At 48.9% G+C, this 282,407-nt stretch overlaps 8 protein-coding genes, 1 long non-coding RNA gene and 2 other non-coding genes across 37 annotated transcripts; 4 read left to right on the plus strand and 7 right to left on the minus strand.

The window, feature by feature from the left end:
• Positions 1-7,644: 7,644 nt before the first annotated feature.
• LOC118894980 (dehydrodolichyl diphosphate synthase complex subunit NUS1-like) lies at positions 7,645-8,542 on the minus strand. The gene is given in 1 exon segment (XM_036851817.1): positions 7,645-8,542. A coding segment is annotated over 1 exon segment (840 nt). The 5' UTR covers positions 8,485-8,542.
• Positions 8,543-30,665: 22,123 nt separating this feature from the next.
• Positions 30,666-37,483, minus strand: LOC118894985. Its single transcript, XR_005019803.1, has 3 exons — positions 37,120-37,483; positions 35,401-35,472; positions 30,666-30,721 (listed from the first exon to the last, which is right to left on the minus strand). It is a non-coding gene; the product is annotated as an uncharacterized LOC118894985 (long non-coding RNA).
• Positions 36,634-119,434, plus strand: SPEN (spen family transcriptional repressor). 5 transcript variants are annotated; one of them, XM_036851615.1, is made up of 15 exons: positions 36,634-37,162; positions 62,714-63,034; positions 66,135-66,611; positions 91,070-91,230; positions 93,210-93,410; positions 96,673-96,824; positions 99,894-100,019; positions 100,368-100,481; positions 101,602-101,715; positions 102,693-102,793; positions 107,900-116,012; positions 116,436-116,909; positions 117,076-117,270; positions 117,609-117,767; positions 118,245-119,434. In XM_036851615.1, exons 1-15 carry the CDS (start codon positions 37,080-37,082, stop codon positions 118,374-118,376), a joined length of 10,923 nt encoding a protein of 3,640 aa, XP_036707510.1. In that variant the 5' UTR covers positions 36,634-37,079; the 3' UTR covers positions 118,377-119,434. The 5 variants fall into 5 exon arrangements, with proteins under 5 accessions (XP_036707510.1, XP_036707519.1, XP_036707544.1 ...); XM_036851624.1 differs by lacking the exon at positions 100,368-100,481; XM_036851649.1 differs by lacking the exon at positions 66,135-66,611.
• TRNAW-CCA lies at positions 76,227-76,299 on the minus strand. Its single transcript has one exon. It is a non-coding gene; the product is annotated as a tRNA-Trp (tRNA).
• TRNAK-UUU lies at positions 106,072-106,144 on the plus strand. Its single transcript has one exon. It is a non-coding gene; the product is annotated as a tRNA-Lys (tRNA).
• A 119-nt stretch (positions 119,435-119,553) lies between the features above and the next one.
• Positions 119,554-151,043, minus strand: ZBTB17 (zinc finger and BTB domain containing 17). 7 transcript variants are annotated; one of them, XM_036851671.1, is made up of 16 exons: positions 150,913-151,031; positions 148,681-148,767; positions 126,975-127,181; positions 125,916-126,104; positions 125,136-125,276; positions 124,683-124,802; positions 123,839-124,077; positions 123,617-123,759; positions 123,223-123,523; positions 122,819-122,906; positions 122,620-122,736; positions 122,410-122,530; positions 122,055-122,185; positions 121,518-121,727; positions 121,310-121,399; positions 119,554-121,233 (listed from the first exon to the last, which is right to left on the minus strand). In XM_036851671.1, the coding sequence occupies exons 3-16, from the start codon at positions 127,177-127,179 to the stop codon at positions 120,950-120,952; spliced, it is 2,379 nt and encodes a 792-aa protein (XP_036707566.1). In that variant the 5' UTR covers positions 127,180-127,181; positions 148,681-148,767; positions 150,913-151,031; the 3' UTR covers positions 119,554-120,949. The 7 variants fall into 7 exon arrangements, with proteins under 7 accessions (XP_036707566.1, XP_036707557.1, XP_036707605.1 ...); XM_036851662.1 differs by lacking the exon at positions 148,681-148,767 and having other exon boundaries at positions 150,913-151,043; XM_036851710.1 differs by lacking the exon at positions 126,975-127,181.
• A 10,965-nt stretch (positions 151,044-162,008) lies between these two features.
• Positions 162,009-165,599, plus strand: LOC118881719 (steroid receptor associated and regulated protein). Its single transcript, XM_036826896.1, has 3 exons — positions 162,009-162,019; positions 162,229-162,515; positions 163,828-165,599. The coding sequence occupies exons 1-3, from the start codon at positions 162,009-162,011 to the stop codon at positions 164,256-164,258; spliced, it is 729 nt and encodes a 242-aa protein (XP_036682791.1). The 3' UTR covers positions 164,259-165,599.
• A 3,119-nt stretch (positions 165,600-168,718) lies between these two features.
• Positions 168,719-192,093, plus strand: CLCNKA (chloride voltage-gated channel Ka). 9 transcript variants are annotated; one of them, XM_036856973.1, is made up of 24 exons: positions 168,719-171,119; positions 176,361-176,474; positions 177,107-177,329; positions 177,632-177,787; positions 179,360-179,497; positions 180,046-180,152; positions 180,811-180,939; positions 181,670-181,798; positions 182,811-182,950; positions 183,291-183,368; positions 183,460-183,538; positions 184,087-184,212; positions 184,589-184,673; positions 184,789-184,890; positions 185,448-185,532; positions 185,789-185,962; positions 186,427-186,496; positions 186,666-186,776; positions 187,140-187,353; positions 188,244-188,377; positions 190,024-190,112; positions 190,260-190,343; positions 191,105-191,191; positions 191,674-192,093. In XM_036856973.1, the coding sequence occupies exons 6-24, from the start codon at positions 180,053-180,055 to the stop codon at positions 191,719-191,721; spliced, it is 2,064 nt and encodes a 687-aa protein (XP_036712868.1). In that variant the 5' UTR covers positions 168,719-171,119; positions 176,361-176,474; positions 177,107-177,329; positions 177,632-177,787; positions 179,360-179,497; positions 180,046-180,052; the 3' UTR covers positions 191,722-192,093. The 9 variants fall into 9 exon arrangements, with proteins under 9 accessions (XP_036712868.1, XP_036712863.1, XP_036712886.1 ...); XM_036856968.1 differs by having other exon boundaries at positions 179,360-179,436; XM_036856991.1 differs by having other exon boundaries at positions 179,360-179,436; positions 190,263-190,343.
• HSPB7 (heat shock protein family B (small) member 7) lies at positions 171,199-175,046 on the minus strand. The gene is made up of 3 exons (XM_036857055.1): positions 174,773-175,046; positions 174,170-174,303; positions 171,199-172,993 (listed from the first exon to the last, which is right to left on the minus strand). Exons 1-3 carry the CDS (start codon positions 174,954-174,956, stop codon positions 172,814-172,816), a joined length of 498 nt encoding a protein of 165 aa, XP_036712950.1. The 5' UTR covers positions 174,957-175,046; the 3' UTR covers positions 171,199-172,813.
• A 621-nt stretch (positions 192,094-192,714) lies between the features above and the next one.
• FAM131C (family with sequence similarity 131 member C) lies at positions 192,715-212,725 on the minus strand. Of its 2 annotated transcripts, XR_005020543.1 has the most exons (8): positions 212,525-212,725; positions 199,112-199,227; positions 198,185-198,220; positions 197,816-197,909; positions 194,770-194,952; positions 194,392-194,502; positions 193,253-193,576; positions 192,715-193,080 (listed from the first exon to the last, which is right to left on the minus strand). XR_005020543.1 is itself a non-coding variant. In XM_036857041.1 (7 exons), the coding sequence occupies exons 1-7, from the start codon at positions 212,544-212,546 to the stop codon at positions 193,305-193,307; spliced, it is 834 nt and encodes a 277-aa protein (XP_036712936.1). In that variant the 5' UTR covers positions 212,547-212,725; the 3' UTR covers positions 192,715-193,304. The 2 variants fall into 2 exon arrangements, 1 of the variants encoding a protein (XP_036712936.1); XM_036857041.1 differs by having other exon boundaries at positions 192,715-193,576.
• A 34,038-nt stretch (positions 212,726-246,763) lies between these two features.
• Positions 246,764-274,425, minus strand: EPHA2 (EPH receptor A2). 8 transcript variants are annotated; one of them, XM_036848763.1, is made up of 17 exons: positions 274,110-274,391; positions 269,370-269,437; positions 266,945-267,614; positions 258,484-258,639; positions 258,046-258,378; positions 257,393-257,508; positions 256,768-256,921; positions 256,189-256,288; positions 255,650-255,705; positions 255,278-255,403; positions 254,997-255,182; positions 254,764-254,903; positions 254,454-254,663; positions 254,100-254,249; positions 253,150-253,343; positions 252,391-252,546; positions 246,764-247,705 (listed from the first exon to the last, which is right to left on the minus strand). In XM_036848763.1, the coding sequence occupies exons 1-17, from the start codon at positions 274,192-274,194 to the stop codon at positions 247,600-247,602; spliced, it is 3,006 nt and encodes a 1,001-aa protein (XP_036704658.1). In that variant the 5' UTR covers positions 274,195-274,391; the 3' UTR covers positions 246,764-247,599. The 8 variants fall into 8 exon arrangements, with proteins under 8 accessions (XP_036704658.1, XP_036704678.1, XP_036704649.1 ...); XM_036848783.1 differs by having other exon boundaries at positions 254,764-254,825; positions 274,110-274,390; XM_036848754.1 differs by having other exon boundaries at positions 254,764-255,182; positions 274,110-274,399.
• Between the last annotated feature and the right edge of the window lie 7,982 nt (positions 274,426-282,407).

Below are 282,407 nucleotides of genomic sequence, written 5' to 3' on the forward strand. Positions count from 1 at the left end.
TTGCTCCACAGCATGTGGGGTCTTCCCGGACCGGAGATCGAACCATGTCCCCTGCACTGGCAGGCAGATTCTTAACCACTGCACCACCAGGGAAGTCCCACATGTATTCTTTTCAGCCCTGAGCTTCCTCAGGGCTCACCGGCTCACATTGGAGGGCTGCAATCATTGATGACTGTGAATCCTTTGTTTAAATATTCCATTTATCACTGACCCGGGCCCCCTGCAGTGGAAGCGTGGAGTCCTAACCACTGGACCACCAGCAAATTCCCAACCTCTCTTTGATAATGATCTCCCAGACAAATATTAACTCAGCCGTGGATAGAATGTTAGGAATACTTCTTGCCTTCAAGGACCTGACAATGTATAATTACAAGTTCAAAAGAGATAAGTACCTGCAATTTAGGGTTCTGTAGAGACCAAGAGGGCCCTAGAATGCTTCCATTCTGGGTGGCTCCCAGTTCATTACCCAATGAAGGGATGCTGAAATAGGTTTACAAAAATTATAGTACGTTCTAAATGTTTACATTAAACAAACTTTTTAAAAAAATTTTTATTTTATTTTTGGCTGCCTTGGGTCTTCATTGCTGCGTGCAGACTTTCTGTAGTTGTGGTGAGCGGGGGCTACTCTTCGTTGCGGTGCACAGGCTTCTCATTGTGGTGGCTTCTCTTGTTGCGGAGCACGGGCTCTAGGTGCGTGGGCTTCAGTAGTTGTGGCACACGGGCTCAGTAGCTGTGGCTCGCGGGCTCTAGAGCACAGGCTCAGTAGTTGCGGCATGCAGGCCCTAAAGTGCTCGGGCTTCAGTAGTTGTGGCGCATGGGCTTAATTGCTCCGCGGCATGTGGGATCCTCCTGGACCAGGGATCAAACTGTGTCCCCTGCATTGGCAGGTGGATTCTTAACCACTGTGCCACCAGGGAAGTCCTAAACAAACTCTTTTAAAACACACATGTATCACAATGCAATTATGCTAGTCACAAGATGATGGGAATTATAAAAATATTCACGCACAAGAGGCCACAGGCTGCATGGCCAGGTAATGGGACACAAGTTCATAGTTGTCTGATGGATATCTTGTTTCACTCCTGCCTGGGAATATCAGCCACAGTAGAGAATGTTTGGTGCCTCCCCCTGAATGGCCGTTCTCTGTCACATCACACACCTGGTTTTCATCTCCACACTTACCTCCATCAGAAATAGTCTTATTGGCAAAACAAACAAACAAACAAACAAAAAAACATGAGGGACTTTCCTGGTGGTCCAGCAGTTAAGACTCTGCGCTCCCAATACAGGGGACTCAGGTTCGATCCCTGGTCGGGGAACTAGGATCCTGCAAGTCCCCGGGATGGCCAAAAAAAAAAAAAAAAAAAAAGTCTCATTTGTTTCCTGATTTGCTGAATGCCCCCTTTAGAATAAGAGTGCCACAAGACAGAGATCTCTGTCCACTTCACCCCTGACTGGCACATGGTAGGCACTCTGTAAATTTTGGTTAAATGAATGGGTATATGATATCCTCATTTATAAGAACTCATTTATGTTCACATAAATGAGGCTACCCACCACATACACACACACAGTTGGATTTAGTGATAAGAGACTAAATTCCCTAGGGCATGATATTTCCCAGGACAGATTAGTAGATCAATGGTGTCCCTGGCCCCTGGCCCCCTGTGAATTCAGGGAGGTGATATTTGAGCTGGATTTAGGGAGATGAGTGGGGTGGGGATTTGTGGGGAAATCCATCTGCCCTTCTCTCTGAAGGACATTATGAGGGAAAAGGCTGTTCAAGAGACTATCGCTAAGTGAAAAAGCAAGGTTCAGAAGAGTTTCTCTAAAATGATCCCATTTTTGCAAAAATCAATAATGTTACTACTTATAGAAAAGGTTGAGGAGTACACACCATATTGTTGATGGTCTTGACTCTGCAGAAAAGAGCATTTTAGGGAGATTTTACTTCTCTTGCTTTGGGTTTATATAGTGCTTAAATTTTATGTATTATGTCATGCATATTTGTAATCAGTAAAAAAAAGATAAAAAATAACCTTACATTGAATTGTCTTACAATGTTCCGTGTGCTTTCCTTTTTCCTTTCTTCATAGAGAGTTGTTTTGTTTCCGAATGAGTCAAGATGATCAATTACAGGAATGCTCCCAGGAGCATTTGAAATATGCAGCATTAATTTGTCTTTAAGCAGAATGCCCCCAGACTGCAGGACTTTGAGTTGATTTTAGGATGTACAAAAGAAAACATGTATCAAGAAGCATAATAAACTGTGAACTTGCTGCTCAATTTAGGAATTAGAACATTACTGATAATGTGTCTTTCTCTGTCCCATCCCCTGAGTCCCCACCAGAGGAAACCACTATTCTAAATTTTGTGTTCAGGGAATTCTCTGGCAGTCCAGTGGTTAGGACTGTGCGTTTCCGCTGCTGGGGCCCTGGGTCCAATCCCTGATCAGGGAACTAATTCCCACAAGCTGCAGCGTGGCCAATAAATAAATAAATAAATTTTGTGTTCAATATTCTTTTCTTTTTATCGTTACTCCCTTTTAAAAAATAATTTTTGGCCTCTCCCCTTCTGAGATGGCCCAAACTCTGTCTGTGGAGTGTGTTTTTCCCAAGGCTGTTCTCGCCTTTTGAGATGGACCAAATTCTGTCTATGGGGTGTGTATCTCTCTAAATAAATCCACCTCTTACCTAAAAAAATTTTTTTAAATATAAAATAAAACATAATTTTTATGATAAATGCATACATCCTTGATCAATATATTTGTGAAAATTCATCAAGCTGTATACCTACAACTTGTGTACTTTCCTATCTGTATGTATGAACATCCATCAAAAGTTAACAACAAAAAGAGGACAGGTGTTCAGATAATTCTGCCCTAAGACCAGTGTAGGAGGAACCCCTGCCCTGGGCTCTGCTTTAGAAGACCCTGCTTAGTGGCAAGTCCCCAGAGCCCAGGGGATGAGCCCACCCAAAGCCCGTGGCCCAACCTCTCCACCTTGTTCCAGGGACCGGGGACTCTGGAATTTCTGGCCCCTATACTCTGAGTCAACTTCCCAGGCCTTCCCCGGACTCTTCCTGAGTCCATTCTTCTGAATATTGACTGTCTTGCTGGTGTGTGGGCCCCTAAGCCAGAGGAGCGGTCAAGGGCTCTTTTTTATTTTTTTTCTTTTAAAGAATGTCACAGATGATCTCTCCAGAGGGTTCTTCCTTTTCTTTTCTTTTTAAAATATTTTTAATTTATTTTTTGGCTGCGTTGGGTCTTCGTTGCTGCGCACAGGCTTCTCTAGTTGTGGCGAGCGGGGGCTATTCTTCATTGTGGTGCGCGGGCTTCTCATTGCGGTGGCTTCTCTTGTTGTGGAGCAGGGGCTCTAGGCACACGGGCTTCAGTAGTTGTGGCGCGTTGGCAGGCTGATTCTTAACCACTGCGCCCACCAGGGAAGTCCAGGGCTCTTTTTGTAGGAAGCATGACTGGCTCCTAGACGCGGAGGCTGGGGTGCCCACACCTGTGTGCATGAGGCTCTAGGTGCGGAAGAGCAGTAGAGGTGGGAAGAGGAGAAAGGGGGAAAGGCTGCAGGCCAAGAGCCGACTCTCCTCCAGCTGTCATCTCTAGTTTGGAACTCCAAAGAGTCTAAGAACTGTACATTTGAACCTGGACTTCCAAGCTGTTATGACGTTGTATTTGTCAAGATGGGAGAATAGAAAAATATTTGACTTAACAGTTTGTTTGCTTGAATTTTAAGTCTTTAGACTCAGGTATATGAATCTCCAGTGGTACTCTAGTTCCAGGTCCTGCAAACGTTAGGGATGAGGCTGTGCCCGGGAACCACTCCCAGAGGGCATGTGGCCCGAGGATTTTTAAAAAGCTCCTCAGGTGATTCTCATGTGCAGCCAGAGTTGAGAACGTCTGTTTTAAGATATCTTTTGATTAGTTTTTTTTTTTAATTTTATTTATTTTTGGCTGCGTTGGGTCTTTGTTGCTGTGCACGGGCTTTCTCTAGTTGCTGTGAGCGGGGGCTACTCTTTGTTGCGGTGTGCGGCCTCTCATCGCGGTGGTTTCTCTTGTTGCGGAGCATGGGCTCTAGGTACGCGGGCTTCAGTAGTTGTGGCACGCGGGCTCAGTAGTTGTGGCTCGTGGGCTCTAGAGCGCAGGCTCAGTAGTTGTGGCACACGGGCTTAGTTGCTCTGCGGCATGTGAGATCTTCCTGGACCAGGAATCAAACCTGTGTCCCCTGCATTGGCAGGCGGATTCTTAACCACTGCGCCAGCAGAGAAGTCCCCTGATCCTTTCTCTAGGGCCAAATTCAGCCTTTGCACAAAAATGAACTCTACTTAGAGTGGCAGGTGTTTTTACATGAACAATTGTCTACTTTATTGAAAACAGACAGAACACTAGACTTTTAGTGTAATCATTTTATTTCAAGTGTATTTTTTTAAAATAAATTTATTTATTTTGTTTATTTATTTTTGGCTGTGTTGGGTCTTGCTGCGCGCGGACTTTCTCTAGTTGCGGCGAGCAGGGGCTACTCTTCGTTGCGGTGCGAGGGCTTCTCATTGTGGTGGCTTCTCTTGTTGCGGAGCACGGGCTCTAGGTGCACAGGCTTCAGTGTGTGGCACACGGGCTCAGTAGTTGTGGCTCACAGGCTTAGTTGCTCCGCGGCACGTGGGATCTTCTCTGACCAGGGCTGGAACCCATGTCCCCTGCACTGGCAGGCAGATTCTTAACCACTGCGCCACCAGGGAAGCCCAAGTGTATTTTTTTTTTTTTTTTAAAGATAGTAGTCATCTTTTCTTTTTTTTAAAATTTATTTATTTATTTATTTATTTATGGCTGCGTTGGGTCCTCGTTTCTGTGCGAGGGCTTTCTCTAGTTGCGGCAAGCGGGGGCCACCCTTCATCGCGGTGCGCGGGCCTCTCACTATCGTGGCCTCTCTTGTTGCGGGGCACAGGCTCCAGATGCGCAGGCTCAGTAGTTGTGGCTCACGGCCCAGTTGCTCCATGGCATGTAGGATCCTCCCAGACCAGGACTCGAACCCATGTCCCCTGCATTGGCAGGCGGACTCTCAACCACTGCACCACCAGGGAAGCCCCCAAGTGTATTTTTAAAATCATAAATGGGGCTTGGTAATCCAAAGTCAAAACATTTATTCTTCATATCTTCAGAATTTGACAAGCTATTCCAGACCTTGCTTCTTTGTTATTTTTCATACTCTGAGATCTAATATTTAAACTACTCCATTCTATTTTTTTTTTTTGGCTGCATCACCCAGCTTTCGGGATCTTAGTTCCTAACCGCCAGGGAATTCCCTAAACTACTCCATTCTAAATGTACACTTTTGGGGGGAGTTCCCTGGTGATCCAGTGGTTAGGACTTGGCACTTTCACTGCAGTGGGCCTAGGTTCGATCCCTGGTCAGGGAACTAAGATCCTGCAAGCCGCAATGAGGGAAGAAATATTAAACACCTATCAAAAAATCATTTATTCATTTAAAAAACAACAGAATCCGTGAACATGCAAAATTAAATTACTTTTGTAGACTTTGGTAATATTTTATTGCCTACACAGACCTCAATCTTACTTAAAGATCTTTTTATGCAAAGTCACCATCAGGATTTACTGAGTAAAAATCGTGGGTATCCACATGGCCCTAAATGTTCTATTCCAAAGAGGAACAGGTGACTTTTGAGGAAAAGAACTGCCTTGGTAACCTCCCTCAAATACTTATTTTAAATAAACATAGTTAAGGGAAATATTTTGTAAACCAACTTTGGGTATTACAGAGCACAAGGCCCACCAAACAAAAGGAAATCAAAACTTTCTTTCCTTATTCAGGAAACTTTCCACCTTTACTTTTAAGATTACAAGCTTTTCACCTTTTTTTGACTGCTTCATGCAATTTTTAAATTTTTTAAAATACTGCATTTCGATGTTGTAAGAGTTCTTTTTCAAATTATATTCAGAACACAGACAACAGAGCAACACTTTCGAGTCATATTGTTTGACAGCAGTGAAGAGATGAAAATGGACGGATGTCTGAAAAGAGGTATTTCCTCCTCTCCAAAGGTGAGCAAACTTTTAACATGTGAGCAACACAGAACTCCATTCCTCTGGCGATCCCTCAAACTCAGAATGCTTCCATTTAATAAGTCAATATATTATTCTTTCTTAAAAATTTATTTATTTATTTATTTATTTTTGGTTGGGTCTTCGTTGCGTGCGGGTTTTCTCTAGTTGTGGCGAGTGGGGGCTACTCTTCATTGCAGTGCGCGGGCTTCTCATTGTGATGGCTTCTCTTGTTGCGGAGCACGGGCTCTAGGCGCACGGGCTTCAGTAGTTGTGGCTTGAGGGCTCTAGAGCGCAGGCTCAGTAGTTGTGGCTCACATGCTTAGTTGCTCCGCAGCATGTGGGATCTTCCCGGAACAGGGCTCGAACCCGTGTCTCCCGCACTGGCAGGCAGATTCTTAACCACTGCGCCACCAGGGAAGTCCCTGATATATTATTCTTAAAAATTAAAGTTGGATCACTAGGAAAGACTGAACAAAAATTATTCCCCTTCCCCCCCAAACAACAACAAAAGAGCTTTAATCACCTCCTTCTCTCCCCACAAAAACAGGGAGGTAGTTGGGGTTGAAATCTGAAATTTCAGCTCCTAAAACATTGCTGCTCTTTGCTCAAAAGTGCAAATCCACATATTTTCTTCTCCAATACTTCCCCCACTTATAAGTTTATTTCCATACATGCATGCATGCACACACCCACACATACTCACTCACACGTGCTCTTAGTCTCAAGTGAGACACTTTTCTTGTGTCTGTTGATAAATTATGAGGATTATGAACTAGATGTGTACAGGGTTTCAGAGGTGCTTTGTCAACATGAGTCACTTGAGTCCTTTTCTCCAAAAGCCTGAAATCAAATTACACAGCTGAAACTGTCAGGTGTCCTTTTGGGGGGCTCCGAAGAGCTCTGGTCCTTTATGTCTCAGCACAGAAAGAATTCAGTGAGAGGCAAAGTGATAGATAAGAAGTGATTTATTAGAATAGGATGCTATGAGGCTTACAAGTGGGCAAGCGAGAGGGTGGTGCCCGGGAGAACTTAGTGGGCTACACTTTTCTAATCAAAGGAAAAGTGGGGAGGAGGAAAAGACCACCTTCTGCCTCATTCTTGGGTAGATGTCATGCTTCCATCATTAGCTCCTTCTCCAGGTTGGGCAAGGGAGTTTTCTTGTCCCTACATGGTCAAGCTAGGGCTGTCATGGCACTACGGAAAAATTATTTTAGGTCTTAGTATAATGAGGGTCTTTCACTTTGAAATGTCACCTTTCCATAAATTATTGTTTTTTATGTGTGCAGAGAGCATGTCCTAGGGGTCATTAACTTACTGAGCTCACTGGGCAGGATGTGGGTCTCATGCCACCATTGTTTTATTGTTTTGGGGCATGTCTCGTGCTTCTGTTGCATGGTTTTGTTGCTAAGCAAGCCTGCTTGGTTTCGTGGATAAGTAAACCTGCTTTCTTGAGTGATCATTAACTTAGGCAGGGTCTCCCATACTTTTTTCTTTACTTACAATCCCCTAGTGGGATTGACTATTTAATTACCTAAATTTGTCCCTTTATTCTGTCTCTATCACAACCAAGGATCACTACTTTCCCAGATGCTGTTCACAGGCTGCATATTGACGAAGGGCAGAGAAAAAGTCCTCATAACTGAAGTTTAGGTGGGAAGGCAAAGAGACAATCTCTGTCAGGCTGATGTGCCAGGGCAGAAAGCCTAATGTGCTGTCCTCAGGACCAAACTTCAGTACTAAATCAGGACCACGGGCACCATTCGAACTAAGTAAACGGTCCGATATATCTACATCCAAATCTGTGGATTTCTTTTGCTGCTGGGCTACTAACTGGCAAAAGTCTTGAGCAGCTCTCACAATATCTGCTTTTTCATCTTCTGGGGACAGCACCTTCACTGCCGAATGGCAATCTTCGTCATTACGATTTGCAAATTCTGGTGAGTATTTGGAACCATCTATGTCCAGAAGTTCCTGCTGTTGTTTTAAAATTTCATCCATCAATCCGGAGTTATTTCTTTTGAAAATTCCTTTGTGGTCGTAGACGCTAATGTAAGAAGTGCCCATTGCCATACATCACACCACGAGGCTTGCGATGTCGGAGAAGCTGGGCTCCTGCTCCTCGGTGATCACCAAGTCTACGTGCACAGGCAGCTTCTTCAAGGAACGGGCGTCCTCGTGCCATTGCAGCCGCGGGTGGGCGGCGACCGGGGCGGGCCCACTGCGCGGATGCCTGTGGTCAAGGCTGTTCCCGCCGACAGCCGGGGGCTGGCGGAGCGCGAAGCCGAGCGGCGCTAGGACCGCGGCGGAGGCGGCGCAGCAGTAGCTCCGCCAGGCCCAGTTCCAGGTGCCGAACCGCAAGCGGAGCCGGGAGGTGAGCGTGCGGTGCAGGCCGAGCAGAGCCTGTAGCCCCGTCATACTCTCGTGGCGCCCGGGCGTCCTCTCCTCCCCCTCCCACACCCGCGGCCAGACCGCTTCTTATCCGGCCATCGCCCCGCGTTCCCCGCCCCCGAACCCCTTTTTATACACTTTTTTTCCCCGAACCCCTTTCTGCTGCCAGCACTTCACCTCGCCCCCGCCGCTAGCTCCCTCCAACACCAGACTCTTTGAACCACGCAGACCTGAGTTTGCACACTGGCTCTGCCAGCCTAAGGGTTTAATTTGAGTCCCAGTTTCCTCCTTTATAAAGTTAGGATAATGCTGCCTCCGTCAAACAGTTCTAATGAGCCGAAGTATTGGAAAGGGCTTTGTAAACTTTAAAGCTCCTACCAAATGTTAGCCAGATGGGTAAGATGTCCGTCTAACCTCTGGATGAACGTCATCCCAAAAGATTACTCTCCATAGTCTTTCCTAAGCAAGAAAAAAGAGATTTTTGAGAGTAAGTTTTGTAATTCACTTACCCTAATACCATTGGGCAAGAGCTGAATCACAACACGTGAATTACAGCCTGGACGAACCCTTGCTAGAGACATTCTCCAACATTTTTATCTAAAAAGTTGTTCATTCCTCAGTGTTCTCCCTCTTTTGCATCCCGCACCCATCCAAGGACTGACTCAGTCGTAAGGCAGAAGTAGCATGAATTCAGCAGCAACTTTGTATTTAGCATCTTCTTATATTCTTACACTGAGCCAGACTTCTTCAGGTAAGAAGAGCCCGGGAACTGGAGGTCTTCAAGAAACCGAATCAGAAGTTGCCAGAGATGTCGGGGATTCAGACATTAGGTGAGAGGTTGGACCAGATAAACACTAAGATCTCTTCCAACTGTAAAGGTCTACATGGAAGAGTTCCTGCCTCTAGAAGCATACAATCTAATTAGGGAGATAAGACGTGAAGAACATGAACGTGTTGTAGAAAAAAGGCCAAAATGAGTGACAATGAAGAAAATGCTATACGACCTCAGAGACCAGTGGGAGCTGGAGAGGGGTGCATTCTTTTTTTTTTTTTTTTAATTTATTTAATTAATTAATTTATTTTTGGCTGCATTGGGTCTTCGTTGTGGTGAGCAGGCTTCTCACTGTGGTGGCTTCTCTTGCTGCAGAAAGCGGGCTCTGGGCGTGTGGGCTTCAGTAGTTGTGTCATGTGGGCTCAGTAGTTGTGGCTCGCTGGCTCTAGAGCACAGGCTCAGTAGTTGTGGCACACGGGCTTAGTTGCTCCGTGGCATGTGGGGTCTTCCGGGACCAGGGATCAAACCCATGTCCCCGGCATTGGCAGGCGGATTCTCAACCACTGCACCACCAGGGAAGCCAAGGGTGCATTCTTGGAGGTGAATCTTGAGGTGAAGCTGGAGGGGTTTGTTGGATTGGGAAGGGGAAAGGGAAGAGAAAAATACATTTGTAGCAAGTGGCAATGGATGATATTATCCAAGGTTGGAATTCAATTCAACAACCATTTACTGAGTGCATCTGTGGGGCAGATACAAACATAAATCAGTATTTTAGTCCTGAAGAAATTCTGAAATATCATCTTGGTGTCAGGTGAGTGACTTCCTCTTCAAACTGGTTGGTTCTGTGGACAACAGGGTAGGCTGTTCTTTGATCCAGGGCAGTGATCCACTGGAGTATGTGGAAACCTGACCCAAGGATGGTCCATCAGCATCATGACAAGAGTGGGCTTCTGGGCTCCTTCCTCCATTTGCTCCTCCAGGCCTCTCAACCCTTTTGCTATCAGTTGCCTACATAAAATTCACTTCTATTTGAACTACTTAGACTATTTTTTGTTTTTCCTAACTGTTCTGATATAGCATTTGACAAATTGATAATTTAAAAAAACACAATATGGGAATTCCCTGGCAGTCCAGTGGTTAGGACTCCAAGCTCTCATTGCTGAGGGCCCTGTTTAGGTCCCTGGTCGGGGAACTAGGATCCCGCAAGCCGTGTGGTGTGGCCAAAAAATTAAAAAATAAAAAATAAATTAAAAAACGCATTGTATGGTGATAGAAGTAGTCACTGGGCACCCAGAAGAGGCCCTGGACCCAAGTAAGGCACAAACACTCATTGGGATAGCACTGAGATTGGTCCGGCTGGGGCAGGGATACTCTGGGAGGTGGCTAAGTCGAGAAGGAGAAGGCTGGAGAGATTCACTTTACTGAGTGCTTATTGCCAGACTTTCTTCTAGGCACTGGAGCTTACATTTCAGTGGGAGAGGTAGACAAAAACAAGTAAACAAGAGATCGCAGATAGAAATAAGCACAAAGAACAATAACATAAGGGAAAGATATAGGGCAATGGTGTGGGAGTGTTCTTGATGGTCACAAAGGGCCTAAGGAAGTGCTAGCTGAGATCTGATTGATGTCAAGGAGACTTGTGTGTGCAAATCTAGACGAAGAGACAGCAAAGAGAACGTCCTGAGGCGGGAATAAGCATTGCGTATTTGAATTACCACTGCAAGGAATGGTGGCAATTTTTCAGCTGGGTGAGGCGTGAGGATTTAACCCCTTGAGGCACTCCTTGGAACTGACAGGTATGGTTTAATAAGTCAGCGAATGTGACTTGGGACAACTAAAGTTGGCAGGCTTGGATTAGCTGTCACTCAAGGAAGGGTGGATCCTTGGTCTGTAACTGCCAATCAGGTTGTGGAGATTTTAGGGCAGCCGCAGCAGCAGCACTGCAGTTGAAGGAAGAGTACAGCCTGCTAGTCAGTGGGAGGCTAGAGGCAGCTACCTGTCATTGCTACTTGCTTTCTGGACACTGTCGGGATATCGTAGAGCTCACAAACTCTCACATGTGTTCCTAGTTCTGTGGGGTACAGAGGATCGTTTTTATTCTCATATTGTAGATGAGGAAACTTAGTGAAATGCCTTACCCTTTACCCAGTGAGCTACAGGTTAGGCTGAGACCCATTTATCCTGACCTCCAGATGAGTGCTTGTTCCTTAAAGAAGACTGTCATGTGAACTCCAAGATATTAGGGTCAGGACTTTAAAAAGCGGATGTGTGGGGAGAAGCTTACTTCTGTCTCACCCCAACTTTATGTTTTCAGTTGTATCTTGACTCCCCACCTTCCATTTCCAGACCCACACAATGATGATGATAGTTAAATGTATTACTGCAAATGCAAGAATATTGCATTTGAATGTGAAACAAATCTTAAATCAATGAAACAGGTAACCTTCTGGAGCAGCGCTGTTCAGTAGAAATATGTCAGCCACGTATGTTAAATTTTCTAGTAGCTACATTTTATAAATAAAAAGGGACAGATTAAATTAATATATTTAATTTAATTCAATATATCAAAAATATTTTTAAAACGATCAATATAAAATATTAATGAGACAGTTTAAATTCTAAGTCTTCAGAATCTGCTGTGCGTATTACACTTAAGGACATCTCAGTTTGGACTAGCCATATTTCAAGTACTCAGTTCGACTTGTAGCTTGGACAGTCTTGGTCAGTGCAGTTCTAGAAGTAGAATTGCTAGTATTTGAGGCTGACCAGTGTGAAGTTGGCAGACATCGTTTTGGGGACAAGATGTCTTCTAACATCCCTCATGTCACAAGAAATAAGCATGTACTAGGCCATCCTTCAAGAAAAGGAAATGGAAAGGAACTATAGCTAAGTCAACTTTTTAAACTGTAAAAGATTGTATTGGAAGGGCTCTCTGAGATGACCTAGTCCAGAAGTTGGCAAACTTCAGCCCTGGGCCATATCTGGCTCACTGCCTGTTTTGTTTTTTAAATTTAATTAATTAATAATTAATTAATTAGGCTGCGTTGGTTCTTCATTGCTGTGCGTGGGCTTTCTCTAGTTGTGGCGAGCGGAGCTACTCTTCGTTGTCGTGGGCGGGCTTCTCATTGCGGTGGCTTCTCTTGTTGCAGAGCACAGGCTCTAGGTGCACAGGTGTCAGTAGTTGCGGCACGTGGGCTCAGTAGTTGCGGCTTATGGGCTCTAGAGCGCAGGTTCAGTAGTTGTGACGCACGGGCTTAGTTGCTCTACGGTATGTGGGATCTTCCCGGAGCAGGGCTCGAACCCGTGTCCCCTGCATCGGCAGGCGGATTCTTAACCACTGTGCCACCAGGGAAGTCCCTGCCTGTTTTTTTTCTGCGGCCTGAGAGCTAAAAAATGGTTTCTACATTTTAAAATGGTTAACAAAAACTAAAAGAAGAATAATGCTTCATGACGTGAATATTATATGAAATTCAAAATTCAGTGTCCATAAAATAGTTTTTTCAGAACACCTCCACCCTCATTTGCGTACATTTTGTCTATGGCTGCTTTTAAGCTACAACGACAGAGTTGCCACAATGACAAAATGACCCACCAAGCTCTTTTACAGGAAATGTTGGCTGACTCCTGCACTGACCAGTCGTTCCCATTCTATTGGTAGGGAATTGAGGCACAAAGAAATGACAGGCCTGAGATCACACAGTCCGCCAGTGGCTTAAATGAGAACTCAGCGGTGCCCTGTTAGTGTTCTTTTCACTACACCATCACATAAAAGCAAAAGCTTCTCAGTTTATCATGACAATGTCTGCTTGGTCCTTTTACTTGAGTATCTGCTCCTTCTCACCCGCAGGCCTAACCTAGGTTTCAGTAGGGGCGGCTGCATCTGTAACCTCGAGAGGGCAGCACTGGTTAAGGTGACTCCAGAGTGCAACCTCTTATCCAAGAAATAACCAAAATAGAGTACATTGTCCCGACTTTAAAAAAAAAAAAAGGAAAAAAGAAAGCAGGTCAAAAAGGGCCTGGGTTGCTTTTGATGATGACATGCATACATACTAGTGCAAATGTAAGACATTTTCAATTTTTTTAAAAATTAATTAATTAATTAATTTATTTATGGCTGTGTTGGGTCTTCGTTTCTGTGCGAGGGCTTTCTCTAGTTGCGGCAAGTGGGAGCCACTCCTCATCGCGGTGCGCGGGCCCCTCACTATCGCGGCCTCTCTTGTTGCGGAGCACAGGCTCCAGGCGCGCAGGCTCAGCAACTGTGGCTCACGGGCCCAGCTGCTCCGCGGCATGCGGGATCCTCCCAGACCAGGGCTCGAACCCGTGTCCCCTGCACTGGCAGGCAGATTCTCAACCACTGCGCCACCAGGGAAGCCCTTTATTTTATTTTATTTTATTTTTTGGACAAATTGGCAAAGGTGAGTTCAAGCTCAGAAAATCTCCACATCTAGCTGGAATTGAAAGAACAAAAGCCAAATCGGCAGCGAAACAAAGGTAGGCATTTCAGAGAAAAGCACCCACACATTAAAAAAAAAAAATCTATTTTCTGAGTATTGGGGGAACATGGAGAGGAAATTAGTTCTCCTCGAGCCCTAGGGACAGTTTTAAGTAGGAGAGTGGAGCTGTGCTCATGACCCAGATTTGTCCTTGTTCTGAGTGGGCTGAAGAAGGGGTTCCATCTCTTCATTTGGGGGATGTCTAATCATAAAATGTGTCTAGTGAGGCTTACAGCCTAGTATCTATGAGGTATTTATGAAGTATCATTAATATTTGCAGTGGGCTGTAAGATCCTTCAGATTAAAAGGTGCCCTGTGCAAGATGCAAGATGGACTGGTGTTACTGTGAGGGCAGATCTATTTTGTGGATGTCACCACTGTTGTTGTTTACTGAGGTGTCAGGGGAAAAAAAAGTAGGTTAAGACCAGGTGGCACAGTCTTTCAACGTGACCCAGACCTGGGCCACAGGAACCTGTATAGGCAGACTATCACGTCAGATGGTGTAGAGAAATTTCCCCAAGAATGCATAAATTCTCAGAGGCAGAATGGTTAGTTTCATGACACATAATCATGCCTGGAAGAAATCTGGTGGGGCTAATTAGAAAAACACATATGGCACTTCCAACTTTACAAGGAAGGGGACTGAATTGTATTACTCAGCAAATATTTTCCTCAGCCTGAGCTTGACTTCTGAGATTTTCTGAGAACTGAGCATTTTTTCTAAGTAATCCTAAAAGGCCTGGTGCTGGGTAACAGCAGGAACTAGGCTGGTAGCCTAATTAAGCATCCCAATACTGCAATACTTAAAAACACTTATGGGAATCCCAATGAGTTCCTAATGTCTAATTCCTAAATTTAATCCTAAAGTGCTCCACTGAATCCTCTTGTATGACCTTGGTTAATTATGTAATATCTAATCACCAGAGATAATGATGAGAAATTGAAAATGATGGCATGAGCTGATTCACTCTCCTTGCAGGTATTCCATCAGGACCAAAGATTAGGGCTTCTCCTAGGAATAAAACTTCAGCATATAGGAAATTGCTTTCAAACTCTAGCAATTAAGTGTATTACTTACTTTAGTCCCTGGAATGATAAGAAAATGGAAATGAACTGAACGGGATTTTTTTTTTTTTCAGTCACAACTCTGTTCCAAATCAGTCCTATAACGTGGGAAGACCATACAGAATTATCATGAAAATAGTCTGGTGTACTTGGAGTATGTTAAGAAATCCTCAGCAGAAATATCATTATGTTTAAACCTTTTTTCTTTTACCTAGAAAAGTAAATCCACAACTCCAATACTGTATTTACTTTGGAAATTATAAATTACCAGAAAATAAAACAGACAGGAAGAAAGAAAAGAAAAAGAGAGGTATTATACCACTCATGTGCCCAGTATTGTAAATATAACTTGGAACTTAATTTACGACATTGCATAAAGCTAATTGACTTAGATGGTTTTGGTTTTCTGGCCTTTGTATATTTTTGTCAGTTCTGTAATGTTATGTGGTTTATAGGATCAAATCCTATTTTACAAATTCAAATACAAAGGTTGTATTCCACCTTTGAATTTCAAACCAGTTGACAGAATCTTTAGGTCTTGGTATATCCCTCAAAGGAAAAAAAATCCAACTTAACAATGACTCTGTTTCCATATTTATATTGTATTTCTCATTTAAGGAGTCAAAAACTCAGTGGACTTTACTCCAACTCTTTCTAACATAATACCTTGGATTTCAATAGCATTTCTCAGATTATAAAGTACTTTTACATCCACTCTCTCATTTCATTGGGTCTTCAGAACAACCCTGTGGGGTAGGTATGGCATACAGAGTACAGTTCTTTTTTTTATTTTTTTTATTTATTTTTATTTATTTATTTATTTATTTATTTATTTATTTATTTATTTATTATTTATGGCTGTGTTGGGTCTTCGTTTCTGTGCGAGGGCTTTCTCTAGTTGCGGCAAGTGGGGGCCACTCTTCATCGCGGTGCGCGGACCTCTCACTATCGCGGCCTCTCTTGTTGTGGAGCACAGGCTCCAGACGCGCAGGCTCAGTAATTGTGGCTCACGGGCTTAGTCGCTCCGTGGCATGTGGGATCTTCCCAGACCAGGGCTCGAAGCCGTGTCCTCTGCATTAGCAGGCAGATTCTCAACCACTGCGCCACCAGGGAAGCCCCAGAGTACAGTTCTTTAATAGATTAATTTCCAAAAATTAATTCAATGAATATTTATTGAATGGCTACTGTTTACCAGACACTCTTTTAGATAATGACTATTCAGTGGAAAATAAAACACACCAAGAGCCTGCAAAAAATGTTTGTGATTTGCCCAAGACCATAGAAAGTAAATCCAAAACCTTTTGACTGTTCCCATCCTCAGTTGGAAAAACGGAGCATGGAAAAACTTTCTTGGGCTTCCTTGGTGGCGCAGTGGTTAAGAATCCGCCTGCCAATGCAGGGGACACGGGTTCGAGCCCTGGTCTGGGAAGATCCCACATGCCGCGGAGCAACTAAGCCCGTGCACCACAGCTGCTAAGCCTGCGCTCTAGAGCCCGCGTGCCACGGCTGCTGAAACCCGTGTGCCTAGAGCCTGTGCTCCGCAACAAGAGAAGCCACCGCAATGAGAAGCCCGTGCACCGCAACGGAGAGTAGCCCCCGCTCGCCGCAACTACAGAAAGCCCGCGCCCAGTAACGAAGACCCAACACAGCCAAAAATAAATAAATAAAATAAATAAATTTATAAAAAAAAAAAGAAAACTTACTTATCTCGACTCTGTCTCTTAGTACAGTAGTGGCATTTCTTGTATAGACTTGCTCACCAGCATTTACTCCCATACATTCCAGCTTCTGGTCTTTTACTAGATCAACTATTTTATACTCCCAGCTAAAGTCAATACCTTGGGACTTCCCTGGTGGTCCAGTGGTTGAGAATCCGCCTTCCAATGGAGAAAAGTGGGTTCGATCCCTAGTCAGGGAACTAAGATCCCACATACCGCTGGGCAACTAAGCCCGAGTGCCACAACTACTGAGCTCACGTGCCTCAACTAGAGAGCCCGAGTGCCGCAAACTACAGAGCCCACGTGCTCTGGAACCCGCACGCCACAACTAGACAGAGAAAAAACCTGCATGCCACAACTAGAGAGAAGCCCGCATGCCGCAACGAAAGACCTGCATGCTGCAACTAAGACTCGACGCAGCCAAAAATAAATAAATAAATAAAATAAGTCTTAAAAAAAAAAAGCATTGTAATTTCTTCCCCCTTAAAAACAAACTTCTGGGGAATTCCCTGGCGGTCCAGTGGTTAGGACTCCGCACATTCACTGCCGAGGGCGTGGGTTCAATCCCTGGTTGGGGAACTAAGATCTGCAAGCCACGCAGTGAGGCCAAAAATAAAAAGAATAAATAAAATAAAAACAAACTTCTCTCAATCCTATTTCCCCCAGCCACTCTCCCCTTACCAGTGACCATTCCATTTTTCTTCTCTTCTCTCACAGCAAACTGCTCCCATTCTCTAATTTATAAGTCAAATAAGTATTTATGGAACAGATGCAGAATAAATGAACTAGGAATGTTTCACATGAAGATAAGTAAGTTTGAATATTCAGAGAACTTGTAACAACAACAAAAACAAAACTGGTTTTATATTTCTCCAAAAGGGAGAGCTGTAACCATTGGTTAGAAACATCCAGCATAATATTTGCACATATAGTTTCAATTTCTCCAATACAATGGATGCTACACTTTTTCAAAGTAAGAAATGAGATATCTTTTTTTAAAAAAATAGTATTCTTGGACCTTCCAAGGAAGTCGATTTTTCATGACATATCCTCCACACCAGCAATTGATGCACTCATACCATCAGAAATACATCTCAAGTCAACTAACTGGTTTGTTAAGGAAGTGGTCTTTTGTTCCTCAGTTATATTTTAAGTTTCACATCAGGGATTCTCAGGAGGTATGAGAAAAGCCCTACAAAGCAGACATATCAGAATTCCTGGAATTCTGATATTCCATTCTGGGGAGACAGTCTCCCCTTAACCCCTGAATGAATCACTTACCAGTACAAATCAGTATGAATTGATGGAAGTATATAGTCTGTGCTAGTACAAGAGAGTAATTAGAAAAATATACAGTACATAATGAGCTAGGCTTCATAAGTAGAAACTGTTTCAACAATTATTAAGCATAAATGTTTCAGGATAAAATATACATAATACTTTATATTTTATCACAAGCTCCAATAAGGAATGATAAAGTAATACAGTTGAAGGTAAAAATTTTAACGTCTGTATTTATCAGAACACAAGATTCTGAAGGTGGAGCTTGAGTCCAGGATGATAGACACATTTTCAAATGAAGCACGTAGCAAAACTAGTTAACTGTTGTTCATTGGGGAACTACAGCAGGCTCCAATATGACAGGTGGAGAAAACCTGTTAAAAGGAAACTTCTGGGCACTTAACTTCTAGGGCATTACCATTCTTGTGATGGAGTCAGTTTGTTGTCATTGTTCTAATACTTTTACAGGAAGTCCAACAAAAGTTGCAAGGTCATCAACAATTATTGAAGTATACGCTTGAGAAAGCAGGGTGAAGTCTGCCTTGTTGCATCCCTAAGCACTGCGTGACTGGCTGGCTGAATCAGACCACTGGTGAGCACCAATACTTGTATAAATTCCAGGAAAATCTCTCTGCTATATTCTTCGTCCTGCTAACCAAATTCTTCTAAGTACTGACCAAATTCCAAGTTCAGAATTTTCAGATTTTATAAGATCGTATTCTTTCCCAAAGAAATCGTGTATTATTCAGATCATTATGGAACAGATACAAGGCTAGCAGCAGGCATATCTTGAGAGTGTAATAATTCTTCCAAAAGCCTAAAGGTTTTGAGTTTCTGATTCTTGCACGGATCCAGGAACTTTTGAAACTGACAGTACTTTATATCATCATAGTCCCTGGCATCTTTCTCTCCAAGTCCACTGTAGTACTTTTCCAAAGGTCAGACTTCATATACTCATTTTTTTTCTTCAACCCAGTCCAATCAAGCTTTTGTCCCCTCTGCTCCATTAGAACTGCTCTTGCCAAGATCACCAGTGACCTCCACGTTGCTCCAAGAGTCAATTCTCAGGCCTCACCTTAACCTCTCAGCAGCATTCCACAGTTGATCACTTCCTCCTCCTTCAGATATTTTCTTCACCTGAATTCCACGACACTACTCATCTCTTGGTTTTCCTCCTGCCTAACTGGTTTGTTCCTACTCAGTTGCTCTGCAAGTTCCTTTCTTCTGAGACCTCTTAAGTGAGAAATGCCTCAGGGCTTTCCTGGTTCTCTTTCCTTCTGTATCTACACTTACTCTCTTGGTGATGTCATTCAGTTTCAGACTATAAATGCCATTTATATGCTGACAACTCCCAAATACACACGCACACACGATTATGCATTCTATATATATATATGTAAAACATATCTTCAGAACTTCATCCTGAACTAGACTCATATCCAACAGCCTACCTAATGTCTCCATTTGAATATTTAATAAATATCTCAAATTGAACATGTCCAAAACTGAACTCTTAATATTCCCCTGGATAATTGTTCTGTCTAGTGTTTCCTATTTCAGATGATTGCAGCTTGATCTTTCTAGTTGCCCAGGTGAAAAACCTCAGGCTCATCCTTGACTCCTCCTTTTATGAACTCTGTATTCAATCCATCAAAAAGTCCTCTTAGATTTACCTTCAAAATATATCCAGGATCCCTTAGTCATTAAAACTCTCTTATTTTTCATTTGGGTTACTGAAAGAGCCTCCTTTCTAGGTTCCTGCTTCTATCCTTGATCTTTTTTATTTTTTAAAATTTATTTTATCTTTGGCTGCACTGGGTCTTCGTTCCTGTGCATGGGCTTCCTCTAGTTGCGGTGAGCGGGGGCTACTCTTCGTTGCGGTGCGAGGGATTCTCATTGCGGTGGCTTCTCTTGTTGCGGAGCAGGGGCTCTAGGTGCGTGGGCTCAGTAGTTGTGGCGCACGGCCTTAGTTGCTCTGCGGCATGTGGGATCTTCCCGGACCAGGGCTCGAACAAGTGTCCCCTTCATTGGCAGGCGGACTCTTAACCACTGCGCCACCAGGGAAGCCCCTATCCTTGATCTCTTATTCTCAATACTTCTCAAAACCTAAGTCATATCATGCAACACCTCACCAATTAAAAGCCAAAGCGTTCCTGCTATGGCCTACCAAGTAGTATAGATCTGCCTCTCACTCCCTTTACCTCTTTGACATCCATCATATCTTATACTCTCTCCCTTGCTCATTCTGTTTCAGCCACACTGGTTTACCTTGCTGTTTTTCATGTGCCAGTCATGCTTCTACCTCAGGGTCTTTGGACTTGCTGTTCCCTCTCCCTGGAACCTCTTCCCTAGATATCCATAGTTTGCTCCCTTAGCTCTTTCAAGTCTCAGTATTTTCTTGAGGCCTACCCTGGTTGCCCCATTCGAAATGACAACACATGCTTCCTCTCTCTTATCTTTGTATTTCACCATCTTACTGCTATTATTTAATTTCCTTTTTATTATATTTATTGCCTCTTCTTCCCCTCTCCCCCACAATAAACTTCATGAGAACAGGTATTTGTTTGATTCAGCAATGTATCTTTATTTTTTTTAAATTTTATTTATTTATTCATTTATTTATGGCTGTGTTGGGTCTTCGTTTCTGTGCGAGGGCTTTCTCTAGTTGCGGCAAGCGGGGCCACTCTTCATCGTAGTGAGCGGGCCTCTCACCGTCGCGGCCTCTCTTGTTGCGGAGCACAGGCTCCAGATGCGCAGGCTCAGCAGTTGTGGCTCACGGGCCCAGCTGCTCCGCGGCATGTGGGATCTTCCCAGACCAGGGCTCGAACCCGTGTCCCCTGCATTGGCAGGCAGATTCTCAACCACTGCGCCACCAGGGAAGCCCTCAGCAATGTATCTTACGTATTTAGAATAGGATCTGGCACAAGGGTGATGCTCAAAAATTATTTGTTGAGTGAAGACCCTGATTTTAGAAGTCTTTTTGATGTATTGTCTAACTAGGCCATTTAAACTGTGATGCCAAAATGATAAGCCTACAGGTTTCATATAATCTGCACAATTGTCTTGTTTTAGGGATGACCATATATACTCTGGCAGGACAAACAAATGTTGGGTTGTTCAGGAGTATTTTTAATTTGTAGAGATATATTTCTATTTTTCTAAAAAATATACTGTGGGCTGCAAGGATTTGTTCTTTGAACTCCAGTACTTCTGAAGTGCTGAACTTCTCAGTTTTGCCTCAGAAGGGAAGAGACTATTACAGCATGTGGGAGTGCTTAACTACGGCCAAAAATATTTTGAAAAACTTCTCATATTACTAAAGTCTTTAAAGAAGATCATTTATCTTTTCTAGGAAAAGGTTATTATTGTTTTAAATTTGCTTCTATGCCAGAGTTTGACATGAAAAGCTATCCTTTCCTGGAACAATGAATAGAGATATTCAATATTTCTATATGTTGTTTAGAAAAGTTGCACACAAGCTTCACCAAATGCCAAAAAATAAAATCAAAGGCATGAGCCAAAGGGGCCTAGCGCATACCACTTCAATTCTACACCGGCTGTCTTAAGGATCTGGGTATAATTAAAGGTTTTGGTTAACACCTAATTTCTTTCAGGGAACACAAACTGCTACAAATTAATTCAAAACCTGTTTTAGAATACGAAAGAAAAACTAAAGGAACAATGGATTGGTAATCCTGGAATTCACTAGTCCTGCCTGCTTTGACAAAGTGAAGAGACCCAGGACTACATATACAAAAGTATTTTCACTCCTGAGGCAGATCATGAGACTATGAAAAGTTGGAAAGTGTTTTGAGGCCAACAATAGGAGAAGGGGAGAATGGGGAGGAGAGTTATTCCTAAATTTCTGTTCGACTGTTTTGCAAATGTATGGCATTGGTCATAAGGGAGAAGTGAACAGTGCAAGACACTACCTACTTTTTTTTTTTTAAGTGATATCACTTTTTAAGTTAACTATTTTTTAGAGCAGTTTTAGGTTCACAGCAAAATAGAGCGAAAAGTACAGAGTTCCTATATACCCCGTGCCCTGAACACACACAGCCTCTCCAACTACCAACATCCCACATCAGAGCAGTAAATTTGTTACATTTGATGAGCGTACACTGACACATCATCACCCAAAGTCCACAGTTTACATTAGGGTTCATTCTTGGTATTGTAAGTCTATGGGTTTTGACAAACATATAATGACACATATCCATTATTGTATCACTGCCCTAAAAAGCCCCTGTGCTCTGCCTATTCATTCATCCCTCCCCACTAACCCTTGGCAACCACTAATCTTTTTACTGTCTTCGTAGTTTTGCCTTTTCTAGGACACAGTTGGAATCATATAGTACATACATAGATACTACCTACTCTTAAGAATATACAAATTGCAGGACTTCCCTGGTGGCACAGTGGTTGAGAATCCGCCTGCAAATGCAGGCGACACGGGTTTGAGCCCTGGTCCGGGAAGATCCCACATGCCGCAGAGCAACTAAGCCCGTGCGCCACAACTATTGAGCCTGAGCTCTAGAGCCCACGAGCCACAACTACTGAGCCTGCGTGCCTAGAGCCCAAGCTCTGCAACAAGAGAAGCCACGACAATGAGAAGCCCGCGCACCACAACGAAGAGTAGCCCCCGCTCGCCGCAACTAGAGAAAGCCCACGTGTAGCAACTAAGACTCAACAACGAAGACCCAATGCAGCCAAAAATAAATAAATAAAATAAAATGAATCGGATTAGTGCAAAAAAAAAAATACGAATTGCAAACATTTTTGTGTAAAAAAGGATGTGCTTTTGTGTTAAATGTAATAGCTAAAGATGTGAAATAAGTACTCGTTTTATAAATTAAAAAAATTCGAATTAGAATTGTTTAAACAGATACTTCTATGTCTGTACAAAGTGAAAGAAGTGCAATCATTCTCTGAATTTCAACTGCTTGGCTAATTAGGGGCATGATATTTTGTTTGCATTATTAGGATACCATATTCTAATTTCCCAATAAAACTAATAGTTTCATACTATTTAATTTTGGTTGTGTAGGCAAAAAGTAACAGCATTTAAAAATAACACATTTCAGGGACCTCCCTGGTGGCGCAGTGGTTAAGAATCCACCTGCCAATGTAGGGGACACGGGTTCAAACCCTGGTCCAAGCCCTGCTCTGGGAAGATCCCACATGCCCTGGAGCAACTAAGCCTGTGTGCCACAACTACTGAGCCTGCGCTCTAGAGCCCAGGAGCCACAACTACTGAGCCCACGTGCCGCAACTACTGAAGCCTGCGTGCCTAGAGCCCGTGCACCGCAATAAGAGAAGCCACCGCAATGAGAAGCCTGCGCACCACAACGAAGACTAGCCCCCACTCGCTGCAACTAGAGAAAGCCCGTGTGCAGCAACGAAGACCCAGCACAACCAAAAATAAATAATTAAAAAATATGCATTTCAGTAAATCAACTATACCCCAATATAAAATAAAAATTAAATTTAAAAACGAAAAAAAATGTTTCATAAACTCTCACAACCAAAAGAATGTACAGTATTCTGCTTTACAGAAATCTTGGGTACAAAAAATCAAAACTCTATGCAGTGCTTTTAGTCATACCGGAACTGAAATAAAATTTGGAATCTAACATCCACTCCTCAGACACTTCTTTCATCTGGAAGCCATCAAATCCTGATCTGTTCCCTCAACAACAAATATATTTTTTACATTTCCATCCTATCATTATAGCTTAGCCCCCTATTACTGAAACAGATAACCGCCTATAATTAAACTTAGTAAGAAGAAGAAGAAGGAAAAAAAAACTACTGTAGCTGTGACACCAAAAAACTTGAGCCAGAAAAGCCTGGCTAAATTATGAACTCAGGCTATTGTGGAAAAAAAAAAAAAAGTTAAACAAAAATACCTTGTACACAAAGCAAGTCTAGAAGACAAATTCAGCAGCATTACTGTTGAATTTCCTGGCTTTGTTGATTCGAGTCGCAAAGTTAAGATTAACAATGCCAAGATTCATATTTAAATATGTCCCTTGAAATCAGGAAAATAACTCTTTCAGGATTTCAAATGATACTGTAAGGCACAACGGAGATTTTATTGTCAATTTGTTATTCACATACTCACAAAGGATTTTAAAAAGAAATTAAATGGAAGATATTCTCAACAGACAGAAATAAGACATTCCAATCTATTGTTCCAGTTTATAGTTCAGATATAAATGGGCTATAAAACCTGATCTGAAAATAGTTGCGCAGTGCGTGCTTCAAAGCCAGCCAATGAAAAGCAACGTCTCGCTTCTCCTACAGCTGACAGCCCTCCAAAGACACTATTTTTTTTTTTTTTTTAAAGAGACCAACCTCTCGGTTACACTGGCGTTTAGCACCTTTGTTGGGTCTCCCAGCTCTGCAGTTTTAACTTCTATTTGCGGAACGCCACTGTGATTCAAGGCATGGCATTCCAGCGGGCTTAGTACCCCGGGCAGCAAGAAAGCGCCTTCACTCTCAGGGTGAAATTACAGCTTCCCACGCTCCAGTTCTGAGCACTGCCTTGTAAAATCGATCCCTTTCACACTGCAAGGGTGGGGGTGAGCAATCCCACTTTTCAAGGGCTTAGAGAGCAGCAAGAATTCGGGACTCCGTGCACGCCTCTCGGAGCTTTCCAGAGGTTCACACGCCGCGCGCACCCGGCGCGTGTCCGGGGCGGGTAGCGGCACAGCCCGAGCCGAGCCCCGAGCCCAGAGGCGAAGAACAAAGGGGACTCGCCCGCCTTCGCTGCCGGAGGCAGCCCGCGCGCTGTCGCCGGCCCCGCCCCTCCTCCCCGCCCCTGCGGCTGCGCGAAATGGCGGCCACACCACAAAATGGCAGCCCGAGCGGGCCCAGGCGGAGAAATGAAAGGCGCCGCGGACCCCTCCCCCACAGCGCAGCAATGCCAGGCCGAGCTTTCTCCTGATGGTAGTCGGGGGCCTCGGCGCGCCTCCGTGGCCGCACGGAGACACCACGGCCTTCCCACGGCGCCCCGCCAGGCAGCACCGTCCGCCACCCCGCCTCGAGTCCAAACGACGCAGCGGCTTTATGCCTGGACTGCCTCTGCTCTTCCAAACGGGCCCCTCTTCAGGAGGCTCTTACTTAAGGGGGTACAAACTGGAAAGAACTGACCGTGGCACACCTGCCGGGCGACCCTTGCCCGCCCAGGACGCCCCTCGGGCCGGGCGCGGGGAGGGAGCAACCTTTCCTAGGGTCTCCACACTCGCAACTTTAGCTCCAGGTCACCAAAGTAAAGAGAGCAAAGGGGTGATCAAAAAGGCCCCCAAATGAGGGGGAACTAAGGAACCAGGGGCCAAAGCCCCAGACCACTCCTTCAGCATCCACGTCGAACCCCAACGCACTGAGCCCACACCCGAGAGCGCAGCGAAGAGCCGCTGGTGGCCCACCGTGCGCGGGCAGCTCCAGAGCGCGGATGTCGGCTTTCCCTCCACCACGCAAACATCCAGTGAGCGTTTTAGGTTTTTCATCGTTCCCCGCTGCCCTCTCCCTTCTCCCTGTGGTGAGGGGCCTCGGGGGCTGGGCACAGGTACAGGAAGGAGCGGCTGCTGTGGTCCCCATGCTTTTTCCCCTGGCGTGAGGGTCTCGGTGGGCTATGGGGTTTGCTTTGGTCGTGGCTTGATGGAGGCAGGGTGGAGGCGGTGTGCTTTGGATTTTTCGCTTTTCCTTCTCTCAAACGCTCGGTTCCCTGCGCTCCCCATCCCCCAGTTTCTCCTGAGCTCCGTCTTTCCAGAAACTTCTCAGGGACACTCAGCAAAAAGCCGTAGGCTCCGACACCACCTTCCTCCCGGAGCATGCGCGACGCACTGGGCGGCAAGCTCAACGCCCGAGTGTACGAGTGTGAGAGTCGTAGGTGTGCGCGCGCGCGCTCGCCTTGCGGGGCGGGGCGGTTCTCTCACAATGAAGGGAATAGGTTTTCCTCCCCTCCCCCAACGTTCCGTCGTTGCGCAAGCGCGTTGAGCCAACTCCCCTGGCCTTTTGAGAGTAGTGGGGGAGGGGCAGGCCCAAAGCTCTCGAGTCGCTGCTCCGCGCGCCTGCGCACTGGGTTGTCTTGGCCGCGATTTTTCCGCGCAGCTTGTGGTAGTGTCTTTGATGTGAGGTGTGTCTGAACACCTCGGTTGTGCCCTACTCACTGTGTCCTCTATTCCCCCTCGCGGAAACTGTAGCCTCTTGAGGGGTTATTAATTACGTCCCGCGGGTTTCCTGGAGATTGGCCTTCCCTTTGTGTCTCAGGGCTAAGGTTGCACCGTGTCTCGTTGGGCCCCTTCCACTCCTGCCTGTGCCAGGACCCCAGACTGGAATCGGTGACTGGAGTGTGTTGGAGCCTTCTCCCAAGTGGGGGAAACAGCCCTGGCCGAAGGACTGGGTGATGGCCGCGCTGGCTTCCATCAGGAACTGCCTGCAGTTCTTGCTTACTAAGCCAAAATAAAGGTGTTCTTTATTTGTTACGCTGCCCTTGGTCCTCGACACCAGCCTCTGCTCGGGCTGGCGGGGCTGGCTGCTGGGTTGGTTCTCCGTGTGTGGATGCAGACAAAGAAAGGGCCTTGGCGTACTGCTCTGTCTCCATTTGCAGAATTGAGCTTGGAGGGTGGTAACCATAGTAACCGCATTTACTCTCTTAAGGTGCCTATTGTTTTGTTCTCCTTTCCTCTTCCTTTAGGAGTGTGATGGAAATTACTGCCAGAGTTGAAGGTTCTTAACCCGCCCCCCCCTCCCGCCCCAAGCTCTTTACCTTGCCATGTAATCCACTTCCACCCAACCCCGTTTTTGAAATCCAGAAGGTTAAGTAAGGCCGTCTTGGCAGAGCATGGAGGCTTGCCACTTTTCCAGTCTGAGCTTTTTGTTTCCTTGCCACTCTTCCTTTTGAAGTACCTTCGTTTCCCCAGTGGAGTAATTGTCTTCCTATATTCGTTAGCCGTGTAACGTACCTTCAAAGCCTCAGAGATGTAAGGTTTAAAAGAGGGAGCTTGTTTGCGAAAAAGGCACCTCTCGGGGCTCCTAAAGACTGACGTGGCATTTTATCGTCGCGAGCACCTGCTAACTCGCCACGCCGAGTCCGAGGTCAGTCCAGGTCATCACTATGGGCGGAGCCACTCAGTGGGTCCTACCTCAGGGAGATCTTTCTTCCTGGTGGGAATTTTGAGTTGGTGCCAGATTACTAACAGGAACTCTTAGCTATCTCGAGGCTGTTGAAGTTCTAGCTAGCAAGCAATAGAATTCTATTCTTGCTAACAAGGCTATACTGTCATTTGAGGCTTGGAAATGACCAGATCAAGAGTCCCTTGAATTTGCAGAACTTCTGTTAGAGATTCTGCCTTAACAAATTATGGTTAATGAGAGTATTTAAAGACAAAGTTCCTACAATAAGGATAATGCTACAAAAAAAGGGGGAGAAAAATTTGAGTATGTACGTTTTGCAATTTTAGATAGGCATAAAATCAAAGTTCTTATGTGCTGTCTAATAATTAGAATCTTGGGAAACTGATCTGGAGGGAAACAATGTATTTAAGTTGAAAACTATGGAGAACAAAAGTAACCTGGTTTAAAGCCACTTTTTCGGGTGAATGTTTTTTAAGTAAAGGGTTTAGGCTTGGGTGTGTGTTTAAATTATCTTGTGGGGGTGGGCAAAACACAAACCCCTTTTATTAGTTCGTCTCACCGCGCCCCTCCCACCAGCTAACAGTATACAGTGAAATCTTTAGTTGTGACTCTTGCTGGTTCTGTTTTCTTAGAAAAAAACATTTTAAGTTAATCTCCTATCTTCAAAGAGAGTTATCTTGGGACTTCCTTGGTGGCTCAGTGGTTAAGAATCCTCCTGCCAAAGCAGGGGACACGGGTTCGAGCCCTGTCTGGGAAGATACCACATGCCGCGGAGAAGCTAAGCCCGTGAGCCACGACTGCTGAGCCTGCGCTCTAGAGCCCGCGAGCCACAACTACTGAGCCCGCGTGCCACAACTAACTGAAGCCCACGCGCCTAGAGCCCGTGTTTCACAAGAAAGTCACTGCGATGAGAAGCCCGCGCACTGCAACGAAGAGTGGCCCCCACTCAACGCAACTAGAGAAAGCCCGGGCGCAACAACGAAGATCCAACGCAGCCAAAAATAAATAAATAAGAGAGAATTATCTTGAGGCGAATGCTTTTCAACCCAAGAATTTTCCAAATAAAACTGTAAGGGATGGTTCCTAGGACTTTTGTAGTATATAGCCTGAAAAAATTCTATTACTTCCTTTATCAAAATACTGAAATTTAACTTTTAAATATACATTTAACAATAATTCCAGCATTTAACTCAGAAATGCATCATGTCCTACCTAGCCTTTAAACAGAATGTGGTTTTATTTTAAGCCAAAGGTTTCAAGTGTCTAATTATGGAATATTATGTAAAATTAGCAATCATTACCATCCTGAAGATTAATAGCAAAATATTGAAGCAGTTACGTGATTTAAAGAAGCATTACTGGGACTTGCCTGGTGGCACAGTGGTTAAGAATCTGCCTACCAATGCAGGGGACACAGGTTCGAGCCCTGGTCCGGGAAGATCCCACATGCCGCGGAGCAAGTAAGCCTGTACGCCACAACTACTGAGCCTGCGCTCTAGAGCCTGCGAGCCACAACTACTGAGCCCACGTGCCACAACTACTGAAGCCCGTGTGCCTAGAGTCCGTGCTCTGCAATAAGAGAAGCCGCTCATTCACTGCAATGAAGAGTAGCCCCTGCTCGCCACAACTAGAGAAAGCCCGCATGCAGCAAGGAAGACCCAACACAGCCAAAAATAAATAAAGGGCATTACTATTAAATAGCAATAATTTAATTAAAATGGAAACAGCTTTTTTTTTTTTTAATTTATTTATTTTTATTTTTGGCTGCGTTGGGTCTTCGTTGCTGCACGCGGGCTTTCTTTAGTTGTGGCGACCGGCGGCTACTCTTCATTGCTGTGCCCGGTCTTCTCATTGGGTGGCTTCTCTTGTTGCAGAGCATGGGCTCTAGGCGCATGGGCTTCAGTAGACGTGGCACTCAGGCTCAGTAGTTGTTGCTCGCGGGCTCTAGAGAGCAGGCTCAGTAGTTGTGGTGCACAGGCTTAGTTGCTCTGTGGCATGTAGGATCTTCCCGGACCAGGGCTCGAACCTGTGTCCCCTGCATGGCAGGCAGATTCTTAACCACTGCGCCACCAGGGAAGCCCAGAAACAGTTTTAAAACATATTTGGAACAAGTTCATGATGTTTTGAATTCTCTACTTCAAACTAGAGCAAGGCTTTCAGAGGAGCAGTAGCGGCGCTTAACACCCTAAGTCTGAAAATGTCAAGACACATGTAATACGTTACTAAATATATTTTATTTGGTATTATTGTTTTTGAGATTCCATCAAGTACACTTTGATAGTCTTCTCTGAATTAAATAGTAGCCTTGATTTGCATTATGTGTATTCTGCTGACTTCCTGATGTTTAAGTGACAATCTCTTAGACCTGGGGTGTTTTTGCTATTGTATATCACTTATAATGAAGAGGTTAAGTTTTTTCTCACATGAGGATTAGTAGTAGAATTTTAAAAGGTTGAATGAACTCTCTGAATTAACATAGAGAATAATAACGTGTTGTTCATGTGGGATCTGTTAACATAAATATGTTGATTTAATGTAATGAAGTATCAGCATTTCAGAGGAGCCCTAAACTAAAGTAACCCAGATGCTGACTTCCAGCTCATTTTACTGTAACTTTTTCTAATTATAAGAGCAATATATGTTAACCAAAGAAAAGTTTAGAAAATATAGATGAATAAGAACTTAGAAAAAATTGAATTCTACCACATAGGCACAACAATCATTAATATTTGCAAGTATCCTTCCAGTCTATCTTTTATTCAGTGCCATAAACGTTAGTAAATTGTATTCAGAATTCTATTAGGTATAATCTACTGTATAGCACAGGGAACTCTGCTCAAAGTTATGTGGCAGCCTGGATGGGAGGGGAGTTTGAGGGAGAATGGATACATGTATATGTATGGCTGAGTCCCTTTGCTATGTACCTGAAACTATCACAACATTGTTATAATTTATTTATTTAAAAAATTTTATTTATTTATTTTTTTGGCTGCGTTGGGTCTTCGTTGCTGCACGCAGGCTTTCTCTAGTCCTGGCGAGCAGGGGCTACTCTTCGTTGCGGTGCGCGGGCTTCTCATTGCAGTGGCTTCTCTTGTTGCGGAGCACAGGCTCTAGGCACGCGGGCTTCAGTAGTTGTGGCTTGCGGGCTCTAGAGCACAGGCTCAGTAGTTGTGGCGCACAGGCTTAGTTGTTCTGCAGCATGTGGGATCTTCCCGGACCAGGGCTCGAACCCGTGTCCCCTGCACTGGCGGGTGGATTCTTAACCACTGCTCCACCAGGGAAGTCCCTATCACAACATTGTTAATCGGCTATACTCCAATATAAAATAGAAAGTTAAAAAAAAATAAAAAATAAATGTTAGGTATATTAGCAGTATTTCCTCATAGAAGGAAGAAAGTTACCTTTAGCAAATTTCCAAGGAAATGGTGGAAATATAAAAATTGATTTTTTTAAAAATTTTTTTTTAATAGCTACTTTTATTTTATTTATTTATTTATTTATTTATTTTTTGGCTGTGCTGGGTCTTCGGTTCGTGCGAGGGCTTTCTCTAGTTGCCGCAAGTGGGGGCCACTCTTCATCGCGGTGCGGGGACCGCTCTTCATCGCGGTGCGCGAGCCTTTCACTATCGCGGCCCCTCCCGTTGCGGGGCACAGGCTCCATACGCGCAGGCTCAGTAGTTGTGGCTCACGGGTCCAGCTGCTCCACGGCATGTGGGATCTTCCCAGACCAGGGCTCGAACCCGTGTCCCCTGCATTGGCAGGCAGATTCTCAACCACTGCGCCACCAGGGAAGCCCTAAAAATTGATTTTTTAAAAAAGAAAATATCAGCCATTATATTCATTTCTGGAAAACCAAAAACAATGTGGAATAAATTATTTAGCTTTCTTAGAGAATTGAACAGTAAAGTAGATTATGAAGTGTTATGCTGAAAGAATGATTTCGAGAAGGACTAGCTAGCTAATACTATTCAACTGATTGAAGTTTTGATCATTTATGTATGCATAATTTCACTACAGTGAGCCTGCTGTATCAAAATAAATCCATCAATAGACTGGTCTGTCTTTTTCACTAGTTGACCCTCAGAACTAGCAAGATGTCAAACACTCTTTGACAATAATATATTAGTGTTGTCTGTTTTATTTTCTACTGTTTAGGAAAAAGCAAAAAGCAAAAAACAAAAAACAAACCCTGATTCTAATAATAGGAGCTTGTTAGTATTGACAAGTTCTCATATGGTTGGGTCTTTGATCATTTTAGAGCTAGTTAATATATTTTTATATGATGCCTTTAGGAACAGTGTTTATATTTTAAATATATGTTTTCTCATGAAACAGTTCAATTTTAATAGTGTGGAACTCGATTGGTAACAAAATTTTTGTTAAATATCTGGTAACTATTCTGTTCTCCTGTTTAAGTGGTGATAGTAATTTATCTGCTCTATTGGCTAGGTTAGCATTCAGAGCCTGAGTTTGAGGCTCAGATGCTTTCCCCAACTGGGCTTCCATTATGCATGACTGAACTCTTTGAGCACATCTAGCATGCTAAATACAGGTGCTCTTCACAGTGTGAAAGTAAGACCTGATTAAAAACACATCTGTTTTAATTCCACTTTGCAAATGCCTCTGCTTTAATGTCACCTTTCTGAATTATCTTTCACACTCAAATGGGGAAATTCACTTCACCATCCATTTATCATAGATGAGAGAAGAGATCACACCCTACTTTTTGATCGTTTTCAGTGAGCGTCAATTATTAATTGTTAAACTAAATTAAAAAAATCAAAATAAGAGTGGGTTGTATTTCTATTGAAAACATACAAAAATAAATGCTTATGAAAAAAATTTGTAAATATTTGTAACAAGGACAGAAACAGAAAAAAGCTTTCCCAGTGTTTTCTGTTACGTTGCCAATAAACATGAAAGCACTGAGAAAACCCAACACTTGATTTGGGGCTGTGCAATGGGCATGTAGTTATCAGTTTTGTTGTTATTAAGAGTTTTGCAATAGAAAAAGTCAGCAAAAGAGTGCAAGGAACTTCGTACTTGATATGCAATCACTGCATGTTGATTTGATTATAAGACCTGGCTATAATCCTGAAAATGTTATAAATTGATCATGGTATGTTTTTAACTTCAACTGATGCTTACTTTTTTTTTTTTTTTTTGATGCTTACTTTTGATATTCATATGAAATTAGCAGTCAACTTAATAGTATTCATGATACTTTTATGCTGTGTTACTTCCAAATACTTTTACATATATTATCTCATTTGATACTTCTAGCAACCTTACCAGGTAGAGAAAACAGATATTTTTATCCTCATTTTGCAGATAAGGGTATTGAGACTTTGAGGATTTAATTGATTTTACCTAGGCCATATAGCCAGTGACAAAATTGGAACTGGAATTTTTGACTCTTTATTTATTTATTTAAAAAAATTTATTTATTCATTTTTGGCTGCATTGGGTCTTTGTTGCTGTGCACGGGCTTTCTCAGAGTGGGGGGCTACTCTTCGTTGCGGTGCGCAGGCTTCTCATTGCGGTGGCTTCTCTTGTTGTGGAGCATGGGGTCTAGAGTGCAGGCTCAGTAGTTGTGGCACATGGGCTCAGTAGTTGTGGCTCATGGGCTCTAGAGCGCAGGCTCAGTAGTTGTGGCGCACAGGCTTAGTTGCTCCGCGGCATGTGGGATCTTCCTGGACCAGGGCTCGAACCCATGTCCCCTGCATTGGCAGGCCGATTCTTAACCACTGCGCCACCAGGGAAGCCCCTGGAATTTTTGACTCTTAACCCAGAGGTACTTCCATTATACTATAATGTCTCTCATTCATACCATCAGTGTTTTTCAGTATCCCCCAAAGTTCAAGGTCAAGTAGCATTATGCTGAAAGAATCTGTAAGGAGCATGGACATTACTTTTAACCTGCAAATATTAACTTTTATAGAGATGGATAGAATTCCCACCTGAATTGCTCATTTGAACTTAGCATCTATAATGTGAACTATTTTTCCTTCAAATGAATCTGCCTTATTGAAATTAGAATAATATTTTTGGGGGCATCATAGGAACACATTAAAAATTTGAACAGAAATGAAATTTGTTTTACACATTAAATAATCTGCATGTCTATTTAAGCTGATGTATTGACATTTTATAAACTGAGAATTCTCTTTTGAGAAGTGTGTATCAGATTTTTTAAAACCCAAGAAACTAAAATGAACACCTTGCATGCTATTTTTGGTGCCTGTAATTCTGAAAACAAGTATTTTGATGAAAGTAACACTTCAAGAGAATCTGACTATGAGGTGCTATCAAATGATGTTTAATGGAATTCTGCTAGCATATATATATATATATATATATATATATATATATAGTGTGTGGTGTGTGTTTGTGTGTGTGTGCGTGCAGGCACGTGCCTCGCTGCTTGTGGGATCTTAGTTCCCTCACCAGGGATTGAATCTGGGCCCTTGGCAGTGAAAGTGTGGAGTCCTAACCACTGGACTGCCAGGGAATTCCCTAGCCTTTATATTGTTAAACAGAGACGGTTTCTCAGTTGTTTGATAAATCTCTGGTAAAATGAGAAATGATAATTAACTTAATTTGGCATTTGCTAATCGTCTTTTTGATATCCTGTGATCTCTAAAGGTCTTTGGGAGAACTTTAACTCAACTTTGTTTAACAATTTGTATGTTAGTAATTTTCCACCACAATTTCTCTTCTGTTACCTCCCAAAGGTGGGGAGCTTGAAAGTATTTGCAAACAACTTTGTCCATTTCAAATTAAATTTTATATAAAAATTATGTATCGGGCTTCCCTGGTGGCGCAGTGGTTGAGAGTCTGCCTGCCAATGCAGGAGACACGGGTTCGGGCCCTGGTCTGGGAGGATCCCACATGCCACGGAGCAACTAAGCCCGTGAGCCACTATTACTGATAAATAAATTAAAAAAAAAAAAAAAAAAACAAAAAAAAAAAAAAAAATTATGTATCTACTCTGCTTTTTACATGGGGAAACAGCACTGCTGTAACAAGACCTTTAGGATAATCTAAGAGAACTACATTAAAAAAAAATTTAGCTGGCAAACATGTTGCTTTTAATTTTCATTTAATGTCTCCTTATTCTTGTGCCATGGAGAAAGTATAAATACCTCTTAATTGGTTCTTTGTTTTAGCGTATCTTTTTACTGTTCTGTGGGAGTCATAGATGGATACAAAATACCACATTTAATAATGACTCTAACTAGGCTCTCTTCTAATGATTTTGCTCTAAAAGCCCCACCACCCCCTTTTTTCAGCCCTTGAATTTTCTTCAGCATGATTTTAACTGAAGGCTGCATTCAAGGTGAGATATGCCCTTTATTTCTCTAATTGCAAGGTAGTGTTTTCTGAATCCTCTTCTTTGTCTGTTGCCCCTTTTAATGTGATTGAGCTCAGCCTTTTCTCTTCTTCCTGGTGACACCAAGAAGATGCAGCTAATTCAGGGCCTATCTGGTTTTATTTATTTTATTTTTATTTTTTAAAATTTATTTTATTTATTTATTTATTTTTGGCTGCGTTGGGTCTTCGTTGCTGCACGCGGGCTTTCTCTAGTTGTGGCGAGCGGGGGCTACTCTTTGTTGCGGTGTGCGGGCTTCTCATTGCGGTGGCTTCTCTTGTTGAGCACGGGCTCTAGGTGTGTGGGCTTCAGTAGTTGTGACTCATGGGCTCAGTAGTTGTGGCTCGAGGGCTCTAGAGCACAGGCTCAGTAGTTGTGGTGCAAGGGCTTAGTTGGTCCGCGGCACGTGGGATCTTCCCGAACGAGGGCTCGAACCCGTGTCCCCTGCTTTGGCAGGCGGATTCTTAACCACTGCGCCCCCAGGGAAGCCCCGCCTATCAGGTTTTAAATGAGTAATTTACATAATATTTTAAAATGTGTTTCAAATTGTGGTTGCTAATATTGAAATTTATGCTTCGTGGAAAAATGCCCATTGGTTCAACACTAACTGCAGCCACATATACAGAACTATGAAGTTCATGAGTTTAGTTAACAGTGTGCTGGCCTGACACTCCTTATGTGATAGTTGTGGCAAATGTAAATGGCTAATCCTACATCTGAATGTAGGTTGATTTGCTTTCACTTTTACTGAGGAATCAATTCCATAATATTTTCAAGAACAAAAATTTCCATATAATTTAATGACTGATTTGCATGAAGACAAGGTCAACCTCTGTGGTGGCATTAAAGGCCTTAACTGAATTATGAATGAGTGCCACTATTGTGGTGGTGCTTTTTCTAACTTTTCTAAACAACCTCTTTTCGTTTCTGCCTGTTACTGGCCGCCCCCCCATCAAAAAAAGTGTGTTGAAATAGAAAATGTAAACATAAGCCAGAAAAATAGCATAGAAAAAAATTAAATTACCTGGCTCAGAATCTAGAATTTTTAGAAGTAACTTGTCAAAATTCCAAAAATTATTTCAATGGATGGTAAGGTTATTACCTGAGCTAGCACATCTTGTTCTGTAATTGTTGCAACTGTGTAAGACAGGGGCTTGCTTAGCCTTCTAACATCCTGAGAGAGGAAGGAAGAGAGATGATTTCAGTTGAGCAGACCTGCTGAGATCAAGCTTAAGTATAGTATAGACTATTAAACCAAATACAAGAAAAGTTGATGTGACTCTCTGACACATCATTAAGAAGCTTATGTTAAACTATATGGCAAACAAAAAAACTACTTGGAGCTTTACCATCTGTGGAATTAAAGAAACAATTTATGCACAGGTGACCCCATATATTAGTGCTATTTATTATGGTGACCATATTTTCCAATTCAAAATAGCACAGTTTGATAATAAGTTGGCTTGTATCAATATTTATGGAGAAAGTGAATGAGATCGAATATTTAAAATCTGGTCTGTACCTAAAGCACTACACCTGTGATATTTTATTTCTGTAGATAGAAAATGTAAAAGAAAGCTGAGTTGCTGACTGTTCTAAAAAAGTCCATTTTTCTGGACTCAGTACTGTTGCCTTAATTTTGTGGGTTTTCCCCGGGGTTCTGTAAACTGAAAAGTTCAACAGTAGCCTTTAAAATTTAAAAGCTTTTAGGCCTGGAAAGGCTGGAGTTCTAATCCCCTCCTCGGCTTAGATATTAAATTATAGCAAATCCTCTGAGGGGAACACCATCAGACATGTAACCGTCTCACTTCATTCAGTTCTATTCCTGGTATGCCATAACGATCAGCAAAGAGAACGTGCAAACGGTTTCGCAAGATTCTATATAAAATAAAGTTGCTTAATGTTACAAGCTAATGATTCTTGGGAGGGATGTGTTTCTGAAGCCGTCACAGCTTAGCTGGGCCGTGAGAAGGGCGGCCTTGTTCTGACACTTTCCCAAGCAGGCGCGGCTCTAAGTGCCCGGAAACGCCAGAAGCTGGCCAAAGGTGAGCAGGGAAAGAGGTGCTGGCTTCTAGGAGAGAAGCCTTGGCAGCCGCTTTGACACGCAGCCCTGTGAATACCAACCCCCTTTCTCTCTTTTATTCCCCCAGGCCAGTGCCTGGGACCCCTACTCGAGGGGCTGGAGGCTATGCCTGCCTCTGCAAGCGCTGAACCCTAGGCCTGACAGGGCGCCCGCCCTAACAGAGTGCTGCGCGCCTGCGCACCGGGACCGAGCGCGCGAGCGTTCCTTCCAGGCCCTGCGTTCCTCCCTCCCCCGCGCGCCTGCGCATCGGCTGGGAGGAACTCGGCGTCTCAGCCTCGGCGGGCTGTCGGGTGGCTGCGCGCGCGCCCGCGGTGAGGGAGGCGGGTCGCGCGCGCCGGTGGGAAGCGTCCGGCTGCCACAGCGCCAGCTCCGTCGTAGTCGCTGCCGCCCGGGTGTCGCTCGCCCCTCCTACCCGCTCCCCCTCCCGCCGCCGCCCGGGCGCATGCGCCGCCGGAGCGCGGGGGTCGGCTTCGGGTGTGTGGTGGCGGCAGAGCGGAGCTGCGAGGCCCGAGAGTCAGAACCTGGGGGAGAGGGATGGTCTCTGCACGGGGAGGAGCCGGAGGAGCCGCCGCCGCTGCCGACGCCACCGCCGCAGCCGCCGCCGCCGCCGCCTCGGCGCCCGCCTCCCAGCGCTGACGGGCTCGTACGAAGCCGGCGAGGGGGAACCCGCACCAGCGGTCGCCGGCACACCGCCCAGCATGGTCCGGGAAACCAGGCACCTCTGGGTGGGCAACTTACCGGAGAATGTGCGGGAAGAGAAGATCATCGAGCATTTCAAACGGTGAGTGACACGAGGCCCGGGGCCGCGCTCTGTTCTCGGGCGCCGCTGCCCCCTCCGGCCCGTTGCCGGCCCCTCCCCGTGCGCGGAACTGGTGAGGAGACCCGGGCCAGACCCACGGACGGGTGCGGGGGGCGCGCGGCTGCCTGGCCGCTGCTCGGGCCGTGTCGCAGCGTTGGGCCTCGGGCCTCGGCGGAGCGGGCCCGGCTGCCGCCCTCTCCGTTCCCAATAAGGAGGCGGCTGTCGCTCGGCCTCCGCGAAGCCGGCGCCGGGAGGGTGCCCTCAGGCTGGCCAGCCGGCGGTGGGGTCGCGTCCTAGCGCGCCGCTGCCCCGGCTCCGAGCAGCCGCCCCCGCCGGCCCGGCAGATGCGGCGGAACCGAGCCGCCGCCGGGCCGGGACCCGAACCCCTACCCCGCCCCGACAGCCCCCGGCCCGGCCAACTCCAGAGTCCCGCAGCAACTCGCGCTCCTCGCCCTGCGGACGCGTGGACGTGTCTGACCTAGAGAGGGTTTTGTGGGAAAGGAAAGGTTATACAAAAACAAAAAGTCTTGGTAGGTATCGTAGGGATGTCTCGGAACTGGGAAGACCCTGCTGGATTCTAGGGACCTCTCACGGAGGGTTCACAGACCTAGAAACTAAATGGAAATGGCAAACGCAAATGTTTTGGTTTCTTCTCCTTGTTTATGTGGGGTTGGGTGGAGGGTGGTGTCTGAAAATAAGTTGGTGCGTCTGTTTCGGCTCTTTTCGCCTTCCTCCCTTCAGCGCTCTGGGGTCCCTGGGTGAGGAGGATGGTGGGGACCGAGTGCTCGCAGAGGAGGAGCCACCTCATGTAGCAGAGTCCCCACCGCGCTGTGCTCCCAGCCTCGGGAATCTCCGCTGCTGCGGCCGCGCCGGCGTTAACACTGCAGAGCCTTTTTTAAAAGGATGGTGTTTCCCTCCCACCCAGAATTCCTAAATCAGTGGTTAAAAAATGCATGCCTTTTCAGATTAGAAGATGTAGCTCTTTTAAAAAAAGATGTAGCTTTTAAAAAGGTTCTTCCCAGAATATTTTTTTTTTGTTCATGGCGTAGTAGGAATGAATGTTCTTGATACATTTTACTTATTTAGTAGCTTTTACCGTTTGTTTTTGTTTTGTGAAATCTATGTGGGTCATAGCTGATAGAGCCCTCCATGTGAAATACTGAAAATGACGGTTTACTTACACTGGTGTAAATTGAGAAGGACTGTAGCAGATATGTGGTTGTCCTCGAAAATTACTGTTTCTTGCGATATTAAAGACTTCGGAAGGTTTTAAGTTTGGTATACTCTAAATTCCTCTTACTATCTAGTGAGTGAAGGGGAAATTATGGAGCGCCCTTATTAGTGAGCCACCATGGGAAAAATAGATTGCGTCGCTTGCTCTTGAGCAGCTTGCATAAGGAAATGGAAGAAGAGGCAGCGGAGCTCCGCTCTTTCAAATGGAGGATCATTGATTCTGTTGGTGGTTGCTGTTACTGGGGTATTAAATCTTCACCGCTGGAGCGCGCGTCTGCGCGTGTCCGCGTGTGAAAAGGAGCCTGGAATAGTGAGGCCATTCATAACCCACTAAAGCTGTCCTCGGCAGGACTGGGGGAGGCGCGCTTCCAGGGACTCCCGGTGTTTACTACGTTGTGCTGAGAAATCAGGCAGCGGGAAGGCAGGAGCAAAAACTCGCCTCTGTCGCCTGTGACAAAGGGGAGATCTCGGGCTCAGTGGGGAAACAGATGGGAACTCTCCGTGGCGCTGCTCCACCCCTTACCCCATATGGAGGCCCCATATCTTCAGTGTTTTGGTGGAAAAATCATTTAGATGCAGATTACTGGACTGGAAAAGCCACTTAGATGTGCTCACTTTTATCTCCTTGTGGACCTTCTCTGTAGGTGTCTGCCTGGGAAATTCGTATGCACCGACGTGCAAACACGTGCATTGCAGCATTTGCTTTGCCCCCTCCGTATCATGTGGTTAGACGTGTCATTTCGCATTATGCAGATTCTAGAGACACTGTATGCCTATCGCGGGGAGTTTGACCCCTCTGCAAGATGAGGGGTTCGAGAGGAAAGAGGAAATCGTCCGAGGGAGTTTTGGAAGGTTTTTTAAGTGGATGGTGCTGCCGGCCGGCTTGTGTGAATGACTTTCTAAAATGGCGGCCAGGACCCACTTTAAGTGGGAATCAGCAGAGCAGATCTCAGAATGCACAGAGGGAGGAGCGGGCAGAGGATGCGAGCTGCCTTGGAAAGCGGCGGTCTGGAGGAACGTTGCTGTATTAAAGAGGGCTTAGCTGGCACATTGCTCACGACTGCATTTAAAGGAGTGTGTTACCTATTGCAGAGCAAAAGCAGATGCTATTGATAAGATTATCTTAAAACTAAGTAGACCTAGTGTCCCTGAAATTCCTTTATTTTAAAAGCGACTTTTGAAAATTTTAAACAAGTTTGCTTAGTTCTTTGGGTAGATAGTGCATTCTTAGTGGGTTTAAAGAGTGTAAAAAGGTTTACAGAGAAAAATCTCCTCTTTACCCCGACCCTGGGAATTCCAGTTCCCACTCTCCCCTTCCCATCTCCACCCGCTAACAGGTAATCTCTATTTCTGGCTTCTTGTGTATCCTTAAAACGGGTACAAGAAGTGTTCTTGCTGATCCAGCTGTGAAGCTAAATGGACTTTGTTTGGAGAAATTCAAGGTCTTTTATCCTTATTGTAGAAAATGTTTTGTAAAGTGTGTGGTTGTTACCGGGAGGAAAACTAAATGTGAATAATTTAAGTAAAAGGGGTAAAACGGTGCTTGTACCAGAATGAGAGTTCTGCAAGAAAATTTAAGAACGTTCAATTCTGCTGTCTTCTAGAAATCATAATGAGAAAAACCATGCAATACCTATACTAAAACTGAGGTTAAAGTGCCTACTTTTACCGTTTTCCCTCGCTGATTTCAACATTAACTAATAACTGTTTTACAGGATTAAGAGGTGTACACTGGGAATACATCATATAAAATGTTTTCAAAATGAATGTTCTCGTAACGGTGATTAGGCTTTTGTAGTAAGTATTTGGATTAAAAAATGATTAAATGAGCCAGCTTTGGGAGCAGGGCAGTTTAAGAGGCATTTTGGGATGGGGGAGGGTCAGAGCCAATTCTTTTATTTATATTTTGATCAGTGTTTTTGGTAGAAAATAGGTTGAGGGAAGGTTGCTGATTTGGCTTTTTTTCCCTCTGCCAAAGAAAGAGCAAACCTTTAAAATGTAATCAGAACATTTTCAAAATTTGGCTTTACCTTCTTGCAATAAGAGTAATCTATTGTGCTCATGATTTTAACAGCATTCAATATGCTGATTGAAAAGAATTAAATGAGTATTTCTGAATCAGATTTAGTTAACAAAGATCCATTGCAGGGGCTGAATTTGCACAATAGAGAAAGTCCTTTCCTTTGTATGGTATGTTAGCTGGATTGAAGGGGGAAGGGGGGAGTTATACAACAATTGGTCGCTGTCTTAGTTGTTAGAGGGAGAGAGGTGTGTGCAAAGGCGACTCCCTGAATTAGAATGAGCAAATGAATAGAACCCTTTATAGGACATAAAAGTCTCTGTATCTTATTTTCAGGTTTGAAGTAAATCACATATTCAGGTTCTTCCCATCCATTCTCCAGTTCTAGAGAATAAGTTAAAGATCATGCAGAGGTTGAGCAAGGTAGCAGCTCATGTAACAATTTTGTCAAAGAATGAAACTCATTTAAAAGTGTTTTGTTTTGTTAACTTTATTTTATCTTGCTGCAGTCACTTTATTTTTTTTAACATCTTTATTGGAGTATAATTGCTTTACAATGGTGTGTTAGTTTGTGCTTTATAACAAAGTGAATCAGCTATACATATACATATATCCACATATATTCTCCCTCATTTTGCTAACTTTACATGTCCAATCATAATGGTTTTCCTGCGTTTAAATAGCTGGAATATATGTTATGTTACATGAATTTGGTTTACTTCTGGGACACAATATAAAGTATTGTGGTAAAGTTTCCTTGTCCTTACATACTCCTATAACTAGAGATACTTTTAGACTTAAACAAATTTGACTCCCTAGCCTGCATCACTGCTACATGGTTTATTCTTTTGAGCTGAGCCAGTTTCTTTGAAGAAACACCTCTGTTTTTGAATGTTATAATTTTGAATACCTATTTTCATGACAGGCTTTTTGAACATTAAAAAAAAGTAAAGTAAAATAATTTTATACTTATCTTGAGAAATAGCATTAGAAACTAATACAGAATGCTTGCGATGTTGTATTTTATTTCCTGAGTTAGAATGCTTCTGGCAGATTGGAGGAAAACATACGGCTCAGTGCCAAGAAGAATGATGGTGTTTGACTTGTGTAGAGGGCACCTTTTCCCAACTACCTTTCTTGTGGACTCTTTTTTTTTTTTTTTTTAATTAATTAATTAATTAATTAATTTATGGCTGTGTTGGGTCTTCGCCTCTGCACGAGGGCTTTCTCCAGTTGTGGCAAGTGGGGGCCACTCTTCATCGCAGTGCGCGGGCCTCTCACTATCGCGGCCTCCCTTGTTGCGGAGCACAGGCTCCAGACACGCAGGCTCAGCAATTGTGGCTCACGGGCCCAGCTGCTCCATGGCATGTGGGATCTTCCCAGACCGGGGATCGAACCCGTGTCCCCTGCACTGGCAGGCGGATTCCCAACCACTGCACCACCAGGGAAGCCCTCTTGTGGACTCTTGATTGCTCAGGCGTTGTATTGTTTGGTATGCTTATGAAGAGATTTCGGGCTTGATTTAGGAGACATTTTTAATCCTGTAAACACTAATGGTTTGGAAAGATTTGTATAGAAGTTATAGAGATAGTGGTAATGTGGAAGTTTTTCCAAATAGTCTTCCAGGTCTCATTTTTCTCTTAGTTTGAAATTTTGACTAAATTAAAAAAAAAATTGAAATATTTTATGAAAACTAGCATATTCCAGTTGGGGACTATATGTTTTTTTGCTTTTACTTTTAAGACTCCCTAGTGTTTGAGCTGTATTTAACTAGTCACAGTATTTAGAGTAAACACTGCAGGCTGAAAAATACCTTGAGTATGTATATTCATTCAGATTGTGCTCCTGAATGTTGATATTGGATGATTTGAAATAAATAGTTGTTCGTCAACTTTAAACTGACATATTAGTCTGCTGAACAAGGACACTAAATAAAGTAACACTTTTCTTTTTTCTTCTTTTTTTTTTTTTGGCTGCGTTGGGTCTTCGTTTCTGTGCGAGGGCTTTCTCTAGTTGTGGCGAGCGGGGGCCACTCTTCATCGCGGTGCGCGGGCCTCTCACTATCGCGGCCTCTCTTGTTGCGGAGCACAGGCTCCAGACGCGCAGGCTCAGTAATCGTGGCTCACGGGCCCAGTTGCTCCGCAGCATGTGGGATCTTCCCAGACCAGGAGCTCGAACCCATGTCCCCTGCATTGGCAGGCAGATTCTCAACCACTGCGCCACCAGGGAAGCCCAAAGGAACACTTTTCTGTAGTTCAATTTCTAACCTTTACTGGTTTGTTTTGTTTAATGTTTTCTTTATTATTATATGTCTTACAGCTACTCAAATTTTTTTTTAAATTTTCTTTCTTTCTTTTATTTTAAATTTTGGCTGCGTTGGGTCTTCGTTGCTGCGCCCGGGCTTTCTCTAGTTGCGGCAGGCAGGGGCTACTCTTTGTTGCGGTGCGTGGGCTTCTCATCGTAGTGGTTTCTCTTGTTGTGGAGCATGGACTCTAGGCGCGCGGGCTCAGTAGTTGTGGTTCGCGGGCTCTAGAGCCCAGGCTCAGTAGTTGTGGTGCACGGGCTTAGTTGGTCCGCGGCATGTGGGATCTTTCTGGACAAGGGCTCGAACCCGTGTCCCCTGTATTGGCAGGCGGATTCCTAACCACTGTGCCACCAGGGAAGCCCGCTACTCATATTTTGAATGAAAATAGCATACTGTATTTTGGAAACCAATTAGGATGTTTAATCAATTTATTAGAAATCATATAATTTTGTGTGCTATCTAGCTGGTTTTTAGTGTGTGGAAATACGCTTTGCAGTGAAAAGATGTTCTTGGTATAATGTTAAAGTATTGCAGTATTCCGATTTTTCCCCCTACATGTGTCACTGTCTGCCAAGTTGAAAATTATAAACATCTAAAAAAAAACCCACAAAAAAACCCCCCAAAAAAACCCACAACGGGATATCTCTATAAAACCCTAACTTAAATTTAGTGAATTTTTGGATTTAATTACTTAGGATTTCATTTTGAGTATAGGGATGAATTGAAATCTAGCATGTTTAAAGTTTTTTATTATATAAGAACTGATCCACCTCTTACAGCTAAGGAATATTTCTGGGAAAATTCAAATGGAAGACACCTATTATTGCTTGTGTTATGTACTTGGTGCTAGATTTTTAGTCCAGCATTAAACTCTGGGGGTATGTGTATGTCTTTGTATCTTTGTATTAGGTGCTGAGTTTGGGTTACATTGACAAATGAAATGATTTTTCTGTTTATGTCTTGTATTGACTTTGTAACATTCTTATGTTTACACACAGTATATGTACTTTTACATGTAATACATTTATAGTTTCTTTGATTCTTAAAGTTGACTCTGATTTTTAAAAAAATACCCCATTTTATTCCTTTGATTAAAAAACTAGGATATTTTTACTCTACTTAAAAACACTTTGTATTTTACAAACTACATTTGATGTATAGTGATTTGCATCTTTTGTAAGTCAATAAATTAGTAGGTGGTGGATTTTTGTTTCAACCATTAATTTTTAAAATTTATGCTGTCTGCAATAAAGGCTCTTTTTCACTCAAGATTTTTTTATTCTTTATTTTTTTAATTTTTTAATTTTAATTTTTTGGCCACGTGGCACAGCATGCAGGATCTTAGTTCCCCGACCAGAGATCGAACCCATGCCCCCTGCAGTGGAAGCAAGGAACCCTAACTACTGGATTGCCAGGGAATTCCCCACTTAAGATTATTTAAGTAACCTCGGATGAAAAGAAAAAAGATTTTAAAAGTTTATCACTTTATTATATCAAAAGGATGTTAGAATGAAAACTATTACTATTTACACCAGAACTTAGGAGGAGGTACTTAAATTTGGATAGGAAAATAGTATATCTTTATTTTCACTAACTTCTTAATCAGAATTCAGCATTTCCATCAATTATAACTATAGTGTGGTGTAGTACCAACATGATAGTATTAGTAGTACCTGTGATGATTTCACCACCAACACCAGTCAGATGTATTTTCATATTTTACATTACAGTTGTTGCAGATATTTCATTTATGCTCATCACAACTTGGAAATGACAGTAGCTATTAGACCTGCTGCTAAATACTTAATGCATCAGTAAAGATGCATATATATATTACTGTATGATCAATCTGTGTTGTGGATATACTTTTAAAACTTTACCTTGGAGAATTTTGAACATACACAAAAGTAGAAAAATAGTAAATAAATCTTATGTACCCATCGTTCAGCCCCAGTGACCATCAACCATGACGTATTCTGCCTTATGAGGAAAAATAAAGCAGAGGAGGGGATGGAGAGTAATGTGGGTGGGAGTGACAAGGAAGGCCTCTGAAAATATGGCATTTGATACACAGGAATGAAGGCCTATCCATACACCTAGATCCACTTCTCGCCTTCCTGTGTGTTTGTTTGTTGTTGTTGTTGTTTTTCATTTAAAATTTATTTTGAAATAGTTCAGGAAAAGTGCAAAGAATTCCCACATTCCCTTCACACAAATTCCTCAGTTGTTAGCATTTTGCCACATTTGCTCCATTATCTTCTCTTGTCTTTTCCTGGCATGACATCCTTAAATTCTCCAGTGTATATCTCCCCAAAACTGCATTGCACTATACAGTATTTTCGGCAAGGAAATCAGCGTTGGTATAGCACTATTACTCAATCCACAGACCTCATGCAAATGATGCCAGCCATCCCAACAATGTCCCTCTTTCCTTTTTGGTCCAGGATCCTAGCCAGTACCATGTATTGCCTTTGGTTGTCATGTGTCGTCTGTCTGGAACAGTTTCTTACCCTAATTCTCATGTGCCTGATAGTCTTTTTTTTATGTATTTTTTTTTTAAACGCATTGTTTACTTTATTTATTTATTTATTTATTATTTTTGGCTGTGTTGGGTCTTCATTTCTGTGCGAGGGCTTTCTCTAGTTGTGGCAAGCGAGGGCCACTCTTTATCGCGGTGCGCGGGCCTCTCACTATCGCGGCCTCTCTTGTTGCGGAGCACAGGCTCCTGACGCGCAGGCTCAGTAATTGTGGCTCATGGGCCCAGTTGCTCTGCGGCATGTGGGATCTTCCCAGACCAGGGCTCGAACCCGTGTCCCCTGCATTGGCAGGCAGATTCTCAACCACTGTGCCATCCTGATAGTCTTAAAGAGCTCAATTCTTTTTTTATTTTTAATTAATTTATTTATTTTTGACGCGTTGGGTCTTCGTTGCTGCGTGCGGGCTTTCTCTAGTTGTGGTGAGTGGGGGCTACTCTTCTTTGCGGTGTGCGGGCTTCTCACTGCAGTGGCTTCTCTTGTTGTGGAGCACGGACTCTAGGCACGCGGGCTTCAGTAGTTGTGGCACACGGGCTTAGTTGCTCCGCGGCATGTGGGATCTTCCCAGACCAGGGCTCGAACCCGTGTCCCCTGCATTGGCAGGCGGATTCTTAACCACTGAGCCATCAGGGAAGCCCAAGAGCATAATTCTTTCATTCTGCAGGCTGACCCTCTACCCAGGTCTGTCCAGTATTACCTCATGACCAGATCAGGTCTTGCAATCTTGGCAGGAAGACCAGAGAAGTGATTCTGTGCTTTTTTCAGAATATGGAGACAGTACTGGATCCATCCCACCACTGGTGATGTTAACTTTGATCACCTAGTAAAGTTAGTGTCTTCACCATTTTCCCCCCTTTATTTGATTAGCATTTTATGGGGAGATATTCCAGTATTACACTGTTAGTCTTTTCCATCATCAACCCTAAACCCAGTAGCCTTAGCATCTATTGATAACTTTTGTTTTAATATTTATTTATTCATTTATTTATTTTTGGCTGCATTGTGTCTTAGTTGTGGCATGCGGAATCTTTTGTTGCAGCATGCGGGCTTCTCTCTCTAGTTTTGGTGCACGGGCTCAGTAGTTGTGGCGCACGGGCTTAGTTGCCCCGTGGCATGTGGGATCTTAGTTCCCCGACCAGGGATCAAACCCACATCCCCTGCATTGGAAGGCAGACTCTTAACCACTGGACCCCCAGGGTAGTCCCCCATTGATAACTCTTGACTGTATTATATACTGCTGTGATTGTTGCCAAATGAGAATCTATTACTGTGATTTCTTATACATTTATTCTGCTGTAGGTAAGAATTTTCCATAATTATATTTGGAAATATATATACACACACTCATATATATGATTTCCAGTTTTTTCAATGGGTTTTAATTCAGGACTTGCTTATTTTGATACTGAAATCATTCTAGATTTGACCAGTGGGAGCTCCTTCAAACTGGCTACCGTGTCCTTTTGATATTGCCCCACTACTCTTTTAAGCATTTCTTTATTTCTGGCAACAACAAAGGCTCATCGTGTATTTTCCCTTTCCCAGTCCTGTAATCAGCCATTCTCCAAGAGATTCCGGTTCCTTTTAGGGAGGAATGGTATTTAGAAACGCAAGATCTGGGTGCACAGTTTACCCACTGCTGCAGAGCTAAGAGGATATGTGTTGTGTGTGTACACATGTATATATGTTTACATGTATATATAATACATGTATCTCTATATAATATATTTTGAAACTGTGTTCACACATGTTTCAGTACCTGAGGATTCTTTCTAACCTCCCCATTTCCATGTTTATAAATCCCTTCTCAGTGAGAAACCTCTCATTATTCTCAATATATTTACTTACTTGCCCAGTATGTTCTCAGTGTAACTAATAGACCAACCACTCTGCCTCCCCCACCTCTGCCTGCCACCTCTGGGCACCTCGCCCCTGCTGCCTCTGCGTCAAATCACCTCCCTCTTGCCTTTTCTCTTTGGAAACCAACATTGTGGGGGAGGTGGAAGGCAAGGCAAGAAAAGGAAGGTGGGGCTGGAAATGACTTGCATGTTTTTATCTTCAGTTTTTTCTCTCATAGGAGACAACTTGTGGATGAATGAATTACCTGCCTCTGGTGCCATTTGTAAGCAGATTTAGAGCTACCCCACTTTTAAAATTTTACTTTTGGTTTTACTTCCACCACTGACTTTATGACATGAGGTTAATCACAGGATCAGTATGAGCTGTATTATATGCTGAGTCATTCAGAAGAGGGGCTAGTAAGAAGGGAGTTTGTTTTTTAGGTATCATCATTGCTCCATTTATTTGGGCGTCAGTCACTCACTTTGTGTGGTATCTCGGCAAAATCTTGCCCTCGCCCTACTTCCCCCCAAGCTTATTGACCTCAACCTTATTTCTTTTTTTGTTTGTTTTAACTTAAAAATTTTAATACTAATTTTAAATTAATAAGTTTTAATTAATTTAATTCTTAACTGAAGTATAACTGACATATAACATTATATTGGTTTCAGGTGTACAACATAATGATCTGATATTTGTATATATTGCAAAATGATCACCACAATAAGTCTAGTTAACATTCCTCACCATACATAGTTACAAAAAACGTTTTTTTTCCTTGTGATAAGTACTTTCAAGATTTACTCTCTTAGGAACTTTCACATATGCAATACAATATTAACTGTAGTCACTGTGCTGTACATTATATCCCCATGACTTATTCATTTTATAATTGGAAGTTTATATCTTTTGAGCCCTTTCATTCCACCCATCACCCCAACCCCCAACCACCAATCTGTTTTCTGTATCAATGACTTTTTTTTTTAAGATTGCACATATAAGTGAGTTCATATGGTATTTGTCTTTCTCTGACTTATTTCACTTAGCATAATGCCCTCAAGGTTTATCCATGTTGTTGCAAATGGCAAGATTTCCTTTTTTATGGCTGAATAGTATTCCATTGTGTGTGTGCGTGCGTGTGTGTGTGCGCGCGTGTGTGTGTGTGTGTGCGCGCGCATATGCGCACACCACATATGCCACATGTTCTTTATCCATCCATCAATCCCTGGACACAGGTTGTTTCTGTATCTTGGCTTTGGTAAATAAAATGCTGCAGTGAACATGGAGATGCATATCTTTTCAAATTGGTGTTTTCCGTGTCCTTGGTTATATACCCAGAAGTGGAATTGCTGTGTCATATGGTAATTCTATTTTTAACTTTTTCAGGCACCTCCATACTGCTTTCCATAGTGGCTGCATCAACTTTTTTTTTCTGTTCCCTCTACACTACTCTTCACCCCTGTCCAAAGAGTTCCTTAATGAATTAAGAATCTTATTCCTTTGCACAAGCCCTACAATGTGTATAGTTGGTATTATTTTGAAGTAGATCCCAGACATCTTATTTAATCCACAAGTATTTCAGTGTTTATCTCTAGAAGATAAGAACTTTTTAAAGATATTCAGCAATACTGTGGTATATCCTTATTTCAAATACCCAGTCAGTATTTTCAAATATCCAGCCAGTACTCGAGTTTGTAATTGTTTTAAGAATCTTTTTTTTTTTCCACTCAGGCTCTAAATAAGGTACATAAGATATATTTTAAAAATTTTATTGAGGTATAATTTGCATACAGTAAAATGTACCTATTTCAAGTGTTGAATTTGTTGATTTTTGAGAAATGTAGGCATCCTTGTAATCACCACCACCACAGTCAGGATACCACAGTTTATTTACTTACTGATGGACATGGGACTATTTAAACCTTTTTTAATCCATAGGTTTTAATATCTCTCTCTGCTTACAACTAATTTGTTGGAAACCAAGTTGTAGAGTTTCTCAGTGTGTGTTTTGCTGATTACATGCCTGTCCTGTGGTATACATTAACATCACCTTTTGTCCTCTGTATTTCCTGTATGTTCAAAAGTTGATAATCGTATTTCAATATAATTGGTTTCTTTGTAATTCGTGCATTTTACTTGATTAATTTAATAATAGTCCGAGAAAGGGTTTATAGGTTTCACTGGCTGTCAAAGCAGTCCGTGGAAAAAAGTGTAAGAAATATTGGTTTAGGCAAACCATTATGTTAAGAATAGAATGCTAGCAGTATATTTAAGTACTTACTTTAGCTTTGACATAAAAAGGTTGAGGTTAGAAAGTTAAAAGAATCACTGAAAAACTTTAAGACTAGTAAACAAAACAAAGTTAGTGTCCTGTGAATAGCTTTATTTTTCCCCTCCTCTTTTTCCTCTTTGTAAACTTATAGGATTAGAATTGCTGTTTTTCTTGTGGGAATTTTTTTCTGTTTTTTCATCCACCACCCCCCTCCCCCAGTTTTATCATATAAATCATGGAATCCTTAGATTTTTAAAGGTTGTTCCTTTTAGTCAGCTTGAATTCTTTCAATGAAATGAATTTCAAGCACATCCAATGTTAGAATTAAATGCCATAATAGATATTAATTTCTATTCTATGGGTGGGTTCAGCCTTAGTCAAAGAAAACAAGATTTGCAAAAATCTCAATTTATAGAGAGTATCTAAAATTCAGTTAGTATGTGATGCTGTATATAAAAAAGACAGGGAATTCCCTGGCAGTCCAGTGGTTGGGACTCTGTGCTCTCACTGCCTAAGGCCCAGGTTCAATCCCTGGTCCGGGAGCTAAGATCCTGCAAGCTGTGCGGCGCGGCCAAAAAAACAAAAACAAAAACAAAATAAGACACCTTAACTCTTCAGTAACACATTTATTTGTTTATTTATTTAAATATTTATTTTGGCTGTGCTGGATCTTCGTTGTTGCACTCGGGATCTTCATTGTGGCACGTGGGATCTTTGTTGCAGCATGTGGACTCTTAGTTGCGGCATGCATGTGGAATCTAGTTCCCTGATCAGGGATTGAACACGGGGTCCCTGCATTGGGAGCGTGGAGTTTTACCCACTGGACTACCAGGGAAGTTCCCAGTAACACATTTATTATCTAAAGTAGGTACATTTATTTTCTCCCATAAATTGAATGGGTCAGATTATAAGATTTATAAGGGGACTTCCCTGGTGGTGCAGTGGTTAAGAATCCGCCTGCCAATGCAGGGGACATGGGTTCGATCCCTGGTCTGGGAAGATCCCACATGCCGCGGAGCAACTAAGCCCGTGCACCACAACTACTGAGCCTGTACTCTAGGGCCCGCGTGCTGCAACTGCTGAAACCCATGCGCCTAGAGCTCCGCAACAAGAGAAGCCACCGCAACAAGAAGCCCGAGCACCACGATGAAGAGTAGCTTCCGCTCGCTGCAACTAGAGAAAACCCGCGCACAGCAACGAAGACCCAATGCAGCCAAAAAATGAATTAAAAAAAAAAAAAAAGATTTCTAAGGTCTTTTTGGTTTAGAAAATCTTGTTCTAGGGCACACCGTGTTAGAACTGGTAAAGGGTCTTTATTGGCATGGAAAAATACTAAATGACAAAGCAAGGTGTAAAATAGAACATGTAACATCTCTATGGGATCAGTGAAAATCTATACGTGACTCTCCTTTGTATATGTTCACTGTGTCAGCTTTTGATACAAATGGTGTTTCCATTGATAACTGAAAATCTAAAGTGAGAGATGAATAAGTATAATATTAAAAGCTCTCTCATGCAAAAAAAAAAAGAAAATCTCATTCTACCCATTCTTCATAGTGCATAAAGGTCATTGGAATGCTGTGAAGATTTAAAAAAAGTATATTTTGATGATTAGTTGGATTATAAAAGAGCTTAATATCTAGAAATACTGTGTAGCCATCATACAAAACATTGGTGTGCCAGTTCCTTTCAGATGAATCATTCTCCTAACCAGCTATGCTCATCAATCAAAAATAGTCTTTCTTGGGTTCAGACTTAAGTGGCATTTGTAAAGTTTCAAATAGTTTTAAATTATATTGCAGTTAATTAAAAAAAATGGTGTCTGTGCTTTGTTATACTAATCTAAGGTGTATAAGGATATACTCTAGTTTTTCTTGTCACTTATACCTCTCTGTTATTTTTTTTTTATGAAATAGCCCTTTCCACGGTGGTTTTTGACACAGATTATTCCTTTTCAGCATTAAGTTTGCTGTGCCAGTCTAAAAGTAGATGTATGAAAGGAACTTTCATCACAGCTTGGGGTTTCACAGGGTTATGACATTTGATTTCCTTTGTGTTGATCTTATTGGAAATTTGTATAAAGTTTTTGCTTGTAAAGAAAAGCTTTTTAGTTCTAGAGATTATAATTAATGAATAAAGTGTTGACTGGAGAAGTTTGCATATTTAATAAGTTTCAGGAATGATTGGCATAGAGACTGGTGACTTATTTCTTAATTTAATAGGCTTAATTTCATGTAGAGTTTTTACTGGGAAGCATGATTATTTAAAAGTTTATAAACCATTGGAATTGAGTAGAAAAGCCCAAAGACCTTTTAAGATTAAAGAGTGATAAAGAAGACCCATTTCCTTAATCTGGAAATATAGGTAGTCTTTAAAGATTTACAGAAATAGAGTGGTGGATGAAAAGAATATGGAATTTATGTATATTACAAAAAAGATCACATTTGTCCTGATTCTATTCTAAGTAACCATATATTGTGAAATAAGGATAGAAGTCTAATCAAGTGAAATATTAGAGGGAATTTATAAATTTCTCAAAGTCTTTTTTTAAACTGTTGTTTAACTAAGAAGTAAGCCATAGGTTAGAAGTTAATTTCCTTCTCAGCAGTTGTACTGTAATAGTCCTATTAAGCCAGGTAGGAAGCACATTTTCAGAGTCCTTTGCATTTACACCCCGGACTCTTGATGTGGATTTTTGTTAGTTTCTTGGCTTCTGCTACTTCAACTTTGTTTTCTCCAGCCTTCCCCTTTTGATCAACTTGCCTTGCTCCTTTTTTTCTTCATCTAACTATTTTATTTACTGCCATTACTTTAAGAAATGGTTAATCATGGTCATTTGCATTCTCTTTACAATTATACTTGAGCTTTTCTCAGTACTGTGTAAATCAGACACATTTATGAAGTTGTTCATGAATTATTGTGAGAAGAAATGTCCAAATGTTAACTTAGTGGCCACCATTGTTGTCTGTATCCCTGCACTGTGTGTGTGTGTGTGTGTGTGTGTGTGTGTGTGTGTGTGTGTATATATATATATTTATTTATTTATTTATTTGGCTACACCGGGTTTTAGTTGTGGCACGTGGGATTTTGCGGCGTGTGGGATCTTTAGTTGCGGCATGTGGGATCTTTTAGTTGCGGCATGCGGGATATAGTTCCCTGACCAGGGATCGAACTCAGGCCCTCTGCATTGGGAACATAGAGTCTTAACTGCTGGACTGCCAGAGAAGTCCCCTGCACTATATATTTTGACTTTTAGAGTGTAAACTCTTCCCTCCTATTCTCTGAAGAAGTACCTTATGAATTCTTTCTAAGATTGTCTAAAAGATTCAGGCTTCCTATTTTATGTAACCAGTAACATCTAAAGATCATAGAATCTTTGGGATTTTTTTCTCCTTATAATTGGATAATCTTTCAGAGGTTTACATATCAGTTGCGCACTATCTTTTTGTTAACAATTAATTTTACTTAGTAAATAGTTATTTTGCACCATTAGATTGGTGCAAAATAATGCATATACGTATTTTTTCACTGAAGTAATGGTGCCGGTAATAGTTCTGAAGAATTTTGTCATTCAAAGCTTTACTGAAAACATTGCCTTTTCCCAAGAGTTGTAGTCATAAAGTTTTCATGTACAGGAATCTAGGCACTAACCATGGATTTGATAAACAGCTGACTATAGTTTTGTTGGTTGAATTAAGCTTATCTTCAGTCTTCAAGTTTTCTTAAACCTTTTCTAATTAGAATCAATAAATCGTTTTTCATTTTTAAAAAGTAATGTATTATGTTCATAGAAGCATTTACAATAGCCAAAAGGTAGAAGCAATCTAAGTGTTCATGACCCATGAAAGGATAAACAGAATGTGTGACAACAAAATATGTATCATGGAGGAGTATTCAGCCTTAGAAAGGAAGGAAATTCTTCTTTTTTAAATTGAAGTATTGTTGATTTACAATATTATGTTAGGAAAGGAAATTCTGACACATGCTTCAACATGGATGAACCTTGAAGACTTTATGCTAAGTGAAATAAGGCTGTCACAAAAGGACAAATATTGTATGAGTCTACTTACATTAGTTTCCCGGAGCAGTCAAATTCATAGAGAAAGTGGAATGATGCGTTGCTTTTTTTTTCTTCTTTTTTTTTTCTCTTTCTTTTTTTTTTTTTAGCTGTTATAAACAGTGTTGCTTACTAAGCAGTCTATCAAATTGTCTTCCTAAGAGGTTTCTCTAATTTATACTCCTGCAGACAGTGTTATGAAAGTATCTATTTTCTTAGACTCTAGCTAATATCTAGGTATTATTAAAATTTAGGTCTTTGTGTTGCATGGCACTTTTTTTTTTAAATTTGGATTTTTGAAATTTTGAGTGGAAATTGAGCAGCTTTTTTAAATGTGTTTGTTCTGTTTACCATTTTGTGTGTATGGGTGTATTTTTAAAGAATTTCCTGGAACTTCCCTGGTAGCGCAGTGGTTAAGACTCCGTGCTCCCAATGCAGGGGGCCTGGGTTCGATCCTTGGTCCGCGAACTAGATCCCACATGCATGCCTCAACTAAGAGTTCGCATGCCACAACTAAGGAGCCTGCCTGCTGCAACTAAGACCCGATGCAACCAAATAAATAAATAAAATAAATATTAAAAAAAAAATTTCCTATTTGGGTATTTTGCCTCTGTTTTGTTTGGACCTCTGTCTCCCTTGATTTGGAAGAAGTTTGTATATTTAGGAAATCACTTATTTCTCATGTGCAAGTATTTTTCCCCATTTGTCTTTTGACTGTATTTTGCTATTTAGGAGCTGTAATTTTTATATGGTTTAATTTATATGGTCTTTTCCTTTATGACATAGGGCTTTTATCTCAGGCTGAGTGTCTTTTCCAGACCGAAGACTACAACAAACTAATATATATATATATATATATATATATATTTTGGCAGAGAGAGAACACAAATCAGCAAAATATTACAAATCATTCTCCCCCCCCCCCTTCTTTTTCCACCTCTCCCCCATTCCTCCAAGTAGAGAAACATTTTAGGATATTAGCTTTTTCTAAAATGAGGCTAGGGGCCTGTGTTTGACTGCCCTTTGCTGGCTTTAGGGATTCTGAGTCTGTTTTTTTCATCTTTAGTAATCATTTGTACTTACTCCAAAGATAAAGTGATTAAAGGGGAATATATTAATTATTTAAGAATAGTTTTTAAATCTTTTATACATAAATTTATTTCACAGTAGATTTCCTGAAAGAATTCTATATCTCCATGAAATGAAGATAGGTTTTGGCTGTCATCTAATGGGTTACTTACCTTCCCGGGCAGGCATGCTTGAAATAGAAAATGTCTTCCTTAAATGTGCCCATTTACAGGAAACATGGCAGACAGTTGATTTGTATTGAGATAACGCAGACACTTGTGACTAAAGGAGATGTAAAATCTGTTGTATTAAAAGATGGTGACAGGGACTTCCCTGGTGGTCCAGTGGCTAAGGCTCTGTGCTCCCAGTGCAGGGGGCCCAGGTTCAGTCCCTGGTCAGGGAACTAGATCCACATGCCGCAACTAAAGATCCCGCGTGCCACAACTAAGACCCGGTGCAGCCAAATAAATAAATATAAAAGACAGTGACAGGTACTATTTTTTGTCTTTTTTCTTTTAATAACAGTTTTAACGAGATATAATTCACATGGCATAAAATTTTTCCTTTGAAAAGTGTACAGTTGTTTTTAGTATATTTGCAGAGTTACACAGCCATCACCACTAATTTCAGAACATTTTCATCACTCCAGTATGAAACCCCCATACCCATTAGCAGTCATTCCCCATTCTTCCTTCTCCCCATCTCCTGGAATCCACTAATCTATTTTCTATTTCTGTGTATTTGCCTGTTTTGGACCTTTCACATATATATGGAATCATAAAATATGTGATTGGCTTCTTTCCCTTATAGTGTTCTCGAGGTTCATCCATGTTGTAGCATGTATAAGAACTTCATTCCTTTTTATTGCCAAATGACATTCCATTGTATGGACATAATACCACATTTTAAAAAATCCACTCAGCAGTTGAACATTTGGTTTGTTTCCATTTTTTTGGCTATTATGAATAATGATACTGTGAACATTTCTGTATGTGTTTTTTTTTTTTTTAATTATTTATTTTTATTTATTTATTTATTTATGGCTATGCTGGGTCTTCGTTTCTGTGCGAGGGCTTTCTCCAGTTGCGGCAAGTGGGGGCCACTCTTCATCGTGATGCGCGAGCCTCTCACTATCACGGCTTCTCTTGTTGCGGAGCACAGGCTCCAGACGCGCAGGCTCAGTAATTGTGGCTCACGGGCCTAGCTGCTCTGCGGCATGTGGGATCTTCCCAGACCAGGGCTCGAACCCGTGTCCCCTGCATTGGCAGGCAGATTCTCAACCACTGCGCCACCAGGGAAGCCCTCCCTCTGTATGTGTTTTTTTTTTTTAATTTTATTTACTTATTTACTTATTTACTTACTTACTTACTTACTTATTTATTTATTTATTTATTTATTTATTTATTTATGGCTGTGTTGGGTCTTCGTTTCTGTGCGAGGGCTTTCTCTAGTTGTGGCAAGTGGGGGCCACTCTTCATCACGGTGCGCGGGCCTCTCACTATCACGGCTTCTCTTGTTGTGGAGCACAGTCTCCAGACGCGCAGGCTCAGTAGTTGTGGCTCTAGTTGCTCCGCGGCATGTGGGATCTTCCCAGACCAGGGCTCGAACCCGTGTCCCCTGCATTGGCAGGCAGATTCTCAACCACTGCGCCACCAGGGAAGCCCCTGTATGTGTTTTTATGTGGACTTCTCTTTTCAGTTCATACCTAGGAGTAGAATTGCTGGATTATACGGTAATTCTAAGTTTAACATTTTGAGGAACTGCCAAATTGAATTCCAAAGTGGCTGTACCATTTTACAATCTCACCAGCAATTTATTAGGGTTTAGATTTCTCCTTATACTTGTTATTGTCTGTCGCTTTTATCAATATTCTAGCCATCCTGTTGCGTGTGAAGTGGTATCTCATTGTGGTTTTGGTTTTTATTTTCCTAAAGTCTAATGTTGTTAAGCAAATTTTTGTGTGTTTATTGGCTGTTTGTATATATTTTTAGAGAAATTGTCTATTTATATCCTTTGCCTATTTTTAAATTGCATTATGTCTTTTTCATTGTTGAGTTGTAAGAGCTCCTATCAGATAAATAATTTGCAAATATTTTCTATTTCTGGATTTATATCAATTTTTGATCATTGTCTTTGGATAGAGTAAAACTGTTAACTTGTAGTTTATCATTGTCATGCTAACAATTTAAATTTATCTTTGTCATTCTAGATAATTGTTAAAACAAGTTCTTCTTTTGGATTTTAACTTATTTTAACTGATTTAATGAGACATATGACATATTAAAAATATTATCATCTTATTTGGGTATGTCCAAACCGCAGGAGTTTTGCCATCTAAGTATATGATTCTGAGCTACTTACTACATTTAATGGTTTGAAGTATGGGGGGTATCAGTAATTGTGAATGAGGTAGCTTTAATGTCTACCTCTACTATGTTGATGACAAGAAATAGCTGTGATTAATTTGAAAAGATTGGGATTGTACACTTAAAAATGGTTAAAATAGCTAATTTTATGTTATATTTTATCACAATAAAAAATTTGACCTGTGATTATGTAGGAAAAATGTGGCCAGATCCAATTTAAATGCTGTTATGATGCATTATTTAAGTTTCTAGGGGATTCTGCCTTTTGGCATTCTTGAAGTATTTGTAGTCACTGGTATAGGAAATAAAATAAAGGTCTAACACATAGGGGAAACCATTCTTTTGATCTAAATATAGGATCAAGTGGTTGATTTATAAATTAGTAATTCCTTCATAAAAATTTTTTACTATAAAAGGGTTATATAAGTAAGTGTTGATGTTACTGCATTATTGGAGATAATTTGGTGGTTGTAACGGATATATTTATGACCCAACTGTCTGAGTTTGGAAGAGGAATGATTTTGAATATTTTCATAATATAAAAAATAAGAAAACACAAATATTTGTTGTTTCTACTATTAAAGGTCACCCAACCAGACTGTAATACTCATCTCTTAGGCCCTTTTTTTTTTTTTAGGCTGTGTTGGGTCTTCGTTGCTGCACGCAGACTTTCTCTAGTGGTGGCGAGCGGGCTTCTCATTGCGGTGGCTTCTCTTGCTGCAGAGCATGGGCTCTAGGTGCGCAGGCTGCAGTAGTTGTGGCACGCGGGCTCAGTTGCTCCACGGCACGTGGGATCTTCCCAGACCAGGGCTTGAACCCATGTCCCCTGCATTGGCAGGTGGACTCACAACCACTGCGCCACCAGGGAAGCCCTTCTTAGGCCTTTTTATCCCTTACAGCATGCTCATTTGCTTTTCGCTTTCTGTCTATTCATACTTATTGATCATTTTCTTTTGAATAAGGAACAGCTTAGCCATGATGGGGTGGAAGGGTGGAAAAGTGGGCAATACACAAAGAATTGATAGTTTGATAAAATATGTAATCTTTGGAAAGTGATGTGTTGGGTTTTAGATGAATGGGTGTTTTAGGTTAATTGCACGCGTCTTCAAAGAGGCTGATATTCTCCTCATTACAATTCTGTAAGTCTATCCTGAATAACAGGTAGATGTTTCAAGAATGACTTGGGGAGGATTGTTTTCTGTAGTAGGAGGACTTGTGTGAAAACGAATAGTGGCTATTCTTTGCTATTGCTTATTATTAGTAGGGTCTCTTGCAAAAAAAGGTAGGATTAAAATTAATAATTGCATTCTTATTGATAAACCAGCTAATAATGGATGAATGTAGTAACTTTTAGAAAGAAAGGGTATTGAGAGAATTCATTGGGTTTTAGCATACTAATGATCTTTAGCTTTATGTATTTGGTGTTGCTTTGGAAATTAACAAAGTAAGTTTCTTGTAGAGTTGAGGAAAAGTTTAGAATAGGAGGAATCTTCTTTTCACATATCAAGGAGCTGAAAATTGTAAATAAATCAATTCCATGAGACTAGGGATCTTTGTTTTATTCCCTGATATGCATCAAGTGCCTACAACAGTGCCTGTTAAGAACCATAAAATTAAAAATAATTGATTCAGGATTAGAACCCTACTCTTTTCTCATAGTGGAGGAAAAACATTAGAGTATATCATCATGCTCTCAAATGTAAAATGTGAGGCCATTAATACACTGCAATTATATTCTTCAAGGAAATGCTAAGGACTATATAAATTTGACTATATAAATAGTCACATGTTGAAAGACCAGACATCTCAGCAAATCTGGCATTGTTTTGGGTTATTTTAAAATTCTCTCTTAAAAACGTAGAAGAATTATAGTGTATGTTGATCAATTTAATATTTTTTGATGGTGAATATTTTTGACCAAACGGAAGCCAATTTAATGTTGTTTTTTGATTGTGTTTTTGAAGACAAACCCATTAGATTGCTATATACTGCAGCTTGTAGCAATCAAGCACACTTTCTTAATTTTATGTTCTCATTTAAAAAAAAAATTTAGGTTTTCTTGATTCTTTAAAAATTACAAATGAGTTAACTTATTACTACAACCTTTGACTATGTAATTTAAGAAAATATTTTGTGCATATTACTGGAGACTGTTCCATAGGTTCTCTGAAAACCTGTAACTAAGGCTTGATGTTTAAAAAAAAGAAATACTATTTAACTGTGGTTTTATTATTTTTGCTCTTTTTTCTTTTTTAATTAATAGATGTCAGTAAATGTTTCATTTGAATACTTAAATACTATAGGAACTGTGTTGTTTTGGAAAGAGTAGATAAAATCAGGACATCACATTTACATTTACCAGCTGAGTTCTCATGGCTGTGAGGAGTTAAGCAGGTTTTTTTTTTTTAATTTGGGAGTTTCCAGTCTTCTCAGTATAGAAGAGTAATGTAATACCTGATAAAGTTCTCTTATGTTAAATTTGGAGATAAATTCATATTTTGTTTCCAGAGTGTACTCTCCTTATGTAAAAATTATGGGAACCGTGAGCCCACCCTTTTGAGGACGGAGGGCCATTTGACTTTGTTCTACACGCATAATCTATGCATTAAGTATTTGGTCCTTCTTTTCAGTATTGCATTTAGCTCTTTGTTATTAAGAATTTAAGTTTAAATATTTGTTTTCCCTGTATTATGCTTTGGCTGACTGACTTTTTTGATGGGGAATTGGCTGATGCTTCCCTCTTTTTTCTTTTTTCTTTTTTCTCCTTTCTAATAGAGAAACCTATGTGGTCTTGGGCTTAGTGATAAGTTGTGTGTGTGTGTTAAAATATACAAAATTTATTATCTTAACTATTTTTAAGTGTTCAATTCAGTGGCATTAAGTGCATTCACAGGGAATTCTCTGGCGGTCCAGCAGTTAGGACTCGGCGCTTTCACTGCCAGGGCCCAGGTTTGATCCCTGGTCGGGGAACTAAGATCCTACAAGCTGCTTGGCGCGGCCAAAAAAAGTGCGTTCACAATGTTATGTAACCATCAGCACTATCTACTTCTAGAATTTTTTTCATCCCACACAAAAACTCTGTGTCATTAAGCAATGTCTCCCCAGCCCCTGTTAACCTCTGTTCTACTTTCTGTCTCCATGAATTTGTCTATTCCAGATACTTCATGTAAGTGGAATCATAAACTGATTGTCCTTTTGTGTCTGGCTTATTTCATTTAGTATGATGTTTTCAAGGTTTATCCATGTTGTAGTGTGTATCGAAACTTCATTTCTTTTTATGTTTTAATATAATATTCCATTGTTTGTATATACCACATTTTGTTTATCCATTCATCCATTGATGGACAGTCAGGTTGTTTCCATCTTTTAGTTTTTGTGAATAATGATGCAGTGAACATTTGTGCAATGTATCTTTTTGAGCCCCAGTTTTCAGTTCTCTTGGGTATATACCTAGGAATGGAATTGCTGGGTCATATGGTAATTCTATGCTTAACTTTTGGAGAAAAATGCCACTTTCCATAGTGGCTGCACCATTTTACAGTTCTACCAGCTATGCAGGAGGTTTCAAATTTCTCCATATCCTTGCCAATACTTGTTTTGTTCTGTTCTGTTCTCTTTTCTAATAGCAATCCTAGTGGGTGTGAAGTGGTATTTTATTGTGGTTTTGATTTGTATTTCCCTGTGACTACTGATTTTGAGCATCTTTTTCTGTGCTTATCTGCCATCTGTATTTCTTCTTTGGTGAAGTGTTTTCCCTATTTTTTATTTTTATTTTTTTTTACGAATCTGTCTGTCTGTCTGCCTGTCTATCTATCTATCTATCTATCTATCTATCTGTCTATCTATATTGGGTCCTCGCTGCTGCGCGTGGGCTTTCTCCAGCTGTGGCGAGCGCGGGCCACTCTTCGCTGCGGTGCGCAGGCTTCTTATTGCGGTTGCTTCTCCTGTCGCGGAGCATGGGCTCTAGGCACGTGGGTCTCAGTAGTTGTGGCTCGCAGATTCCAGAGCGCAGACTCAGCAGCTGCTGCTCCGAGGCATGTGGGATCTTCCCAGATCAGGGCTTGAACCCATGCCCCCTGCATTGGCTGGCGGATTATTAACCACTGTGCCACCAGGGAAGCCCATCTTCCCTATTTTTTAAAAATGGGTTCAGTTGTAAGATTTCTTATATTCTAGATACAAGTCCTTTGTCAGATACATTGGAAGGTAATTTTTTTTAATGTTTGTATGGAAAGAACTATTTCAGTTTCTATCATTTTCCCCCCAAATTTAAGAGATCCTTTCATCAGTTAATTTACCCCAAGTAATTTCGTTACATCTAGTTCAGTTGCCTGATGAAACTGGATTTTAAGATTATGTTTCCCTTGTGAGAGGTAATAACTTAAATCATACTGGAGGATATAAAAGGAAAGTTCGGCTTTCTGATAATGTTGTCAGCTTCTTCAGGGGAAGTGTAAAATTATGATCTTGGGGACTTCCCTGTTGGCACAGTGGTTAAGAATCTGCCTGCCAGTGCAGGGGACACAGGTTCGAGCCCTGGTCCGGGAAGATCCCACATGCCGCGGAGCAGCTAAGCCCGTGTGCCACAACTACTGAGCCTGTGTGCCACAACTACTGAAGCCTGTGTGCCCAGAGCCTGTGCTCCACAGCAAGAGAAGCCACCGCAATGAGAAGCCCATGCACTGCAGCAAAGAGTAGCCCCCATTCACCACAACTAGAGAAAGCCTGTGCACAGCAACGAAGACCCAATGCAGCCATAAATTAAAAAAAAAAAAAAAAATTTATGATCTTGGATTGCCAGCATATAAGAGTGCTATATTTAAAAGTGCTGTGCCCTTCTTTCTAAAATGCCAAATTATAAGTATACATAAGAGTCTGTCAAAAGATTTTCTGATTTATTAATTTATATAAATAACAATTATACATAAATTATAAATTTTTACACTTTTTCTTTTAATCCCCTGGAAAAGAGAATTAAATGGTAAAAGATTATGTTAAAAACTAGACTGACACTTGCAAATGCACAAAATATTTGAATTTATTTTGCCTCCCAGTAAGGAGTGTTTGAAGTCATCTCATTTTTTCACTAAGATCATTTTCACTTAATGAATTAAATTAAAATGAGATCTATAAAATAGCTATTTTTAGCTACAGTTTTTACTTTAATGAAAATCTCTTAAGATTGGTAAGTTACTTTGATTATCTTAGGTATAATATCCTTTTTTAGAATGTAAAAATTCCTAAAAACTTCTGAGAGTCATTTCAGCTAAGTGTTCCAGAAAGGTAAAAGGCAGTTTATAGTAAATACTATATTTAAAAAATGAGAGCAATAAAATAATGTGGTAAAAATGTTTGTAAATATTTGCCTCAAAAAAGAAAAATGTGAGTTTAAAAGCCATTTTTTAAAAAAAATAATTAATTAATTAATTTATTTATGGCTGTGTTGGGTCTTCGTTTCTGTGCGAGGGCTTTCTCCAGTTGCGGCAAGCGGGGGCCACTCTTCATCGCGGTGCGTGGGCCTCTCACTATCGCGGCCTCTCTTGTTGCAGAGCACAGGCTCCAGACGCGCAGGCTCAGTAATTGTGGCTCATGGGCCCACTTGCTCCATGGCATGTGGGATCTTCCCAGACCAGGGCTCGAACCCGTGTCCCCTGCATTGGCAAGCGGATTCTCAACCACTGCGCCACCAGGGAAGCCCTAAAAGCCATTTTAAGTTAACTCGCAACCCCTCCCCCGTACATGCATAATGTAAATTGTTTAAAAATAACAAACAGTTTATAAAACTATTTTTGGAAAATTATTACTATGCAACAATAACATTGACTTTATTTTTTTTCAGATATGGCCGCGTGGAAAGTGTCAAAATTCTCCCCAAGAGGGGTTCTGAAGGAGGAGTGGCTGCCTTTGTGGATTTTGTGGACATCAAAAGTGCACAGAAGGCTCACAACTCAGTCAACAAAATGGGAGATAGAGACCTACGCACGGATTATAATGAACCAGGCACCATTCCGAGCGCTGCTCGGGGATTGGATGATACAGTTTCCATAGCATCTCGTAGTAGAGAGGTTTCTGGGTTCAGAGGAGGTGGTGGAGGGCCTGCTTATGGCCCCCCACCATCACTTCATGCACGAGAAGGACGTTATGAGCGGAGACTTGATGGGTAAGTTCCAAGGTTTCTGTAGGCAGGTATTTTGTATTTGATATGGTGAAACAGAAACTCATATTTAGGGGCCCCAGATGGATTTAAAGTTTTGGGCATTCTCAATGTTTCCTAATTTGGGTTGGAAACGGAAGTGATTTCTATCCCAGTGGCTGGTATCTTATGGAATCGTAGAGGATATTTCCTGCAGCTGGTTGGATATCTACTCCTGAGTTATAAAGTGGTGGAAGATTTTGTATGGCAGCATCATTTTTGGAGTTACCTGTCTTCTAGAATTAATTATTCCTTCTCTTGGATAATGTTAAGTCTTTCCTTGGATATATCCCTTCTACCTGATGGAGCTACTTGGCTACAGATTTTGTGGTTGTACTATATGGAATATTTCTGGAATATTAGAGCCTACAGATTCTTTTAGAATTTGATATCTGCTCTCAATTTTCACTACACAAAGTGTACAAACGAATTGGATTGTCACCAAAAAACCTAGCAGACCATATGATTCAACCTCTTGGATTCTACAAACAATACTTTAACCTGGAAATGTGTACTTGGATGAAGAAGAGTGAAGGCAGTGCTTCATTTTCCCATTTTGGATCTACACAGTTTCCATGTTGGAATTATACTCCTTGATGGAATGGGGAAAAATTGAGATGATGGACGTTCCTAAATTCTGGAATATAGCCATTCTTTTCTATTTGCTGGAATGTATGGGATGTCATGCCGTCAAGATCCCATTAGCCCAGGAGAAGAGGATTACTATCTTGTTTCTTAAGCAAATTGCTGTCCAGTTGAAGGTACTTTAGCTTTGAACACATGGTGACGATCAGTTGTGGATACAGCAATCAAAATTGACTGTGCTGGATGGCTACAAAGGTGAACTGTTGGCCAGCAACTGTGCCTTCCTCATTTGGTGGAATCGTAGAGGATATTTCCTCTTCTGTCAGCTGCCTGATTCATACTTAGGGCTGGACATTTTTGTGAATGTGGATCAATTTATAATTTTCTGCTATCTCAAGAAAGAAGTCTGGGGGTTTGAGAGTTACAGTTTGTCTGGGACTGCTTGCTTCCAGTGGAATTATTTTATCTGGTCATTAAGATTTTTTTTTTCCTTGTGGTTCATCTAAATATCATTTGACACCCTTACCCATTAAGAAGGTGGATTACCCCCATAAGAGGGGCCAAAATTGGGGAAGTTATGTTCACAATTCTCTCCCTAGATTTAATTGGGATTATAGGTCGTGTTTCCACACTTGGAAAAGGTTGGTATGTCCTGACCTGTGTATATTAGCCCCTCTCCTAACCCAAGTCAAACTTTCTTTTTTTCCCACTAACTCTAGAATCATTTAGTACTAATAGATGAATCAAAGAATAGCTATTAGATTTCAGCTCTGCTAGCTCTTGTGCCTGCCTTCTATATCTTCCTAATGGATAAGAACTTTGCATATTTATAAAATATCAGCTGTAGCAGTAATTCTTCTAGAACTATTGCCTGTTGCTTCTGTTATATCATTAATAACAGCTCTTACTGATTAACATTTGATAGGGTACTAATGGAATTATTTATGAAATTTTCTCTTGTCTCAAAGGAACACCTCTTGTTTGTTAGACGTTGAAATATCTATTAAAATTCCAGAAATAGTGAATAAAAAAGGAGAAAGTCATTTAACATATTTAAGTAGGAAAGATAATACTGAATTTTTGCCATGCCAGTTGCTTTTAATAATAGCAGTAAAAAAAAACAGCCTAGGAGAAGGTATGGTTGCTAAGTGAAATGGTGGGTGAAAATGAAGGTTAGTGGAGAGATTTGGAATCTAAGCACGTACTGGGGACATAGTATTAGTTGTAAGATTTTGCCACATATTCTTCATTGGAGAGATTCTAATTCTTCTATGTCTTTCATGATTCCTTAATCACTTTTGATAGAAGATAGACCCAAAGGTAAGGTTGAGAAGAGACTCAACCTCATGTTTGAGATTCAAGTGAAATTGTCTTTTAGGAACTCTCTTAAGTAGAGAACTTAAGATTTCTTTGTAGGATTGGAATCGGTTTTTAATATTAACACATAATTGCATGTGTGTAATTGTACATGCAACAGTTTTGTACTCTTAGATTGACAAGTATTCATGCCCTACAGGAAGATTTTTTAAAGTTAAACCATTGCTAATAGCAGTCTTTAGCGTATCTTACGGTTTCCCAAGTTGACTTATTTCATCAGAGGCAATTTGAATATAGCTGAACCCTAAGAGAATATATTTCCTGTAACCATTAAGTAATACATTAACACGTTGAATCATGGAATAGGCATTTTAAAAATTATGTGGAATTTGATAGCACAAGAAGATAAAATAACCATTATTCTTTAATTAGTTAAGTTTATCATAGAATAGCATGTGGCAGCCCAATATTTTTATATCCCAAGTGGTTTTTTGGTTTGATTTTCTTTTTAAGATTCCATTTTTATTATTAAATGTGATTGTTTGGGCACAACAATTTACATAATTTAGTAATTTTTATAATTACCCAAGAAGTTGAAAGTTAATGAGAAAAAGTTACACTTAACATTTTTTTCTGTATTTCTTTGAAAATGCCCTCCTATTGCTGGGACATGGGCATGCATTGCAATGGGGCTTTCATGTCTGTGTGAAAAATCTATCATGGAAATTTTGCATGAACTACACTTGCAAAGTAAATAAAGTTTGGTATATATTTTAATCAGATGAAAGTATAGAAAACTTTCATATTAAAATGAAAGTCTCTTCTTGTTCCATTAAATTTAAAATAAAAAGGAGATGGCATATGTATATTTCTGTATATAAGCCAGAAAATCCCTAATAAAAAGAACAACTGACTTGCAGAACACTAGTCATGAAAGTCCAATGTACAATTACAACAGTGATTTCTCAGCTGTGAAAATAAGTTTTGGAGTCAAGTAAAATGTTAAGCTTATTAGTGTTTGCTTACTAAGTAGGTTAATGCTGTTTAGAAAATGACCAGTTGCAAAGACAAAGACAATGCTCAAGTGAATGTTTGCATGACTTGCTTTTAGTTTTGCTTTCCCCTTTCTGATTGATTAAATATTTTTCCCCCCTCCTAAATGCAGGGCTTCAGATAACAGGGAGCGTGCTTATGAACATAGTGCCTATGGACACCATGAACGGGGGACGGGAGGATTTGATCGGACAAGACATTACGATCAGGATTACTATAGAGATCCTCGCGAGCGGACTTTACAACATGGGCTCTATTATACTTCTCGGAGTCGAAGTCCAAACCGTTTTGATGCTCATGACCCCCGATACGAACCTAGGGCTCGGGAGCAGTTTACACTGCCCAGTGTGGTACACAGGGATATCTACAGGGATGATATTACCCGGGAGGTACGAGGCAGAAGGCCAGAGCGGAATTACCAGCACAGCAGAAGTCGCTCACCACATTCATCCCAGTCTAGAAATCAGTCTCCTCAGAGGCTGGCTAGCCAAGCGTCTAGACCCACAAGGTCCCCTAGCGGCAGCGGCTCTAGGAGTAGATCCTCCAGTAGTGATTCAATCAGCAGCAGCAGTAGTACCAGCAGTGACAGGTAGGTTAACAGCCTTTTGTTGTAACAGATGAGCTGTTGAATAAATTGTTACAAATTTGCTACTGTCAGTGGTACTGGTTTTTAGTATAGTAATATTTTTAAAAGAAAGTAATCTTGGATCATGTATATAATGAATGAAGAAACTTTGATTAGCATTGTGGCCATTGAATTAACCATTCTCCCAAGTACTTAAAGCTAAATGATGATTTGCAAATACTGTTTCATCCTCCAGTTGCTCAATATTAAAATTGCCAAAAAGGAAGAAAAGTGGTAACGTTAGTTGTATGAAGCAAATCTTGTGCCACATAATGAACTTTTAAAAGTTCTTAATTTCTTAGGTATATAATACTATTTCTATTATTTGGTTGAAAATTTGTAAAAGTGCTGTTTGGGTAAGGATGTATTGGTGAAATATATTGTTGACACGTTTATTATCAATGTATAAATTAACTTATGTACATTTTAACTAATTTTAACATCAAGCTGGTAGTCAGTTTATAAGCTCAAGTAGGAAAGCTTTCTTTAAATTCAGGTTGTAACTTTGCTGTTCACTAAGGCTGAGTAAGCTCATTTCATTAGTTGGGAATTTTTTTACAAAGGAGTTTTATTCCAAAGATGAAAATAATAAATTGAAAATAATCTTAACAAGAAACAGCTTAGAAGTTAGGTATATGGGTTTTGAAATAATAGATCAAGGTAGACAGTATACTACTTTTATAATCTTTGGACAAGTTACTTAAGCGCTCTAGGACTCAGCTTTCTCATCTTTTATAAGAACCATGCTTCATAAAGTTATTTTGAATATTAAAATGAAAAAAATACGTAAAATGCTTAGCTTGATACCCATATATGTTAAATAAATACAACCTTTAATAACTGCTAGCTATAATTACTACTATTCAGTACTTCACATGTTGATAGTCTTTTGAGTATTTCCCATTTCTAGTGATTGTTATTCAATCTGTTAATCTCAGATATTCTAGTTTTAAATTTAGGTGGTGTGTATATTATTTATTTATTTTTTATTTTTTTGTCTGCGTCGGGTTGTAGTTTCGGCACGCGGGATCTTTCTTTCGTTGCGGCGTGCCGGCTTCTCTCTAGTTGTGTTGCGAAGACTCCAGAGTGCGCAGGCTCAGTAGTTGGGGCGTGTGAGGACTTAGTTGCCCCAAGGCATGTGGGATCCTAGTTCCCTGACCAGGGATCCAACTGGCATCCCCTGCATTGCAAGGCCGATTCTTAACCACTGGACCACCAGGGAAGTCCCAGGTGGTGTGTGTTTTAAATTTACAAGATACAGATTCTTCAACCTGATTAAAAATGCCCAGATTATTTTTCCTTTAGTATTGCCTGTTTAGAATTAATTTAAGAAAAGTAAATGATCATGGAATTGATAAATGGCTCCTTTTAGGCCTCCTAAATTTTCAAATTCAAAATAATAAATGGAAACATTTTATATATCTATCTGTCTATCTAGACATAATTCAAACATTCTAGAAGATGTAGCATATTATAATGAAACAAGCACTTAGTTTAGGAAGTCAGGAGAGTTAGGAAGTCAGGACAGTTAGTTTCTGGCTCCAGCTTTGCAGCTCTGTGACATGGGTAAAACCCATAACTTCTTTTGATTTCATTTGGTATATTATTGAGTTAAGTGATTGACAGTATTCATTTTAATTTTATAAACTGATTATAAAATCTTGTCATGATTCACTTTCTTCTACGTAGAATTGTCTAAGATACTCAAGTTTTTAGTCATTTTCCCCAGACCTACATCATTAAAGGGATGGCACTGCATTCCACTGGATCAAACCTTTTTTTTTAAAAATAAATTTATTTATTTATTTTTGGCTTTCTCTAGTTGCGGCGAGTGGGGGCCACTCTTCATTGCGGTGCGCGGGCCTCTCACTGTCGCGGCCTCTCTTGTTGCGGAGCACAGGCTCCAGACGCGCAGGCTCAGCAGTTGTGGCTCACGGGCCCAGTTGCTCCACGGTATGTGGGATCTTCCCAGACCAGGGCTCGAACCTGTGTCCCCTGCATTGGCAGGCAGATTGCCAACCACTGCGCCACCAGGGAAGCCCTGGATCAAACCTTTTTGAGAAGCCAACCAATTGTGGAAGTGTGGAAGTTAGAGGTGAAACATAATTCACAGCTTTCAGGATGGCATTGTACTTTTGGTGGGAGTTACAGTGGTTTGAGATCTGGCCCTTGGCATTGTGGGCTCAGAAGCTTGAACCCAGAGATGATCTGATGAATTTGATGGAGCTAATTCCCTATTTACATAATCAAAAGAAACAGTTATATGCTTCTGAATATTTACATTTAGAAAGATAACTGCCACAAAGGCAGGATGAGCTTGGAAAATCTACATGGGGACTAAATTACAACCGTAGAGGATATTTTCTCTTCTGTCAGCTGCCTGATCCATACTTAGGGCTGGCAGTTTTTATGATTTAGGGCTGTGAAGGATATGTATTCTTCTCTTCAACAAGAAGAGACGAATTTTAGGCTAGACAGGGAACATTGTGAGCAGAAGGAACAACTTGAAGAGACACGAGTGGGTGGAAGAATGTTTTGAGAACAGCAAATAATTTAGTATGACTTAACCATGCTCATGTTTTTGGGTTTTTTTCTTTATGCAGAGATGAGCCGTTGAAGGATTGAGAAGGGAAATATCTTGTTGAGATCTGCTTTAGAAAGGCATCTGGGGACTGAGAATAGGAAAGACAGAGATTCCAGTTAGGAGACTCTTTCAGTATTTTGGAGAAGGCAAATTTGGACTATGAGAGTGCCTAACTTGGGAAAAGTGGAAGGGACATTGTATTAAGAATCAGATTATGTTGATTTATGAAGAACAGCATCAACTTTTTTTGAAGATATGACCAAATGATGAGCCTTTTGGTGTCATCCTGTAAGAATAGGGCCAGGTCTTCCTTTGTGCACACTGCAGAGCCAACCAAGTGTTTTTATTGCCCTTCTCTGAGTACATGTTCAAATAGTTGAAATACTTAGATATAATTCTTAGCTAATAGGAAGGTAAAAGCAAAATTGATGTAAATAGTTAAAAGATTTGGTCATTATATTGTGATTGATGCAAGTACAGAGAAATAAAATCCTTTAGGGTTCAGAGTATATCCATTATCCCTGGGTTCATCCCCCCTTTTATCAGATGTTCTCTTTTCCTCTATAATTATATTGATTTCAGAATGTAATATTTTGAGGTGTTATGTCAACTCAGAATATTTAATGCCCTTTTGGAAGAACTAAGATCTTTTTTGTAATCTTTAAAACATGATTGTGAAATGGTGACATTCCAAGTCCTTTAAAAATGTTTAAAAGCAACATGTTATAGTAGACAAAATATAGCTTGTTTTATCTATAAAAACAAGTTGCTATTCTTTCTGTATGACTGACTGGGAAATTAATCATCCTCCATCCCCCTTAATTGTTACAGCTTTGGTGAACAGATTCCTAGCAGTGCATTTCAAATGACTAAACGTGGGATTTATGACAGTCTAGTTGTGAAGTCCTTATAAGTGATACACTTAATGTTTCTGCCAAACTATTCACAGTATTTCGCTGGTGAGAAGTTTGGGGGAGGAGGGGGGCTTAATGTTACACACTTTCCTGTGTGCAGCCCTGTGCTGCTGTATGTCTATTTCTTTCTCTGCCTTGGTCATTTAGGGAGTCTCTTTGCTTTTCAACATAAAAATTTAAATACATAAATTCCACAAAAGCATTTATTTTAAAAGTCCTTGATTGAAGTTGAACGTATTTTATTTCTGTAGTTCCCTATCAGTTTTTTTTTTCTATCATCTTGTAAGAATTTGCTTTAATTCAGGCTAAAGGAGTTGAAGAATTTATTGAAATTAAATTAGTTCATAATATCCTTTCGTACTATCTTAAAGTAATTTTAACTGAGATTTGTTTCTCCATTGTTTACTTTGATCACAACCAAAGATGATTAGGCTGGCTCAGGGTCCCTGAACCTTTTTTTTTTCCGGCTGTGCTGCGCAGCTTGTGGTGGGATCTTAGTTCCCTGACCAGGTATTGAACGCAGACCCTCAGCAGTGAGAGTGCGGAGTCCTAACCACTGGACTGCCAAGGAATTCCCGTTTTAAATTTTATTATTATTATTTTTTTGGTCCCTGAATTTAGATGCAGGGGAAAAAATTACATCTTTTCACTAACCTGAAAGTGAATTAAGCATTGCCTCCCATTATATGAAAGTAGCCAACAAAAAAACAGTAGATTAACAGTATATGACTGACTTTGTTCTCAGTATAAATACACAGGTAATTTATGATTATTATAGTTGCAGAGATCTCAAAATTGGGCTTATATTAATCATTACTGGGAAATAGTTATTAAACTCAAGTGTTAGGTATTGTTATTTAATGTTAATAAAGACATTACTATATCACAAAAATTTAAAACATTTTAATAACTATGTCAGTATAATTTGTTTCCATTTAATTCCTATTTTATTTTATGCATTTAGAAACATTATTCTGAAAAGGAGTCCATAGACTTCACCAGATTGCTGAAAAAGGGTCCTGGCTCCTTTGGAGCTGCAGTTAGCCCTTGATTCTATATCCTATAAAGGTTTACAGAATGAATGAGGGGAAATGGATGAAAAAGTAATGGGAGGGAGTTGAGATTTGGATAATCCAAAACCTTTTCTTATTTTATCCCTTCCCCCTCAGTAGATTACTTCCCTAAATCTTCTTTCAGGCTAAAGTTAACTTTTTTTGGGGGGGGGGACCCCTGCTGTGAGTCATGTGGCATCTTAGCTCCCCTACCAGGGATTGAACCTGCGCCCACTACATTGGAAGTGTGGAGTCTTAACCACTGGATCGTCAGGGAAGTCCTAAAGTTAACTTTTGAGTTTATATTCATCCATCTATTTGTTTAACATATATTGCTTATTTTTTGCACCAAATTTATGAAATAAAATAGCTGGTTGTATGGAGTCCCAAGAATAGAGCCATTTTGGATTAAACATTGGCTGTGGCTAATCCAAAACAAAATCTACATATGTCTAATTAAGAGTTAACATGTAATTAAATTAACCTGGGTGTCTATGACTAGGTGCATCTTTACAGTTTTATCAAAGGCAACCCCGTCTTCTGCCCCCTTAAAAATTTTGGAGGTGTCTTGTTAGCCTTTTTCTTTTTGTTCCTCTGAATCCTTTTGGTTTGTCTAAAGAAGAATATGTCAAGTAACCTACAGACTTTTATTCTTTCTAATCACAGAAATAGGCATTTAGATGGAAACGCTTAAAATAAATGTAGTAGGAGTAAGCACAGAAAACTACATGAAAATAACTGTAGTGGGTGACATCTCATTGTCTCTTGTCTCTGTGGCTTTCAGTAAGCCCTGTGGCCTTAAATTGTGCTTAGTTTACCTGTTTGAAAAAATCAGAATTTTAGAGCAAGCTTTCTTCTTAAGTAGATTTTAAGAATTGAAATAAGTTGATTTAAAAACTGTATGTAGGGAATTCCCTGGTGGTCCAGTGGTTAGGACTCCATGCTTTCACTGCCCAGGGCCTGGGTTCATAAGTTGGAATATATAAGGAAGACGCTTGGAGACAGGAAGTGGGAGAAAAAGACACACATACAATATCAGTTCCAGGACAGGAAAACTAGCATGTGAAATAGTCTTTGTGGTGTTTGTTTAATGTAATAAGAAAAGCCTATAGACCTGCAGGCAATCAGACTTTTCAACTCTGATGCCATATTAAGATAACGGCATGCTTTATGCCCATCTCTTGTCCAGTATATTAGCTTTGCATTAGAATATTACTTTTTATTGAAAGGGAAATAAAAAGTCTTTCTTATTGCTGGTATTATTTGTAGAACTTGTTTGTATATTTCTTTTATATGTTTTGAATAAAATATATCAAAAGTTGTCTACAACCATATTAATTTTTTTCTGTTAGACAATATAAGAATATTTTACCTGAATTATAGTTAAATAGTAATTAGAATATTGACCAAATTCTGGATTTTTACAACAGTTAAAGTTAAAAGAAATGTGACCCTTTTAACTAAATAAGTATTAACACGACGACAGTCCCTAATTTTTTTTTTTTTTTTAATAAAGACCAGTTCTGCTAATCATCTTGTGAATGATCTAGACGTTTTATTTTTATTTATTTACTTTTGGCTGCATTGGGTCTTTGTTGCTGCGCGCAGGCTTTCTCTAGTTGTGGTGAGCAGGGGCTGCTCTTCGTTGTGGTGTGCAGCCTCTCATTGCGGTGGCTTCTCTTGTTGCAGAGCACGGGCTCTAGGGTGCGTGGGCTTCAGTAGTTCTGGCGTGTGGGCTCAGTAGTTGTGGTGCACGGGTTTAGTTGTTCTGCGGCATGTGGGATCTTCCCCGACCAGGGATCGAACCCGTGTCCCCTGCATTGGCAGGCGGATTCTTAACCACTGCGCCACCAGGGAAGTCCTGATCTAGATGTTTTAGATTACAGTTTCTTAGAGGGGGAATTGGTATTCAAATATCCTTTTGTCTGATTTCATGAGGAAGTTTTGCAGTTCATTTAGTTTATGTGAGAGAACTTCCTTTCAAATTCATGTAGAAAAATTTTCAAAATTGCTGTCATTCTGAAGCTTTGTGGAAGAACATGGATGAAGCTGAAAATGTAGTTCCCAGTGGTTATTGGATATGGTGGCAATGCATGTATCAGAGTGATAGTGACAGTGTACTTTCCATTTCTCTTAAAGTATGCTTATTTAGAATGTTGATTGGGGGAAGGAATGCTCATTTTATTACCTGGCTATATAATTTGTTATGATACGTATTACGTGCTAGAACCTGTCAGATACGGCACCAGTTTTAACAAGTACATATATGAAGTAAGAGTCAGTTTCTTAAAGTTGTTAAAGGAATTAATAATTAGTGGGTTTTTTGGTGATCATTGAAATGCTTATAAAAACACATTTGTCTGAAGTTTTATCATCAAAGGTGATCTTATCTATAATAATGAATAGTAGATAATTTCTGTTTAGCCGTGTGTGCTTTGAAGAGAAATACACCCCCCATATATATTAATGTATACATAAATTTTTATTTTTATTTATTTATTTGGCTGCACCGCACGGCGTATGGGATCTTAGCTCCCCAACTGGGGATCGAACCCGCGCCTCCTGCATTGGAAGCACGAGTCTTAACCACTGGACCTCCAGGGAAGTCCCTATTTTTATTTTTATTTTTATTTTATTGGTAGTATTTTTTTCCATTCTCATCAGTGGCAGGCAAAATGAAGAGCCCATATTTTGGAAACAACATTCCTTTGTAGGCTATTGTGTAGTTTGTTACTGGGCAGTAAGCTATACACTTCTGTCTTTTGGGGTCATGTTAGCCAGCCAAGCCTTTTTTTGTGCTAAATATGGAAAATGGACGTGTTTGCTTTCTAATTGCTCTGGTGGGCTTAACTTTCATTATGGAGATTTATAAATCAGACTAGTTCCTTTCTGTTTTTCCTTTTTTGTCAAGTACAGCATTTCAGTAAGGCTTTTGAGAGGTGTAGTTGTTGCCAGTTTTAGCGTTCTGTGCGGAATGGGCAGTTGGCTTCGGAAACAAGTGCGGGACTGACCCATATTTGCTGTATTGGGAACCTTGCTTTCATTTCGAGCCTCTGCTGCTAGGGAAATGAGAATGAGGTAGGCTTAGATCTGAGAATAAATGAGGAGAGTTCATTGTGCGCAGCCTGAGCAGCCAGTGCCTCTGAATATGGTGGGGAAAGCTAGGAACTGCTTGTTTGTGACTCAAACCAGACTAAACTGGAATCATCCAGTTTGAGTTGGCTGCTTGCCACCTCCCAGAGGCTTCCTTATTTTGCCGGAGTTTTTGCCTGGCCCTCAGCCCAGGGGGCGGGGCTTGCGCACTGTGACCGGCTGCTTAGGGGAGGAGAGGCTGTGAAGTGGGTGCCAGTTAACCCAGGTTTGTTCATGCGAAGGAGGCGGCACTTCAAATAAAGGATTGAGGAGCCGAAGACTGGAAGCTGGTGTGAATGCTACTATTTTCAGTGCATCTTTCCGTTATTACTCCCTTGCTTTAACTGTAACTTTCTGTCTTATGCCCCTTAGAAACTAAGGCTTGAAAAACAGCTTCTGCCATGCTGCTGCTTGGGTACATCACAGCATGGTCTGCGTTTAGTATTAAAGAATTTATTACCAAAAAATTAATTACCAAAGTTCCCCAGGAACTTGCTTTTAGTTGTTAGTCTGTTTGCAGTAAAGAACTCTCTCCCATGCCCCTTTTCATTCTTTCCACTGGGGTTGTGCTGGAGTTTATTTTGGTTTGATTGATTGTTAGGTGGAAGGAATGAAAATAGGTTTCTGGGGTAAACTTGTGACTTGGTATCTTGTTAGTTTTAATTTAACCTTGAAGTAAATTTTTTAAATGTTGCCTTAAAAATTAACAAAAAGTAATTCACATTAAAGTCCTAAACAACAAACTTTAAAATTAAAAATGCTATGCTAGATTGTATTTGTTTGATTTAGAAGCAAACTCTTACAAAGAAATGCTTAAATTGCATATTTTTAGTGTCATGACTGCTTTGTGCATAGCCTCTATGTCAGCTTTCCTCTTTGACAAGGGAGTTAAACATGGCCTAATTCCTGATCAGAGAACACTCGGAAGTCACTAAGAAATATTAAAGCCACAAATAAAGGGGTACATTTATTTTTGTCTTTATCAGCACCAGGGCTATATAGAAAATGTAAGTTCCTATAACCTTGCTTATGTTTTAAACTTTTGGAATGACATCAAAACCTCTGTTAGTCTTTTTTACTTATGGTGAAAGTTTACTCAGAGCAGTTTCAGAGACCTTGTTATTCTCTTTTATCCTTTTTGGGTTGTTTTCACTTGGAGGCCTTCTATGGTCATTCTCAGAAGTCATGGTATAATTTTACCCTGCCCTGAACAAAGGGATCATCCATGCACAGAACTAAAGGAAAATGTGGTGTTCTCATTTTAAAATAAACATTAGCATTTTCTGAAGCTCAGAATTAGGCAAGATTTCATTACCCACACCCTCTCCTTAATTTTTTAAAAAAAATCTGTGTCTTAGACTACAAACTAAGTGCTTGCCTTTATCTATAAAGGGTAGTTTTGTGATTGTTTCTCCTATGAGAAAATGGAAAGAGCACCCTCTGATAATTTATTTACTTAAATTATTAGTCATTACTTAATCTAAATGCCGTTAGGGTTTCCTGCTGCTACAAATTGTATAAAGTCACTTCTGTGGAACATCTTCCTAAAAGTCTACTTTGTAGGATGAATGAACTTCCTCTTTCCAGGTAGACAAGATAGTGAAATATATTTTAAAATTAACTTTGCAAAAACAGAGTTGGTTTTTCCTAAGAATCTGAGTTACACTCTTTTTAATTTAATTTAATTTATTTATTTATTAATATTTATTTGGCTGCGTTGGGTCTTAGTTGCGGCACATGGGATCTTTCGTTGTGGCTTGTGGGCTTCTCTCTAGTTGTGATGCATGGGCTCCAGAGTGCATGGACTCAGTAGTTGTGGCATGAGGGCTCTCTAGTTGTGGCACATGGGCTCAGTAGTTGTGGCACCTGAGCTTAGTTGCGGTATGTGGGATCTTATTTCCCCAACCAGGGATCGAACCTGGGCCCCCTGCATTGGGAGCTTGGAGTCCTAACCACTGGACCACCAGGGAAGTTCCTAACATGGTCTCTTATTTAAGGCTGATATGCTTGTTTATTGGGCAGTTTTCTGGTTCTAGAACTAGGTTGTCCAGTACTGTATCCACTAGCCACATGTGGCTATTGAGCACTTGAAATTTGGCTAGTCTGTGCACCAATACTGATTCACACTATAAAATGGATGAACCTCAAAAAAATGCTTAGTGAAAGAAGATGGTACAAATCATATGATTCTCTTTATGTAAAATGTCCAGAATAGGTAATTACAGAGACAGAAAGTAGATTAGTGGTTACCTAGGGCTGAGGATGGAAGAGAATGGAGAATGCTGCTAATAGGTATGAGGTTTCTTTCTGGGGCAGTGAAATGTACCAGAGTTACATAATGGTGATGATTGCATAATTCCATAAATATACTAAAAACTATTGTATACCTTTATTTATTTTTTATATTTTTATTTTTTAAAATTTTATTTATTTTTGGCTGCGTCAGGTCTTTGTTGCTGTGTGCGGGCTTTCTCTAGTTGCAGCGAGCAGGGGCTACTCTTCATTGTGGTGCATGGGCTTCTCATTGCGGTAGCTTTTCTTGTTGTGGAGCATGGGCTCTAGGCGCATGGGCTTCAGTAGTTGTGGCACGCAGGCTCAGTAGTTGTGGCTCGCGGGCTCTAGAGCGTGTGGGCTTCAGTAGTTGTGGCACTTGGGCTTAGTTGCTCCGCGGTGTGTGGGATCTTCCTGGACCAGGGATTGAACCTGTCTGCCCTACATTGGCAGGATTCTTAATAACCACTGCGCCACCAGGGAAGCCCCAGTAGAACTATTTTTAAAAATACAGAATTTTGATGATATAGCACAAAAAAAAGTATTACTGGTTTTTATGTTGACCGCATGTTGAGATAATATTTCAAGTATATTACATTAAATAAAATACATTAAATTTCACCTGTTCTTACTTTTTAAATTTTATTTATTTATTTATTTATTTTGGCTGTGCCGGATCTTAGTGCAGCACTTAGGATCTTCGTTGCGGCATGTTTAGTTGCAGCACGTATATGGGATCTAGTTCCCCAACCAGGGATTGAACCCTGGCCCCTGCATTGGGAGTGCAGAGTCTTACCCACTGGACCACCAGTGGGTAAAAGTCCCTTACTTTTTAAAGTGTGGCTATTTAAACATTTTAAATTACATTTTTGACTTCTATTAAATTTCTGTTGGACAGCACAGAATAGAAATGAGCTCTATCAAGATAGAATGTCATGGAATAATTTATGCGTTGATTTACTGCTTTTCATTTTGTTTAAAGAATAGAGTCCACTATTTTTATTCTCAAGACCCTTCTATTCTTTTGAAATTATGGATTAATGGAAAAGGCTCTTGGGACTTATAAGCTTAAAATATATATTGAACTGTTTTGCAGATTCTGTCTTTAACAAATTTAGGATTGGTCAGGCTAAAATATTAAAATGCATGTTGATTTCCAGGGTGGCCAAGGGAATGTCTCAGCTGTTGAAAAACTTTAATATGTAAGTCCCCAAATAAATTAGTTTAATCCCCCAAGAAGAAAATTAAGTCATCGTAACCAGAATAATTTTTTTTAATTAAAAAAGAAACACACACACACAAACCCTTAATCTGAAGGTAATTTTGAAGCGATGGCTAATACTTTTGATAGAGGTTTAAAATGTGTCTATTAACAGGCATGGAGTTCCGGTGTTGGAATTAGAATAAGACACACATTTTATAGATGCTCGTCTTGCTTCTAGATATGATTTATGTAACCACACCTGGGGAGTTCCATGGTTCTTTGAATGTTATTTTTGATTGTGTGGGGAGGGGCACAGTAGCTTCCTGAATGTGCTGTGTCATGGTGGTTGGAGCCATTTGGAGTGTAGCTTTGTGTTTGTTTCCACTGGAAGAAACTGCAGAGGAGTTGTTTAAGTAGAAGGACTTTAGGCTGGAGTTTCTTAGTGAGTAATTTGAAGTCATTTGTAAATAATTAAAACAAGTGCATCAAACAGTGGGTGGCTTTAGGCTTCCTAGTGGGGAGTTAGGTGCCCTTCTAACCTCTTGAGTATGGAGCTGCCTTAATAAAGAGTTCAGAAGTGGGAAATAGCAAACTTTTTTATTCTGGATAGTAAGGAGATGTAATTAGCACCAAAGTTAAATTGGAAAAAGGCAAAACCCGAAGTTCAAATTTACTTGCAGGTGTGGTAAAGGCTACGGCATTTGTACATAACCATTTGGAACTTAAAAACAACAACAACAACAACAAAACGGTTTCATGTGATCTGTATGCTTTCTTGGTTTATGCCTTTTAAACCATTTAGTTGTTCATATAAGAAATATATCTAGTTTTTATACTGCATGTGGTTAAGGAAGTAAGAAATCCCACTGTTACAGTTAACAGTTTAGATTTCTCCTGAGTTTGTCCCTTCAGTGAGGCATCCATCCCATGGATGTTCTAAGGGCTTTGCTGCCGTACAGAAAGATTTCTTGTTCCTTAGGCAGGTGTGTTTATCTGCTTATTACTTCCAGGGCGCCTGCATGTTTGATGGTTTTTGCTTCGAGTTACCTGAGTAGCAGGTTTTGTGAGTCTTAAGGGATTGCCAAGAATGTAATGACACTGCAGGCCTAGGCTCTTTGGAATTTAAGACAGAAGTACTCTTGGCCCTAGAGTAAGGGCTGTGTTTTGGACACAGAATATGTAGAAAAATAATTTTTTCACTTTATCCTCTGTGAATTTTGTACTTAGCAGAATCTGTCTGAAGCAGAATCTGATCACATATCTGCCCCCAAAAAATCTGTTTTAAAAAAAAAATGGTAAGCTGCACTTTGTGACCAGATCTCTGCTAACCCATCATCTTATAATTCTTAAAGTTAACTAGGGAATTTTTTAGGGTCCCATAAAGCCCATCAGCAAATATGCCACGCGATTCTTAGTAATAGATTTATAAGAGCATAACCGCTTTCCATTTTTGCTATTGTTATTAGAACACTTAGATTTGAAACCACGAAATTATGGTTTTAATGCCAAAACTTGTAAGCCTTCAATTTTTAAAAAATTGTGGTAAAAATATACATAATGTGAAATTACCATTTTAACTTTTTTTTTCTTTGAAATTAGATCTAAGTTGTTTTTGGTTTTTTTTTTTTTATAATTTATTTTATTTATTTATTTATTTTTGGCTGCATTGGGTCTTCGTTGCTGCCTGTGGGCTTTCTCTAGTTGCGGCGAGCGGGGGCTACTCTTCATTGCGGTGCGTGGGCTTCTCATTGCAGTGGCTTCTCTTGTTGTGGAGCACGGGCTATAGGCATGTGGGCTCAGTAGTTGTGGTGCACAGGCTTAGTTGCTGTACGGCATGTGGGATCCTCCCGGACCAGGGCTCGAACCCGTGTGCCCTGCACTGGCAGGCGGATTCTTAACCACTTCACCACCAGGGAAGTCCTGTCTTCCTTTTTAAGACTGAAAAATATTCCTTCAGGCTTTTTTTGGGGTAACCTTTAATTATGCAGCAGTCATCCTATAGATTAACTATTTCCATATTCCTTTTGTTTAATTCTACTAAAAATAGTAGTAAGCTTAAAAACATTAACTTGTAGCTGTAATTGCATCCCAAAGAGTTACTTGTGCATAACCACACATAGCATATTTAAGCTCAATTTTAAACAGTATTTTCCACCAAAATAAGGTGCTCTTTAAAAATCTGTCTTTAATGATTTTGTTTTTTCCTTCATTTATGTAAACTGTTGGACTTTAGAATAGGAAGATAAATACAACCATTTATTTTAATTACTGTGGTTGAATTTACCACCACTTTAGTGACCATGAACACGAAACATGTTTAATCTTATCTACCTATAAAATGGAGCCAGTACCTGTCCAAGGTTTAGGCATGCTTGATATTTATAAATGCTCACAGGGGAAGGCTAGGTGGAAACTAGAACTCAAGAAAAGTTAATTTTTGAGGTCTTAGATTTTCTGTTATACTTAGAAATCCTTAGGAAATAAATTATTTTTTTATATCAGCAATAAAAACTGATTGCAGTGAAAGGAAAAAGTACTGCTGGTGGATTATGGCTCTCTTTCTGCTTCTACCTGTTTCTATTAAGAGAAGACTTACACACACACACACACACACACACACACACACACACAGGGATATTACTCAGCCATAAAAAAGAATGAAATAATGCCACTTGCAGCAACGTGGATGGACCTAGAGATTACTATACTAAGCGAAGTAAGTCGGAGAGAGAAAGACAAATATCTTATGATATCACTTATGTGTAGCATCTAAAAAGATGATACAAGTGAACTTACTTACAAAACAGAAATAGACTCACAGACATAGAAACAAGCTTATGGCTACCAAAGGGTAAAGAAGGGGGGAGGGATAAATTAGGAGTTTGGGATTAACAGATACACACTACTATATATAAAATAGATAAACAATAGGACCTACTGTATAGCACAGGGAACTATATTCAATGTCTTGTAGTAACCTATAGTGGAAGAGAATCTGAAAAAGAGAATATAAATAACTGAGTCACTTTGCTGTACACCTGAATCTAACACAACATTGTAAATCAATTATACTTCAATTAGAAAAAAACAAATGATGAAAAAAACAAGGAGGAAAAAACTTCCTCTGTTGTCAGTTTTACTCTATTAATTTATTTAGTCATAATTTTTTAAATCAAGTCTTTTCCCATTAGAAGTCTTTGTGGTTTCTAATGATAGAAGAAGAAATATGTGGACCAAAACAAAATTGAAGTTAAAATATTGGTTCCATAATTTAAAAATGCATTTTCACTGTTTAATATATTAATACAGTTTTTCTCAATAGGTATCCTAAATACCAAGAATTTAGACAACTTTTCATTAACTTTGGCTCTAAAGAGTTTAATTTATCATTTATACAGTCAAGTCCTAAAGTGCTTTCCCCGTTTCTTTTGCAGTAGTTGCAGAATCACCAGTTAGAGCTGACTCATTTCTCTGAAATCATTTCTGAGGAACTTTTAACCTTGATAAGCCAGGTTGTGAGACCTCTTGATTCAGCAGAGCCTTACTGACAAAACCCAGCAGGTAGCCTGTTACATTGACTGGTTTGGAAGCTCATTTTTTTCTAAGGCGCAAAGAGAAGAACAGTTCATTTTTGTTTTTGTTTTTTTAAATATTTAATTAATTAATTAATTAATTCATTTATTTGTTACTTGGTTGAGCCGGGTCTTAGTTGTGGCACATGGGCTCGTTCGTCGCAGCACGTGAACTGTCAGTCGTGGCATGCATGCGGGATCTAGCTCCCCCACCAGGGATTGAACCCTGGCCCCCTGCATTGGGAGTGCGGAGTCTTATCCACTGCGCCACTAGGGAAGTCCCAAGAAGAACAGTTCATTTTGTACTTTACTTCTTAGGTCATGTTTGTATGTGTGTGTGTTTGTGTGTGTTAAAATAACATAAAATTTACCATTTTAACCATTTTTAAGTGTACCATTCAGTGGTATTAAGTACATTCACCTTGTGGTGCAGCAGTCACCACTATTCATCTCTAGAACCCTTTCATCTTTCCGTTAAACAACTCCCATTCTCCTCTTCCCCAGCCCCAGGCTATGCCACCATTCCTTCTGTCTTTATGAATTTGACTGCTCTAGTTGCCTCAAAAAAACTGAATCATACAGCATTTGTCCTTTTGTGACTGGCTTATTTCACTTAGCATAATGTCCTCAGGGTTCATACAAGTTTTAGCATATGGCCGAATTTTCTTTCCCTTTTAAGGCTGAATAATATTGCATTGTATATAGATACCACATTTTGTTTATCCAGTCATCTGTCGCTATATACTTGGGTTGCTTCTACCTTTTGGCTGCTAAACATGCTATGAATGTGGGTAAACAAATATCTATTCAAGTACCTGCTTTCAATTCTTTTTGTTATATATCCAGAAGTGGAATTGCTGAATGATTGTGGCAATTGTAAGTTTTTAAGGAACTACCATACTGTTTTCTATAGTGTCTACACCATTTTACTTTTCCACCAGCAGTGCACAGGGGTTCCAATTTCTTTACATCCTAGCCAACATTGTTATATTCTGTTTTTTGATAATAGCCATCCTAATGAGTGTGAAATGGTATCTTGCTGTTGTTTTGATTTGAATTTCCCTAACAGTCATGTTGAGCATCTTTTCATGTGTGCCTTGGCCATTTATGTCTTCTTTGGAGAAATGTCTGTTCAGGTTCAAAGATGCCCATTTTTGCACCTGGTTGGTTGATTGGTTTTTTTTTTTTTTTTTTTGCTGTTGAGTTATGTTGTCATTCTTAAAGGCAAATTTTAAAATGTCTTAAAGTTATAAGACAAAATACCCCCTTAAGCTCTTTATGCAGAATAGAAGTTTTATTCATTCTCTGACCATGGTACTTGATGAGAAAAAATCTAGTTGTGATACTAAACTACCATCTTAAGTCCCTAGTTTGAGGGTAAACAAAGCTATTGAGCTGAGAAACAATTTTAACATGAATTGGAATAGTTATCATTGATGTAAGCCTTACTAGAGTAGGGGTAGCAGTACTATATATTTCACCCGTTATTTGTTCAAAATTATAAAATAGTTTTGTCTACAAATACTTTGACCCTGCTATTGACATGGCAAAACACATACTGTAAAAATCTATTTGCAGTTTCTCTTTCTGTCATGTTTGCCAGAATCGAGTGACATCAGAACATTTTGGATCCCAGCTTCTTCTCAGTCTAATCTTTAGAAGTTGACCTTTTTTTTTTCCCCCTGTAAGTTTTGGACTTATTCAAAGATTTTTATGAAGTGATGTATTAGTAATAAGGAAGAACAGTGACTGTAAGGATCCTGCATTTGAATTGCAGCTTAAAATTAGCATGTTGGATTTTCAAAAGAAGGGAAAGCGGTCAAAGAAGGTAATGTAGGCTGGGGTTTCTCAACCTTGGTACTATTCACTTTTTAAAAAAAAATAAATTTATTTATTTTTGGCTGTGTTGGGTCTTAGTTACTACGTGCAGGCTTTCTCTAGTTGCGGCAGGGGGAGGCTACTCTTCGTTGCGGTGCGCGGGCTTCTCATTGCCGTGGCTTCGCTTGTTGCGGAGCACAGGCTCTAGGCACGCGGGCTCAGTAGTTGTGGCGCACGGGCTTATTTGTTCCGCGGCATGTGGGATCTTCCCGGACCAGGGATCGAACCCGTGTCCCCTGCATTGGCAGGCGGATTCTCAACCTCTGTGCCACCAGGGGAGCCCCCACTATTCACTTTTTTTTTTTTTTTAAATTTTATTTATTTATTTATGGCTGTCTTGGGTCTTCGTTTCTGTGCGAGGGCTTTCTCTAGCTGCGGCAAGCGGGGACCACTCTTCATCGCAGTGCGCGGGCCTCTCACTATCGCGGCCTCTCTTGTTGCGGAGCACAGGCTCCAGACGCGCAGGCTCAGCAATTGTGGCTCACGGGCCCAGCTGCTCCGCGGCATGTGGGATCTTCCCAGACCAGGGCTCAAACCCGTGTCCCCTGCATTGGCAGGCAGATTCTCAACCACTGCGCCACCAGGGAAGCCCCACTATTCACTTTTGGGGCCAGATAATTCCTTGTTGAGGGGCTGTCCTGTGCTCCGTAGGATGTTTAGCAGCATCCCTGGCTTCTACTCACTAAATGGCAGTCAGCTTCCCCACCCACCCACGGTTGGACAACCAGAAATGTCCCTTGGGGCGCAAAATGGCCCCAGTTGAGAGCCACTGATGCAGGTATTCACAATTATAGGATTTATGAATGAAATAGAATAGTGCAAAATCCACACTCTGGACTTTGTCAGATATTTAAAGCACTGTTTTATGTGTTATAATTGTGCTTTTGCTTTCATCCCAGAAAAATGTCTATTTAAAAAAATCATCTTCTACAAAGTTCTAGATGACAGGCTCCATGAAGTGTTTTTGTTTTTACAGTTACCAGTGATTTTTCAGTCAGGTTATTAATATATGTCAAAGTCCTAGAGTCTTGGCTAGAACAGCCATTACTTTTCTTGAATAATTAATCAAACGTTAAAGAAGAAAGACATACTTTGCAGTTTCCAACAAAGTAATATTTTCTCAGAAATTTTCATTTCACTCTTAGATACTGAATGTAGTTAATACCTTCATTTTATCGAGCTTGGTGTACTTTCCTAGGCATTAATTTCAGTTGCTTGGGTAATTCAAATCAATAATTTTCTGGAGTCACACATCCATTACATATTGGGCACCATGCTAGGCTCTGTTTACAAAGATGAATCTAGTCTTGGACTTTTAAGAGGCTGGTAAATGAATAGTTATAATACAGAGTGAAAGGGTTTGAGATAGACATTGTAGTAAAAGAGGCTTAGAAATAAATACACAACTAAGAAATCAGTGAATGCTATGGGGTGGGGTGGGGATGTCAAGAACAGCTGCAGAGCAGGAGGTTAACATTGGAGCTAGCTAATCCTTGAAGGCAGGGCAAGCAGGGAGGGACAGAAAGGTGTCTTCAATAGGAATAGGTATGGACAAGAGCTCTCATGTTCTTGCTGTATGCTAGGCAGAGTGCTAAGTACCTTACAGTCACAAACTCATTAAATTTTCACCATAGCCCCTCGCAAGTGATAGGTATTATCACCATTTACATACAAGAAAGTGAAGTATTAGAGAGGAAGTAATTTAACCAAGGACTTATATCTAATAAGAAAAAAAGGGGGGTGCCCATGATTAGAAACTGGTATACTCTTTTTTTGTTTGTTTTGGCCACGCTGTGCAGCATGCAGGATCTTAGTTCCCCGACCAGGGATCGAACCCGTGCCCCCTGCTGTGGAAGCGCAGAGCCCTAACCACTTGGTGGCCATTCCTGGGCCACCAAGGAATTCCCAAAACTGGTATACTCTTATGTGGATAGATCATTAGTGGGTAGGATAAAGAGTGACAAGGGAATGAGAATAAGCGACTAGAAAATTAGTTTGGGGCCAAGTTGTAAAGGGTCCCCTCTCTCCCTTGTTGAACAATGTGGAGCTGTCAGAGCTGGAAGGTTTGGAGGTAGGTGGAGAGTCATAGAACCCTAGAGTTAGCAGGACCTTTGAAGGTCATGAGGTCTGGTATAACCCACTAGGGAAATTAAAGTTTAGAGAGGCAAAATGTGGTACCTTACCAGACTGAACAGTTGAGTATTTCCTTCCTGATTTTCTTATAAAACAAAAAAGACAGAGACTTAATTCAGGTTGTATCAGAAGTGGTAGAGTTGAAAATGGAATTAAGATAACATCAGAATGCCTACTAAGCTAGTGGGGTTTTTGTTTTTAGTTTAAACTTTCTGGGCTCAGGACCCTTTTACATTCTTAAATTATTGAGCTTTTGTTTACTTTGTAATATCTATTGACATTTACCATATTAGAAATTTAAACTTTAATTTGAAAATTTTATTAATTCTCCATAACTTTTTTCTTTCCTTTTAAATTTTAATAGTTTATTTGAGCAAATATCTATTTGAATTGGGCAGCGCCAAACTGGAAATGGTTAGGAGTGCTCCATCAACAGGAGCTGGGGGAAAAGCTTTTAGAGAGAAAAGCAAAGCAGAAAAATTAGTTGATCAGTTACAGCTTTAGGGTTTGCCTTATTTGGAAAAGCCTAATTGGCTGTTTGTTATTGGTTGTCCTTAGGTGTGATTTCTTAGCCTTGAGGCAGTTACAGGCTTAGGTTTTTGTTTGCTTATGTAGGGTTGCTAAGGTATTAGAACCACCTCAGTCTAATGGTCTCCTTGTTTAATTAATTTAACACATTAACCCCTCCTTTTGGCCCTCTTCTCATATCGGAGAGTTTAACCAAAAATTTGGTGATAGTGCCACTCTTGGTCACCATCAGGTTGTTGTTTTTGTCTCGTCGTGAAACTCATAGGTTGTGAGTCTGGTCTGTGGAAGAATTGTTTTTGCTGTTCATCTCATTGTTTATCTTATTTCTCTGCAAGTGCAGTGAGACCATCTGATGTGTTGGTGATGGCTACAGACATGAATTTAAGACCCTTGAGAGAACATAGCCTACCAGGGAGATTATAATGATGACGGTCAGTCGGATAATACCAAGAGACTAAGTATGCTCCTTACGGCTCCCTATGAACCAAACAAGTTCTTATCAAATGAAGCAAAGAATGTACCCGAAGGGCCATCAACCTGTTTTAAGTCAAGAGGCTTCTTTGTTAATTTCCTGTATTTGCTATAGTATCGGAGGGTGTGATCCAGTTATAGCAGGAGATATTTGCTATGGCACAGACTTATGGCTTGTTTTGCCAGTAAGTAATCGAAAGCAATGCTATTATCCAAAACCACCTTAGCAAGAAATTCTAGGGACTTTTGTTGTGGAGCTATGGCCTTAGTGGTAGATTTAGAGGCAGTTGCCAGAGTTAAGGAACATTGTCTTTCTGTGCATTTACAGAGAGCAAAAGCAAGAGGCAAAAAGGCAAACGGAATAAAGGTTTCATATTGGAGACAAAGATCTTCATCCATGATATTGGGAGAGCCAGATACCTCAAGATGTTGTCTGCTTCTGGAGAGGAAGCTCCAAAGTCTATTTTATTTTATTTTATTTATTTATTTTTAAAATTTATTTATTTTTATTTTGGGCGGCACTGGGTCGTCATTGCCGCACGCAGGCTTTCTCTAGTTGTGGCGAGTGGGGGCTACTCTTCGTTGTGTTGCACGGGCTTCTCATTGTGGTGGCTTCTCTCTTTGCAGAGCACGGGCTCTAGGCACGTGGGCTCAGTAGTTGTGGCGCACGGGCTTAGTTGCTCCGCAGCATGTGGAATCTTCCTGGACCAGGGCTCGAACCCATGTCCCCTGTATTGGCAGGCGGATTCTTAACCACTGCGCCACCAGGGAAGTCCCTATAAATTTTTTATTGAAGTGAAGCTGATTTACAATGTTGTGTTAGTTTCAGGTGTACAGCAAAGTGATTGAGTTATACATACATATATATCTTTTTTTTCAAATTCTTTTCTCTTATAGGTTATTACAAAATATTGAATATAGATCACTGTGTTATACAGTAGGTCCTTTTGGTTGTCTGTTTTATATATAGTAGTGTGTATATGTTAATCCCAAACTGCTAATTAACCCTCCACTCCCTTTCCCCTTTGGTAACCATAAGTTTGTTTTCTGTGTCTGTGGGTCTATTTCTGTTTTGTATATAAATTCATTTGTATCATATTTTTTTTAGATTCCACATATAAGTGATGTCATATATTTGTTTTTCTCTGTCTGGCTTACTTCAGTTAGTATGATAATCTCTAGGTCCATCCATGTTGCTGCAAATGGCATTATTTCATTCTTTTTTATGGCTGAGTAGTATCCCATTGTATAAATATACCACATCTTCTTTATCCATTCATCTGTCAATGGACATTTAGGTTGCTTTCATATCTTGGCTATTGTAAATAGTGCTTCAATGAATATTGGGGTGCATGTATTTTTTCAAATTATGGTTTTCTCCACATATATGCCCAGGAATGGGATTGTAGAATCATATGGTAGCTCTCTTTTTAGTTTTTTAAGGAACCTCCACACTGTTCTCCATAGTGGCTGCACCAATCAACATTCCCACCAACAGTGTAGAAGGGTTCCTTTTTCTCCACACCCTCTTCAGCATTTATTATTTGTTGACTTTTTGATGTTGGCCATTCTGATCAGTGTGAGGTGATACCTCATTGTAGTTTTGATTTGCATTTCTCTGATAATTAGCGATGTTGGAGATATTTTCATGTGCCTCTTGTGGTCAGGTAAATTTAAAGTTCACTTTCTTAAAACTATTAGTTGATGCACCATCATTGCCACTACTTTAGACAATTTAGATTGAAAAGCTTCTTATTAACTACTTCTGGCTTTTAAGAAACAACTAAAATACTATATATCATAAGTTTTGGTGAATTCTTGTGATTCTTCAGTTTTAACAAGATTCTGAAAATAAGAATTTTTTAAAGTTAAAATTGACACATATTCTGGGCATTTGGATTTTCTTTCAGTTTATAGTACTAAAAGGTATTTAGGGGTCTAAATTTGTGCCCCTGTTTTGATTCAGGACCTTAAAATCCATAGTACATTTAATAGACTACACTGGAAATATACATTGCAGTTTTGGGTTAGCATATTAAAATGTGAACTCAAAAGTTGTATCGTTTTATCATTTCATAATTTATTTAAAAACCTTTCCTTCTTTTTAGTTATAACTTCAAATTGGTCAACAGATATTTCTGCCAGTTAAATTTTACATCTTGTTTCAAAATTGGTGTGGTAGCAGGGAATTCACCAAAATTGTGATGACATTTATAACAAAACTAATTTCTGTCACTATTTTATACTTTAAAATCATTGCTCCCATTGATTCCTTTGCATTTTTATAATATGGACTTAAACAGTACTTTGTTGGCTCACTATTTTAGTACCCAGAAATTCTGCTCTTGCCCATATTTGTTTACTTCTTTTTTTAAAAATTAAATTTAATTAATTAATTAATTAATCTGGCTGCATTGGGTCTTCATTACTGCGCGCGGGCTTTCTCTAGTTGTGGCGAGTGGGGGCTACGTTTCGTTGTGGTGCGCAGGCTTCTCATTGCAGTGGCTTCTCTTGTTGCGGAGCATGGGCTCTAGGCGCGCGGGCGTCAGTAGTTGTGGCTCTTGGGCTCTAGAGCGCAGGCTCAGTAGTTGTGGCGCACGGGCTTAGTTGCTCTGTGGCATGTGGGATCTTCCCAGACCAGGGATCGAACCCGTGTCTCCTGCATTGGCAGGCAGATTCTTAACCATTGTGCCACCAGGGCAGCCCCTATTTGTTTACTTCTTTACCCACTACTGCCATTGATTCCTCTACATTTTTATAATATGGACTTAAACAGAACTTTGTTGGCTCATTATTTTAGTACCCAGAAATTCTGCTCTTGCCCGTATTTGTTTACTTCTTTACCCACTACTGCTAAGGAATTTTGGTGTATATATTATTGGTGGTATTGTAATTATAGTGTTTTCCTTAATGGTTATTTTATGATTCCTTGGAATTAAGTTGATAAGTCACATACATATTCTATACTGTAGTCATCTGGTGGCCTTATGAATAATCTTGTATTGCTTGGAGTATGTTACACATGTAGAACATTTTTTTCTTTCTGTGCTAAAAACAGAAGATAAATTAATTTTGTTAACCCTTAATTTCAGAAAGTACAATGTCCTGTTCACTTAGTACTAGTAATACTACTTTTGCTTAATGATACGGAAAAAAATTTATTTTTATTGTTGGGAAAATTGAAACCCAGTCATTTCTAGGAGACCTGGCAATGATGACTTGTGGTTCTACCTTGAGGCTTTTATCCATAGTCGTTTGTATTTTGTAACTCAGGTATCTCCTTTTGGCTCTTACTGGCATAGGTTTATTTCTTTATGTTTCAAACTGCAGAAAGTTCTGGTAACTTCATAAAGTTTTTATCTTTTGCCTTATCATGTGAGAGCTAAATAAAAATGCTATGTAAATTCTATTTTCTTATGGTATTTCTTTTTTTAAAAAGCAATAGCAAATTTGTCTCAGATCCTGGAGTTAGACTTATTCATCTGGCTGGTTTAGAGTTTGTGTTGGATGTGAGAGCTGTAGTCTGGACGCAAATGACAAAAACTGTTGAACCTGTCCTCTATGGAGTGTGCCTAAAGTGGATTAACTGCCTGCACTCCCCGCCCCCCACCCCGAGTTATTTGCTTTTAGAATTAAGTCTTCTGCAGCAAGGAGGGGAGAGTATGAAGCAAAATTTCAGAAACCTGTAAATAGCTTTTTATTAATGTATTTGAGAATGCTATAAAAGAACTTAAAACCATAGCAGTCTTGCACATGCAGTACTGAAATACTTTAATATTTCTCACATGGTTCTTGTGCATAATAAACTTGTTCTGACCATGTTGGTAATATTTTCTCCTTGTCTTTCAACTGTGACTGTCTCTCCCTTTGAGGTTTGTATTAAACTGAAGAGAGAAATTAAATTTCATTGCCTCTCATTTCCCACATTATTCGCAGAGAAAAGAGCCTAAACTAACAAGACTCAAGTAACTTATATAATATTTCTTTATTAGTCCTTCAAAAATTTAAAAATTAAAATTACCTGGGTAATTATTTTGGATGTCTGTTTTTTCCTAAAGATTAATTTACCCATGAGGCGGTGGTGGTAGTAGTAGTAACAGTAATAGTAACAGAGCATTGCCACTTCATTTATGGATTACTGTCATATTCCAAACTCTGTTAGCCTGTGTGTTATTTTATTAAACTCTTAACCTTGTGAGATAGGTGCTGTTATTATTTCCATTTTACAGATGTAGAAACTGAGGCTTAGCAAGAGGTTAAGTGACTTGTCCAAGGATACATGCTGTATGTCTGAGCCAAGATTTGAATCGAGATCTCTGAATCCAAAACCCATATATCCACTATTCTATTGATACTACCCTTAAGTCAGTTGTGTTTACTAGTCATATTTCATTTGGAAAAAATTGTTCACATTTTGCACAGAACGAAACGTTTGTCTTTCGGTGGCATGTGGTGGTAAAAGATTGTTACGTTTACTTCCACATTCCCAGGCTGGTATTTGCTGTCTTCTGCCATCTCTGAAGGTAGAGTATGAAATAGATGTGGAGAAGGTAGGGTATCTAGAAATCCCAGACCTGAAATTTAGACCTTTTAATTATTGCCATTTGTTAATTTTAAGAAGTTTTATATGCGACTCATTTTCTGTTTGATTTTTCACGTAAGTTTTTTTCCCCCCTTTTGTAGCACTGATTCCAGCAGTAGTTCAAGTGATGACTCTCCAGCCCGATCAGTTCAATCTGCAGCAGTCCCAGCCCCCACTTCCCAGTTGCTTTCATCCCTGGAAAAAGATGAGCCCCGTAAAAGTTTTGGGATCAAGGTCCAGAATCTTCCAGTACGCTCTACAGGTAAAATTTTGTGTTACTCTCCTTTCCTCTCTTCTACTATTGGGGAATGAGAGATTGAGCAACTTAAATTCTATACTTTGTATAGAATTTGTTTAAATAGCTCTCTTTCTTATCTGACTGTGTTGGTAATATTTTCTATTTGTCTTTCAATTTGACTCTCTCCCGCTTTTTCTTTTTGTGGTTCATTGATATTTAATGCCATGTAATAAAAAGCAAGTGATTATAACTGTATGTAGTTTCTAGATTGTTATATATGTAAAGATTTCATGTTACTTGTACTTAATTATATACACATACATATATAAATACACATTACGCATATTATATGCATATACATATACACACATAAAGACTTTATGGTGCGTGTTATGTAAAGAAAGCATGGTTCATTTTTTATTATGAATGTACCTTTTTTTTTTTTTTAATTCTTTTTGGCTGCGTTGGGTCTTCATTGCTGCGCGTGGGCTTTCTCTAGTTGAAGCGAGTGGGACCAACTCTTCGTTGCAGTGCGCGGGCTTCTCATTGCGGTGGCTTCTCTTGTTGTGGAGCATGGGCTCTAGGCATGTGGGCTTCAGTAGTTGTGGCTCGCAGGCTGTAGAGTGCAGGCACAGTAGTTGTGGTGCATGGGCTTAGTTGCTCCGTGGCATGTGGGATCTTCCTGAACCTGTGTCCCCTGCATTGGCAGGAGGATTCTTAACCACTGCGCTACCAGGAAAGTCCCAAAGCATGGTTCATTTTTGAATAAAAATGCTTTCTGGATTAAATATTTTGATATTAGGGAAAATTTGGTATGATGAAATTGTAGAAATACTATTTTCAGTTAGATTTATATTGGTCTGGAGTCCTGTGTGAAATAACTTGGATATAAAAAAATTATGATAGGAAATCCATTTCAAAATATTAACATTTTAAATGAGGAAAGTCATGAATAATGACTTTATACAGTTAAAAGCTATACCGTTGTTTTTTATTCCTAATATTTTTGATTGACATTTGGCCATAATATATTTTTATTTCTATGTCAGGCATATTGAGTATGTAAACAACTGTTAGTAGATGGTCTAAACAACAGTTAGTAGATGGTCAAACCAACAAAGACCAAACTAAGCATTTCTTAGCTAAGTGCATTTTAATGATTACTTAAATTATTTATTAAAACAGCCTATAAAACCTACATACCAGGTTTATGAATAGAGATATTGAGACACAAATGTTGGTGAACTTTTGATTTAGATTACTTTGTAATTTAGGAATGGACAGGGGTTATAATTGGCTTGTCTTTCTCTACCATTTAATTTTTATAAGGAAGCAAATTAACACAAGACCTCCAGGTAGTATAATTCATCTGTAAAAGGCCTTAACATTGTTTAGCATATTACATGCCATTTCCCACACAATTTTATCATCAACATGATGCTTGGAAAACTAGAAATATGGCTTTCTTTCTAAGTCTTTAAAGTTTTATATATGCATATATATGTGTGTTTGTATAGTTTTTATCATGAAAATTTTAAACATACCCACAGTAGAAGGAGTAGCAAAATGAACTCCCCTTATACCATACTGCAGATTAAAAAATCATCAATATTTTGCCACATTTGCTTTGTCTGTCTCCATCTTCCTTCTTTCCTGTTCTTTGTTACCTTTTTATCCTGAAGTAAATCCCTGATGTTAGATCATTTCACACTTGACTTAAAAGATCTATACTTTTGTATTTATTTGTAAAATATAAGGGTATTTTCCTGCATAAGCATGATATCATTCTTACCTAACAAATAACTAGTAATATCTTCTAACCCCCAGTTTATTTTCAGAATTGTACGGTTGTCTCTAAAATGCATTTTTAGAGTTACTTTATTTGAAAAAGTAAAGTTTTAATGCTAATTAGGTCAAAAATCAGGCTAAAGATTTAGTAGCTTACACTTTGAGTTGTAACTAAATTAGAAAAATAAGCAACTTGTTTTTGTTTGGGGATTTAGATACAAGCCTTAAAGATGGCCTTTTCCATGAATTTAAGAAATTTGGAAAGGTGACTTCAGTGCAGATACATGGAACTTCAGAAGAGAGGTATGGTCTGGTATTCTTTCGGCAGCAGGAGGACCAAGAAAAAGCATTGACTGCATCAAAAGGAAAACTTTTCTTTGGCATGCAGATTGAAGTAACAGCATGGATAGGGCCAGGTAAGAGACAAAGAAGCTGAGTTTTAGTGTAATTTTTATTCCATTATATGAAAGGGCCACATGTTATCCTGAATGTGGACACTATTCCAGCTCTGTTTATTAAAACATACTTTCAGTGTCTTCTGTTTTAAAGAGTGGTTACATTTTGTCATTCAACTTAATAAAATAGGTTGTTTTGGCTAGGAAGGGTTAAAGATTGTTCTGTTTCTGTTAGAGAGCATGCTAACTTTTAAGAGTTGTGAAAGGCAAAGTATAGTCCCTTGTTGAATCCTGCTTTCCCAAAAGGATTGAGTTGATTGAGATAAGGTGATAGTTCCGAGGAGAATGACAACAGAATTATTCTGAATTAGAAAACAGACTATATCAATTTGGGGGACTAGTTAGACCAGTTTTCTTTCCATTATGCCCAGCACAAATTGGATCTGTTATTCTAGCTTCCATGACCTTGAAAGATAGTGACAGAGTGGCAGGACTAAGTCTTTTGAGTGCAACCCGTTGAAAATTTCAAGGGGACATTTTATTGCTTGAACCTACCTGTAAGACCTATCTATTCTAAGGCAGGAAGTCTTGTCAGGCATGACTTGGGTCAGTGTTTTTCCTGTTTCAGAACCACCTGCAGTGCTTGTTTAGAATACAGACTCTTTGATCATACCCCAGCTTACTGGTTCAGAATTTGCATACTCAAGTTTAAAAAACCCCTGATTTACTTGTGAGTAAATCTGTAGAAGAATGAATAGAAATGTTAAAATTATGCATTCACATTATGTGTGTGGGACAGTTGAACTTTAAGACTAAAACTTTGAGTGGAATTTATAGGGTAAACATAGCCCATTTTCTTGGAATATTCATTTTATGTGACAATTAAGAGGAAAAAAATAGAATTTCCCTGATAAGAATGTGTCATTTGTATATTAAAACAGCTACAGTCAGGGTTTTTAGAGTGAAGACTATAAAGTGTGCATAATTTTATGATAAAACACAGGAATTCAAAGACATACTATCTTTTCAAAGGAATTATAAGTTATGCCTTCACATTCCCTCCTCTACAAAGTTTGAGATGTACTGCCCTAACTTGTACTGGGCTAAGAGCAACTCAGGAGTTCTTATTTAACACAATTGGAACAGGTCAGAACTGACTTTGTGGAATAATATTTAGAATGTCATATCATCTATATAAGTTTTTAGAGCCATATATAATTATTAACTAGTGAGGATCTAACTCAGGGGCATTATCAATAGGTGACTTTCTAATCTCCAAGTAGTGGGCTTAGCTTGAGATATTTATTGTAAAAAAAAAATCATTTTACCTAATTAGTTAGCACCCAGGATGTTAATTGGGCTTTTTAACCACCTGCCACTGAAGATGTTGAGAAGTTTGATTGGTTCAAGCACCGGAAAGCTGAAGGTACTTTTTCCAGATGGGACAGCACTGAAACACCAGTTTAAATGGGATATTTGAAAGCTGAGTAGGGACACTTGGTTGGAATTATGCTGTTGGATGGTTGTCATAAATGTTTTATATTGAAATGTATGGAGCTGATTGCTTCCTTAGGTCAAGGATGTCTTGGAATTAAAAAGATCCAAATCCAAGAAACCTAACTCTGTAGACAGACCTCTGGTGGCTTCTAAGATTGTGCTTTTCTACTCCTATGCACAGCATTACAATCCCCTAAACATGAAATTGCAGGATAAAACAGTCTTTTCAATGATGTGTAGACAGTAAGACTTAAAACTGGTCATGAAGGTTGAATAGATTACATGTGGAAAAGACACTCCCTCCCTGCCCCCAACTGAATTTCTGATTTTGAAATTTTAAGTGAGCTATTTGGTAGAAATGAAGTCATTACAGATTTTAATGGCTGCAAATCATGCTTTATCCTTCTGATTCTGCCTTTTTTTTTTTTTTTTTTTAATTCTACGCCACGTGGCTTGCAGGATGTCAGTTTCCCAACCAGGGATTGAACGTGGGCCATGGCAGTGAAAGCCCAGAATCCTAACCACTAGGCCACCAGGGAACTCCCCTGATTCTGCCTTTTGAAGTACAAACCTCAAAATGTGCCTGAATTATTTTTTTCTTTTTCTCCTTTTAAATGAAATATTCCTAAGTATGTGCCCTCTATTAGTTACATAATTTTAGGAAGACCTAGTTGAGCTTAAAATGAGATATACCCCTGTGAAATAAGATGAAAATGTAGAGATAGGTGTATGAGCGCTGGGCAGTTTCTGGGTCCACCTGACTGAAAAAGTATGTACTCTCTGATGACACAGGTAAGATTAAGCTGAGCTGCCATTAGAACTATCAAACTGGAATCAGGAGTGAGATGTATTCTGGCTGAGTTCACCCAACATCTCAGAAGTTGAGTCTTTTTAATACCGGTGTTGTCATTGACATCATCAGTAATGTTTCAGTGGCTGGCACTAAACACTTTGTTTTAGTCAGGTTGATCAAATATTAACTTTTTGGGATGGGTTTGTTTTACATTAAAAAAGAGAGCAAGAACATACAGGCTGTTATAATTACTATCCAGAAAACGTTGAATGTCCCTGCCCTAGACGAAGTTAATAAATGGAGCTTCAGAGAAAGCCTGTGATTGAATTAGACGTTGAACCAGGGCTTTTGATCATAAGAAATAGAAACCTTAAGAGTCATTTAGTCTCTTTCTGTTTGTCATTGGGTACCATGCAACACCAAAAGAAGGTATTTCATAAGCGTTACTTCAGTCAGTTTTCATACAAGTATTATTCTTGTATTTAAAAATTGCTGCATTTAGACAATTGGGTATGACAAACATAAAATGCTAACTATTTTATAAAATATTGAAATGTAAATTAAATAATGAAGCTGGACTATTTTTAGCTGAATTTTATGTTTATTTCAGATTGTAGTTTTATACTCCAGATTCAGAGCCTGCCACATAATTTTGGAACCTAAGATTAGGCTCAAATAATTACTATTTTTTGCTGGGGATTAAAACCTATTTCTGTATTAGTGATTATTTTTTAAAACAAATCAACTTAGATTGAAATTCAGTCTTCTTTTCTATTTTAAAGATCAGGGTGTTAACTTTCTCTTAATTTTTTGGACAAGTTTCTCTAGCCTCTGTATTTCTCTTTTGATTTGGAGCTATTTCTGATGGTGTGTATAATTTTTCAGATTATATGAGAATTAATCCCAGTATTTCAGAGATTTAATTTTTTAAAGTAGATTTTCCCATGATATATGAATACATTAAAACACTCTCTGTCCCCATCCCACTTACAGAAACAGAAAGTGAAAATGAATTTCGCCCTTTGGATGAAAGGATAGATGAATTTCACCCCAAAGCAACAAGAACCCTCTTTATTGGTAACCTTGAAAAAACCACTACTTATCATGATCTTCGCAACATCTTCCAGCGCTTTGGAGAAATTGTGGTATGTTTTGTTTTGTTTTGTTTTTTTACAATAAAAACAGTGTTAGATCTTTGTCATAAAACATAAAGCATAGCAGAGATTATATTTGGAAAAACGATACTTAGATCGTGTAATGAATGTTTTTCCCATTTGCCCTATGTGTTTTTTTTTTTAACTTTTTTTTATTGGAGTATAATTGCTTTACAATGATGTGTTAGTTTCTGCTTTATAACAAAGTGAATCAGTTATACATATACATATATCCCCATATCTCTTCCCTCTTGCATCTCCCACCCTATGTGTTTTTAACTGCTGCTAAAAGATGATCTGGCAAAACCCAGCAGGGACTGCTTTATGTGTGTATGTAAAAATATATAATATATAATTGTCTGTATTTTGTTTACATATATATTTTCCTTTCCACTTTTCTTATCTTTGTCCATCTGGTGCTGTTTTAATGCCATCTCTAGTCCTGTGGGTTGAAAGGAAAATCTGGAAGAGAAAACGTGTTTGGAAGAAAGAAGCAGCAGATTAGTGTATGATTATTTTTATCACAATGCACATCAGAAGTACCTTGGGGATTACTAGAATGTGGATAGCATGCTGGAAACTCAGTTCTATTTTGAAATTCTAATTAGAATCATTTTTTAAATTATGCAAGTCATTGTTAGATTTAGGGTTAGAAGGATTTTTCTATTCCCCATGACTTAAAACTTGAGTCAAATTATAGTGAAAATAGTTTGGTTGCAGCTTTGTACCCTTAGGATATACTATTTTGTTTTGTGTTTGAAAAAACAGGGAAATACTTCTGTTTTCCTAGATTTTCTCTATATTAATAACAGTGAAGAAAGTACTCTAGTATATTTGGACTTTGGAGAGTAAAAAAATGTTTTGGATAGAAACAGCTATTGTTAATCTTTTAGGGGTGTGTGTGATGTCCATTTGTCCATCTGTATTTATACACTAATGCTCTAAACAAAAGATTCTTAATTTTTTTAATGACATAATCTAGTCCTGTGAATAAAACATTACTTGTGCTTGTGGCTGAGCTAAACCTCATCTTTAGGGGCTTGAGGCAAGAGATTGAAGTGGTTGGTAGAAGTGAAGAAAAAACAGAGAAGCTGTATATTTAGATATACCAGCAAAACATTCATCTTTCTTTTTCAATTATTTCGACTTTTCTCAGTTTCTTATTTTTGTGAAGGTAGTGTATACTCTTTTTTTAATTTAAAGTAATTTATTTTATTTATTTTATTTTTGGCTGCATTGGGTCTTTGTTGCTGCACGTGGGCTTTCTCTAGTTGCGGCGAGTGGGGGCTGCTCTTCGTTGTGGTGTGCGGGCTTCTCATTGCGGTGGCTTCTCTTGTGGAATACAGGCTCTAGGCGCGCAGGCTTCAGTAGTTGTGGCTTGCGGGCTCTAGAGTGCAGGCTCAGTAGTTGTGGCGCACGGGCTTAGTTGTTCCACGGCATGTGGGATCTTTGCGGACCAGGGCTCGAACCCGTGTCCCCTGCATTGGCAGGCAGATTCTTAGCCACTGCACCACTAGGGAAGCCCAGAGGGTAGTGTATACTCTTAATTCCAGCTCTACTGCCTACCTGGATGAGTGACTAGATGCTCAGTTACCTATCTGGGCTCCAGCTGCTTCTGTCTTTAGACCACGATCTGTTATTTAATTTGCTGTTTGGCATTCATGGGGCTTAGAATTGATAAAACTTTCAAACATACTTTTATTGAATGCAGCTGCTACTATAAATTTTGGAGGAGTATAAAAGTTGTATTTGGTCACATGGATACATTTTCATCACCAGGGTTGCTAAAAATGGGATGATTATTGTGTTTTAAGAGCTATGCTTCTCAATAAGGTAGACATGTCAGTACTCTGTTTGAAAACTGTTATCTTACCATGTTTGCAATTGCTCATGATTGTCACTGTTTTAATGACATACGAACTTTGAGAACATGGTCTTCTGCTTATCGATAACGGATTATGCTATAGCCGGAAGCACCTATTTAGTGAGTCTACCCACCAATATTCCTTTGAAACATTTCTCTTAAGTAGACCTATCCTGGGTTATTACATTCTACATAATGATGAAAACAGCTTCTGTTTACCATTACTTAGAAAAATTTTGAGTGTAAATTATTGCTTTTTTTTTTTTAAAGACCCATCAAACAGCTCTTTAAATGCATTACTCATTTTGCTCTGTTTCGGGTTTTGATTATTGGCTTGTGACCCTTAAGGAGGCTTAGATAATCACAATACATGATCTGCACTATATGGCCCAGCTCATTATTGTTTAAGTACAAGTTTTGCCATCCAAGTGTCTGGTTTCTCTGGACCATTTTCCTGTGTAAGCCAGGTTTTTTCACTACCTCCTTTTAGTAGGCAGGACCGGAGTGTCAGATGTGACTACAGGTTTTGAGCATTCCAAAGAGTTGGGGGGTATTCCTTTATAGAGTGTTTCTTTAATCCAGGGATGGTGTTCTAATGCATCTTCACGGAGTAGTTCAGGTATTTATATAATCCATTCATTCTGGTTATGAGAGATTATTACCACATTTATCATCACCAGGTTTGATTCAGTTAGATATACTGATAGAATGAGTCTTCTAATTTAGGATTGCGTATTATAAATCACTTTTTGAAAACTTGATTTCTTTATCATTCTTACTCTTCCCAGATACTATATTTTAAATGGCTTACCCCTAATAAGAATTTTAGATACTGCAGAAGGGAATTATTTCTTAGATTTTCATTAAATAGGCTGCCTTTTTTTCTTATCATAAATTTCTCTTAACACAGGTGTTGTGGATTTAAAATTTTGAGTTTTGAGTTGCACTGCAGTTGCTCTTCTGCAAAGAGCTTCACGTGAGAAGGATTTCATGGTTTGTGACTACAAATGCTGTGTTGAGTAGTTTTTTAGGCTGTTAATTTACAGTTGCATTAAGATGTATAATTGTAACTAAGAAAATGATTTTGGGGAATATGACTATTTTGAGAAATACGTAGCTCATATGGACTTGGTTTATTCTGATTTATTTTTTTATTGGCATATCACTAAGTGGTATCCATCCATTGGCTTTTTCAGGATATTGATATTAAGAAAGTAAATGGAGTTCCTCAGTATGCGTTCTTGCAATACTGTGATATTGCCAGCGTTTGTAAGGCTATTAAGAAGATGGATGGGGAATACCTTGGAAATAATCGTCTCAAGGTAAAGGAATTTACATAAGTTATTGTGCTGTTAATAGCTGCTGCGGTTTTTTAAGATTTGGAGTTTTTTGTTCATATGTCTGATTATTTAAAATTGTAGTAGTACAGTTAGATAACCATAAAGATGATAAACTTCTTTGCATCCTTATCCTGTTATACTGTAATCTGAGTTAATCCTTGCTTAGCCAGGCAGGATAATTTTTGTGTCAGTTTCTGTTTGATTTTAACCTGATGGTTCCCACTTGAGGTGTTGGTTTGATAAGATTCCTATAGAAGACAAGTTTTCTCAGAATTTTGTTGTTGAATAATTGGTGACTTAACTAATAGAAATTTTGCCTTTTGTATTCAGCTGGGTTTTGGAAAGAGCATGCCTACAAACTGTGTGTGGTTAGATGGGCTTTCTTCAAACGTATCGGATCAATATTTAACACGACATTTCTGCCGATATGGGCCTGTGGTGAAGGTAGGTGGGAGGTTTGGTTGTGTGGTTTAAAGTTACTTCTGACTCCCTTTTTTTGGTATTCTGTCCTTTCAGTCCCAGTTTCTAGTACTGACTTTTTCTTTTCTTTAGTAACTCATACATTAAAATTCTCTTTTCCAAAATTGGGTTTAGAAGAGCATTTGCATCTATTAGCTTATGATATGAGTATTTTGAGAAACTATCTAGAACCCGCCAAAATGATTAATTTTGGAACTAATCTGCATAATACTGTTAAATAGAATGTTTCTTAGGGATTTCTGTAACTTTATCTCACATTAAAATTAGACAGTCTAATTATATAATTACATTCACACTAATATGTAATTAGACTTGATTTTTTTTAAAACCATGATGACTTTAAAGGGACACAACAACAGAATACTCATCTAACCAATGTTTGTTATGTAACACATTCACAAACATAACAGGAAAAGGGTCTCTGGACCCCAGTCCATTATGTGAAGGTAAAGATTTTAACTTCTTGAAAGCAGATTTACACTGTGGTAGGTATGTTGCATAACTTTGACATTTCTTTAAATGTAGCTTTTGTTGTTTGGAGAAGCACATCTTAAAGACTATTAGTATAAATAAAAAATCTAGAAGCTTTAAGACAGTAGTGCTGCTTATGACCAAAATTCATTGCAACTTACTATTTTTTTCTTATTTTTCCTTTGCTATAGTGTAGTTTTTTCTTCTTTTTCTTTTTTTTGCTGAAGTACAGTGGATGTACAATATGAAATTTATGTTGATTCAGTACTCTTTACTTTTTTCCCCCTTTTTCAGGGGTGTTGTGTTTTTGAGCCAAAATGAGTCAGTCAACATAAAATAAAGAAATACAGTAAAATAAAGTAAATACAGAAAAACAAAGTAAAGGCATAATATACCTCAAGCCACAATTTCCATGGTTCTAAATGGTCCCTACGACATTTTGTTGTGTTTTCAGTATAACATGCATCATCGGAAAAGCCTGAAATTTTTTCTAGAATAAAAATATATATATATTTTTTCTTAGCAGTGTCTTTGTGATTTAGGATTTTGTTGGGACTGACACTAAGTCTAGTGGATGAGCCTCTTGTTTTTTTTTGTTGTCTTTTTTTTACAGGTGGTGTTTGACCGCTTAAAAGGCATGGCCCTGGTTCTCTACAATGAAATTGAATATGCACAAGCAGCTGTAAAAGAGACCAAGGGGAGGAAAATCGGTGGGAATAAAATTAAGGTGTGCAGAATAACTTCAAACAGAAGCAAAACAAAATCGTGTTCAGATCCCAACCTCTTAATAATTGGCATTTTGTTGGTTTACCGGACATGCAGTATATATGGCCTCAGTTTCTAAGGGCGATATTACATTTTTTATATTTGGCTAGCTACTTAAGGGCACAGTGTCTTTTAAACCATTAGCCATGGAACCCTCCCTAAAAATCCTCCCATTCAAGGACGTGTGCTTCTCTACGCCCCAGGTACCTGCTGCTCACTTGTGTGCTCTTAGTGCAGGCTGGCCCACAGTCACCTGTGGGTATCTGCACACCCAGGAGCTCCAAGTGTCAGTCCAGCTTCTTGAATGATCCTCTCTTCATCTTCTTTCCTCCTCTCCTAAAGAGTGGGTAACCACTGAAAGCACGATATTTGTCTGGTGTTTTTGTTTAGAAACTTTTGTTTATGATAATTTGAAGGAATTTATGCACTTAATAACTATGACAGTTAGATTGAAATCAGTTTTTTTGAAATAAGATATTGATAGATGGTGGGTATCATGCTTTAGTGACTCTGAGGCCTGGCTGTGAGTAAAGTTCAAATGTTCTTCCATATTTTATTTTATGTTCTAACTGTGGTTCCAGCAAATTATGCACAATAGATTACTGGATTTAGTTGGTCTGATTATTTAATTGACAACCTAGAATCATGATAGGTATGTTTCAGTTTTCCATATTGCTTTTTCCACTCCTCAGGATTGGGTTCTAGAACTTTAAATTGTAATTCTTTATCAAGATTTGTGTAGAATTTGAGAGAGATTTCAGGTTAACAAAATACAGTTTTAGTTATGAGGACTGTTTCACTTAAATGAGATAAGTTACTTTTTCTTGAAATTTATCCAGAAGGCTATGTTGGGAAGAATTTTTCAAATTTGGTAACACTTTCCATCATTAAAATCTGAAACTTGCATTAATAAGCACGCAGTATTTTTTTTTTTTTAAGGTGGATTTTGCAAATCGGGAAAGTCAGCTGGCATTTTATCACTGTATGGAAAAATCTGGTCAAGATATCAGAGACTTTTATGAAATGTTAGCAGAAAGAAGGTATGTATTTTAAACCTATCAGCGTAGCTTGAATTTTAAAATTTCTAATACATAAAATTTAGATGGGATTAAATTCTATTTTTTACCCCTTATTGCTACTCTCATTCCCCCCAAACTTATCCCTTTTATCCCCACATACAGAAAGAAACACATAAAAAACACATAAAGGGACTTCCCTGGTGGTCCAGTGGGTAAGAATCCGCCTTCCAACGCAGGGGACACCGGTTCGATCCCTGGTCTGGGAACTAAGATCCCACATGCCGTGGGACAGCTAAGCCTGCGTGCCGCAACTACTGAGCCTGCATCCTCTGGAGCCCGCGTGCCACAATGAAAGATCCCGCATGCCGCAACTAAGACCTGACGCAGCTGAATAAATAAATATTTTAAAAAAACAAAACAAAAACAAACACACATAAAAACTGATTTTTATGGCTCCAGCTCATGGGAGTTGGGGTATTTTCTCCCTGAGAATACTCATTAAAAGAGTTACTGTTTTCCAGATTATAACTATGTACAAATCATTTTGCCTTACAGTTTTAAATTAAATATAATATGTTGAAATGCATTGCAAACTTTTTTTTTTTAATTTATTTTTGGCTTTGTTGGGTCTTCATTGCTGCGCGGGCTTTCTCTAGTTGCGGCGAGTAGGGGCTACTCTTCGTTGCGGTGCACAGGCGTCTCATTGCGGTGGCTTCTCTTGTTCCAGAGCACGGGCTCTAGGCGCGTGGGCTTCAGTAGTTGTGGCACGTGGGCTCAGTAGTTGTGGCTCGTGGGCTCTAGAGCGCAGGCTCAGTAGTTGTGGCACACAGGCTTAGTTGCTCCGCGGCATGTGGGATCTTCCCGGACCAGGGCTCGAACTCGTGTCCCCTGCATTGGCAGGCGGATTCTTAACCACTGCGCCACCAGGGAAGCCCCACGTTGTAAACTATTAAATGCCCTGTGAATTTAGTAGTGACAACATCCAGGTTGTCACCATGCATGAGCTCATGGAATTAATTTAAAAAAACAAAAACAAACTTTCAAAAGACTGTCAAGAGCTTTGTTTTAAATTCAGATCTCTTAAATTTGTATCAGTACAAATATTTGAATCAGTAAGCCAAAGCTGATATAAATTGGTAAGTTTAGCTGTGTAAAAAGTAAACCTTGGGAATTTCTTGGTGGTCCAGTGGTTAGGACTGGGTGATTTCACTGCCGTGGGCCTGGGTTCAATCCCTGGTCAGGGAACTAAGATCCCGCAAGCCATGAGGTGCGACCAAAAAAAAGAAAAGAAGAGTAAACCTTACTTCTCCTTGTTAATGTTTTCAGTCATGGGACTGTAGTATTTTTTTCTGCAGCTTGTGGGAACATTTCACAATCGTTTAAGGTCTCACAGTCTGAATCAGGCTGTCTCCGTTAGCTTAAAAATTGCCCCAGAACTGATGATTGATTCTTTTTTAGACTAAATATATTAAAACTCCTAACAGTGTCACCAGGTTCTTCAGTAGCTGATCACGTTTGAAAATGGAAACTATCATCCATATGAAGAACCTGTTTGTCCAAACATGCCTCTGATTAAGTCTCCTGGAATGTTACTATTAGTTCTCCACCCCTGTAGGTGTGTGTTAGACACAAGACCGTTTGACAGATGCCTTTAGACACTCAAGTTCAAGTATAAAAGTGCTTTATGACAAGGATGAGGCAAATCCTGATCGTGCTACCAGAAACCTGTTGAATGCATTCCCTTTTTACTGCCTCTTCTTGCCACTTCATTTTTGTTTAAAATCATAGAAGGTATATATTTCTTTTTCATTTCCTCATGGAGTATAGTGTAATGGTCATTGAATACTTGAGAGGTTTTTTAATGAAAAATGTCCCCTACAGCCAAATTTCCAAAAGGTTGAACTTCTAAGGTTTCGATGGTTTTTCACTAGTGGATTGGAATCCACATTCTAAATTTCTCTCTCTCTGTGTGTGTGTTTGTGTGTGTGTGTGTGTGAGACAGAGAGAATGAACATATGTAAGAGAACATATGTGTCTGTAGGGAGGGTTCTCCATCTTGGCGGCCCTCATCCCCCACCCCAGCAGTCTGAAGTCATTGTTAATACTTTAAGTGCTTATAGGAATTCTTACCTATAAGTGAGTGAAAAGTGTGTTGATGGTCTAGTGGCACTTAAGACATAAAAATTCCATTAAAATTCTCTGTGTGCACATTAAATATTTTTCAAAGAACGGTATCTTGTGAGGGTTGGATAATATTGTGTGGGTGTTAATTTTTGTATATTATCACTTAAATTCACTCACTTTACTGATGATCTGGCTCTGGCTTTGTTCTTTGGTTCTTACCTGCGGTTATTTATCTCTGTTGAATGGAGTTTATCTCCTACTAAAGTGGGAAGCAGGAGGGTGTGGGACTTCACTGTGACCCAGTTTTGCCCCATTTGGTTTCAGATGTCAGTGCTTCTGGAATGCATTCCTTGCAGTAGAACTTGAGAATCTTTGCCCTTTCCATAGAGTGGAAGGAAGTCATCCCACTGAATAGTTGATGAATAAGTGGGGAAGAAAAAAGCTTTACCCCTAATGACAGTTCAGCTCAGGAATGCAAATGATGACCCACTTACATAGGGCCCTGCAGTTTAAAAGTAGTATTTCTTTTATTCCTTTAAATACAGTGTCAGGGAAATAGGGCCGTGGCTCTTGTCATATATTACTTATGGTGGGAACTGAAGATCAGATGACTTTGCTGATAAGGTCACAGGCTAGTAAGTGGTTGGGCTGGGGGTAAACCCAGGGCTCCTACCTGCTAGTGCATTGAGCCTTACAGTTTACCAAAGTGATTCTCAAGACATTTATAGGGTCACATTATGCTTTAGATGAATTTCCCACCTACTTACGGTAGTTTGGATATTGTGCAGTCATGGGAACAGAGTTCTCTGAAAACCTGACATTTCAAAGTTCCTCAGGGTCCTGCCAGAGCCTTTTGTATATAGTACCAGTGTGCAGTTGTATTGTCTCATGCATAAGTTGAGTTCCTTGGTGGCAGGAATGCTCATTTCTTTTGGTACAGCCCAGAAAAATATGTACAAAATCATCATCTGTTAAACTGAACAGTGCAGCACTAATGTTTACACGTATACCTTTTGACTTCTGTAACTTTTTTTTTTTCATATTTTGGATACAGTTTTAGTTTGCTTATTTTAGAAAATATCTGGAAACCATTTTTAAATGTACTTTTAATGCAGGCAGCAAACTAGTGGCCATTCTAGGTGTCTTAACCACTTTATATTAGAAAGTTAGGGAATTCCCTGGCGGTCCAGTGGTTAGGACTCGGCACTTTTATTGCCAGGGGCCCAGGTTCAACCCCTGGTCAGGGAACTAAGATCCCACAAGCAATGCTGTGGCGAAAGAAGAAAAGAAAGCTTGTAGTGTGTTCACCTTTACATATGAAAGTGATGCTTCCTTGGAGTTTGTATTTATGATGGTAATGAGTTAAATTAGCCTAATTTCATTCCTAGTAACATCTATTTGCAAGATGGCTGGCCAGTATTGAGGCAAAGAATCTGATTCCTGTGGAACTGTAGAAGGATCATCTTGAATCCAATTAAGTCAGATATCATAGATATGTCATAAACTATTCTCTTTGAAATGAGAAAGCTCAGTATAAATGCATATAATAATGTGTTATTGATGCTTCCAGTGTTTGAATGGTAAGTCTAGATGCTTCATTTGCTATTGAAAATGGGTTAGAACATTGCCCAATAGCAACTTTGACATATTTTTCTAAGGTTCATTTTTTCAACAAATGAGTACCTGCTGTGAGCCAAGAAGACAAAAGCTCATGCTTTCAGAGGTGTAAGTTCTAGGTTCGTTATGTTTCATTGAGCCGTCATTGACAGTACTATGTAGACTGAGTAAGCCATACCTGCTTGAAAGACAAAAATGGAAAGTGAACAAGAGTAAAGGAATTGGCCTCTCTTACAGGTGAATTTCATTTTATACACCATACATGTTCTTGCATGTAAATTTAATCCTATTTTGAATGCACTGGGACGTGTCACTGTGGGAGGAAATCTGAGGTGAATTCTTTTACAATTAAGGAATTATCTCACACAGTTTGTAATCACCTAATTTGTTAGTTGGCAGGTTGGGGAAAAGTAACATTTACTGAAGGCCAAGTATGTGCCTTGTATTACGTTAGGAAAGTTTTTACAAATGTTATCTTATTTAATCTTCTTAAGAGCTTTGTGAAGAAGAGTTATCATTTTGTAAGTGAGGAGACTGAGCCCAGGGAGACTGGCCCCCAGTGTATGTGGGGATTTTTTCCTGTTTTGTTTTTTTAATATTTATTTGGCTGCGCCGGGTCTTAGTTGCGGCACATGGGATCTAGTTCCCTGACCAGGGATTGAACCCGGGCCCCCTGTATTGTGAGCGTGGACTCTTAGCCACTTGACCACCAGGGAAGTCCCCAGTGTGTTTTTTTAAATTGTGAATTGAGGTAGAGGTGTTACCGATATACAGGTTGCATAGGTGGGAAGATTTTAGTTAAATTGTTATCTGTCTTTTCAAACAGTACATTTGTTTCCCAAGTTGTGGTAAGAATATCTTTCAGCAGGAAAGTAATTATGAAAAACTTAGAAATGTGGGATGTGATACTGTTCAATACTAGTGCTCATCATAAGTCACAACAACTGATACCAAAAGAATAAAAAGGGGCTGAAGCACTGCTGTCCAAGTCCAATAGAAATGTAATGCAAGCTGTATATGTGGTTTTACATTTTCTAGTAAAACTAAAGGTAAAATTAATTTTATTTAACCCAATATGTCTGAAATACTGTTTCAACATATACTCAATCTGAATAAATTATTGAAGTGTTTTTTTTGTTTTTTTTTTGAAACTAAGTCTACCAAATCCAGTCTATATTTTACACTCACACCTCAACTGAGACTAGCCAAATTTCACGTTCTCAGTAGCCACATGTGGCTTGTGGTTATGGTATTGGACAGTGCAGTTCTAATGATTAAAAAATGGAAAAGATTTTTGGAAGCAGGACTTTGTAATCTCATATGTATGATTAATGTGTAAGTGACGAGGAAACAGAAAACTAATACATTCTTTTTTGTCTCTGGCAGAGAAGAACGAAGGGGATCGTATGACTATAGCCAAGATCGTACATATTATGAGAATGTTCGTACTCCAGGCACATACGCTGAGGATTCCAGACGGGACTATCCAGCTCGAGGGAGAGAATTTTATTCAGAATGGGAAACTTACCAAGGAGACTACTATGAATCACGATATTACGATGATCCCCGGGAATATAGGGATTACAGAAATGATCCTTATGAACAAGATATTCGGGAATACAGTTACAGGCAAAGGGAACGAGAAAGAGAACGTGAAAGGTTTGAGTCTGAGCGGGACAGAGACCACGAGAGGAGGCCGATTGAACGCAGTCAGAGTCCAGTTCACTTGCGACGCCCGCAGAGTCCCGGAGCGTCACCCTCACAGTCCGAGAGGCTGCCCAGTGACTCCGAGAGGAGGATTTACAGCCGGTCCTCAGACCGGAGTGGAAGCTGTAGCTCACTTTCCCCTCCAAGATACGATAAACTTGACAAACCTCGTTTGGAACGCTATACAAAAAATGAAAAGACAGATAAAGAACGAACTTTTGATCCTGAGAGAGTGGAAAGAGAGAGGCGTTTAATAAGGAAGGAAAAGGTGGAGAAGGACAAAACTGACAAGCAGAAACGGAAAGGAAAAGTTCATTCCCCTAGTTCTCAGTCTTCAGAAACAGACCAAGAAAATGAGAGAGAACAAAGCCCTGAAAAATCAAGGAGTTCTAATAAACTGAGCAGAGAGAAAGCTGACAAAGAAGGAGTAGCAAAAAACCGCTTGGAACTCATGCCTTGCGTGGTTTTGACTCGAGTGAAAGAAAAAGAGGGGAAGGTTATTGACCACACTCCTTTGGAAAAGCTGAAAGCCAAGCTTGATAATGACACTGTCAAGTCTTCTGCCTTAGATCAGAAACTTCAGGTCTCTCAGACAGAGCCTGCAAAATCTGAGTTGTCTAAACTAGAATCTGTTAGAATGAAAGCGCCAAAGGAAAGGGGGCTTTCAAGCCACGTAGAAGTGGTAGATAAGGAAGGCAGGCCTAAACCCAGGAAGCACCTAAAACCAGAGCAAACTGTTGATGGGGTAAGTGCTGTGGATCTGGAGAAGCTGGAAGCGAGGAAAAGGCGTTTTGCAGATTCCAATTTGAAAGCAGAAAGGCAAAAATCAGATGTTAAGAAAAGTAGCCCAGAGATGGAAGATGCTCGGGTGCTTTTAAAGAAACAGCCTGACATATCATCTAGAGATGTCATTCTACTGAGGGAAGGAGAGTCTGAAAAAAAGACGGTGAGGAAAGAAATTCTTAAAAGAGAATCTAAAAAAATCAAACTAGACAGACTTAATGCTGTTCCCAGCCCCAAAGACTGTCAGGAGCTTGCCAGTATTTCTGTTGGGCCTGTATCAAGGCCCAACTCAGATCTGCAAGCAAGGCTGAGAGAACCAGTAGGTGAATCTGTGGAAAATCAAGAAATCCAGTCAAAAAAACCCACTCCTTCAAAACCACCACTCAAACAGCTGGAGCTATTAGATGATCAAGGACCAGAGAGAGAAGATAATAGGAAAAACTATTGCAGTCTTCGTGATGAACCACTTGAATGTAAATCAGGCCAAGATAAACCACATTCAGTAAATACTGAAGAAAAAATTGGCATTGATATTGATCACACGCAGAGTTACCGAAAACAAATGGAGCAGAGTCGTAGAAAACAGCAGATGGAGATGGAAATAGCCAAGTCCGAAAAGTTTGGCAGTCCTAAAAAAGATGTGGATGAATATGAAAGACGTAGTCTTGTTCACGAGGTCGGCAAACCCCCTCAGGATGTCACTGACGACTCTCCTCCCAGCAAAAAGAAAAGGATGGACCATGTTGATTTTGACATCTGCACCAAGAGAGAACGGAACTACAGAAGTTCACGCCAAATCAGTGAAGATTCTGAAAGGACTGGTGGCTCCCCCAGTATCCGACATGGTTCCTTCCATGAGGAAGATGACCCTGTTGGTTCCCCTAGGGTAATGTCAATAAAAGGGTCTCCTAAAGTAGATGAAAAAGGTCTCCCCTATTCTAATATAACAGTCAGAGAAGAGTCCTTAAAATTTAATCCTTATGATTCTAGCAGGAGAGAACAGATGGCAGACATGGCCAAAATAAAGCTATCTGTCTTGAATCCTGAAGATGAACTAAGTCGGTGGGACTCTCAAATGAAACAAGATGCCAGCAGATTTGATGTGAGTTTCCCAAACAGCATAATTAAGAGAGACAGCCTTCGAAAGAGGTCTGTACGTGACTTGGAACCTGGTGAGGTGCCTTCTGATTCTGATGAAGATGGTGAACACAAATCTCACTCACCCAGAGCCTCTGCGTTATTTGAAAGTTCTCGGTTGTCTTTTTTATTGAGGGACAGAGAAGACAAACTACGTGAGAGAGATGAAAGACTCTCCAGTTCTTTAGAAAGGAACAAATTTTATTCTTTTGCATTGGATAAGACAATCACACCAGACACTAAGGCTTTGCTTGAAAGAGCTAAATCCCTGTCTTCATCTCGAGAAGAAAATTGGTCTTTTCTTGATTGGGACTCCCGATTTGCTAATTTTCGAAACAACAAAGATAAAGAAAAGGTTGACTCTGCTCCAAGACCTATTCCATCCTGGTACATGAAAAAGAAGAAAATTCGGACTGATTCAGAAGGAAAAATGGATGATAAGAAAGATGACCATAAAGAAGAAGAACAGGAAAGGCAAGAATTATTTGCTTCTCGTTTTTTACACAGCTCAATCTTTGAACAAGATTCCAAGCGATTGCAGCATCTAGAGAGAAAAGATGAAGAATCTGACTTCGTTTCTGGCAGGTTATATGGGAGGCAGACATCTGATGGAGTGAATAGCACAACTGATTTGATTCAAGAGCCAGTAGTTCTTTTCCATAGCAGATTTATGGAACTCACACGAATGCAACAGAAAGAAAAAGAAAAAGACCAAAAACCCAAAGAGGTCGAGAAACAGGAGGATACAGAGGATCACCCCAAGACCCCAGAATCTGCTTCTGAAAATAAAGAGTCAGAACTGAAAACTCCACCTTCGATTGGGCCTCCTTGTGTCACAGTTGTAGCTCCAGAGTCTGCAGCATCATCACTGGAGAAGACAGCTGGTGAAAAAACAGGAGAGGTGCCTTTGGTGACAGAAGAGAAGACCACTGAGCCAGCCTCTGTCTCAGAAGAAGCAAAACCTGTATCTGATCTGACTCCCATCGCTGTGGAACAACCTGAACAAGTAGACTTGCCCCCAGGAGTGGACACCAGGAAAGACGTTGCTGAGACTCCTTTAGTTGTTGAAGAAAGTTCATCAGTCGATCAGCTGCCTTATTTGGATGCCAAGCCTCCAACTCCTGGGGCCTCATTTTCCCAGGTAGAGATCAGTGTAGATCCAGAGCCTGCCAGTACCCAGACACTTTCAAAACCGACTCAGAAGCCTGAGGAAGCCGATGAGCCAGAAGTGGAGAAGCCAGACTCAGCTGCTAATGTGGAACCTAATGCAAGTCAAAAAGCTGAAGATGTTCACGAGGTCCCGCCTCCAGCTACTGAAGGCGTAGAGGTTGATCCTCCAGTTGCTGCAAAAGATAAAAAGCCGAACAAAAGTAAACGTTCCAAGACCCCCATTCAGGCAGCTGCAGCAAGTATCGTGGAGAAGCCTGTCACAAGGAAGAGTGAGAGGATAGACCGGGAAAAGCTCAAGCGGTCCAGTTCTCCTCGGGGAGAAGCACAGAAGCTTTTAGAATTGAAGATGGAGGCAGAGAAGATTACAAGGGCTGCCTCTAAAAACTCATCCGCGGACCCTGAACACCCTGAGCCAAGCTTGCCCCTCAGCCGAACCAGGCGCCGGAATGTAAGGAGTGTCTACGCAACCATGGGTGACCATGAGAGCCGCTCTCCAGTCAAGGAGCCCGTTGAGCAACCACGAGTGACCAGGAAGAGACTGGAGCGGGAGCTTCAGGAGGCCGCAGTGGTTCCTACAACCCCTAGGAGGGGGAGGCCTCCAAAAACACGCCGTCGAGCTGACGAAGATGATGAGACCGAGGCAAAAGAGCCAGTGGAGACAGTCAGACCAGCTGAGGGATGGAGATCCCCACGATCCCAAAAAGTAGCTGCTGGTGTCCAGCAAGGGAAAAAGGGGAAAAATGAACCAAAAGTTGATGCTGAACGTCCTGAGGCCACCACTGAGGTGAGTCCCCAATTAAACGTGAAAGAAAACAGCACAAAATCCAAGGCTGATAAAGAAGAAGCAGGAAGTGAACAAAAACGTGATAGAAAAGAAATTAGCACAGACAGAAATCCACCCGAAACCCCCCCAGTTGAAGTGATGGAGAGAAAAACAGCCCCTGAGAAAAACTCCAAGTCCAAGAGAGGAAGATCTCGAAACTCTAGGTCAGTGGTGGACAAATCTGCAAATCTGAGAAATGTGGAAGCCGCTGTAAGTCCCAGCGTGGCTGCAGGCCCTGCAGCACTGCCAGCGGAGGAGGCGGCTGCGGTCGTGGCAGTTTCCCCCGAGAAGAGCGAGAGTCCCCAAGAGGAGGGTAGTTTATCGTTGCGTTTGAACAGTGAGCCAGCTGATCTGGACAAGGAACCAGAGAAGGAAGATGGGTCTGCCTCTAAGCCGTCCCCAGAAGCAAATCAGTTAGCCAAGCAGATGGAGCTGGAGCAGGCCGTGGAGAACATCGAGAAGCTCGCGGAAACCTCCACCCCCGCGGCTTTCAAGGCGGCAGCTGCAGATGCCCCAGAGGGCCTCTCCACAGAGGACCGGAGCAAGCCCGCACACCAAGCCAGCGAGACAGAGCTGGCTGCGGCCATCGGTTCCATCATCAGTGACGTTTCTGGGGAGCCAGAAAACTTCCCAGCGCCTCCGCCTTACCCTGCGGAGTCTCCGACAGGTCTGCAGTCTCCTGAGGAAGGAATGGAGCCTGAGACCGACGAGGCTGTGTCTGGCATCTTGGAGACTGAGGCTGCTACAGAATCTTCTAGGCCACCAGGCAGTGCACCTGACCCCTCAGCAGGCCCAGCAGATACCAAGGAAGCCAGAGAGAACAGCAGCGAAACCTCCCACCCTGTGCCGGAAGTCAAAGGATCAAAAGAAGCAGAAGTTACTCTTGCTCGGAAAGACAAAGGGCGCCAGAAGACCACTCGATCACGCCGCAAACGGAATACAAACAAGAAAACTGGGGGCGCTACAGAGACCCATGTCTCTGAACCTGACCAAGTTCAAAGCGAGAGCCTTGCTACGAGTGAGGGGGCCACGGTACAGCCCCCAGAAACTCCACAGGAAGAAAAGCAGAGTGACAAGCCCCAGTCCACTCCCCCTGAGTCATGTGCTTCTGACCCAAGCAAGACTACATCCCAGGGAAATTTGTCCCAAGAAAGCAGCGTTGAAGAAAAGACTCCAACCAAAGCATCTGCACTCCCAGACCTTCCCCCGGCCTCGCAGCCAGCCCCCGCGGATGACGAGCCTCGAGCCAGATTCAAGGTGCATTCCATCATTGAAAGTGACCCGGTGACCCCGCCCAGTGACTCAAGCATGCCCACCCCCCCAATTCCTTCTGTAACGATAGCAAAGCTCCCACCCCCTGTCGCTGCTGGGGGGATCCCACACCAGAGTCCCCCGACGAAGGTGACAGAGTGGATCACGAGGCAGGAGGAGCCACGGGCGCAATCCACCCCATCTCCGGCCCTTCCCCCAGACACGAAGGCCTCTGACATAGACACCAGCTCCAGTACGCTGAGGAAGATCCTCATGGACCCTAAATACGTATCTGCCACGGGCGTCACTTCCACAAGTGTCACAACTGCCATTGCAGAGCCTGTCAGTGCTGCCCCTTGCCTGCATGAGGCACTGCCTCCTCCAGTGGAATCTAAAAAGCCTCTTTTAGAAGAAAAAGCAGCAGCTCCAGTAACTAACACCGCCGACACACAGGCCTCAGAGGTTCCAGTGGCCACTGACAAAGAAAAGGTGACTCCAGTCATTGCTCCAAAAATTACTTCTGTTATTAGCCGGATGCCTGTCAGCATTGACTTGGAGAATTCGCAAAAGATAACTCTGGCAAAACCAGCTCCCCAGACCCTGACTGGCCTGGTGAGCGCCCTGACCGGCCTGGTGAATGTCTCCTTGGTTCCAGTGAATGCGCTGGCCGGCCCAGTGAATGCCCTGAAAGGCCCTGTGAAGGGCTCAGTGGCCACGCTGAAAGGCTTGGTGAACACTCCCGCTGGCCCCGTGAACGTCTTAAAGGGGCCAGTGAATGTTCTGACGGGGCCCGTGAATGTTCTCACGGCTCCAGTGAATGCCGCCACAGGCACAGTGAACACTGCCACGGGTGCGGTGACAGTTTCCGCGGGTGCGGTGACTGCTGCATCTGGGGTTGTGACTGCCACGACAACAGGTGCAGTGACTGTGGCAGGTGCGGTGATTGCACCATCCGCAAAGTGCCGACAGAGATCCGGCACTAATGACAACAGTCGGTTCCACCCAGGGTCCATGTCTGTGATTGACGACCGTCCGGCAGACACGGGCTCTGGCGCTGGGCTGCGTGTGAACACTTCAGAAGGGGTTGTGCTGCTGAGCTATTCGGGGCAGAAGACTGAAGGCCCACAGCGGATCAGTGCCAAGATTAGCCAGATCCCCCCAGCAAGTGCGATGGACATTGAGTTTCAACAGTCGGTGTCCAAGTCCCAGGTCAAACCCGATTCTGTCGCGCCATCTCAGCCTCCGCCCAAAGGCCCTCAAGCTCCTTCAGGCTATGCAAACGTGGCCACCCATTCTACTCTGGTACTAACTGCCCAGACATATAACGCATCTCCTGTGATTTCATCGGTTAAGGCCGACCGTCCGTCTTTGGAGAAGCCTGAGCCCATTCACCTCTCTGTGTCCACACCCGTCACCCAGGGTGGCACAGTAAAGGTCCTCACCCAGGGCATAAACACACCCCCGGTGCTGGTTCACAACCAGCTGGTCCTCACCCCAAGCATAGTCACCACTAACAAAAAGCTTGCTGACCCCGTCACCCTCAAAATAGAGACCAAGGTCCTTCAGCCAGCAAACCTGGGGTCCACTCTTACACCCCACCACCCTCCTGCTCTGCCCAGCAAACTGCCTGCAGAAGTGAACCACGTCACCTCGGGGCCCAGCACCCCGACAGATCGGACTGTCTCCCATTTGGCAGCCACCAAGCCCGATGTGCATTCCCCTCGACCTAGCGGGCCGGCTCCGTCCCCGTTCCCGAGGGCATGCCACCCCAGCAGCACCACGTCCGCCGCGCTCTCCACTAATGCCACGGTCATGCTGGCTGCGGGCATCCCTGTGCCGCAGTTCATCTCTAGCATCCACCCAGAGCAGTCCGTCATCATGCCACCCCACAGCATCACCCAGACCGTGTCGCTCAGCCACCTGTCACAGGGCGAGGTGAGGATGAACACGCCCACGTTGCCCAGCATCACCTACAGCATCCGGCCGGAGACACTTCACTCTCCTCGGGCCCCCCTGCAGCCCCAGCAAATAGAGGTCCGGGCCCCGCAGCGTGCGGGCACCCCGCAGCCAGCCGCAGCTGGTGTGCCCGCCCTGGCCTCCCAGCACCCTCCAGAGGAAGAAGTGCATTATCACCTCCCCGTTGCTCGAGCCGCAGCCCCTGTGCAGTCGGAGGTGCTGGTCATGCAGTCTGAGTACCGACTACACCCGTACACTGTGCCCCGGGATGTGAGGATCATGGTGCATCCTCACGTGACGGCCGTCAGCGAGCAGCCCCGGGCAGCGGACGGGGTGGTGAAAGTGCCACCGGCCAGCAAGGCCCCTCAGCAGCCAGGGAAAGAAGCCACCAAGATGGCAGATGCCAAAGCCGCCCCCGCCCCCACCCCCGCCCCCCACGGTGAGGCCCGCATCCTCACAGTCACCCCCAGCAACCAGCTGCAGGGGCTGCCTCTGACCCCGCCTGTGGTGGTGACCCACGGGGTGCAGATCGTGCACTCCAGCGGGGAGCTCTTTCAGGAGTACAGGTATGGGGACATCCGCACCTACCACGGCCCAGCTCAGCTCGCGCACACGCAGTTTCCTGCTGCTGCCTCCATTGGCCTGCCTTCCCGGACCAAGGCTCCTGCTCAGGTGAGAGCACCAGAAATCTGCCTTCTGGTCCGAATAGTGGTGGAGGTGCCAGTAAGGTCCCTAAAATATGTTGTCCTTTTTGTGGATGTAAAGAGGCGCTTCCTAAATTTCAGGATGGAGGAGTGAATCACAGCACGGAGAGCCCAGGGACATGGAGGGAGCTCATTGTGGGAGCGGGTGGCGTGGCGGCTCTTGCCTGCTGGGGGTGAGGAGGTAGGGAACGGGTGACCTTTTACCGGAACCCTCAATCCTGAACGCCCGAGAGCATGGCCGTCTGGTTAAAGCCCCTTCCGGGGGCCTGGCCTACGGGAGATGCCCTGCAGCTGACCTGCCCAGGGGCTCACGGCTGCTTGGTTGGGGCAGGATGTTGGTGGTGCGTAACAGACTCTGACTCTGCTCCTTCCTCTTCCCGCCCAACTCCAGGGCCTCCCTCCTGAAGGCGAGCCCTCGCAGCCTCTGCAGCCTGCGCAGTCCGCACAGCCGGCCCAGTCCACGCAGCCCTCCCAGCTCAGCCAGCCAGGCCAGCCACCAAGCAGCAAGATGCCTCCGGTCTCCCAGGAGGCAAAGGGCACCCAGACAGGAGTAGAGCAGCCGCGCCTCCCAAACGTACCTGGAAACAGGCCGGCTGAGCCTCATGCCCAGGTCCACAGGGCGCAGGCGGAAACAAGCCAGACCTCGTATCCCTCCCCTGTGTCTGTCTCGATGAAGCCTGACCTCCCGGCCCCTCTTCCTGCTCAGGCTGCCCCAAAGCAGCCGTTGTTTGTCCCTACACCCTCAGGCCCCAGCCCCCCTCCAGGACTGGCTCTGCCGCATACTGAAGCCCAGCCCGCCCCCAAACAAGATTCCTCTCCACATTTGACTTCCCAGAGACCTGTGGATATGGTCCAGCTTCTGAAGGTAAGCCTGGGCAGGGCCTTCCCTACCACCCTCCGAGCTTTGTGCTATTGTCAGTGTCCCGAGAGCCCCACTTGACTTAGATCAGCAAGCTGCTGCCTGGGGCCATGGCCAGCACAGCTGTGTTCTCCAGCCGTGAGCTCACTTCTGTTTGTTTCCCTGTGAGCAGAAGTACCCCATCGTGTGGCAGGGCCTACTGGCCCTCAAGAACGACACGGCTGCTGTGCAGCTCCACTTCGTCTCTGGCAACAATGTCCTGGCCCATCGGTCCCTGCCGCTCTCTGAAGGAGGGCCCCCCCTGAGGATCGCCCAGAGGATGCGGCTGGAGGCCTCACAGCTGGAGGGGGTTGCCCGAAGGATGACGGTAAGACTCAGGGCCCAGGTGAGCAAGTGCCCCGCCCACAGCAAGGGAAGGCACGGGTGGCCCCCACTGCCTGTCTCCGTGGCTTGTCACGGGGTGCAATAATGGCTTTCTTGGAGTGGATGATGAAGGGCATGTTCTGTCTCCACTAGGAGTGTAAGGTGCCTCTAGATCCAGAGATGAGGCTTTTTTTCATTCAGCAAATACATGGATGGCCCTCAGGGTCATCGTAGAGGTGGGGATTTAGGAGCCCAATCACCTGGGTTGGACAGGCCTCTTCTTGGGCTGTTTTGTGAGGTGCCCCCCGCCACCACGATCACTGACAGCTTCCTCTTCCCCAGGTGGAGACAGATTACTGTCTGCTGTTGGCTCTGCCCTGTGGCCGTGACCAAGAGGACGTCGTGAGCCAGACCGAGTCCCTCAAGGCTGCCTTCATCACGTATCTGCAGGCCAAGCAGGCGGCAGGCATCATCAACGTTCCCAACCCCGGCTCCAATCAGGTCAGCCCAGTGTCCCGCCTCGGTGCACACATACATGGGGCTGGTCTCGGCTGGTCAGGCGGTCTGACTGACCTGGTGGCATGGGCTGCCCGTGCCAGCTAGAGTAGTCAGGACAGTTTCCCAGAGGAGCTGGACAAAGGGGCATTCTGGATAGAGGAAACCAGCGGAGTGCATGGGCCGGACTACTGCTGCCCATCCTGGAGACAGTCAATGGACGGCTGAGGCAGCAGAGGGTTTTCTTTAGCTTAATAATAGAGAAGAAGTTCTCAGGAGTTAGTTTCATGTTAGTTTTCTGATACCTAGTTTTCTTCTGGTGGACAGAGTCTTGGAGACCTTAGCTGGTTGGGAAATTAACTCAGCCTGGCTCTCTGTTGGGCCTTTGCGCCCCCAGTTGGAAATGTTTTAGGGAAGAGTGGTAGTGGGGTGGGTGATGTGAAGACAGGAGGTCCCATTTTTCTCTCTTGTCCCTTTCTCCAGCCCGCCTATGTGCTGCAGATCTTCCCGCCCTGCGAGTTCTCTGAGAGTCACCTGTCCCGTCTGGCCCCCGACCTCCTGGCCAGCATCTCCAACATTTCTCCCCACCTCATGATCGTCATTGCCTCTGTGTGAGCCACTGAATGGTCACCACTCGGCATATCTTCCTGAGGCTCTGCAGCAAAAAATAAAACACAGGACAACCCAGCCAAGGGGAGGAAGAAGCTGCCGAGGGGGACAGACTCCACTGCCAGACGGCCAGCCTCGCTCTCCTACCCACCCGCCCGCCCGCCCGCCCGGCTCAGTCAGACAGACCCCCTGGGCAGTGGTGCTGCTACTCGTATGTTTACATGACATTTAGCCCAAGGACAGACCACCAACCAATGGACTTGCAGACACCTTGAGGCTGGGTTTCTCTCTCCTCTTTTTGGAGAAAAGGAACAGGGCAGTGGAATTTTTTTGTTTTTGTTTTTAAGAAACAAAACAGAACTGCCTTTGCACTAAATTAGTGACTTGGACTTTTGCACAGTGAAGACAGGCTGTGACACTCTGGATGTCTTGGTGTACGTGAACACACATGGCACACACATCGCAGACTCTCACGCAGGACTTCAAACTTCTGCTGAAACCTTGGGGTCAAGGAACATTTCATTGGGCTGTGTTGTCCCCACCCGTCCCTTCCCCTTGCTCATTTGGATGTCACCTCTCTTTAATTCTCCTGCACCACCGTCTTTGATTCACCCAGGATGTACAGTTTACAATCAGAAAAGAGCAAACGGAAGGATTTTCTCTCTCGGTGGAATATGCAGAACTTGGGATGTGTGTATATATAAATATATAATATATATAAATATATATAATACTGACTTAAAAATCAAATTCCCCGACATACATTTTTTTTAATCTGTGCCAAAAATGTGTTTTCAGAGAAAATCTTATTTTCATACTCAGACTTTGTATTGTCACTCATTTGTATAAGTGCGCTTCGTTACAGCACGGGCCCTGCTCCCGCAACTTGGAAGTGTCACACACACAAAAAGACTGTACAAAAGACTGGCTTCCCTTCTTCCTGTGACCTTGACCTCTCCCCCAACTTCCTAACACTTATTAATTTATGAAAACTGTTTTTCTCAGCGCAGTTTTGTTTTATGTGTCCATTGGATTACAAACTTTATTAAAAAATACAGAACATGTCAAGTGTGGATGTGATTGTCACTTGGATGGGAGGACCAGGGGTCCTTGGCTTATGGGAACAGCTAGCCTTCGTCCCACTTTTGCTTTCAACCCCCCACCAAGTCTGTATATGGAACCTATTATTTCCTTTCTGCCACTGATCCTCCCCAAGGATCATTTTATCTTGTACAAAAGAAGATTTTCATCACAGACTGAACTTGAACTGTTTGTTTGTTTTTCAGTGCTGTGGTGTTTATCTGACACTTCAAGGTCCCAGTTGGCTCCTGCATAATGTCGAAGGCACTTCAAATTTGATTGATTAAAGAATAAAGCCACCTCCCACTCAAACTCAGAAACATCTTAAGGAAGCTTTGGGGTCTTGCCTCTTCTCCCTTCCTCCTCCGGGCATGGTGCAGGCTGGCCCTGCAGCAGCTGCCTCCCAGTAGGAGGATGGCACTGGTGGGCCAAGCTTCCCCAGCAGCTGGACCCACCACAAGCTGGGGAGTTGGGTGTGGGGGACGGGAACACAAGGACCACAAAGTTGCTGGTCTCACTTGTAGTTCCCCGGGGCTCTTCCAAATAGAGCTATGCTTTCGGTGCGAGATGGTACCATCTCTGGGTGAGGAATTAACAGCTGCTGGGGACAAGCTGTATGGAAAAGCGGCAGAGAAGGCATCTCATGCCTCCCTGCTGACAGAGGTAAGAATGAGCTGCTTCACCGTCCGCACTGCTGCTCCTAGTTTTAGCAGTGCTGCCATCTCCCACCTCCCCATCACAGCTCCTGGCCGCTCATTCCTGTCCCTCCAGGCTCTCAGCCTTGTAGAGACGCCGCTGATTCAGGGCAAGTAAATGTTCTCAAAAGATGACACTGGCTTGGCCCTGATCTTGCGGCCAGGGTTACCGTGAAGCGAGTGTGGAGCTCTCCCTCTTCCCTAGGCCCAACAGAAGCAGGCCTGCGGCCTGTTGGGTCTGGTGCTCTGCCTACCTTGCTGCTCTGGCTGAATGGGCCCCCGAGCTGGGCTCTGTACGGGTGGCCTGGATCCTGGTAAGCAGTTGTGGCCAAGCCCTGTGGGCCCAGTTCCCAACACAAGGGCGCAGGGTCACAGCCGTGGCTCCACAGCGGAGAGAGGTGGAGAGGGGAGGTCCGATCCTCACGCCGAGCCGAGGAGAAGCCTCCAAAGAGGAGGCCAGATGGGGCTCGTGGAGCCGCAGTTTCTCTGGCCTGAGTGTGCTGCCCACACCCCAACTCGGGCAAAGCAACCAGCTTGCTTCTAGATGGGTCCCGCGGCTCCAGTCCCATTCTGCAAAGGGACAGCCTGGCTTTCCCCACAAGCAAGTCTCTGCCGACTGGTCGCTGGGTGGAGCAACCCTTCCCCGGCATCAGCCACAGCTGCCAGCTCCCCGCCCCAGCCCCACAGGGAGCTATAGGCAGCGTTAGAAAATAATCAGATTTATTCTCTCTAGGGAATGGGCTCACCCCTCTCAGTTCTAGGGTGCCGTCCAACCTTAAATAAACAGGAGGAAGGGGTGCCTGCTCACTCAGCAGATGGTGGACATTCAGGGGCTGTGGGAGGTGTCTCTGCCAGGGCCGGCTGCCCATCAGCCCCATCCCGAGGGCGGAAGACCAGCTCCCCGGCCTGCAGCACCTGCCCGGCCGGCCACGTGCTGCCTGGCCCGTACTGCTGGTAGAAGTCCGCATCCGTCTGGAACATGACCAGTGCCTGGGCCGTGTGGATCCGCACGTGCTGGGCCAGGCTGTTGGCATCCAGGAACTTATCTCCACAGGAGTCACAGGCGTAGAGGATGTGAGTGTTGGGATCTGTGGGAGTGGGGCTGCAGTTAGGACAGGGAGGGCCCCTGGGTCCGGCAGCTTTCCCCCAGGCGGCCCCTCTCACCTTCTTCCTGCACTTGCTTCACAGCTTTGCTGATCTCGGCTTTAAGTACTTCTGTCTCATCAGCGGTCACCGCCGCCCCCACTGGCACCACTGTGGGGGCATCGGCAGAGCCTGAGACCAGACTCACCTGCCCCTTTGCTGCCACCCCAGAGGCAACCCCTGCTGTGACCACCCCCTGCTGCCCTGGGAGCTGAGTGATGGTCCGCACCTGTGAGCTGAGTGACGGCCGTTGCCGCCAGTGCCTCAGTGGCCAGCGTGACCATGTCATCGACAGTGACCACGCTGACCTCACCGCCCTCCTCTGGCTCCAGGATTTTGATGCCTGCCTTGCCCTGGTGCACAGTCTTCACATGGGAACGAAGGTTGTCCACCCGGTTGAAGCCGCGACCGCACTTGTCACACAGGTAAGGCTTCTCTCCTGGGGGGGGAGGCAAGGTTCTCTCCTGCCATTGGGGGGGGGGGGTGCAGGGGGGGAGGACCTCAGTGGCCTCCAGCTTCCCCCGCAGCCCTGTCTTTTCCAGCAGGAAGAGCTCTGGGGCGGCCACCTGAGGCACAGGGAAGCTTCCAGTGGCCCCTGCACCTTCCAGAAGCTCTGAGAAAATGGGGCCCTCCTTGGAGTTAAACTGCTTTCAAGGCCGCCTTCAGCAAGTGCCGGCACCGAAGGCTGGGGTCCGGAGCACCTCCCACCCCACCATGTGCCCCAGAGTCAGGGCTTGGGACAGAGAGGCGGGTGGCACGCACTCACCAGTGTGGATGATGATATGCTTGGACAGGTCCCCCACGTTCACGAAGGCCTTGCTGCACACGCTGCACTTGTGAGGGCGGATGTTGTCATGGTGGCGGATGTGATTGGCCAACTGGCTGGATTGGACGAATCTGCAGGGCCAGAAGGAAAGGCTTGCACAGAACCGCCCAGGCCTGGGCCGGGGTGCTGGGCTGGGGCCTCCCACCTCAGGGTCTAGACCCGAGAGGACCCCGGGACCTGCGCTGGAGCAGTCTGCCCGGCTACCAACCGAGCCCCGGGCTTCTTCTCTGACCCCCTCCACCCGCCGACTGCTGGGACCCCACAGGGCGCCGGCTGGGGGCCGGAAGGGCAGGACCTCTTTCCGCAGCGCTCGCAGACGTAGGGCTTCTCCCCGGTGTGCTGGCGCACGTGGGCGATGAGGGAGCTGGCCTGGGTGAAGGCTTTGCCGCACATCACGCACTGGCATGGCTTCTCACCTGGGGATGGAGGCAGGGGACGGGAAGGTGTTGGCGCCTGCTCTCCTCCCTTGTGCCCGCACCCGGGCGCCGCCGGGCCGCTCACCCACCCGTGTGGATGCGGACGTGCCGCTGCAGGGCGCCGGGGTCAGCGAACTGCCGCTGGCAGTGGACGCACACGTAGGGCTTCTCACCGCTGTGAATCCGAAGGTGCCGCTTCAGGTTCCCTGTGGCGAGACCGAAGGGTGGGCCTGGCACGGGCGCCCGGGGCCGGGGGCGGGGCCGGGGGCGGGGCCAGCCGGGCCCTACCTGAGGTGGTGAACTGCTTCCCACACTCCCGGCACTTGAGGGGCCCGTCGGCGATGTGGATCTTCAGGTGGGCCTTCAGGTTCCCCACCTGCGCCCAGGCAGGGGATCAGACGGCAGGGAACCACCGATCCTCGGTCCTCCCGGGGGCCTGTGCGGGGCTCCCCCTTTCCTCAAGGCCGGGGGAAATGGGAAAACCACCCCCCTCAGTTCTTCCTGGCCCGCGCCCGTCCCCCCAGCCTGCCTTCCCACTTTGCTCGGCAGAGCAGTCAGGCAGAGCAGTCAAGAGCTCCACCCGGCAGGGTCATTTTCTGCTCAGCCAACACCACCTACTTCCCCGCTAGGCCCCCCGGGCCCCCGAGACGGAAGCCGCCGGAGCACAGGGGCCCAGGGCCGGCTCCCCCCACCTGGTTGAACTTCTTGTCGCAGTGAGGGCACTTGTGCTCCTTGTCGGTGTCGTGCGTCTCCAGGTGGCGCATCTTGGACGTGGGGTCGGAGAATGAGCGGCCGCAGTAGTCGCACTGGTAGGGCTTCTCGCCGCTGTGCACCAGCTGGTGCCGCTTGAGGTTGCCGGACGTGGTGAAGAGCTTGCCGCAGTCCTCGCAGCGGTAGCGCGCCTCGCCCGAGTGCCGCTTCTTGTGCAGGTTCAGCAGGCTGATGAGCCGGTAGCTCTTGCCGCACTCCTCGCAGCCGTATGGCTTCAGCGGGCTGGCGGCAGAACGCGGGGACAGGATGCTCCCGGGGCTCGCGGGGCTCGCGGGGCCGGGGCGGGCGGGCATGGGGGGCGGCCGCGGGGCCTACCTGTGGGTCTTCTCGTGGGCCTTGCAGGCTGCCGGGTCAGAGAAGGCCTTGCTGCACTCCCGGCACGAGAAGGGCTTCTCGCCCGTGTGGATGCGGATGTGCCGCTTGAAGTTGCCCGTGTGCGTGAACTCCTTCCCACAGTCCTGCGGGCGCAGGGGGCTGGGTGTCAGGGGCGGCGCCGGGCGGGGGGCCGGGGCGGGGCCGCCACCGCCCGCGGCGCACCTCGCACTTGTGGATGACGGAGCCGTAGGCCTTGGACTCCGTGCGGTCGCCATAGGTGCCCGAGCGCAGGCCCCGCGCCTCCGCGCCGAGCTCCTGGCCCGAGTCCGTGCTGGCCGACTCCTCGCTCTCCTCGGGAGCCTCGCCCTTCTCCAGCGGCGGCCCCTCTTCCTTGACCACCGCGGGCACGGCGCCCTCCTCCTCTCGTTCTTCTCCCTTCCTGGCTGGCTCCACCTCCATTTCTGCCACAAGAAGGGCAAGTACTGAGGAAACCGACCTGGCAACTGGCCAAGTGAGGCCTGGGCACGGCTCATCTCTGCACACACCCTCTCTCTGCGTGGGCGCCTCGCAGGGGCAGGGCAGTGTCTGGGAGCCGCAGATAAATGGTCCCCAGCACCGCCAGGGCAAGCCCAGGGGAGACCAATGACCGGGACAGCTGCCGCTTGGAGGATGCAGATGGGCCTCAGTCCAACGGGGGCCCCGTATTTGGGGACACAGGTGGGAAGGGTGCTGTCAGCCAACAAGCACTGGGGGCGGGGGCTGGGGTGGGTGCCATGGGCGGCCAAGTTCCGCCACGGTGCTCAGCCCAGGGAAAAACAGCAGGGCCAGTACTACGACAAGGACACTTCTGTGCTAAAGGGAAGCATGGCCAGGGTGTACAACCAAGAAACTGATGTCAAAATTCAAGAATGAGGAAAGATGTCGGCCCAAAAGCTGATGTGAGTGACTCACAGTGAGATCAGCTAAGGGAGGAAGAGAGGGCCCCTGGCGGGGGGCGGGGGGGGGGGAAGACGTGTGAGTGGGGGATGCCTGCGTGAGGGCGGGCGCCCCGGCTGGCGGAGGGTACCTTGCTCTGAGCTCTCTGACAAGGCAGCCTCGGCCTCAGCAGCAGCCATGCCACTTGTGGGGTCCGGCTTGAGCTCCACAGGCTCCCGGGGGGCATCGGCCTTCTCCGTCTGCTCTGCACCTGGGGTAGAGGTGTGGGGGCATCCGGGGCTGGACTGGCACCCTCTGTCCAGGGGCCGGTCGGCTCTCCTGGACCAGACCCCTGGAAGCGGCTATGGCCCCGGGGGTGGGGGGAGCACATCCAAGCTCGGGCCGCTTGAGCCTCTGCTCTGGCTTTAACAGATGCCCCAGAAAAAATAAGCGGTGGTTTTGGGTAACCTGAGCTCAAGGGATGCAGTTGCCTGTGCCTCCCTCCCTCCCTCCCCCAGGAGCCTCCTGAGAAAGCTGCTCACTGCGCTGGGGCCCACGCCGCCGGCAGGTGATGGACAGCCAGGTCCTCAGCAGCACAACTCACCGCTGGCCGTGCTCTCGGCCTGGCCGCCCCGCTCCTCTTTGGGCTCCCGGCCCAGGCCCGTGGGCGGACTGCTCCTGGCCACGTCCAGCTCGCTCAGTGTAGTGGCAGCAGCCTTCTCTTCTTTGGCTCTCTTGTCCCCCACTGGAGATGGAACAGGACAGACCTGCCATTTCCCATCAAGTGTCCACCACTTGGCGGGGTGAGGTAGCCCAGAGCGTGCCAGCTCTTCCAGACCTCCCTGGGGATACATCTAAGTAGCGGTTTGTTGGTTTGCTCATTCAACAGATTATTCATAGGCACCGACATCACACCAGGCTGCCGCTGGGCCTGGGGTACAACAGTCATGGTTGCTGCTCCCATGGGGCTCGCAGACTGGTCGGGGAGACAGTCGTCACACGTGAAATGACGCTCATCAGAGATCGGTGCTTACAAGGAGAGGAGCGTGGTTCTCTGAAAGTGTGCCACGAGGAATCTGGCCCACACTGGGCCTCAGGGGGCTTTCCTGAGGCACTAAGAGGAGCAGGAGGAAGGGTGTGGGAGAGGAGACCTGCCGGAAGAGGGAAGTCCTGTGCAAAGGCCTTGAGCCAGGCGTGGCTGCCGGTGCCCTCAGGCAGGGAGGGCAGCCGGGGGCCCCTCTGAGAGGCGTTCTCAGACTTTGCTGCGGCTCCTCCCCACGAGCTCCCCACAACACAGGCGAGGCCAAAGAGGTGACAGAGAGAGGCGGGGGCAGAGCTCCCATCAAAAGCCACCTGCTCAGGAACAGCCTGCCAAGAATCTTACCTCCCAAGGCCGAGGCCTCCATAGTCTCCCCAGGGCTGGCAGCCGGCTCAGCCAGTGACTTGAGGGCATGGCAGGCCGTGATGATGTCCTGCATCTGCAGGAAGCTGGCCACAGCCAGCACATCGTCCACGTTCTCAGAGCTCAGGCTCAGCTTGGCCGTGTACATAAACTCCAGCACCTGCCCCAGGCCTGCCAAGGACACAGACAGCCATGACGGACCCACCTCGAGGCCTGGCACCAGCAGCCTGTCCAGCTGCTCCACTCCGTGGCAGGATCCAGGGATTTGTGAAAAGCAGAGTGGCGGTGGCAGGCCCACTGTCTCCCCATCTCCTGCGCCGGTGGAGAGGCGGGCAACCTGGGGATTCTCAACCCAGACAACAGCCTCCAAAAAGAAGCACACCCATAGAGGGCGGAGGGTGTGAGTGCCCACCCTGAACACTCTCTGCCCATCCACTGCACTTCAGCACCAGAGGACAGAGTCTCTCACCACTGGCTTTCATCAGGGCTCTGCCACAAACTCTCTACCTGACCTCCAGGCCAGTCACCTGACCTCTCTGGGCCTCAGTTTCCGCATGTGTAAAATGGGGGAACGACACCTTGCCCAAACTTCTGGTGGCATGGCACGCCATTCTGGGTTGGGAACCTGAATCTAGGACCAGTTAGCTCCTTCCTCAATCCCAAGACCTTCCTGACACCCCTCCCGATCCCAACCCTTGCCATTCCCATCAAGGTGAGCACTGGGGTAGGGGGTTGAGGACTGACTCAGCAATGGAAAGGGACCAGGGCTCAGAGCCCTCCCGCTCTCTGTCCCTCCTGATGAGCTTGTCCTGTGTTCCCTCCGGAGCTTATCATGAGCCCTTCCTGCCAGCTCTCCCCTTCCACCCCGCTCCCAGTCAAAAGAGGCCCCGCAAACGTGGTAAGAACTTGGTACCCACGCACTCATGGCCGAGTCTTGTGTGGGAGGTCTGGCGCACCCCACAGCTGGAAGGTGCTGCTCAAAGGAGGGCCTCGCGTGGCACGGGGCCCGCCACAAGCTCGGCCCTGGACCCAGTGGGGTACCTGCCGCGTTACTGATGTCCAGGTGCACCACATCCTTCTGGTCCACGAAGAGCATCTTGAAGTACTCGCTGCAGGCCGCCAGCACTGCTTTGTGAGCCTTAAAGTCAACACCATCCACCACAAAAGTGCAGTCACACAAAAGCCCCAGTTGCCGCTGCTGGTTCAGCTGCTCCAAGACATGCTGGCTGTGCTGGGGAAAATCCATGGCTGGGGAAAGCCACAGAGCCCTCGAGTTAGCACGAGGGAGGACACCAACCAGCCCCAGCAGCAATCCCAGCACCCCCAGGTGAGAAGCAGGGGGATGGGTGGGAGGGTGGAACCAAATCCGCAAAGGGCAGGTGCCTCTGCAGGCCCAGACCGACCAGGGGCTGGCTTCTAGATTCCTGGGCTAACTGGTCAGGAAAGTTCCAAAACCCAAAAAGCATGGAGGGACCAACACAAAACAGCCACCTTTGTGCCTTGCCAGGTAATGACATTAAAATATCAAAAACCAAGCACACACAAAACACTGATTACTGTCAGCATTTCAAAAAAAAAAAAAAAAAAAAGACATGGTCGCTTAACTTTTTGTTTTACAAAAAGAATGCATGACATAATCTTAGACTAAAAGATCTTTCGATTGGATACATGTGGCTTCATGAAAACCTTTCTATTTTGTTTCTATTTTTCTCAGTTTGTCATGTACAGGTGAAATATGCGCTTGGGAAGGCAGACGTTTCATCATCCAGCATTTCAGGAATCAGCCCCTCTCCCGCTGCACCCACAGGGGTCTGTGCAGGTTGCCTTGTCCTCGGCAAAGCCTGGCCCTCGGGGGTGAGGATCCATCTCTCCCCCACTTCCCCCACCTCTGATTTATGGGCTCAGGGAACTACCCAAGAGCTGGTGAGTCTTCTGCCTCCAGAAACCTCTCTAGGCTGTCCCTGGGGAAAGAATGAACTCTGATCCTGAGCCCAGGAGCTGCTGGCCTGCTGCAGTTTCTCTGTCAAAGGCCTCACTTGCTGCTTGGAAATTCCACAACTGTCTCAAGTAAAAATGCTCACAAAAACGCCAAGGCCTGGTGCCAAATCGTCCTGAACTGCACAAGCCAGGACTAAGTAAGTATCTAAAACGGCTCTCCCCTCCCCCTCAACACCACACCAGAGTCAGTCTCAGGATCGGCATTTTCTAGGGAAAAGAAGCAGACTCTCCTTTCAAGAAAGAACCCATTTCTAAGTAAACGTCAGTGCCCACTCCTGGGACCACATTACATAGATCCAACCGGGCTGGGCTGTCACACCCTGGCCTGGAATCTGATAAGTGGCAGGGGGTTCTCTTCCAGTTCTTCTAGAACCTTTCTTCTGAGGCCTGGGTCTGCTCAGAGCTGCCCCAGGTGGTTTCTGGCCAGGTGAGCATGACCCTGGGAGGCTCTCGGCCTCCAGGTTTCAGCAGCCACTCACTGGCTCCGGCTGTTCCCGTTACATCAGCCTCTCGGGGCTGAGTCACCGCGCTGCAGCTCTGGAGCTGCAGTGACCATGTATGGCTGTCTGGCTGTGATGAGACATAACGAAAGCCACGCCCCCGCGCACGTGGCTTAGCCAGCACAGATCGGCTTTGAAGGATGCAAAGCCCACCCACCCATGGTGTCTGGAAACTTTTCACAAGTGGAAGGGTGTATTTGCTGAACTGGGAGAAGTCACCGAGTAGGTGGGTAGGGCTCCATCAAGTAAGGGGGGACAGGCAGTGGCAACAGGCCGTGTGCCATGGGGTGCCAGCCCCTGAGTCATGAGTTCAGAGTTGCTGCTGCTGGAGACTTGAAAATACCCTTTGTCTCCCTCCAGCGTCCCCAGGACTGTCCTTTGGTCCCAGCCTCCACACACAAGCTCCCAGCCAGAGGCACAGCTTCTTGGACCGCTCAGATCATAAGTGGCTGAGGCTCAAGCTCGTAGGTATAAGCAGGGGAGAGCCGGAAGCCAGCCCTGGAGTCAAGAGGTCAGGCGCAAGGTGGCTGGGCCCTCTGCGTCTGCTGAACAACCTGCTCGGTGACAAACCAGCCGGCACAGCACGGAGCCGCCGGAGCAAAGGCTACTTCTTACCAAGACACCCCATAAAGGCATCCTTCTCTAGGTCTTCAGTCCCTAGAAAAAGCAAGTTCTCATTCGTGACCTCAAGGGATGCAAGGGAGAAGTTCGGCTGTTCTGTTCCTGAGCAGGTCAAAGCTAAAACAGAGAAGTTTTGGAGGACATGGAAAAGAACCAGTGTCCAACCTGTAGGGTTAAACAGGCGGGCGGGGCACTTAGGCCTAGGACCTAAAGGGGGTACACACAGGCAAGGTGTAAATGGAACCAAAGGCAGGTGGCAAGGAGAGGCCTGGGCCAAACCGACCTGAGCTGTCTTCTCTCTGCTGTGGAAAAAGCCACGTGAGCAGACAAATGTGTGCACATGTGCACGGGCAGCCCCTGAGTTCCAAGCACCAGTTCACCCTCTTTGTCCTCAGGTGAAATACCCGCCAAGTGCAGAAAGGGAGGGACCACCAGGGCCCACAGGTGCCTTCTCAATCAGCTGCAGAATAATCCCCTTCAGAACTTTCCAATCAGATCCAAACTCTTCCCTCCTGGCAGTGGGCCTGGCTCCCTCACCTTCACCAGGAGCCAACCCAAGAAGTGAACTGGGAGGAAGTACCTCCCAGGCTCAGAAACAACTGGGGAGCACTGGCTGAACACCCATGCCCTGCGCCCCCTCCCCCCCCGCCCCCCCCCCCAGAGGTACAGAGTTGTTCCCAGGCCCCTGGGCTGGAGCCTGCTGAGAGCAGAACCCTCCAGCCAGAAAGCAATCTGACTTGCTGGGAAGATAAACATGAGAAAAGACTCCTGGCCAACAGGGTGGAAGGGACCTGCCAGCTCCAAGGTCAGGTGGTTACTGGCCTTGCCTGGGACCAAGGCCGAGACGAGCCCTCGGCGGGGACACGTCGGGGCGGGGTGCACTCACTTCCAGAGGCCTTGGGAGAAGGCTGGTACAGGTCCCTGTGAGGGGGTGGGTGGTGGCCCAGCACTCCAGCCCCTCCCCGCCCCACACGGGGGAGCAGCTGCGCGCCACGAGTAATGTTTTCCACCCAAAGCTAACTGCAGTGTTCTGATGCGAGAACCCCGCCCAGAGGTGGGCTCCTCCCCAAATGTGGGTGTCGGGAGAACACCAGAGGCTTCTGGAATCCCTCTGAAGCCTCCAAAGCTGTTCCAACAAGAGAAACAGTCCTAAAAGAGCATCTGTTCTGACAAAATCAAAGAAAGAAATGGACGAGAGAGAAAACACACAAGGATAAAAGGGAAGGAGGAAGCAGGGAAGGATAGGGGAAGTAGGGAGAGGAACTAGAAGAAAGGAAAAAGGAAAAAAAAGGCCATCCCCACAAACAGATAAACAGCGCTTAAACATGCACTCACAAGCCCCATCTTGTGATCGGCACCCCCAGGGGGTGTGAGGGCCCTTGGGGGGCTTGCCGAATGCTAAATGGTGTCACTTGTCAGCAGCACCGTGGATTTTATAACCGCACAGCCCCCAGGGGCAGTGGAGCTCAGAGCCTCCAGGCTGTCGTCCAGTGCTCACCCACTCACCTCCCCCAGCTGCCTGCCTCTACAAAGCTCCAACAGCCCCTCTCTTCTCCCCAAGACGGTGCGGTGAGCCGGTGAGAGGCCAGCCGGCTCGGTCCTCCCCTCAGAGGGGCTGAGCTAGAAGCAGGCCGTGCCCCACCTCCAAACCTAGGTGAACTGTTGTTCTAGAATGAGCATGCAGTCCTCTGACTGTCTCCTGTCTCCTCTTTTATACCCTACAGTGAAAGGAACCCACCAGGATCTGGCCAAGCTTAGAGGGGACCAGGAAAAGAGGTGAGCGCGTGGGGCAGGATGCACCTGCCTGGGCCACACAGAGGGACGTGGGGGCCCCAGGGGCGGGCGGCGAAGTGCACGCAAGGAGGGGGCATTGTCTGAGGGGACTTGAACACAGCAACAAGATCAGCAGCCAGCCCGCTGCTCATTACCCACGGTGGGGATCGAGTGCGGTTCCGCCGGCCCACCCGTGGTGTGCGGTGCCCTCCGCTAAGCACGAGAGTGGGGTCCCTTCCTGCTCGTTTCATCTTGCTTCAAGGGTGCTACGTGTGGGCCTTAGTTAAAGCTGCTTCTAAGAAAGACCCCCTAAACTTAGCACAACAGAAAACTCACACAGAACTAGACCGCAGAGCCCATCGAGCCCAAAGCCCTCATGTTTCCGACCAACTCCGGCCTCCGAGCGGGCACCTTCCATGACACTGCTGTCTGCTCGATCCATATCCCTGATTGACGGGGCAGACCTCGGTGTCAGAGGTGGGATGCTCCCCTGAGGACAAGCAGCCTAGCTGGACACAAGCCCTGGCCAGCCTCACAAGGAATTCATTTGGGCACGAAAACGTGAGGGACCTGGGGAAGCCCCGCAGTGTGGATACAAACAGGCAACACGGACATGGATGTGTATGTGTGGGCACCGTGGGCGCAGTCTCTGAGGACGGCCGCCAACAATCCCTCCCATCCGACCACACCTGCCGTGAGACTCCAGCTGAACCGGGGTGGCCCTGGGATGACTCTGACCAACAGGATGCAGTGACTCTGTGCCAGTTCCAGGCCTGGCCCTTAAGAGGTCTGGAAGATTCTGCTTTGCTTTCTTGGAACCCAGCCACCCCACTGCAGGGATGCCCGGGCGCTCCTGCTGGGGGGAGAGGACACATGGAGGGGCCCTGGAGGAGACACCAATGTGCACGGGCCCCTGAAGAAGAGCTGAGATGCCCCAGCTGACAGCACCAGGGCTCCAGCCCAGCCACCGGCTGAATGCTGGCACACGAGTGACCTCAACACCTTGTAGAACAAAAACAACTGCCCAGTCGACCCACATAATGGGGAGAAATAATAAACTGCTGATGGTTAAAGACACTAAGTTTTGAGGTGGTTTGCTTACAGCAAGAGATAACTGATACAGATGGTAAAACTGTAAAGAAAAAGGGATGATTAACAAAAAATTTCAGGGTAACAATTCTCTCTGGATGGGAGGAGGAGCAATTAGGGTCTTCTGAGATACTGGGGGTGCTCTATTTCTTTATTTGGATACACCTAAATTTATTATTTAAACTAAATATGTGCATTTCATATACTTTTATATGGGAACATTTTTCAAAATTTAACAAAATTTGTAATAAGAAAAAAGTGAGGTAAAAGTGCCACACTCAATCCGTGCAGAGATGGGGTGTTTCCAACCATGTTCCCAGACGCTCTGGCCAGGGCTGCCCTGAGGAGGGGAAAGAGCCACAAAGGTGGACAGGAGTGCGGGGCGGGGGGCGGGGGAGCGCCGGAGAAAACACAGTCCCTCTCATTTGCCTTTCGGATCCAAGACATCCACACACAGACTGCTGCCATGAGAAAAGTTTCTCCCTGGGTCGTGAAATCCACTCTGCTCAATTCAACAAAACCTGAATCCCAGATCCCCACAGTAAGAACAAAATGGCATTTATGGCGGGTCTTCAACACACCAGGCGGCACGGCACCACGTGTGGCACAGTCCAACCACCTAAAATCTAAGAGCATGGCTACACCAGGCCCCAAGCTCCGCCCTGCTGCCTCCAACAGTTAGGACTTGAGAGGCAGCACGGCACCGCGGAGGCAGCAGAGCCTCTGGGGCCAAAGCCAAGTAGGCTCACCTCCAGGTCCTGCCACCTACCACACCCGCAGGTGACCTACAGCAAAGCTCTCCTCTGGCATAGTGGAGCCAGTGGGACTACTTCCCACGTTCTTTACAGGATTAAGCTAGGTAACATAAGCAGAGGGCCTGCCCAGTGCCTGGCATGTGGTAAGCACTCAGCAAACGACTGTTACCAGGAAGCAGAGATGCTGACTCTATTTTTTTAGGCCAAAGACCACATCAGATGGTTTCTACGTATCCTTTTATGCTGGGCACCTCGGGTATACTCAAAAACTACTTGGTGACTTGAACCTTGTTTAGATGTTGTAATCACAACCCATTATTCCTTCTAAATGCAGTCTGGAAAAATCCCGGAGCCCAATTAACATGAAGAGACAGGGGGCACTGGGCAAGAACCACTCAGAGCGATTTTCTCTGTCAGGGAAGCACTTCATATTGAACAACTGTTCCATAAACCCCAAGGGTGCTCCTGGCTGAAGGCTGGAGCACCTGCCCAGAGCTCTAAGTGGGTCCACAGAGCAACGCTCCATCTCAGAGTCAAATGGGCACCTGTCAAACATGAAATATTGCCCAGGTTATTAGCAAGCGCTGAATTGCATGCATTTCCAAACTGCTGCACAGAGGGAAACCATTAGCCAGGAAACAACTGGCCTACCACCAGGAGACGCCCGCCAATCTTGACGAACAACAGTCCCCAGCTCCCGGGACAGGCTGTGCCAGCTGCAGGCCTGGACAGGAGACAGCCACCCAAGGGCCTCGAGGCACCTGAGAGCGGGTGACAGGGATCAGCGTTCCTGATTTTCCAGAAATACTGGTGGCTCGTGTACACAGCCTGGCATACACCAACTCAGGCCAAGGGAACGGAGTTCCCAGCAGGCCAGCCCTGCAAACATGACAGCTGCCTGCTCAACTCCACCAACCCACCTGCTGTGACAACCCGTCCCTTTTCAGCGCAACGTCGCAGAGAAGCAAATATCAACAAAACCAACCATACTGGAACTTTCCTCCTCGCCCAGCAAACACAGCTCTTCTATTAAGCTTGTGTTTCTCAAACTTTTAAAGTCCATTTCCACTTTGTAGAGACACACAAACCTGACTCAGCCCTTCCCAACAGCCCCAAACGCTTCATCTTCTCCTGAATAGTGGCCCCCACCCTGAAAAGCACTGCTTCCTTCTACAGAATGCACCCTGCCAAGATTCAGTACCGTTTGCTTTGCTGAAGTTTGTGTTATAAAAAACACTGACTTTTTTCTAAATCTAAAAGTAATGTCTGAATATAAAATTAAACTGTGCTACTGACTTTGCTTTTCAAACTATACAACTTGTACTATCTCTAAATTTAACCACACTTCTGAAGAGGGAGTGGACATCCCTTTCCCTGACCCCCGATGGACCCCACTGCTCTAGGAACGTGGCTGAGCGGGAAGGCTGGCTGGCCCTGAAGAAAGTGTGTCCTGTATCCCAGCACCTGTGCCAGTTTATTTATTTTTATATTTTATTTTTGGCTGTGTTGGGTCTTCGTTTCTGTGCGAGGGCTTTCGCTAGTTGCAACGAGCGGGGGCCACTCTTCATCGCAGTGCGCGGGCCTCTCACTATCGCGGCCTCTCTTGTTGCGGAGCACAAGCTCCAGACGCGCAGGCCCAGTAGTTGTGGCTCACGGGCCCAGTCGCTCCGCGGCATGTGGGATCCTCCCAGACCAGGGCTCGAACCTGTGTCCCCTGCATTGGCAGGCGGATTCTCAACCACTGCGCCACCAGGGAAGCCCCCCTGTGCCAGTTTAGAACCCATCATGCTAGTACTTGCTCTGGGGACTCTTGAAGCTTGACGCGGGATAAATCAAGGGCCTTGCTACCAAAAAGACAAAATCAGAACATGTGGGACTGGCATGGGGTCTGATCATTCTCCCAACGTCCCCCCTGCTCCCCTCTGCCCAGTACTCCCTGAGTGGTGGTGGTACATGGACACAGCCTGAAATTATACTGGTAGGTGGACTCCCCTACCAAGTTCAATAAACTCATTGCTGGGTACGCCGACTTCTTGCTTCTTCCTTACAGCTGTTTATAGCACCTACCCTAGGACTTCGCCCTCAAATCAAGTTGGGGAACAGGCCTGGTATAGAATGAATTCCTGGCCTTGTTGAATATGACCAACTCAAGGTCAAAATATTCTGTGGACCCTCATGAAATGATCATTGTACTTTTGGTGCTTGTTAACTGAAAAACTATAGACAAAAACCACTATGAAAAATGAATCTCCAGTCTATTAATCACAACAGCATTAATATGTATTTGAGAAACAGTTCTATGTAAGTGAGTGATAAATCTCCCCTAATCTACAGAAGATCTGTGGTGTGATACAGCTGCACAACTACTCATACTTACTGCATTCCCCCTAGGGGTCCTCCGTCCATAAATTAAGAAACAGATATAAACAAAGACCAAAGAATTTCTCAAACATTTAATGAGTGCCTACTCTGTGCTCACCTTAGGGACAGTGTTCTCACTTTGAGCCTAGCGGGGAAGACAGGTAATAAATCAATATAATACATAATGTCACATACTAAGTGCTGTGAAGAAAACCAAAGCAAGCCAAGGCAGAGGCTGTTAACTATCTAAGAGGAGGGTCAAGGAGGACCTCTCTTGAGGAGGTGACATTTAAGCAAAGACCAGAATGAAGAGTGAGCCATGCTACCATAAGCCCAGGGACCATTACAGTAGGTACAAGGTAGAGCAAATGCAAAGGTCCTAAGACGGGTGTGACCTTGGCAAAAGGGGCCGGCGTGCCTGAAAAGGAGGAAGCGAGTGGGAGGATGAGAAGCGCTGAGGTGGGCAGCAGGAGAGGCTGAGATCCCTCAGGGTTTTAGAGGCCAGTGGGGCGCCCTAGGAGGGTTGAGAGCAGAAGGGTGACTGCAAGCGGGCAGGCGTGGACACAGGAACACCAGGAAAGAAGCAAGAGAGGGAGGTGGCCTCCACCAAGGCGGAGGTGGAGAGAAGTAGTCAGATTAGGGGTACGTTTTGGTGGAGCCAACATAATGGCTAATCAAGTAGATGTGGGTTGTGAGAAAAGAAAGGAGTCAAGGATGACACCAAAATTTTTAGCCTGAGAAACCTGGCCAAGGTTTTAGCCTGGCCAAGTGGCAGTGCCACTCACTGAGGTGAGGAATGACTGTGGGAGCAAAGGTTTAGCGGGAGGAAAGCAAGAGTTCTGTTTTGGCCAATTACAGTTGAGATGTCAACAGCAGAGGTGGTTGAACAGATCTCTTCACTTCATTCTGGTCTTTGCCACAAGATGGAATGGGACCACCCTGGGAGAGATTACTGTATAAAGAAGAGACAAGACCTATGGACTCAGACTCCAAGCACATGCATTTGAATCCTGGCTCCAGTATTACCAAGGGGGGCTCAAGCAAGCTTCCCTGAGTTCTAGACTGCTCACCCATTAAACTGGAGAACCACCATATACACAATGACTGTGAGGATTAAAGAAGATAAAAAACAGGGAGTAGTGCACAAATACTGGCAAAAGTAGAATTAGATATTTTTTCTCTAACAAAGTCTGTGACTGATACACAGTGAAACAAACAAGGAAAAAATGAATTAATTAAAACAAAACAAACCAGGTTATCCCAGTGAAGTCCCTTTACCAGTGAATCGCATGGCTCCTTTTGGACAAGGCAGCCGGTCAAGGCCTCGGGAAGGCAGTTGGAGACCAAAGTAGCCACACTCTGGTCCAATGTGACAAAAAAGCACATGGACTTTGTTCCCACCTGGCTTCAAACTTCTGCTGTCAGGTCTTTGTGATTGTGTGACTTAGGGCAGAAAGCCTGGGAAGAATCACCCACTCAGGTTAAATACAGATGGATTCGGGGTCCAATCTTTGCATGTGGTGGGCTGAGGGGACAGGGTAGTGGACAGTACTTTAAAGTCAACTGCAGAGCACTACCTAGTGCGGGTGCCCTGCTGGGAGCTGGCGGCCCCAAGGGGAGTAAGGCCAAGGCTGTCTGGGCACCCACTCTCGAGGACCTTCCCCCAGAGAGAAAGACCCAGACTGTCACTCCCCACTGATGAGAGCTGAAAGGTGCCACTGAGTGCCAACCTGGAAGGAAGTGGTGCCTAGTACATCTAAAAACATACAAACAAAGGCAGGAAGGGTGTCCAGGTAAAGATCAGCACAAGCAATGGTGTGGATGCATGACAAAGAGTGGTGTGCACGCTTGGGGACTGGGCCGGCGGCGAACAGCACGCTTCACATCATGAGAGTAACAAGTGAGTGGAAAAAGTGGTGAGAAATGCAGCTGGAGGGACAGGCTGGAGGCCACACCTATCACACCAGGACTTAGCTTCATCCCCAGCTGATGGGAGTCACGCCAGGGGTTTAAGCAAGAGAGAGCCACGGTTAGACTCACGTTTCTGAAAGGTCACTCTGGCTGCATGAGTATGGAAAACAGGCTGAGAGGGCAAGAGCAGAAGCAGAAAAACAACTCAGGACGTCAAGAATGGGACAACGTCACCCCCCGCTGGCACCAGGAGGATTTGGCTGGTGCCCAGAATCCAACGCAATTACTGTGGATCTTTCTGAGCAGCCTGTGCAAGCGGCCCTCCTGCTGAATATTGTAACATCCTTTGAAGGTTTTAAGTACCTCTTCCTCGAGTGCCTCAACGTCCCTTAATATTTAGTACCCGACCCTTCCTGGGAGAAGCTGGGCCATGCTGCTTGTCCAAAACCACATCCCAGGCTGAGAATTCCTACCTCTTACTCACGTTTCAAAGAAAATGCCCACATCTCCGGAGGGACATACAAGAAAGTGGTAACGGGGATCCCCTCAGAGCAGCAGGGGAAGGGTGGAAAGGACTTACACTTTTCACTCTGTATCCTTTCTGGGTTTTTTGTTTGTTTGTTTTGTTTTACCATTTGTAAATGTTGATATTTTAATATTAAAATATTAAAACTGAGAAAATAAAACAAGGAGGGAAGGAGGGAGGAAAGAAAAAAGAGAGAAAGAAAGAAAATGTCCACAAAGTCAGAGTTTCTTTGTTTCTATTCACCGTAAAACCTTTCAGACATTTTCTACAAGACTTGGTGACTGAAAACTTCTCAACAGCAAAAATTTCTCATAAGGGAAATGGAAAATTATGATAATTTGCACAAAGAATGTGTCACTCGGGAAAACTTGATGAGCAAAAATTCCTTAAGGGGACAAAATGGAAAATCCCCTAGAAGAGCAGCTGGTAGCCTTTTCCAGACCCAGATGAACCCCTCCGACACTTCGAAGGCACTGAAGGCCTCTCCTGGGAGAGTCACACACACTCAGGGGGCTGACTGACTCCCCACACCCGGATAAAACTCCTGCCTTGGAATCCAGCCAAAGCTGGTTAAGTCCCTCAGGCAAGAGTACTTAAATCTCTGCACCTCAATTTCCTTTCTGTAAAATGCAGATGATTATAAAAGCTTCCACTTCACAGAGGTGCCGCTGGCCATCATTATTCTTATACGACTACATATAAACCCATGCCAGCAACATCGATCTATTACAGGAAAAGGGAGAACCCAATGCTCTCCTCCCGGCCCTATCTTCCAAAAATGGACGTAAAATCTCATCAGTAACCCAGGCACCCACGACAGATAAAGCTTCAACCTGAAAAAAGATCAGGAAAAGGCCCTGCAAACTGCAATGCTTATTCCACTCAACTGTAACCAGAAGGCAAGGCAGAGGTGCTTTGTACTTGAAGGCAAAAGCTACCTTTTTTTTTTTAATTTTTAAAAAAATTTAATTAATTAATTAATTTATTTATTTTTGGCTGCGTTGGGTCTTCATTGTTGTGTGTGGGCTTTAGTTGTGGCGAGCAGGGGCTACTCTTCGTTGTGGTGAGCGGGCTTCTCACTGTGGTGGCTTCTCGTGTTGCGGAGCACGGGCTCTAGGTACGCGGGCTTCAGTAGTTGTGGCTCGTGGGCTCTAGAGCACAGGCTCAGTAGTTGTGGCGCACGGGCTTAGTTGCTCTGCGACATGTGGGATCTTCCTGGACCAGGGCTCGAGCCCGTGTCCCCTGCATTGGCAGGCGGGTTCTTAACCACTGCGCCACCAGGGAAGTCCCGCTACCTTCTTTCTACAAAGAACACGATGATTTTGGAGGAGCAATGAGGCTTTCATTGAGGAAGAGGATAGAATATGACAATTCCAAAGGAAGGATTAGTTGTCCCATGGTATTAGTTAAGATCAAGAATACAAAGCAAAAGAAAAAAGTAGGTTGAATACTAATTATTAGGAGGTAGACGTATATGGACTTCAATGTAGCACATGCTTGTCATGTGACTGACTTTTTCTGGGTTTGTTTCCTCATCACGATTAGTAACTGTGAAGGTCCCTTCTACTGTTAAGATTTAATAAACGTTGAGTAAATGATTTCATTAATAAGATTACAGATTACAAATGCACGCATTTGAAGTATAACAGACACCATGTGAATGACAATAAAAATGAGATATTTATCTAGCACTTAGCAGAGTTTTTTTTTTTCATCTAAAACTTTCCCTATATTGGAAATCTTAAGATTTCCAACTATGAACGTGAACTATATACAGGACATGAACATCAACTACAAACTGTATATGAACATCTATGAACTACATAAGCCAACATCAAGTTGTACATTTACTATTCCGAATAGGATTAAACTAAAGTTAATATTCTGTAAAACTTGACTGGGCAAAACTAAATGTGTAAGAGGATATTTTAGAGGAATATTCTAGGAGACCTCAAAAACTTAAGATAGGCCTGGACACAAAGTGGTCAAGAATTCAATGTCTCAATTTCCAAGGATTTCTTCAAACTGTGAGGCTACTCAAATCCAGCTGCTGAGTGTCGCTCCAGAAGAGAGTGTTTGGACGGCAGCCCTGGGAGGATTAGAAGCAGCTCAGGCCCCAGCGCTGGCCCTTGAAGAAACAGCGCTGCGGACCTCCTGCCCCTCCCAGCCACCACCTGCAGCAGCCTGAGGCCTTTTAATGGATGACTTGCAACCCTGGCGGATTTTCAGCCAGCTACTTTGAAGTGCGAGCTTCTGAGAGAAACTTGGAAAGCGCCCTAAGTGCTGCCTGGTTGTAGGGCAGGCAGGCTGAGAGACAGAGACACAGAGAAAGAGAGACAGAGAGAGCACCCGCAAGGCCATGTAAGGAAGCAGGCCAGCCCCAAGGGGCTGCTTATGGGGACTAGGGTGGGGAAGTGAGGGTACACAAACTTAATTCTTAGGGGTATGAAAGACTGGTCAGAAACCTAAATGTTCTGTTTCATTCACATTTCTACCCTTATCTTCTCAACTTCCCAAATGCAAATATAAACTGGGGGAAAATGTTTACAGCCTATATGGAAAATAAGGGTTAATAGTCCTGATACATAAAAGGCTCTTAAAATTAATCAACAATGAAAACGTACCTCCACACAAAACTTGTAGACAAGTGTTCACAGCAGCGTTATTCATAACAGTCAAAAGGTCAAAACAGCCCAAATGTCTATCAACTAATGAACGGATAAATAAAACATGGTATATCCATACAATAGAGTATTATTTGACAATAAGAAAAGTACTGATATGTGCTACAACCTGAATGAACCTTGAAAATATTGTGCTACATGAAAGAAGCCAGCCACAAAAGGCTACAAGTTGCGTGATTCCATTTATATGAAATGCCCAGAACAGGCAAATCCATAATGATAGAAAGTGGTTGCCTAGGTCTGGGGGAGATAGAGGTAAATGGGGAGTGACTGCTAATGGGCGGTGGGTCCCTTTTGGGGGATGATGAAAATGTTCTGGTGGTGATGGTTGCACAACCCTGTGAATAAACTAAAAGCCATTGAATTGTACACTTAAAATAGGTGAATTGTATGGTATGTGACTGTCTCAATAAAGCTGTTATTAAAATTAAACAACAAGAGAAAATCTCCCAACAGAAAAATGAGTCAGAGAAATGAACAGGCAATTCACAAAAGAAGAAATACGAGTGGTCAATATACTCGATACAGAAAAAAGATGTTCCACCTCACTAATAATCAAAGAAACATGAATAAGTACAAGTTACCACTTCCAGTTTCAAACTGGCAAAGACTGAGTTTCCACTGTAAGTCAGTGCACGTCCCCGGCGAGCAGGAGCAGAGGGTGGTACACTGGGTCAGACCTGTCAATACCGATGTAAACTCCAAATACATTCATTGCTTAGGTGCAAATTAATGCTTGGATGTAAGTAACTGATCAGACAGTCCACCATGCAGAGGCTACAGTTTCCCAGCCTGACGGGGTATTACCCAGCTGTAAGGAAATCGTGAGTCCTGGTACAGGACTGTGGGTGGGACTGTGGGACGGCAACTAGAGAAAACACAGTCTTGCTAATAGTAAGTCCCACCGTGCTAAACGCTTGAGGGGAGGTCACTGCCAAGAGAAAGAGTAGGCTCGCTGTTTCCCAAGGGCAGCGACCTGTGGAGAGCACACGTCTAACAGGGGCCACCAAGGGAGTAACTGGAGTAGCTGCCGTGGCAACCTGCTTGCAAAGTGTTTCATGTATACATGCTACCTCATCCATACCCACAATAGTCCTCTGGGAGGGTATTAATATGATCACCCCCATTGCGCAGATGAGCAAAATGAGGCTTAGAGGGGTTGTCATCCGACCCAGGTCTCAACGACATGCCCAGATTCAAGGCCAAAGTCCACCACACTCTATAAGGTGTCCTCTTTTCACTTTAAACAAGGATGAAACTTCCGTGAACAGACACGGAATTCTGGGTTCACCAGGTCCTTAGTCTGTCCCAAAAGGGCAAATTCTCTGTCATTAATTGGCACTTACCAACTCCCTTTCCTTATACTAATCAGTGTCACAAAACATGTTATAAAAAAAAGCCAGAAGTGAACATTACTAAGTCTTAGTTCTAACCTGCAGAGTTTGTTGCTGCTAAATGAAACACAAAATTGAAACTCTGAAGCATCTTAATTTCTGGAAGCACGGCACACCAGGTACCCTGGCTGGCTCTCATTACGAACGGCTACAAATACTGAAGAAAAATTGTTTGACATCTTTTAAAATACATCGAAGAACCGGCAAGTCAGTAAGGACTACTGACAGATGAAACAAACTTAAGCAAAGGCTGGAATCCAGAGAGCAAGCGGAGCTATGAGGGTGGGCAGCAAAGGCATCTGCAGAACTGAGCAAGCTCGAGTTCTCCCCCTGCCGCCAAGAAGGGAGGTCTCTCGGGAGGGCCCTCCAGAATAACGCTGGCCCCAAAGGGTTATATCTTAGTGGAAAGAAGATGACACAGAAAAAGCCTATATGAAATCTTGGCACCAAATGGAGGGGTATAAAATTCTCCTTGGGAGAATCTGTAACCGTTAGATGGCCCCCAAATGGACTACAGCCCAAATTCACACATTATAAAAGGTACACTTCAGGTAGCTAAAAAGTGATCCCAGAATGAAAGTATTAAATGCAAGAAGGAGTGAGGACCAACTAAAGTAGTAAGTAAGAAATAAGTAAATCTAAACAAATACTGAACAAATGACGTCTTCTAAAATTGAAAAAGAACAAACACACCTATAGAATAAAAGTTGAGAAGGGAGTGTTAGGAATTAAAGTGCGTTAAGGTCCTAACTGCTTGAGAGTAAAGTGTAAAGACATTAACTAATGTTAGAATTTGGTAAGTTATGTAAATTGAGAGATATACCATATTCGTGGATCAGAAGATCAATATCATAAAAATGTCAACTCTATCCAAATTGATATGTAATAAATTCAATTCTAATAAAATTCAAAGCAATGCTAATAAAAGACCCCAACAATTTTTATGAATTTGATAAGCACAATCTAAAATGAAGATGGAAAAGCAAAGGGCCAAAGCCTTACCAGATACCAAGAATTATTATATGAAAACTTAGAAATTAAGTCAGTGTGATACTGGCACACAGATAGAGAATAGATGGTAAAGAGGCCAGAAATAGACCCATACATTTGTGGACATCTGATGTATGATAATGGTTACTGGTGACATTAAAGACCCACAAGAAAGGGATATATTTTTTCAATAAATAGTACTGGGACAATCTGATGTGCTTATTTAAAAAAAAGGAAGGGTTTCCCTGGTGGCGCAGTGGTTGAGAATCTGCCTGCTAATGCAGGGGACACGGGTTCGAGCCCTGGTCTGGGAAGATCCCACATGCCGCGGAGCAACTAGGCCCGTGAGCCACAGCTACTGAGCCTGCGCATCTGGAGCCTGTGCTCCACAACAAGAGAGGCCACGATAGTGAGAGGCCCGCGCACCGCGATGAAGAGTGGCCCCCGCTTGCCGCAACTGGAGAAAGCCCTCGCACAGAAACGAAGACCCAACACAGCCATAAATAAATAAATAAATAAATAAATAAATAAATAAATAAATAAATAAATAAAAAAGGAAAAAGAAATTAGCTCCTTATCTCACACCATACACAAAAATAATTATAAACAGACTAAAGAACTCAATGTAAAAGGCAAAATCATAAAATGTTTGGAAGACAATATATGGGGGAATACCTTTATAAACTTGAAGTAGGAACTTCTTAAAAAGAAACAAAAAGTGCTAACTATTAAAAAATTGATAAATGACATTAAAATTAAGAATTTCTGTTCACTGGGGACTTCTCTGGTGGTGCAGTGGTTAAGAATCTGCTTGCCAATACAGGGGACACAGGTTCATGCCCTGGTCCAGGAGGATCCCACATGCTGCGGAGCAACTAAGCCCATGAGCCACAACTACTGAGCCTGCGTGCAACAACTACTGAAGCCCGCACGCCTAGAGCCTGTGCTCCGCAACAAGAGAAGCCGCCACAATGAGAAGCCCATGCACCGCAACAAAGAGTAGCCCCCGCTCGCCGCAACTAGAGAAAGCCCGCGTGCAGCAACGAAGACCCAATGCAGCCAAAAATAAATAAAATAAATTTATTAAAAAAGAAAAAGCCACATAAGGTATCACTGACCTTCCAACAGGTTAGTAAAAATTTTTAAATGTGATAATACCATTGTTTGGAGGATGTGAAGCAAACAGAATTGTCAGTTGAAGTGTAAATTGGGGAAACCACTTTGGAAACTATTTGGTATTATTTGGTCAAATTGAAGATGCACGCACCCTGTGATCCAGTCCTCCTCCCAGGGATGTACCCTGAGAGGCTGTACATGTGTGTCCCAGGAATGGTCACAGCACCACTGTCTGTCTCAGCAAAATACTGGAAACAAATCAAATGTCCATCAACAATAGAACGGATATGTTCTCATACAATGGAACATAATTCATCAGTAAAAATGAAATACACCTATATGTAACATGGATTAATCTCAAGAACATATGTTAAGGAAAAAATTTAGATCACTGAAAAATAACAAAATGATTTATTTAGTTCAAAAACATGCAAAATTAAACAATACATTGCTTAGCAATACAAACACATGTGGTAAAACTATAAAGAAAAGCTAGAGGTGGGAATTCCCTGGCAGTCCAGTGCTTAGGACTCAGCACTTTCACTCCTGTGGCCCAGGTTCAATCCCTGGTCAGGGAACTAAAATCCCACAAGCAGGCGCAGCGCGGCCAAAAAAAAAAAAGTAAAAAAAAGAAAAGCAAGAGAATGATAAAAGCCAAATTCAGTGATTAGGTGGGGGTGGGAATGGGACAGGATCAGGGAGGGGCACTCCAAAGGTAATGGTAACATTCTTTTTTGTAAATTGGATACATGGGCACCGTGGGTATTCCTTGTATCCTTTTCCTTTATATGATACAGTATTCTTTTGTATCTACTATTTAAAAAGACAATTTACAAAATTAAACAATGTTCCTTCTGACTTTAAGCAATGATTTGAAGCATTAACTTGGGCAGCTGACTGAGTTACACTAAGCCAGGAAAGTCCCTGACAGGGGCCCACCCGGCCCTGAGACTATAGTAATGAGAAGTGCTTCACCACCCTGGCTGGCTCCGAATCCGAAGAGATATATAACTTCCCACTGAGCCCTGGAGCCTTCCATTCAGGACAGGAAAATTACTGCTTAGATTAATCGGCCAGTACAGGAAGTAGTGCGGGTGGGGTGGGGAGAACAGGTTCTGCTGCCAGACCTTTTAAGACCAGAAGCTGAGTACTTTTTTGATGTTACAATGAACCCACCAAGCCTCCCTTCGGGCTAGGTCCCCACTCTCAGCTGGAATTGCCACCTCTGAGCCTCTGCATTCTGCGGTTGAGACATGAGTGAACAACTCTCAATTCTAACCATGCCCTTTGCTTCCTTCCTTTGAAGCTCAAGGCTGATCTCTCCAATTCATAACAAGCAGGTTTGAATGGAAGAGCCCATGCTCTGGTTTTCTGTACGTATCTGTGACTATATTATTGAGGTCAACCTTAATTGGTCCTTGGACTGTTGAGCTACTGACACCCATGAGGACCTCCGAGAGTGCCAGGCACCTATGCTGACACTCGACACACACATCTGCAGCAAATGCTGAAAGCACTCGGTGCTAAAATGCCTACTCTTTGTGACCTCTATGATTTCAATCATTTAAAAATGTGGCCAGCAAAAGAGGTAGATTATGGTCTCCAGGACAATATGCTTTGTGCACAAAATGTACTGGGAGTTTTTCGTTTCCTCTAAGGTTGGGGTCCCTCCCTTTTGTGGTGTCTGTTACCTTGCCAGACACCATGTCTGAGTACCTCCGTGCCACCCACGCGGCACCATCTTGGGGGAATTCCAGGACGGTAGAGAGTGGGCCACCTGCTCTCTCCTCTGGCAAACTGTTAAAACTGAAGCTCTGCCCACAGAGGCTGCCCTTTCAGTGTTCTAAATGGAAGGTTCAGTATATGTGCAACAAAATCAAGCCATTTGGCACTTAAAAATGGTCTTCCCTACATATACATACAGACATATATATGCACAGAAGAGCCCGGGCACGACACACAAACGCTGTTAATAGTTATCTGGGAGGGGAACCGGGTCAGGCGTGGGAGGGTGACTTAGTTTCCCCAGTACTTTTGTTAGAACCTTCTGATTTTTGGACCTCATGCATGTATTCCTGTCCTAAACATTTTTTTCTTCCTCAACTCTGCACACTTCCTGTCTTGACCCTCACAGGGTCATCCTCTCCTAACACATAATAATGCTAGTTACCAGTTATGGAGTCAAGGACTTGACTAAGCATTTTACATGCATTACCTCATTAATAATTCCACCCAATAAAGTTAGTGTGAGGTCATCATTATCTCCACTTCACACCCGAGGAAGTGGAGGCTTAGAGAGGTCAAGTACTTTGCCCAAAGGCACACAGCTAGTAAGTATAAGGACCAGCTCAGGTACGTTTGGCTTAGAAGTTCATGCTTCTAACCAGCACCCTGTACCTCAGGGGTTCTTAGCTGGGGGCAATTTTGCCCGAGGAGACGTACAGCCTCCTCTGGAGACATTTCAGCTGTCACAGTTGGAGGTAGGTGGGGGCTACTGGCATCTGTGGGCAGAGGCCAGGGGTGCTACTCGCATCCTGAAGTGCACAGGACGGCCCCCAATACAAAGACTCACTAAGCCCCAAATGGCAATAATGTCAACGTTGAGGAACCCTGCTCTACTGGAAAAAGAAAGACAGAGAAACTGTCTCTGAACTAAACTCTCATAGTTTAGGTCATAGTTCACCATGTCCACATCCCATATTACACCCAGACACCAAATAAACCATTGGGTTGTCCTCTCTTCATTAATAGCATGCCAAACCCTCATCACACTGGAGGTCTCTCCAGCCCCACTGGCCGATCACCCATTCACCCAACAATGTTTACTGAGCACCAACTGCGTGCCAGGAAATGACCTACACAGTGGGAATACCAGGAGAAATAAGACCCTGTCCCCGCCCACGAGCTGCTGGTGGTCTCACAGGGAGGCAGGCAAGAAAACCTATGATCATCATAGGAGGTAAGAATGTACTCCGAGGGGCTTCCCTGGTGGCGCAGTGGTTAAGAATCCGCCTGCCAATGCAGGGGAGATGGGTTCGAGCCTGGTCCAGGAAGATCCCACATGCTGCGAAGCAACTAAGCCCGTGTGCCACAGCTACTGAGCCTGCGCTCTAGAGCCCGCGAGCCACAGCTACTGAGCCCACACGCCAAAACTACTGAAGCCGCGCGTCTAGAGCCCGTGCTCCGCAACAAGAGAAGCCACCGCAATGAGAAGCCCGCGCACCACAACGAAGAGTAGTCCCCGCTTGCGGCAACTAGAGAGAGGCCACACACAGCAGCAAAGACCCAACGCAGCCAAAAAAAAAAAAAAAAAGTACTGCAAGGTCATTGCAGGATGCTAAGAAATCACAGAGGAGGGGCTCCAAACTCAGCTGGGGCGGGGGCGCAGGGGTGGGCAAGGCTGGGAGAAGGTTTCCCAGAAGCATTTGAGCTTGAAGGAGTTAACCAGGCAGAGGGAATCCTTTCCTTCCCAAAGGACCCCTCACCAGAGCTTTCAGAGTATGGTCTCTGAGAATCCAGGTTGACAACTTTAATTAGAACGTTGGTGGAACTCCTGAGAAAAACAGGGAGTGCACAGAGCAGTCCTTGATCCTCTGAGTACAACCTGGATAATTCCTGCCTCAACAGGGACAGAACGCAACCTGGCTTCCCTATCTGTCTGGGCGTTCTTCAACTGCAATCCTAACTGGTCTCTCTGGCTTCGAACCACCCCACACCTTGCAGCAGGAGGCAACTGACATGTTCACAGCAGATCCCGTGAATTACATGCTTGACCTCACATAATTCTCAAAACAATTCTCTGAAGTACACATTGTTATCCCTATTTTACAGATGAGGAAACTGAGGAACAGGAATGAAGTAACTGACCCTCAGAACAGAGAGCCACTAACCAGGGAAGCAGGGATTCACACCCAACTCCAGCGTCCTTGCCGCCTCTATCTGAGGGGACCTTTATAGTTATCAATCCAAAACATGTCATGTACTCTGAATCTTCACCACCTCAGTACAGCCTTCCAACATCAGTCATCCTCCTTCTGTACACCACACACTTTTGAACAGGTATCTGTGGCGTTTCTTGTGTTGTACTGTGATCACCCATGTGGCTAAGAGCTCCTTGCTCCCAGGATCCAGTCTCACTTATCTTCACATCCCGAGCCCCCGGCGCAGTGTCTGACACGTCAGGCACAGAAAACACTGAATGGGTAAACAAGCCTGGACTCCCTGGGCCCAAGCAGCACAAACTACCCAAAGCCAGGGGAGCCTGCCTTGGGGACCCAGAGGCCTGGGGAACACACCCCGACCTCTTTCACCAGTGCAGTGGACTTCCCTTGGGCTGGGCCCAACCCCCAAAGCCAGCAATCCAGTCACACTGGGGATAGAGCAGGTTCTGTCAGCCAGCTTTCTCTCTAGCATTGGAATAGTCATGATTCCTCCTTTGGTTGTACACCAGATGCTTGTGTTTGGGGACACGTTGTACAAAAATATGTATCTCTAAACATCAGAACCTTAAAAGGAATGAGCGTGTGCTCCCCACTCTGTCTTTCCCTCTCTGCCAGACAGAGTGCATCCATGATGGCAGAAGCTAGAGCAGCCAGCTTAGTCCATGAGATGGAAGCCTGGGTTTGAGCAAGGAGAGCCACATGATCAATGAAACCCTGTGTCTGGATAACTTCATGGAACAGAGTGAGCTGCCCTGACCGGCTCTGGACTGCCTACTTCCATTCTGTGAAGGAGCAAGGAATACATTTCTATTTCCTTTCAGCCACTGTATTTTGGAGCATTTTGGTTTGTACTTACTTAAAACAAGGTGTGAACATTGCCCAGGGATTAACCTAGCATGATCTTTCTTAGTAAAACGACAATAATATTATCAACATTCTCCCAACCAAACTAACTAGGATTTTGTCATTACTGTATAATTTTAGAGAAAAAGCTATCTTGAAAGGGTGATTTGAATCACATTGAGCCTAGAGAAGAAGGACAAACAAACTGACCTGGTTTGTTTCATCTTTGAGTATTACTGACATACCTCAGATTTCCAAGTAGCCCAGGCTACTCTGTTCTGACAGTTTGTCTGGGGCAACTCCAGCTTGGCGCTCCTCCTCCAGCTCATTACCTGAATCGAAGACCAAGTGGAAAATCTGATGAGAAACTGTAGGGTACCTGCTCCCTAAGAGCTAACCTTTCATCCACCAAACACAGGCAAATGCAGAGCTCTGAGCACAGAGCCTGGCACAAAGTGTTCAGTAAGTGTTAAATTGGATTGTTACTGGCCTGCTGCATGCCAGACCCTGTGCTGGACACCTGAGACACAAAGATCAATACACCCAGTCCCATCCCCTACACTCAGGAACGCCTGCTGACCGAAAGACATAACACAAGGTCGATAAGCAAAAGCAATGAGGCTGTGCCCAAGTATTATTACAGCGTTAGCATTCCTCTGGGATGTCCCAGACACCGTGCTTCTCATTCCAGACCCTCACCCAGGTGACACACCCCTGCCCACAACTTTAGTGACCTTCGCTGGATGCTAGATCACCACTGGACAGCTCCACTTGAACGTTTTACAGGCACCTACTTTCAACATGTTCAAAACGAAATTTATCTTCCCTCCTCAAACCAGCTCCCCATCCTGCTCCCTATCCCACGGAGCAGCACCACCAGCCAGCAGCCAAAAACGTGGAGTCAACCTGACTCCTCCCTGCCTCTAAACCCCTCAGCTAAGTAACCGCCAACTTTGGTCAGGTCTACCTCCAAAACATCTCTCCCCACTTTCTGCCTCTCATCTAACTCAAGTCCACCCTCGTTTCTCACCTGATAGTTCTAGTAGCCTCTTAATTGGCCTCCGGGCCCACTCACTTTAATACGTTCTTTAACTAGAGTGATCTTTCTAATCCACAAATCTGACTTTTAAGTGGAGTCCCATTAACCTAAAATTTCAAGTCCACAGCTAAGTTTAAAAGGCCCTCTAGGGGACTTCCCTGGTGGTCCAGTGGTTAAGACTCCGGCTTCCACTGCAGGGGGCACGGGTTCGATCCCTGGTCAGGGAACTAAGGATCCTGCATGCTGCGTGGTGGCCAAAAAAAAAAAAGAAAAGTGGGGAGGGCCCCCTAGGACCAGACCAGACTGCCTCTTTAATCTTACCTTTAATCTCTGTCTCTAGGCAGAGAACTTCATTTAATTATTACACTGGCTTCCCAGCTTTCTCACAAATTCTATCTTCAACTGAGAATACTCTTCCCCTTTCCTGCCTGCGCTCCCCAAGCATCCTTCAGGTCTCAGTTTCCTGAGAACAGAAGCCTCCCTGGATTCGCCTAGACTGAGTGAGGTGCCTCTACTCAGTGTTTCCAGAGCAAGAACTTTTCTGCTTTTCTTCCATCATATCAGAATTGCCTATGTATCTGTATGTCTCCCACATGAATCTCTGAGCTCTGGGTGATGATGCTGATACGAAAGATAACAGCAACGAACACATACAGCGTTTACTTTGTGCTAGGAAGCGTTCTCAGTACTTTACACCTATTACCTCATTTAATCTTTATAACCATCTTAGGAAGCAGATTTTATTCTCAACTCTGCTTTAAGGATGAGGAAACCGAGACAGGGAGCGAGAAACTAACGAAGGACACAGTTGGCAAGCACAGAGTCGGGATTCAAACCTGGCTGCCCGGCTCCACAGTTTAAACTTTGTAACCACTATGCCAGTCTGGATCACTCTCTCTATCCTCAGAACCTATCAGGAGCTGAACCACCGTCTGTGGAACCAACGAATGAATGAAATAATCTTATACGGGGGCAGTGTCGGCCTCCTACACGGCAAGCTCCTTCCTAGGCCCTGACAGGCTTGTGCCATCGGCCCCGACGGCCAAAGTGAGCTGCGCCTGCACCCCGCCACCTCGCGGCCTCAGGACGCCCACCAGCAGCGGCGCGCGGGGTCAAGGGGCGGTGACAGCCGGGCGGCGGGGGCGGAGATGCTACCAGCTGGGGTGTCACCCAGCCCGGAGGCGACTCGCGCTCCCTCACCGGGACGGCGGGTCCGGTCCGCCCGCCCACTCCCCGCCCGCTCGCCGGGCGGCGCCCCCCACCCATTTGCCCCACACCCTCTTGTCCTGTGGGGTCCCCTCAGTCCGGGTTTCCTTCCCAGTCCACTTCCCTCCCCTCCCCCACACAACCGTCCCCGGCGTCCCGCCGCGCCCCATCCTGCGCCGCCTCTGCCCAACTCCTGAGACTCCTCCAGCCCCGGGTGCTTGCTGATCCTCACCTGCCATGTCCTGGACCCCACCGCAGAGGGAGGTGCATCACGGCCGCGAGGAGGCCGGGGACAGCACTTCAGAGCAGACAAAGGGCGCCGCCATGTTGGAGTCGGGCGGAACCGACCTCGCTGGCTTCCCGTCTGCAACTTCCGGCGCATGCGCAGCGGTCGCCCTAGCCGTAGCTCGTGGACAGGCGCATGCGCCTACTGTAATACAGTACTTCTGCACTTAGAATTGTTCGCCTTGTAACCCTTTCTTGGTTTTCTATTCCAAATATAACAATAACAGCTCCTACGTGTTCAGCGCTTACTGTGTGCCAGGCACTGTGTTAAGCGCTTTACGTGCATTATCTCAAGTCCTCTCACCAACATACGATAAAGTTTTTGTCCCCCTTTTGAAGAAGGGAAAACGGAGTCTCAGGGTAAATGAATTGCCAGCTGTCACGCACCTTACAAGTGATGAAGCAGAGATGTGAACCTAGTTGTGGCATCAAAGCTGCAGAACCACGATTATGTTTTTCTACTTTCTGAGCCAACCACTACCCGCTTCCCTGTTTAGAGGAGATCCAGGATTAGCCTGGATGTGAATGAGGGTGCCTGGAAACAAAAGTCTGCCTGCAGACGTGACCAGCCATTCTGTGGCCTCTTTCCAACGTTTCAGCACCTTCAGGCCGTTGACTTTTCTACTTCCAAACAGTTCCTCGGCTTTCTACTTTCTTCACTTCCGACCCTGTTTATTTTTCATGATCCATAATTTTAAAAACACTCTTGCCACACTCCAAAACTCCTTTGCTCTTTGTCTTTTTGTCACATGGATTTGGTAAAAATTTCAACCCTGGGTGAATCCAACTGCTCCTTTTTCCTTTGCCGACACCTAAACAGCCAAACACAATTGGAGAAAGTACCCAGTGGGACAGACTGTTCCCTACAAATCCATGACTGCCAGCCTTAAGAGGGACTTCAACAAATGTCAGTCTGGCCAATTGACTGCTCCTCCCTTCACAATAACTAGAGAAACTAAAAAACTCAGCAGCAGTTGACTTCACCCTTTCATTTACAGGAAAATGATAGCAAATCTGATAGGAACTCTCCTGTCTTCCCAATACTAAGCATGCAAATCTACTTCTGAGTCATCTGTGTCAGATGTAGTCAATTGAGACTCGGCATCCATTCCTTCCAGAATTAAAAAAGTTAAAATTTTATTTCCCAGACTCAGTAGCAGTTAGAATCCCAGATGCAGATGGTTCTGCCAGTAGGTAAGATTTGGAGGGTGAAAGAGAGGGAGTAGCCATTGGCCTGCTGATGTTAGCTGATTTTTGCTGACAAGAAAGGTCATGCAAATGTGGGGGGTTGCGGCAGTGCATTGTGGCCAGTCTGCAGCTTCATGAGTGTTCAGAAGCATCTGTGAGATGTTGCCAGCCGAACTCAGCATTCTAGTGCCTGGGAACCAGCTTCTAGTCCCAAATTTAGATCCATGGACCCTTGCTGTGGTGATATGTTCTTGAGTGCAATAATCTCAGTGGTGGCCTCTCAATTCCCCATCTTCCTGATTGTGGCAGAAGTAATAGCTCCTAATTGGTGAGTTCTATGGTATTCTGGGAGCCATTAATAAAAGCCCAGTCTAGAGACCATTCTTTCAGCCCCTCCAATAAGTTTATAAACATTTAATTCTCTATATTAAATCCATTTCTAGTTAAAATAAGCTTAGAAACAACATGAGGGATCTTTGCAGTGATGGAAATGTTCTGTACCTTGACTATGTCAATATAAATATCCTGGTTGTGATATTGTACTACAGTTTTGCAAGATGTTACCATTGGGGGAAACTGGGTAAAGGATGGGGAGGGGGATGGAATTGCTCTGTATTGTTTCTTACAATTGCACGTGAACCTACAATTATATCAAAATAAAAAGTTTAATTAAAGAGAAAGTCCAGCGAGGTTTCTATTTCTGCAGGAAACTGACCCTCAAAGATGGAAATCAGGGCATTAAGTTTGAAGGTGATGCAGATCTAGTCTATTTCATGCAGGCAAAAAATAGTTACATAAGTTATCATTCATCACAATAAGTATTGTTGCCTAGAGGAAAGTGCCTAATGAAGGTAAGGCTGTAGATGGAGCAGTTGCTGCAACTGACCGTTATGGTGAGAGTGAGGGCTATAAGGGCTGTGGGGTGAACTGGCTGTTTATAATTACACTGAAGAGTTTCAAAAAATAAATATTTAGGGTTTAAATTCTCAGCTCAAGACAGAGCCAGAGAACCAGGGCCCACTCCTGACTACTCTAAATATGTTTTCTCATCTCTTGTAGCCACAGGGCTTATGCAGTCAAAAATTGGACGGAGCTGATCCTGTGGGTTGCTAAACTGCAATATAATTGCAATGTAAGTTGTAATATAATTGCATATAACTGCAACGGGCCAGATGCATTGACTGGGAACAAGGGACACTTAGGAATCGAAATGGGGATGTTTGGGTGGATGCAGATGACTGAGTTCCCTGACTCCCCAAATCCAGAATTCAGTGAAACCCCTGTGCCACAGAAGCAGCCCCTCCTCCCATCGAATGGGCTGATCCTGCTCTCCCTGGAAAGCATGTAATAACCTCATAGTAGGAAGTTATTTTGCAAGGAGATGCTGGTTCCTTTCAGAGACCACTCCACCATCCTTCATTTGTCTCCAGATCTATAAAGAGAGTCTAATTCCAAAACGCCCCAGGGAACAAGCACAGAGTCTGACTATGGAGATGGCTTACACACAAGAAAGAAAGAAAAGGAAGGGAAGGGAAGGGGGATGGAAGGAAAGGAAGGAAGAAAGGAAAGGAAGGAAGGAGGGAGGGAAGGAGGAAGAGAAAGAGAGAGCGAGAGCACATTAACTAATAAATGAGCTGAAACCTGGGGAATATAGGTGTAGGGTGCTAAAGGTGCTAGGTCCAGGAGGAAGGGAGATTACATTAGACTTGGCAGAATGTCTCGATACAAATGCACATTACAGAGATTTCGGTGTTTTAATGTTCCAGCTGAGAATGGTTCTATCAGCACAGTTGGTTGAATAAAATCTGGACCCCATAGTGGTCTTCATTAAATGACGGTGAGACGATGGAAACTCTTTAGAGTAATAAAGAGGAAGAAATGCAAAAATTTGGGCAGGGTGGTTGGGACAGGGCAGGAGTAAGTATACATGTGTTGATTGAATGAGTGAAGGACTGACTTGCCTGGTTTCTCACTGGGGGCCATTCCTCCAGTGTATTACTAACTGGCTCCCTCACCCCGAGCTCCTCCCCCTCTAACCCCCTCTTCCCCTTAGCCCTCAGAGTGACACACAAGGCCCGTCACCATCTCCGAAGTCTCTGGCCTAAACCTCATCCACCCCCTACCCTAAAGTCTTCCCAAAGCTCAGTCACTATTTACACATGGGCTACCTTGCATTTTCCCAATGAGGAGATTTTTTTAACTGGTTGGCCAACTTGTGGATATAAACTTGAAGCGCTGTAGATAAACTGACAAATGTCTATTTATACAATTTAGTTTATCAATTTGATTATAAACATATTAAAAATCATGAATTATGTAACAGTGTATTTATTTATAAATGCTACTTTTTTTTTCTCTGCTCACTTTTCATGTAATGGTTTCCTTTACTCTTCACAGACATCCTCGGCACACATCCTTGACACTTTTAAATTCATTTTGAAAACTTTGTAAAGTACACAAGAGTAGTGAAAATAACGAAATATTTTCTATACCCCTCTTACCCAGATTCAACAGTTAACTTTTGCTAAATGTACTTAGGATATCCTTCCTTTCTTTCTTTCTTTCTTTTTTTTTTTTTTTGGCTGCACTGTGAGGCATGTGGATCTTAGTTCTCCCCACTGACCAGGGATGGAACCCGTGCACCCTGCAATGGAAGTGCGGAGTCTTAACGACTGGACCGCCAAGGAAGTCCCTATCCTTCCTTTCTTTTAAAAAAAATTGCTAAGATGGCTGGTGGGTTTGGGTGGCAGCAGTCTGATTCCCTCTTCGGAAAGTTCCTCATCAACCTTCCATGTAATAGTTTCTTCCTTTGAAGATGCTTGTCTGAGTCAATAATTTCATTAGAGGTTGTAAAATGATGCATTTCTGATCCTATCATTCTTTCCGCATTTATTAGCTGGAATTCTTCTATAAACAAGAACTTTCCCTCATCAACTAGGGCCATATGGTTACCTAGAAAAAAATAGTTCATTCAGGGAAGACTGGATAGAGCTCATTTTCTAAAAATAATAGCTTTCTTGAGATATAATTCACATACCATACAATTCCCCCTTTTAAAGTATACAATTCAGTGGTTATTAGTATATTCACAGTCGTGCAACCAACACTGCTATCTAATTTCAGAATATTTTCATCACTCCCCAAAGAAACCCCATACTTACTTGCAGTCACTCCGCATTCCTCCCTTCCCCCAACGCCTGACAACCACTAATCTACTTTTGGTTTTTACAGCTTTGCCTATTCTGGACATTTTATAAAATGGAATCATACAACATGTGGTCTTTAACGACTGGCTTCTTTCACTTAGATTTTAAGCTTCATCCACATTGTAACATGTATCAGTACTTCACTCTTTTTTATGGTCAAATAATACTCCACTGTATAAATATACCACATTTGGTTTGTCCGTTCATCAGTTGATGGACATTTGCATCATTTTCACTTTTGCTATTGTGAATGACGATGCTATGAACATTTGTGTACAAGTTTAGGGTGGACATATGTTTTCACTCTTGGGTGTATACATAAGAGTGAAATTGCTGGGTCTTAGGATAACTCTATCTTTAACATTTTGAGGAACTGCCAAATTGTTTTCCAAGGTGACTGCACCATTTTTTTAAATTGAAGTATAGTCTATTTACAGTGTTTCAAGTGTACAGCAAACCGATTTAGTTATACATATATATATATTATTTTTCAGATTCTTTTCCATTATAGGTTGTTACAAGATACTGAATATAGTTCTCTGTGCTGTATAGTAGGTCCTTGTTTATATATTCTACATATAGTAGTGTGTATCTGTTAATCCCAAATGCCTAATTTATCCCCCCCATTCAAAGTGACTGCAACATTTAACAATCCCACTAGTAATCTAAGAGGGTTCCAGTTTCTCCAGATCCTCACTAACACTTGTGATTGTCTGTCTTCCTGATGTTCATTTCCTTTGAATTTTCAATTTTCAGAGAAAAGAGAAGGTGTCCACTAAGATCAAATGAGAGTCCTCCCCACTCACTTTTTTTTTAAACTTTTTATTTTAAATTGGAGTAGAGTTGATTAACAATGTTGTGTTAGTTTCAGGTGTACAGCAAAGTGATTCAGTTATACATATACATGTATCTCTTCTTTTTCAAATTCTTTTCCCATTTAGGTTGTTACATCATATTGAGCAGGGTTCCCTGTGCTATATAGTAGGTCCTTGTTGGTTATCCATTTTGAATATAGCAGTGTGTACCCACTCACTTTTTTTTTTAACACCTTTATTGTAGTATAATTGCTTTACAATTGTGTATTAGTTTCTGCTTTATAAGAAAGTGAATCAGCTATACATATACGTATATCCCCATATCTCCTCCCTCTTGCGTCTTCCTCCCACCCTCCCTATCCCACCCCTCTAGGTGGTTACAAAGCACCGAGCTGATCTCCCTGTGCTATGTGGCTGCTTCCCACTAGCTATCTATTTTACATTTGGTAGTGTATGTCCATGCCACTCTCTCACTTCATCCCAGCTTACCCTATCCCCTCCCCATGTCCTCAAGTCCATTCTCTACGTCTGTGTCTTTATTCCTGTCCTGCCCCTAGGTTCTTCAGAACCTTTTTTTTTTTTTAGATTCCACATATATGTGTTAGCATACGGTATTTGTTTTTCTCTTTCTGACTTACTTCACTCTGTATGACAGACTCTAGGTCCATCCACCTCACTACAAATAACTCAACTTCATTTCTCTTTATGGCTGAGTAATATTTCATTGTATACATGTGCCACAACTTCTTTATCCATTCATCTGTCGATGGACACTTAGGTTGCTTCCATGTCCTGGCTATTGTAAATAGAGCTGCAATGAACATTGACCCACTCACTTTTTAAAAATACTTTTTAAATTTTAAAATAATTTTAGATTTATTTAAAAGTCGCAAAGATAGTACAGAGAGTTCCTGTGCACTCCACACCCGGTTTTCCCATTGTTAACATCTTACTTGACCATGAAACATTTGTCAAAAGTGAGGAAACAACATTGGTACATGACTATTAACTAAATTCCAGACTTTATTTGGATTTCACCAGTTTTTCCGTTAATGTTCTTTTTCTGTTCCAGGATCCAGTCCAGGATCCCACATGGCATGTAGTCATCAGGTCTCCTTAGCCTCCTCTGGTCTGTGACGGTTTCTCAGTCTTTCCTTGTTTTTCATGATCTTGACACTGTGAAGAGTACTGGGTGGGTATTTTTCAGAATGCCCTTCAGTTTGGATATTTCCAGTGTTTTTCTCATGATTAAACCAGGGTTATGGGTTTTGAGGAAGGAGAACACAGATGAGAAGTGCCCTTCTCATCACACGATATCAGGAGTGCATACTCTTCACACGTACCCAGTCACTTTGGCTTAAATTGTGGTAAAATATACACTGCCCAGTCACTTTTTTTTTTTTTTGTATTTTTATTTATTTATTTATTTATGGCTGTGTTGGGTCTTCATTTCTATGCGAGGGCTTTCTCTAGTTGCGGCAAGTGGGGGCCACTCTTCATCGTGGTGCACGGGCCTCTCGTTATCGCGGCCTTCTCTTGTTGCGGAGCACAGGCTCCAGACACGCAGGCTCAGTAATTATGGCTCACGGGCCTAGTTGCTCCGCGGCATGTGGGATCTTCCCAGACCAGGGCTCGAACCCGTGTCCCCTGCATTGGCAGGCAGATTCTCAACCACTGCAACACCAGGGAAGCCCCCAGTCACTTTTTAAATCATCCAACACAGGCAACAATATCTAGCTAGAATTTAATTTTGTTTGATTTTCTTTGTTTTTTAAATTTTTTTATTGAGGTATAGTTGATTTACAATGTTGTGTTAGTTTCTGGTGTCCAGCAAAGTGATTCAGTTATATAGATATAGATACATTCATATTCTTTTCCATTATGGTTTATTACAGGGTATTGAATATAGTTCACTGTGCTAACCAGTAGGACCTTGTCATTTATCTATTTTATATATAGTAGTTTGTATCTGCTAATCCCAAACGCCTAATATATCCCTCCCCCACTTCTTTTCCCCTTTGGTAACCATAAGTTTGTTTTCTGTCTGTGAGTCTGTTTCTGTTTTGTAAATAAGTTCATTTGTATCATATTTTAGATTCCACATATAAGTGATATCATATCTCTTTATTTCTTTTTTTTTTTCTCTTTCTGACTTACTTCACCTAGTATGATAATCTCTAGGTCCATCGATGTTGCTGCAAATGGCATTATTTCATCCTTTTTTTATGGCTGAGTAGTATTCCATTGTATATATATATATACTACATCTTCTTTATCCATTCATCTCTTGATGGACATTTAGGTTGCTTCAATGTCTTGGCTATTGTAAATAATGCTGCTATGAACATTGGGGTGCATGTAATTTTAAATTTTCTTTGATATTTATATAGCATATTGGTTTTCTACTGCCGCTGTAACAAATTACCAGTCTTGTGGCTTAAAGCAACACAAATTTATCATCAGTTGATCAGAAGTCCAACGTGAGCTAAAATCAAGATGTTGGCAGGATGGTTCCTTTACAGAGGTTTTAGGGGAAAATCCCTTTCCTTGCCTTTGCCAGGTTATAGAAGCTGCCTACATTCCTTGGCTCATGGCCTCCCTCCACCTCTTCGAAGCCAGTGTTAAAAACAAGACAACAACGGCCATAAAGCAACAACATTGTAAATTAACTATACTTCAGTAAAAAATTGGTTTATAAATAATAATACAAAATAAAATAAAATAATACAAATGAACTTATTTAAAAAACAGAAACAGACTCACAGACATAGAAAACAAACTTATGGTTACCAAACGGGAAAGAGAGAGAGGAAGGGATAAATTAGGAGTATGGGATTAACAGAGACACACCACTATATATAAACTATATATATATACATATATATATATAAATATCAAGGATTTACTGTATAGCACAGGGAACTATATTCAATATCTTATAATAACCTATAATGGAAAAGAATCAGGAAATATATATATTATGTGTGTATAACTGAATCACTTTGCTGTACACCTGAAACTAACACAACATTGTAAATCAACTATATTTCAATAAAAACAAACAAAAACAAAACAAAGCAAGACAACAAGCCTGAAATGGAGTTGCTTATGCTAAGCCTCACATCACCAAATGAAGATTTAACTTAATTACAGTTTTGGCTCTCCCAGAAATGGAATCTTAAACCATTCAATCAGGAAACACCTGATTGACACTAGCTAGGTGCCTGATAGACCCCTGCCCTCCCAAAAAGGAAAGTAACCTTGTGATAACCAACCCGCTTTTTTGCCTAGTATAACTTCCTATTCCTGCTCCTTTCTGCCTATAAGTCTCTCATTTTGTACAGCTCCTCAGAGTTACTTTCTATCTTCTAGATTGGATGCTACCTGATTCAAGTCCATTTTTTTTCAAATAAACTCTTAAGATGTTTACTATGTCCCAGTTTGTCTTTTTTTTTTAAATTAATTAAATTATTTATTTGGCTGCATTGGCCTCTCTCTAGCTGTGGTGCGCGGGCTCCAGAGAGCGCAGGCTCAGTAGTTGTGGCGCACGGGCTTAGTTGCCCCACGGCATGGGGGATCTTAGTTCCCGGACCAGGGATTGAACCCTGCATTGGGCAGATTCTTAACCACTGGACCACCAGTTTGTCTTTTTTTTTTTTTTTTTAACTTTTGGGTTTATTTATTTTATTTATTTATTTATTTATGGCTGTGTTGGGTCTTCGTTTCTGTGCGAGGGCCTTCTCCAGCTGTGGCAAGTGGGGGCCACTCTTCATCGTGGTACGCGGGCCTCTCATTATCGCGGCCTCTCTTGTTGCGGAGCACAGGCTCCAGACGCGCAGGCTCAGTAACTGTGGCTCACAGGCCCAGTCGCTCCGCGGCATGCGGGATCCTCCCAGACCAGGGCCTGAACCCGTGTCCCCTGCATTGGCAGGCAGACTCTCAACCACTGCGCCACCAGGGAAGCCCCACCAGTTTGTCTTTTAACACCAGCAATGGCAGATTGAGTCTCCCTCACTTCATAGGTCTCTGGCCTCGTTCCATTGTCACATTTTTTTCTTTTTTTAAATTAATTAATTAATTAATTAATTAATTTTGGCTGTGTTGGGTCTTCGTTGCTACGCGTGGGCTTTCTCTAGTTGCGGCGAGCAGGGGCTACTCTTCGTTGTGGTGTGTGGGCTTCTCATCGCGGTGGCTTCTCTTGTTGCGGAGCATGGGTTCTAGGCGCACAGGCTTCAGCAGTTGTGGTGTGCGGGCTCAGTAGTTGTGGCTCGTGGGCTCTAGCAGGCAGGCTCAGTTGTTGTGGTGTACGGACTTAGTTGCTCTGTGGCATATGGGATCTTCCCAGACCAGGGCTCGAACCCGTGTCCCCTGCATTGGCAGGCGGATTCTTAACCACTGCGCCACCAGGGAAGTCCCTGTCACATCTCTTTCTAACCCAGCCAGGAGAAGGTCTCCAATTATAAGGACTAGTGTGATCAGATTGAACTCACTCAGATAATCCAGGACAATATCCCTATCTCAAAGTCCACACCTCTGACCAAATATATATTTGGTCTTCTGGCTCCTGGCACAGAGCTCCTAACAGCCTTGAAATTTCCCAAGTCAGAAGAGTGAAAAGCATGTCTTTTGTTATGTAAATGAGGTGACTTTTGGAAAGCCCCTGTGTCACCTAAGAATGGGGGCAGGAGAACCAACCACGTGATTACAGGGTTGGAACTGTCAGTCCCACCGACCCACTGACCTCCGGGATGTGAGTGGGGCTGGAGATTGACGGCCACCAAAGGCCAGTGATTTAATCAGTCGTGCCTATGTAACGAACCTCCATTAAAACCCAAAAGAACAGGGTTTGGAGAGCTTCTGGGTTGGTGAACACGTGGAGATTGGGGAAAAGTGGCGCTCTCAGACAGTGTGGAAGCTCCTAGCCCTCCACGCATACCTCGCCTGTGCATCTCTTCCATCTGGCTGTTCCTGAGTTATATTCTTTTATAACAAACTAGTAATCTAGTAAGTAAAATGTTTCTCTGAGTTCTGTGATCTGCTCTAGCAAACTGATCGAATCCAAGGAGTGCGTTGTGGGACCTTCCCATCTGTAGGTCAGAAGCACAGGTGACAACCAGGACTTGTGATTGATGTCTGTGTCAGGGGCAGTCTTGTAGGACTGAACTCTTAGCCTGTGAGATATGAAGCTATCTCCAGGTAGGTAATGTCAGAAATGAATTAATTGATTGGTAATGTGGAACAAAAGAAAACAAAACACGTCAGAACTGGTGTCAGAATTGGAATACCCTTAATCACACCTGCAAAGACGCTTTTGCTGTGTAAGGTAACATTTTTCACAGGTTCTGGGGATTAAGGCATGGACATCTTTGGGGTACCATCTTCTACCATACATAGTTACTTATTTATAGTAGTACTACTGTTTCTGTTTAATGAAGCCATACCAAGTTTCCTCTTGTGGACAAAGAATGTCACCTGCCATAACAGTAAACAAAGGACGTTCCAGCCATCAAGCCACCAGCCAACGCAGCCGCCCCAACAGTGCAACCTGAAGGGATTCAGGATGGAGAAAAACAGCATACTGGCCCTAGGTAAGGTGGAGCCCTCATGATGGGGTTAGTGCCCTTGTAAAAGAGACCCCAGAGAGCTTTCTTGCACTTTCTGTGAGGTGAAGACACAGTGGAAAGACAGCCATCTATGAACCAGTAGGCAGGTCCTTACCAAACACTAAAATCTATAGGTGCCTTGATCTCAGACTTCCCAGCATCGAGAACCGTGAGAAACAAATGTTTGTGGTTTAAATCCCCTAGTCTATTGCTGCTCGAACCGACTAAGACATGGACATATTGTCAGTAGTATTCCATATAGTTCTTAGGTAGGAAAGAAACAAAATTAAAAACAACTAAAAACTGGGAATGCAGCCAGAGAATGACTGAGGTTTGGGAAACTGAGGCCTGGATGAGAAGGTTCCAAGGCTTGTCTCAAGTGAGGAAGCAGCTGGAATTGGAGGAAACAGTATCTGTTTGGTAGAAGGCCTACCTCCCAGTGACCCGACAGCAATCCTGTTGACATAACCCCGTTGATCAAAGCAATCCCCCAACTGCTCCAAGCCAGTTCCTGTGGCTCGTGGTGGAATTCGCTCAGCGGATCCGGAGCTGGTAAATATAAAACGTCTGGTCCTCGGGTGGGAGCTGCATCCTGGAAAAGGCTGCTGACAACTGCTGCCTCTGCCAGTGCTGAGCCAGGCGCTATGGAATCAGTAGCAGTCCCAACGGAAGACCCCAGAGACCTGAGAGCCTGCCCCCAAGTCAGGGGCCTGGAGACGGACCTGGAGACTAGCTCAGGTGAGGGGTGGCAGAGGGTGCCTCAGCCCTGCAGCTGAGGGAGGCTGGGCAGGCTTGGGGGGGAGGTGCTGGCAGCAGAGGGCGGACACCCTCCCCTCCGGGGCCGCCAGGATTCTCAAGCCATGGGTGGGCTTCATTTACAGTTGACTCTTGAACAACTTGGGGGTTAAGGGCGCTGACCCTCCACGCAGTAGAAAATCCGCCTATAACTATAATCAGCCCTTCGTATCCACATCCACAGATCCAACCTACTACGGATTGTGTAGTAATTGGTATTTATTGAAAAAAATCCGCATATAAGTGGACCCGCAGTTCAAACCCATGTTGTTCAAGGATCGACTGTATTTCCTGTGTTTACTAACCTACCAGCACAGAAGCTTCCTTCTGAAGCCTGTGTCGTAGTGAAGAGCACGTAGTTAAGAGGATGGATTTGTTTATTATTTGGGTAACTTGAAACGTTACTTTTCTAAGAGCACAGGCTTTGGATTCAGAGAGACGTGCTCTGGCACTTGCTTCATTGATAAATCGATTGATTGGTTCTTGGCTTCTCCCCGTTTGGTGGGGTGGACAGAGCAGGGATCCTCAGGGCAGAGGGGACCGATAGACGAGATTATGGGTGGGGAAGGAAAAAGAGCAGCATGATGTTCCCTGAGGACCACCAACACCTGTACAAGCTGAGCCTCAGTTTCCTCACCTGTAGGAGGTGGCCGGGGCTTTCCCCTTACTACTCACTATGGTGTGGCCCGTGGACCAGGTGCGCCGGCATTCCCTGGGAGCTTGTTAGAAATGCAGACCCTCAGGCTCCACCCCAGACCCACTCGCTGTACCAGAATCTGCATGTCAACAAGATGCTCAGGCAGCTCGTGGGCACAGTGGGGTTGAGAGGCTCTGAGGCAGTGGCCTCCATGTTCCTGGAAGGCAGAGAGCTGATATGGGGGGAAGCCAGGTTTAAACTCAGGTCTCCCCAGTGCTGAAATCCACGCTCTCAGGCCCCACTGTCTTCCCATCTTTGTGCGTCAACTAATGCGCAGTTAAATCCCTGTTAAGGGAACTCTACTCAGTATTCTGTAATAACCTATATGGGAAAAGAATCCGAAAAAGAATGGATGGATGTATATGTATAACTGAATCACTGTGCTGTACGCCTGAAACTAACACAACATGCTAAATCAACTACACTCCAATATAAAATAAAAATTAAATTAAAAAAAATCCCTGTTGAATGAATGAACAAGTGAATGAACACATGAATTAATGGAACCATATCCCTTTCAATGCTAACACAAATCTTTGGTCTTTTCCTTCCTTCTAGGTGGAAAGCCGGCCCGCCATCGGAAGGCCATCCCCAAAGCTCACCTAACTTTTGTTATCGACTGTACTCATGGGAAACAGATCTCCCTGGCAGCACTCCCAGGGCCACCCCGCGTCCCTAGTCCCAACCTAGGACCTGTCATCCCTCCAATGAAGACTTACATCTTGTTATGTGGGGAAAACCGGCCCCGCCATGTAACTCAGGAGGCTCCCCTAGGTGGGGGAGGCCTTGCCCAGACCAGGGGCCCCCTGCCACCCTGCAGAGAGACTACGGCCCCAGCTTCCTCCCCAGCCAGTCCACTCTGCCTCCAGGGTGCTCCTGAAGCCAAGGGGGGCCCTGTGAAGACTGTGTCCTCGAGGTCTTCAGCTTGGGGAACGGTCATAGTCTCGCTCAAAGCCCTCTCCTCCTGTGTCTGTGGGCAGGCTGATTAACTGGAAGAGCCTGGCCAAGGGAGGAAAGGGCTGGCAACCCAAGCTCCAGAGTTCAGCGGATGCAGTTCCCAGGGTTCACTCCCTCTTCCCCAGCCAAGTAGAAGTCTTTTGTGCCTGAGCCAAGGAAGGAGCATTAGATCCCTAAAGGACATCTGAAACAGCCACGAGTATCCTACTTCTCCATCCTCTCCATCTTTGTTCACCTTTCAGCGGAAGCAGGGTAAGGCAACGCCACATAGAAAGAGACTAATTCACTAACACAGCAAATTCTGAAGGAGCATCTCCCACATGCCAGGCCCTGCAAAGTGCTAAAGAAGATACTACAGCATTCTTGGAGCTTGTACTCTTGGGGGTGGGGAAGAAAGGTTAAACAACCTAATAAAGATGATTTTGAACAGTGTAATGAGTGCTGTGTAGAAACTGAAACAGGGTGCTGGGATGGAAAATGATGGGGCAAAGAGCTTTTCTGATACAGTGATTGGGAAAGGCCTCTCTGAGTGGGTAACAAAGTATGATCTAAAAGATGAGAAGGAGCCAGCACCGCAAACCATCCTCCCTAGGGTCACCTGGTTGGCATCTCATCCCAGAGCAGGAGTCAGAACCTCCCAGCACAATGGGCAGGGGTAGCACATTGCCTGCTGTCAGCTCACGTGCAAGTGTGTAGGTCACTAGGGATCACCCGGAGGGCACAGGACTCAGGATGGGAGAATCAAAGGCCCAGGTGGGATGGGAAGTAAGGGGAGATGGCTTCTCAAGAGGGGGCAGAAGTGCTCAGAAAGGGAATGGAGTATCATGTTTGAATGAATGAAAATAAGAGATATTATTTATTGAGCTGCATACCAGGCTTATACTGGCCTCTAGGGATACAGAAAAGGGGGTTGGGGGCTTTGTTCCTACCCCGCAGGGCAGTCCTGTCCTCAGCAGGTTGCTGTGAGGGGAGGTGTAGGTCTAAGAGATGCACAGAGCTGTGTGAGATTCATCTGAGTAAGAGTGTCTCAAGGCTCTTGGATTAAAATTGCTGAATGTTCATTTATTCAATGACTGTTTTACTAGGTTCTTACAAACACTAGTGGCTAACATGTACTGACCATTTGGTCTGTGCCAGGGAAGTGACATCCTCCAAGTGTCAGTACCGGGAAGCACTGTTTTGTACCCATTTCACAGATTAGAGAATCAAGGCACAGAGAGGTTGAGGAATGCACTCAAGGTCCCATAGACTGGTACAGTTGGGATTAGAACCCAAGCCAGCCTGGTGCTCAAGTTCTTGCTCTTAACCGTAGAGCAGATGGCCTCTCGTCCTGGCAGGGTCTCTTCTAAACAGAGGGGATCTAGAGAGAGCAGACCCTGTCCTCAACGAGCTCACAGCCTGGTGGGGGAGGCAAGAAGAAGGTGACTATTGCAATAGCTTCTGGTAAGTGCAACAGTAAGGGCACAGAGAATGATGTTGGGGCTGGAGGAGGATGCCCAGCCCATTAGGGAGAGGAGATCAAGGAGGGCTTCCTGCAGGAAGTGGCATCTAAACTAAAATCTGACCAGTGGGTGAGTCATACAAAGGCAAGGGGGCCGGGATGGGGAGTGTTCCAAGGAGAAGGACCAAATTTATTCAGTCTGGCTGGAGTATTCATTCATTCACCAAGTATTTGTTGGGCACCCACTGTGTGCTAATCTCTGGGCTCGACCCTGGGATGGAGCAGTGATAGACAGACGAGGCCCTGACATGAAGGAGCTTATCCTCCAGCTGGGGGAGACAATGCATGTACACACTCGAAACAGAGAGGCTGGAGAAGTAACAGGGACCATATCATGTGAGGCCTTGCAGGCCATGATGAGGTCTTTGTTTTTTGTTTGTTTGTTTGTTGTTTTTTGGGCAGTGCTGCATGGCTTGGCTTGGCTTGTGGGATCTTAATTCCCCGATCAGGGACTGAACCGGGGCCCCCGGCAGTGAGAGCACGGAGTCCTAACCACTGGACCACCAGGAATTCCCAAGGTCTTTTTATTTATTTATTTTTTTAAAAAATCTGACTCCACATTGGATCTGTTTCTTTTACTTTATTTATTTTTATTTTATTTTTGGCTGTGTTGGGTCTTCATCTCCGTGAGAGGGCTCTCTCCAGTTGCGGCAAGCGGGGACCACTCCTCATCGCGGTGCGCGGGCCCCTCACCCTCGCGGCCTCTCTTGTTGCCGAGCACAAGCTCCAGACGCGCAGGCTCAGTAGTTGCGGCTCACGGGCCCAGCCGCTCCACAGCATGTGGGATCCTCCCAGACCAAGGCTCGAACCCGGCTCCCCCGCACCGGCAGGCAGACTCCCAACCACTGCGCCACCAGGGAAGCCCAGATCTTTTTATTTTATTCTGAGATGAGGATCATTGGAAATTGTGAGCAGACAGCAACATGACCTACCTTTAAAAAAATTCCTTAGCTCTTGCGCTGGGATAGGAAGGCAGGGGAGGAAGCTGAGGAGGCTGCAACTTAATCCAGGCAAAGGGGGGTGATAGGATTAGGGAGGTGGTGAGAGAATAGTCTGGACCACATATAACCCCTCCTCTTTCCTCCCCCTGCTGAGAATCACTGGACTAGAAGAGCCCAAAAACGTCGCTGCAAAGGGAGTTAGACCCACAAGGAAAAGTGTGGGGCTGCAGGTCTAGCTTTGCACCAGAAGGTGTCGCCCTATCATCAGAATGGAGGCACCACCTCCTGGTCTGGGTGGGGAGGGCGGGAACCTGCGCGCCGAGGGGCCGGCGCCATGGGGCCAGCCACCCGGTGGGGTCAAGTTTTCAGAAGCCAGACTTTAATTCTAACCAGCATCCCTCTCATCTAGAAAAATAGCTACTGATATTTTTATATGCACCACATGCCACCTCAGTTCCTCTCACACTAGACCCATGAGGTGGGTATAATTTTTGTTGCCATTTTACAGGTGAAGAAACTGAGGCACAGAGAGATGAAATGATTTGCCCAAGGTCACCAGCTAGAAAGAGGCAGAGCCCAAATCCCAATCCCAGGCAGTGTGACTATGTAGTCATAGCATCATAACCCTGTACTATGCTGTAGGTGCTCTGTTCATGTGTGTTGAATGAGTGAAGGAAGGAAGAATGAACATTCTCTAAGGACCCAGCCTAGGGCCTGGCAGTGTGTAGGGAGTGTTTGGAGGTCGAACACGTGAGTGAGGCCCTCACTGAGCTGGGGGCACACAGGTGGAAGAGAACAGCTCACTCTCTTCACCACAGTCCTGTGAGGTGCTGTCCCATTTTACAGATGTGGAAACTGAGGCTCGGGTAGGTTAAGCAACTGGCCCAAGGTCACACAGATAGTAAGTGGCAGAGCCAGGGTTGAAATGGAGGTAGTTTGCCCTCTGAGCTTTACCTACACACAATACTGCAGGAACTTACTGAAAAGCTGTTGAGAGAATGAATCAACAAAGAGATGAAAGACTTTAGTGAACCAGTGAGTGGAATGTGTGAATCAGTGAATGTGTTTCCAGGTTGGCAGTCATGCCTAATCAGGACTGTGTCCCCAGTGCCCTAAAAGTGCCTGGTACATAATAGGTGGTCAAGAATTGTGTGGGAAGGAAAGAAGGAAGGAAGGGAGGGAGGAAGGAAGGCAGGGCTGAAGGGGCAGATTTGCTGTCCTGCTCTCTCCTCTCTGGCTCCCTGGGGCCAGCAGCCTCTCTTTGTGCCCTTCAGGGGGCCCCCACCCAGTCTAGCAGCCCTCAGGCTCCCATGGAAGGTTGACCCTGGGTCCAGGCCCTGGAGGGCCTCAGAGCTCAGGACTGGCCTGGCTGGCTGCCCAGGGTGAGCCCCAGGCCAGCTGTGCTGACTGTAAACAACACCTCCTCCCCTGCCCAGAGGCTCCTGCTTCAGGCACCAACCTAGCAGACTCAAGTCACCATGCCCCTCAGGACCCTCTCTTGTTTGAGGGCAGAGCCAGAGGGTGGAAGCTTGGTTTTCCCTGTTCAGAAAACAAGCACAGAGATTTTAACAGGAGCTTAGCATTTATTGAGCTTATACTAAAACACCATATCTCTCTGGTTGCTCACAGCAGCCCTGGGAGGGGGTTACCTGATCTTTGTTTATGCTGAGAAATTAAGGCTTCCAGGTGCTTTTCTCCCCCACCTCTACCCCCAGGGCCCAGACAGGTCTTCTGAGAGGACCCTGGGGAACCTACCTTCTAGATCCGCCTCACCTGCTTTTCCTGGAGAGAAGACCCCAGGTACAGGGCAGCTCCTCTGCCCTACCAGCCCAAGTCTTGGTCTTATTTATTTATTTATTTATTTATTTATTTATTTAATATTTGGTTGCACCAGGTCTTAGTAGCAGCAGGCAGGCTCCTTAGTTGCGGCAGGAGGTCTTCCTTAGTTGCAGTAGGAGGGCTCCTAAGTTGTGGCTCATGGGCTACTTAGTTGCGGCACGAGAACTCTTAGTTGCGGCATGCATGTGGGATCCAGTTCCCTGACCAGGGATTGAACCTGGGCCCCCTGCAGTGGGAGCACAGAGTCTTAACCACTGTGCCGCCAGGGAAGTCCCCCAAGTCTTGGTCTTGATGGAGCCAGAGACAGTGTGGGTGAACTGGGGGTGTCAGGATCCAAATCTAAATGAAATAACAGGCCTCTGAATGAGCCCTTCTGGGCATTTTCAATGCATGGCATATGTGGGCTAGAGTCAACCACCATGTGCCAAGCCCCTTAAGTGAATTACAGAACAACCACAGCAGGTAGATCCTATTAAGCACCATTTTATGGTGCAACAGAGGCACAGAGAGGTTAAGTTACTTACTCAAGATCACAAAGCTCAGAAGCAGCAGAGCCAAGATTTGAAGCCAGGCGGTGTGACTCCAGAGTCCGCAATTGACCCTCCACCCTTTACTGAGGCTTCTTAGCTTTTTAAAAAATTCTACAAACATTTACTTAGCTCCTTTCCCATGCCAGGCTTGGGAGCAAGAGGGCAGAATAAGGCATCTTCTGCCATTGCAGAACTGGAATCCAAGGCAGACTGGGAAGAGGATGGGGGTAGGGGGGAGATGGAGGGGTACAATGTTGGAGGTGGGTCAGGGAAGGGTGGCCTGGGGATGGGGGCTTGGTCTGGTAGAGAAGCTCTGGCCTGAAGTTCTAGAGTCCTGGGTCTTCACCTCATCTCTGCCACTGACTTGCTGTGTGACGCTGGGCAAGATCCTACCCTTCCCTGGGCCTAGGTCCTACCATCAAAGCATGAGGAGTTTGGAGTGACTCCCAGAGGACACAGGGCTGGCCAACCAAGCCTCAGGGTCTGCCCTCACCCCCAGGCATGTCCTCCTTTCATCTGAATTTGAGCTTCTTTTAAAGACAAGTTTTGGACCTAGGGTTCTTTGGGCTCTGTCTGTGACTCCGAGCTGGTAGCTCTGGAGGGCTTTCTGGAGGAGGAGGCTTTTGGCCTGGGCTAGGACTTTGAAAGTGATGGAACCTCCTAAGTCCTCCACACCCCTCTGGCACCACCTGACCTGGACCTTCTTCCAGGTCTCTAGCCCTAGAAGGCTGCATCTTTTCAACCTCCTCGGCCTCCTGTCCACCCCCACTCTAAAAGCTGTAAGATGTAGGAGTTCCCCTTCCCTCTACAGGAAGGGAGCAGGGGAGCTGCCTCGGCCCTTTGGTGGTGGGGGACTGATCTGGGGTGACCCAGCAGAGGACCTTCTAGAGTCACAGACAATGATTCAAATTCCAACCATACCACTTCCAAGCTGGGTGACCTTGGGCCAGTTGCTTGACCTCTCTGAACCTCCTGTCCTCCTTGGTACCTACCTTGCGTTTGCGATTGTTGTGGGGATGAGCATGTGTTTGGCACACACTAGGTGCTCAATGGATGGGGCTGCTATAATTATTCTTCACGGGGCGGGGGCGGGGCCCAGGGCCCGCAGCCAGGCCTATATTTAGCCTAGAAAGTGTGGGGGGCCAGTGGAGACAAAGCGTGGCGGCCAGCCCAGGCGCCAGGGGGCGGAGCCAGCGAAAGAAAGCCTGCAGTCCCCACGTCCCCGCCCTCCTCTTCCGCAGGGTCACCTTGGCAGGAGGGCACCTTCACTCTAGACGTGCCCCGTCCCCAGCGGCCGCTCTGTCCGCGGAGCAGCCCTCACCTCTAAAACCGGGATCTGGGGAGGGGGCTGCTGGGGCCTGCGGGGTGGGGAGTATTCGGTCCCACTAGGGAAATGCCCCCTTTCCCAGCCCAGCTTCCTGCCAGCCCGGCCCAGGGAGGGACGCCGCTGGGGTCGGGACGCCAAGGTGAGCCTGACCCCAAGTGGGGGTCGAGGGAAGGGGAAAGTTGGTCTGGCTCCTCCCCCCAACTCCTCGCCGATGAGTGTCGGGCTGCAAATAGCCCAGTGGAATCAGTGAGTCACAGAGGCTGGAAATACCGCGCCCCCCCTTCCCTCCCCTCCTCCCGTCTGCACCGAGCTGCGCTGAGGAGCGCCTGGATCTCCGATTTCAGTAGCGCCTGGGGGTGTGTGTGAGTCCCTCCAAAGGGTACTCAGACTCCCTGAACCAGTCAGCTTCCCAGCCAGGTTTCAGCCGGGCTATGCCCCTGGGGCTGTGTGACCCTAGGCTAGCCACTCGGCCTCTCTGGTCCTTAGAACCCATCTGGTACGAGATAGGCTTCAAGAGCAACCCAGTGCAGCTGGCCCAACTTTGGTGTCCCTGTGCCTGGGACAGTGCCTGGCAGGTAGTAGCAGGGGCTGGCAGTTGGAAGAGAAGGCGATGCAAGGTTTTTCAGAGAAATAATTCCCAGATTATTGCCCTGGTGGACCTGGGAGCCAAAGGAGGAGGCCGAAGGACACCCACATTTCTGTGAGGTCTTGAACTTTGCTTGAGCTACCACCCCTGCCCCCAAATCTCAAGAAAGGTATGTCTGTTCATCCCTGGCCTTCGCACTCTACTGCCTCCAGCCCCATCCCAAGTTTGAGAACTTCAGGCGGGTGATCTCCAGAAGTCCATGATTCTGTTGTTTATTGTGTGTGCAGGGTACAATGCCAGGACCCTCCTCTGCCCCCACCCCCAGTCATTTCCTAAGGGCCCCAGAATGGCAGGGGTGAGAGGGCACCTTACAGAACACTGACCAAAGAGGTGCAGAGGGCCAAGGCTGGCCTTGCCACTTGCTCCAGGGGCCCCGACTAACTGGGAACCACCCTTACCCATCACCCCTGCTTCTGTATGTGGGAGACTGAGCCAGGGTCACGGGGGGCAGTTGGGGCTCCCCAGAATGAAGGCAGACGGGAGGTCCTTGCCCTGGACTGGGGACTAGGAGGGAACTGGGGTGGGGACTCTTCCTGTGATTAGGACATTCTCTAGCAGGAAACTGTGGGCGCAGGGTGCACAGGCTGAGAGGCAGAATGAGGGGAGCTACCCCCCATTGCACGGAGGGCTGGGAGGGTGGTTTGAGAGCAGCTTCTGACATCATGGGTTCAAATCCAACCATCAGTGGTTAAGCTGGGCGCTCAACTGTTCAGACTCTGTCCCCATTGAGAAGAATGGAGATTGTAAATCTGATTTTAGAACGTTCCGAATTTGGCTTTAACCAGTGGTAATGTATAGTATTTGAAGGACAAAGATAAGTGTGCACGTGTGCACGTGCATGTGTGTATGCCTGTTTGTCTGTGTGTGTGTGTGTGTGTATACATACACCAAGCCTATAGCTTCACGGATTATAGAGGGCAGGATGGGGGAGGTGAATGGCCACAAGGGAAGGTTGGCAGGAGCTGGGGTCCTACCTTGAGGACCCAAAGCCCCATCCGTGCTTCCTCTGTTGGGTAACCTGTCTGCAGTGGAGGCAGCCCCGGGAGCCCAGGTCTCTGGGTGGGAGGGAGAAGGATCAGCCCCACCCCTTGGCCCAGGCTTACCTGGGGGCATGAGCAGGTAACAGACGGTTCACACAGTTTATCACGAACCAGCTGTATTGGAAAAACCCCATCTATATACAGACACAATGTGGCCCTGCGCTGGCACAGCTGGCTGGCTGGGGCACCTTGTGGGCAGACAGCCTGGCAGCTGGTTCGGGGCTTGGAGAGCAGCAGAGGGGAAGCGGACCATCATGGCTGTCTCCTCTGGCCTCCCTGTGCCCGGGCAGTTCAGTTTAGCTGGGCACCTCTGCCTGTGATCGCCCTCTGCCTCTCCCGCTCCCCTTGGCCAAGGGGGTCCCAGGTCCCCAGGTCCCCAGTCCCCCTGCCCCTGCCCTGCAGAGACTCCATAGATCAGAATTGGTCTGTCTGTCCTGCAGATTATTTGCCCAGAGATCCTGCCTGTCCCAATCCCCCTTCCCCAAACTGGGTTCTTCAGGATCTCCTGTTCCCCATCCCAATCCCTTTATTCTGGATTAAGTGAACGAGGCCACATCTGGAATCTGGGGGCCCTGGCCTGCCCTGGGTAGAGCAGAAGGCCACATTTGGAGGGGATGACCCACCTGGGGCCTGGGGTGGAGGTGTCAGGGCCTGAACCTGGGCTGAGATGTCCCGGAAGCTGTCATGAGGGGGTCAGGAGAGCCACTCTGGCCAGCCAGTGGGGGAGAAGATGGGGGAGTTGGGGGAAGGGAGGGGGAGGCCCTCAGATTTTTATCTCGGTCCGGAAGATCTGCTGGACGTGCTCCGTGTGTGGTTGGCGCCGAGCCCGGATGATGAGGCTGCCGTCCTCCCTCAGGGCCGAGGTCACCGATGTGGGGTCCACGTCCTCCGGCAGTTGGCACTTGTGAGCAAAGGTGTTCATGACCGTGCCGTCAGCTGCCAGCTGGGGAAGGAGTAATGGGTCAGGGCAGGCTGCCCCCCACCCTTGTCCTGCTCACGTCAAGCCACAGCCCCTGCTCCCCAGTCTAACCCCAGCTGGACCCCCATGTGCCGAGGGGTTCTGCTCTCAGGTGCAGAGGCCCGGCCTAGGGGCTGGCCAGGGCTGAGCAGGGACAGGTGCCGAGGTGCTTAGAGGAGCTCCAGTGGTCCCGGGGGAGAGGCAAGGGCTTGGTGGGGGAGCTCAGATGGGGAGGAGACTCAGTGGCAGAATCTGGGGCTCCTGAGCAGCAAGGAGATGGCACAGAGCAGAGCTGAGCCCTCTTGGATACACGGATACACGGTGTCCACCGTCAGGGCTCGGCCGGCGGCCCCTCCTGCGTGACTCAGCCAGCACATAGTGTCCAGCGGAGCCTGGGGCGGCTGAGTCACTGGTGAGGGTGGCAGGGCTGGCACGTGCTGCCCACTGGTCCTGGTGCCCACAGTCCTTGGCTGCCCTGAGAGGCGCCCCTCGGGCATCCAGCCTCCTGTGCTCAGGGGAGAAAGCCAGGCCAAGGGGGATCCAGAGGCAGCCTTGGGCCGACCCTCTTCCCTAAGGAGCAGCAGTGGCTCCGGCCCGCTGGGGGCAGCATCCCTGTTCAGCCAGGGCCACACCCTCCTCCAGGGTGCAGGCCTCCTGGGAGCTGGGACTCAGAGACCCTAGTGACCAAGTGACCCTGAGACCTGTGGGTGGAGGGAGTGTGGGGTTTGGGGTGTGTGTGACCCTGAACTGCAGCGCTTCTGCGCAACCTTGGGCCTAATTCAGGGGTCCGGAGGTGAGGGACCAGTGAGCCCCCCCACCTATCCAGATGCCCACAGGAAGGGCTCTCCTGCCTCAGCCATGATCTCCCTCCTCTCATCTCCCTTCTCACCTCCCCGCAACATCCCTCCCCCCACCCCATCCCCTGTGGCTTCCTCAGCTGCCCTGGACTCCGGAAGAAAGGATCTGGGAGCCTGGGGCAGAGAGAGGCAGTGATGGGGGTCCCGTGGCCCACCAGCTACAGGAGCGAGGCCTCTAGTTTGTCCTGGGGGTTGGGGGGTACTGGGCAGGGTGCGGGGTCCCGCGATGGGACACGAGAGTGGGGACACGGGGCAGAGGGTACAGGCGTGGGGCCCAGGGTCTGCGGGCGGGGAGTGGGCTCACCTTCTCAGCTCGCACCTCGATGTTGTTGTTGGAGGTGGTGACGATGATGTCTTCAGGTGAGAAGTCGCTCACGTCCACGGCAAACTCATAGGCATCTCCCAGGGTCTTGATGTTGCCCTGCCCCCCGGGATGGGCTGTGGGGAGGGCTTCCGTGAGCAGACCAGAGGGCAGGCTGGCACTCAGAACCCAGGTTTCCGGCTCCCTCTCCGGAGGGAAGGGGCTGGCCCCGGGCCTGACCTCCCCCTCGGCGGTTCCTCCTCAACCGCCCTGCCACCCGCCCTCTTGCAGCCTACCTTTTCCGCTGGGGGGATGGGGCCTTACCCAGCACAGGTGGGGTGGGTGTGTGTATATGTCTGTAGTGACCCACCCCAGGCCTGGAGTGGGGGTGTGTGTAGCTGACCCCCAGGCCAGAGCTGTTTCTTGAAGGCCTGCCTGTTCTCACGGCCACATCTGTCTCTGTGGCCGCATCTGTCTCGGTGGTCACACGCGGCTGCAGCTGTACGGCACCTGTTCCCGGCAGCTCGGCAGCTGCAGCCACGTCGGGTGGTGCCCTGGAGCAGGTGTCCCCTCCCTGTGCACCTCCCCTCCCCACGGAGGACTTGCCTGGGAAGGCCAGGGGCTCCGAGTGGGGCCGCATGAAGCTGCCGAAATCCTCGGAGAACATGCTCAACGCCTTCTCCATGGGTGGCTCCTGGGCTGGAAGGGTGTGGGAGGCCGAGGAGGAGGAGGAGGAGGAAGAATGGAAGCTTCTCTCCGCTCTGAAGGTGGAGGAGGTCCTGTGGCTCATCCACGGGCGGGCGGCCGGGCCCTGGCCGGTGGGCAGGGTAGACAGGAGGGCGCGTGGGCAGCAGGCTCGGAGGGAGCGTGCTGGGCCCCGACTGCCGCCCCTTTATAAGGCCCGACCGCCCCTGGGCGCGGGGCCAGCCCCTTGTCTACCAGCTAAATTTAGTCCTCTTGGTGGCCCAGAGGGGCTGGAAATCTTCTCCAGTGAGACGGCACTGCTGACAGTCCAACACAGGCAGGCCCATGAGGCTGAGCTCACTGCCCGGCATTCCAGGCCGATAACTCCAGACCCGGAGCCTCCCATGGCAACGAGGTGGGGACCCATGCTGTCCCCTCGCCACTCAGGCCCCTGGGCCCGCCTCAGGACCTTGTGTGTGTTCGGTGTTTCTGTGTCTCCCCCATCAGATTGCAAGCTCCTTGAGGACAGGGTTTTCTCTCTCTCCGCCCCCTCTCCCCCAAAGTTCCAGCCCTTGGGGAGAGGGATCTAGGTGTGGGTGATCAGGGCAGAAAGGCCCAAGCCCCTGGCTCTGGGGAGAGTGGGAGATGCACGGTCAGGAGGTCAAGGGTGCGTGGAGGACCCTCACCTGCTGGACCCCTGTGTGAGGCAAGGGGTTCCCTCCCTCAGGACAGATAATGTTCACAGCCATGTCTTAGGAAGGACTGAGACAGCCCCGGAGGGGGGTATAGAATGTGCAGCTGTTCCCCTGCCAGCTCCCATGGGGACCCAGATTTCATACTTACCTCCCTCCCCCCCCCACACATCCCAACTCTGGAACATTTTGGGACCCAAGAGGAGAAAGCTGAGGCCAGGCTGGGGCTTGGGCCTGGACTCAGGAGAGGAGAGCAGATAATTTAGTAATGGTCCTTAACAATATAGAAGGTTATGTTCCCAGGAAATGCCTGCTTGACCTCCAGCTCAGAGGAGATGCCGGGGGTGGCAGCGGGCAGGGTCTCAGTCAGAGGTAAAGGAGAGCTCCGCAAGACAATCGTTCTAGCTCTGACTTCTGAGGTGCCTGCTGGGCACCGGCTCCTGGCTGTGAGCTCTCCAGCATGGCCTCATTTGATCCCCGCACGGCTCAAGAAGGAGATGGTATTCCCATTTTATAGATAGAGAAACAGAGCCTCACAGAGAGCCTGGGGCTTGCACATGAGCAGGTGGCAGAGCTGGGATTTGAACCCTGTCTTATCTGATCCAAACCCTCCAGGAGGCCGGGGTGACCTGAACATTCGTGTATGGAGACACTCTGGTCCCGAACACCCCTGAGAAGCCCCTCTGCCCACGCACAGATCATGCGGGGCCAGGGGGTGAAGCAGGGAAGGCCGTTCTGGGAGGCCGGGGGTCCTCTGCTGCCCAGGTTGCAGTGTAGGGCCTCTGCTCCCCCCTCTAAATCCTGCCCTTCCTTCCCAGATCAGCTCCGGTTCCTCCTCCTCCATGGAGCCCTCTCTGATTGCTGCAGCCCACACAGGGGGGCCTGCCCAGATGCCCGCTGTACCAACTGGCTTTGCCCACCCCAGCACCTGAGTGTGACATGGTCTTCCTGGGTCCTCTCTCCCCTATCAGACTGGCAGTTCCCTGGGTTAGGGGTTCGCCTGTCTCCCCGTTAGATTGGGGGCCCTGAAGGTAGGGACTGTTTCTCTTTTCTCTGGCTCCCACAACACTTCCTCCCTGCGGCGGTTGGCTGGGGGGGGTCCATCAATACGGGTAACCACTGATGCCGGTAGTCTGTGAAGTGGGGTCAGGGTGGTGGCTGGAGCCAAAGGGGTCTGTCTGTCTAGTGGAGATTCCTGCCTGGCTTGTGTCACCCATCCTGGCCGACGGGGTTCCAGTAGGGCTGCCAGGAAGTTACCAGCACTGAGGTGAGATGGAAAGAGGGTGGGGGTGGGGGGGTGGGACCCAGAAGCCTGCCGCCAGCCAGGGAAACAGGAGCCAGTGGCTAAATGCAGACACAAGGTCATGGCACTGAGGGCCTGAGTCACTGCTCCTGGACATCAGATCTCATTACCCACCCCCGCCCACCATTCCTCCCCCCTCTTCCCCCCATCCCTGAGGCATCACCCACACATGCACTGGATACACTGACTTCAATGGCCAGGATGGACCCTGAAAGGTCATCAAGGCCATTCCCCTGTTTCTGTGCATGTCTCTCCTTTCAGATCCCGGGACAGAAGGAGCTTCAGAGATGATCCAATGCCTTGAATCCCATACCTGCCAGGGCATCCCAATCACTTGGAGGGACTTTCAACAAACACAGACTCTTCTCATGTACCCCAAGATTCTGATCTGGGGTCTTGGGAAGGGACCAGGAATAGGCTCCCATCAGGTCCCCACTCAGCCAGCCCACAGGCCAGTGTTCGGAAACCACTCATCACTCAGCAGGTATCTACTGAACACCTGCTATGTGCCGGGCACCGTTGAGGCTCTGGGGGACTCGTGATGAACGAGGCAGAGATAGGGCCCTGCCGCCATGGCTCTCAGGCTCCCCTCATTGGACAGAAGAGGAAACTGAGGCTCCGAGTGGTGAAGGACACATTAGGGATGGGAGAGCTGCTCTGGCATCAAGCTCTCACCCTTCACTGCTTGATGCAGGAGAGGGAGAAGTTGGGGGCTGGCATGAGGGGGAAATGGCTTTGGGAGGGACTTGCCACCAGCACCATGTCCCTTTGCTTCCCTCTTCCCAGTTTCCTGATGCTCACAGGGCCGGAGGTGAGGGTGTGGACGTGCGGTGCTGGCTGGCTGGCTGATGCCGGCTATGAGTTGGAGCCAGCAGCTACCCGAGACCAGAGACGGGTTTGGGATGTCAACAGGGCGGCCAATTATCCTGTTACTATACACAGGTTGGGGCCGCCGAGGCAACGGTGGGCCCAGGTCCATGCAGAGCAGCAAGCCTCCACCCCACCGCTCACAACACACACATGCTCCTATTTGGGATTAACTTGGCTGACATCTAGGGGCAGAGGGTGGCTCAGGGCCTCAGGATTTTAACAAGTCATTGAAGGGCCATCGTGATTTTCAGAAAGGGGGCTTTGTCTGGAAGAGGTGGGGGAGTTGTCCCAGATCTCTTGCCCAAATCTTCTAAAAGTGGTATCAGGCACAAATCCTCTGCTTTGTGCCCAAAACCCTTGCCCTGAAGGATTAAGCCACAGGAGCTGGAGGAGCTCTGGGAAGAGGGAGAGCCACAGAATCTAAGTCTGGGTTCAGCCTCTGCTTTGTGACCTTAGATGAGTGACTGCACCTCTCTGATCCTCCATTTATTATCTGCAAAACGGTGATGCTGTCCCTGACCCACAAGGGTGCTGGGAGGATGAACTGGGTTCCAGACCTAATGTGCATGTTCCTACATTCCGTTGGGGTGGGACAGGGTCTGTGGCATTTACATAGAAGCCCCAAGCAGAGCCACTGCCCCTTGGGTGCTGTGGTTTGAGGCAGTCTTCTCATACTGGAGGGTCTGGACATGAGGATCCAGCCCAAGTTCCTCCCCTCTGCCCAATTCCCTTCCCCCGCTCCAGCTTGTCGGCCCCCTCCCCAGCTCTGAGCAAGGCAGGTCTTCAAGACAGGACCTCGGAGAGGTTTGAAGCCTTTGGAGTCAGGCAAACCTGGATGGAACTTTTGACTTTGTCCCTCAGCCTCTGTGACCCTGGGCAAGCAAGCAGCCTCAATTCTCCGAAACTCCGTTTATTTAAATATTTATTTATTTATTACTTATTCATTTATTTTGGCTGCGCCGTGTCTTAGTTGTGGCACTCAGAATCTTTGTTGTGGCATGCGGGATCTTTAGTTGCAACATGCGGACTTCTTAGTTGTGGCATGCATGCGGGATCTAGTTCCAGGGATCGAACACTGGCCCCTTGCACTGGGAGTGTGGAGTCTTACCCACTGGACCACCAGGGAAGTTCTGAAACTCCATTTCTTTAAAATGGCCTAATACTGCCCACCTCGCTGGGTTTCTCTGAGCACTCACTGATTTGGAGGAGGGTTGAGCACAGTGCCTGGCATACAGCAAAGATGCAGTAATAATAGCACCCCTTCCCTATGGGTCCTTCTCCTCTTCCTTCTCTGCTCTTTCAAACCCCTCCCATGCCCAGCTCTGAGAACCTAGAGCCCTGACCTTCAGCCCCTGCAGATGACCCCTCACCATCCTGCTGTGTCATGAGCTTCCCCCACCCAGGCCCTGTGTACCCCAGCTGGTAGCTGGGTTGGGTGCCACCCGCCTCTGTGTGGCTCTGGTAGGTTGGGGAGCCCCTGCCCCTCGTCCCTCCTGGCTGCTCTGGCCTGCACCACTCAGCTGGCCGGGGCAGTTCCAGTTGGTTTGTCAAGGACATTCTTAATGGCCAGGGTAAACCCCGGCGGGGTGGGGCGGGGAAGAAGGGGGGCCAGGATGTTGATTGGTGGAACACACACCTGTCCAGGTGCACCTGAGCTGCAAACAAAGGACTCTCTGTCAGAGGAGGGCTGCCTGGGGCCACAGCAGAGCGGACTGACAGAGGTGAGGGGCCGCCGGGTGCAGAGCTGGGGCAGGGACTTGGATGGAACCTGCCAGGACCAGGGTAAGGCAGGGCAGGCAGGGCAGGAGCAGGAGGCTGGGGGGCAGGGAGCCAGCACCTCCTTTTGACCCTCACGGCTTCTCCTTCTGGGCCTGGGGTTTTCCTGACTCTGGCCTGAGCCGAGGGGGAGGAGGCTCAGGGATGGGCATGGGGAGTCAGAGTGGTCCATGGGGAGCCCACAGTGAGACAGTGACTCCCCTGGGCAAGGAGACTGCTCTGAGCAGTGGAGGCAGACAAGCGTCCAGGGAGGGTAGGAGTGGTGGCCACAGGATGGGGAAGGGGGCTCTGAGCCTGGGGTCCTGCCTTGATCAACCTGCTGCTGGACATGGAGGGGACAGCTAGGAACCACCGCCCTCATCCCAAACATTAACACACACACTTGCACCCTCGGGGCCACCCCCTCAGGAATGAAGGCACACCAGACCCATGTCCCCTCCTGAAAATGCCACCTTTCCCTTCTATCTGGGAAGTAGGTATTGGAAGGGCCCAGTGGCTGGCTAAGGGCGTTACAGCAGCTCACCAAGGGTCCGTCTGCCTGTCCACTCCCTCAGGGACCTGATGGAGGAGCTGGTAGGGCTTCGTGAGGGCTCCTCGGGGAATCCTGTGACACTTCAGGAGCTATGGGGCCCGTGTCCCCGCATCCGCCGAGGCATCCGAGGTGACAGCTAGGTTCCCTTCCGCTCCCTGTTGAAAACCCCTCGGGACATCAGCCTCCCCGGGTCCGCCTCCCCACCCACCTTGGAGCCCAAGAGCTGCCCCCCTCCTGGGCGGCAGGGAGGGAAGGGATCTGTCTGCCAGTCTGTGGGTCAGACGTGCTAGATGTCTGCTCTCTGCCTTTTGGGAACGCAGCCCCCAGGCCTGACCACTCTGCCGGGGACCTTGCTAGGGGCCCAGTGGGTGCTCTCTGGCCTGACACCAGGACAGCCCCACCGGTCCTGGGACAGCAGAGCAGTCTCTCTAGACTCTCGTGTCCTCTAAGCTATGGCCCCTGGGGAGATGCTGGAGAAAGTGTAGCTCCCAGCCCTCCCTCCACACCCTACCCCCTCTGTCATTCTTCCATAAGTACCTCAGGAAGGGGCAGGGGTGGGGAGGGCGGATGGGTCAAAGGCCCCCTCCTGGCGGGGCCAATAGGCCTGGCGCCCACCGTGCTGCCACCTTCACTTGCACAAATCCTGCTGTCTCTCACGTGAGGCAGAGCCCCCTCTCAGCTTCCCTGGATTCGACCACCTGGCCCCAGCCCCACACAGCCCCTGCCCCCCGCCCCCGCCCCGTGCCCTCACTGGGCCCTGGGCTACGACCCGATGCCCCTGCCCCAGGTGGCCTCGAGTGGTTGAAGCAGAAGCTGTTCCGCATGGGTGAGGACTGGTACTTCCTGATGACCCTTGGGGTGCTCATGGCCCTGATCAGCTACACCATGAGCTTCACTGTCGGGCGTGTGGTCCGAGGTAACCCCTCCCCGGCATGCACGCCTGCTCTGGACCCGGGGCTTTTGAGCACGCTTTCGGGATGCCAGATGGGCCGCCAGGTGCAGCGGGGGTGGGGAGGAGGCCTGGGTCTGGTCCTGGCTTTGCTCTTGACTTGCTGGGTGACCCTGGGCAGGCTCCTGCCCCTCTCTGGGCCTGTCTCCTCATCTGCACAATGAGTGAAAGACCAAATATTCCTTCTTCCTCTGAGCTCTATGCCCACCGCTTCCTGCCGTCCCTGCTCCTTCTTCTCCTTCCTTGCTCTCAGCTCAGTAACTGTGGGGGAGAACATTTGTCTAGACCACCAGGCATAGAACATTCTCTCCCCATGCTTCGGCAGGCTCTCTCCACCCTGAGGTCTCCCTGGAAGAGGGGGCACGGGGCAGGAAGTGTCTAACACACCTTCTCTGGGAGACTTGCTCAGGTGGCATTACAAGGACCTGCCATGCACCAGACCTCATCTGAGAGCCCATTTGACAGATGGGGAAACAGAGGCTCAGAGATGTTGAATGGCTTGCAAAAGGTCACTCAGCTAGGGAGTGGCAACACTGGGATATGATCCAGGGTCCTACTCTTGCCTCCTCTTGGGGGTCTGCCACTTACTGGGTGGCCCTGGGCCACCCCTCTCTGAGCCTCCATTTCCTGGCCAGCAAGTGGGCGCCTGAGGGCTGCAGAGCCTGTGGATGGCTCCCTGACTCCCTGCTGTCCCCAGCACACAAGTGGCTGTACCGGGAGATTGGGGACAGCCACCTACTCCGGTATCTCTCCTGGACCGTGTACCCTGTGGCCCTGGTCTCCTTCTCCTCAGGCTTTTCCCAGAGCATCACGCCCTTCTCGGGAGGTAAGCCCATCACCACGCCATTCACCTGGTTGCCTTGCCCCACAGTGCCCACTGCCCAAAGCCTTTTCCTGTCCCTCGGGGCTCCTGATGGGGGGAGGCAGGAAACAGTAACCCCACTTCACAGCCAGAGAAGCCAGGCTCAGAAGAGTTGTGTAAGTTGCCTGAAGTCACACAGTGAGAAGGACAGATCTTTTTTTTTTATATAAATTTATTTGTTTATTTATTTATTTATTTATGGCTGTGTTGGGTCTTCGCTGCTGCGCGCGGGCTTTCTCTAGTTGCGGTGAACGGGGGCTACTCTTCGTTGCGGTGCGCAGGCTTCTCATTGTCGTGGCTTCTCTTGTTGCGGAGCACAGGCTCTAGGCGCGGAGGCTTCAGTAGTTGTGTCATGTGGGCTCAGTAGTTGTGGCTCGCGGGCTCTAGAGCGCAGGCTCAGTAGTTGTGGCGCACGGGCTTAGTTGCTCTGTGGCATGCGGGATCTTCCCAGGCCAGGGCTCGAACCTGTGTCCCTTGTGTTGGCAGGCGGATTCTTAACCACTGCGCCACCAGGGAAGCCCCAGAAGGACAGATCTTGCTTGACTCGGGTCACTGCTGGCTCTGCTCCCTTTCTGAGGGCTCCTCTGGGCCGGCACCATGGTTCCCCAGGGAGGGGCTCACGGAGGGGCGCATCTCTTCTAGGCCTCTCAGCTCTGCTTTCAGCTCCAGGCCAGCAGCACAGGGGAGCTGCAGGGATGCATCTGGGTGGCCTGAGATTCTCTCCTAGGTTCCCCCCCATCCTGCAATAGCTGACTGGCAGGACCAGCTGGAAGAACGTAGGCAATTCACATCCCCTCTCTGACCCTCCGCTTCCTCATCTGCAAAATGAATTTAGGAATCCTAACTCACAGGGTTTAGGAGACCTGACAAGATCATGATGTGAAACCCTGTGCAGGGTAAAGTGATAAGGGTTTATCTAGAGATTGTCCCTGCTCTTACTTCCCACCCCCACCCCATCCATCCATCCCCTGCCAAGGTTCTGGAATTCCGGAGCTGAAGACCATTCTGTCGGGCGTGGTCTTGGAGGACTACTTGGATATCAAGAACTTCGGGGCCAAGGTGGTGGGCCTCACCTGCACCCTGGCCACGGGCAGCACCATCTTCCTGGGCAAAGTGGTATGGAAGGGCATGAGAGCACCCCACCCCATCCCACCCTGCCCTCCTGCCCCCTCTGCCTTTTCTCTATCCCCACCGAAGCTAGGTCAGGGGGAACTCAGGCCAGGGCCTGCCTTCGCGGGGCTCAGTCTTGGGGAGGAGACAGGCCAGGTCCCCAGAGTGTGACAGAGGAACTGGGGAGATGGAGGCACAGGGAGTGGGTGGGGCAGCCGAGCTGTCTCTGGATGAGGCTCCCTCTACCCCCAACCCTGCGCCCGGAGGGGGAGGAAGGGGAGGAGCAAGGGCCCGGCTCCCCCCAAGGGGCGGACCCTGTGCCCTGTGCGCACACCTCCTCTGGCAGGGCCCCTTCGTGCACCTGTCTGTGATGATCGCTGCCTACCTGGGCCGCATGCGCACCAAGGCCATTGGGGAGTCTGAGGTAAGGGGCTCATGGGCCCCCCCGCTTGGAGGAATGAGACGGAGGGGAGGGCGGGGGCTGACTCTCAGCCCGGGACTCCGGATCCCCCCAGAACAAGAGCAAGCAGAACGAAATGCTGGTGGCGGCAGCGGCGGTGGGCGTGGCCACAGTGTTCGCAGCGCCCTTCAGCGGTGAGGCCCTCCCTCACGGCCCTCCCCCTGCACCCCGGGCTTCCACCCCCCCATCCCACGTCCCTCCCCTGGCCGACTGACCAGCTCGCTCCCCCGCCCAGGGGAGGAACCTGCAGGGAGGATGACGGCTAATCCGGTCTTGGTTGTTACTTCAGTCTTACCGGGAGGGCAGACCCGCCCCAGGGTGGAGGTGGGGGTGGGCGTCGAGATGCTTCACGGTCACATTAGACAGACTTGGGTTTGAAACTCAGCTCCCCTTGCGTGACCCTGGGCCGGTGAGTTCAGCTCTCAGCTTCATTTCCTCATCTGTAAAATGGGGATTGTAATCGTCCCCACCCCAAAGGCTGTTGTAAGGTTTGAGATGGCCGAGAGGAGCGCCTACAAGCCTGTTCCCTGGGCAGGGGGCTCTCGCCCTGCCCTCCCCTCCCCTCAGCTCAGGACCAAAGAGAAGGGGTGGCCCTGTCCGGGCTGTGGGAGAGCAGGACGGGAGTGGTCAGGGAGCTGGGATGGGCGTGGTGGTGTCTGTCTAAGCTCAGTGGCGCCCCCAGGCGTCCTGTTCAGCATCGAGGTCATGTCCTCCCACTTCTCGGTCTGGGATTACTGGAGGGGCTTCTTCGCTGCCACCTGTGGGGCCTTCATGTTCCGCCTCCTGGCTGTCTTCAACAGCGAGCAGGGTGAGCCCCGCCCTAGACCCTGCCCCCTGCCCCGCCTTCCCTCCCTCCTCCCTCCTCCCCTCCCTTCTCCCCTCTCTCTTCCCTTTTCCTCCTCCTCCCCTTCCTCTCCCTCCTCTCTCTTTTCTCCTCTCTCTTCTCTTCTTCCTCTCCACTCCCCTCCTTCTAGAAGTGTGGAAACGAATTGACCTGTATTGGGCCTGAAGGATGGGAGCCCCGAGGGTAGAAGAGGATGAAGCTGGCCGGGGAGGCAGGGCCAGGGAAAGGGTATTTGGGGGCAGGACGTGGCAGCACCTCCGCTCCTGCCTGTTCATTCTGAGCCTTCGGTTTGGCTGGGGTAGGAGTGTGGTCCCTGATCCCCACTCCCCTCCTTCCCCAGAGACCATCACCTCCCTCTACAAGACCAGTTTCCGGGTAGATGTCCCCTTTGACCTGCCAGAGATCTTCTTTTTTGTGGCGCTGGGGTGAGTGGATGCCTCTGGCCCCTCAAGAGCCCAACTGGGGGCCTCCCCCAGCCTGAACTGCTGCCCTTGGTTCTGGCGAGGGGCTCTGGACTCCCCTCCCCTCCCCTCCCTGCAGGGCCATCTGTGGCATCCTGAGCTGTGCTTACCTCTTCTGTCAGCGAACGTTCCTCAGCTTTGTCAAGACCAATCGGGCCCTCTCCAAACTGCTGGCCACCAGGTGGGCTCTGAATGGGGGCCAGGGACCCCTCAGGGTGATGCCCCTAGACTCTCCTGAGCCTTATATAGAGATCCCCACCCCCTCACTAACACCCCTGTCCAGGTCCCCATAGTAACTGCTCCCCCACTTGCTAGGCTACCAACCCCAATATTTGAGCCCTCCCTCCCTCACTAACCCCCTCCCCCTCACTGAACCCCTACTTCCCCGTGGAGCCCCAGGCCCCTTACTGAGCCCCCTCTCCTTCCCAACCTTGTCTGCCCCCTGGCATTGGCATTTCAGAATCAGCCCTCCTCCACCTTGGCCGATCCTGCCCTGGTCCCACCCTCCTGGCGGGCAGCCTGCCTCTGTCCCAAGCTCTCCTATGAGCCCCGACCCCTGCTTACCTGAGCGGTGTGGGGCTGACCCCCACACGTCCCCTGCTCCTGTGCCTCTTCCTCCCGTTCCTGCCTCAGCGTCAGCCCCCAGGGTGGCGGGGCCGCTCCGTGGGGTGGGGGGAGGGGAAGAGGACGGCTGGCACTGGAGCTGGCGCTGTACCCCCCCACCCCCCTGCCCCACAGCAAGCCTCTGTATTCGGCTCTGGCGGCCTTGGTTCTCGCCTCCATCACCTATCCCCCTGGCGTGGGCCGCTTCATGGCTTCTCGGGTAAGGGGTGCTGAGCCGGGGTGGCCAGAGGGGGGAATGCCCAGTCGTTGTCCGACTGGTGCCCATCATCTCCCTTAATCCCCACAACGCCTATAAGGGGATGGCTGTGCAGCTCCAGGAGGGCCAGAGCCCTTCCCAAGGTCTCCCCCCAACAGGAAGTGGCAGAGGAGGATTCGAGGCAGGGTCAGGCAGTGGGGGGGTGGCAGGGACTGCCGCCCGGCCCTCACGCAGAACTCCGAGCTGCCCCCCTCTCCAGCTGTCCATGAGGGAGCATCTGGACTCACTGTTCGACAATAACTCGTGGGCGCTGATGACCCGGAACTCGTCCCCACCCTGGCCCTCGGAGCCCGACCCACAGAACCTATGGTTCGAATGGTACCACCCACGGTTCACCATCTTTGGGACCCTCACCTTCTTCCTGGTTATGAAGGTGGGCTCCCGGGGCCCCCAGGGATGTGCACAGAGCTGAGGCCAGCCTTGGGTGGGATGGGGTACCTCCCCGTAGCATGTACGTAGCGCAGGGCCTAGGCCTTCATGCAGACTCCCTGACCTGACCTCTGCCCGCTGTGTGGTCCTGGGCAAGTTGCTTCAGCTCTCTGAGCCTCAGTTTCCTCATCTTTAAAATGGGCTAGTTACTGTGCTCACATCAAGGAAGGTTGAGAGGGAAGAAAGGAGAGTCTCTGGCACAGTGCCAGGCACACAGTAGGCACTTTGCCAGGGTGGGGATCCTTCCCCTGGGCACACCTTCCCTCACACCAGATACTAGCGATGGGCGTGTGCCTGGGCACCCTCCTTCTCCCTGGGAAGCCCCCCTGTCCCCTGTCTTGTCCTTCCCTTGCCTACTCTTGTCCAGCTGCCTCTAACCTCTGCCCCCTCGGTTCCCACCACCCACAGTTCTGGATGATAATTCTGGCCACCACAATCCCCATGCCCTCTGGGTACTTCATGCCCATATTTATCTTCGGTAAGTCTGGGGTGTTGAGGGCCTGAGAGACTCAGGGTTATCGGGACAGGGTCATGGCTCCTGGTCCACCCACCTCCCCAGGATGGTACTGAGGGTGATCCCCAGGGATGGAGGGCTGTGGGGACCGAGTCAGCCTGGCTCCCTGTCCTCACCCTAAATCTGTGACCAGGAGCTGCCATTGGGCGCCTCATAGGGGAGGCCCTCTCTGTTGCCTTCCCAGAGGGCATCGTGGCTGGAGGGGTCACCAACCCCATCATGCCTGGGGGGTATGCCCTGGCAGGTGAGTAAACCGGGTTCCCACTGGATGGGCAAACATCGTGGGTCTGGGCTGGACCCGGAGAATCAGCCAGTAGTTCTGCAGGGCATGTGGAGGTCATTAGCCTCCCAATGAGCCCCACCCTTCCCTGAGCCCCTCCCCTTAGCCTCCATTACTTTTTCTAGCTCCTGTCTTGTCTCTGATGCCCCCTCTTCCCTACTGCTCCTTCCCTCACCAAGCCCAGGCATAGGGCACTTCCAACAGTGGCCAATGTGTGGCCTCTGGACAATTCCCACCCCAGCCCATGGCCATAGTCACAGCAGCCTTGCCCTTTGCATGAAGCTGTCCCCTGGCCTGAGCCCCGCTCCCTGGCTCTGCCCCCTGCAGGGGCTGCGGCTTTCTCAGGGGCTGTGACCCACACCATCTCCACAGCATTGCTGGCCTTCGAGCTGACTGGCCAGATGGTGCACGCACTACCTGTGCTGATGGCGGTGCTGGCGGCCAACGCCATCGCCCAGAGTTTCCAGCCCTCCTTCTATGACGGCACCATCATTGTCAAGAAACTGCCATACCTTCCGTGGATCCGGTGCCGAAAAATCAGGTGAGCGGTGTCTGCTCAGGCTGGCTGACTGAGGTGATGGTGTCTGGGTGGGCTGACCTTGGACATGGGTGAGTGTGGGAGGGGCCGACACATGGCTGCTCCCTAGTCTCCATTCTCTCCAGCTCCCTGTGTGACCTTGGGGGAGTCCTTGGCCTCAGTGTCTTACTGGTCATCAGTCGGTCTCCACAACAGGAGGACAGATATCGCCCATTTGTCAGAAGGTGGGGCTCAGAGAGGTGCCATGTCTTGTTCCAGGTCACACAGAGAGTCAGCACCAGCTCTGGGAGGTCCCACCACTCCCCCTGCTCCAGCTCTGCTGTCCTCACTGGGGCGTTGGGAGCTGGAGGTGGGACGGGAATACTGCAGTGGAAGTTAGCTTTGAGGTCCTTACTCAACCAGACAGGGCCGAGCAGCCTCTGTCCCCAGAGAAGGAGGACTAAGAGGGTCTGAGAGTCCTGGGTCCAAGGCCCACCTCCAAACATGTGCAAGTTGCCCCCTTCTCTAGACTCAGTTTCCCCATCTGTTAAATGGGGGTGGTTACTCCAGTGATTTTCAAACTTTAAAGCTCTTTTTTCCCTTTATGCCATAAAACTTTTCTTCAAATGAAATTCTCCAGGGATGGCTTCTGAATGAAACAGATCAAAGTAGAGCTGGTCTTGGGGAAGATAGGGGTCCAGAGGGCTGAGAATCCAGAGCCAGGCCATAGGCCAGCTGGTCCCCAGGTTCTTCCCTCCCCACCTTGTGGTGCTAGGAGCTGTTCATCCCAGGAATCTCTTAGACCCTGCCCACGCTGGAGAACCGGCAAAACTCCTCCCGGGTCCCCCCAGCTTGTCCAGGGGTCTGGATAACCCCCCACCCCAGGACCTGATGGGAGCATCCCTCTGCCCCAGCTCTCACCATGTAATTGTGGAGCACTTCATGAACCGTACCATCACCACGCTGGCCAAGGACACACCGCAGGAGGAGGTGGTCAAGGTCGTGACCGCCACAGACACTGCCGAGTACCCCCTGGTGGAGAGCACAGGTGCCCGACAGGAAGGGGGAGCATGAATGGGGAGGGGGCATTCCCTCTACCTTCCTCTTGGACCTGGGAGGGTCAGGCCCAGAAATGGGTAAGCAGGGCATTGTACCTATCAGGCACCTGGATCCAAAACCAGGCTCTGCAACTGTGTGACCTTGGGCAAGTCACTTCACCTCTCTGAGCCTCAGTTTCCTCATTGGTAAAATGGAGGTAATAGCCATCCTACTTGGGGAGCAGGGGTAGGATGATGGGAACACTACTAGGGCCTCCCAGAAGGCTCCATCCCTCAGTCTCCCCTTCAGGCATTCCCCAACTGAGTCACCTCCCTCAACCCTGTTGCCATGAGAAAGACATCCTTTTAGAGAAAAATGAGTGGGGGCCCTTGTTAAAAGACACATAAGCTGAATCTTTGGAGAGGACCTAGCTAGAGCATCATTTCCCTCTAGGACAAGTACAGTATGAGTGGGAAAGATAAGCTGGGGGGTAGGGAGGGGACAGCCATGCCCCACTCAGGGCCACTGTCAGCCCATATGTCCCCTTTGTGCAAATGAAACAAAATGCACACTTGGCAAGCATAGCACGGCTGGATTTTGATCCCCACTTGTCCTTTGGGCAGGTATCTTGTGCAGTGAGCAACCTGTACAACGGTATGGGTCATCCCCATACCTACCCCAAGAGGCATAAAGCTATTTATGAGCAGCAGAACTGTAGATAAATCCCTTAAGCTCTATGAACTGCAGTTGCCACATCTGGAAAATAGGGAGGACAGAGTTGTCAGAGGTTCTCATCCCAAAGGCCAGGCCCTTCTCCCCACCCAAATTGGGACACCTATAACATCCCATAGAACACACCAAATATCACATTTGAAAATATCTGCACATGGATGACCCCTCAAGAAGCTTCACCCCCCCTGCTAGAACAAGACAAACTCCACTTCTACCCTTAGAGCCACAGGAAGCAAAGAGTTCCCAACCAGCACAGGCCCAGCCTGTGGGACCCTGCTGCTCATCCAAGAAATAGCTTTAATTGTTTTTGTTTTTAAACAGGGAGCATTTGTATGTCCAGTCGTAAAGTTTTTATTTTACTGGACAAAAAGCAAAAATATCAGGTTGTCCCTCAAAACTAAATACCTGCAGACTCCAGTGATACCCTGGAGTGAGGCTTGCCAAGCCTCCAGCACACAGGAGGACCTCGGAACACGGTGGCCTTCCGGGTTCATGCCTTCACTGGGCTGAGCCAGTGAAACTTCCCATGGGAAATGAGGGACAAAGCCCAGCCCTGACGCACAGACATTTTCATGCAGGTGTCCCAGACCTGCTCCTGCCTTGAGGCCCTGCCAGGTGGGGCATCTTGGGGTGGGAAGTTTACCTCCCGGCCCCCTGGCAGCCTTACTTGGCCACCCTCAGCTACCACTCCTCCACGTCAGAAGCTGAGTGACCTTGGGCAAGACAACTAACCTCTCTGTGCCTCTGAGCCTCGGTTTCCTCTTCCGTAAAATGGGTGATAATAGTTCCTGACCCATAGGTGCTGTACGTTCCCAAGAGTCATGAGAACACCCAGCACAGTTCTTGGCACATCGTAGCTGTCCAGTAAATGTAAGTTTCTTTTTCATAATGTGGCTTTTTTCCTCTCCCTCTCCACTTGTCCAGAGTCTCAGATACTGGTGGGCACCGTGCAAAGGGCACAACTGGTGCAGGCCCTCCAGGCTGAGCCATCCTCCTGGGTTCCAGGACACCAGGTGAGTGCTCATATGAGGTGTCAGTAGTGGATGGGGAGTCAGCAGGGTTGTGAGGGGAGTGGCTAGCTGATAGCCTGTGGTTTGAGAGGGGCTGCCTGGGGAAGGGGGAGCTGTCCCCGGCCCCCATAACCCTTCCCCCATCCCCAGCAGTGTCTGCAAGACATCTTGGCTGGGGGCTGCCCTGTGGAGCCAGTGACCCTGAAGCTGTCCCCGGAGACCTCCCTGCACCAGGTAATGGGGAAAATTTGGGCTGTGGGCAGACAGGGGCCCTGGGATAGAGGGGAAGAGCCTGGGAGGGAAACTTGGCTCCAGCTTCCTGGACATGCTATGTGGCTCCCTGTTCCTCCTGTGCCTGCTTCCTCACCTGTGGAATGGGCATGCAGTTCCCGCCCTCTCTGTCTCTCAGTTCCAGGGCTGTTGGGATGATGCAGAGACTAGGGAAGAGGGAGAGCTTGGGAAACAGAAGATTCTGGATGGAGAGAAACAGTGGTTAAAAATATGTCTTTTCATCAAGGCACACATGGGTTTCAATTTCAGGTCCACCACATTCTGCCTGTGTGATCTTGGGCAAAGTACTTAATCACTCTGAATGCTGATCCTCTCCCCCCTGCAAGCACAGAGCCTGGCACATGGGTCATGGAGGGACAGAAGCAGGTTGGGGACCTAAGGGTGGGCCCAATCCCTCTGTGCCAGGGGATGATGCCAGATGATGCTGAAAAACGGGTCCTTTCCCCTAGTCCCTTTTGTGGACTCTGGGGACCCCTGGTGGTCACATTGGACATTGCAGGCCCAGGTCTTGGTCTCCCACCCACCATCACAGCTGTCCAGCCCTCCCAGGCTCAGAAACAAGGTCGGGGGGGGCACCACTGGGACAGAGCCTGGCCCGGGCCTTCACCTCTGCTCAAAGCTGCCAAGCTAGGAAGAAACTGAAGCCAGAGGGTTGGGGTGGGTGTCACCTATCCTCCAGTGTTTCCTAACCGCCCCCCCTGCAGGCACACAACCTCTTCGAGCTGTTGAAACTTCAGTCCCTCTTCGTGACGTCTCATGGCAGAGCTGTGGGCTTCGTGTCTTGGGTGGAGGTACCATGGTCCCGAGGGTGGAGCAAAGGGGAGGAGCCATGCTTGAACAGGCTGGGGAGGTGGAGGGCACCAAAATTCTGCCATCAAATTTGGAGGGGACTTGGGACTTCCCTGGTGGTCCCGTGGTTAAGATTCTGCTCTTCCACTACAGGGGGCGTGGGTTTGATCCCTGGTCGGGGAACTAAGATCCCACATGCCGCACAGCATGGCCAAAAAAAAAAAAGAAATTTGGAGGGGCCTCATGGGATTCTGATGAGCCTCACTTCCTGGCCCAGAGTAGCCAGACACTTGGTCCAGCTACCTCTACCTTATTTTGTGGCCAGCCCTGCCATTCTCTGGGCCTCAATGATCTGATCTATGCAATAGGGAGGCACTGACTCTAAAGTTCACTCCAGAATCAACCCTTAGGGGAGTCAAACTATACTGGCGCCCCCCCACTTGCAATCTCCTCTACATCCTCCCCACTTTGTTCTCTGTTCTAGTTGAAGAAAGCAATTTCCAACCTGACAAACCCTCCGGCCCCAAAGTGAGCCAGCCTGGCAAGATGAAACAGGGCCCCTCAGCTGCCCTGGTGAAGGAGATGGGGCGGAGACGCTGCCTCTCCCCGCTCCCCATCATAACGCACCCCTCCCCTCCAGCCCAGCTCAACTCCTTGGCAAAGTAGGCAGCTAAGCTAGCACTGAAGAGGCCCCATAGTCACCACGTCCCATTCTCCATGAAACAAGTGCTACCTGCCTTGAAGGACAAATCCCCCTCTGGACAGAACTCAGAATGCAAGACAGCAGAAAACCAGCATATGGTGTGTGCTCCATGAAAGAATCAAATTCACGAATGAAGACATTGGTATATTCTGTTGCCAAGGGCACGCAGAGATGCCCTCTGAGGGTTGTATGACTCCCACTCCATGAAAGAATCAAATTCACGAATGAAGACACTGGTATATTCTATCGCCAAGGGCATGCAGAGATGCCCTCTGAGGGTTGTATGACTCCCAACCAGAAGCTCCTGAGAAAGAATAAAGCTGATTGCCAGAGCCATCTGTCCCTCATCTCAGCATCCAGGGCGTTATCTTGCCTCCTTAGCAAGGCCACATTCGCCGGCCCTGAGTGAGCTCTTGGGGGCCCCCTGGTGGTCATGTGGGCATTGCAGGCCTGGGCCCTGGTTTCCCACGCCTCCTCACGTCTCCCTTCTTGGCAGGGAGTTATGAAAGCAGGTTCCCACCAGGTCTTATGATACTTGTCCTCATGTGTAAGCACGACCCTGTGGCCCAGTTTCCCTCACCCCAGCAGCCTCAGCCTCCTCCTTGGCTGAGCCAGGGTTGACAAAGCGGGGTCCCCACGTGTGGTTCCTTGGAGAGCCCACATCCCTAAGCATCCTCCACGGGGACCCTCCTGGCTGCTGGCAGCAGGTTGACCAGCTGTCTGTGTATTTTGGGGGTAGGGGCCCTCTCCAAAGTCCTTCTAGAGCTCCCCCCACCAGGGCCTGAGGACATGCCGTCCCCAGCAGAGACCAGGCCAAGTTCCTCCAGGGTGAATCCACCACTTTAATGTCTTCAGAGAGCCTTCAGGGAGATGGGAGGGGGGAGCAGGGCACCAGGGAGCAGATCCAGAGAGTGAGGGACAGACAGACACTCCAGAGACAGAACCTCATGAAGAGCACTAAGGAGCAGACGTTAGGCACCCCAAGAGGCTACCCCGCCTCTGATGGGGGGCAGAAGCACAGAGGGGAGGGGCGAGGAACCGAGCCCTGGGGTCGAGGCGGGTCTCCCAGGCCCTTCCCTGGTTGTCTGCCTGGGAAGCTGGCTGTTGGGTCCTCCGGGCGGCCTGCCTGGTGTCTGCTGAGAGTCCTTGAGCTCGCTGATGGCCGAAACTGCAGGGGAAGGTGCCTGCCTGAGCCAAGTGAAGAGGGAGAAGGGGATTACGGCTCCCGCCGCGGGGGGCAGGTCCACAGAGGCACGGAATGGTCCCCAAGGAATGCTGGCCCCCAGCCCTGCCGCACCCACCCTGTGCCTGCCCTGAGGGGTCAAGAGATGCCCAGCCAGACCCTGGCGTCCTGATGCACCTGGGCTGCCCACCGGGCCAGGTCACGGTGTGAGCAGGCTCCGGCGCCCGCCTCAGTTACAGAACACCTCGTCCTCCTCCTCTGAGAGGGAGCCGCTGTCCACCGACGGGAGGGAGCCCTGCAGGCGGGCCCCCCGCTCGGGCCCCGGGGCCCCCAGCAGCTGCTGCCGGTGCTGCTGTTCGGGGCTGGGGGGCTGCGGGCCAGAGGCTATGGTGGGGGGCTCGTCAGGTGAGGGCCATCCATCGGGGGAGGAGAAGGCCAGAAGACTGTCATCCTGCGAGGGGACACTCAGAAGACTGTCCTGAAGGTAGATGCTCTCCAGGTCTGGAAAAGCAGCAGGCGGGGGGGGGGGGGGGGGGAGGTGAGGAATGAAGTTCAGAAGACCCGGCTCCTCACCCTCTCCGGGAGTGTGAGGCAGGGAGAGGGGCAGAAGACCCGCCTCCAAACCTGGCTCTGTCACTGCCAAGCTGTGTGACCTTGGTCATGTCACTGAACCTCTCTGAGCCTGTTTCTCCCTGGGGGGGGTGACAGGGTGGTGGTGGCAGGAGCAGAATAGTGAAGAGCAGGCTTGCTCGGAGAAGTGGGGCAGCCAGCGTTCCTCCCAGGCCTCCACTCTCTTCCCGCCCCTCACCATCACAGGGAGGAGCAAATGAGATAGTGGGTAGGCGGGCGCCACCCAGGACCCAGGCTCCCTGAAGCCCTCGGTAGTAACCTGGGGTCCTAGAAAGGTGGTTGACTGTGCTTGGTGTTAAGGCTCAGATCCTGGCTCTGATGCCTGTAGCTGTGTAATCTGAGGTGAGTTTCTGGATGCCTCGGTTTCCCTCATTTGTAAAATGGAGATAACAGCATCTACTTCCTAGAGCTGTCATAAGAATAAAGTGAAATAACACATGTAAAGCACTTGGCACAGTGAGCACTTAATTCCTGTTACCTGTCTGTCTATCATCTATCTTTTTCTCCTTTATGCTCGGGGCGCTCCTTGGGCAATGGGCAGGGCAAGGATCACCAGCCCCATTTTTCAGATGAAGAAAAACTAAGGCTGAGGGACAGAGGGGCTGTGTCTGAGGTCACAGGGCAGAGCAGGCACGCAGCCCCAGCTCTGCTGCACCCAGCCCGCCCTGGCGCCCGCCGGGCTGTACCCTGTAGCTGGATGATGTCCTGGGGGCTGTTCTCTGGGTGCAGCTCCTCGTCGTCCAGCGAGGACCAGGCACTCAGTGTGGCCTCCGTGATGGCAAACTGCTCGGCAACCCCTGTGGGGGACGGACCCGGCTCAGCAGGGGCACAGGCAGAGGGTGTGGGGGGCATCCGGTGCCAGGTCAGGCTGGCACCAGACACTGCCTCTTGGGGCTGCCCATCCATGCCCGGGCATGCTGATCAGCTTGTGCCCACCAATGCCCCGTCCAACCCATGGCATTATTCTTGCCTGCCCAGACAATGCCCAGGTGGTGACCCTGGGTCCCCTAAGGACTACAGCCCCGGCCAGTCCCCGTCCCCAAGCTCCCCCTCCCCCCTCTGACCTGCGGCAAAGCGGGCCTCACGCAGCTCATCTGGGAGGCAGCAGTAATGCTCGTCCTCGGCTGCGGACAGCTCCCAGCCTGAGCGCTGGGCACTCCAGCCCTTCCACTCGATGAGGTGGGCCACGCGACCACGTGCCATGGCCGTGGGCTTTGTGATGTGATCCTTGATGCTCTGCACCACTCCTGGGGCAATTGAGGGCAGCTGAGTGATGGCTCTGACCCAAGGCCCAGCTCAGGCCCCCCCCCAATACCCCAGGCCTCCCAGGTCCTCAGGGCAATCCAATGGCCTGTACCGCACATCCATTCAGTGCCGCGTCCTCTCCCAGTGCCCTGCGTCCGCAAAGCCCCACATCCACAGTGCCTGTACCTGTCCAGTTCCTCCCGCCAGGACAATACCTCGTGCCCGTGGCCCGCCTGCCCCACGCCCTCCCACAGCCTGAGGCCCTCTCACGTAGATGCTCCCCACCCATCTGCAGGCCCCATGCCCCACCCCCACTGTGTCCTGCTCCCAATCAATGCTCCTGCCCACCTGGTGCTTCTTCTCCAGACCTGTCACACCCTTCATTCCCTTTGTGACCAAGTTTAGACCCTTCTGCTCAAGGAGATTCACTCAAGGATCCATTCAAGATCCACCCAACCCTCCCTGTATCCACTAGTTAACAAGTTCTGAGAGAGCAGCCCCTGTGCCTAGGACACTGCCCGCTCTGCTGAGGGTGAGACCTGTAGCAGGCAGGGAAGGCTTCCTGGAAGAGGTAGACTGGAGTCCAGCTTTGAAGGCAGCTTGAGTTGGATAAACAGAGGCAAGACTGGAGGCTATTCCAGAGATGAGAAGAGGATGAAGGCATAGAAGAATCTGGCGTGGTTCCAGGACTACTGGGGACAAGACATGGGGCAACACCAGGAGTAGGGAAGCAGGAGAGGCTGGGAAGCCCAACAGGGGCCAGACTGGGGGCTAAGCGAGCCAGACTGAGGGCGCCACTGTTCTCCTTAGAGCAATGGGGAGCCACAGCACGGTAATGAGCAAGAGAGTGACAAGCCAGATCTGTCGTTTAGGAAGAACATCCTCATTAGAGGATTGGGGGCCAAGGGTGGAGACAGCGGGACATTAGGGGCCATTGAAGGGATCCAGCAAGAGACAGGACAGGGCTGGGCAGATGGGGAGGAGGGCCTGGAGGGGTTCTTGTGAGTAGACCGGTCGGATGTGGAAGACGATAGATAGAAGGTCGTCAAGAACGATTCGGCATCTCCTTTAACCCAGGCTGAGAACACAGATCTGGGAGTCACTGGTCCCAGAAGCCATGACGTGAGGAGCAGCAATATTTAAGAAAGAAAGGCATCCATGAAGGCAACTGAGACATAAAACTCTGGGAAAATGGGAAAGATGGAGGTGGAAAGAAGGGGGAGACCCCCCCCCAGGTTGGGGAGTGCTGGCAACCAGAGAAGGTTTCTGGAGGCGGAGGTTCAGTGGCCCCCGAAGGGCAGGTGAGGTGGAGGGAAGGGGTTTCAGGTGGAGGAAACGACAGGGGCAAATGTGCGGGGGCAGCAAGGGCCTTCTGGGGAGCTGTGAGGGATGTAAAGAAATGGGAGCCTGAGGATCAAGGAGCGAAGCTGCGAGCAGAGGCTGGCTGGCTGAGAAGAGCCGGTGCTGTGGTCAACGTGGGGCAGATGCCATGCTGGTCTGGCGTGCCCACCCCCTGCCGCTGCAGGTGCTGCTGCCGGCTCACACCTGTGCCTTTCTTGGGAGACTTGCCCTTAGCTGATGGGAGCTGCCTCACCCAGAGGTGCTCGGAAGGTGGCAGCCAGTGATGGACCGATGGAGGAGTAATATAAAACCAGCCACCTTGGGGCTTCCCTGGTGGTGCAGTGTTAAGAATCCGCCTGCCAATGCAGGGGACACGGGTTCGATCCCTGGTCCAGGAAGATCCCACATGCTGCGGAGCAACTAAGCCCGTGCGCCACAACTACTGAGCCCGCATGCTGCAACTACTGAAGCCTGTGCGCCTGGAGCCCGTGCTCCACAAAGAAGAGTAGCCCCCGGGCTTCCCTGGTGGTGCAGTGGTTGAGAGTCTGCCTGCCAATGCAGGGGACGCGGGTTCGAGCCCTGGTCTGGGAGGATCCCACATGCCGCGGAGCAACTGGGCCCGTGAGCCACAACTACTGAGCCTGCGCGTCTGGAGCCTGTGCTCCGCATCGGGGGAGACCGCGACAGTGAGAGGCCCGCGCACAGCGATGAAGAGTGGCCCCCGCTCGCCACAGCTAGAGAAAGCCCTCGCACAGAAACGAAGACCCAACACAGCCAAAAATAAATAAATAAATTTATATATAAAAAAAAAATCCTTAAAATCCTCTTAGTCCATGTCACCCAACCTGATTTAAAAAAAAAAAAAAAAGAGTAGCCCCCACTCACGCAACTAGAGAAAGCCCGTGCACAGCAATGAAGACCCAACGCAACCAAAACAAACAAACAAACAAATAAATAAATAAATTTATAAAAAAAAAAACCCAGCCACCTTGCCTCAAAGTGCCATGAATTCTGTGGTGCAAGTCATGCTCCTGTGCTCCCCATGGGATCAGGCTGAGAAAGACAAGAGTTCTGCAACTACACCTCTGCTGATCTCCCTCCCCTGCCCTGTCCTGCTGCCCTTGCTCCCTACAGGTTTCCTTGGAGAATAACCTCTCAGGAAATCACTAGCACGACAATTCCCCTCTCGGGCTCTGCTTCTAGGGAATCTGACCCAAGTTGGCACAAGGGCAGGTTTCATGTGCTGCAGAGAAGCAGGGAGACCACACCTGGCAGACATCTGGAAAATTGGGGCCATCCCCTCAGAACTTGTGGAGAACCCAACAATTTAACCCATGGCGGGGTGGGGGGAGGGCAGGAGCCCTAAGTCCTGCAGAGCCCAGCACGGAGCCTGGCATTTAGAAAATGCTGAATCCAGCAGGGCCTCAGTCCTTCCAGCTGCAATTCAGCTTTGACCTTCCCACCGCCAGTGCCTGGGGGTTGCTGTGCAAACTTCCAGGACAGGAGAGGGCAGCTGGAGCTTACCCACAAGGGATGAGGTGGCCAGGGCTGCCACGTTGTAGTTGCTGGAGCAGGATCTGGAGTCGGACAGGTAGCCGTTGGTGGTCTGGAAGCACCTCTGGAGAAACGGGGTGGGGGGGGTAGTGAGCAGGGTGGGGCAGACCTGCAAGATGATTTCCCCCCACCCCTCCCATCCCCATTACACACCCTCCCCACATCCTCTGGCCATCTTGCCACCCCCCACAGTACCATCCCCAGCCCTGTTTCCATCAGGCCCCCCTCCCCCAGGGCTGGCAGCCCTGTGTGTCCAGGCTGGGCCCAGCAGAGGCGGGGGGGGGGGGCAATGGTGTCAGCTGAGGCTGGCTAGACTGGGGGATGGGCAAGTGCACTGACCTGCCAAGGATCCCAACAGAAATCCATCTGTTTGTCCTAAAACAAGAGGAGAAAGAGGAACAGGCAGGGTCTGGCCCACTGTGCCAGCAGATGGCGCGAATCCTGGAGCCCTGGCTGGTGGTGTGGGTCAGCCTTCTGGTCGTCCCTGAGGTCGGGGTCTGCCTATTCATGGGTCATGCCCTGGTGTCCCCTGGCATGCAGAGAGAGGAGCGGGGGGTGCAATGATGGCTCTGCCAGGAGAGGCAGTGGGTTAGGGGATAGATCAGACCTGGGCTGGCCTTTGACTCTGCCATTTCTACCTGGGTATCCTTGGACTAGTGACTTAACATCCCAGAACATCAGCTTCGTCCTCTGTAAAATGGTAACAATGCCACTCATCTCACAGGTTGTGCTGAAGCGTAAATGACATAACGTAGGCAAAGTGCCTAGCACGACGCTTAGCATGTGGTATGTGCTCAAAAAAAAAAAAAAAATTATATCAACTGGTAGGTTCAAGCCACAACCTCTGGGGCAAAGATGGAAATTATGCACAGGATTTGAGGCCCTAGCAAGATCGTCCTGATCTATCTGGACTGAGAATTCCATTCCTTTACGCTCCAGCTGGCAGTGCAGGCTGCTAAGGAGTCCATGGGCTGGTAACAGAACATCTAATCTGCAAGGCTGAGTTAATTTGGGTGGGAAGCCCTTCAGCGTGGGACTCTCTTTTCTAAATAGGTCTGGTTCAGTCCCTGGATGCCCAGCGCAATTCAGACCTTCATCCAGCTGAATACCAACCCTGAGGGGTCCTGATCCCACAGGAAGCAGCCAAGTTCGGCAGGGACAGAGGAGGCTGAAATGGTTTCTGCTCCCCGTGGGGAGCTGTAGGGCACAGTCCAGGAACCAGGGCATACGTGGGGGTGAAGGTGGGGATGAAGCGTGACCAGTTACCTTGCCAGTGACATGGTCTGGAGCCACGATGGGTGGGCGGCTGGAGGGCAAGTCTGGGTTCAGGGGGGCCGTGCCCTGGGGCATGGGGCAGTCCTTGTGGGTACTTGTGAGCAAATCTGGAAAAAAGAAAGACAGAAGGAACTTAGAAAAGCCCAGAGCTCTCTTGCTCACGAAGCTTGTTCAAGCCACTCCTGAGAGATGGGCGTTACTTTATTATTACATCATTTCGTAGAAAACAGGTTCAAGCTCACAGCAGGTGAGGAGTCCAGCCAGATCCCCTCAGTGGGGTTTACTTGCCCATCTGCTTGTTACTCCATTTGCACTAATTCTAGTACCCACACTCCAGCAATTTTTTGACGTCACAGAGACCTCCAATCCATTTATTCTACCTTCCTCTAACTCCTCATGTCCTCACTTCCCTCCTGGCCCAGCTAAGACTTCCTGCCGTATCCTACGAGCTCTCCTTTGCAGATACCCTTGACTCTCTTAACCCTGTTTAGTCTAACCCTCTGCCTGCTTCGTGCCCGGACCCTTCGAGCTGCACGTCGCTGGGGAAAGTCACGGGCGTCATGTTAAATCGGTGCCCGCCGGCCTCACACAGGACGCTACCCAAGGATCCTTCTACGTTTCTCTGATTCCTGCTGGTTTGCGTCCTTCGAGGTTGACTACCTCATCCTCTTTCCTTCTTGAACTCCCAACAATGACACCCCTGCTGCTCCCCGCACCTTGCTGCTGGCTTCTCTCCAGCCCTCAATGCAACCCAGGAGCCTTCAGAAGGCATCACCCCACTCTCTCCACCTCAAATCATTGCCCTGCGGCATGCCACATCGTCTGCTTTCCCTCTTGTGACAAAGGAATAGCTGTCCCCGCTCGGTCCAAGACCAGTCCCTCCACCCGGGGTCTGGGATCCGTCTCTGCCCTCCCTCCAGGGCGGGCTTCTGCGCTCTTTCTCGTGTTGCCTGTGTTCCCTCCCCACCAAGTCAGCCCATCAGCGTGGCAGGGGCTGCAATGCCTCTAGGCTCAGGGACTCTTGCCAGCATCCCCTCTCCTCTCTCCTGCCTCATGAAATCCCCTCACCTCTGGGTCAGCCCCCAGTCCCCCCTCTTCCCCCCTTTAAAGACCTTCTCCCGGCCCCTGCTTCCCTCTAGTCCTTGCTCACTCCTCTGCCCCCTTCGTGGCCAGACTTCTGTCCAACCTCTACTTCCCATCTTCTCCCATTTTCTCCTCCGCCTGTTCTAACCAGCCTTTCATGAGACAGCCCTTGGCAAGTGGCCAGAAACCTGCACGGGGCCAAGCTCAGCGGTGACTTCTTCAGCCCCATCTTCGGTGGCCACCCAGGAGGCACAAGGGTGTCGCCCATCCCTCCCTCCCTCTCCAGCCACACCCTTCTCCTGGCTTCCCTCCCACCTCCATGGCGCTCTTCTTCATCTTCCTTCACTGCTCATCCCCTGAGCCTGCCCCACCGCTCCATCCCGGGCCCCTTGCCTCCCTTCTCTCTCTCCCAAGAGATCTCACCCGTATGTGGCTGACACCCACATTTACACCTCCAGCCCCGACTCTTTGCTTGAGCTCTTGAATGAGTTTCCACCTCCCTACATGGATGCCCAATAGGCATCTCAAGCAAACCCCGGGCAAAACGGAACTTGCAAACCTGAGTCCATCTTCCTTTACTTCCCCAATTTTAGAAAATGATGCAATGGTCCGCCCAGCTGTACCAACAAAAAATCCAGGAGCTTTCTCGGAGTCCTGCTTTCCCCACCTCTCCCCACCAACCCCATCCAATCAACCAGCAAGTCCCACTGGCTCTCTCTCAGAGCTCCATTCCAGATTTATCCCTCTCTATACCCACCGCTGTTCCGCTGGTGGGACCCATCACCTTCTCTCACCAACAGTCACCTGCTTCCCCTCCTGGCCCTGCCATCCACTCTCCACCCAGCAGCACAGGGACATCGCATTCCAGGTCAGACTGTCTTCACGTGTCCTGGCTTCCTTCCATCGCACTTTAGGAGAAGAGCCAGCCCCTCACCTCGGCCTTCAGGGCCCTACAGGTCAGCTCGCCCACTCCTGGCCTCAGTCCTCTGCCCGCCCCCTCGCTCACTGTTTCAGCCACTCTGGCCTCCTTGCTGCTCCTCAAATGGCCAAGCTTGTTCTTTGTCCTTGCTGTCCCCTCCCCTGCACCTGGAACACTCTTTCCCCAGATCTTCCCGAACCTCATCATCCAGGACTCAGCTCAAGAGAGACCTTCCCTGGCCACGCTGTTCAATGTGGCCCTCCCTCTCCCCACGCCGGCCACCAGTCACTCCCCTCACGGTCATCACCCTCTGATATTTATGTTTATTTAAGAGTCCAACCCCTCTCCCCACAACAAATGTGAGCACCATGAGCATGGAGACCATGGCAGCCCTGCTCAGTGCTCTGTGTCCAGAGCGTAGAACCCCGCCTGCACTTAGTAGGTGCTCTGTAAACATCTGCGGGGATGATTTCCACCTTTATTACAGCATTTAGCACAGGATGTCTGGTAAAATTATTTATGTTGGGGGGGGGGTGGTCAGGGATCGGCCTGCCCCTGATGCATCCCCAGGGCCTACCACACTGTAGGTTCACAGTCGTTGCTGAGGGAATGAACACCTTGACCTGCGCAACCGGAATTGCTGGACTGAATCCTTGGGCCAAATTGAAGAGGACTCCTCCACCGTCCCCCAGGATGACGGAGAACACCCTTATCATTCATTTGATTAATGCATTTAGTTACTCTTCTATTCACTGAAAAGTATTAGCTGAGCACCTACTACACGCTTCACGCTGTTCTGAGTACTGGGGACACAATGGTGATGAAGACAGAGATGGTTTCTGCCCTCTTGGAGCTGATGTTCTAGTGAGGGAGAGAGACTATTAACTGAAAACTCACAAATGAGTAAGACCCATTAGGAAACAGTAATAGCTATGAAGAAAAAAATGACAGCGTAAGTAGGAGGGGCTGGAGAGGGCTTCTCAGAGCTGAGGCCTGAGTATCAGGAAAAGCCCAGTTATGTGAAGATCTGGGGGATGATCGTTCGTTCATTCATTCATGCATTCATCCATCCATCCATCCATCCATCCATCCATCCCTGCAGCCATTCATTCCTTCACTCTCTCAGCATCCATCTACTGGACGTCTACACTGTGCAAGCACGTGGGGACGAGGTAGGATTAACTCCATCCCTGCCCTCGGGGAGCTCACAGTTTGATGCAGGAACACCTCCCCCGCAGAGCCCCTCATTCAAACACAAGGCTGAGCCAGGGCAACAGCAGCGCCAGAGGACTGCTCTGCTTCCTACATTCTCCTTTCAGTGTGACGGCAGAGTCCTCACCTTGACCTAGAGGGGAAGGAATCTGTGGCTCAACCTGGCAGGTGAGGAAACTGGAGGCACAGATGGGGAAGCCACTAGCCCCAGGCACACAGCCAGTCGCCGGCAGTCAGGACCTGAGTCCTGTGGGTCTGACGCCAAGGTTCACCCTCTTCCAAAGCACAAAAAGAGTTTTGATGAGTTCGGGGTGGGGATTGGGGGTTTGCGCAGGAGAGCTGATGGCAGGGAGCTGGCCAGGAGGTAGGCGGTCTAGGCGGGCGTGGGGATGGTGGTGGGGGAAGACGGTGGGGACAGCGCGGGGTGGGCAGGGCTTGCACGAAGCCATGGGGTCTGGAAGGAGTCTGCAAGGAGCAGCAGCGTCTGGGCTGCCACAGGGAGGGGGGCCCTCTGCAGGACACTGGCCCCAGCCTGCAGCCTATCCAGCCCTGGGCGCTGGCTCCCACCTCCCCTTTCTGGCTTGGGCCAGCGCGGGCAGAGGCGGAGCAGCTGATGGCATGGAAGCCGACAGGGCTTCCTGGAGGAAGCTGAGGCCAGGGAGGGTCTGAGGCTGGAGATGAGAGACGTCAGGCAACCCCAGAGGTGGGGCTGGGGGCGCCACTGGTGGATGGAGGAGAGTGGGCTGAACTGGAGACTCGGGGACTTTGGAGGTTAACAGGGAGGGAAGAACCGGGTGGCAGGGGATGGTGTGGCTGCTGCACCCAATCCCCCAGATCCCAGTGGATCTGTTTCTCCTGTTTTTGTGCACCCACAGGCCCCTCCCCACGTACTTTGCTTCCAACAGGCAGCACCTGAGGCTCCTTCTAGGCGGGCTGCCCGCGGGCAACTGGGCTCAAACTGAGATGTGACGCTGCTCCCACCGGAGCGGCCCTTAGCCCGTGACTGGAGGGGCAGGACCCCAGCTCCTCTGTTTTGGGTGGGAAAACGCCGAGCTTCACTTTCATCCCAGAGTTCCCTGTGGGATTAGGCAGAAACCACCCCCCGCAGGACAACAGACACCCTTTCCTGGCTGTATCTCCTCTGCCTCACTCTCTCCACTCCTGTACTGGTTTCCTCCATAAGATTTCCTTCACATTCCAGCTGTACCCACATCCCCGTTTCAGGGTCTGCCCCTGAGGAACTGCTCCTAAGACAGCTGGGTGAAGCTTTGGTTCCAGATTGCCCAGTTCAAATCCTGGGTCTGCCCTTTATTACTGTGGGACCTTGAACAAGTGACTTCGCCTCTCCAAGCCTCTATTTCCACATCTGTAAAATGGGCAGCTGAGGGAGACTGCTCCTGTTCCTCAAGAATTGTCTACCAGGATCCAAGCTGAGAACCAAGACGCTTTGAGGGCCCCGCTTTTGAAGAAAGCCGCTGTCAGGGGGTGGAGGCGGGATGGGGGGAGCAGACGCTCTCTTCAAAGTGGCTGAAACCGGCTCTGCTACCCCAGCTGTCAACCCCCTTCTGACTCTACCTATTTCTCCCCACGGGCTAAATGAGGGGCTCCCAGAGACTCACCTGCAGAAATTTGGGAAGCCTGCAAAGGGGAACATTGTGTTGTCAAGGGTCAAGTAGACACTGAGGAAGGGGCCAGGTTTGAGCCTTGTTCCACCCAAGGTTCCATTTTTGCTCCATTTTTGAGCAGTCGCCTAAGAGGGCTGCTTGCAGGCAAGAGGACCCCAGCCCCAAGAGGCTGCAGGGTGGATCACTTTAGTGGGAAAAGGGGATTGGGCACGGAATGGAACAGGTCAAACCAGGTCAGATCTCCCACGACATGGGCTCTATAGTGGGGAGCCCCTCCCTGCCGCCCGCCATGGCTCCCCGGAGAATTCACACGTGCTAACCCGAGAGACCCTGGCCCCCCTCCCACCTCATGTCCCTCCTCTCCTCCTCTCTCACTCCAACACACTCCTGCCTCAGGGCCTTTGCACTGGCCGTTCGTTCCTTTTCTCCATCTGGGACTCTCCTGCCACCTACAGGTTCACTCCCTCCCTCCGTTCAGGTCTCTGCTCAAATGTTACAACCTCAGCGAGGCCTCCCCAACCATCTTATTTAATATGACACCCGGCTCTTTCTATCCCCTCACCCTGTTTTACACCCATCACTCCACAATGTGTGTGCCTGTTTCCTTGTTCATGGTTTCTCACTGGAACATGAGCTCTGTGAGGGCTGGGACCTTGTGTTATTTGCTACGTTAGTCCCAGCACCTGCCCAGGGCCTGGCACATAGTAGGTGCTCATTAAACATTTGTTGTAAGAACGAAGGAATGAATATTTGCATGCCTACAACACAGAGGCTTCATCACTGAGCCAGTGGTAGCCAAGGGAGACCACTAGAGCTCCAGATAAATACAAATGTCTTGGCCATTTTTTCTCAAGTTCCTCATGCCAGACCCCACCATGTCAGAGAAGAAAGGGGCACAGAGAGGAGAGGGAGGCCAGCAGAGTAAAGAGCAGCCAGCCATGGCCGAAGGGGAGAAGGAGAGGGTCAGATGGGATGCGAGATGAAAGTTGTCATCCAAACTGGGTGTCCAGTTAGTGTCCAGAAGAGGCTAGAGAGTTCTGGAATCTGCCCGAAGGCTGTTACGGGCGGGCAGGTCAGGGAGGTTCAAGTGAGACTGTCTGGAGCGGGGACCGGAGAAAAGGGAAGTGGAGCCAGGTTAAGCCCCCACCCCCTGAATCCACAGCTCAGTGACCCGGGCGCTAAGAGCAGCGAGGGCAGCGTGGGATCATGGGGGCTAAGCCGTGCACCCCACAGTGTGCAATACATCTTGCTCTTCATGCCCAGTCCTGGCTGTGTGACCCTGACAGAGTCCTGCCCCTCTCTGGGCATCAGAGTTTCCATGTGTACAAAGGCAACGTTCCAGGTCCCTCAAAGGTGGTGTTCAAACCAGGGGCGCATCCTTTAGTGGGTCAAGCAAGCAATTTACTAGGTCACATTTTAAAAGAATGAAGTAGAATTGAGTAGAATAGAAAATATCAGAACCCACTGCAGAGACAGGCTAAGTCTTATTTCACGAAGCCTCTGTTTCAATTGCACAGACACACATGTGTGCACGTGTGTGTGTACTGGATTACGAAGCAAAATAATTTATTCTTATGGGTCCAGTCAAAAAAGTTTGAAAGTCACACCCTTAAGGTGCCAGCATGCACAAGCTGGGGCCTCCAAGGTGCAGACAGGGTGACGCGGGCTACAAACTACCCCTGGGAACTCTGAAGGGTGAGGGAATATCCCCAGGCCCCTGCCCGTCGCCCGAAGCTGTTTTACAACTCTGCAACCACAGGCCAGGGAGCAAGGGGAGCTGGCAGGTGATGTCGAAGGCCTGGAGGGACGTGACTTGAACAAAGTTATCGTTCGACGCGGTGGCGGACGTGGGTTCCTGGCTCCCAGCCCCCTCCCCAGCTTTCCTGCCCCCCACCTCAGTTGGGGTGCAGGCGCCTCTGCCAAAGCTGCCTTCTCCCCTGAGGACTTTGGCCCCGTGATGTCACAGGCTGGTTGCTATGGAGACGTCAGGTAATGAACCAGCCCAGGGTGAAATCATAGGCTGCTTTTCGCCCAGCTGGGACCGGCAGCCACGTCACCACCGGCAACTGGAAAAACACAGCATTTCATGTGGGGCGGGGGCTGGGGGATAGCCTGAGGAGACCCCTAGCCTCTGCTCCTGTGGGCACCTTCCTCTCCCAAGGGAGCTGTGGGGATACCACCCCCTTTCCCAGTCCACACCCTACTCTCCCAAACTCAAGGTCTGAGGCTCCTTCTCAGACCGCCCCCCCTCCCCCACCTGCCCTGGCCACAGAAGTGACGGGCCTCTGGTTGCCACGGCAGCCTGGACGGGGCCACCCTGATCCTTCAAGGAGAGGGGTGTCATCTAGATGTCCCCTCCATCCCTCTGCCTTCAGCCGGAGCTTCGTACCAAGGATGCTTCCTGCCTTCCCATGCCAGCTCCTCAATCTGCTAGAGTCCAGCCGCCCAAGCAGCTCCTCCTGATGTTTCACCTAAACCCCTCTGGCTGCAACGCTCCCACACTGGTTTTCTCTGCTCGTTCCCTGGGTGCGTCTGCAACATTACCACCCAGATTCTTCTCACCTCCTTCCCAGTCGTCCAGCCCCTTGAGCTGTTCCTTGGTGCCTATGTCCCAGCCCATTTGTCATCGTGGCTGCCACCTCCCCCAAAGTGTCTCCCAGGGCTCCACACCCCAGGAGGACACAGTGGTTCCAGGCTTAACCCTGCTCCTTCTCAGCAGCCCAGAGAGGGTAGACCTCCTCTTGAAAGCACACAGTAAACGGAGCAGCAGCCGAAGCCCCTTGTGATGGCCCCTCGTGATGACCCTCCCTGGACAGTCACGGGCCTCCCCCCTAAGCTTCTTGGGACCCCTGCGGCCGAGTGCACGATGCAGTCCTCCAGCCATCCGCGCCCTAGGCGTGTGCCACTCAGCTGTGACATGCCAGGTTCCTGCCTTGCACCGAAGAGAGCACAGCGGGCAAGGCCTTCCTTGCACAGTCCCTGTCCTGGGTTTAAATCCCGCCTTTTCACTGTCAGCCCCAGGGCTGTGGGCCTGTGACGCGGCCCCTGGGAGCCTCAGGGTTCTCATCTGTGAAATGAGCATACTGGTGGGTGGCCGTGAGGATGAAGCACCTACCACAGCAAGCACTCCATAAACGACAGCGGCTCTGTCCCCCTCTCCTCCCAGACCTCACATCCTCTTTCTGGACCCTGGGACAGATCTCAGGCAGTGCTCCTCTGGTCCTTCCCCAGGGCTGGAGCTTGCCCTGGGGGACTCTGCAGAGGGAGGTCACCAAGGGTGAGTCCTCCTGAGTCACTGCCACGGCCGCAGTCCGTCCCTCTGAACTTGGCAGTGGCCTGGCCTTTAGGAGACAAAGTGCCCCCCGCCCCCCACGACACTGATTTACAGGTCACCAGGTCCACGGCAGTAGCTCCATAAGTGAGTTGGTACAACTCAGAGCTGCCCAAAGGGGTCCCTTTCCATGTCCTCTTCAGGACTTTCCACACATCCTAGCTCCTTTTTACTTCCTCTGCCATCCTGTGGCCCAACTTCTTTGAACACCCTGATCTAGCCTCACCTCCTCCAGGCAGCCTGCCTAGATTGTCCTCAGATGTATTAGGCTATTACCTTACCAGCAGCCCTAATGAGCAAAGTCTGGCATACAGTGATTTGCTTGCACTGTTTATGGAACACATACTATGTGTCAGGTACTATCCTAGGCCTTTCAATCCATTATCTCTGATTCAATCTTAACAACAACCCAGCAAAGTAGGTACTGTTATGCCCATTTTACATATGGGGAAACTGAGGCTCAGAGAGGTTAAGTCACCTCTGCAAGGTCACCCACTAGTAAGTGGCAGAAATGAGGTTCAAACCTAGGCCAGTCTGAAACGCCAAAGCTTGTGCTCCAACCACTGACCAGCACTGATCTCCTGAGAGGGTCGTCAGGCTGTTTTTCCACCTGTGTGTCCTACCTCCCCCACTAGACAACTCCAAGGGCAAGGCTGTGTCTCCCTCCTCAGACTGTGAGCTTCTAAACGGCAAGGCCGGTGGGGGCGAGGGATGAATTGGGAGATTGGGATTGACATATATACACTATTGATGCTATGTATAAAATAGATGACTAATGAGAACCTACGGTATAGACAGGGAACTCTACTCAATGCTCTGTGGTGACCTAAATGGGAAGGAAATCCAAGAAGAGGGGATATATGTATACGTGTACCTGATTCACTTTGCTGTACAGCAGAAACTAACACAACAGTGTAAAGCAACTATACTCCAATAAAAATTTTTTTAAAAAGGGGGGGCAAGGCCCCACCTACCCCTTCCTCAGTCTCTCCACCGTGCCCAGGGGGACTCTGCTCACGGACTCTGCTAGGGCCAAGGCGAGACGGGCCTTGGGAGGCTGGGAATGGAGGGGTCACAGTCAGTGGGCCTGAGTACTGGGGGTGGTTCTGGTCGGCTCCTTTAGAGCTTGTGCCTTCTCCCAGACATAATCAGATGCTTGGCCTTCCAGAAGGAACTCCTCCGTCTCCAACTTCTGCTCTCACCACCCGCCAGTGCCCGGTGCGCTAGACCCCAGGGTGGGGGGCAAGAGGCTGATGGGTTGGTCTGGAGGATTGGGCTGGGGCGGAAAGGGGCAGGCAGAGAGGTTCTGAAGCCAGGGGCATGGGATGGGCACTGAGAGACCCGGAGCTGGACAGAGGCGGATAGACAGAGATTGCTCTGTACAGATTGTCACCAATGGTGGTAGCAAATCCCAAACCGAATGCTAACACTGGAGTTATTCCAGAGGGCTGAATTTCTTGAGCATTGGCCACACGCTCGGTACCTCCCTCCATGTGGGGACATGAGAAAGCAAAGGGCAGGTGTTCCGTGCTCAGGCTCTGGGATCACACAGTCCTGGATTCAAATCCTGCCTCTCTGTGTTCTGGCTGTGTGACCTCAGGTAAGACCCTTCCCATCTCTGAGCCTTACATCACCCCTCCAGGGTTGAATGAGGACTAACGAGGTCAGGCGAGTGATGCCTCAGGCAGCTCAGGATAAGCACCCAACAAATGGTAGCTTAAAAATAGATAATGAACACAAAATAGCCTCTAGAAACAGCGTTTGTTGTCTTAATCTGGTCCCAATCACTTTCCCCCATGTTCTCAGCACCTCAAATGCTTGTTTCTTTTCCCATGAGGCAGGACGGTGCTCAAAGCCTCTGTAGCTTGCCCTTTCCCAGCCAAGAGGGTCTGGATTAGCTGTCTACACAGAAGGGTAATAATAAAAATTAAAAATTAAAGTGACAGCTAACACTTACAGTATTTACTACATGCCAGGTACTGGTCTGAGTGCTTTACGTGAACTAAGTCATTTAATCCCCTCCCAGTAACCCTAAGATGTCAATACCGGTATTATTCCCATTTTACAGACGAGAACACTGAGATACATATACAAGGTTAAGTAACTTGCTGAGGTCACAAAGCCAGTGAATGGCGGAACAGGGATGCGAACCCAGGCTGGCCGGCTCCAGAGTCCGCACTCTTTTTTTTCTTAATTAATTAATCTACTTTTGGCTGCGTTGGGTCTTTGTTGCTGCATGCGGGCTTTCTCTAGTTGCGGCGAGCGGGGGCTACTCTTCGTTGCGGTGCCTGGGCTCTAGGTGTGCAGGATTCAGTAGTTGTGGTGCACGGGCTTAGTTGCTCCGTCACATGTGGGATCTTCCCAGACCAGGGCTCGAACCCGTGTCCCCTGCATTGGCAGGCGGATTCTTAACCACTGCGCCACCAGGGAATTCCCAGAGTCCGCACTCTTACCCTCCCAGGCCTGGCTCGCAGAAGCTAACTGCTGCCCAGTGCTGGGATGGGGTGGCTCTCCCAGGTGTGGCTTGCACCTGGGGTTTGGCTGGGGTGGCCCCAGTTGTGTGCGGGCTCTGGACTTGGTATGGGCATCAGCAGGAGGTCAGCAATTCCTGGCCTGGCTGCAGGTTGAGCACTTGACACAGGGAAGTGCTTCGAGTAACAGGGCTGTTGTTAGCAACTGGTGCAGGTGTGGAGACTCAGAGGCTCGTGGGGGCTCCAGCTGGCAGCTGGAGAGGAGTAGAATGGCCCGGCCCTGGGTCCAAGGGCTGGCTGTGTGGTGCAGAGGACAAGGGCCCAGGCTCCAGAGTCAGCGTGACTGGGTTCAAGTCCTACTTCTGCTCTTTCTTTCTTTCCTTTCTTTCTTTCTCTCTCTCTCTCTCTCTCCCTCCCTCCCTTCCTTTTTTCTTTCAAAATATTTATGTATTTATTTTTGGCTGCATCGGGTCTTAGTTGTGGCATGCGGGATCTTTCACTGAGGCACACGGGCTTCTCTCTAGTTGTGGCGCGAGGGCTTAGTTGCCCCACAGCATGTGGGATCTTAGTTCCCCGACCAAGGATCGAACCCGTGTCCCCTGCTTTGGAAGGCGGATTCTTAACCACTGGACCACCAGGGAAGCCCTGCTCTTTCTTAGCTATGCAGCCTCAGGCTCTGCTCAGTTTCCCTGTTTGTAAAAATGGGGACTGTGATAGTATAGACCCCAAATTAGCTAGTTGCGCCTTGAATGTTCCCACCGGTACTTGGTAAGCCGTAAGCACTCTGGGAGCATTAGTGATGACTAGAGGGGTGGGTGGCCTCCACTTAGTGGTTTGGCCACCCAGAACCCAGAGTACTGGGACGATGGTTGTCCTCTGCTGAAGTGGTCTCACACCTTCTTTACGAGCATCCAACTCGCCTGCGTGCATGTTGAGACTGGAAGTAGGCCGACCCCTCAGGATGGGGACAAGGTCAGAATACACAACGAGGAGCCCAAGCCACTGAAGGAAGGGTGGAGAAGACCCACCTCAGGCCAGTGTGACCTCAGACAGGCAGGGCAGAGGGTTCCAGCACCAGGTACGGGGTAGCAGCCAGAGGACCTGGGCCCCAGCCCCAATCCTGGCACCACCTGGCAGCCTGACCTTGGTCTGCAGGTCACAGGCAAGTCCACCTGGGGCTGGGCCTCCAGCACCTGGCACAGGATGGCCAAGTGATGGGGGAGGGACACAGTCAACAAGGAAACACCAGATCCCCAACACCTGGAGCCTGCCCAGAGCCTTCGAGGTTTCTGGAGACACACTGAGAGCCTGTGGGTTCTAAAGAACACTAAATACTCTTCACTCTTAACACTACCTTCCCCTCTGGCCAGGCTGTAGGCCTCAGAGCACATGCTGTGCTGGGCTCACCGCCTCTGGGTGCCCAGCGTGTACATAGCGCCTCGCACACAGTAGGTGTCACGCCAACATCAGCTTAATGAATAAATAAGTGAATGAACCTCACACAGCCTAAGCCCCACCCATGATCCCAGCCCTGACACCCTCCTGAGACATCCTGAGCCACTTACCTGAATGTCCCACAAGGACTTGTGGGCAGAGCCCCATAGAGGCCAGAGGATGGGGGGAGGGGTTGCGCTCCTTCCCCAACATCTCCCAGGACAAGGTCCCCTCCAGAGCCTGCCCAGCCCCTCCCCAAGGCCTGGTCATCCCTCCACACCTGAGTAAGCTACTGGGGGTGATGGGTGAGGTGGCAGCCCCCCAAGGCCATGGTTGGGGTCAGTGGATTTGGCTTCAGCCTGCAGAGCTGGAGCCAAGGCCTCAGTCACCCCCTCACCTCACCACCCCCCAACTGGTCCCACTGTGGGGTGAAGTTACCAGGGTGGGAGAATGACCCAGCCAGCCTCTTCTACAATGTTGCTCAGCAGCCTGACGGAAAACTGATGGTGGGGAGGGTTCCAAAGACCCATCTGCCCATCCCCCCTGCTCTGTGTAGAAGTCCCTGCCACCCCCAAACCTTCCCCCCAGGGCAGCTCACTCCAGCTCCCTGGGGACCACCTTGGGGAGAGCCATGGAGCTCAGGCACAGAAGGAGAGCGGGAGAGTGCCCAGTCAAAGGCCCAGGGGTTACTGGGAACATCAGCTGTCTCTGTCCCTTCCTGTCCCCTGACCGAGGATGGGGGTGGGGCTGAGGAGTTAGGGATGAGGGTGGGGGAAGAGGAACCTCCTTTATAACCTGTTCATCTCCATTAACCCCTTGCTGCCAATGGGGTTCAGGGACTCTGAAGACAGGGGCATGGGGTAAGGGGACAGAGTGGGGACACTGAACTAGTAAGGCCTGTGTCTTGGAGGATGTGGGAAGGAGGGTCTGCTTGCTCTCATGGTGCCCCGCAGTGCCCCCAGAGAAGCCAGGAGCAAGTAGAAGCCTCCGTCCCTTCCGAGGCACACGGCAGGGGGTGTGTGGCTGGCTGCTGGAGAGGAAGCGACCCTGCTTCTGCCGCCTGGTGGGGTGTGGTTCCAAGCGGGGATGGGGATGCGGTGACCTCCCCACGCTCCCTCTCCGCGCTGCTCCCCCCTCACGCCCTGTCCCCTTCGGGGCACCGTGTCCCCTGGGGCTCGGCGGGGGTGGGGTGAGGCCGGCCGGGAAGGGCGGGTCGCCCCCCCGACCCCCACCGAGGTTCTTCGGAGAGGCCGAGGGGACGTGCGCGCGTCCCCGGCGCGGGGCCCCGGGCGCCCGATCTCCTTCCCTTATGGTCCGCGGCCCCCTCACCTCGCGACACGCAGGAGCCCATCACGGGGCCGCGGGGCCGGGCCGCTGCGCCTTGGGTGCGCCGGGCCGCCGGGCGCTCATGTCTCCTCGGGCTCGGGGCTCACGCGCGGCGCTGGCGCAGCGGAAGCGCGGACGAGCGGAGAAGGGGCCGGGGCTCCGCTCGGCTCAGCCGCCGCTCCCGCCGGGTCGTCCCCGCCAACGCCGCCGCCGCAGCGCCCGGCTCGCCTCGCGCCGCCGCCTCGCGAGCCGCGCCCGCCCCTGCCAGACGCGGGCAGCACGGCGGGCGGGGCGGCCCCGGGGAGCGCTCGCCCCGAGCCCCGAGCCCCGAGCGCGGAGCCCGCGAGGCCGCTCCGCCCCCAGCGCGCCCGCCGCCTGCAGACCTGTTGCAGCAGCCCGGCCGCGGGGTGGCGGCGGGGTAAGCAGGAGCCCGGCGGGTGGGGGGGGGGAGGGGAAGGGGAGCCAGAGGGGGAACTTCTGGCCCTCCCGCCTCCCGCTCCACTAGCCGACAGGGGCTGAAGGTCAGGGAAGAGGGCGGTGAGATTCCGGCATTTGGGGCACAACCTGGCTGAGCGCAGTAACAACAATTCCATTGTATCCATTTTGCAGGGGAAGAAGCAGGCTCACGGAGGTCGGATGCCTTGCCTGAGGTCCCTTAGCTGTGAGGGACAGCGACTTTTGACCATCAGCTTCTCACCGGGGGGACGGCGGCCCAGGCTGGGGATACAGAGGGCGGGGATGGTGTGCCAGTGGCCTCACTGACGGATGAGAGTTAAGCTTCACTCCACGGGGTCAGGCGGGTGAGAGGGCCCGCCTGGGCTGCCTCAGCCCTGCACCTGCCGTCCGATGGGGCCACAGTGGCCCCTCTGATCTCTCACATACCTACCCACGAACACACACGTGTAGGCACTTGCACGTGCACATCCACACACTAACAGCCACACACACTCATATTTACACACAGACACCCCCCGCCCCCCAGCTCCACAGCAAACCTTCCCCTGCACGCAGCTCTTCAGCATCTGAGTGCTCACTTTCACATCCTTCTGTCTCACTCCATCTTTACACCTACCTGTGCACCAGGCAGGGCAGGTGTCACTGTTTCCCTTTTACAAGGGAAGAAGCCAGGTTCACTGGTTCTCTTCCAAAACCTGGTGATGGCCCAGCAGGACTCTGAAGGATGAACGAGGTTTGAGGCAGGGGTGCGGGTGGAGCCGGAGGCCTCTAGCAGGGCAGGATCTGGGTCCTGTGGGACTGTTGGGTGGTGGTGGGGTGAGCAGTGGGGTGGGTGCTGACATTTTTCTCTTTCCCCAGGCCTGGTGCCCTCTTCAGAGTAAAGTCCTGATGGGGAGTGACCCTGGCCACGGGTGTCAGCAGAACTGGTGTGAATGTGGCTTCACCTCACACAAGCTGTGTGACCTTGGGCAAGTTGCTTCACTTCTCTGAGCCTCAGATATTTTCTTTGTCTGTTAACTGGGGGTAAAAATTTTACCTCATGGGATTGCTGTAAGAATCAATGAGATAATTGTGCAAAATGACTGACACATAGTAGGTTCTTAGAGCTAAAAATAATTAACGGTGATGGTGAACACAGGTGTGACGCACTGTTACTTCACCAAGTGTCCCTACCCCCACAGGAATCCTGAAGAAACTCCATTCAGTGGATGTGCTGGTGTGAATAAGACAGATGTGCCGGTCCTAGAGTCAAGTGCTGTACTCAGATATGGGTGCTCAGAGCCCTCCATGCTCTGCCCCCATCAGACGAGCCTCCCCCACCCCCCAAGTCTGGTTTGGGGGAGGATAGCTCTGAAGGGACGAATGCCTTGCTCAGTGCCAGCTGTGTGCCTGCCCTTGTGTGGAGAAGGAAAGACTGGCCTGCCTGCAGCCAGGCTCTGGGGTCCTGTGCTATGTGGCCCAGGGTTGGGGAGGCAGAGGTGTCCTTTCTCTTTTTCCTGTCATGGAGTGACTGGATCTGGCTTGGAGGGAGGGCTCTGACTCACCATGACGCAGGACGCTTGGTCACAGCTGCACATGCTCCCAGCTGGCAGCCTGGCAGCTCTGGGGACAGAGGGGATGGGGAGGGGGACCCCGGCAGAGAGGATGTGCAGCTCACAGGGGAGAGAATGCCTGGGGAGCCCACTGTGCCCCCTTCAGCCCAAGACAGAGACAGGTGGATGAGTCTGGGCAGTGGCCCCTCCCAGGGTCCCTTGCTCACCAACTCAGAGACATGTCTGGGGTGGGGGTCTGGCTATCTTAGCCTCTAGCATTTGTGCTGGTCAGTTCCACCCTGACTCAATCCTTTCATTGTACAGATGGGCACTCAGAGAGGAGCAGGGGCTTGCCCAAGGTCACACAGTAAACTGGCGGCAGAGTGAAGACTAGAACCCAGGCCTCCTGCCTGTCAGCCCAGCCCTGGCACCAGCCTGAGACTGGGCCATGTGGGGTGGGCAACTCCCCTTGCACACCCACATTCACCTTCCCAGTCCTTGGAATTCTGCTGAAGTGGATGATTCCCAGACAGCTCCAAGATGTGTGGTTATCCTTCCCTGGGGGCAGGCCGTCCTTTCCCAGCTCAGCCCACAGCCCATCTGCCCAGCAACCTTCCACTACACTCCCACCAACCATCCACGGGGGGAGGGAAGAGGGGGGCTCCTAGTGGGTGAGGGGACCAGGGGAGAGTGGCCAGGCCATGCCCTTCACACTGTGAATCTCACTCTCCCATCATGATTTGGGGGACCCAGCCAGAGCCCCCTGTCCTGTGGCCTGCCCCACTCACTCCTATTCAACAATGGACATCCACTAGTCCTGAGTGCCTGGCCCCGGGCTGGGCGCTGGAGTGTGGAGAGCAGATGCTGCAGGGTTTGATCGGAGGGAGATTAATCAACGGGAGCCATTACAGTGATGAATCAGACTCAGTCCCTGCCCAGGCAGCCCCGGGAGGGGGGACGGTGCGGTGCACGGGGAGCCACGTGCATAAGTAACTCGGGTCAGGGTGGACAGCAGTGCCTCCCCATGCTAGCCAAGTGTGGTGAGAGGAGGGTTGCTTCTGCCAAGGGTCACGAGGATGGTTTCAAGGCGACGGTGACCCTGCAATGGAATTTTGAAGGTTAAGTGGGATGCTGGCAGATGGAGATGGAGGAGGGCTCCGTGTACACAAAGACTTGGAGGCAGGGACGCTGAGGAGCCCATGGGGGACTGGCATCTATAACATCCGGGGGTCCAGCGGGAGAGGACGAGACTTCAGACTGGAGTTGCCCACCTCCCAGCCTCAAACATCTCCTCAATATTTGTTTCCTCAGGAAGGGCAGGCAGAGCTGGATAAGCAGAAAGAGAACAGAATTGGAAACCAGACAGATCTAGGTTTAACTCCTGTGCCCAGAATAATATATAGTAGATGCTCAGTAAATATTTGTTAACTGAAGGCAAGAAAGTGAGACTTGTCCAAGGCCACACATCTTGAAAGTGGTTACAACCAGGACTGATTCAACCTCCCATTCACCCAGCAAATACTTATTGAGCACCTACTATATGCCCCGCTCTGAGTGGTGCTGAAATTTCGGCATGATTGAGACAGGTCCCCCTTCACTGGGGGAGGGACAACAGACTGGTTGGGGAGGTTGGCATTAACCCAATAATGACCCAGGCAAATTGAGACTCACAGCCCTGGAAAGTTCTAGGGAAGAGCTCTTGAGAGGGTAGAAGAGAAGGACTTGATCTGGTCTCGCAGGTGGAGGGAGCATCCAGGGGAGGTGACAGTGATTGAGTCCACAGCTGAAAGACGAGTGGGACCTGGCTTGGCAGAGAGAACAGCACAGGCAATGGTGTGGGGGAGGGAGGAAGTGTCCGATTCCCGGGAAGGAGAGAGGGCCAGGGTGGCTGGAGCACAGAGGATGAGATGGGGGCAGGGGGTGGCAGGAGCCGGCTGCTGCAGGGCCTCACGCTGGGATCTGGTCTTTATCCAGAGAGCACTGGGAAGCCCCATCCTCTGTTTCTTCATCTGCAAACCGACCTTCCTTCCAGTTATTCTTGGGATGGGGGTTGTCGAGGCCCAGATGAGGGTCCCAATATAGTTCCCTGTTTCTCTGGAGGCCCAGCCTGGCCTGGGGGGCCCAAGGACCAGGGCTTGGGGCCTTTCTGGGAAGCCTGAGAAGGAAGGCCACAGGCTGACCTCAGAATGTGTCCACTCTTAGCTCCAGCCTTGGGCCTGGGGGCTTCTAGCCAGAGTGGGGTGACTGGTCAGAGTGCCCCGTCTTCCCCCAGGAAACAAGCTGGATTGGGTGGGATAGGGAGAGGGAGAAGGGTGAGCCCACAGTCTGATGGGGGGCGGGGGAAGACAGAGTCCTCAGGGACCTCCAAGTCTGCTGGAGGAGACGCTGTGATAGGCACTGGTGGCACTGGGGCGAAACCAGCCCCGGCCCTGGGGAGGCTTCCAGCCTGGTGAGTGAACATGTACACTGAGTTCATCTCTAAAATGCCTGACCTAGGCCTGGTCTACAGTGGCTGCTTCATGACAGAATCCCTTTCTCAGGGTTCAGAGGCTGGTACCCTGACTCCTGGACCTCAGGATCTCTGCAGGCAGGGAGGAGGCCCCCCCTGCTATGACCAGGGTAGAGACCCTGGGTAAGGCTCACCTGAGATGCTTTTCCTGAGCCATGTGTGTCATGTGGCATATGGCCACCAGGGGGCAGCCTGAGACAGCATCATTCTTTACTGCTTTCATTTTCCTTCCTCTCTTCGCCAATTGACCCAGAAAGTACCATGTTTGGCAACTCAGACCCAGCCACGGTTCAAGGCTGTGCATCATGTGCCCTGCACAAAGGTGCCCAGCCGAGGGGGAGGACACTGAAACCCTGCCTGTGCTCTGGTCACCATGCCCTGAGCTCTGGCATGGGCTGGGTCTGCCCTAGTATGGGGTGCCTTTTCCTTAGCGCAAAATTGTCATCTGCTTTCCATGCTCTGTACTGCAAGGTTGCAGCCACCCACATTCACAGAGTCTCCATCTAGGCCAGCAACACTCCTGAGCTCAGACATCACTTGGTCCTAACCCCCACTGTACAGATGTGGAGACAGACCAAGGGAACCAAGGCCAGTTAGTAGCAGAGCTGGGACTGAAATCCCACAGCCAGCAGGACTGCCTGCTCCCCCTGGAGTCTTCAGGTGCCAGGTGCTACCTCTGGAGGCCTGACCCTGCCTAGGGGTCCCGGGAACCAGGGATTGAGACCTTTCAGGAAGCCTGAGAAAAAAGGCCACAGGCTGACCTCAGAATGTGCCCACTCTCAGCTCCAAGCTCAAGACTGGGGGCTTCCAGCTGGAGCGGCATGACAGGTCAGAGTCTCTCCCAGGCAACCAGCTGGACTAGATGGGGAGGGACAGAGAATAAGCCCCCGTTCTGATGGAGGAGGCACAGCTACTGTGCTGGGCACTGGGGAGACACCAGCCCCTGCCCTCGGGAAGCTTCCAGCCTGGTGAGTAAACAGGTGGTGAGGTGTCTCCAGCATTAGGACCGATGTCCCCCAGCTCCTTGAGAGACAGGCATTCTCATGGTCATTACAGGATCACCCCCTGCTGACCTCGGTGGGGCCATTGGTAGGGGTTTGGGGCGCAGTTTCAGGTGTTTGGATTAATAATAGCAACAATAATAATCATGGTAGCTGAGACCTTCCCGTGTGCCAGCTGCTGTGCTGAGACCCTTTCTGGTCCTGTCCTGTTTAATCCTCCCAGTAACCTTAGGAGGTGTGTCCGAGCCGTGGCCATGCTGGGGCAGCACTGAGACCCCCAGCATTCCTCCTCTGTCTTGACCTTGGGGGCGCTTACGAGCCTGGTAGCTCCTGGGACCTGGCAGCATCGCCTCCATTCCTGCCTCTGGACGTTTGCACAGACTGTGTGCTTCCCCCCGATTAGTCCATGTCACATGTATCCCTCAAGTTCCCTCCTCATTCCCGTCTACATTAATCAAATATTGATCAAATCAGCACCTGCAATGTGCTGTCTGCCCAAATAAGGAGATAGAGTTGAGAGTAATCAGACAAGTCCCAGCTGTCTTGGAGATTAGAGTAGGTGTCAGCAAACTATGATCCATGCGCCAAATCTGGCCCTCAGCCTATTTTTGTAAATAAAGTTTTATTGAAACATATCCAGGCTCATTTGTTTACCTATTTTCAATGGCTCTTTGCCTTGCAATGGCAGAATTGCATACTTGCAACAGAAATCTTATGGCCCTCAAAGCCGAAAATATTTGCTATCTGGCCCTTTGCAGAAAAAGTTTGCCAATGCCTGGCTTAGAGTCTTGCAGAGAAGGCAAACATTAACAAGCCACTGGAGGGACTTCCTGGGTGGCGCAGTGGTTAAGAATCCGCCTGCCAATGCAGGAGACACGGGTTTGAGCCCTGGTCTGGGAAGATCCCTCATGCTGCAGAGCAGCTAAGCTCGTGTACCACAACTACTGAGCCTGTGCTCTAGAGCCCACGAGCCACAACTACTGAAGCCCGTGCACCTAGAGCCTATGCTCCGCAACAAGAGAAGCCACCACAAAGAAGAGTAGCCCCCGCTCACTGCAACTAGAGAAAGCCTGCATGCAGCAACGAAGACCCAACGCAGCCAATAAATAAATAAATAAACAAACAAGCCACTGGAATAAATAATAAATTGACAAATTGTGAGAAGTGCCAGGAGGGGCATAACAGGGGCAGGAATTCAGACATAGGGTTAGACTGGTCACCATTTCTTCTTACCTCCCACCCTTGATACCCTGATCAGGTCAGTGGAGGCAGGATGTGGACAGCATATACAATGTGCTGGCCCGTCTGAAGGTCAGGCCTTAGACTGGAGTCTCCTCCTGGGTTGTGTTTATGACAGAGGTGAGGGTCCTGCTGAAATCTGCAGTTTGGGCCACTGCCCTCATTCTCACATCACCAGACCTCAGAGTCAGTCATGAGCGCTCTCACGTCCTCCATCTCCTCGTCCCCTGGGAGGCAGGCAGAGCGGGAAGTACTGTTCCTTTTACAAATGGGACAGCAGAGGCTCGTTATGTTTAATGACTTGGCCAAGTCTTGCTGAGCTGCAGGCAGAGATCTTGATGTTGTGGGAAAGCCCTGGACAGTATTTAGGACAACAGGGTTCTAGCCCAGGAATCATCTGGGCAAGTCTGTTCCCCTCTGGGCCTCAGTTTGTTCATCTGTAACAGAGAAGGTTAGGGAAAGGAGCTCTTTTCTGGATCTGCCAGCAGCACGCTGGGGCTCGCCCCATCCCTCTCCAGGCCTTGGTTTGTCTCTGTAAAGTGGGGAGAGAAATGCTGGGCCCTCGCACACTCCTGGGGCTGGGCCCAGGCTAGGCAGATCACAGATGGGAAAGTCCTTTGAGGTCAGGGGAAGAAAGGAGCTGTATAAACCCAGGGGGTTATTAGGGTGATGGGGATGGGGCCTGAGCTGATGGTCCCAAGGCCCCAGGGCAGTGTTTGATCTGACCAGCAGAGGGCACTGTGGGGAAGCTATGGCCAGCTCCTGAGCTGGAATCATTGTCCCTCCTGGAACACAGATCGAGGCCCCTCGGTGTGCCTAACCTGCCGTGCTGGATGTGGGGACACGGCTGTGAACGAATGGGATCCGAGATGCTCCCAATCTAGGGGTGGGGTTGGGGTGGGGACTTGAAGCAAACAGGCCTTAATACTGAGATGGGCACTATGGCGGGGCCAGGCAGGGATGGTGACCCCCTTGCTGGAGGCTCATGGGAAATCAGAGGTCAGAGGTCTGAGCTGGACAGCCAGAGAAGTGAGGCATACGGGCTGCCTGGGCTTGAATCCTGGCTCTGTCACCTATAGGGAAGTTACTTCACCTCTCTGGGCCTCATGTTCCTCACCTGTAAAATGGGAATAATAATTGCACCCACCTCACAGAGCTGTTGTAAGGACTAAATTAGCTACTCCTGGGTAACACCTTAGAACAGGGCCTGACTCGTGCAAGTTCCTTAAATGTTGCTATTGTGACCTGAACTGGACAGTTTGGGCATTGGCAGCTAAAGCCACGAGGGGTTCGCCTCCACTGATGAGGACAGGGCTGAGGATGGAGCCACCTGGAGAAGAAAGAGGAAAAGGAGAGAGAGGCACTGCTGGAGGGGGGGAGGGGAGCACAAAATTGGGGAGGAGGGCGTTTGGAGGAGGAAAGAGTAGCTAAGCACCCAGTGCAGCCCCAAACTAAACTCCCTGCTGAGTCACCCCCTCCCAGCCACCCCCCAGCTGTGTGCTCTCAGGCATGCCCTTGGGCCTCTCTGAGCCTCAGTCTCCTCCTCTGTAAAATGGGGTAATATCTCCTGCATCACAGGGCTTCAAGGCTTCCTTAAGATGGCTTGGCTCTGAGAGGAGTGGAAATGTCCCCTGTCATCTTCTACTGTAACCCCCGGTCCCATGAGGGGTGGGTCTGGCTCTGGCCCCACAGACTCCCAGGCCTTTTGTTTAGAAAAGCAGCCAAAGAGGAAAACCCCCAAAACAAACACAGCCCAGCTGGTCTCTGCAGCCCTGCCCAGCCCTACCCTGCCCACTCCTGCCTTCCCAGCCCAAGAAGTGGGTGGGGTGAGTGGGGGGAGAAACTGACACTCTGGGAAAGTGTTTTTCCCAGTGCAGGGGGGGCAGTAACCAGGTCAGGGTGGAGTTGACGGAAGGGCCCCCAGGACTCTCCTGAGGGGTGAGATGTTCCAGCAGGTGGGACAGTGAGGATAAGAATCCACTGGGAAGCTGGTTAAACATGCAGCTTTCAGAGCCCTGCTGCCCCCTGCCCCCCAACCCTGCCACCCAGGTCCTGATTCCCTAACCCTGGGATGACCCCAAGCCCTGGGGGATTAGATGGAGGAGGCCCAGCTGGGCCTGCTGGGAAAGGCAGAAGCCAATTTGGGGAAGGGCCTGGGGTGGGGTTTGTCTGAGGACGGGGGACTCTTCCAGCAGGCTTGGAGGCCGAGGACATGGCAACCATGGAAATAAGGAAGTCAGAAGTGCAGGAGAAGACGGGGTGGGAAAAAGACACACAGAGGGATGGCAAGTAAATTCAATTAAAAATAAAAATTCTTAGGATTCTGCACCTCACTGTGTGAAGGTTTTTTTTTTTTTTTGGCAGCGCTGGCATGTAGGGTCTTACTTAACTCCCTGACCAGGGGTAGAACCAGCACCCCCTGCATTGGATGCAGAGTCTTAACCACTGGATCGACAGGGAAGTCCCCTGGGTGAAGGTTTTTTTACACATTGTCCTTTCGGTCCTCATCACCAGCCTAGGAAGTGGGGGTTACTTTCAGGACCATTGTACAGATGAGGAAACTGAGGCTCTGAGAGACGAGTGCGAGGATTCCATATCCTATCTGCCTAGGAGAGCACAGGAGGCAGTGCTCTCTATGTCAGGATGTGAAGATGGGGTGCAGGAGGTGAGGATGGGTCACTGGGGCTTTGTCTAAGGCTGGTCCCTTTGGGGACCCTGAGCTTCAGAGTAGAGTCGTTGTGACATTTCCAGCCCTGGTAGGGGGCAGGATGAAGGTCATGGCTGACCAGCAGCAAGGTCCAGAGCCTTCTAATCCTGGAGAGCTAGGGAAGAGGCAGGCATCAAGGGAGTTGCCGGGCTCTGGACACAACCCGAGGAGGGGGAGACATGGCTGCGGAGACGGTAGCTACTTCCCCTGCCCCCAGGGAAGCCGCAGTGTCCTGGCTGAAAGCTGTCTCCGCTGCCTGATTCTCATCCAGAAAACTCTGCACTGCTCTGAGGAAGACCCTCCCTGGGGGCCCTGCTTTCCCAGGAACACACCTGTGCAGACCCTGATCCACTGCAGAGTCAGGCAGCGGGGCTCTGGGCTCCATCCTGGGTAAGTATCAGTGTGGGAGGGTAACCACTTCCCCTCTCCCCACCACTGAGAGGATCTAGTTCACGGTCAGGGCCTGGGTCCCAGGCTTTGGGTCGGAGAGCCTGGTTCAAATTTGGAGGTGAATAAGAGGTTGTCCAGGCTGGGGGTGCTCCTGTGGTAGAGGGGAAGACAGGCGGGGAGGCAGGAGCTAATTCTGCAGGACTTCAGGCTCCCAGCCTCGGAAACCCCCTGGCTGGGGACTTGTCAAGGGATTCTCAGTCCCAAACTGGCTGGTTCCCTCCCTGGCCAGCCTGCAGACCATCTTCAGCTTTCAGTCTCTCTCCCTCTCTCCCTTCACACTTTACCCCCATTTTCAGTTCCTCTTCCCATGTCTCCCTAACCCTCTCCCCCATGGCTAGCTGGGGCCCACAGGCCTGGACCACCTCGGGTCAAGTGCCCTCTGATCTAATTTGGACCAACACTTCCTCTCATTCTTAACCCCAGCGTCTGGGCTTGGCGCCTCCTGAGAGGAGGAGGGGGAAGACACGGGGGCTGCAGGGTGGAGATGGGAATGGGGAGCAGATCTCCAAGCAGGAGATGGGAAGAAGCTCTGGGATGCTGGACTGCAAAGGGAGATTCAACTGTGGCCAAGTGAGTTAACCTTGCTCTGCCCCAAGCTTCCGGGGTGGCTGTGAGGATTAGGGGATGCTGCACCTGGCGTGCACTTAGTCTTCAAGGAAAGTTTGCTGTTATCCTTGTTGGAGAATGGCCTCACATGACCTTGTCTCACCCCCTCACTTCTCACTGGGGAAACCACGGCTCAGAGAGGGTGTGGGCCCTGTCCCGGGTCACACAGCACTCAGAGTTGGCTAGGCCTGCGCCTTCCCATTGTGCTCTCTCTCCAGCAGGAAACGCTGTGCTCAGCAGCCTGGGCGGCAGAAAGGAGGAACGAGTTTGGCTACGTGACCTGCAGGCCCCGGAGGCTGAACCAGGCCCAGCCCCAGAAAACAACCTGCTGGGGGCAGCCTGGGCAGGGCAAGAGGGGTGGGCACCAGGGCGGAGACCTCCCTGCCTGGAAATGGAGACGCGGGCTGAGCTGCAGCCTTACCCTGGGCCCCAAACCTGCCTGCAGGAGGGCAGCTGATCTGTTCATTGCTCCCCAGAAGAGCAGCTGCTTCGGGGAGGAGAGGGCACGCAGGCGGGCAGCAGGGCCAGTGGGCACCTGCGGCACCTGGGGGTGATTTGCACAGGCTGCCCACCTGCTCATCAGCTCTGGTTTACAGGGATTTGGGGGGCAAGAGGGGGAGGGCTCGGCCCTGGGCTGGGCCTCTGATGGGCGGCCTGGGTGGGGTTCAGAGAATGGTGGAGTGTCTCTTTGGGCCTCAGTTCTCCTGGCGACTCATGAGGGGACAGTTGCGTCCTTCACTCTGGACGCAGGGCTGACTCGGGACCAGGAACCCAGCTTGAGGAGAAGGCCCTGTGGGCCCAGCTGGTTCATGGCCGGGCTGGTCACCACAGGGAGGGCCCTGGCGGCCAGACCCAGCAGCCAGCACGCTACCAGCAAGCACAGTGGAGCCACTGAAGGATTCAGCACAGAGGTGGGTGGTGGTCAGATGAGGCTGCTGGAAGGGCCAGACTGGAGGATGGGAGGCCAGAGGCGAGGCCTCTGTGTGTGGGCAGCAGCAGGGATCTGGAAAAGGATGGAGGGAAACAAGGTTTCACAGAGGCCGAGTGGATGAGGTTGGAAGTGTGGGTGCCGGAGTGGGCTGCCTGGGGTCCACTCCCAGCTCCTCCTCCTGCTGTGTAACACATGGCGGCATATTGATGGTGTATTAAGTCCCCTGCACCTTGTTCTTTGCACGTAAAGCAAAAGTGAGTTTGGAACTGCGTCAGAACAGAAAAACCCCCTGCCTCGTTTTCTGGACGCCCCAGCACAAATGCCCCGACCAGAGGATGCCTAGAGCAGGACAAGGGGGCATAAAGAAGTGGGAACTGGCACAGGATGGGAGGCAGAGCTCTGGCCTGGACAGCAGAGGGGCTGGCGAGGAAACTAATGTCCCTTGGGGCAGGTCCAAGAAGCCAAGGGCGGCCTCGTGAGCTGGGGTGGTGGGCGTTGGGTAGAACCTCAGCTGGTGGGGTCTGGACGCCAGTGTCATTAGGGGAGCCAGCTGTGCAGCTGGGACCCATTGCTGAAGGAAATGAAACTCAGGGAAGCGACTGGAAGGGAACACCCTGTCTGGATGACGAGAAGCCCATTGTGATGGGGCCAGCTGCAACCCTGAACGGAGCTGCTGGTCTCTTCTCCTTCTGCAAACTGCCACACATCCAGGCCACAATCCGAGACCCTGCCTCACTCGTCTGCTCTCTGAGAGAGAACAGGGGCCGCCACAGGACGCATATCTCCCAGCTTACCAGCCTTGGACTCTCTAAGCCCCAGTTTCCTCATCTGTAAAATGGGGCTACAGTTATGCTTGCCTCAGGGTGCCGATGGGAGGAATAAATTAAACCATGCGTGGCAGATACAAATTGCCTGGCACATCTGGCTGCTGGTGTGACATGGTGTGGCCTCACATAGACCCTGAGAGGCAGATACACTCTGCCCATCATACAGAAGAGGAAAACTGAGGCTCAGAGAGGTTAAAGCGATTTGCCCTGCAATTCTAACCAAACAACTCCCAACCCTGGTTCTCTCCATGGTGATGGCAGCAACGTGGAAAGGAATGGGTGGGTGGGTAGGTTTGGGACGGGATCCACATGCCCTTCACCTGGTATCAGGAGATGTGACCTGCCTCCCCAGTCGCATCCTACATCTCTCCTGGCCCATCTTCCCAGTCCTGCCAAAGGCAGACCCTAGAGGGGTCAGGTCAGCAGCTCCATAAGCCTCCCTTGCTGAGTCCAGCATGCCTCCTTGGGCTACACTGACTCTTGGGTCTAAGTTGAATCTTTCCCACTTTAGCTACAGCCTGTTTCCTCCTCACCTGCCTCTGGGCTGGCAATTGCAGCCACCCTTATTGAGATGCACCCCCAGTCTACTGGTGTGGAAGAGAAGTCATCAACCCCTTCCCGGGGGCATCGTCCTTTCTGGCCCAGGCGTGCCCTGAAGCACTACCAGCCTCCCCCAGGAGGAGGATCTGCAGTTCCTCAGACTCAGAGGAGTTGCTGTGGGCCCAGCACAGAAATCAGGCAGAGAGAAAAATCAGACATCTAGTTCTAAGCAAGAGTCTGGAGTCATCCTCCTCCGGCTGTCCATTCTGGTGCCCAAATCCAGCAGGGCCAGAGCATTGAATGCCGATTGGAGCTGGGCAGAAACCAGCCAGTTTCTCCTGGCATACCTGCAGGTGAGCAGACAGTGAAGCCAAGAGCCAGCTCATTGCTTGGGTGTAAACAGCAGCCCAGCGGGAAGTTGGCAACCACCTCCTCTGCCCTTTCCCCAGCCCCCTCCCCGAGAGCCCTGCCCAGGGAAAAGAGGGTGTCCTAACTTGTTGGAGGAGTTCCCATCCCACACCTGTGCCCATACTGGGTGGGTGTGTGGGGTGACTGAAGGGGGCCCACAGAGAATCTTTTTCCTCCTAACCTGTCCCAACCCCACATCTTCTCTCAGCTGGTGCTGGGAAGGCTCCAGGGTTCTTAGAATGCTGAGGCCCCCCATCTCATCCACCCCAGCCCAGATGCCTTTGCCACTCACTCCCATGGCCCATGCCAGCAGGGCAGAACAAGTGCCATCTGGGAGCTGGATCGTGCCCTGAAGGGGGCCCCTTGGCTCCCGTTCCCACCAGCTGAGAGCTGTGTCCCTTGGAAGGAGGGGTGCAGCTCCAAGGTTTCCAGAACAAGGAAGAAAACAAATCTCCACAGAGCACTAAGACCCGATGCCCTGTGCTTTACAGACACTATCTGGAAGGTGGGTATTGTCACCCCCACTTTAAAGATGGGGAAGCTCAGGTGAGACCAGCAACTGCATGAGGGATTGGACTCTCTCTGCCTTGTTTGTCCCTATCTCCCCAATGGCAGCCACACAGCAAGAGAGCAAGTTATACTTGTGGAGTGAATGATGAATGAGGTTCAGAGAAGGCAAGCGATCTGGCCAAGGTCACACAGCCAGAGGGTCGTTCAACTGAGAATTGACCCCGGCTAGTTTGAGCCCTAAACCCAGGCTGTTTCTGAGACCCACCTACCACGGTGGGGGCATCACACAGGCACACATGCAGGTGCACCTCCCCTGCTGTCAGAGTCCTGCCCACACACATCTACACACCTACACACACAACCCTCAGCTAAGAGACCCCACCTGCCATACCACTTAAGCCCATGTGAGGGGCCCTCCCCATGGCATCTCCGGCAGGTACGTAAAATTCCTTCTGTGCGGGCCTCACACCCTCCTCTGTCACCACCCGCTCCTCCACGCCTGGAGAAGGCAGGATGGTGCATGCCCTCTTCTACCTCCGCAGTCCTGGCACACTCTCTGCCTCTCCAGGTCCCAGTAACCACATCAGCACCACAGAACATCGGTGCTGGGAGGGCACCCCATAGTGTACAGATGGTCAGACTTGGGCTAAAGAATGGGCAACATCCAGAGCTGGTACCTGGGCAGAGCTGGGGGCTCAGCTTCCTTCAGGGCAATTCCAAGATTTGGGGCCACCTCCCCACGGTGTCACATGGTTCAGCCCCAGGAAGCAGCTGAACATGCAGACCGGAGGGGCCAGGACCTCCTCCTGCTTTGTGCAGCCCCAGACCCGCTTGGTGACCAGCTGGCATCTCGGGTCCCTGGGACTCACTCTCCAAAGCAGGCTGAACCTGGAATGGGCCCCTTGTCCTTCTTCCCCGCTAATACAGGGCCCACAAGGCAGGGGTGGTCAGGGAGAGTCAGGGACCCCTGGGAAGAACAGATGGCACTTGCCACACTGTGCTAGAGATGCTCCACACAAGTTTTCACTGAACTTCACAGCAACCCTGGGAGATAGACAGGGACCAGTCTCATTCCCATTTTCTAGAGGGGTAAACTGAGTCCCAGAGTGTTAAGGATCTTGCCCAAGGTCCCCCATCCCTGGCATACAGTAGGCGTTTGCTAAGTATTTGTTGAGTGGATGCAGTTGCAAGGGAGGGGGAGGCAGCTTGTCTAAGAGCATGAACAGAGGCAGAATTTGAACCCAGGTCTGACTCCAAAGGCTCTTGGCTTCCCTGTCTCAACTGAGCTTCCTCGGCAGCCTTGGGACCCACACACAAGGCATAGCTGACATTTACCCATTATGGGTCTCCTGTGTGACGTGGCCAGCTTTCCAAGGCTCCGCGCTGTTTCCTTTCACACTGAGAAAAAGAAAAGCAGCCCCTGACAGCCAGGAGCTGGCCCGGTGCTCCTGACTAGGCCACCGTGCACTCCTGTTAAGCATAAGCAATTTCATAGATCACCAGCGTCAGACAAGGCCCCTCAAGGACCACGATGGATCAAGACAAAAAACAAGACCACTCCGTAATCATGTCTGAACACAGACAAAAAGTGAATGTGGTCCAAACCACAAAAATGACCAAACATCCCAGCTGAATGAGTGACGACTGCTTCTTTGCCAGTCACAGCTTGAGATTCAATTCATCCCTCTTCCCTTCCAGATTAAAACCATTAAGATACCCAATCACAGAATCACCCCCACTTCCTGACGCATCCAACCCAGAGCAAAGCTCCACTCCCTCAAGCCCTCCCCAAAGCTCCTAACACCAGCCCAGATCCCTTCCCAAGTCCTGCCTAACTCCCTCTCATGGAGCTGTCCCTCGGTTTCTTCCCTTGTTGCAATGAGCAGTAAAGCCAACTTTGTTCAGGTGTGTTTCTGGTGGTCTCTGGCTGGAAGGCATTGACAAAGTCTTAGAAAAACTGCACAAGACATGTTTTGTTCAGCCCATTTTGTTGATGGCCCTAGAGCCGCAGGCCAGGAGTGTGTCAGCCTCCGATGAAGCATGACGGGGTGGGAGAGGAGCCCGTAATCACCATCTGTTCCCAAGAGGCCGAGTTTCAGGCTCTGGGGCTGGAGAACAGTTAACTCCTTGGTTAATTCCTGCCATCCCATCCACCACAGCCCAAATGTGAGCCTTGAAACCTCCCCTCCCCACGCCCCACCCTGGCAGGTGTCAGACATTTGTGCTGGGGGGGACCAGAGAAGGGAATGAGCACTGGGCCAGGGGCAGGAGACCTGGGTTCAGCTCTTGCCTCTGCCTCTCATTGGCCATGTGACCTGAGCCTCCGTTTATCCATCTGGACAATAGGGTGGGGGTGGGTCTGAGTGGGACAAAGGAACCCCTCTCCAGGTATGATCAATTACACAACTCCCTGCTATAACCCTTCAGTGGTCAGGACAGAGATCTCCTAGTCTCCCCTCTAGACTCCTGGTTCCCTGAGGGTTAACCAAATTTCCCTTCCAGGCTTGATGTTTGGGTGACCTGGGGGCAGGTGAGGGACTGGGGGTCCTATATGTCCCCAGTCACTAGAATTCTGGCTGGATAGAGAAGAGCATTACTCGTGACCGTTTCTGAGGGCTCAGGGTTTGGCCTCTGCACCCTGTCACCCCCATCCCTCCAAGTTCCCTAGATCAGGGACCACATCCAAGCCAAACAGGACGGGAGGATGGAGCCGGAGGTGCCGCAGGAAGGGCCTCGGGGCCTGTACGGAGGACTCTCTGGCAGAGGCAGTGGAGGAAGACAGTCTGTGTAGCTTCATTCAGCTCTATATCCTGCTTCTCTTGCGACAAGGGGATGTGGCCATTCCCCATTCTGCCCCAGGCAGGAGGAGAGGAAGGAGGCCAAAGCTGAGGGATTGGGGCGAGCCAAGGATGGGTGACCTTTCCTGAAAGGGATCGTTTGGTGCAGAAGGTCAAGGGAGTTTGCCTTCCCACAAGTGTGGGGTCCTCTAATCTTTGCAGCCCCGTCTTTGGGAGGGGAAGAGGGAAAAGGAGAATCCATAAAGCAGGCAGGGGTGCTGGACCCACCTCCCAGCTTTACCCTGTCTCCTCCTCCCTCGCCCCCCATTCTGATTCACCAACTCCACTCTGCACATTCCCAGATGATCATTCTGCCTGCAATGCCCTTCTCTGCTCCACTTGTATTTGCTGGGTAATTGCTACACATTCCTCAAGCCTCAGCTTAAATATCACTTCCTCTTGGAAGCCTCCCCTGGTTGAGTCTCCTTGCAATGTACTCCGTGGCTCCCTCTGCTTCTTCCTCCCAACCTTGATCCCACTGGGTTGCGAACAAATGTTTATTACCCTCCTCGAGGGTAAGGGGCAGCCTCTGTGTTGTTCCCAGTTGAATCCCCAGGGACTGGGATGGGCCTGGCAAACTGGGGGTACCACATAAATGTTTGATGGTAAATAAATACAGTGATGGAGATGTGGACTCTGGGCACCAGGGCTGAGAGCAAGGTACCTTGAGTTGGGAGAGCCTCTGGTGGCAAAATTCTGAGTAGGGCTTTGAGAGTAGGAGTGCCTGAGATGAGCAGGGAGGGGGTATATCCTGGACACAGCCTGGGCAAAGGTAAGGAAATGCCAGTGGGAAATTATGGATTTGCAGAGACTTCTGCCTCCAGTAATGGTGGGATATGTAATTTGGACCAACCCTCCTGCTGAAGATACGAGTCCCTAGATCCAACCCAAAGATCATGTTCTTAAGACCATCAAACAATTAACAAGAATTCCCTAGTAAGACTCTAGGAGAAGGCAAAAATCCAGAGAGGAAAGCCCAGTGTGGAGATCACATTTGCCCTGAGGGCATTTGCCAATCTGGAAGAAAAAGCTTTGAAACTGAGCTGTGGTTTTGATGGTCACAAGGGGGGCAGGGAAGGAGGAAGAATAAAAGGTAAGCCTAGCCTTTTGTCCAAGATGGGGAGCCTGATATCCCACATCTTCTTTAACCAGAGACATCCTCAGAATAAGGGTGAACCAGAAGAAAACCAAGCCTTGAGCCCAGTCACCTGGGTGACTCATGAAACTCAAGACTTGAACTTGAATTACAGTGGCCTTAGATTAGCAGTGTCTCCAGGTGCTTAGTAGAAGCAAACAAAACACTTGTCTGGAGGGATGTGTCATCATCTTAGGCCTCATGTTATTTTCACAAATAATTTTCAAATACAGTGAGCTGAACACCATCAAAGATAATTAGGTACATAAGGAACAAGACACCATGAGCAAGAATCAGCACAAACAGAAGACAACAGAAATAATAATTATGTATCATGATAGAGGTGTTAACTAATACTACGGTGGTAATCGTATTGCAATATATAAATGTATCAAACCAACATCTTGTCCACCTTAAACTTATACAATGTTATATGTCAAATATATTTCAATAAGTTTGAAAAAATATGACAGAAATAGACCACAATGACTTCATATATTGGAATTATCAAAAATGATGGCCTTAGAATCACAGGTTCAGGGACTTCTCTGGTGGCACAGTGGTTAAGAATCCACCTGCCAATGCAGGGGACACAGGTTCGAGCCCTGGTGTGGGAAGACCCCACATACCGCAGAGCAACTAAGCCCGTGAGCCACAACTACTGAGCCTGTGCTCTAGAGCCCGCGGGCCACAACTACTGAGCCTGCGAGCCTAGAGCCCGTATTCCGCAACAAGAGAAGCCACCGCAGTGAAAAGCCCGTGCACCGCAACGAAGAGGAGCCCCTGCTCACCGCAACTAGAGAAAGCTCGTGTGCAGCAACGAAGACCCAACGCAGCCAAAGCTAAAAAAAAAAAAAAAAGACCAAGTGCTCTGAAGCCAGACCCCCCCCAAAAAAAAGATTTCTTACAACGCAACAGTAAAAATGACAAACAACCCAATTTAAAAATGAGCAAAGGATTTGAACGGATATTTCTCTAAAGAAGATATATGAATGACCAGTAAGTACATGAAAAGGTGTTCAACATCATTAGTCACAGGAAAATGTAAATCAAAACCACAAGGAGACACCATTCACACCCACTAAGATGGTTACAATAAAAAAGACATTAACAAGTGTTGGCAAGCGTACAGAGAAATTGGAATCCTCATACATTGCTGGTAGGAATATAAACTGGTGCAACCACTTTGGAAAAGAGTTTGGCAATTCCTCAGAAAGCTAAATGTGATCCAGTAATTCCATTCCAACAGAGATACCCAAGAGAATGAAAAACATACGTTTACATAAAACTTCTACCTGAATGTTTATAACAGCATTATTCATAATAGCCAAAAAGTGGAAACAACCCAAATGTCCATCAAGAGATATGGTATATTCATACAATGGAATATTTTTCAGCTGTGAAAAGGAAGGTAGTACTGATACATTGTAAATGAACCTTGAAAACATTATGTTAAGTGAAAGAAGCCAGATACAAAACTGTGTATTCCATTTATATGAAATGTCCAGAATAGGCAAAGTCATAGAGGTAGAAAGTAGATTAGTGGTACATAAACCATAGCAATATTTCTTTGGATCTGTTTCCTAAAGCAAAGGAAATAAAAGCAAAAATAAACAAATGGGACCTAATTAAACATAACAGCTTTTGCACAGCAAAGGAAACCATTGACAAAATGAAAAATTCAACCTACTGAATGGGAGAAAATATTTGCAAATGATATGACTGATAAGGGGTTAATATTCAAAATATATAAACAGCTCATACAACTCAACATCAAAAAAAGAAAAGCCTGATTTAACAAATGGGCAGAAGACCTAAATAGACATTTTTCCAAAGAGGAAATGCAGATGGCCGATAGGCACATGAAAAGATGCTCAACATTGCTAATCATCAGGGAAATGCAAATCGAAACCACAGTGAGATATCACCTCACACCTGTCAGAATGGCAATCATCAAAAAGAGCACAAATAACAAATGTTGGCCAGGATGTGGAGAAAAGGGAACCCTTGTACACTGTTGGTTGGAATGTAGATTGGTGCAGCCACTGTGGAAAATGGTATGGAGGTTTCTCAAAAAACTAAAAATAGAACTATCAGATGATCCAGTGATTCCAATCCTAGGTATATATCTGAAAAAAAACTAAACCACTAATTCGAAAAGATACATGCACCCCAATGTTCATAGCAGCATTATTTATAATTGCCAAGATATGGAAGCAACCTAAATGTCCATCAACAGATGAATGGATAAAGAAGATGTGGCACATATATACAATGGAATACTACTCAGCCATAAAAAAAGAATGAAATTTTGCCATTTGCAACAACATAGATGGACTTGGAGGGTATTATATTAAGTGAAATAAGTCAGACAAGAAAGACAAATACTGTATGATATCACTTATATGTGGAATCTAAAAAATACAACAAACTAGTGAATATAACAAAAAAGAAACAGACTCACAGATATAGAGAACAAACTAGTGGTTACTAGTGGGGAGAGAGAAGGGGGGAGGAGCCAGATAGGGGTAGGAGATTAAGAGGTACAAACTATTATGTATAAAATAAACTACAAGGATATATTGTACAACATAGGGAATATAGCCAATATTGTATAATAACTGTAAATGGAGTATAACATTTAAAAATCGTGAATCACTATATCGTACACATATAACATATAATGTTGTATATAAACTATACTTCAATAAAACATTTTTTTAAATAAAAAAAAGAAGGTATATTAGTGGTTGCCAGGGGTGGGGGACGGGAGAGAATGGGGAAAAACTGACAGGTACAGGGTTTCATTTTGGGGTGATGAACATGTCCCAGAATTAGACAGTGTTGACGATTGCACAATCTTGTGAATATAGTAAAAGTGACTAAATTATATACTTTAAAAGGGTGAATTTTATAGGATGTAACTTATATCTCAATTTTTATAAAGATCCTCAGAGATAATGTTAGCTAATAATAAGGGCTAACATCTGTGAAGCACTCTGTATCAGACCTGTTCTAAGCACTTTACATGTATTAATTCACTTATTCCTCTCAGCATTCCTGTAGGTGGGTACTGTTACTGCTCCATTTTACAGACAAAACCTCAGATGGAGAGAGGTCACTTGCCTAAGGTCATCCAAGTCAACCGGTCATTGTTCAAACAGGGAACCTGAGGCCCAGAGAGGGGCGATGACTCACCCAGGTCACACAGCAACGTAATGGCAAACTCAGGACCAGAACCCAGGGCTCCTGCCTGGTTTCCTTCAGGAGGCCTTCAGAATCAGGTCTTGTTTGGGCTGGGGGTTGCCATTAGGGGTCTGTGTGCCCCTAGATGCCCCAGGAAAGTTTTTGCAAAGGATTAAAAAAAAGAACAGCTCCTGAGGCTGGAACACTTACCATAAGCCAGGCACTATGCTTAACGCTCTATGCCTCATCCCAGTGAAACCTCCAAAACCCCTGTTTATCTTCCCCCACTTTTTTTTTTTTGGCTGTGTTGGATCTTCGTCGCTGCGCGCGGGCTTTCTCTAGTTGCGGTGAGCAGGGGCTACTCTTCGTTGCAGTGCGCGGGCTTCTCATTGTGGTGGCTTCTCCTGTTGCGGAGCACGGGCTCTAGGTGCACAGGCTTCAGTAGTTGTGGCTCACGGGCTCTAGAGCACAGGCTCAGTAGTTGTGGCGCACGGGCTTAGTTGCTCTGCAGCATGTGGGATCTTCCCGGACCAGGGCTTGTACCCGTGTCCCCTGCATTGGCAGGAGATTCTTAACTACTGTGCCACCAGGGAAGTCCCTCTTCCCCCTTTTTACTGTTGCAAACTGGGGGCTCAGAGAGATGATGGGACTTTCCCAAGATCACACAGCTAGTAAGTGGTGAAGCAAAATATTAACTCAGCCCTTGGGATTAGCGTCCATGCTCTAATTACCACACGATGAAAGAATGCATGAATGAACGAATGAATGAATGAGAATTAAAGAGTTCCCTGGCAGATCCCAGGCCCAGAGTGTCACTCGATTGTCATCACAGATGTTGGGGGAGGGGACAGGACCAGGGAAAGAAGTTTTGGGGAGATGGGACAGGACAATGCAGCTGCTGGTTGAGTCAAGAGTTACCAGTGCCTGGCAGAGAGGGCCCAGCAATATGAGAAGAGGGGCAGTCAGTGGGCTCTGGACTGGGAGGGGCCTCCTGCTAGGAATCTGGGCAGCAAACAGCTCTGGGCAGGCTTCCAAGTTCCTCTCCCCATCCCCGACAGACCAGGGCACCCACAGCTTGCTGGTGACGACTTCTTCCTCTCCCTGCCGTGATGGCCCCTCGTGGTTGTAGTTCTTCATTAGGGGCTGCCAGCTGGGGCAGGGAGGGCCCCAGTGTGGAGCTGAGCACAGCCCTCAGGCCCAGCCCGGGCTCAGCCCAACCTGCCCTGCCAGGGAGGCACGAGGAAGGGGGACACCTCCTCTCCAGCGCCCAGGAGGGCCTGGCAGAGTCCACAGTGACTCAAGGTAGTGGATGTGGACCCCATGTGGTGACTACGGGGGGGGGATCCCCACGGTGTGGAGTCCTCCTGTCTGGGTCCCCAAGTCTCCTCACTGTAGGAATCTGCAAAAATGAGCCTTATCTCCCTGCTGACTCAGAGTGGAGAGAAAGCGCCCTGACCTCCTCCTTTTCAGAAGCCTCAGCTCCACTGACAACAGCACCCTAGACCTGGGGTGGGGAGCGAGGGGATGGTGGGGTTGGCTTCCTCAGGGAGAGAGAGAGAAGGGGACCTGGATTGCTGGGGCATGCATCCTGGTGACCAGTTCACACAGCCACTCAGCTCACATTTGCAGAGAGGCTGTAGCCTGGCGCCATTCAGGGCATGAACTCTAAAGCCAGACTGCCTGGGGGTTCAAATCCCAGCTTGGGCATTGGCTAGCTGTGTCACTTTGGGCAAGTCACTTGATATCCCTGAGCCTTGGTTTCCCCTTCTGTGAAATGGGCATCACAATGGTGCCTACCTCATAGGGCTGAGCTAAGCAAAGTTCTTAAAACAGCCCCTGCTGTTCTAAGTGAGCTTTCAATCCTTTCACCCAGTGCTCAGCATCTGGGTCCCGCTGGGAGCCAAAGTCCCCAGGCTTCGTGGAGCGCACAGCCAAGTGGAGGGTAGACAAACTATAAATAAGGATTTGAATAAATAAACAAGATCTTCAGAATTTGGGGATAAGTGCTGGGAGGGAAATACTCAGAGGTTTATGATGGAGAGTGCAGGAGGGAATGGGGGTGTCAGGGAAAACCACTCTAAGGAGGGAATATTTAAGCAGATTCTGGAAGGATGAGAAGGCAAGCAGCTATGTGATGATCTGGGGACAGTGAATTCCAAGCAGGGCCAACAGCACGTGCAAAGGCCCCGAGGCAGGAACTGTGGCACGCCTGGGAACAGAAGGGTGGTGGGTATGCTGGACAATTCTTGGTTGTACAGGCTGTCCTATAGGATGTTTAGCAGCATGCCTGGCCTCTACCACTAGACACCAGTAGCACACACACACACACACACACACACACCTCAATTGTGACAAACAAAAATGTCTTCAGACATTGTCAGATGTCCCGTTGGGGCAAAATCACCACGCTTGAGAACCACTGGGTTAGGGTGAGCACAGTGAGAAGTCAGCCAGGTTGCCGGGCCCATGGCGCCTCATAAGCCACTTGGGGGGTGTTGGATGGTGGGAGAGCCAAAAACTGGAAGGATGGTGGGAGAGCCAAAAACTAGGAGGCCCCTCCCAGTGTGGGATGTGGCTGGTGAGAAGCGGACGCCTGGTCCCTGCCCTAGCCCTGCCAGGGTGTGGCCCGGACCCAGCTTTGCACAGCCTCCTGGACGACCCCCATGCTGCTCCTCCGTCTGAATTGCCCCTCCTGTCTCTGCCAGCCTCCCCTCTTTGTCCCCCCATGCTCTCGGGGCACACTCTGGGACCACTCCCTGGCCTCCTCAGCCTCTGAGCTTTTGCTCCTTTAGGTAGACCACACCGTGGCATGCACAGATAACAGGTCCTCAAAATATTGCCTTAGGCAGAAATAGAGACACAGATGTAGAGAACAAACATATGGACACCAAGGAGGGAAGGTGGGCGGGGGGTGGTGGTGGGATGAATTGGGAGATTGGGATTGACACGTATACACCAATATGTATAAAATAGATAACTAATAAGAACCTGCTGTATAAAAAATAAATAAAATAAGATTCAAAATAAAATAAAATAAAAATCATGGTTGTTATATTCCCCCCCAAAAAACTATTGCCTTATGGACGGGTGATCTTAGACCCACTGACCAGAACAAAAGCAGACATAAGGGGTCCTCCCTTGGTCCCCCAATCAGGGGAGGCATGGGTGGGAAGCTGCCTAGACTACGGCCCCCTTCCCTCCAGGGGAGTCCCACCCCTCCCCCATCTCTGCGCTCTGGCTCCCTCTTTCTCCAATTCGCCCTCTTTCTGGGCATCTCTTGTCGCCCCTCCACCAACCCGACACCCGCCATCATCCTGTCTGTCTGTCTGCCTCCCACCCCACCTCATCCCTCTGGCTCTGGCTCTGTCCTTCCCTGTTTCTCTCCTCTCTGCCTTGGTCTCTTTCCCTCCCTCAGCACCCCCTACTCCCTGCCTCCCCCCACCCCGAGTCTGTCTCTCTCTCCCCCAGTGGCTCCAGTGGTTTGGACAAGCTCAGCTCCCTTCTGCCCAGATGACCTCACTACCCCACCACACTCAGGCACACACACACTCACTGTCACACACAAATACAAGCTACACACACACATGCACGCACCCTGGTCCCTGGCTGGGTTTCCCTCAGAATCGGACGGGCCCCAGCCCCAGCGCTGGTCTACCTGGCCAGGTCCGAGGGTGGTGGAGAACCATTCACATGCCCTGCGCCTGGCCTGCACCCTGCCTGGTCCCTGCACAGCAGTCCCTCAACCCCCGCCCAGCCACCTCCCTCCCATCTCCCCCTGGGGCTGCGGGGGCAGGCTCACGGTTCAGGGTACCCCCGCCACTCCCCAGGAAGGACTAGCCATCTCCACTGTCCCCCACCCTCCCCTCTGCCTTCTACAAAGGGACCAGCCCTGGCCTGGGAGCTGGAAACCTGGGTCCAGCTGGCTTAGCCTCCAACACCCTGGGTGACCGTGAGCTCGTGCCTCAGTTTCTTCCTCTGTAAAATGGACCTTGACGTCCGTCTTGCAGTACTGCTGGAAGGATCAAATGTGCTAATTCAGCCCCCTGCCTGGCACACAGCAGGCACTCGCAGACACAGACACGAGGATTCTGGGGGCAGCCGCCCGCCTGCCTGGCCCCCACCCCAGTCTAAGCCCTGGGCACCTCTGTAGTTAGCCCCCCACCAGCGGTCTGTCTCCAGGAGAACTTCCCGGCAGACTTGAGGGGTCGGAGGGAAGGGGGAGCCAGCCTCCTGCCTTCTAATTTAGATTCCTGGGTTTATGGCAGGAAGCACAGTGAGGCTGACGCTGTAATTAAGGCAATTCCTGAGGCTGCGGCAGGAGGCAGGGAGAGGAGCCCACCGCAGGGCTGGCCCCCTCTTCTCTCTACCCCTCTGCCAGAAGCCCCAGCCTCAGACCTTCAGCAGGCTCCTCGGCCTGCAGTCCCCTGCTCCTGCACTCCATTTTGCAGCCCGGGAAACCAGAGACGGGTAGCTGCATTCCAAGGGTCACACAGCACTCAGGGACACATGCCTGAGCCACCCTCGGGGGTCCCCCTCTGCCAGCTATGGTCCAGCCCAGGGTGCAGGGAGAGTCCAGACACGTGGCTTCTTTGTTCTGTCCACCCCTGGACCCCAGGCCCCATCTCCCCTGAGTCCCCCTCCCCCCACATTCCTGAGGTGTCTGGGCAGAATCTGACCAGGGCTGTGGCAGGAGGGCAGAGCCCGCCCAGGGGTCAAGACCAGGGCAGCAGCCTGGGCCTGAACACCCGCCTCGCCCCTCCCAGTTAGACCTGCCCTAGCTGAGGCCTGGGGCTGTACTGGGGTCTGCGGTGGCCAGGGAGGGGACCTGGGGGCCCAGCATCTCTGACAATCCTTCCCAACCGTAGGGCCCCAGGGCTGGAGCTCAAATCCTCACTCTGCCCCTCGCTGGGTAACCTTGGGCCACTCCCCTCCAAGCCTCAGTGTTCTCACCTGTACAAAGGGTGCAGCCATTACCAGGGAGGCCAGTTCTCCCCCCTGCCCCCGGCTAGGCTCAGAATGAGATCCCACCAGAGTGTGTGTGGCCTTCACCGGTCCCTACGCTCCCTCTAGGCCCAGCCCTACAAGGCTCTGTGGCCCTGGGCAAACCTCTTGCCCATCCTGGTCCTCTGCATCCTCCTTGGTAAAAATAAGGGGCTTGAACAGAATCAGGGGCTCAGACCCTGGGATTTCACATGTCAATACCAATTCAAAAAATAGGGGCAGGCGTGGGTGGGGCTGTGACTTTTTGCTTTGCCAAGTTTGGATATTTTTAACAACATCATCAAGTGCAAAGACACAGGAACAGCAAGGTGAGGCAGGGCACTCACACCCTGGGGGCCTTTCTTCCTTCATAGCCTGCTGCAGACATCTTTGCCCCAGACTGCCTCGGATTCTGGGCTGGGCTCAGGGCTCCGACCCAAGGGCTGGGCTGTTTGGTGCGCGGGCGTGTGTATGTGTGTGTGTGTGTGCACGTGCGAGTGTGTGTGTGTGATGGTGGGCAGGGGAGGCTGCTGAGGGGCAGGAGTGGCACTCACACTGTAAAGGGCCAGCGCTGCCCAGAGGCTCAGGGCAGAGCCAGTGCCCAGCCTGGGCCCCATGGAGTGAACGCTAGGCCTAGGTAATAGATATTGATGGGGCGGGGGCAGGAGGGGGTGCCAGGCATTCTTCAGGCTGGGGAGAAACAGGACTTTGTTGTCCGAAACCAAGCTACCCCTGGCCTCTTTGCATGCCCAGGCACTCTGCCAAGGATGGAGAAGCCTACTTGGGAGGCGGTAGGGGTGGTGCCGAGGCCTCTCCTGCAGCTGTACCTCCCCCCACCTAGGTGTCCCCAGCCGGCAGTGGAGGCCCCAGACAGGTTCCAGATGCCAGCCTGGAAGAGCCTGGCAGAGGGTTGAAACCCAAGGAGAGATGGAGGTGGGGCTGGGGTGCCAGGACTAGGAGACTCCCTGCCCCCACCTCCAGCTGAGGGGGCGGTGAGGTTGGGCTAATGATTTGGAGGAGCGTTCTGGGTGCTCATACTATCTCGTCCAGCCCTCAGGACAACCCCTGAGAGGGGTACAGTTAGTTCCATTCTATGGATGTGTAAACGGAGGCTCAGTGAGGGAGAGTATGCAAGTTAGTGCACAGGCCGAGGAGAAACTGCAAACCTGGTCCTCTGACCCCAGAGCTTGAGCCTCAGGAGTCCTGCCCCTCCTCCCTCAGGGACCCCTGAGTCCCTGTCCAAAGTGGCCAGGCCTGGGGTTGGTGCTGGCCACCACCGTCCAGGGTTTCAAGGATTAGACGACCAACCCACAGCACAGACCAGTATGGCTCTCAGTAGGTATTTAATAAATGTTCACGGATGCTGCTGGGTGACAAGTTCTGTCCCTCTAGGTCTCGGTCCCCCATCTGTGCACAGAGGCTGCTTCCCCCAGGTCTGTCTTTCGGGGACTTTTGCCTTCTGACTCCAGCTGACTCTGCTCCTTCTCCCCGCCCAGGGCCCCCTGGAGCCCCCAGGGCCTCCCGTCCTCATCTCAAGGCTGATTGTCATGTCAGGGGTCCAAAAGGGGTTTCTGCCTCTAGCCTCCTCATCACAGGTTCTGGCCCCAGATCTGAGGGTGACCTGGGGCAGGAGGTGCAGGGCTTGGACTCTATCTCTGCTGTCCTACTTGCTGGGAGCCCAGCGAGGAGCCCTGGGGACATGGGGGCAGTGACTGGTGGTGGCAGCAGGGCCTCCAGCCCGACCTGGAGGCCCAGCCGGGGGAGGTGGCAGGCTCTGGAATGCACAACCTCTTGCTGTCCCCTCCTTCTGCAGCCAGTGACTCACTTCAGACAGGGTTAAAGCACAAAGCGCCTTCCTTTGTCCCCAGCCCGTGCTTAATAGGATTGGGCAGGGGGTGGGGAGCGGGCCTCTGGTGGGGGGCACCTCCCCCTCCATGGCCACAATGAGGCCCTGTGACATCATGCTGCCCCCCGCCGTGATGTCAGAGGCCACCACAATGGACCTTCCCACACAGATGGCTGGGGATGTGGTGGGAAGGGTGTGGGACCGGGACACCTGCATCCTCCGGGGCTCAGTCTTGTTCTGGAGAGCAGGCCCTGCAGGGCCAGGCAGGCAGTGGCTCTGGTCTTACAAACGGCAGGCAAAAAATTTTACAAGGGGACAACACAATCCTGAAAAAAAAAAAAGTTGAGATTTTTATTGCCCATCCCCCTCCCCCCATGTTAAGAATCTGCTCCTTGGTGCCACCCTCGGGATCAAAATTAAATCCCTAGCAGGGCAACGAGACCATCTCGGAAGGCCAGCCACACTGGCTGTCCTTTGGCTTCTGAGATGAACCTACCACCTCATCTTTCAAGTCAGCTTAGAGGCTGCCTCTTCCAGGAAGCCTTCCCTGACCCACCCCAGAATGACCAAGTTGCTCTTTCTCTGGGTCATAGCACACAGCACTGAACTTTTGAGTATTCTAGTTTCCATGAATGTCTCTCCCCAGGCAGACTGGGGGGTGGGGGGTTCTGTGAGGGGACCACTTGGATTCTCCCACTCCCCACCCTTTCCCTAGTACCAAGAACCATTCACCGATTCCGACATTAAATATGTGAGGGCAGCCCACAGGAGTCAGGTCTGGGGATCCAGGAGCCACGAAACAGGCCTGCCCTTGCCCTCATGGAACTGGCTGGCAGGCAGGAGGTGGTGTCTATGACAGACGATTATCATATCATGTGAGCCTGTAGCTGCAAAGAGTCAAAAGTGCATGAAGGAGATATGGTGGGGGTCAGGGGTACCTTTAAGTTGGGTGATGGGGGATCCTCTCTGAGGTTGTGATGCATGCGCTGAAAGGTCAGAGGAAGCTGGTGGGCCATGCCAAGGGTGTGTGGGAAAGAGGTCCAGGCAGTGGGTGGCACAGAGTAGGCCCTGGAGAAAGCCTAGTCTCGTTCACTCAGAAACCCATCAGTGGGGAGCAGGGCTCTGGGCCAACGTGCCAAGTTCTGATCCTGAATCTGCCACTTGCCAGCTGCGGGGCTTTGGGCGAGACTTTCCCTTCTGTATACCCCACGGTAGGGTGACCAAGTAAGTTATCATGGGCAAATGGGGTACACAGTCCCCCTGCCCATGGGGTAGATGATAACAGTTCCAGTTCATGGAGTTCTTGAAGAAAGGGATATGGAGGGAACTTCTGTCCCTCACTTGCTCAGAGGAGCGAGTGAGGGACAGAAGGACCCACCTTGAACGTCATTCCAGCCCCGTTGTGGTCCATGTGCTGAAGCCGCATGGGAGAATGGGGCTGGTTTTTCCCAAATCAGTTGGTAGCAGGAATGGTTCTGGAGGTCTCCTGGAGGATAGAGAACTTGAGTTGGACCTGGAAGAGTGAGTGCAATTTCCTCAAGCATAACTAAAGGAGGGGAGTCTGTGCAGAGATGGGGGAGGGCTCAGATGGGGACTTGAGAGCAGGTTGGGGTGTCTGGAAGGAGCAATGGGAGAGGTGTGGAGTTTGGGGGAAGAGGTGTGTGGAGACGTCCTGGGGCTTTGGAGTGTAACTGCCTGGGCCCAGATGCTGGGACTGGTTTGCCTGGCCCCGAGGCTTGGTCCCTGAGGGAAGGACCCCTCTGCCCAGCAGGAGACCTGGTCATGCAGCTGCCTGGCTGCCAGACCAGAGTGGAAACTGCATCCGTCCATCCAGGCTGCCGAGGCTGCTGGGGAATGTGATGAGGCTGCTGAAATGGGGCCCCTGGCAGGGGGGATGCAGCCGCGGCTTCCCAGAAACCCCGGTCTGGTTCTGCCAACAGAGAATAGCTGATAAGGTTTGCATTAGAAAGCCAGACCCCGAGGGGCTGGAGTGGGGCCTGCTGCCTGGAGCTGCCTGGGGAGAGGGTGCCAGGAGTGGGGGGGGCAATCTATGGTTGGGGGGCAGGAGCCCCTCAGCCCAGCCTGGATGGACTTCCTCACACCCTCCATATGACAAATGGACAAACCGAGATGCAGCGCCCCAAGGGACACGACCAGGGTCCCACAGCAAGGTCGTCAGGAGGTGACAGAGCCCCCTTCTTCTTCTAGTCAAGGGTGTTCCTGCTGCCCTGCTTCCTAAGAACCCCACAACTCCCAGATGTCACTCAGCAGCAGGCAGTGGGATGAGATAGCCCTTGTCTCATATTCTGCTGTGTCACCTCCTGGCTGTGGGATCTTGGTCTGATACCATAACCTTGCTGAGCCTCAGTGTCCCCATCTGTATAATGGGGATAATCCATGCCTTGCAGAGTCATTGTGATCTTTCAATAAGACAATGTGGGTCTCGGGCTTAGCACACTGACTGGCACATAGTGAGTGCTCAGAAATGCTCAATCCCTTCTCCTTTACTGCTTGCGTGCGTGGTCCTGGCCAGCCAGGGAGAGCTGAGGCCGTCTGCATAGCATGCCTCCCGGACACAACCCACATGTGGGGATATTGAATAATCTGGCTCCATATGGCTCCACTGAGCCCCCAGATCCCAAAAACGTGGCCCCTCTCTCCTTCATTCTTTGTTTATTGAGCAAATATTTATTGAGGGCCTAGTGGGTGCCAAACACTGTTCTGGGGAGGGGGCCATGGAGGCATGGCGATCATGCGCAAAGGCACAGAAGACCAGAGCTGAGAATGCAAGCACTTTACACATCGCAAGCATCCAACCCCTGTTCTAGTGGCATCTGCTGTGTACCAGGCCCTACCCTCAGCCCTGGGCCACAGCTAGAGGTGGGGAATGGGGTGAGGAGGAGGGGCAGAGAGCTCGCCCACTACTTTATGATTTACTAGTTTGCTAGAAGACCCAAGGCTGGCGCCTGGTGATACTGTTTTGACTTGCCACCCAGACCGGGAGCAGAAGAGAAAGAGGGCAACTCCCCACCCAGCATCCTTGTAATTGCTGCCTTTGCCTCCTTTAGGGCTTTGCTGGGTGCATCAGAGGGCTGCCAAGGCCCCTGCAGCTCAGAGCCCGGGGAGGGCAGTGGGCTGCAGGCCCACTTCCCAGCTGAGATGACTGAGGCCAGAGATGAAGGTTCTGCGTGGGGTGGGAATGAGAGCAGGGCTGGCGTCATAGGGCTGCTCGTGGCGCAACAGCCAGGGGCCAGGGTGGCGTTGGAACCAGAGCAGGGCTTGTTCTGGTCAAATGAGGGAGACTCAGGCCCCACTCACAAAGGTCTGGAGTATGGAGGGCAGGGACAAGCTCTTCTGGGGACCCTCCTCTCCCCCTCACCTGATGGACTCCCTCTTGACCTTGGCCTCAACTTGGATGGCTTCTCTTCTTCCAGAAAGCCTGCCTGAACCTTCCAGGCTGAGTCAGGTGCCCCTCTCTGGCTCCTATGATACCCAGCTCCTCTCCTTCTTGGCCTGAGTCCTGCTGTGTTGCCACTGCTGCCCCTGCCTGGCTAAGAGCTCCTTGAGGGCAGAGAAGGACCTTATTCATCCCTACCGGCCCAATGCCCAGCATGGCCCAGAGCAGGAGGAAGCAGCAAGCAGTCTCCATCCTCTCCCCTCCCCACTCCAATCTGGGTGCCTGGGGCATTGCGGCCCTGTGGTATTTGGAGATCTTGGGCAGGTTATGTGGCCTCAGTTTCCGGAGGTGCCCATTATAGCAGAGAGAGGAGAATGTCCTGTCTTGGCAGTTGAAGGTGGCAAAGGGAAAACCACTTTATCAAGGCCCCAGACTGCCTGGGCTCAACTCCTGCTCCTTCTGTGCTTGAGCCAGTGGCTCTGGCGAGTTACTTAACCTCCCTGTGCCTCACTGTTCAAATCTATAAAATGAGATAATGATGGTACCTACCTCGAAGGGTTGTTGGAAAGATTAAATGAGTAAATATGGGCAAAGCACTTGGAGCAGTGGGTGGCACCTGGTAACTCCTGTGTGTTTGCTGACACCCAATCAAATTCAAGCAACATATTCCTGGGTTTGTTTGTTTTTTCACTGATGGTGTTAACTTGGTTATGGTGGTGTTTGCCAGGTTTCTCTACTGTAAAAATTTTTTCTTTTTCTTTCTTTTTTTTTTTTAAACCCTTTTTATACTTCCTTTCTTTGGAGGGTTTCACTAGGTCCAGTCCACACTCAGAGAAGTGGGGGATTAAGCTCCGCCTCCTGGAGGGGGAAAACCTACATGAATTATTTGAAATTCTTCTGTAAGGGAGATTTGTCTAGTCTCCCCCATTTATTTATTTCTTCAATCATTATATCAGTATGGACTCATGGATATTTATTTTATACTTTGGATGATAATCTAATTATGTTATTTGCTCTGTTGCTCATCCTGGTTTAGGTTTGGCCATTGGGATCTTTTTCAGGTTGGCTCCTGTTCTGATATCCCACCATCTGTTTATTTTTTGAGCATCTCCCTACTCTCTAGCACTGCAAGATGCTCCAGACTCATCTTGCATTTTTCCCTGCCTCAGCCCTGGAATCAGTCATTTCTCTAAGGAGCTCTGATTCCTTTTATTAGAGAGTGGTGTTTAGGAACCAAGATCTGGGGGCTGGATGTGCTTATTGCTACCAGGATGTCACAGCTTCTAGGCCCTTTGGAGGGGAGAACTGGGTTTGCCCTCATTTAAAAAATTAAGTTTCCCCTCTTGCCAATCGTGGGGTCTGTTGGAGGCTCCATCCAGATGGCTGCCCGCTGGCCTTTGACCCAGTCTGTAGGCCACAGGCCTGTGCAATGTCATATGCCCTTAGTAGGCCTTATGTCCACTGGGGCTGTGAGAGAGTGAGTGAGGGAACACAGGCTGTCACCTCCCCACCATGCTGAGCCACCTCTTGTGTCCACTCCTGCTCACCAGTGGGGCCACTGGGTGGCTGAGTCGCTTTGGGAATGGGACTGAGCCTGGTCTCAGGTGCCCTCACAGCCCAGACCGCTGGGGGATTATAGGCTTGCTCCTTGCTGGACCAACAGCTTTGTCAACAGTGGTGGCAGGTGCCACAGCCCAGCAACAGAGCCACGGTGGCCACCTGGGGCACGACAGGCAAGGGTCAGGTCCCAGGAAGGCCTGACTCAGCCGCCATGCCCAGCACACCCAGGTGGCCCAGTGCTAATGGGAGAAAGGTCTGGTGAGCTGGTCCCTGTCCTCCCTTACCTTTCCCAGCCCCAGCCCTGCCCAACACTTCAGGAAACACTGATGCTCAGTGGGCCAGGACCCAGAGCTCCCCATGGAGACAGCTCTCCTGCAGCTGTAGGGAGTCAGGGCAGAGTAGGCATCTTGAGGCCCCAAGGCAAGCTGAGCGCCCTCCCAACTTTGCCAGAATGTCTCCCGTCTCCCCATAGCTCTAGGCTGGGAGTCAAGAGGCCCGAGTTCTGGGCCTGCCTCTACCAGTGACTTCTGTTTGGGGCACTGTAATCACGTCTCTTCTTATTTAAAATCTTGAGTGTCACCCCATTGCCCTCAACTTAAAATCCCCACTCCTGGAACTGCCTTACAAGGCCCTGTAGACCTCTTCAGCACCCTACGTCACGCCCTAATAACACCAAATTGCTTGTGGTTCCTCCTTACAACATCACTCGGTTTCATACCTCCACAGTTTACTCTGCTTGCGTCACCCTCTCCCAGTGCTTCACTGGTTAATTCCTACTTGTCCCTGAGCTCTTAGCTCTGGATCACCTCCTCCAGGAAGGCTTCCTCCTGTGCCCCAGACCACTTCTGCTCATCTGGTCCTGTCTCTGGTCACCCGTGTATGACACCTTCCTAAGGCCCGCTGTGAACAACCTCTGGCATACCGGGCAGCAACCTGGTACAGTGGAGAAGGTTTGGGGTGTAATATCCAGGCTTTGGCTTCCCTCAAAGCCTCTGCTCCTTCCTGCTGTGTGACTTCGGGCAAGTCACTGCACATCTCTGAGTCTCAGTCGCCCCTCTGTGAGAAAAGCATCTAACTGGGATTCAAGGCCCTGCTTTCAAGTCTGGCCTCTGCCTCTAACTCACTGTGTAGCCTTGGGCAAGCCCTGTCACTGGGCCCGGCCTCAGTTTTCTTCTTCTGTAAAATGGGGCTACCCACAAAACTCGGAGTGCTAAGGCTCCAACAAGCCCAAACTTGTGAAAAGTTTTGTAAACCTCAGAGCCCTACATGGATGATGAATCTATTTCAGCAACTCCATGGAGATGTGTGGGAGGGAGGCTGACGGCTGTTCTCACCGTTCTCCCCCTGCCCCCCCACCAAGCCCTCCAGAAGCCTTGAGATCAAAGGTGACAGAGGCCTGTTGGCATGGAAGCCGGACTCGGCAGGGCCCGCTCCCTGGCCCGCCGCCCACCTCCCACCCACCCCATTCCCAGGGTTCCATGACATGTGTGCCTTGCGTAAGAAGCTCTGTTTAAACACTCTGGGTGGGGTGAGCCCTCCCTCACCCACTGCTGACACAAAGCCTCTCCAACCCCACTGTTTGAACAATCTGCAACTTTATTTCAGAGCAGAAATAAGTCATTTCCTAACAATAAATATAAAAAAAATAATAATAAATTAAGGTTCGAAAAAAAATACCCAACAGAACAAAATCATTAATACTGACAGAGTAGAAAATGTTGTCTAAAGGGGTGAGAGGCCGGATGGGCCAGCCCCCAGCCTGGGAATGTCTGACACAGGCCGTTGTCTGTCCCCAGTCCTAGCCGGGCCTCCGTCACACACACATTCTCTCCACAAAGTACAAAATATATATTTAAAAAAAAAAAAAACCCTCCACACAACCAAGCATCCTGTGAGGGCCCCGAGGAAGCAAGAGTTTGGCCCGTGGGGGCTGAGGATGGGGCCTGGGGGGCTGAGGAAGGCACTAGAGGGACGGGAGAACCACTGTGGGTCTTGCCCAGCGGACTTTGCTGTTTGTCCTCTTCTCGTGAGGTACCCTGCTCCTGTGACCGCTGCAGGCTGACCGCCCCACCTCCTGAGACGGCGAAGGGGAGGTCAGTTTAGCAATGTCCCACGTGTGTGTCCAAAGGCCTTGGCGGGGCTCCTGCCCCAGGGGATGCTGGGAACACGATGGTGACTGCTAAGTGCTTGGCTGTCTGTCCTTTGTAGGTGAAGAGGCCCCCCTGCCCAAGGTCCCTGAGCGTCTCCTCAGCTCAGGCCAAGGTATCGTCCAAGACCCCCCAGCAGAGCCCTCAGGGTGGCATCAATAAAGAACGACTAGAAATAAATAAGGTCCCTAGTGGCCCAGCACGGAGCTGGCAGGGAAGCCAGTCTGTTTCTTCAAGTATTCTTAGCTGAGGGGGTCACGAGGTCTGTCAGGGCTCAGATGGGGATCCCCACTGTGTTCACCTGGTCCTTGAGGCCCAGCAGGCTGTAGGCAATGCGCTTCTGGTGGCCGGGCAGCCGCACCCCGATCCTCTTGATGTCGCTGTGTGGGGGAGGGAGAGAAGGAGAGTGAGGGGCTTGCTCTGGAGAGGTGGGCAGCCATGGGAGGGCGGTGAGGGGGGAGAGGAGGGACCGGGGAGGGCGCCTTGGGCACCTGGGGGGCAGAGAGCCCGTAAGGCAGAGGTCTGATGAGAGGATCTTTATCCTGAAAGCCTGCCGACACCGACAAAATTTGGAAAATGATTGAAGTGCTGAATGCGAGCAGCTTTGTTTTTTTTTTTAAATCAAATCTGCACCAAATCTCTATGGTAGGTGCTGTTTTTGCCCCCATTTTGCAGACTAGAAAACTGAGGCTCAAAGAGGTGAAGCGACTTGCCCAAAGTGACCCAGGCTAAGAGGTGGAGGAGCTGAATCAAGCCAGCTGTGAACAAAGGCTTCCCTCCCCCACCCTGGGGTCTGTCCCCAGGTAAGGCTCCTCCCCAGGCAGCACTGATGCCATCACCAGATGCCAGGGACCCTCTGGGGGTGTCGCTCAAAGCTCTCTGCCCAAGGTCTCTTCACAGCCATCACCTTATTTCACCTCCACTCCCTCCAAGTTCTCATAACGGAGGAAGGACTCAGGAAATCCTTGCTGAGGGGCCATCAGAGGTTAAAGTTCTGCTGGTCTCTAATAGGAGGGGCTTTCAGGTGACCAGATACAGTGACTAGGTTACCCTGAGGTAGGGGTTTTCCCTTTACAGACCTCAATTTCCTCACCTGTAAAATGGGATAACAGTGCCTAACTGGAAAGTGGGAGATCCCGGATACTGGTGGCAGAGGGGTAAGGCGGCATTAGTACCAGATAGAAAGACACACCCAGGAGCCCATAGCCCTTCCCTGCCCCTCCTTTCCATGCCCCTCCATCCCCTTGTAAAACCACTAACACTCCAGGAGCCCTGGAGCAGACCTTACTGCTTACTCTGGGAGTTTCCTCTTTCACCATCCTCGTCCACCAGCCCAAACCCATGAAAACACCCAGGTTTTTATGGGCCCTCTCCTGGCTATAAAGGGAGCTAATTATATGGTGCAAGCTCCTATTTGCAATTCCGGAGACATGACTTTCCCACAGGCTCTGGGAGTCCCTGGAGAAGTGCTGAGCACAGAAGAGCAGGTGTGTGGGAGGGTGACTCAGGGATTGAAGCAGGAAGGCCAGAAGTCAGACATCTGGGAGAACTTCCTAACCTAACACTACAGTGCCATTTCTAACCTATACAGTTGAGGGTGTTGGAAAAGAAGCACTGTTTTCCCCATACCTGTAGGTCTCTAAGTGTGGCTCCCAGATAAGTATTCGGACCAGAAGGGAAGGAGGCACTTACTGAAAAGGCAGGATCCTGGGCCCAACTCCAGACTCACTGACTTTGAAGTTCTGAAGGTGGGGCAGGGAGTCTGCATTTGATCAGATCCCAAAGACCCTGATGTATGGTTTAAGGACCAGTGGGTTATGTTAGCTATAGCAGAGCAACAGCCGGGCCTAGTGCACCAGGCTCATCCCCTCACCCCCAGCCCCTCCCAAGGTCCAGGATAGGCCTGGTAAACAGTAGGCCCTCAAGGAGTGTCTGCTGAATGAATGAATGAATGAATGAATACTTTAGTGGCGACTGAGCCATTGCCCAGGCTGCCTGGGGCCCCTCTCCCAGGTTGGTGAAGTTAACTTGACAGGGCGGGAACTGAGGGTGCTTCTGAGGTCCATCTAGGAGCAAAAGTCCTGGGCTGGGAGGCAGGAGGCCGAATTCTAGTCCTGGATTCCACCAGAGCCTCGGGTGGGTCCTGTCCTGTCTTTGGGCCACAGTTTCTTTATACATAAAATAGGAGGCTCTGATTAGACGCTTCTAAGCCACTTGCCCCAGCCCCATTCTCTTCCAACACAAAGCCCCCCAAACCTTCCCTGCCTCATTTCCTAACTATAAGCAGAGACACACACAGGATGAGGCTCCCAGACCGGCCAATGCCCGCGGCCTCTTGCAAGTCTGTTCCTGCCCCAGCCTCAGTTCCTCACTCGGAGATCCAGGGCAGTCACTTCCTTGGATCAACTCCCATCATAGGGGTGGGGAAGCACATGACTGAGGCCACCTTCTTCCTGAGCACGCGCAAGGCCAGCCCCGGCCTGAGGGAATTCAAAGGCCACAACCTCCCCGGTGAGCACGGACAGTGCGCTGGCCCTTGGCGCAAGGAGAGTGGAGGGAGAGGTGGCCCGATCATTCATCCTCTCAGCAAACATCCCATCAGAGCCAAGCCTGTGCTGAGGGCACTCGGAGACCAGAAGACCTACCAGCCAGTGTCCCCACGCCCTCTCAGGACGCTGTACGCCACAGCCTCGCACTCTGGACGGGCCTTTTGTTGGACTGGGTATTTTTCTGGGGTGTAACATCCACTGCTTTCATTAGCTCCTCGAAACACATTTAGAACCACTCACTACTCTAGCTAGAAACTCAAGTGACTCCAAAATAACACGGTGAATGCTCAAGACGAGAAAAGGTGGCCACTGTGGGACCACAGGGAACCAAGCAGCCAGCCCCCTGGGAGGGGGCAAAGGAAGCAGGGAGGCAAAGGCGGGGGTAAGGGCATTGAAGCCGAAACCCAGACCCCATCCCAGAAGGGCTGAATTCTGAGAGTGGCTCAGAGCCTCGCGCTGGGATCCACAGCATGTGTAGACACAACTCTCGGGGTGAAAAAGCACTTTGAGACCCCCCTTTCTTTCATTTAATTGAAATAATGAAGGAGGCAGTGGCGTGAGTCACACAGGCCCCAGATCTGAGCACCAGTGGAGCTGATGGGAGGAGAAGCAGCGTGGAATGACTTCCTGCCTTTATGCAGGCCTTTTCAAAACACAGCACACACACCCTCCACCGATCCAAGACAGCCCTGTCCCTGCTCCTGCTCGTGGGAAAGGAATTGGCCGAGGAGCACCCCGGGCTATTTCGGGAAGCTTCCACGAACATGTGTTTCCTGTATGCACTTCTCCGTGCCCTCAGCTCTGCTCACCCAGAAGAGAAACTGTACTGTCCTCGGTGGGAGCTCCTGGAGGGGCAAAGGGGGCTGTTCCAGGTTCCCAGGTTAGAGGAGGGAGCCGAGGAACCCTGGTATTTGCCCACGGGCTATGGGTGGAAAGCAAGGGCATGGAGGAAAAGGGAACAGCGACGTGGGTTAAGCCCTTACTGTGTACCAGGCATATCATCTGTATTACACCCATGCAATCCCCACAACGGGGAAACAGAAACCAAGGCTCAAAGATGGAAGCTAATTTGACCAAAACCACCGGCTAGGGAGTGGCCAGTGTGGGACTCGAACCCAGGTGTGACTGCAGAGCCCAAGCTTTGGACCCTGCAGTTGGCTGGAAACAAAAGATACCCTGGGGCCCGTCTCTTCTCTCCACATTTCCGGGCCGCCCTCTGGTCAGCTCTGTCCCTGCCTGACTTTCATCCTGGCCTTCCCCTGGGACAGGCTGGGGCCTGGTCTGAGAGGCCTTGAGCAGCAGGTCAGAAGCCCAGTTGAGCAGTTTTCAGAGGCCTTGGAGAACGTTCAGACACAGGCCCAAATCCCAGAACTGTGACCCAGAACTGTGGGACGCCTGGGTCATCCCTTCCCATGTGATTCCCAAAACCTCTCAGCCCCAAGGCTCATTCCCACCATGACCTTGGACCTTACACAAGCTGGGCTATTGGGAACTAACAGTATTTTTAGAAGCACAAAAGGCTAAGAGGCTAATGTCTTCTCCCTCCTGGGGTGGGAGGAGGTGTCCATGCCAAGGCCATGCCGGGAAGGGTCCCTGATGCTGGAGCTGGGAGGAGAGAAGAGCTCCCATGGGGCAGCCTGACAAAAGGCAGAACCCAGGGCCGGGGCAAGGGGTAACTGGCACTTCTTGCCAAGCTGGACCGCAGGGCTGAGTCAACCACACGGGGAGAGGTGCCTGGGATGGGTTGGCCTGGTGCCCTCTCTCCTCGGCATCAGCCAGGAAAGTCCAAGGGCTCTGCCCATTTCTTCTCAGCATCCTGGAGAGGAACGCTGCCCCTAACTGGCTGCGTGACCTCGGGCAACCTATGTAACCTTTCAGCCTCAGTTTCCCTACTTAAATAGGGAAGTAATAATAGCACCTATTCACAAGGCAAATAGGGAATTCAACCAGGTGATGGCTGTGAAGTGAAGCCTTTCTTCTCTCAGCTACAAACTGTGTGACCTGGAGTAAGCCATGTAACCTCTCTGAGCCTCCGTTTCTCCACTAATGACCTCCATGGTCCCTGAGCTCTGGACCCTGACTGACCAGGGCTGGAATCCCCCAAATGGCCATGGACCCTGGGCTGTACTGTTTCTGACCCGCCCAGTGGGACTACTGACGGGAACCACCTGCCAAGTTATCACGAGGGCTGGTTCAAAGTGCTCAGGCACAGAGCTGGCACAGCCCCACGATAAATGCTACGGTTATGATCACAATTACTATTATTTTCTCGCTGTGGAAAAAAGATGTAGGAAGAGGACGGAGCCACGAGTAAGTGACCAGAATTGCTGGCTGCCAGCCTGGTTCTGCCCTTCCTGCAAAGCCACTCTCCCCAAAAGAGAAGGAGAGAGAAAGAGAAGAGAGGGGAGCGTTGGGAAGGTAGAGAGAAGAGCAGATGGGTGGTGGAGCCAGAGGCAGCCTGGGGAGGCAGGAGGCGGGAGAGGGCAGGCGCGGGTGGGACCTGAGCGCAGACTCACTCGTTGGTCATCTGCACCACCTTCTCAATGGCCGTGTAGCCGGCCGCCAGGAAGTGCTCAGTGTACTGCTGCATCTTGATGGATTCCAGCCACTCGGACACCGTGCGGAAGGGCACACCCTCTGAGCCGCTGGTGCTGGGCAGCCGGATGGACACCCTGAAACAGGAGATACCGGCCCGCGAGTGAGGGGCTGCAGCACCTTGCCCATGATGCTGCTCCCTAACCCCGGCAATTCACTCAGCTGCCCTGTGCCTGGGTTTCCTCATCTGGGCAACGGGGCAGCCAAGTCAGGTAGGCTTCCGGGAGTCTGCCTGATGTGTCGGGAGCACTCAGTGTTTATAGCTCCTGCTGCCCCTCTGCTTCTACTGACGATACCACCACCAGTTACTACAAAATAACCAAATGTTAAGAGAGTCAGGTTTTCAGAGTCACAGACCCAGCCTGGCCACTTGCCGGCACATAAGACACTTAATTGCCCTACGTCTGTTTCCTCATCTACAAACGGGGGATGATTACACGACCCAACTCCTAAGTTGTTTAAATGAGTTAAAACACATTAAGCGCTGAGTGCCGCGCTGGCACGTTTACCGTATATGCTGATTGGTTCCGTTAGTGCCACCTGAGCCAAGCCGGTCCAGTCTAAGTAAAGCCCACGTGTAACTTCTGAGCCCCTTGCCCACCACCCCTGGCTGTCCATTACGCTGAAGTGGCTCAGGAGTAAAACTGGGGGCCACCCTGGACAGAGGGTATGGAACCCACCGGGGGTCAAAGTCAGCCAGGGTCTTGAGGGATTCGGGGGCTCGGATGAGCTTGTCCAGGATGCTGACAATGTCGGCGAACTTGGGGCGGCGGGCGCGCTCCTGCTGCCAGCACTGCATCATGAGCTGGTAGATGGCGGAGGGGCAGTCCATGGGTGTGGGAAGCCGGAAGCCATCATTAATGGCCTTCATCACCTGGGGGAGGGGGCGAGCAGGATGGTCAGGGGTGCCTTCACAGCCCTCAAACTCCCCCATACACAGGGGTTGGCAGAGGAGAGAAGGGGAGCCCCCGAAACAGAGGGGTTGGGCCCCCTTCCTTGAGCACGACACACAACCTTCAGCGCTACACAAAGGACGAGTGCTAAGAGGGTGTCTCCAGAGGAGGAAGGGTCTCCTGACTTCGTTCCCTCACAGGGTACCCCGGGCAGCAGCCATGCTCTGTGCCCTGCAACCAGCCTCCCTGAGGTCTCTGGGCGCCTATACACTCTGCTCCCTTTAGCCAGAGCGCTCTTCCCCCTCCATGTCTTCACCTGGCTGCTGCTTTATTGTGCCGTAGTCCTAGCTGAGATGTGGCCTCCTCTGGGAAGCCTTCCAGGCCTCCAGGCTGCATGAGGCACCAGGCACTTGTGCACACACACACACACACACAAACACACAAACACACACACACACACAGATACACACATGCATGCACGCACACACTTCCCCCACACCCACTACTTCTTTCCTCGTCCTTCCGCTGAGTGTAAGCAGGGACTGGGTCTGAAGCTTAGCACAAGGCCTGACACATGGTAGGCCCTCAATAAACATTCACTGAACGAACCAATGAAGGGCTGTACCAGATGAAGATTAGCCCCTAAAACTCTTCTCTGCGCAGCCCCTGGGGTTCGAGAATGAGTAAAGGGTTTCAGTTCAAATCCGGATAGGGCTGGGCAGGGCGAGGGGGCCTACCTCGTGGTTCGACAGCTCCCAGTAGGGCCGCTCGCCGTAGGTCATCACCTCCCACATGACGATGCCATAGCTCCACACGTCACTGGCAGAGGTGAACTTGCGGTAGGAGATGGCCTCTGGAGCCGTCCAGCGGATCGGGATCTTGCCACCCTGCGGGGACCTGGCCAGTCACTACTGTCCCTTAGGCCACCCCCAGGACGATCGCAGTCAGGGCCCTTCCTCCATGCTCCCCAGAGGCATTCTTGCCTCCTGAGGCCCACGCCCCAGGTGTGTAGGGGAGAGGACCCCGGAGCAGAGCGAAGGCTGCTTCACCTTGAGGCCCCCATCCCAGGTGACAGCCGCCCCAGCCCTTACACTGGTGGTGTAGGTGGCCTCGGGGTCATCCTCCAGCACACGGGACAGGCCGAAGTCAGACACCTTGCAGACCAGGTTGCAGTTGACGAGGATGTTGCGGGCAGCCAGGTCGCGGTGGACGTAATTCATGTTGGCCAGGTACTTCATGCCGGCCGCGATGCCCCGCAGCATGCCCACCAGCTGCAGCACGCTGAACTCGCCATCCTTCTCCTGCCAGAGCACAGGCCCTCAGCTGCCAGCCAGCCCCGTGCCCACCAGGGCCCCTAAGCGCCGGCCACAGATCCCGGCCCACCCCGGCCCACGTCCTCACCCGAAGGAACTTGTCCAGAGCCCCATTCTCCATGTATTCGGTGATGATCATCATGGGCTTGTCTGCAGGGGTGAGCACAGGTGTGAGGGGATGGCCATGGGTGGAGGGAAGAGGCACAGGCGGGGCTGGGGTGGGCACATCTATGAACAGAGGCTCTATCAGAGGCCCCGGGGGGCAGTCCCCCCCATTCCCCGCGTGGGTCCCCCACACCCCACTCTGGAGCCGGGCCTCACACTTGGAGACAACGCCCTCCAGGCGGATGATGTTGTGGTGGCTGAACTGGCCCATGATGCTGGCCTCGCTGAGAAAGTCCACCCGCTGCTTCTCTGTGTAGCCAGCTTTCAGCGTCTTGATGGCCACGGGTACCTCCTTCTTGCCCGACACCTTCAGCGTGCCCTTGTACACCTCCCCAAACTCTCCTGCAGGCGGGCGACGTGGGAGACACACCACAGTCAGCCCGGGCGTCGGGTGCTCCCAACCCGTACCGGGCCCCTCGGCCAGCGCTTAACCTCACCTGCTCCGATCACCTTCTGCCGTGTGACACAGGACGGATGGATCTCGGTGGTGAACTTGAGCACAGCCTGGTTGGGGTCCTCGTATGTGTGTGGGTCCACGTATGTCTTCAGGGGCTTCAGTTGTTCTGGGAGGGGAAGGAAGGGCAGGGTCATAGACAGTTTGGGGAGGGGAGGGGTCCCTACAAGGGGCTGCCTTGGAGGAGGAGGAGGGGGAGTAGGCAACAGTCCGGACGCCTCAGGAGCTTCTGGCTCAGCCCTCTGAGCTGCCCGAGGGCACCCAGGGAGTGCCCTGGCTGCCCCCATCTCTACCACAGAGCTGGGGAGGCCCGTGGGGACAGCAGGCCAGGCATGGAGGCGGTGCTGCATCTCACCTGACTTGGAAAAGTAAACGTCTTCCGAGGACTGGCGCATCCGCAGGCTCTTCCTCCTGAGAGACCCCATGGGAAACCAAACACGCAGGGAGGTCAGTGACCCGCCCCAGCCGGGGAGCTTCCTGACCCGACTCTGGTCCGGCGTGCGGGCCTGGTGTGCTCAGCCCTCTGCTGAGTCAGGCAGAGGGCATGGGGAAGGCCAGGGGGAGAGGAAATGAGCAAGCCGGGCTCACTCCTTGGGATCTACACCCCGTAATGGCCCCTTAAGTGGCTGTAATGAAGGCTCTCCTCATTAGAGCTCCCCAGAGCTTCCTGCCCGCGTGTCCCAAGGAAGTGTGGACGCACTGTCATAATGACCACCATGCCCTGAGCCTCGCAGGTGCTGTGCTGAGCCCTTTACAGATCATTACATCTTTACAGCCCCCCGGGAGGCAGGGACTAGATTCCTATCAGCCCCATCTCCCATACAGGAAACTGAGGTTCCCGCCCTTGTGTCCCACCTAAGCCCTTGGGGAGCCGGGGCGTAGGCTCCAACGAACCTGCGGTGGATGAAGAAGCCAATTCCTGCCAGCACCAGAAGCAAGACCACACCAACGGCCACGCCACCAATCACTGCCATGTTGCTAGATCCTTCCGTGGCTGCCAGTGAGAGACCAGCAGATGACAAGGGAGCCCCCCACACTTCAAATCATGGTAATACCCCCAGTTGTATATTAGGGCCCCAAGACACCTGCCGGGTGCCTTTACTAGTGATGGTCCATGAGGATATTTATTCCCATTTCATAGATGGCAAATGAGAGGGCTTCCCCAGGGAATACAGCAGGTAGTCTCAGGTGTGTGGGACTCTCCACGATGCAGGATTTGAACTGGGCCCACCGATACCAGAGCCCACATCCTTCTTTCTCACAACACTGCCCTGGATACACAGCTGGTTCCCACACCCCCAGCCCTCAATTCTGCCCCCTCCCCAGACTTGGGGCCGACCCACACTGGGCTGTCCTAGGCCCTGGCCGACCAGGAAGGGGACACTTCTAAGTTCTTTGAGCCATTCCCTCTGCCCACGATGTCCCGGTTGTTTCAGGACTCTGGCCTGGCCCACACCCTGGTCCCCGACTCACACAGCGTCTGGAACTCGTGCACCTTGCTGCCAGCACCCTGGCCCTCCTGCGTCAGCGCCTGCACCTGGACCAGGTAGATGGTGTCCGGAGCCAGGTCATCCAGGGTCACGGAGAAGCCTTCAGTGCGGCGCACGTTGTAGCTGTTGGAGTCCCCCTGTGGGTGTTTGGCGGGTGGAGGGACAGACAGTGAGGGCAGGACCATCAGCTTAGCCCACCAGAGAGCAACCCCAGCTTAGCAAGGTGACAAGCTACGTTAGCAACCTCGATGCTCTCCTTACAGAGGAGGAAGCTGAGGCTCAGAGAAGTGAAGCGACTCACTCCAGGTCATAACCAGCAAATGCGTGACCCAGGACTCAAACCCAGGTCTGTCTGATCCCCAAGACCTGGCTCCCCACCACCCAAGACTATCTCTTCTGGGGATTCCAGAACACTATGTCTTCTTTCCCACAAATCTCTGCTGGGCTGGCCTGGGAGAGGCAACTCTCAGGAAGACCCCAGACCCCAGTTTCCTCATCTGCAGAACAGCGCTTCTTCAGATGGCTGTGTTGTGCAGTGAGCGTCTATGTGACCAGCTGGTCCTCTGCTCGAAGCCCAGCGGGGACAGCCCCAACCCTTTGAGAGTTACCTTCTTGCGGTAGGTGACCTCGTACTTCCACACGCGGCTCTGCTGTGGTGGAGGGATGCTCCAAGAGACGCTCAGTGAGGTGGTGCTGCGGTCCTCCAGCTTCACCTTGGGGGGCTCTGGGCAGGACGGTGGGGGGAGGGGAGGGGTGTGAAAAGCCACGCGGGGGAAGCGGAGTAGTGGGGATGCACCCAGACGCATTCCCATCCACAGCCCAGGCTCCTTAGATCCCGACCTGGGATTCTCAACTTCCAGCTCCAGAGCACAAAGCCCCAGGCTGGGCCCCACCACAGGCTGGCACATCGGGGGTACCCTGTGCGTACTTATGAGTGCATAAATAATAAAAACAAAACAATATCTGACTCTTGCTATAACCTCTCTATGGACCAGGCACTGTTCTAAGAGCCTTATATACAAGAGTTTATTAAATCCTCTCAAAAGCCCTAGAACGCCCATTTTACAGGTGAGGTAACTGGGGCTCAGAGAGGTTAAGTAACCTGCCCACAGTCACAGAGCTTGGAAGTGATTACAGGGACTGTGCCTTTAACCACTTGCTGCTGTCTCTCTCTGAACCTAGCCAAACCCTGAGTGGTCATCCTCATGAAGCCCCACCTGGGCGGGCCCCAAGGGTACAGCTGCCACCCCTGGGCCCTCACCTGTCTGGTTGATGCTGACGCTGGCAGTGAGGAAGCTACGGCTGGCCACCAGGTCCGAGACGCCGTTGCGGGCCTCTACGGCAAAGGTGTAGTTCATGTGGGGCTCCAGGTCACTGACTGTCACGCTGGTGCGGGTCAGCCCGTGCGGTGGCTCCGAGTAGCTCACGCTGGCCTCGCAGGGCCCGCACTCGCCTGACTCGGGCCAGCACTGCTCGCAGGTGACACTGTAGGTGATGTCCTCGCGGCCCCCGTTGTCCTGAGGGGGCGTCCAGCGCAGCTCCACTTTGGCGCCCATGCCCACAGCCGTGAGGTAGTGCGGGGCAGAGGGCGGGCCTGTGCAGAGGGCAGAGGGCAGAGCTCGGATCCCGGTAGGCCTGGACACGTCAACATCACCACGCCCAGCTCTGTCACCCCTCCTTGACCCGCTGTGAGACTCACGTGTGCAGGGCAGTGACAGTGGGTCCTGCGGGGCCCGGAAGTAGCCTTCCTCACACTCGCAGGCGGTGGCCCCCTCGGAGGATGGCAGGGTGTGTTGGGGGCACTCCAGACAGGGGCTCTCGGATGCCTCGGACTTGAAGAACCCCGGCGAGCAGGCTGGCAGGCACAGGGACAGACGTCAGCTCAGCCTGTTCTCACCCCCAGCGACTTTTCACTCCCTGGCCCTGGGACCCCTGGCAAGTCACTAAACCTCTATGGGCCTGTTTTGTCATTGGTAAAATGTCTTAGGATGAGAAAATGCATGCTAAGCACATAGCTCAGGCCAGGCACCCACGAAGTGCCTTGCCCTCCTGCTCCAAACCTTTGCAGCCCTCCCCAGTGGCTCTTGCAAGAAGCTCCATGCCCCTGAGCCTGGCATTCAAGGCCCACATCTCACCTTCCAGCTTCCTAAGAATCCTATCTCATAGCCGGCTCAGCATTGGACAGAGCATGCTGCCCACCTGCCTTATCTCCTTTAGTCTGTGTGGACCAGCCTGGCAGGTCCCCACCTGAACTGCGAGCTGCCCAGGGCAGTGTCTGCTTCTTCTTCGCCATTTGTGTTTGCTGACTAACAGATCAGACAGGGGCATCAGGATGCCACCTCTGCAGGTGTTCCCCCCACCCTGGGACCTGACCGCTTTCCTGTTCCGGGGCTGGCTGACCAGGAGGCAGGAAAGGCCAGGCCCCCAGCATTTTCTCTGGACCTGCTTTCAGGGACCCAGTCATTTCCGCCACTCACAAGCGCGGCCAGGAAGCAGCTCTCCCTCCCCCGGTGGCAGGTCCTGTCCTGGCCAGGCCGGGCGGGGCTCGGACACCTGATTCCAGAGGCTCCTTCCTCCCACCACCCTATCCTGCCCCTGCCCCAAGCCCTTTCCTGGTCCCACAGACAGGAAGCTACCCAGACACTGTGCAGGGCTGTCCAGGGACTGGGCAGCTGCTGAAGTGGCCAAGATGGGGTGGGGTCACCCAGGGACCCCTTACCCAACCCTACAATTATCGTTCCCGCCCTCAGCTTACTCTGGAGAGGGTCCTGAGATACCTCCAGCCTCAGTGTCACGTTCATCAAACACTGATCCTCAACTCTGCGTCCAGCCCAGTGCATGGACCTCGAGATGAGACAAAGCCCCTGACCTCTGGGAGCAGGAGCACGTGACAATGTCCACCATAAAGGGGTGCGCAACAAGGACCTACTGTATAGCACAGGGAACTCTGCTCAATGTTATGTGGCAGCCTGGATGGGAGGGGAGTTTGGGGGAGAATGGATACATGTATACGTATGGCTGAGTCGCTTTGCTGTGCACCTGAAACTATCACAACACTGTTAATCGGCTATACTCCAATAGAAAATAAAAAGGTAAAATAAATAAATAAATAAAGGGGTGGGCAAAGGGCTCAGGGGGTAGAGACAACCTTGGCTAGAGGTTTGTGGAGTCATAGAGGAGCTATTTCAGCTGGGGTTTAGAGGCCGAGTAGGAGTTCAGCAGGGCAGAAATACTGGGAGGAGGAGTTGGGGGTGAGAAAGAGCAAGACTAACACAGGAAGTACGAGTGCCTTTGTGGTCGGAAATCAGGGGAGCGGCAGGCAATAAAGCTGAGCCATCTCCAGGGACCAGATTGAGGAAGGCCTTTAATGCCAGGTAAAGGACTTTAGCCTGGGGGCAGTGAGAGCCACTGAAGGTTTGATGTAGAGAATAATGGCACAGTCAGATCTACGCTATCAAGAAAAACTTGTGGACAGCCTCCCTCCTTTAGTCCTCTATGCCAGCAGAGGTGGGGAGTCAAGGGACAGGACTCAAAGGACACCCAGTTCCTAAGGTCTTGGATAGTGACTTCCCGTTAATGACTGCTTGCTGGAGGCCCCAGGGGGACCATCCCAGAAGTCTCTCTCACCTCCTCTGCCTGTCCTGCCACTTCAGAATGTCAGCACAGGCCCTGAAAGAGCTCAGGCACATGCTGCAGGGAAGGGGGCTTGTCCAGGACAGAAGGGACCTGGGACCCGACTCCTGCTCTGTGCAGAGCCTGAAGCCCCAGTTACAAACAGCAACCACTGATTCAGCAGTTGCTGTGTGCAGTTCCTGGGCCACGCACTTGACATTCATTTAGTCCTCACAATAAGTCTGTTATACTAGGCACTGTTATCATTCATTCCACTTTGGAGGTGAGGAAACGGATGCTCAGAGAGGCAAAAGAACTTGGCCAAGGTCAACAAGCTCCTAAGACACGAACCCAAAACCTAAACCCAGGATGCCTGAACTCGAACCTCCCCCCTTTCTCACAAACATTTCAGTTTGGAGCAAAGAGAAATCAATGTTCTGAAACAAGCCCGAAGAGAGAGGAGAGGAGGTGTGACCCGCTTCAACAGCCAGAAAATCCCAAGACTAATTTCAGAGCAGCTGGGGGGCGGGGCGAGGGGCTGTGCCACCTCTTAACATACGTCTTCTCATACTGGGCACATTTATGTCCTATGGGGAGAAAAGACTAGAATCAAGCCCGGGGGGGTGGGTGGAGGTTTGTTGGGGCCGCCAACGTGGCCTCCTTCAAGGCCCAAAGGTCTTTCAAGTCTCCTATTGTATTTAAGAAATCCATGTGTATTTTGCATTCCTCCTCATAACTTATCTGTTACAATACAAAAATAGCTCTCTCCTCCCCCAAATCTTCGAGTAAAAATGAGACTTCAGAAAGCTGGGCTATGTTTATCCTGGGATCTCAATTCCCCCAAATGCCCTGACTTGTCTGCCCAAGGGGCTTACACTCTGGGTAAGTGCTGGCTCCAGGTGGTCCAGGCCCCACTGAGTAGGGGTGCTCAGGGGCCCCTAGAACACGATCACATCTTCCCCGCTCAGGCTCTCAGGCTCAGGAGGGACCACGAGCCCCCACAAGGTTTTAGCCACCTGCAAAACCCACAATGTCCCCACTCCCCACCACGTGGTTGCTCCCCAGCCTCCAGCCCTATGCCAAGAGGTGGAAGTGGGGGAAGAGGCGGGTTCCATTCTTTGGTCCCAGAGCCCGGGGGTGGCCCGCCTGCTGCCGGCAGGAAAGAGGGAATTTGGAGAGATTTCCGCTGCGGATGTGCCAGATATTACAGTGGAGAGGCAGCACCAACAAGGCATGTACTTGCCTGACGAGAATGTGGTGCCCCCTCCTCCAACCACAGAATTTCAAGGGGCCTTCCCAGGGCCCTGCCAGAGTGTGCCCATGCTCAGGGGCCCCAGAGATCATGTGTCTGACACCAGCAGGCCCCTGTGTCTTCCTGACTTAGCGTGGTTGGATTTCCTGGCATGCTGGGCAGGCAAGTAGGGACAGGGGTCACACTTTTGGTGTTCACACATTCTCAAACATACTCACATACACAAAATACCCATGGTCCCTTCGCCAACCAGCAAACTCCTATGCATCCTTCAATACCCAGCTTGAGCTCTTCTACGCAGCCCTCCCAGACTGCCCAATTTCTGGTCCCCTTCTAACCATTAGGGCATCTATTACTCAATCTTATGTTTACCAAATAGAAATTGAGCGTTTCCTACGTGTCTGGCACAGTGCTGGGTGCTGGGAGACCATGGCAAGATAAACACTGTTTCTGCTCCAGGGGAATTCACAGCCTGGCTTTCATGCTTCATTGGAAATGATTTCTGCACATATTAGGATCCTCTATGAGACTGGCAGCTCGTGGGGAGCAAGAATTATCTGTGTCCCGTGCCCCAGCACAGGGTCTGGCATGCAGTAGGTGCTCAGCTAGTGTTTGCTGACTGGATGGATGAATGAATATGTGAGTAAAGACAAAACCCACGTGCTCATTAAACACGAGCTCTAGGGCCACAGAAATGAGCGGCGTTTCAGTCCCCAGGGAGACCCTGCGGGGACGGTGCACCGGGACACCACCTGCCTGGCACTGGAGGCTGACTCTGACACACCTGTGGAGGACTCCTCTGACCCCGGTCGCCTGGCAGGCCCGGGCCACTCCGAGCAGGGGAACTGGGGCATGGTGGCTGCACCCAGGGCTGCACCCCAGCTTTTCCAGTTCCCGATGCCCGCCCCTCAGGTGGCAGCATGGGGTGTGACTCAGGGACATACACCCTCTGGCATGACGCAAATCCAGCCCCTGGCAGAGCCCCTCCCCCAAGGCCCAACAACCTCCCGGGCTGGCGGTGGCGAGGTCACAGGGTCAAGAGGTCGCAGTGACAATTCCCTGCAGCCAGTCACCTCCCCAAGCCATGCCCAGCTGACGACCACATGCACCCCCTCAGCCCAAGGATGCGAAGCCTGGACTTTGTCAGGTGCCCTGACGGGCAGCAAAAGGCGACCCCGTAAGTTACTGACCCTGCAAATGAGGGGAACTGATAACTCCAGACCCCGGCAGCTTCTCAGTCCCCAGCAGGCCCTGTTGCCCCCACGGAAGCAGTTGTCCCAGTGGCCCAGTTGCTGCTAGCACCTTGCCCTTTTCCCACACACCCTGGGGAATTATCTTTGTGCGCATTCCTCGACCAAGCTGTGATAAGCACAGCCTCTGCTTCCCGCTGTCTCCCTACCACCAGCCTTTTATCTTCTGTTTGCTTTCCCTTCCTCCTTCCTTCCGTTCTGGGGACTCACTCACCTCAGTGAGGGAGGGAGGGGCCGCCCCATGGAGCTGCCAGCGTCTGAATTTGCCCCCAGTGTGAGCTGAGGGCAGGGTGAGCCGGGCACAGAGGTGGGAGCTGCCACCCCCAACCCCCAATTCAGGCCAGAGGAAACTCCACAGAAATAAGGCCCGGTGGCACTCCCCAGGGAGGGGACAAGCCCAAGAGTCACAGCTCATAGTTCCCCGCCTGGGGATCAGCCCTGTCCCGACTGCCAACAGCCCCTGCCATGGCTCAGGGACACCCTGCCTAAGGACCACCTCAACCAGCTCCTCCCCTTCAACTCTGGACCCTGGGAGAGGCCTGGGCCACTCAGGATGCCAGCACTAGGCCCCGGCTCCTTGCACACACAGTGAGGTCACCCAGTCTGCAGCTTGCCAGAGCAACCCAGGTTCTCAAAAGGAACCACGGCAGAAAGTCACAGGAGGTAGGCTCTGATCGCTAAGTCAGCAAGGCTCCAACCTACCCATTTTACAGGTGGGGAGAATGAGGTCCAGAGGGGACTCACCAAGGTCACACAGCTTGTGGGTAGAAAGATATATGCCAGGGGCACCTGGGGACAGCTCTCCCCATGCCAGGCCCCAGCTCTTTTGGTCACTGTTTCCTTTTTCTGGGCCTCAGTTTCCTCATCTGTAAAATGAGGATAAAGTCCTCAGGTTCTCTGGGTTGTTTGTGAAGACAGAAGGAAACCTCGCTTGGGAAATGCTCAGCGTGGGATGAGGTGTCCATGAACTGGGGGAGACAGAGAAGCTGCAGGAGCGAGGGGCTGAGCCCCTGGAGGGAGCAGGAGCCTCCAAGGAGGGAATTCCTGACCCTGCAGCCCCACCTCCAGCTCTGGCCTCCCAGCTGCTGGGCTGAGCCTCTGGCCAAAGCCGCTGGCCACCTGCTCACCTGGCCGGCAGTCCCCACCGCTGAGGCGCTAGCCGGGGCCCCACCAGCTCAGCTGCCGATGCCAGCACAGGAAGCAGAGACAAACAGGGAGACAAAGCCGCCCCAGGGGAGATGACGGTCAGCCTGAGTGACTCCACTGTCCCCTAGGCAGGCCTGGGGAGGGAGGGTGGGGTGGGGGGGGCGGAGCTGGAGGGAAGCTGGCTCATTCCTGACATAGCTCACAAGAGCTCTCTGGGCAGCGTGCCCACCTGTCCGCACAGCACCTGGGAGGTGCCTCTCTTCCGTTGTCCATTTAACCCTTTCTTGAGCTGCGAGCTTCCTGGGGAAAGAACTCTCAGGAGAAACAAATGCTGGGAATAACCTGGACCAGGTGCTGGGTGACCTTGGCCTGCCCAGCGCGCTCTCTGGGCTTGGTTTGTCATCAACAAAAGCCACAATGGGAGAATCTGGGTCCATGGCCCCGTGGAGGGTGAGGCGGGGGGAGGGGGGGGCAGACCCTGAATCTCTCTCCATTTCTCCCTTAACATGCTCAGTAAGAGCCCCTCAACCACCTCACATCCTGCGCCAGGACCCACCATCCCGGGCCTGCCCTGAGAGTCTGTCCCAGGGCCAGGAGCTGAGTCAGGGATTCCAAAGGAACTGGTCATTTCCCGCCCCGTTTCCTGACCCATCCTCCAGCTTGGACGCTGCTGCATCGCCTAGATTCAATCCTGATGCAACTAAATCTTAGCTGTGTGACTCCAGGCAAGTCTCTTCACCTCTCTGAGCCTCAGTTTCCTGTCTGTTAAGTGGGACTGATAACAGTCCCTGCCTCTCACGAAAGGTGGTGCAGATTCAGCAGGAACAGCCAGATAAAGCGCTTGCCGAGCTCGTCTCGTGCCTGCCCTGGAAGAGCACTTTTCTTTTCTTTTCTTTCTTTTTTTTTTTTTTTTTTGAAGAGCACTTTTCTACGGGAATTACTGTTATTATCTCCACTGGCATCCCAGTCAGGTGTGCTGGGGAAGGTCTGGAGAGATAAAGAGTAGCCAGGCTGGGGGTTCCCAACCACACAGAGGGTCCCTAAACCACGTTGAAGGGAATTTTGGGAGAGGGATCCTAAGGAGGAAAAACCAAGGCAACAGGTGGCCGGCAGTGGAGAGGGTCTCACAAGCAAAGTCAAAGATTTCGCTCCTGGAAACCGTCCTCCCTACCCTGGGGTGGCTCAACTCTTCACAAACAAAGCCTGCGAGGCCCTGACCCCCCACTTCCTGGGGAGGGAAGCCTGCCCCCCTTCCTGGAGAGAGACACCCCTCCCCAACCTCAACTGTCCACTTATCTCTGCAGGGCCTGAATCACCAGCCTGTGGAAAGTTTTCAGCTGCCCCTCACCCCCCACCCCTGCATTCCTGTGTGAGGATGTCATGTGGGAGGAGTCTGCTCAACCCACTGGGCTCCCTCGCAACCCCCCCAGTCATTGTCTGAAACTGGGAGTGTGCACTTGAGGTCCCCTAAAGCAGGGGCCGCCCGAAGAGCAGAGGAGAGCTGGGAGGACAACAGGGTGGTGGGAAGGGCCAGAGCAGAGACTGCACCACAGGCACAGAAAGGCTCTGAGGGGACGTCTCATTCAGGAGTTTGCAGACTGTGTTAAGCAGGGTTCTGAGGATTTGTTTTAAGAGGCAAGTGGAGCCCGTGAGAAAGGGCTTCAGGCTCCTCCAACACCTGAAACCCTTTCACGGGTTGCAGGATCCATGGCTAAAAACCAAGTATACAGTCTGCTAGTATAGTTGAACTTCTTGTCTTACGGACAAGAAGCCTGAGGCCAGAGATGGAGAGAGATTTACTGAAGGTCACTCAGTCGGTATGTATAGCTATAGGGCCTAACCCCCCAATTTCTCAACACCCTGCTTATCTCAGCAAAGAAGCTCCCAGAGAGAGGGGATGAGCTGGCTTTCCAAAGGTCAGCCTACATCTCACAAATGCCCTGCCCCACAGCCATTTCCAGAAAAAGTCACCCATTGAAAAACTCCACGTTGCTCTAGAGCTTTCCGCTGTCACAGGTCCTGGCCGGGCCAAGCCACAGCCTCCCAGTGTGAGCTCACTAATGCCCAGGCCCTGTTCCCAGAGAGAGTCTGATTTAATTGGCCCCCTCTCTGGGCTCAGTCTGTCATCAGTAGAAGCCCCAATGGGAGGATCTGAGGCTATGGCCCTGGGGAGGGTCAGGTAGGGAGGGCAGATCCTGAGTATCCCCTCCACGAAGGCATTTTTCAAAAAGCTCCCCAGGTGACTGTCATGTGCAGCCAGGGGATGCGAATCCTGGGTTCAATTCACTCACTTCCATGTACAAAAGAGGAGCCTGAGACCCAGAGAGGTTAAGTGACTTGCTTAAAGTCACACAGGGAGTTAACAGAGATGGTACTAGCTCCTGGGACTGTGCTATGTGCCCACAGTGCTGGTATATAATAGATACTCAAGATATACTTGTGGGATGAATCAAAAATAACAAAAAAAAAACGCTTATGTGTCAGACACTGACCTAAGAACTTTACAAGTATTAAGTCATTTGATTATCATAACAACCCTACAAGATGGGCACTATGTTCATCTCCATTTTACAGATGAGGAAACCCGGGCACAGAGAGGTTAAGGGACTGGCTTAAAGTCACACAGCTAAATGTAGACCTGGGATTTGAACCCAGGTATTCTTTCCGAGAGTCTTCACTCATAACCTCCATACTGTTTCTCAATGTATTCCTTCTCGGTGAATGAGTGAATCCAATCATAAGGCCAGGAAGCCTCCGAGATTTTCACTAACAGAACCACTCCATGTCTGAGCAGGGACAACCTTACCAAGATCCCCACATCCCAGAGCTGAGACCAGATCCCGGACCACAGCCTCCACCCCAGTACCCCCTTTCTCTGCCACCCCAGCGCCGTCACTCACCCTGGCAGGCGTCCTCCACCTTCTCGTAGCCTGCTTGGCACAGGCACTCGCCGATGGGCACCAGCCATTCGCCATCCACTGCACAGTGCATGCGGGGCTCTTCACCCCCGGGCGGCACTACAGCGTGGTCCACGCAGGTGCCAGCCACGGTGGCCAGGGAGGGCGCGTCGGAGCCCGCGATGGTCTCGGGGAAGTGGGCCAGGCCCTGCAGCTTCTCGGGACACTTCTTGTAGTAGACGCGGACAGAGAGCAGCGCCACGCAGGCACCAATGTCCTGAAAGGCCAGGTAGAAGCCCTTGCGGCTGAGCGGCCCCACGGAGCGTTCCTCCACGTTCAGCTTCACGTGGCGTGCTTCGAAGTCGCTGCTGACCGTGATCTCGTCGGGCGCGATAGTGTCAATCTTGGTGAACTGGCGCTTCTGGAAGTTGGTGCCATAGTCCACGTCAGACTCGGCGTAGTAGAGGTTGAAGGTTTCCTTGCAGGAGCTGGCGCCCCCAGGGAAGCTATTGCAGTCACGCACGGTGAACTTGAGCTCGATGAAGATGCGCTCGGCCTCACCGCGGTATACCCAGTTGGTACGGAGCCAGTTGTCCTGGTCGCCGGCCACCACGTTGCACACGGAGTACATGTAGATGGGCATGTCGTCCATGATGTTCTGCATGAGGTCCCACTGCACGGGGCCGACAGGTTAGTGTGGGCAGGTGCCTGGGGGAAACTGAGGCCCAGAGGCATTGCCCAGGTGGCAGAGCTGGGCATCAGGAGGCTGCTCTATGGCTCCTGCTGTCCTCATTCTACAGGGAAGGAAATTGAGGCCCAGGGAGGGGCTTCAAGTCACCGTCACACACTACAAGTGGCTGAGCTGGATCTGACCCCCTGGTGTCCCTGACCCCAGTGTTGCAGTGATGAACCCGTATATTAGACAGTGAGCTGAGGGTGGAGGCTGGGGGTCCCATGTGACCTCAGGCAGATCACTTAAATGGTCTGGGCCTCAAAGTCCCCATTGTACAATGGGGGCAAGAACTACCTCACAGAACTGCTGTGAAGATAAATGACAGAATGTCTATCGAATGCTGAGCACATTGCCTGGCGTGGGTGACAGTCATACGAGGCAGCGGGTAACATTATCATTATTATCCCTATTATTATTATCATTATAATTCACTGTGTAGATGTGTGTGAGTGGCGGGGAAGAGGTTAAGTCAGAAACAATGGATGATCCCCCATCACTCCTCAGAACATTGCTCAGCCTCCTCCAGGAAGACTTCCCAGGTTGGGCCAAGATTGGGGCAAGTGCTTCCCCCTGGCTCCCACAGTCTCTGTTATCTTAGCACCTAAGTGGTGACAACTACACCTGGCTCCCACACGAGATTCTGAGCTCCTTAGGGCAGAGACTGCATCTAGTTCATTTCTGTATCCCCAGGGCCTACCTGAAATGGAGTAGGTACTCAGGAAAGTATTTGTTGAATGAATGAGCAAATGAATGAAAAAACCAGAAGGGGCCAAGGAAAAAGACCTGGGCTGCATTGTGTCACACGGGCCTCAGATGCCCTTGGGCCTCAGTTTCCCACTCTATATAATGACTGGGTTGCATTAGGTGATCTGTGTTCTCTCCCAGCTGAACATTCCAGGATCCTGGAAATCCACTAGAGTTAAACTCCAGGCCTCCTCGGAGCTAAGGTGACCAGGGACTAGTGCCTGACTCCGCAGATCTGGCCAGCAATAGAAACTGTCCCCAGCTATCCCCCTGGAGACACCGCTCTCCCCAGCTAAGGCCCCAGAACAAATTCAACAAGGGGAAAACTGAGGCCCAGAGAGCAGCAGTATCCTCCCCAAGGCCACACAGTAGGCACAGGCAAAGCCAGGGGGAGGACCCTGGGGTCTTGCCCACCAGTCCAGGTCACAGCAGGGCAGGGCAGAGGGAGGGGGAGGGAATGAACTTGGGTGGGAAGGAGGCAAAACAAACTCAACCCCGAGCAGGAAAGGGAAACAACAGCTGGAGGAGCAGGGAGAGGGCCCAGCAGGAAGGAACCTGATCTGGTTTCCCGGGGCTGTGGGGACCTGGGAGCCCACATTCCCTGTCTCTTCCTCACCCCTCACTTCCTGGGCTGGGACCTCAAAGGTAGGGGGAGCCTTTAACCCCTTCCCACCCAAGAGGGGAATGAAGGGAGCGAGAGGGGATCCCTCTTGACCATCAGCCTTCTGGGGCATCCAAGCAAGGGTCCTGCTCTGCTAGGGCCTTCAGCTGTCTCCCCAGCTCTTTCCACCTCTCGGGCCCCTTCCCCACCTTCCAACCCCAGCCTGCCCAGTTGGTGTGAGAAGCAGGAACCTGAGTTTGAACCCTGGCTGAGCTGTTTGATCTGGACCAGGCCCCATCCTCCCTGGGTCTCAGCTTCCTCATGCCCACACCCGCACCCTGAAGGCTTACCCCTTTGCCATATGGGTGTGTGAGCCAGCCGAGTTCCCCTTTAGCTGCAGCAAAGTCCAACAGGACGACTGGAAGAGATGAGAGAGGGCACTGGGTGAGCTTGGGGGTATCTTCAGGGGTCAGGCCGTGGTGGAAAAGGTGAGAGTCCCCCAGGAGTCCCAAGAAGCCTTGAAGGCTTCCTCAGCCCTCAGAGAGAGACCCCACCACACAGGGTCACCATGTCCAAGAGACCCGTCTCTCCAGAAACAGGGAAGCAGAGCTCCAGGCAAGGGATGGGACCTAGTCAAAGTCACAGAGCAGGTTGGGTGAGGCCTCATGTCTCCCAGCCCACGCCGCCCCCTCAGCAGCCCCCAGCTGGGCAGAGCAGGACAGAGCTCGGCCCAGCAGGGGAACAACAGCTGGGTAGAGAGCTGGGGTGAGCAGGGCTATTAAGTGACACCACGCTGCCCCATCTGCTTCCTGAAACGGGGCCCCTCCGCAGCACTTCACATGCACGTGGGCCTTGGAGGCACTCTGGTCCGCTCCTGCCACGTCCCCTCCACACACATACAGCACAAAACACCCTCAGCCCCACCCAGGCCACGTAGCACATGCCTATGCAGCACACGTATGTACACACATGTCTCACGGCCCTCCAAGAGGAGAGAGCTGTTCACAGGTGGGAACAGCTCCAGGGAGGGGAGCAGGATCGGTGGGGGGTGTCTGGAAACCCATCTTCCCACCACAAAAGCCACAGAGCCGGCAGGATAAAGCCCTGAACCCATAGGGGCCTTTAGGAGGGACCCAAAGATACACACAGCTGGCGAGGTCCCCTCCCTGGGAAAATCGCTCCCGCTGCCCCCGTCCCTCACACCCTGGCCACTGCCCTGCCAGGGGTGCTAGGGGACCGGGGATGGAAACCCTTAAAGGGGACTTCCAGGCCCAGAGGAACCAGGTGCCAGGACCACACTATCCCCAGAGAGGCATCTGGAGCCTGAGGGAAGGACACATTGCCAGGGGCTTCCCTAGATCCAGCCCTCCCCTTGGACACCTCCCACTGGTCCACCCCGGGTTCTGCCAGGCTCAGGGGCTACAGCCAAGACCCAAGACCCAAGACCCCATTATGGCCCCCTCCTCCATTTCCAAGTAAGGTCCAGGTAGCTGCCAATAGAAGCTACCCTCCCTGGAGGACAACGAGATTGGAGAAACTGAGGCATGGACCCTACACAAGGTCCCTGGATTCCGAGAGTAAAGCCCTAAGGTGGAGGGGGGAAGGGACCAAGTGCTTACTTCCTTTGGACTCTGGAGCATGAGGAATACGGCCTCAAGAAGGTGCATTCCTCAAGGCCTAGGCCTGGAAGAATGACTCTAAGGGTGGAATCCCGGGCAGGCGGAGATGGGCCTGATTTAGAGAGATGGGGAGGGGAGGGGGAGAGGGGCCTGGGTAGAGTCTGAGAAACCCTTTCCTGAGGACAGACTGCCCTGCTCCCCTGGGCTGAAGGCCCCCAGGCCTGGGGATGAAGCACTGCCACCTGACCGCTGCTGACCCGGGCCAAGTCTCTCTAGGAAGGGCCTCACAGCCCAGACAGGGAGAGGAAATCCGATGTGGCACCGGCCCCAAGGCTGAGGGGACAGGGGAGGGTGGCTGGGGGGTGGGTAGGGGCAGGGATTTGTTCGGACATGCCCAAGGCTCAGGCTTGGAAAACTCACTAACCCCACTAGCAAATGGAATGTTCTGGCTACACAGGAAGGAATCTGGGGGCTCCTGGCTCCAGCTGGGTATGTAGGCGGACAAAGGTGAGTGTTCCTCAAGGTCCTGCACATTCCCCTTCCTTAGAGGGGTGGGAAGCTGCAGTCTGCGCCCCTGGGGAAGGGGGCTCATGGCTCCTAGGCTCTGAAGGGTTAACCTGGCACGGAGGGACCCCCACCACCCCTGCCAGAGCTCGTTGCCCTTCCAGACCCAGACCTGGCTCTAGAAATATCACAGGGCTCATCGGAGAAGAAAAGAAGCCTTCACACAGGAAGGAGCCCCCTCCCAGGGAAATTCCCTAGAACCGATCACCAGGAACAGGCGCCCAGCCCGGGTCCCTCCACCCTGACGCACGGGTGCGGCTTCCAGGGTCTGAGGCTCCTGCTCCCCTGGAAGGGGCGGGGGCCAACAGCCCCTCGGCTGGCCCCAAAGCCTTCACTGAGAAGCCTGGGCTAAGCAGGGCTCATCCAGGAGCCCCCTGTCCCTCCTCCCACCCCCAGGAAAACCTCCTTCTCAGTCTGAAGTTCCATCATAAATGTCATCCTTCTGGGTCCATATTATTTTAGGGCTCTTTACTCAAAGGCAGTGCGACCACCCACTCCCCTAGTGTCACCTCCCTGCTCCCCCCATCCCTACTGAACCAAGACCAGCTAATTCCTAAAGAAGCAGGGAGGCAGGGGGCTGGGGGGCGGGGAGGGGGAAGAATGAAGAAGAAAAAGGGAAGGGGACAGAGGGCACATTGGGCTCTTACGGAATCAAGAAGCCAAGGACTTTCCAGGCCTCCTGAGTGCTCTCCAGCCCACCTCCCAGCTGCACCCCAAGTCAGCAAGCCCTGCACCCCTGCCCAGCTATTCTCACTTCTCAGAAAAACACACCACACAACCGGGTGCGGCGGCCCTGGGCTCTGGCAGCCCAAGAAGCCAGATGCTCAGACCTAACCCTCCCTATACAGAGGGCCCTACTGAGGGAGGGCTTGGGCCTCCCTGTTTCCCCATCTGTAAAAGGAGGACAGATTCAGTGGCTGTTGAGAATTTAACAGGCTCCATCTGGGTCTCCCAAGGCAGCCTGGCTCCTCCACTCACGGGGAAGGAGAAGGGAAGCGAAGAGCAGCCTGGGTGAAGGGTTGAAGGGACTTGCGTCTCTGCACCCCGAAACCCAGCCCCAGGCAGATCCAGCACATCCAGCCAGAATCCCGGCAGCTGGGCCATCATTCCCCAAACCCCCACTACAGGCACACCTCCTTAGGGAGTCCTTCACAGGGACTCTTGAAGCCTAAGGAAGAATGTTCCCCTGTCCTTTTCCTCCCCCGTTCCATGGGGGGGCACTAGTCATCTAGGCTGGGGAGGGCTCGGCAGAGGGGCACAAGGACAAGCCTGCAGCACAACAATCGCCCAGTAGCATCCCTCCTGCCTAATCCCCCCACCCGCCACGGGCAGCCTTCAAGAAAGGCCTGTAGTGAATCCAGCTGTCTCTCCCGTTCTCTCCAACCGCAATCCCCCAGGAAGGGGGAGGACGAAAAGCGGGGGGGGGGGGGGGGCGGTTATTGAGGATCACAGAAATCCCTGCCGCCCACTCCTCCAGCACATTGGGACTAGAAACCCTGAGTGATTCAGGGACGGCGACAGGATGCCACCCCCGCCTCCACCCTCCAAGAGTTCCAGCTCTGGCCTCTTTTCCTCCCAACTTGGAACAGCAAAACCTCCAACCCCAGTTTGGGAGGCGGAAAAGGAAGGCAAGGCTCAAGGAAACTTCTCACCGGGCCAGGGCTTCCTCCGCACTTCCCCCTGGTGGAGCCTGCGGAAACCTCCCTCGGCCCCGGAGAGCGGGCAAAACTCGTTCTCAGTCGGAAACTGAAACCGGCCTCGGCTGGGTGGACAGGAAGGTCCTCGGCCAAGGGCAAGAGCCCCCATCCTCTCCGCGACCCTAGCCGAGGGGCAACGTCCCCACCCACCACCCGCCCCGCCCAGGGCAAAGTCCGCGGCCCCTCGCCCAGCGCGGCAGCGGGAGCGCCGGGGCGGGGGTGGGTGATGCAGTCCCCCACCCCCGGGTGCCCGGACTCCCTGGTGGCCCTGGGGTGACGGCTCCACACCTTGGGAGGCCGCGCCCCCACCTGCCGCATTTCCTCGTTCTGAGTCACCCCTTGCTCAGAACGCTTGACTTTGGGACTTCCTGTCCACGCTCGCGGCCCCGAGCCTGCCCCCCGAGCCTGGGAGTCAGGGGAGGGAAGGAGGGAAGGCTGTGCGTGGACAGCTTGGCCCGAAACTCCCCGCAAGCTCTCCTGCCCGACTGGAGGCATAAGGGGGCGTGGAGAAAATCTCAGGGAGCTGGGGCTTCTGCAGGGGTCTGTCTCCTCGCCTGTCGAAGAGACCCCTCCCCAAAATGAGGGGCCTCCACAGAAACGCCTTCTCCACAAAATCGGGGCAAGCAGCTTAGCGAATTCACCGTGAAGCTGAGCCGGCGGAAAGGCCCCCAGGTAGCCCATTCTCCCAGGGACCCCGAGCCCCCACCGGGACGCGTTCCTGAAACCGCCACCCTGGCTGCAACCGTGTGGCCGCCCTGAGTCCTCCTTTTCTTTCTTTCTTTCTTTTTTTAAATTTTTATTGGAGTATAGTTGCTTTACAATGTTGTGTTACTTTCTGCTGTACAGCAAAGTGAATCGGTTATAGGTTCATATATCCCCTCTTTTTTACATTTCCTTCCATTTAGGTCACCACAGAGCATTGAGTAGAGTTCCGGGTCCCCTTCTCTGCGGCCTCTGAACCCCGCGCGCCCGGGCCCCAACCTCTTAGTCCCCGGAGCCCCTATAACCCCCGGTGGGGGGGGTGTCCCAGATTCATCCCGATCGCAGCCAGCAAGTCCTCCCGACCTCAGCACTCCGGGACTGGGCGGCGCCAGGTCAGTTTCCAAAGTTGCGCGCGTCCAGGAGCGCCTGGCTCCGGGAGGAGCGGGGGTCCGGGGGTCCGGCCGCCGCGGCTGGGTCGGGCCGGGTGGCCGCCGGCGCGCACACTCACCTTCCTTGCCCTGCGCCGCGGCAGCCGCGGCCAGCAGGCAGCCCCACAGGAGGGCGAGGCAGGCGCGGGGTGCCAGACGCTCCATGCCGCGCTCCTCGCTCTCAGCCCGATTCTCCGTGCCCGGCTCCCGCACGCCCGCGCGCAGGCCTCGATGTCCGTCTCCCTCCTGCCGCCTGCGCGTAACTTCTGCCCCGAGTGCTTAATGGAAGTTGAGTGAGAACCGGCTCCTGTTCATTCATGCCCCGCGCTGACGTCAACGAAGCCACGCCCTCAGGAATGTCTTTAAAGGGGCCGGGCTGGCACCCGGCGAGAAGGGAAGGGAAGTCCCGAGGGGTTTGGAGGGGCTCTTTGGGCCCGCTGGACTCGCTGGCGCCCCCCAGGTCCTTCCAAGTTTGAGCGCCTCCAAGCGCCAGTGCAACCAGGGCTAGTCCTCGAGGATCTCTGAGCCGGGAATCCTCGGCCCAGACGTGGGGATGGTTTTGTGCTGAGCCATCCCCCACTCTCACCCTTTGCACTCTGGGACCGAGCTCAACGTTGGCCCGAAGGCTTGAACTGAAATGGCCTGGAGGGTAAAGAAGCAGTTGCCTGCTTAGCAGCTTGCCTGGAAAGAGAGCTCCAAAATAGACCCAGATGCCCCTCTTCCTGGGATTTCTAAACTGTGCACCAAACCATTGGAGGTCAGGGAGAGCTTCTCTGCTCAGGGGCCTCTAAGAATACAGTAATCTGAGAGCCACCTCGTCTAAAAACGAGTCAGACATGCATGAACTCCTTTAATTCTCATCTGGGAGGTAGATGTCATTATCCCCATTTTACAGACGAGTAAACCGAGGCTCCAACAGCTTAAACAATATGCCCAAAGTTTGCACAGCTCAAGGTAGTAGAGCCAGGATTTGAATCTGGGTAGTCTCTGCTTTAACCACTGCCCATATTGGGAAAGGGTGGGCAAGAGGCTGCTGGGTAGAGCACCCCTATGCCCCAACCCTGGCATGGTAGAATCAGTTGGTCTGCTTTGACACTTTGGAGGACAGGACACCTGCTTCCCACCTGCCCCTTCAAGGGGCCTCTCCCCATCGGTTCCTCAGACATGAGCTCATCTCCCCTCCTGACAGAAGTGGCTGGTGCTAGTGAAACAAGCAGGAAATGTCCTCTCTCCTGCCTGCCTGGCCACCCACGGTTGCCTGTTGCCCAATCGCCATTTGGCCAGTCCAGTCCAGGAGGAGCAGCTGTAGCAAGCCTGGCTTCCTGGGAGGCTACAACCCCCTCTGCCCACCTCGTTCTCTTTCACCCCATCCTCTTCTTGACTCTCCTGGACCTGCTCACCAGACAGCCACACTGAGTTACTCTGGTACCCAGGTCCTCCCTGCCAGATGTGGACATCTTGGCCCCTCGGCCTTGGCGCCAGCCCTTGGGAAGCGGGTCCAGACATCTCCCTTGGAAGGGGGTGGGAGGGTTAATTACAGGTGTTGGGGTAGTATAATTAAAGCCTTTGACCAAGATGATGGGAGGAGAGCCTTGGTCTTCTGAGAGTGTGTGAGTGTGCAAGTGTCCATGAGACTGAGTGCGTGGACATGTGTGTGTGTGAGCATGTGTGGACATGAGAGGATTTGCGTGTGACTGTGAGTGTGCCATACTTGGCAGTGGTCAAGACTGTAGGCTGTGGAGTCAGCCTATGAGTTTTTGGACATTTCACTTCTTGGAGGCTCGGTTTGCTCATCTGGAAGATGTATAAACCTACTTCAGAGGGTTACTGTGAAGATCAAATACGATCATGCATGTTAACTGCAGAAGCCAGGATGACGGAACGTGCTTGTTAAATCTCAGCTGTTATTATGGTCACACGTGGTGCAGCCAGAGGAAGCAGCATCTGTAGCGGGTGGGGCGGGAGGTGTGCACAGGGTGCTGTGCGTGGCCGGTGAAGGGTGTGTGTGTGTGTGTGTGTGTGTGTGTAACATGGTATGGATAAGTGTTTTGCATTTTGTATTGGACCCTCTGGGCTATGGACATTGTGTGGTGAGCATAATATTTCCTGTATGTTGTATGTAAGACTCTGTACATGTGTGTTACATACCATTGCAGGCTCTGAATGTTGGACGCGTCACTAGAAGATGCGGTCCAAGAGGGCAGGGATGTTTGTGGAAAAGAGACAGCGTCTGATAACATAGTGGGTATTCAGCAAACCTTTGCTGAATGTATGAACTGATGAGTGAATGAAGGTGTTGGCAAGTTCGACGTCGTGTGAACGTCGTTGTGTGGCATGTGTGGGTTTGCATGTGTGGGTTTCCATGTGTGGTCCCACAAGGTCGAACCCACATGCTGGGGTGCAGGCAGGCCCTGTTGGCTGTGGGCTGAGTGCCTGGAGGATGTGCCTACCTGTGGGCTGAGAGCCCAGAGCTAAGTGTGGCTCATCTATGACACGGGACATGAGCAGAGGCGTGTGGGAAGGGTGGTATGTGAGATGGCAGCAGGGCGTGGAGTGGGGGCAGCTCCTTGGTCTTTAGTCACTCACCTGGTGACAACGCCCTTCCCTCTCTTCCTGTCTCACCCTGAGTCCTTCCCACTCTGGGTGACTGGATGCTGAGGAGGAAAGTTCTTCGATGAGTCGGTGAGTCTTATAAAGCACATGGAAAAGTGGTATTTATAGTGACATAATAAACCCTGATGGAGATGGAATTACCCCATAAAGGCCCCAAAGAGCCCTCGGGGCCTGAGAGCCACTGCAGCAAGTAAGCCTTCCCATACAGGCAGGTGGAGCCTGAGTGTGTGTGTGTGTGTGTGTGTGTGTGTGTGGTTGCACAGGCCTCACCTCCTAATCCCCACCTCCAGCCCACCAGCCTGCTCAGGTGCCCACCCTTTGCTAGGACTTGGCTAGGGACTGGTGGCAACCAGACGACAAAGATAAACATTGAAACAATAGTTTCACCCATGAGGTGAGCACTGTTACTGTGCCCTTTTGCAGAGGATCAGACTTGCTTGTAAAAGCTGGAGAACAACTAGCGTTCTAGCCCAGGCAGCCTGAATGCGGCACACCCCCTCCCAGGTACCTCTTTCCACTGCCTCTCAAAACACTGAATTCCACAGAACCCAAAGAGCTGCCCCAGCCCAGATGCCTGGAATCATAATGCTGGAGTCTTCAAGGCCAGTCCAATGAGTACCTCTGCAGTGAAGGCCCCAGGGATCAGGCCCTCCCTTGAGCCTCTGGAACCCCTGTACCACATGCCCTCCAGGACCCTGGCCTCAGCCAGCTCAACTCTTTCTTGTCTTCGGAGCCTCTGAACTGTCTCTCAACTAGACTGTAAGCTCCCCGAGGCAAGGAACGAATCCAACACCCCTTTGCAATCCTGGCATCAGCTAGAACAGTGCCCCGTACAAGGAGTCACTCAAGAGGTGCTCACATTTGATGGTGACCCTCTAAATCAGTTCTCTCCATTCTTTCAATTCATTTTCTCGAAGGCCTACTATGTGCCAAGCCACTTTTACCTATGCAAACTCATCTAATCCTCCCAGAAGCCCCAGAAGGATTAATATTGTCCCCATTTTTGCAGGTGAAGAAAGTGAGACTCAGAGAGAACTTGCTTGCCTAGAGTCATACAGCCAGGACACGGCAGAGGTAAAACTAAAAAGTTAAGTGTGTTTCAGTCCAGAGCCCGGTCTAGCTGTGTTTCTTTGAACACACCATGTGTTTTCATGCCTGCATCCCATTGTCCAAGCTATACCCTCTCCCTGGATGCCCTTTCCACCTTGGCAACTCCTATTCCTTCTTCAAGGCTTACCTTGGAGCAACACAGAAGAGACACTGGAGCCCCCAAATGGAGGCGAGCGCCTGGCCTACAGCGTGTGCTGAGACAGATCTGGTGGGTGAATGAATGAATGAATGAGTGATGGGTCCAGCAGACCTGGACTCTGCCATTTAACCAACTGTGTGGCTTTGGGCAAGCCTTATAATCTCAACTGCCACATCTGTAAAATGGGCATGATAATAATGGTTTCCACCCTCCAGGACTGCTGCTGGGATTAAACGAGATTATACGTTAAACCCTTAGCGCAGTGTCTGGCACAGGGTGAGTGAGCGTTACATTTTAGCTACTGTTACCTTTATAATCAAAAGTCACTTGGAAAAGCCAGCTGGGCACTCCCAGGCAAATAAATCGTCTCACCCTGGAACAGACCTCAGCTCTCACACTGGGTTATAATTACTTCCTCACCTTCCCTCCCCTTTAAGCAGGGGGCTCCTTGAGGGATAGAAGCCCAGTTTTATTCCTCAGCTCTCACACTGGGTTATAATTACTTCCTCACCTTCCCTCCCCTTTAAGCAGGGGGCTCCTTGAGGGATAGAAGCCCAGTTTTATTCCATCCTGCCATGCCCCATGGAGACTGGCATACAGTAGGTGCTCAGTAAATGTACCTAGTACCACGCAGGTACTAGGACTCCATCTTTTTCAAAGGAACCCACTCCCCAGTTGCAACCGCAAAGCGGGACTTGAAGTTCAGCTTTTCAGGCGAGGTTTTTGGGGTGAACTTGCCTGAGCAGAAGTGTTACTGAGCTCCCCTTCGCCAGTGAGATGGTCAGGGAAGGGGAACTTAAATGTGGGCTCCCTCATTTGGACGGGGGCAGTGTGGGAGGAAGCCCTCCCATAATTGTGGGGCTTCCCCCATCCCCAGAGTTGGGTCAGAGGCTGTGCCGCTTCCTTTGGAACTTGCTCAAGCTTCCTGGGATCCTTTGAAGTGGGTTCCCTGCAAATCCTGCCTGTGGGGCCTGGATAAGGGGCAGAGCCTCCGGGTGGGGTGGGGCCTCAGTTGGGAGGAGTGGCGGGAGTGAGGTGTGTCCCTGATCAGTGTCGCTTGGGCGCCCATCTTCTGCCTGCTTCGCACCTGGATTCAGAGCCCCCTTCCTCCTGCTCTTGGCTCCCGGACGACACCCCTCATTCCTCTTGGCCTCCTCTTCCCCATCTGGCCACATCCTCTTCCCCTTCCAAACTCAGCTTAGGCATCCCCCGCCCCCCCGACCCCAGAAGCCTTCTCTGATCCCCGGACCACTGGCCTTTCTCCCTTCTCTGAGTGCCAGTCCTTAACCAGGTGTTTTAAAAAATCAAAGTAGGGACTTGGGTTAAGACTCCACGCTCCCAATGCAGGGGGCCCGGGGGCCCGGGTTCGATCCCTGGTCAGGGAACTAGATCCCGCGTGCTGCAACTAAGACCCGGTGCAGCCAAATAAATAAATAAATATTAAGAAAAATAAACTATTAAAAAATCTAAGTAAAAGCAGAGCCCATTTGTTGAGCCCCGATTATGTGCCAGGCCCTGATCTAAGAGCTTTGCAGCACCACCTCATATATACACACAAGCACTCTGAGAAGCAGGGATTGTACCCCCATTCATTCTACAGAGAACACTGAGTTTCAGAGAAGTCAGAGTCACTTGCTCAAGGTCAGGAGCCTGAGGGGGCAAAAGTATCTCCAAAGCCCTTGCTGGGACCACCCCCTCTCCCCTGACCGAGTCATAGCATGGCCACTGAAATGGAGTCTTAGGAGATCAAGTCCAATCTCTGTATTTTACAAAGGAGGAAACTGAGGCCACAGAGGGGAAAGAACTTGCTGGAGGTCACAGAGACCGCGTGAAGACTACAGCCCTGGTCTTCTGACTCATAGCTCAGTGTAAACACCTTCTCAGTAATCACTTCTCTCTCTTTTTTTGGGGGGGGGGACGGGGCATGAGGCATGTGGGATCTTAGTTCCCCAACCAGGGATGGAACCCGTGTCCCCTGCAGTGGAAGCGCGGAGTCCTAACCACTGGACCACCAGGGAAGTCCCACTAATCACTTCTCTTGACCTTCAAAGGCAATCAGCTGCAGGGAAGGTGCCTCATCAAGACCTTTGGCATAAGTGAATTTGGATACAGGAATAGGGCAGCCCTGCCTCAGGGCTTTTGCACCTACTTCTCCCTCTGCCTGGATCACTCTCTCCCCCCACTCAGTTTTCAGGGCTGGCTCCCTCACCTCCTTTAGCTGACCACTCTATTTAAAATAAACGAGCAACACCGGCCCCACCCCTGGACTCCCTACTTACTTCCCTTCCTTGCTGTTTTTCTCCATCTCACTTACCACCCGCTGCCATGCTCTACATATTATTGTTTATTTGACTATTGTCTGTCTCCCTCCCCCACCCCACCTCCATTAGTGTGTCAGCTCCCAGAGGGCCGGGCTGCTGCCTGCCTCCTTCATGGTGTACCTGCCCCAGCAGTCTGGCCTGGAGCTTTGTGGAATGAAGGAGCCCACAGTGTGGTAGCTTCACAGCACAGTGTGATCTGGGCTAGCTATTTCTGTTCTCTTTCCCTCACTTTCCTCGTGGGTACCTTGGGGGGAAACAGTGGCTCCCCCACTTAGAGAGGTATGAAGATGGCCCAGGCTACCATCTGGTGCTCAGACACACCCAGAGGCCCAGGACGCATTCCAGAGACGAGGACTAATGGGACTAATGGGGGGGTTCCTGCTGCTGCAGAAGGTGGGGTGGGTGACCAGGGGCCCCAGTGGATTTACCTGAGTTCCAGGATCCTCTGCTGTGGCGCTGGGGTGCTCAGACCTGCCAGGTGCTGTTCCTACATTATCTTATTTCATCCTCACAACAGCTCCTGTGAGCGGCATGTTCCCCATTTCACAGACAAGGAAATTGAGGCTTAGACAGATGAAGTGACCTGCTCAAGTCACAAAGGCAGGATCCGAATCCAAGCCCGTCGGGCTCCTTGGCCCCCAGTGCTAACCAAGAGTCCGGAGGTCACTCCTGTCCTTTCTCCACCCTGGTCTGCTCCCTGCTCTGTGTTCTGAGGGTCCCCCTGCCAGCCGGAGTCCCCTGTGCCGATGTGGCGAGGAGGATCCGGCCGTGGCTGGCAAGGGGCTGAGGGTACACTTCTGGCTTCCCACGGCCACCATCTCCTGTGAGGAGCATCACCTCTCGAGCTTCTGTTTTCTCCTTGGTCAACTGGGGATAAAAATAATACAATACCCACCTTGTGGGGGAGCCGTGAAAGTGTAAACAACTCTCTCGGCACAGTGCCTGGCACATGGCAAGTCCTCCGCAAATGTCAGCAGTGATCATTTTTACTGCTGACACCGTATTTGGGGGCCCAGGTGCACAGCACCTGCCAGGCACCACCCCCCTGCCTGAGTCCTGTCTGTTTGGCCTCAGGCCTGGTGGAGGCTCAGAGGAGGAAGGGAGGAAGGGTAGGAAAGCTGCTTTGTTTGCTTTCTGAAAACCTCCAAGTCTGACCCCAAGCCCCTTTCTGCCCTGACACCACTGACAAGCACACAAGGCTTCATTCACCGGGAACCCTGCCCTAGGTCCCCTTCCCACCATGCCCTGGATAAACCCAGCAGGACCCTACTAGCCCCTGAGGGAAGGGCAGGGACCCCACACTCCAGGCCTCTATTCTCATGCCCATCACCAGGCCTGTGCGTTCACATGTCTACACACACACTGAGAAGTACTGTGAACACAGCCATGGCCCCAATACTGCATATGTCTGAACACACACACACACACACACACACACACACGTGTCCAGGCACGCAGGTCTAGGGGACTCGGTAGGGACAACCTTGGGGCAAGACAGGAGCTCCTAACCCACCCCACCCTTGCCCCTGCTTCCTGTCCTGTCTCCCTCCATCTGTCTAGCCGTCTCTATCAACCAGTCCCAGCAGGGCCTTGGTCACTCCTCAGCTATCCTCCCCATCCATCTACCCATCCATCCACGAGTCCATCTGTCTGTCCACCTGTCTGTAGCCAGCCCAGCAATGAGCATCCATCCTCACCCAGTCCTCTGCATCATCTGTGCCACAACCTCCCCAGCAAGACCCTGTCCCCTCTCCCAGCAGGGTCTCTCATCACTCGTCCACCCCCCACCCACCCCTCCCCCACTCCTCATCTGTCTCCCTCATCTGTCAGTCTGTCTGTCCCTCTATGCATCCTTACTTCCTTCCTTCCTTCCCCAATGGGCCCAGCCCCTCACAGCCCTCTCTGTGTCCCATCCATCACTTCCCAGACAGCCCTTCCCAGCCAGGTAGTCACCTCCCGGCAGCTCCTGTCTGTCTATCTTTCCACCAGCCCATCCATCCATCCATCTGTCTGCAATCCCATCCATCATGCCCCAGCCACTTGTCTAAACTTGCCACCATTCACATCTTCCCTGGTTGGACCCCCTGAGGTGCCCCCAGCAAGCCCTAGGTAGGGTGTGTGTGTGTGTGTGTGTGTATGTGTGTACGGACACACACATGCTCACATCGGTAGATAGCTCTGTGACCTCTGACACG

Source organism: Balaenoptera musculus, chromosome 1 (genome assembly GCF_009873245.2).
Source record: "Balaenoptera musculus isolate JJ_BM4_2016_0621 chromosome 1, mBalMus1.pri.v3, whole genome shotgun sequence".
Taxonomy (NCBI): domain Eukaryota; kingdom Metazoa; phylum Chordata; class Mammalia; order Artiodactyla; family Balaenopteridae; genus Balaenoptera; species Balaenoptera musculus.

What these genes read in the sequence shown, in the direction of transcription:
- LOC118881719 (XM_036826896.1), top strand. An exon ending in GGACCTGGAGACTAGCTCAG is followed by an intron (nt 162,516 to 163,827) that starts GTGAGGGGTGGC and finishes CCTTCCTTCTAG; the next exon opens with GTGGAAAGCCGGCCCGCCAT.
- CLCNKA (XM_036856961.1), top strand. Translation starts at nt 181,438, where the DNA reads ATGGGGAAACAGAGGCTCAGAGATGTTGAATGGCTTGCAAAAGGTCAC. An exon ending in CCATCTTCCTGGGCAAAGTG is followed by an intron (nt 182,951 to 183,290) that starts GTATGGAAGGGC and finishes CTCCTCTGGCAG; the next exon opens with GGCCCCTTCGTGCACCTGTC. An exon ending in CGGAGACCTCCCTGCACCAG is followed by an intron (nt 190,344 to 191,104) that starts GTAATGGGGAAA and finishes CCCCCCCTGCAG; the next exon opens with GCACACAACCTCTTCGAGCT.
- SPEN (XM_036851615.1), top strand. Translation starts at nt 37,080, where the DNA reads ATGGTCCGGGAAACCAGGCACCTCTGGGTGGGCAACTTACCGGAGAAT. An exon ending in AACAGCATGGATAGGGCCAG is followed by an intron (nt 93,411 to 96,672) that starts GTAAGAGACAAA and finishes TCCCACTTACAG; the next exon opens with AAACAGAAAGTGAAAATGAA. An exon ending in CCAACCCCGGCTCCAATCAG is followed by an intron (nt 117,768 to 118,244) that starts GTCAGCCCAGTG and finishes CCCTTTCTCCAG; the next exon opens with CCCGCCTATGTGCTGCAGAT.
- HSPB7 (XM_036857055.1), bottom strand. Translation starts at nt 174,956, where the DNA reads ATGAGCCACAGGACCTCCTCCACCTTCAGAGCGGAGAGAAGCTTCCAT. An exon ending in GGAGCCCCTGGCCTTCCCAG is followed by an intron (nt 174,304 to 174,772) that starts GCAAGTCCTCCG and finishes CCCTCCCCACAG; the next exon opens with CCCATCCCGGGGGGCAGGGC. An exon ending in TCGAGGTGCGAGCTGAGAAG is followed by an intron (nt 172,994 to 174,169) that starts GTGAGCCCACTC and finishes CTCCTTCCCCAG; the next exon opens with CTGGCAGCTGACGGCACGGT.
- ZBTB17 (XM_036851662.1), bottom strand. An exon ending in GCCCACGAGAAGACCCACAG is followed by an intron (nt 123,524 to 123,616) that starts GTAGGCCCCGCG and finishes TTCTGCCGCCAG; the next exon opens with CCCGCTGAAGCCATACGGCT. An exon ending in GAAGCAGTTCACCACCTCAG is followed by an intron (nt 122,737 to 122,818) that starts GTAGGGCCCGGC and finishes GTCTCGCCACAG; the next exon opens with GGAACCTGAAGCGGCACCTT.
- FAM131C (XM_036857041.1), bottom strand. Translation starts at nt 212,546, where the DNA reads ATGGGCTCCTGCGTGTCGCGAG. An exon ending in GGGCTCCTGCGTGTCGCGAG is followed by an intron (nt 199,228 to 212,524) that starts GTGAGGGGGCCG and finishes TCTTTTTTCCAG; the next exon opens with ATTTGCTCACAAGTACCCAC. An exon ending in TGAGGCCCGCTTTGCCGCAG is followed by an intron (nt 194,503 to 194,769) that starts GTCAGAGGGGGG and finishes CGTCCCCCACAG; the next exon opens with GGGTTGCCGAGCAGTTTGCC.
- EPHA2 (XM_036848754.1), bottom strand. Translation starts at nt 274,194, where the DNA reads ATGGAGCGTCTGGCACCCCGCGCCTGCCTCGCCCTCCTGTGGGGCTGC. An exon ending in CACACCCATATGGCAAAGGG is followed by an intron (nt 267,615 to 269,369) that starts GTAAGCCTTCAG and finishes GGCCCCGTGCAG; the next exon opens with TGGGACCTCATGCAGAACAT. An exon ending in GGCTTCTTCATCCACCGCAG is followed by an intron (nt 255,706 to 256,188) that starts GTTCGTTGGAGC and finishes GGGGTCTCTCAG; the next exon opens with GAGGAAGAGCCTGCGGATGC.